Raw genomic sequence first — 288,358 nt, forward strand, 5'->3', positions numbered from 1 at the left:
GAGACTCGTCTGCAAAGGGTGAGGCTCCCAGGCCCAGGAGGTAGGTCCGGGCCCCTGGGAACGTTGCCTGGGAAGGCTGCCCTGCCCAGGCGGCAAGATACCCTTCTCCCCGCTGGAGCAGTGAACACGGACAGCGGGGAACTTTGCAGAGGAGGCCGCGCAGCACAACACTTGGTTTCGGAGCAACCTGCCGGGCTCTGGCAGCTGCCAGGGGAAGAGCTGGGCGGCGAGCTGTTTGGACTCAGCAACCTCCTGAACAACGGGGGGGGGGGGGGGCTGTCCTGAGGAGGTGGAGGTGCGCAGTGAGTTGCTTGGTTTCCAAGCACCCACACAGAACACCGGGTGGCTGCCTGGAGGAAGAGGCGAGCGGCGGGTCACTGGGGCTTGGAGCATATGTACGAGGCTCCAGGTGGCTGCTCAGAGGAGGGGTCGCATAGCCAGGCGATTAGGTGCAAAGCACGGTCCGGGGACCTAGGCACCTATTGGTGAAAGAGCTACACAGAGGCAAGCTGAGGGGCGGAGCGAAGGTTCCAGGACTGCGGGCAGCTTCTCTGAGGAGGGGCAACCTAAGGAGACTTGTCTGCGAAGGGTGAGGCTCCCAGGCCCAGGAGGTAGGTCCGGGCCCCTGGGAACGTTGCCTGGGAAGGCTGCCCTGCCCAGGCGGTAGTTGTGGACTGAGGGGAACCTCTAGGAGGGGAACTGACCAGCAAGACCTCCCCATCGGGTGAGTCTTCCCCGCCGGGTGAGGTTTTCCCACAAGGACGGTAAAACCAGAGACGACACAGGCCCAAACAGGCCTTGCCTCAGCCCGCAGCCTAGTTCCCCATTGGATGACCATTGGTCAACAAGTGGAGGCACCTCTGCCCACTATCAGGGAATATACCCCACCTGAAGACCACCACCACTAGAGAGGCAGCTTCCTTGGGGAGCACCGCATTATCAACTTCCTCCAAGACTTCAAGCTACTGAAGGATAAGAGGGAATACACTAGCAATCTCCAGGGACATTATAAGTCAATAGAGGAAATCTACAACATCTCAGCAGTCCACTGATATCTGAACGACATGAGAAAACAAGGGAAGAAAATGCCTCAAACAAATCTGGATGTTACATCAATAAAATCCAATGACAGCATGGCAGAAGAAATGTCAGAAAGGGAATTCAGAATGTACATAATTAACATGATAAGGGAAGCAAACGATGAAATGAAAGAGCAAATGCAGGCATTGAATGAATGCACCAATCGACAGTTAAAAGAGCAAATACAGGAAGCAAAAGATCATTTCAATAAAGAGTTAGAGATATTGGAAAAAAAACCAAACAGAAATCCTTGAAATGAAGGAAACAATAAACCAAATTAAGAACTCCATAGAAAGCACAACCAAGAGGATAGAACACCTGGAAGACAGAACCTCAGATATTGAAGACAAAATATTTAACCTCGAAAACAAGTTGAACAAACAGAGAAGATGGTAAGAAATCATGAACAGAATCTGCAAGAACTATGGGATATCATGAAAAGGCCAAATTTAAGAATTATTGGGATTGAGGAAGGCTTAGAGAAACAAACCAAAGGAATGAACAATCTATTCAATGAAATAATATCAGAAAATTTCCCAAATCTGAAGAATGAAATGGAAAATCAAGTTCAAGAGGCTTATAGGACTCCAAATATACAAAATTACAACAGACTCACACCAAGGCACATTATAATGAAAATACCTAACATACAAAATAAAGACAGAATTTTAAAGGCTGTGAGAGAAAAGAACCAAATTACATTCAGGGGGAAATCAATACGGATATCAGCAGATTTTTCAATCCAGACCTTAAAAGCAAGAAGGGCCTGGAATAACATTTTTCAAGCCCTAAAAGAAAATGGATGCCAACCAAGAATCTTATACCCAGCAAAACTTACCTTCAGATTTGATGATGAAATAAAATCCTTCTATGATAAACAAAAGCTAAAAGAATTTACAAAAAGAAAGCCAGCATTACAGAACATTCTCAGCAAAATATTCCATGAAGAAGAGATAAAAAACAAAGAAGCATATCAGCAAAGGGAGGAGCTATCCTAAAGGAACTCTCAAATAAAGAGGAACCAAGTCGTGTCAAAAATAAACAAATAAATGAATAAAATGAGTCAAATGACCGGGAATACAAATCATATCTCAATAATAACCCTGAATATTAATGGCCTAAATTCATCAATCAAAAGACATAGACTGGCAGATTGGATTAAAAAGAAAAATCCAAAAATATGTTGCCTGCAAGAGACTCATCTCATAGAAAGAGATACCCATAGACTAAAGGCGAAAGGATGGGAAAAAACACACCATGCACATGAACCCAGCAAAAAAGCTGGGGTATCCATCCTCATTTCAGATAATGTGGACTTCAAGCCAAAGTTAGTCAGAAGGGATAAAGAAGGACATTTCATACTGCTTAAGGGAACCATAAATCAGCAAGACATAACAATCATAAATATCTATGCCCCAAACAGTGACTCACCCATGTATGTCAAACAAATCCTTCTCAATCTCAGAAACCAAATAGACCATAATACAATAATACTAGGTGATTTTAACACGCCTCTCTCACCACTGGACAGATCTTCCAAACAAAAATTGAACAAAGAAACCATAGAACTCAATAACACAATCAATAATTTAGACTTAACAGACATTTATAGAATATACCATCCAACCAAGAGTGAATACACTTTCTTCTCAGCAGTACATGGATCCTTCTCTAAAATAGACCATATATTATGCCACAAAGCTACTGTTAGCAAATACAAGAAGATACAGACACTTCCTTGTATTCTATCAGATCATAATGGATTGTAGCTAGAAATAAATGAAAGAGTAAAAAACAGAAATTATTCCAAAACCTGGATATTAAACAATATGCTATTATATGATGAATGGATAACAGAAGATATTAGGAAGGAAATTAAAAAAATTCTTAGAGGTAAAAGAGAACAAAGAAACATCATATCAAAATCTCTGGGACACTATGAAAGCAGTACTTAGAGGAAAATTAATTCATGGAGCGCATTCAATAAAAGAAGTAAAACTCAACAAATAAAGTACCTAACACTACAGTTCAAAGCCCTAGAAAAAGAAGAACAGACCAACACCAAAAGTAGTAGAAGAGAGGAAATAGTTAAACTCAGAGTTGAAATCAACGAAATTGAAACAAAAGAAACAATACAAAAAATTGACAAAATAGAGCAAGAAGTTCTGGTGTGCTATTGCACAATAGAGTGACTATAGATGACAATCATCATCTGTATATTTCAAATAATTAGAAGAAATCATAATGAAAGCTTTTGCCATGAAGAATTATAAATGACTCCCCAAGCAGCCTGGACCGCTGCGGTGGGAGGCGCCTTTCAAGGCTAGCTTCTCAGAGCAGACCGCCCAGTGAGAGCCTTTCTACATAGAGCCAGTCACAAGTCCCCGAGACAACTGAGAGCTTCGATCTGCAAGCAGCCTCTGGGATCAGGGCAGGGCAGACAGAGACTTCTTCAGGCAGCTCTGCCCACTCCGGCTGCAGGCTCTTTCCACGGGGCGATCTAAGATGGTGGACTAGAGGGTGACTGCATCCCCAGTCGCTGCAGAACCCAGGAGTTAAGAAGGGGAGGCATTGAGAGACTCGGATTAAAATAGAGCCACGGGTGAGTCTGCCCACTGGGTAAAGCTTGGCACGGGTGGCAGGCCCAGATAGAGGTGGCTTATCGGAGCAGGGCAGGGCAGCTAGAGTCTCCCACAGGCAGCACTGCGCACTCCGGTGGTGGGCCCCTCCCACACAGCCAGCTTCTCCAGGTTCTTGGATCAGGCCCCCTAGTGAGAGCCTTTCTGATCAGGACAAGCTCCAAGTCCCGGAGCCAGTGCGGCCTGCTCCGGCCCACAAGCGGCTTCAGGGACCAGGACAGGGCAGCCAGCGACCTCCCCAAGCAACCTGGACCCCTGCGGTGGGAGGCGCCTTTCAAGGCTAGCTTCTCGGAGCAGATCGCCCAGTGAGAGCCTTTCTACATAGAGCCAGTCACAAGTCCCCGAGCCAACAGAGAGCTTCAATCTGCAAACAGGATGTGGGATCAGGGCAGGGCAGACAGAGACTTCTCCAGGTGGCTCTGCCCACTCCGCCCGCAGGCTCCTTCCATGGGGCAATCCAAGATGGTGGCCTAGAGGGTGACTGCATCTCCAGTCGCCCCAAAACCCAGGACTCAAGAAGGGGAGACATTGAGAGACTTGGACAAAAATAGAGTCACGGGGTGAGTCTCCCCCACTGGGCAAAACGTGGCCTGGGCAGCAGGCACAGATAGGGGTGGCTTATCAGAGCAGGGCAGGGCAGCTAGAGTCTTCCCCAGGTAGCCTTCCACACTCCGGCGGTGGGCTCCTCCCACATGGCCAGCTGCACGGTGCAGGCCCCCAGTGAGAGCCTTTCCGCACAGAGCCAGCTCCAAGCCCTGGAACCAGTAGGGAGCTAGGGGCAGCTTTCTTTAGAAGCACTGCATTGTCAAGTTCCTCCAGGACTTCAGGCTACTGAAGGCTAGGAGGTGATACACTGGAAATCTACCGGGACACTATAAGCCAATAGAGGAAATCTGCAATATCTCAGGGTCCCACTGACAGCTGACCAACATGAGAAAACAAGGGAAGAAAATGTCCCAAACAAAGCTTGATACTACGTCAATAAAACCCAATGACAGCACAGCAGAGGAAATGTCAGAAAGGGAGTTCAGAATGTACATAATTAAAACAATCAGGGAAGCAAATGAGGAGATGAAAGAGCAAATGCAGACATTGAAGGAAGAGATGAAAGAGCAAATGCAGGCATTAAATGATCACACCAATCAACAGGTAAAAGACCAAATATGGGAAGCAAGAGATCATTTCAATAAAGAGTTAGAGATACTGAAAAAAAAAACAAACTGAAATCCTTGAAATGAAGGAAACAATAAACCAAGTTAAAAACTCCATAGAAAGCATAACCAATAGGATAGAACACCTGGAAGATAGAACCTCAGACATTGAAGACAAATTATATAATCTTGAAAACAAAATTGGCCAAACAGAGAAGATGGTAAGAAATCATGAACAGAATCTATAAGAATTATGGGATATCATGAAAAGGCCAAATTTGAGAATTATTGGAATTGAGGAAGGTTTAGAGAGACAAACCAAAGGAATGAACAATCTATTCAATGAAATAATATCAGAAAATTTCCCAAATCTAAAGAATGAAATGGAAAACCAAGTACAAGAGGCTTATAGAACTCCAAATACACAAAATTACAACAGATCCACACCAAGGCACATTATAATGAAAATACCTAACATACAAAATAAAGACAGAATTTTAAAGGCCGCGAGAGAAAAGAATCAAATTACATTCAGAGGGAAACCAATAAGAATATCAGAAGATTTTTCAATCCAGACCCTAAAAACTAGAAGGGACCGGAACAACATTTACCAAGCCCTGAAAGAAAATGGATGCCAACCAAGAATCTTATACCTAGCAAAACTTACCTTCAAATTGGACGATGAAATAAGATCCTTCCATGATAAACAAAAGCTAAAGGAATTTACAAAAAGAAAGTGCCATTACAGAACATTCTCAGCAAAATATTCCATGAGGAAGAGATGAAAAACAACAATGCAAATCAGCAACAGGAGTCACTGGCCTAAAGGAATAGCCAAATAAAGGAGAAACCAAATCATGTCAAAAAACAAATATGAATCAAATGACTGGGAATACAAATCATATCACAATAATAACCCTGAATGTTAATGGCCTGAACTCATCAATCAAAAGACATAGACTGGCAGATTGGATTAAAAAGAAAAATCCAACAATATGCTGCCTGCAAGAGACTCATCTCATAGAAAGAGATACCCATAGACTAAAGGTGAAAGGATGGGGAAAAGCATACCATGCACACGGACACAGCAAAAAAGCTGGAGTATCCATCCTCATTTCAGGTAATGTGGACTTCAAGCCAAAACTAGTGAGAAGGGATAAAGAAGGACATTACATGCTGCTTAAGGGAAGGATAAATCAGCAAGACATAACAATCATAAATATCTATGCCCCGAACATTGGCTCATCCACGTACGTCAAACAAATCCTTCTCAATTCCAGAAATCAAATAGACCACAACACAATAATACTAGGCAATTTTAACACACCTCTGTCACCACTGGATAGATCGTCCAAATAAAAATTGAATAAAGAAACCATAGATCTCAATAACACAATCAACAATTTAGACTTAACCAACATATATAGAATATACCATCCAACAAAGAATGAATACACTTTCTTCTCAGCAGCACATGGATCCTTCTCTAAAAAAGACCATATTTTATGCCACAAAGCTACTGTTAGCAAATACAAGAAGATAGAGATACTACCTTGTACTCTATCAGATCATAATGGATTGAAATTAGAAATAAATGACAGAATAAAAAACAGAAACTTCTCCAATACCTGGAGATTAAATAATACACTATTATATGATGAATGGATAACAGAAGACATCAGGAGGGAAATAAAAAAATTCTTAGAAGTAAACGAGAACAAAGACACATCATATCAAAATCTCTGGGACACTATGAAAGCAGTACTTAGAGGAAGATTTATTTCATGGGGCGCATTCAAAAAAAGAAGTAGAAATCAACAAATAAACGTCTTAACACTACAGCTCAAAGCCCTAGAAAAAGAAGAGCAGACCAATACCAAAAGTAGTAGAAGACAGGAAATAGTTAAAATCAGAGCTGAAATCAACGAAATTGAAATGAAAGAAACAATTGGAAAAGTTAACAAAATAAACAGTTGGTTCTTTGAAAAAATAAACAAAATTGATAAACCCGTAGCCACACTAACAAAGAGAAAGAGGGAGAAAACTCAAATTACTAAAATTCGGAATGAACAAGGAAATATCACAACAGACACGACTGAAATAGAAAACATAATTAGAAGCTATTTTGAAAATCTATACTCCAACAAAACAGAAAACCTCGAAGACATCAACAAATTTCTAGAGACATATGAATTACCTAAACTGAACGAGGAGGACATACACAACTTAAATAAACCAATTTCAAGCAATGAAATAGAAGAGGTCATCAAAAGCCTACCAACAAAGAAAAGTCCGGGACCAGATGGGTTCTCAGCCGAGTTCTACAAAACCTTTAAAGAAGAGCTCATTCCAATACTCCTCAAAGTATTCCATGAAATAGAAGAGGAGGGAACCCTCCCAAACTCATTCTATGAAGCCAATATCATCCTGATACCTAAACCAGACAGAGACACATCGAGGAAAGAAAATTTCACACCAATATCCTTAGTGAACATCGACGCAAAAATTCTCAACAAAATTTTAGCAAATCGCATACAAATGTATATTAAAAAGATAGTGCACCATGATCAAGTGGGTTTTATCCCAGGGATGCAAGGTTGGTTCAACATTCGGAAATCAATAAATGTCATTCACCATATCAACAGACTTAAAGTTGAGAATCACATGATTATTTCCATAGATGCAGAAAAAGCATTTGAGAAAATACATCATCCCTTCATGCTCAAAACACTAGAAAAAATTGGGGTAGTGGGAACATTCCTTAACATTATAAAGGCCATCTATGCTAAGCCCATGGCCAATATCATTCTAAATGGTGAAAAACTGAAAGCGTTCCCCCTAAAAACTGGAACAAGGCAGGGATGCCCTCTTTCACCACTTCTATTCAACATCGTCCTTGAGACTCTAGCCAGAGCAATTAGACAAACCAAAGAAATTAAAGGGATACGAATAGGAAAAGAAGAACTCAAACTATCCCTGTTCGCTGATGACATGATTATATATTTAGAGGAACCTGGAAATTCCACCAGAAAACTTTTAGAACTCATAAGTGAATTCAGTAAAGTAGCGGGTTACAAGATCGATGCTCATAAATCCAATGCATTTTTATACATAAGTGATGAATCTTCAGAAAGAGAAATTAGGAAAACTACCCCATTCACAATAGCATTGAAAAAAATAAAATACTTGGGAATCAATCTCACAAAAGAGATGAAGAACCTCTACAATGAGAACTACAGAACACTAAAGAAAGAAATTCAAGAAAACCTTAGAAGATGGAAAGATCTCCCATGTTCCTGGATAGGCAGAATTAATATTGTCAAAATGGCCATACTATCTAAAGTGCTATAGAGATTCAATGCAATTCCAATTAAAATCCCAATGATGTACCTTGCAGAAATAGAGCAAGCAATTATGAAATTCATCTAGAAGAATAAAAAACCTAGAATAGCTAAAGCAATCCTCCGTAGCAAGAACGAAGCAGGGGGTATTGCAATACCAGATCTTCAACTCTACTACAAAGCAATATTAAGAAAAACGGCATGTTATTGGTACCAAAATAGACAGGTAGATCAACGGTACAGAATAGAGGACATGGACACAAACCCAAATAAATACAATTTTCTCATACTAGACAAAGGTTCCAAAAATATGCAAGGGAGAAAAGATAGCCTCTTCAACAAATGGTGCTGGGAAAACTGGAAAACCATATGCAACAGAATGAAATTAAACCCCTATCTCTCGCCCTACACAAAACTCAACTCAAAATGGATCAAGGACCTCAGAATCAGACCAGAGACCCTGCATCTTATAAAAGAAAAAGTAGGTCCAAATCTTCAACTTGTTGGCTTAGGATCAGACTTCCTTAACAGGACTCCCATAGCACAAGAAATAAAAGCAAGAATCAACAACTGGGATAGATTCAAACTAAAAAGCTTTCTCTCAGCAAAGGAAACTATCATCAATGTGAAGAGAGAGCCTACAGAGTGGGAGAATATCTTTGCCAACCATACTTCAGATAGAGCGCTAATTTCCAGAATCTATAAAGAACTCAAAAAACTCTACACCAAGAATACAAATAACCCAATCAACAAAGGGGCTAAGGAAATGAACAGACACTTCACAGAAGAAGATGTACAAGCAATCAACAGATATATGAAAAAATGTTCAACATCCCTAGTAATAAGGGAAATGCAAATCAAAACTACACTAAGATTTCATCTCACCCCAATTAGAATGGCGATTATCAAGAACACAAGCAACAATAGGTGTTGGCGAGGATGTGGTTAAAAAGGAACACTTATACATTGCTGGTGGGGTTGCAAATTAGTGCAGCTACTCTGGAAAGCAGTGTGGAGATTCCTCAGAAAGCTTGGAATGGAAACACCATTTGACCCAGCTATCCCACTCCTTGGCCTATACCCAAAGGACTTAAAATTGGCATACTACAGAGATACAGCCACATCAATGTTCATTGCTGCTCAATTCACCATAGCCAGATTGTGGAACCAACCTAGATGCCCTTCAGTTGATGAATGGATAAAGAAACTGTGGCATATATATATATACAATGGAGTATTACTCCACAATGAAGAATGATAAAATTATGACATTTGCAGGCAAATGGATGAAGTTGGAGAATATCATGCTAAGTGAGATAAGTCAATCTCAAAAAACTAAAGGATGAATGATCTCGCTGATAAGCGGATGAGGACATATAATGGGGGGTGGGAGGGGTTAGCATTAGGGTTAGGGTTAGGCTTAGGGTTAGAGATAAGGAGTGTTGTAAGAATGAAGGAAAGAAGGACTGTATAGAGGGAAAAGAGGGGTGGGAGGGGTGGGAGGGGTGGGAGGAGTGGGGGGGAAGGGAATAAATATAATGAATCAAACATCATTGCCCTATGTAAACGTATGATTACACAAATGGTATGCCTTGACTCCATGTACAAATAGAGAAACAACATGTATCCCATTTGTATACAATAATAATAAAAAAAAAACACAATCAGACCTTGTTTATGTGAAAAAAAATGAATATTTGTTAAGTTAGTGGTCTGAAGCATTAATCAATTAGTGAATAAATCTATTCCAACACACACACACACACACAAAAAGAATTATAAATGTTTAGAGACACAGATGTGTTTAGCCCAATTTAAACATCATGAAATGCATACATGTATCAAAATACAGCATAATACCTTATTTTTACAATTTTTATATTTTGATGTATCAGTTAAAAATAAACTTAAGTTTGAAGAATTAATTTCACATTAAAAAATTAATATTTAGGACATAAAATTATGTGCCAAAATATCTCTAATAGCAATGCAAAGAGAAATAATAAAGTTATCATAATTGCTAAACTAAACCAGTGTATTAAAAGGACAAACAGAGCACAGCGCTTGGACTCAGAGCAACCACTGGGGCTCCGGGCGGCTGCGTGGAGAGCTGTGTCGACTCGGAACAACGGCTTCTGAACACCGGGGCCTGCCTGGAGAAAGAGGAGGAGCATGCCAGGTCGCTTGGTGTAGGAGTGACTGTAGTAGAGCCACAGGCATTTGCCAGAGGAGGAGCTGCATGGTGAGCCCTTTGAACTCAGAACGACCGCTCCTGAACACCGGGGTTGCCCGGAGGAAAAAGGAGGAGCGCGGCGGGTCGCTTGGTCTAGGAGTGACTGCATCAGAGCCACAGGCAGTTGCCAGAGGAGGAGCTGCATGGTGAGCTATTTGAACTCAGAACGACCGCTTCTGAACACCGGGGGGTTGCCTGGAGGAAGAGGAGAAGCGCGGCGGGTCGCTTGGTCTAGGAGTGACTGCATCAGAGCCACAGGTGGTTGCCAGAGGAGGAGGCAAGTGGTGAGTTGATTGGACTCAAAGCGACCGCTCCTGAACACCGGTGGCCTGCCTGGAGGAGGAGCGTGGTGGGTCACTTGGTCTCGGAGCCACTGCTCCTGAACACCCAGGGGGCTACCCTGAGGAGGAGGAGGGGGAACAGGGCGGGTCACTTGGACTTGGAGTGACTGCCTAGGGCTACGGGCGGTTGGCGGGAGGAGGAGACGTGAAGTGAGTTGCTTGGACTCCTAGTGAATGCGTCGGAAACCGGGCGGCTGTCCGTAGGAGGAGGTGTGTGGCGGGTCTCTAGATCTTGGTGCTATTGTACGGGGCTCCAGGTGGCGGCTCAGAGGAGGGGCCGCATAGCCAGGCAATTAGGTGCAGAGCAGGGTCCCAGAACCGGCTTCTTGCTGGAAGAGCCGCACAGAGACACGCCTAGGGGCGGAGCGAAGTTTCCAGGACTGCGGGCAGATTCTCTGGGAGAGGCAGCCTAAGGAGACTCACCTGCGAAGGGTGAGGCTCCCAGGCCCAGGAGGTAGGTCCGGGCCCCTGGGAACGTTGCAGAGGAAGACAGCCCAGCCCAGGCGGTAGTTGTAGATTGAGGGGAACCTGTAGGAGGGGAACTGACAACGAGACGTCCCCACCGGGTGAGTCTTCCCTGCCGGGTGAGGTTTTCCCACAGGGCCGGTAAAACCAGAGACACAGGCACAAACAGGCCTTGCCTCAGCCCGCAGCCTAGTTCCCCGTTGGATGACCATTGGTCAACAAGTGGAGGCACCTCTGCCCACTATCAGGGAATATACCCCACCTGAGGTTCACCACCCCTAGAGAGGCAGCTTCTTTGTGGAGCTCCGCATTATCAACTTCCTCCAAGACTTCAGGCTACTGAAGGATAAGAGGGGATATACTAGCAATCTTCAGGGACATTATAAGTTGATAGAGGAAATCTGCAATATCTTAATGTCCCACTGATTCCTGAACAATATGAGGAAACAAGGGAAGAAAATGCCCCAAACAAATCTAGATGTTACATCAATAAAATCCAACGACAGCATGGCAGAAGAAATGACAGAAAGGGAGTTCAGAATGTACATAATTAAAATGATCAGGGAAGCAAATGATGAGATGATAGAGCAAATGCAGGCATTGAATGATGAGATGAAAGAGCAAATGCAGGCACTGAATGATCGCACCAATCGACAGTTAACAGAGCAAATTCAGGAAGCAAAAGAACATTTCAATAAAGAGTTAGAGATATTGGAAAAAAACCAAACAGAAATCCTTGAAATGAAGGAAACAATAAACCAAATTAAGAACTCCATAGAAAGCACAACCAATAGGATAGAACACCTGGAAGACAGAACTTCAGATATTGAAGACAAAATATTTAACCTTGAAAACAAAGTTGAAGAAACAGAGTAGATGGTAAGAAATCTTGAACAGAATCTGCAAGAACTATGGGATATCATGAAAAGGCCAAATTTGAGAATTATTGGAATTGAGGAAGGCTTAGAGAAACAAACCAAAGGAATGAACAATCTATTCAATGAAATAATATCAGAAAATTTCCCAAATCTGAAGAATGAAATGGAAAATCAAGTCCAAGAGGCTTATAGGACTCCAAATACACAAAATTACAACAGACCCACACCAAGGCACATTAAAATGAAAATACCTAACATACAAAATAAAGACAGAATTTTAAAGGCTGTGAGAGAAAAGAACCAAATTACATTTAGGGCGAAACCAATATAGATATCAGCAGATTTTTCAATCCAGACCCTAAAAGCTAGAAGGGCCTGGAACAATATTTTTCAAGCTCTGAAAGAAAATGGATGCCAACCAAGAATCTTATACCCAGCAAAGCTTACCTTCAAATTTGACGATGAAATAAAATCCTTCCATGATAAACAAAAGCTAAAAGAATTTACAAAAAGAAAGCCAGCATTACAGAACATTCTCAGCAAAATATTTCATGAGGAAGAAATAAAAAACAAAGAAGCAAATCAGCAAAGGGAAGAATTATCCTAAAGGAACTGTCAAATAAAGGAGGAACCAAGATGTGTCAAAAAATAAATAAATAAATAAATAAATGAAATTTTAAATATGAACCAAATGACTGGGAATACAAATCATATCTCGATAATAACCCTGAATGTTAATGGCCTGAACTCATCAATCAAAGACATAGACTGGCGGATTGGATTAAAAAGAAAGATCCAACAATATGTTGCCTGCAAGAGACTCACCTCTTAGAAAGAGATACCCATAGACTAAAGGTGAAAGGATGGGGAAAAACATACCATGCACATGGACTCAGCGAAAAAGCTGGATTATCCATCCTCATTTCAGATAATGTGGATTTCAAGTCAATGTTAGTCAGAAGGGATAAAGAAGGACATTTCATACTGCTTAAGGGAAGCATAAATCAGCAAGATATAACAATCATAAACATCTATGCCCCAAACAGTGGCTCATCCATGTATGTCAAACAAATCCTTCTCAATCTCAGAAACCAAATAGACCATAATACAATAATACTAGGTGATTTTAACATGCCTCTCTCACCACTGGACAGATCATCCAAACAAAAATTGAACAAAGAAACCATAGATCTCAACAACACAATCAATAATTTAGACTTAACAGACATTTATAGAATATACCATCCAACAAAGAGTGAATACACTTTCTTCTCAGCAGCACATGGATCCTTCTCTAAAATAGACCATATATTATGCCACAAAGCTACTGTTAGCAAATACAAGAAGATAGAGACACTACCTTGTGTTCTATCAGATCATAATGGATTGAAGCTAGAAATAAATGAAAGAGTAAAAAACAGAAACTACTCCAACACCTGGAGATTTAACAATATGCTATTATATGATGAATGGATAACAGAAGATATTAGGAAGGAAATTAAAAAATTCTTAGAGGTAAATGAGAACAAAGAAACATCATATCAAAATCTCTGGGACACTATGAAAGCAGTACTTAGAGGAAAATTTATTTCATGGAGCACATTTAATAAAAGAAGTAAAACTCAACAAATAAAGTACCTAACACTACAGCTCAAAGTCCTCGAAAAAGAAGAACAGACCAACACCAAAAGTAGTAGAAGGCAGGAAATAGTTAAACTCAGAGTTGAAATCAACGAAATTTAAACAAAAGAAACAATACAAAAAATTGACAAAATAAATAGTTGGTTCTTCAAAAAAATAAACAAAATTGATAAACCTTAGCCACACTAACAAAGAGAAGACGAGAGAAAACCCAAATCACTAAAATTCGGAATGAACAAGGAAATATCACAACAGACACGACTGAAATAGAAAACATAATTAGAAGCTATTTTGAAAATCTATACTCCAACAAAACAGAAAACCTCGAAGACATCCACAATTTCTAGAGACATATGAATTACCTAAACTGAACGAGGAGGACATACACAATTTAAATAGACCAATTTCAAGTAATGAAATAGAAGAAGTCATCAAAAGCCTACCAACAAAGAAAAGTCCAGGACCAGACGGGTTCTCAGCCGAGTTCTACAAAACCTTTAAAGAAGAGCTCATTCCAATACTTCTCAAAGTATTCCATAAAATTGAAGAGGAGGGAACCCTCCCAAACTCATTCTATGAAGCCAATATCACCCTGATACCTAAACCAGACAGAGACACATCGAGGAAAGAAAATTTCAGACCAGTATCCTTAATGAACATCGATGCAAAAATTCTCAACAAAATTTTAGAAAATCGCATACAAAAACATATTAAAAAGATAGTGCATCATGATCAAGTGGGTTTCATCCCAGGGATGCAAGGTTGGTTCAACATCAGGAAATCAATAAATGTAATTCACCATATCAATAGACTTAAAGTCAAGAATCACATGATTATTTCCATAGATGCAGAGAAAGCATCAATGTTCATAGCTGCTCAATTCACAATAGCCAGATTGTGGAACCAACGTAGATGTCCTTCAATTGATGAATGGATAAAGAAACTGTGGTATATATATATATACAATGGAATATTACTCAGCCATAAAGAATGATAAAATTATGACATTTGCAGGCAAATGGATGAAACTGGAGAATATCCTGCTAAGTGAGATAAGCCAATCTCAAAAAACCAAAGGACGAATGATATCGCTAATAAGTGGATGATGACACATAATGGGGGGTGGGAGGGGTTAGTGTTAGGGTTAGAGTTACGGTTAGGGAGGGGGTAAGAATGGAGGAAGGAAGGACTGTATAGAGGGAAAAGAGGGGTGGGGGGGAAGGGAAAAAATAACAGAATGAATCAAACAACATTACCCTATGTAAATTTATGATTACACAAATGGTATGCCTTTACGCCATGTACAAACAGAGAAACAACATGTATCCCATTTGTTTACAATAAAAAAAAAATAAAATGGTACAAACACTAAAAAAAAAAAAAAAAAAAAAAAAGAGGACAAACATTATGAAGCATTCTGATCTGTGAACTGGCCTTCACTGGCCTTCAAATAAACCCCCAAGGAAATTTGAGGACTGACATGAAAACATTTTCTACCTTTATCTGTATATTTAATTGCTGCTGCTGTTACATTTTTAATAATTGAAGATTTGTGAAATTAAACTTTTAGTAGTATCAGAGATAAATAATATAAAGGCAATAAAATCTTCTAATTGTTTTCACATCTTGAGCCAGTGTTTGTATGACAAAATTTTTGTATAATGAAATGAAAAACTTTGTGTTGTGACCTTCCATTTAGATGTGACAGCATCTTAATAGTAGGTCTTTGGCTAATGTCCAATGTCAAATAGTGGAGTCATATGAGAGATGACTAGTAATTAATCATGCTTTATCCATGAGCCAGGCAAGCAGACTTACCAGGAGCATCTCTCGATGCCTTATCAAATTACTAAAACTGAACCTGCTCTTTTGGATTTGTAAAGTGATAGGTTGTTGATTCTAGAAATCTGTAATTTAAGATGATTCGTCTGCATAGTATTCAGCAAACCATAAGGTTTAAAAAAAATTTCCAGTATCATAAAAAATACAGATACTATCCAGTGTCATCTTAGCAGACTGCAGAAGCTATGGCTAGGGGGCTGGTTCCTCAGAAATGTGGGCTTTTCAAGTTCACCTAAGAGAACAGTGAATTCTTTACTGCAGCAAACATGTAATTTATGATTTCTTCTTTCAAAAAGCAAACAAGAATGTAGCTTTGAGAAGCAAGCATATATATTATGTTTTTAAACTTGGACATTGAATGACTTCAGGTTCTGTATGAGCTTATCTATTATGGTCCTGAAAAGATTGTGCTCCTTGGGGGTATAACTGACCACAAAGGGGGTATAACTGACCAAGACAGAAATTTGAGGGGAATGGATAGCCTGTGAAATGAGATGTCTATTTCTTTTATTTAGTTAAACATTTCTGGATTAAAGTGAGACTACGTTATTCCTCATTTCTTTTAAAAACAAATTCCTGTCACACACCTGCCCCCCCACCTTCTTCCCCCCACATACAATTTGTATATTGACTTCTTCAGAGCCTTGGTGATCTCTCCAGGCCTAGAGACTAGATGGTCTCACGGTGTAGTCTCTCCTCTGGAAACTTGTTAGAAACACAAATGATCAGACCCAACCCCATCTATTCAAATCAAAATTCTGGGGCTGGGTTGACAAGCAGGGTTTTAATAGTCTAGAGTGTTCCAAGGCATATACAAATGTGAACACTTCTGATATTTGGTAGTATCATCTGACAAAGAAGCAAATTCAGCTTAAAATCTTTGGGGAATTCTGGATGGCCACTCTGCTTTTTGGTAGCATGGCAAAGCTATGAAGTGGAACAGAATTGAAACCAAGCACAATGGTACACATGTAATCCTAGTGACTCAGGAGGCTGAGGCATGAAGATCACAAGTTAAAAGTCAAACTTCAGCAATTTGGTGAGGCCCTAAGACACTTAGCCAGCACTTGAGTGGAAAAAAAAAAGGGGGGTGGGGAGGTTGGATAAGTAGCTGTAGTTGGAGATGTAGATGTAAAAGCACCCCTAGTTCAATCCTCAGCAATCAATCAATAAAATAGTAGGGATTAACATCTGCAGGAGCAGTCCTCATTGAATACCACAATATCTGAACTCCCAGATCCCTCTCCCCTTTGGGCAGGATAATTCTAAGAAGATTTTGCAGAGTTCCCTCTATGGATTGGTCTCCAGTTGCCCCCACGTAAGTCAGCTTCATAGCTCAGCTTTTGTAGGAGGCTTTCCCATTCTTGTTTTCCTTTCCATTTCCTTGTAGGATCTTCCTTGTTTTAGTCAGTTTTTTTTTTCCTTCTTTTTCTTGGTGCTGTGACTAAAACACTTGGAAAGAACAATTTTAGGGGGAGAAGTTTATTCATGGTCTCACAGTTTTAGAGTTCTCAGTCCATAGAAGGCTGCCTTCATTCCTCAGGGTTCAAGGTGAGGCAGAACATCATGGCAAAAGATGGTGGCAGAGGGAAGCAGCTCACATGATGATCAGAAAGCAGAGAGAGAGACTCCAACTTCCAGATACAAAATATATACTCCAAAGACATGCCCCCAGTGACCCATCTCCTCCAGCCACACCCTACCCATCTTTAGTTACCTACCACTCAGTTAATCTTATCAGGGGATTAATCCACTGATTGTGTTAAGGCTCTCATAACCCAATCATTTCTCCTCTTAACCTTCTTGCATTGTATCACTTGTGAGATTTTGGGAGACACCTTACATCCAAACCATACAGTCTACACCTGGCCCCCAAAAGCTCAAGACCATTTCACAATATAAAATGCATTTAGTCCATTTCCAAAAGTCCCCATAGTCTCAACAGTTCCAAGATTGCCCAAAAATTCAAGTCCAAAGTCTCCTCTGAGATTCAAGGCAAACTCATGTTATGAGTTTCTGTAAAAATCAAAAGCAATTTACAAGGATCCAATATATAAGGGTAAGTAGTAAATATTTCCATTCAGGAAAACAGGAGCATAGAAAGAAGGGATGGGACCAAAACAAGACCAAAATCCAGTTGGGCAAACAAGTCCTGTAGTTCTGTGTCCAGCATCTGAAACTCATGTGCTCTACAAAGGGCTTGTGTAGCTTGACCCTAAGGCCTTGTTGGTTGTACCCCAAGTGGCCTTCCCATTGGCCTGTCTCTGCTCAATTCCTGCAGCTTTCCTCAGCAGACATCCCACATTACTGCTATTTCTTAATCTTGGGGGCCTCCACTGCAACTTTGGCTTCCTCCTCATATCTCCATGCTTTGCCTTCTCAGGGGCTCCCCACAGGGATTCCAACCCTGGGGCAATTTGCCTAGCATCCCAGATTCCTTTGGAATCTTGTTGGAAACCTCCATGAGCCCCTAGCTCCGACATCCTGCAATCCTGCAGAACCAGTACCACATGGTTGCCACCAAGGTCTGCTGCCATCTGGAACAGCAGTTAAGCCTCCAGGGACCAGGGCTACAGCAGCCTCCGAGTGCCTAGGTGGCTGAGCATGGTGAAAAAAATCTTCCTAGACCACTTGTGTAAGCAGGGTGCCCCACTGGTCTCTTCTCAAGGAATTTTCACTTTTACTCCCTTTAGTCTGAGATGGGTGTGGTCTTGACAATTCCTGAGATGCTTTCTAACCATTTTTCTTATTGTCTCTGGGCAGAGTCTTTAGCATTTCCTTAGTGGCTATAATGTCTTTAACAACTGCAACTTCCTTATCCCCAGTTTTACTCCTAACTTTCAAGTCCAAGTTTTTCAAATCTTTCTGCTCTGTTTTCTGCTCCTGAACATCACAATAAATTTGGCTAAAAGCTGCCAGCAATATCTGGCAGCTGCCAATAATATCACTGCCTGAATACTATGATATCTAGAAATTTCTTCTGCCAGATTGAGAAATCTATCACTTTTAAAATCAGCCTCACAGAAAGTCTCACGACATGGGCAAAATGCAGACAATTTCCAATTACCAATAGTGTCCTCCTTTTCCTTTAAATCCTTTTGAATCAATAAATGGGATGGTATCAAACTAAAAAACTTCTTCAGTGCAAAGGAAACAATCAAAACCTGAAGAGGGAGCCTACAGAATGAGAGAAAATCTTTGCCACCTGCCCCTCAGATAGAGCATTAATCTCCAGGATATATGAAGAACTAAAAAAAAAAAAAAAAAAAAACCCAAAACCCAAAAAAACCCCAAGTAACCCAATCAATAAATGGGCAAAGGAACTGAACAGGCCCTTCACAGAAGAATAAATACAAATGGTCAACAAATATATGAAAAATGTTCAACATCTCTAGCAATAGGAGAAATGCAAATTAAAGTTACATTGAGATTCCATCTCAATCCCTTCAGAATGGCAATTATCAAGAATACAAGTAACAATAAATGTTGGTGAGGATGTGGGGTAAAAGTTTTACCTATATATTGTTGGTGGCTCTGTAAATCAGGCAACCACTATGGAAAGCAGTATGGAGATTCCTTAGAAAACTTGGAATGGAACAACCATTTTACCCAGTTATCCCACTCCTTGGTTTATACTCAAGGGACTTAAAATCAGTATACTACAGTGACACAGCCACATCAATGTTTATAGCAGCTCAGTTCACAATGGCTAAGCTATGGAACAAAATGATGAATGGATAAAGAAAATGTGGTAAAAATACACAATGGAATATTGGTCAGCCATAAAGAAGAATGAAATTGTGGCATTTGTAGGTAAATGAATGGAACTGGAGAATATCGTGCTAAGTGAAATAAACCAGCCCCCTTAAATCAAAGGCTGAATATACTCTCTGATAGGTGGATGCACACACAATAAGGTGGGAGCAGGGGGAAGAACGGAAATTCATTGGATTAGACAAATAAGAATGAAGGTAAGGTAAGGAAGAGTGAAATAGGAAAGACAGTAGAATGAATCAGACATAACTTTCCTGTCCTTATATATGAATACCTGTATAACTCCACATTATGTGCAACCACAAGAATGGGATCCTAATTAGAATAAGTTATAATCCATGTATGTATGATATGTCCAAATACACTCTACTGTCATGCATATCTAAAAAGAACAAATAAATAAATAAAATAAAATAAAATAAAATAAAATAAAATAAAATAAAATAAATGCTTTTGAGCCCTGTCTTCACTGTCCATGTTCCTGTTGGCATTTTGGTCTTCTGAGAAGACTAGTTTTGGCTATTAAGCTCTACTTACAATAATCAAAAGCATTTCCAGTTTGTATTGCTAAACATCTCAAAATTTCTCCCCAACATGCCAAAATGCTCCAAAAGCTTCTCATCCACACAGTTAGGTTAGTCATAGCAATGATTCCACTCTTAGTACCAATTTCTGTTTTAATCAGATTTTTTGCTGCTGTGACTAAAAGACCTGGCAAGAACAATTATAGGGAGGAAAAGTTCATATATATAGGAGCTCACAGTTTCTGAGTTCTCAGTCCATAGAAGGCTGGCTCCATTCCTCAGGGCTCAAGGTGAGAAAGAACATCATGACAGAAGATCATAGCAGAGGGAAGCAGCTCACATGATGATCACCAGGTGGATCTTTTCAATAACCTTAGGACATGCACAATGTTCAGCTTACCACTGGGGAAACCAAGGCTCAGATAGATGATGTCAACCTTCTGGTGCCACACCACTATTAACCGATAGAGGAGATTTAAATCCAGGACTCCTGACTGCACGCTCTTCCTTGAGCATCAGAATACCGCAGAAGGAGGCTAAAATACCAATTGCTAGTCCCCAGCATAAACTATGTGTAAGTTGGGAGATCTGAGGACTTGTAGCAAGCTGCAGGTGTTGCTGCTACTGATTCAGGAACAGCATTTTAGCATACATTACTTTGTGTGATAACCCTATTAGGATGCTTGAGGGAAGTAAATAGTATAAAAATGATTTGAGGCTATAAACTCATTCTTTTGGTATTCTTTTTTAAATGGGATACTATAGAAATTTATTTCTCTCTTACATAAAGGGGACCCAGAGAAGTCATGCCTGGTTGATGGTGCCTTCACTGTCAGGGAGCAGGTTCCTCTACACAGAGTCTTGTTACTCTACTGTCTCTAGCATTTGGCTTCCAGTGCTTGGTGTAAGATGTCTGCTGGAGGACCAGTCATTACATCTGCATTCCAGTCAAAAGGAAAGAGAAGGGACTGAAGAAACTCACTCCTTCCTTTTTAAATGAAAAATAAAAATTAATTGTGCTAAATAAGCCACACATAACATAAAATATACCACATTTACTATTTTTGAATGTATAGTAAAGTAGTGTTAAGTATAGTCATGTAGTTATGTAATGGAGCCCCCAGAACTTCTCTTTTGTTGCCTTTGACAGTCTTTAAGAAATTATTACCAAAAAGAATACCAGGGCATAGTTTTAATGACTTCATGTACCAATGATACCATGGGGATAAGACATTCACATGAAAAGCTGTTCATTGTGGGGGCTTCTTTTTTCCTCATTGACTGGTTCTAAGTAAATTATGTGACTGCATAACAAATGGATTTTTGTAAATGCCTGGGTCATTACTGTAATAAAAATGGTGTAGGGGGAGAGCCACTGTTTCAGAGCTCAACTTACTTACACATCTGTTGTGTTTTTTTTGGATCCTTCAAATCCCCAAAGTTACCCTTAAATGAAATTATAAAAAAAAAGTTATATAGCATTGGGCTTTTTTGCTGAAAACAAGGACATTAAAAAATTCTCTGTTTCTATGAGGAATGTCATTGGGATTTTAATTGGAATTGCATTGAATCTGTGTAGTGCCTTTGGTAGTATGGCCATTTTGACAATGTTAATTCTGCCTATCCAAGAACATTGGGAGATCTTTCCATCTTTGAAGGTTTTCTTCAATTTCTTTGCTTAATATTCTATAGTTTTCATTGTAGAGGTCTTTCACCTCTTTTGTTAGATTTTGCTAATTCCCAAGAATTTTATTTTTTTTTTGAGGCTACTGTGAATGGAGTGGTTGTCCTAATTTCTCTTTCAGAGGATTCATTACTTATGAGTAGAAATGCATTAGATTTACGCATATTGATTTTATATCCTGCTACTTTGCTGAATTCATTTATTACTTTTGACCCAGTTATCCCACTCCTTGGTTTATATCCAAAGGACTTAAAATCAGCAAACTACAATAACACAACCACATCAATGTTTATAGCAACTCAGTTCACAATAGGTAGATTGTGGAACCAACCTAGATGCCTTTCAACAGATGAATGGATAAAGAAACTGTGGTATATATACACAGTGGAATACTTTTAGCCATAAAGAAGAATAATATTATGGCATTTGCAAATAAATGCATGGAATTGGAGAATATCATGCTAAGTGAAATAAGCCAAGCCCAAAAAACCAAAGGCTGAATGTTTTCCCTGATAAGTGGAGAATGATATATAATGGAGGTGGTGGGTGGGGAGTGAGAGAAGAATGGGGGAACTTTAGAATATGTAGAAGGAAATGAGAGGGAGGGGGTATGAAAAATGGTGGAATGAGATAGACATCATTACCCTATGTACTTGTAATCTACATTGTGTACAACCACAGAAACGAAATGATGTACCCCATTTGTGTACAATGAATCAAAATACAGTCTGTAAAAAAATTAAAAGATAAATTAAAAAAAGAAAGAATAGAGCCATCTGACATTAAAATTAAAGAGCATTTTTTAATCTTCAAAAATAAATTCTACCTTAGCAGTGGAAGCTTATTTGAACATATTTTATGTACAAATGTCTAATACATAAAATGCTGCCAAGACGATGCTGCTGCGATTGGGGTGTGGGGACAGGGACAGGTGGAGGTTTAGAGCTCTCCTAGTTATCCTTCTTTCCAGGGGAGGGACCTAGAATGTAAAGCAGTTTACCCTCTAATAAAGAATGTCCTAACTTCTGAGGTTCTTAAAAACATGTGTGACATCACCCGTACAGCCAATTTTTGAAAACCTTTTAGTTATTCTGCAATGCCTCGTCTTATTTTTGAATACTAATTAGAGTCCTAGGACTCTGTACAAATAAACCAGTTATGGAATAAACATGGGTTTGGGTGTTAAGAGACCTTTCAGTGGATCCAGGCTCTTCAAATAACTGGCTTTGTTACTTAGGGAAATTACAAAGTACTGAGTAATCTCTCATTTGCAGAATGAGGGCCTGAATTAACTCATCTCCTAGGGCTTGTTCCTTTAAGCCCTAACTTTCAATGGCTCCTTTTAATGCTCGGATATAATGATCTTACTCCTGATAGAAAAATGATTTTGGGAAATGTCAGCCAAAAGGAAATCCTTTCCCTACATATCTGCTCTAATTCCCTTTCAATGGGCAGACAGACCCTTGGTTGAGCACACATGACATGCTGCCGACCCTGCTTTTCCTTGCCTTGCCCATTGGCTCTTGGTATTCTTCTTGATTTCTTCGCTCAGTATTGTCTGCTGTTTGATAAAGTAGAACTCTAGCTGTGGCTTTATTTGGGGGCATATTCTCTGTATTTTAGAAACTGTCATTGTTTCATTACAATGTGTTGTAACCTATTCATTTTTTTCTAGGTCCTCTGAAAGGTTTGGCATAAAAATACTAGACAGGCTTTCACGTTGGTCTACTTGTGACTTCTTTGAGATTTAAAAAATTTCTAATTGAAATGTGCACTAACCATAGTGACTAATATTGATCTAAAAAGTTTCTAAGAGGAAGTCACACTAATACAAATAGCTAATAATAATGGCTGCCTATTTATCAGGTACTGTCCTTTTTTTTTTTTTTTGTAGGCAAGCAGGAATTTTATTAAAAAGAAAAGAAGTGAAAGAAAGATTCAGAACTCCCAGCTCCTGATGCCCTCAGTTAGTGTTTTAAGTGTGCTTTTAACATATCCACTTATTTGCTATTGACACTCTTATTTTGCATCAGAGGAAAATGAGGAATCAGGGAGAGCTGCATCTTTTGCTTATAGTTCATGCAGTCCTTCTACAGTTCTGGTGAAAGGCTAGACATACAAATCATGTTGCCTCATAGAATAAGCCATTAAAAAAGAGTGAGTCAGATCCATATTTAGCAGATGGACAAACTCTCCAAGATGGATAATTAAGTGAAAAGGGCGTGATGTAAAATAGTGTGACCCTTACTCTCTTTTGTTCATCTTGGCAATGTAAAGGGCTATGTATGTGTGGCTGGCAAATGCATTTCATTTTCTGGTTTGGAAAGAAACCCAAGACAATTTTAGTAGTGATCACCTGTGTGGTAAAGATTTATTTAAAATTAATTTTACCTTCTATAATACTTAAGTTCTTTTTCACTGTGTGTGTGGTAGGTTACTTAATTTTTTTTTTAAGTTGTCAACAAGGATTATCTGGATAGTGAGATTGTGAATCATCTTTGCTTTCATTTCTCTATGTCTCTGTTCCTGAAATATAATAAGTGGTTTTTATTATGCAGGACATTTCTGTCAATAAAGGGGAACCGCAGAAAGGCTAGGCTAAGAGTAGGAGAACTTTATTGTTTTGGGGGTGGTTGAGGTGAATCTGGGCTGGCCGCTGGTATTGAGCATAGGTTCTTGAGGTCCTCAAAATCATAAGCAGAAGGACATGGGTCAGACTTTGGTCTTTTTCAGTCTGATTCATCAAACGAAATCTGTAAAATTTGTAAGAGCCTCAAAATACCAATTTCTCTCTTCTTTGGGGGTTTAAAACATATTTCTCTTTACAGAATATACATTGAAATTTTCAAGTCAAGTACATAATTAAAAAAAAAGATTCTAAGAGAGTGAATGCAGTCTTAAACAGGGTTCTTGCCTTGTTTGCATCTCTGGCAGGTCTCGTTGGTAAGAGGGCTTTGGGGCAGGACCCTGGACATTTTCTTAGACAACTTAACCTCTTTGGTCCAGAACCATCTCAGATTCTGCTACCAATGTGTTAATGAAGGGAAAGGCCCTGGAAACAACCTGGCCACTTCATGGGAATTGCCAGTTTTAAATGTGAGTACACACACAGCAGTTGGTTATCTCTTTGGGGGTTAAGTTACCCCATTCAGTGTCAGCTTGTGCAGACAATGGGAGGGGGCCAGGGCTGCAGAGTAATCCTTTTACCTGCCCCATCTGAAGTGACATTGGAATGAAGGGGCACTTTTGGAGCGTATCAGTTTCCTGGGTAAGTTCTACAAACAAGCCCACAGATCCTCAGCTTCGTCATTGTGCTCCCACTCTGGGCAGAAGGAAGCCAGCCCTGCTGTCACTCCCACAAACAGATGAAAGACTCACAGAGGGTCCGGTGGAATTCCATTGTGGTGGTGTTTACTCACGGTCGCCCAGCCCCTCCACTGAAACACGGACTGTGAGGGGACTGGTTTCCATGCCAGGCACCGCATCCTGAAAGCCTAAATGGCAACAATTAAAACATATGAGAAAAAGCACTGGAAGTCTTCCTGCCTCTGTGCGAAGAAATTCAACTCACACATGCTGACACCTCGAGGTTATCCAATACTGTCTTGTCATTTTTCTTTCAAAGAAGCCCCACCTTCCATTTCTTACCGCAAGGAGCCGTGGTGACAGACATGCAAGAATTTTATTTTCTTTTTAAAGGAACTTGTATGACAGTGGAGCTGCATGAGAAAGGTGACCCTAGAGAGCAATGGGAGGGACCAGAAAGGTGTGTTCAGATTCTTTTGTGTCTGTCAGCCTCAAGAGTAAGGGCTGCAGAGCAAATCAGGGGCAGAGGTCAGCCTAGGGAGAAGATGTACCTATGTCCCTTTGCTCCAGGGACATTAGTGCTGCCTTTTAGACTAGACTGTTACGCATATTTTTTTTTTTTTGTGATACTGGGAATTGAACCCAGGGGTGTTCTACTGCTGAGTTCCCCCCGCAACCCTTTTCCCTTTTTATTTTTTGTTATGAGGCAGGGTCTCACCAAGTTGCCAAAGCTGGCCTTGACCTTGCCATCTTCATGCCTCATCCTTCCGAGCAGCTGGGATTATAGATGTGCACCACCTTGGCCGACTTCACCCATATGTTGAAGCCAGTGGAAACTTACAGAAATTAGGTAATACATTCACATTCAGTCAGTGTGTTTCTACTGACCACTTAACATCTCAAACCTCACAATGGTGGAGAACAGATAGGGAGACTCTGCAGGCCAGAGGCGATCCCACTGTGGAACTTTCTGTCCTTTCCCCAAGCTGGACCAAGCCTAATTATGCCACCTTCCTTTTTAAGACCTTTAGTTGTGACTTAAAATCCAAGCCTTTTAGCAGGATTCTGGTCCCCACCTTCCCTTTCAACCTACTCTATTCCCCTTGCCCCCTGTTCTTTTGGGGTCATCAAATATACCTTATACCCTGCATCCTGTTCTGACCCCCTCAGTGCCTTTGACTGTGTGTCTATCTCATCTCTGTTCACTGAATACCCTGCTCCGAAGCGGTTTTGTCTGGGAAACCTTATGTCCGTGCTCCAGGAAACATGAATTGCCTCTCCCTTGAGTGTAGATTATTATCAATAATATTGTTTGTTTATGTGTTTTTCTCCCTAAAATTCTTCTTGAGGACTCCAGGGAAACATTTCAATCATTTCCATATCCTAAGTTCCTTGCCATGTTCTTGGCAGTCAATATGAGTTACTGAAGTCAGACATGAAAGATTCTCAATATTTCTCATGCACAGAATTAGGAAAAGAGAGCAAAACAAAATAGATGTCATGCCAGGGCATTTTGGAACAGAAAGAGAGATGTTCATTGGCATGTCTGGGTCTTTTGCAGGAATTCTCAGTGGTTCCTGGTAGAGGTGGGGCCTTGTTACTGGCAGGAAAGCCCTGAAAGTTTCCCTTTGAAGTTTGCCTTATTAGGCCCAGTTTTCTTTCTTTCATTTTTTTTTTGAAGGTGGAGATTGTTTCTTTCTGATTTAAAACATATACATGCTAGTTATGAAAAAATTAAATGAGAAAAGTATAAGACAGGACAAAACAAAACACAAAAGCAAAATTTACCTCAAATCCTACCACACAGGCAACATAGTTATCCTTCAGCAGAAATCCTTTTAGATTTATGTCTGAGCATGTGCAAACACATGTAAACACAAAACAGGTTTAGTTACATGTGCTCACTTATTCTCAAACCATGTTAAACTTTATATTACTGAATCAAATTTTATCTGCTCTAATATGACCTCTTTTGTCTCAATGTATTAGATACTTTCATATCAACATACATGCTCAACAACGCCTCTTTCAGTGGATGTAGAGAATTTCATTGAATGGATGTGTTGCAATGTCTTTACAATGTCTGCTGATGGATCCAGGTGCTATTTCCAGACTTTTACTTCTAGTAATCACCAACATGACTGCCATCCTTGTTCAGTGGAGTCACATCACAAGGGAGTTCCAGGAAAGGCAATGTGTAAGGAGTCAAAATCACAATGCAACATTAAATTGGTGCCATCTTGGAGAAAGAAGGACTCTCCAATTAGTCCAGTGCAGCCAACTTTTTCTTCTGCTTTGCATCAGACAGCTATTTCTTCAATCAAGCACTTCTTGAAAGAGATGCCATGCTTTTTGGTTTCATGTTTTGTATGAAAGGTGAACACCACATTGAGTCCTAAACCCTGGGACCTAGTTCTGGGGGATAGAGTCCCCAGAGAATTTAAGATTCTCTTTCTCTCTCTGTCTCTCTCTCTCTCTCTTTGTTTATCTTACAGAGAGCATATAACCCCTTTTATAAATGTTAAAATGTTTTGTTCTGTACATTTGCATAAATGGGTCAGTGGAGTGAAAATGAGCAAGAAGAAAAGATCAGCAATATGTCAACTGAATAAAAAAAATGCATGGAAGTGCTTATTTTTCCCACATGGGCATACTTGATGGAATCTATCTTCTTTTCTTTTAAAAAGCTCTGATAGCTATGTTATAATGTGATTATCTTCCCAAGTTTACTGCTATTTGTAGTTATATGTGAATAGTCCCAGCACGTTCCTGGCCAAGGTCATCTGCTGTAGTGTCCATTTTTTTTTCCTTAGTAATTTTAAGACTTATGTGCATATTAGGGGATTGACATTTTTTTGTATGCTTTGATGCATTGCAAACATTTTTCTAGTTTTGTAGTTTATCTTAATTTTATTTGTAGTGTCATTATCAAGTGTAAGTTTTTGATTTTTTAATGTAGAAAACCACAAAGATTTTAACTCCTTTCTGTTAAGAGCATTAGATTTTCGTTTGAGTGTGTATTAGCTTTTAGAATTAGGATAAGGAGTTTGTTATGTCAAACATTTTGGACCAATTTTTCTATTATTTTAGTGTACCCCCAAATAGTAATGTTCATCCTGTTTTAAAACATGGTGATATGGGAGGTTTTGGGAACTTTAAGAGGCAGAGCCTAGTAAGAGATTGCAAGACTGGCCCCCTTCTCCTCACTCTGGCTACCTGTCTTTCCCTGTGACCTCTTCTCATGAGTTCTTTTGGTTGTAACGCCATCTACCATGAGTTGGTACAGCCAAGGGAGCCCAAACCAGAACTGGCACTTTACTCTTTGAACTTCCAGCATCTGAAACTGTGAGCTAAATAAACCTTCTTGTTTATAAGTACTCATCCTCAGATATTTTGTTATAGTAACAAACCAATTCATGAATGTACTCATACGGGTTTGAACTGCTGCCTACCCTCCCATATCTGGGCATCTCAATGTGTCAAGCACATTAAAGACTGAGAAGTTCTGCAGTCAGAGAAGTCTTTCGCTTGGTTGGATCTATATTTCTCAAACTTAACATGGTCACGAAATTTAACTTCCTCTGGGTCATCTTGTAATTCTCCGGAATAAGAGTTGGCACTCATCACTCAACAGTCCAGTAGAATTCAGGAATGTTCAATGTGAATTTAGTCCTACACATGATTTTCTTCAATTCTATTAAATTTTCAAGATGAACAAACTGCCCCAGAGATGTTGAGTCAGAAATGGACACTTTGTAAGTTGAATGGGGGCTCTAGACAACACAGGCAACTTCTGAAGTTTTGGTTGATGGGGTATATTCACCTGTTCATGTTGATTCTTGAGGACCTCACTTTATCTGTTCTAGAAGCAGGAACATGGGAATTCAATGTACAAAGTAAGAGAATAGATTAAATGCTAAGTTGAAATGACAGGCTCTACATAGTAGCGTGCTGCTAAACCATCCTGATTTGCAATGTTTGCCAATTTCTATGGTGTAAATATTACCACCATAGCTGGACTTAAACCACCAGCATGACATCATTAAACATGGAGTTGGGAAGAAGATATATGATCAATCTAAGGAGATGTCAGAGCAGAAGATAATAATTGGAATTATCCAAAGAAGGCCCATCAACTGGATAACACTCAGACTGGAAAATACTGAGTAACAAGATAAGCAGCAGAAAAACTATGTTTGAAGGTAAACCAGAGTCTTTGAAATACTTTATGTCTTTTCCATGTTTAAGAAAGAAAGAGAAATGCCCCTGTATAAAAGTTACCTCATTCCAGGACTTTTTATTTTCTTCTTTTTTCTTTAGGTCTAGAAAAATTTTTCCCGAATTTTAATTTTATAACAGTTTTAAATTAACAAAAATGTTGCAAATTTTACAGAGAATTCCTGTGTACTCTGTATCCAGTTTTCCCTATTGTATTATCTTACATTGTTAAGGTACATTTGTTGAAACTAATGAATTGATATTGACATATTATTAGAAATCAAACTCTATAATTAAGTCTATACATAGACTCTATAACTATACTCTGCACTTTATTTAAATTTCATTAGTTTTTTCCCCCACTGTCCTTTTCTGTTCCAGGATCTTATCCCTGACAGAGCACAACATTTAGTTGTTCTGTAGTTGTCCAAGCTCCTCTGGGCTGTGATGATTTCTCAGACTTTCCTTGTTGTGATTGTTATTGTTTTTTATGACCTGGCAGTTTTGAGGAGTTCTGGACAGGAATTCTACAAAATTCACTTTGATTGCATTTGCTCAAAGTTTGCTTCATGGTTAGATTGGGACTGTGGTTTTTTGGGCGGAAGAATATGGAGGTGAGGTCCTGTTATCATCACATGATATCTAGGGTACATGTTCTCCACATTGCATTCTCAGTGATGACGCTAAGTTTGATCACCTGGGTGAGACAGTGTCAGCCAGGTCTCCCCACTTGACAGTTACTTCCCTTTAACCCACTGCACTGTTTGAAGATTTCCTTCATCTGGGTCTTGTAATCTTACACTGAATTTTTATTAGGTTTCTACTCAGTTTTGCTAAATTTCCCCCAATTCAATCATTTCTGATGCCACCAAATTCCACCAGAAGAGATCATAATTACAGAGTCATATTACCTCTGTTGCATCACCATTACCAGATTGCTAGTAACTGTGGCCCATCTGATGCAATCCTGAAGGAGTCTGGGTGCTCCAACTTTTGATGGCTTTACTAAACTCCCTGACCCACTTGCTTGCTGCTCTCTGGCTCTTTCTGTCCTCAATGTCACCCTCAACTCTCCTAAAATCCTCTGTCTTAGTCTGGATTTCCCTAGAAGCAGACCTTGAGACGAGAACTGGGTGCAAGTGGTTTATTCAGGAGGTGGTTCCAGAATATTCTGGAGAGTGAGCCGGAGCAGGGAAGGAAGGCAGAACAAGGGTTTAATGGCATGGAATTCTGGGGACTTCAGGGCTCAGTGGCACAACACTGTGTAGGATAAACCTGAGTCATCCCTAAGTGAAGGGCAGGGATGGTGGGGGTATTTATCCTCCAATTCCCATCTGTCACCAGTTGAGGATACACCCAGGGTAATAAAATTCCTGAAATAGTCAGTCTACCCTGGGACTCTGGTGGCCAGAGAAAGTGCTCAGGCAGAGGGTCATATGTGCTTTCAGTGAAAACTAGACTGCATGTGCAGCATTGGTGAGTGCTCAGGAAACAAGGTAGACCACCCAAGCATCTGCTATCGCCTTCCTCCCTGATTTCCTGAGAAGCAGAGAGTCCTATATAAAGCATAGGCCATGGAGGTAAGTTATGAGATCCAGGTTTCAAATGAAAACAAGTCAGGTTCAGATCTAGAAAAGAGATCTTCAGAGAGATCCAGAGATATCATCTAGATGAGGTGGTAATAATCATAATAACAGGGTATTAGAAACACTAGCAGAAATAAGAAAAATGCTTTCATACTCTATAATACTCTTTCACATATAGTATGCCATATAAAAGCATTATATTTCCCAAGAACCAAATGTGATATTTAGGACCTATATTAAGGGAGTTAGCTAAGTTTCAGAGTTGGAACTGGTCACCTGTTCTCCTGAGTGGCCTGGAGTTAACAGATTACTAGAATTCTTCTACCCACTTTGGGGTCAGTTTGTGGCTCAACTATTCTTTACTCCACTTGTGGTAACAAATCAGACCATGAACAGGACTGCCAATTCTGACATAAATTCAGTCATTTTATTTCTAGGTGGTTTTGAGAAGTACTACAAAATGAGAAAAGGGAATACAGCACATCATAGGACATCCAGATAAATTCCTTCTTAATGATCCAGTTTCATATATTTCACAGATCAGCCCTGAGGCTGAAACAAGCTGGTGGTGTTCTCTAATAAATTGGCGGAATGGTAAGTGCAGAGGTACAAAAATTAAGATTAATGGTATTAAAAAAGAGCATGGACATCCTGGGGATTCTATTCTAAATGTCTGATATCAAATTTTTAAAGTGAAACATGAAGTATTTTTTTTTTAAAGGAAAGATCACATTTGTCATATTGATTTTCATCAGAAAGGGAGAACCCCCCTAGGAGCACAGGTAGAGAGGCCCTGCAGGTGGGATAAGGAAGATGATGGCCCCATGAAGCAAGGATCAAGGTTAGTCCAGGTGCTGTTTAAAAGCTCAGTCCTATACACTATTTCCCCAGAATTCAGTGTTCTTTTCCTGGTAAGTTCCTATATGTGTTTCAGAAGTTCTCTCCCCTCTGTAAGAAGCCCAAGTGTTCCAATGTTTTTTTTAAGCTCTGTGCTTTTCACTATTCTTGATACCATTTCTGCACTTATATTCAATCCATATTAATCCAACATGGGACTTCCAATATGGAAATAGCTTAGCATTTATTGTCTGGGAAGTTCATCTCAGACTGGAAGCAGGCTATATATCCAAGGATGCCTGTCTTTGAACATGGCAAAAAACATCTCCGAAGTACAAAATACTATTTCAAACTGTAGCAAATGTCAAGGTCACTGGAAGAGCTGGTTAAATATAGATGGGGGCTGGGGATGTAGCTAGCATCCCATCCCCACCAACACTAACCACCACAAAAAATACAGACAGTTGGAAGTCACCTATGGGAATTCTAACTCTGTAGAACTTTATGGAGGATGGGGAGAAAGGGTGAGAATTTATAGATCTAAAAACTTTCCAGGAGATAATTGATGATATTGGTCTGGACCACACTTGGAGTGGCCCTATTGTGAGGCGTGGATTGCATGGGGACTTCCCATCTGATAGAAGAGGGTGACCCTTTTAGCATTAAAGAAATTTTGGGGAGTAAGTGAACATTAGGAAGATTAAATTCACTAGGTGACAGAGGAAGTAGGAATCTATTCAACAGAAGTGTCCTTCAAGGCAGTATGAGTGGTCATCATAAACTGTCAATTATTTCTGAGGAAGAGGCACATGGTCAGTTTATGCCTTAGAATTCTGTCCACATAGTGTGTAGTTAGTGATTTGCATCCTAAATACAAGGAAGCACTTCCCTGGATGAATATTACTGAATGCAAGGAGACTAGTAATAATGAAGAGGTCACAAAACAGCTCTGGATTCAAGATCTGGTTTGTACCTCTTGACTTTTATTTATTTATTTTTTACCTGCTGTGTGACTTCAAGCAACTCATGTGAACTCTCTTAACCTTAGTGTTCATCCCAGTTAAGTGTTGACAATGCAGCTCACCCTGATCTATGCTCCAAGTTTCAGTGCTTATGTAAGTAGAAATGAATGAGCTTACACTCAGTTTGAGTACTGTGAAGTCCTCTCTAGGTGTAAGGGGTTAACCGAGAGCAGCTTGTTCCTGAGGAGAAGATGGGGGTGCCTCCATCTGAACTTAGGCTTAGCCCCCTGCCTGAAGGATTGCCATATGGTGCCTCACCTTGTTCCCTTTCAAGATGAATTCTCATTCAATGGGAAATATTTCTCAGTCTTAAAGTCACAACTCCAAAAATGTAGAGGGGACCACATTTAAAAGGTCTGGCAAATTTTTGGTTGATTTAATTTTTAAACTGCACTTTTAAAACAAACCCAAATATAGAGATGAAAGCCAAGAATTAAAATATACATACAAAATAGAAAACATTAATATTTCCAAGTACAACGAATTGAATAATCATCATAAGGAAACAATAAAATGTTAAGTGACGCAGACCAGATGATCACTGTCAGGCTCCATGAGGCTGAGATATGTGGCTGATGCAGAAGGACTAGAGACCCATGCTAGCTTTCACTTTCCCACAGCACAGAACTAGTCCCTGAACTCTCCATTGGGTAATTAAATAAGGTTTACCCCTATTTGGCAGAGGTGGGGGAGCAGACTGAAGGACATTGGAAGGGCAAGACACCCTGTGTTACCCTTGTCCACAGGTTTTGACATTTAGTCTGGTTGTCAACCCATTCTCTTATCCTAAAGGTGTTTCTTACTGCAGAAAAGCAGCTAAGAGGAGTGAAGATCTGAAATATCTGTGATGCATCAGTAAGACGAGGAATGGAGTAGTCCATTGTCCTTGTAAACCCAAGGTTCTCTCTTCTCATCTACAACCCTGCTGTCCCCATTATCGCTAACAGAGGCAGATTTTCCACACATGAAGCTGGAAGAATCTAGGAAGAAGCAAGAATGGAGGGAACTGACTTAGAACAGAATTAAAGAGCAATGTTTCTGGGACGATGTCCCCCTCACACCTAATGTCACTGGCTCAGGCACCAGAGTTCTCCAGGGTGGTCACTGAATTGTGTGGATGGAGAGGCTCAGCTCCCAGATCCAACTGGATGTCCATGGGCTGAAGGCAGGGGATGCTCAGGGAGGTCACTGTGTTAAGTTCTCCCCACAAATAGTAGTGAATGCCACCTTTGCAAAGAAGGTTTTCCCATCTACTTATCTAGGTGAGAAATCCTTAGATGAGTGTTCAATATTTTCTTTTATAAAATGATTTTTAAAACTCTATTCATGACTTCCTTATACTTATAGGCAATTCATTTCCACCAGAAACTTTATAGTGTTTATTTTTAGTGGACTTCTTTGATTTGGGCTTTAATAATAGGGATAGATGGCCTGGTTCTGCCTTCCTGTAGAAGCTGACCCCACGACACAGTTTTGAAGGCAAGTAGTGTGTCTGGGAGGAGCAGAGCAGTGAGGCAAGGAGGGAGGGCAACTGACACAGAGTGCATGATTGTGTCACCCACTTTGGGGTGAGAAATCCCTGGGAAATAGTGTAAATTACATGTCATAAAGTAAGTCCCCAGAAGATATGGTGGAGTCAGGGCATCTATCTGGGTAAAAGCAAATGCAGGCAGTTGAAACTAAGCTGGAATGCTCCAAAGTGGACAGGATTGGGGAGGGGAGTGTTCACGGATGACATCAACTCCAGAAGCAAACCCCTAAGTACCCGATTTCCAATGGAAGCATGTATGTAGGCTTATGTTCAGGGAGGGACCATTGCACAGGTATCCATCCATCCCACATCATAAGTGAAGATTCTGGTCCCTTCATTTCTCTTGCCTTTACTTTCCTCTTTCTCTCTCTCTCTCTCTCTTTTTTTTTTAATACTAGGGCTGAAACCCAGGGTCCCCACATGCCAGGAAAGGGCTCTATCACTGAGCTACATTATCAGTCTATTTTGTTTTTTACTAATTGTTATTTTAAATTATTATTTTAATTGTACAAGTTTATGAGATTCATTACAATGATCTGATACATGTTTACAGTATATAATGACCAAATCAGGGTAGTCAATATAGTCATCTAACATTAAAGATCTAAAATTTTTTTGATTGACACCATAATTTTACATATTTGTGGGGTGCAGTGTGATATTTCAATACATGCACATAACATGTACTGATGAAGTTAGGGTAATGTTTCCAGCTCCTTGTCATGACTTTGTGTTTGAAGGTTTTGAGCACCTCTCTTCTAGCTAGTTGTACAATATACAATAGGTTATTGTGAACTCTTGTCACTCCATGGTTCTATAGGACACTAGAACTTATTTCTTCTATCTGTATTTGGGCACCTGTCATCCAACCTCCCACTACACTCCTCTCTGCCCCTTTCCCAGCCTCCCAGCTATACATTCTGATTGACTGTTTTTTAATATCCACACATGAGACAGAACATGAAGTACTTATCTTTTTGTATCTGACTTGTTTCATTTAACATAATGTCCTGTGTTGAAAATGATAGGACATCATTCTTTTTTATGGTTGAATAAAATCTTGCTTTGCTCTTGTTGTTAACAAGTACCTCTGCAGTAGATGGGTCTCCAGCCTTCCCCCAACATGTTGAGTGTTCCAGGGCAGGATCCATACCCCAGCTTCACCAGCAGTGAGCTCACACATTGATGTAGTTTGCAGACTTTGGCTGCATGATCAGAGTACTGTTCCTTATCCAAAGGAAACATGCTGAATTGAATTGACAAGTGGGAGCTGGTATTTCTGTTTAGTGAGGCACACCCTGTACTTGGGGAAGCACATGGGGACAATGCCAGAACAGGTATGGACAATACCTGCTATAATTACAGCATGTGGGGCTCAGGTGACCACAGAAACCATCAGCCCAACACCTTCCTTTAAAGATGAGGAGACTGAAAATCAAAGAGGTAATGAGACTTGTTTAGAAACTCATGGCTAGTTGGTGGGAGAGCTGGGTTTAAAATTTAGTTCCTCTTCTTCTGTGCTCAAACCACTTTGGACAGGTCACTTAAGGCTGCCTGATTCATGGCTGTGAGACAATGAAGTTGCCTTTAACCAGGAGGAAGGTGTAATTCCCCGATACCATGCTAAGGGTGACTAGAAGTGAGAATTTCCCACGCGGAATATCTAGGAGCTTGTGATGTGTCATGTGGCATTGCCAGGAGGCAAGGTTAGATGTTACTCAGAAATTCACTCATTCTTCAAGTTTTGACTGTAAAATCAAGTTGGCCAAACACTGCACAGGAATTTAAAAAAAACAATTAACCGGTACTCACAACAGCACAGGTGGATCTACAATGGCGTTAGTGAAAGAAATCAGACAAGAATGAAAATGTGTTGTTTATAGCCCTCTGTAGTAAGTTCAAGAACAGGCAAGACTATTGTGGTGGTTGTTCAGGGTAGAAGTTGTCATTGCCTAGGAAAGGTCATATGGGAACCTAACTGGGTAATAGAAGTGATTGAAATTCTGATTGGGTGGGGATACTCTGGTAAAGACCACTGAGCCGTACATTTAATTTTGGGGTAACTTTATGCTCTTTATGAAATTATATATTCATAAATAAAGAAAAAGATCAGAGCAATATACATAACAGATTTTAACATTTTAGAAGGAATTAAACCAAAATAAATAATCTTTCCCATACACTTATTTATTCTTTCAACAAATGTCTATTGGGATATTGGATAGTCCATATTCCCCTTAGTACTCTTCCTTCCTGTACCAACGGATAGTGTTCCGCTGCAAAGTTCCTCCAAGCACTCCTGTCTGAGTGCTGTTTTTGGGTAGGGCATGCTGGATGTACCTGGAAGCCACGCCCTGTGCAAGCAGCCTTCCAAATGACAGGAAAGTGCTGGAGGACCAGTTTTTCGCTTTCTTGTGGGATGACTCTGAGGCATGTTCTGCACTGGCTCCCTGAGGACTGAGACCCAGTTGCCTGCAGTCCTAACTTGCTCTCTCTCACACCCTGAATTGGCTGCTTTCCTTTCCATCCCCCTTTCCCTCTGCCCTCCCTCTGCTCCTGGAATCACCTTCCAGATGACAAACTCCTTTGCACTCTTTAGGGAGAACTTAAGCTACTTGATTCCTGAGATGGAAAAGATTGTGAAAAAAACCAAGTCTCTTCTTTTCATGCAACTAATAATGTGAACAGATAATTTAATAAACATTAAAAGTGAAGTGGGGCAAGTGTTGAGTTTGGAGAGCACATCCAGAAAGAAACCACAGAATCAGCAGGGGAACCTTACTACGTCCAGGGGATATCCTAGAGCAGAGCTGCCAGCGACCGGGACACACTTTCTCCTCTTCTCTTCCTAAACTTCTTATCCCTCTCTATTTTTTTCATTCTTCTATGTAACTAGAAATGAAAGGAAACATTTATTTACTCAGGCCATTTCCTTATGCCCCTATGAACATCAATAAGTATTCTATTGAATTTACTGCCCATGTTGGTTCATTGTGCCTCCAAAGTTTATAGCACAGAACCGAGACTTTAGCCTTTGGAATTGGCCCCGGGTGTTTGGAAGTCATTCTCAATATTTTCAAACTTGCTTCCCATCTGTATGACATATATTTCCCAGGAAAATCCCACACATATTTCTTAGACCATGGGGGGAGATGCCTTTCAGGGTTGCTTGAAACTACCTACCAATCAGCAGCTGGCAGAAATGTGTAGAAGAACTGTCATCTGGAAATGGGCAGCTGACTTGTGTTGTTGGAGCTGTCATCCCCACTCCAGCAGCCTTTTCTGGGTGAAAAATTCTTCAAAGCACGTACATTTGAGGTCAGAGGCTTTCTCTTCTCTCTTTTTTTTAATGCTCCTCACCCTAATGGACATGGCAGGGGGCTCTCTAATCCAGGATCCAGTAGAGCATCAGACAAAACACAGGCTGTGGTTTGAACAGCTTTTTTGTCAGATAGATTGTGGAGTCATTTCAACAAGGATCTTTGCAGTTCAAGTGTCAGATGCCATACAATTCTTGTGCAGAAGTAGCATGCCTAAGGAAAGAGGGTCATTGAATTAGAAGAACCATTTCTATGGGCAGGACATTGAGGATATTTTTACCTTACTCTACGTGGAATCAGTTAGTTTTATACAAATATTTCCCTTCACTTTGTATTACAAGCCTACAAGATCATGTAAAAAATGGCAGAATCTCTACTTTTATTTATATATTACTTTGGTTAAGACATGTGTGCCTCCAAAGATCAAAGGACTCTGTTAAAAAGGGAATGTTCATGGTGAGGTCTGTAGATGAAACTATGCTCCCTTAAGACTAGTGTTTCTTAGATTTTTTTCTTTTTTTCTTTTTTTCCTGCCTTGGATTTATTCATACAAACATCATGGGAGGACACCAGCTCCACGCACATGCAACCTGTGGTCACACCTACCCTTCTGTGCTCCTGAAGGCTGAGAAGGAGGCCTTTACTATGGAGTCTTCATGGGGATCGTGAGCACCGTTAGGAGTCTGAGTTGGAGCCAGAAATAAAGCTTGATCTGGAGCTGCAGGCTGGGCCCTGGTTTGACTAGCAGATCTTGAGACCCTGGGCAATGCATGTGGGAGCACATTTCCCGAGTTTGGGTGGTCAGTTGGGCAGCTGATGGGGCTTGTGGATAATACCCTTGGGGACCTTAGACTTAATCTCCTTGGACTTGACAAAGGCTTTGATGGTTTTGGCATGTGTACTCATGGCTTTGTCATTATTGTCTTAAATCTTCTTCAGGTCCTTCTTATTGTGCTTCTTATTATTTTATGATTAGCACATATTACTTATACAGAATAATAGCTTTCATTGTGGCATATTCATACATGCATATAACAAGTATAACAAGCTTTGATCATATCCACTCCCTATTACTTTTTTTTCCCTTCCTTTCTCCCTTCCCTCTGGTCTCCTTTGTCTTCTTTGATAGTTTCCCTTCTACTTTCATGTTGTCTTTTTTTTATCCCTTAGATTCCACAAATGGGATAAAATGTGATACTTGCCTATCTGACTCTGGCTTATTTTGCTTAATGTGATGATATACAGCACTATCTGTTTTCCTGCAAATGCCATGTTTCATTCTTCTTTATGGCTGAATAATACTCCATTATGTATCTATACCATGTTTTCTTTATCTGTTCATCCACTGATGGTTGCTGTGCTTCCTGGAAAAGCTCATGTTCCTGAGGAACTGGGGTTCTGCCTTCTTAAGGCACTCATTTCTTTGTGATTGGGGTTATTTGATCCCTCCTTGAATGGCCTCTGCCATTTTCAGGTCTGGTTATGTGTGGTGTGCTTCTTGGCCTTGGCCATGTCTGCACCATTAACTTGTGGTTCCCCAAGACTGGATTAAAAAAAAAAAAAACCAGTGGTTTTACTGGTTAGGAAATGGTGATGGGAGAGAAAGGAACAGAAATGATTTATAAAAACTGTCAGCTATTTATCTCTGATAAACTACAGCTTATTTAGAATTCTATTGCTGCATAACATGCTATTTTAAACATAAAGGCTCAAAAAAAAAAAAAAACACCTGTTTATTAACTCACAGTAGCTGAGTTCTTTGCTCAGGGTATTACAAGTCAGACTCTGCTTCTCTCTGGAACCTCTAGGAAGAATCTGCTTCCAAGCTCAATTAGGTGTTGGCTGAATTCAGGTTTTTGAAATCGTAGCACTGGAATCCTTAGTTGCTTGTTGGCTGTCAGGCAGAAGGTCATTCTTACCTCTTAGACTTGACCCACATTCCTTGCCACATGGAACACTCATGGTCAAGCCAGCAACAGAACATCTCCCTCACAACTGTAGCCCTGTCCTTTGGCAAATTTCTTCTTCAAGTAGGAGCCCAACCACAGTTCTAAGAGCTCAGTAAGATCTGGCTCGCCAAGGATAATCTCCTCTTCAGCTGATCTGTGATTTAGCTCCATTTTCAAAATATCTTTATGCAGCACCTAGATTAGTGTTGGATTGGATAACTGGGAAGAGGTTTTTGTCTTGAGGACCATCTTAGAATTCTGCCTATGACAGACCTATATGCTAAAGATTTATTGTTTTCTTCTGGAAACATTCTTTTTTTTACTTGTTGCAATGAGTTATACATGATAGCAGAATTCATTTTGAATCACTGCACATGAATGGAGCACAACTTTTCTTTTCTCTGGTTATACACGATGAAGAGTCACATCATTCGTGTAATCTTATATGTGTTTAGGTAATGATGTTCATCTCATTCCATCATCTTTCCCATCCCTACAACCCCTCCCTTCCCATACTTCCCTCTGCCCAGTCTAAAGTTCCTCCATTCTTCCCTTGCCAACTGCCTCCCCACACCCCATTATGGGTTAGCATCCACAAATCAGAGAAAATATTTGGGCTTTGTTTTTTTGGGGATTGAGTTATTTCACGTAGCATGATATCCTCCAGTTACATCCATGTACCTGCAAATGCCATAATTTTATTCTTTTTTAAGGCTCAGTAATATTCTATTGTACATATGTACCATAGTTTCTTTATCCATTCATCTATTGAAAGGCATCTAGGTTGGTTCCACAGCTTAGCTATTGTGAATTGAGCTGCTATAAACATTGAAGTGGCTGTATCACTATAATATGCTGATTTTAAGTCCTCTGTGTATAGACTGAGGAGTGGGATAGCTGGGTCAAATGGTGGTTCCATTCCAAGTTTTCTTTTTTTTTAAATTTTATTTTATTTCTTCTAATTAGTTGTATGTAACAGTAGAATGCATTTATACATTTTGATACATCACATATAAACAGACTGTAATCTCTCATTTTTTGATCTTACATATTGCAGCATCACATTAGTCAGGAATCTCAGAGTGGTTGCACCATTTTGCAGTCCCACCAGCAAGGCAGCAAGGTATACATTTTTTCCCACATCCTCACCAACATTTTTAGTTCTTTGTATTCTTGATACTTGCCATTCTGACTGGAGTAGTTTTGATTTGCATTTCTCCAATTTCTAGACATGTTGAACATATTTTCATGTATTTGTTGATCAATTGTGTTTCTTCTTCTGTGAAGTGTCTGTTCAGTTTCTTAGCCCATTTATTGATTGGGCTATTTGGTTTTTTTGGTGTTGAGTTTTTTTGAGTTCTTTTATAGATCCTAAAGATTGGTGTCTACAAATGGTATGCCTTTACTCCATGTACAAACACAGAAACAACATGTATCCCATTTGTTTACAATAAAAATTAAAAAAAAAGATTGGTGTCTATCTGAGATGCCTGTGGTAAAGCTTTGCTCCCAATCTGTAGGCTCTCACATCACATTATTAATTGTTTCCTTTGCTGAGAAGTAGCTTTTAAGTTTGAATCCATCCCATTTATTGATTCTTGATTTTACTTCTTGCACTTTTAGAGTCTTGTCAAGGAAGTCAGTTCCCAAGCCAACATGATGAGGATTTGGGCTTACTTTTTCTTCTATTAGGCACAGGGTCTTTGGTCTAATTCCTAGGTCCTTGATTCTCTTTGAATTGAGCTTTGTGCAGGGTGAGAGTTAGGGATTTAATTTCACTTTGTTACATATGGATTTCCAGTTTTCTCAGCACCATTTGTTGAAGAGGCTATCTTTTTTACAATGTATGATTTTGGAACCTTTGTCTAGTATGAGATACCTGTATTCATGTGGTTTTGTTTCGGTGTCTTCTATTCTGTACCATTAGTCTATGTATCTGTTTTGGTGCCAATACCATGCCGTTCTTGTTAAGACTCTGTAGTATAGTTTAAGGTCTGGTATTGTGATGCTTCCTGCTTCAATCTTCTTGCTAAGGAGTGCTTTGGCTATTCTGGGCCTCTTATTTTTCCAAATGAATTTCATGATTCATGATTTCATGATTCATTTTTTCCAAATGAATTTCATGATTGCTATTTTTATTTCTATGAAGAATGTCATTGGGATTTTAATAGAAATTGCATTAAATATGAATAATGCTTTTGGTAGCATGGCCATTTTGACAATATTAATTCTGCCTATCCAAGACCATGGGCGATCTTTCCATCTTCTAAGGTCTTTCTCGATTTCTTTCTTTAGTGTTCTTTAGTTTTCATTGTAGGGGCCTCTCACCTCTTTTGTTAGATTGATTCCCAAGTATTGTATTTGTTTTTGAGGCTATTGTAAATGGGGTAGCTTTCCTAATTTCTCTTTCAGTGGATTCCTCACTGATGTATAGGAATGCATTTGATTTTTGGGTATTGATTTTATATCCTGCTACTTTGCTGAATTCATTGATTAATTCTAGAAGTTTTCTGGTGGAATTTTTTTGATCTTTTAAATATAAAATCATATCATTGGCAAATAGTGATAGATTGAGTTCTTTTTTTCCTATTCATATCCCTTTAATTTCTTTCTTCTGTCGAAATGCTCTGGTTAGGATTAGTGTTAGAATGGAATCACCTTTTGACCCCGCTATCCCACTCCTCAGTTTATACCCAAAGGGCTTAAAATCAGTGTACTACAGTGGTGCAGCCTCACCAATGTTTATAGAAACTCATTTCACAACAGGCAAACTAAGGAACCAACCTAGGTGTCGTTCAACAGATAAATGGGCAAAGAAACTGTGGTATATATACCACACAATGGGATATATAGAAAGAATGAAATTATGGCATTTGCAGGTAAATGGATGGAACTGGAGAATATTTTTGCTAAGAAAAATAAGCCAATCCCCCAAAATCAAAGGCTGGATATTTTCTCTGATATGCAGATGATCATTCACAGTAAGTGAGGTTAGGGCAAAATAGAAATACTTTGCATTAGGCAGAAGGAAGTGAAGGGAGGGGAGAGATATAGGGGTAGGAAGGGAGTAGAATGAATCAGATTATTACCCTATGTACATATATGACTACAGGACTGATATGATTCTACATCATATACAACCAGAAGAATATTTATATATGATGTGTCATAGTGCATTATACTGTCATGTGTAACTAATTAGAACAAATAAAAAGTAATGTAACCATGGGGTAAATAATATAATTGAAGGGAGTCTTCAATATCCCTCTCTCAATAATAGAACAAGTGGACAGAAGATCAGGAAGGAAATAGGGGACATGATCAGTGCAATAAACCAAGTAGATCTAACACATATGAAGGACATTTCACCCAAAAACAGCAAAATAGAAGTTTTCCGAGTGCACTTGGGAGATTCTCCTGGGTAGAATCATCATTTATTAGGCCACAGATTCATTTTCAATGGGTTTAAATAGGTGGAAGTTAGACAAAGTATCTTCTCCAACCACAACAGGATGATGTTATAAATCAATAACAGAGAGTAAACTGGAAAATTCACAAATTAGTGGGTGTTAGGAGACTTTTAAATAAACAATACTTCAAAGAAGATATCATAAGGAAGATTAGAACATAGTTATAAATTAAAATAAAAACCAATCAAAACAAAATGTATGAGATCTGGTGAAAGTGGCATTAAAGAGGAAATGCACAAGAAATATCTCAAATTAACAGCCAAACTTTATAATTTAAGGAACTAGAAGAACAAGCTTAATCCAAAGATAAAAGATTGAAGAAGATAAGAGATTAGAGCAGAGATGAACAAAATAGAGACTGTAAAAATTATAGATAACATCGACAAAACAAAAAATTGCTTCTTTTAGGTCAATGAAAATGACACAGGAAAGCTAGATGGACTAAAGAAAAAGAGACAGGCTTTTAATCAGCTTCTTCTTCACTATGAACAAAAGACCCAACAAGAACATGTAGAAGAGGAAAAGTTGATTTTTGCTCATAATTTGTGAGGTTCAATCCATGGTTGCTCAACTCCATTGCTCTGGGCCCAAGAAGAGGCAAAACATCATGGTAGAAGAGAGTGGAGAAAAAGCAGATCGGGACATGGCAACCAGGAAGCAGAGAGCTCTGCTCACCAGGGACAAAACATAAACCCCGAAGGCATGTACCCCCTGACCTACTTCCTCCATTCACACCCTACCTGCCTACAGTTAACACCCAGATAGCTCATCAGTGGATTAATCCACTGATTAAGCCACATCTTTCATATTTTAACCATTTCTCCTCTGAACATTTGCTTTGTCTCACATGTGAGCTGTTGGGGAATACCTCATATCTAAACTACAATGAGCTTCAAATGACTAAAATTAGATACAAAAACAAAGATAGCAATACCAATTCCATAGAAATAAAAAGGATTGCAAGAGAATACTATTAGCAATTTTTTGACAACAGATAGGATAATTTAGATAAAATGGATACATAACCCTATCAAAATAAACAACAAAAAATTAAAAATTTCAAATAGATCCTATAGCCAACTTGTAAGAAGACTGAATCAGTAATTTAAAACCTCCTGACAGAGAAAAACCTTGGATCTAAATTCTTCTCTAGTGAATTCTATCAAACATTCAAAGCAAAATCAATGTCCATCTTTTTTTTTAATTTATTATTTTTTTATGTTAATTTATTTTTATTGTAAACAAATAGGATACATGTTGTTTCTGTTTGTACATGGAGTAACAGCATACCATTTTCGTAATCATACATTTACATAGGGTAATGATGTTTGATTCATTCTGTTATTTTTTCCTTCCCTCCCACCCCTCCCACCCCTCTTTTCCCTCTATACAGTCCCTCCTTCCTCCATTCTTGCCCCCCTCAATGTCCATCTTTCTGAAACTTCAAAATATTGAAGCAGAAGGAGTGTTTCCTAACTAATTCTATAAGGCCTACATGACTGTAGGGCCAAAGTCAGAAAAATACACTGAAAGAAGAAAGCAATAGCCCAATATTCTTGTGTCAAGAAAATGTGTGAAAAATGACTTCAACATCATTTAAAAGTATTATATTCTATGATCAGGTGGGATTAATTCCTATACCAGTATGGTTTAACCTATGAAAATGTATCAGTGGGTTTGCATCTGTGTCTTCTGTTCTGTACCATTGGTCTACCTGTCTATTTTGGTGCCAATACCATGCCATTTTTGTTACTATTGCTCTGTAGTATAGTTTAAGGTCTGGTATTGTGATACCTCCTGCTTTGCTTTTCCTGCTCAGAATTGCTTTGGCTATTCTGGGTCTTTTATTCTTCCAGGTGAATTTTATGATTCTTTTCTCTATTTCTATGAGGAATGTCATTGGGATTTTAATTGGAATTTCATTGAATCCATACAGTTCCTTTGGAAGTATGGCCATTTTGACAATATTAATTTTTCATATCCAAGAGCATGGGAGATCTTTCAATCTTCTAAGGTTTTCTTAAATTTTTTTCTTTAGTGTTCTGTAGTTTTCATTGTAGAGGTCTTTCACTTCTTTTATTAGATTGATTCCCAAGTATTGTATTTGTTTTCGAGGCTATTTCTGTTTCCTAATTTCTCTTTCAGAGAATTCATCACTTAGGAATAGAAATGCATTAGATTTATGGGGGTGATTTTATATTGTGCTATTTTGCTGAATTCATTTATTAGTTCTAGAAGTTTTCTAGATCCTCGAAATATAAACTCATATCACTGGTAAATAATGATAGTTTGAGTTTTTCTTTTTCTACTTGCATCCCTTTAATTTATTTGGTCTGTCTAATTGCTCTGGCTAGTGTTTCAAGGATAATGTTGAATAGAAGTGGTGGAAGAGGGCAGCCCTGTCTTGTTCCAGGTTTTAGAGGGAATGCTCTCAGTTTCTCTCCATTAAGAATGATGTTGACTGTGGACTTAGCATAGATAGCCTTATCTCATACTAGACAAAGGTGCTAAAAACATACAATGGAGAAAGGATAACCTCTTCAACAAATGGTACTGGCAAAGCCGGAAATCCATATGCAGTAAAATTAAATTAAACCCCTATTTTTCACCCTACACAAAACACTCAACTCAAAATGGATCAAGGACCTAGGAAGTAGACCTGAGACCCTGAAAAAGTAGACCCATACTTCATCATGTTGGCTTAGGACCAGACTTCCTTAACAAGACTCCCATAGCACAAGAAATAAAAGCAAGAATCAATAAATGGGATGGATTCAAACTAAAAAAGCTTTTTCTCAGCAAAGGAAACAATCAATAATGTGAAAAGAACGTCTACAGAGTGGGAGAAAATCTTTTCCATGCACACTTCAGATAGAACACTAATCTCCAAAATTTATAAAGAACTTAAATAATTTACACAAAAAATACAAAGAACCCAGTCAATAAATGGGCTTAAGGAACTGGACAGACACGTCACAAAAGAAGATGTACAGGTGATCAACAGATATATGAAAAAGTGCTCATCATCTCTAGTAATTAGAGAAATGCAAATCAAAACCACCCTAAGATTTCATCTCAGTCCAATTAGAATGGCTATTATCAAAAACAAGCAATAACAAGTGTTGACGTGGATGTGGGGAAAAAGGTACACTTATACATTGCTGGTGGAGTTGCAGATTGGTGCAGCCACTCTGGAAAGCAGTGTGGAGATTCCTCCAAAAACTTGGAATGGACCCACCATTTGACCCAGTTATCCCACTTCTTGATATATACCCATAGGACTTATAATCAGCATACTATAGTATTGCAGTCATATCAATGTTTATAGCTACTCAACTCACTGTTCATAACTAGATTGTGGAACCAACGTAGATGCCTTTCAAGAGGTAAATGGATAAAAGAATGGTATATATACACAATAAAAATATTACTCAACCATAAAGAAGAGTAAAATTATGGCATTTTCAGGTAAATGGAGGGAGCGGGAGAATATCATGCTAAGTGAAATAGCCAATTTCAAAAAAACCACAGGCCAAATGTTTTCTCTGATAAGTGGATGATGATACATAGTGGGGGAGGGGGGTGGTGGGTAAGAGAAGAATGGAGGAACTTTGGAGTATGTAGAGGGAAATAGGGTAGGAGCGGGCGGGGAAAGGAAGGATAGTGGACTGAGACAGACATCATTACCCTATGTACATGTATGATTACATGAATGGTGTGAATCTACATTGTGTACAACCATAGAAATGAAAAGATGTACCCCATTTGTGTATAATAAATCAAAATGCAGTCTGTAAAAATAAAAAAAAAATATAAATGAGTTGATTAGAAGCAAAAAATAAAAATAAATCAGTGTCTTTTACCTCATTAACAGCATTAAGAGTAAAACCCACATAATCATTTTAATTGATGCAGAAAAAAGCATTTGACACAATTACACCCCCTTTCATCATAAAACACTCAATTAACTAAGAATAGGAGAAAACCATCTCAACATAATAAGTCATATCTGATAAATTCACAGTAAATATATCATACTCAATTTTTAAAAGTTGGAAGCTTTTCTTTTAAAACTGGGTCCAAGACAAGAAGGCTTGCTTTCACCACTTTTGTTCAATATAGTATTGGAAGTCTAAGCCAGAGCAATTAGGCAAGAAATAGAAATAAGGCATCCAAATTGGAAAGGAAGAAGTAAAATTATTTCTGTTTGTGAATGATATAATCTCATGTGTAGAAAACTCTATAAAGATTCCAGAAAAATTCTGTTAGAACTAATAAATGAATTCAGCATAGTAGCAGGATACAAAGTCAACACACAAAATATAGTCGTATTTCTATATACTCACAATGACCCATTAGAAGAGGAAATTGACAACAACTCCATTTACAATAACATGAAATAGAATCAAAGAAATAAGAATTAACCAATGACATGAAGACTTTTACCCTGAAAACTGAAAAATATTGCTGTAATAAATTAAAGGACACATAAAAAAACGGAAAGATAATCTATACTCATAGATTGGAAGAATTAATATTGTGGAGATGTTGATACTACCCTAAATGTTCTAGGGATTTAATGCAATCCTTATAAAAATTCCAATGATATTTTTTGCTGATGTTGAAAAAGTCATCCTCATGCAATCCTCAAATAGCCAAAAAAACATGAAAAAGAAGAACAGAGACAGGGTACTCAAATATCCTGACTTTAAAACTTACTACAAAAGTGGTAGTAGTCAAAAGAGCATAGTTCTGGTATAAAGACAGACATACAGATCAATAGGAAACAATTGAAGGCCCAGATATAAACCCTTCCTTATATAGTCAAGTGATTTTAACAAGGGTGCCAAAATCATTTAGTGAAGAAAACAGTCTTTAACAAATGACCCTGAAGAAAAGGAATAGCCACATGCAAAAGAATGAAGTTGGACCCTTACCCTATACCAAATGCAAAAATTAAAGTGGATTTAAGACCAAAATGCAAAACTTAGAACTGTAACTCTTAATGCAAAACAGGGAGGTAGAGCTTCATGTTTTATTTGGCAGTGATTTCTTGGATATGACACTGAGGACACAGGGAACGAAAGAAAAAACAGACAAATTAAACTTTGTAAAAATTAATGACTCTGGTGCATCAAAAACACTATCAACAGAGTGGAAAGAAAACCTACCCAAAGGAAGAAAATATTTGCAAATCACATATCTCATAAGAGAATAATAACCATAATACCAAGAGAACACCCAAAATACAACAGCCGAAAAAACCTGATTAAAAAAAGGCAACATACTTGTATAGTAGACATTCTCTCTCTGTCTCTCTCTCTCTCTCTCTTTCTCTTTTGGTACCAGGGATTAATCTCAGGGGCACCCAACCACTGAACCACATCCCCAGCCCTTTTTTTGTATTTATTTGTATTTAAAGACAGGGTGTCACTGAGTTGCTTAGTGCCTCACTCTTGTTAAGGCTTTGAAATCACAATCCTTCTGCCTCAGCCTCCTGAGCTGCTGAGATTATAGGTGTGTGCCACCGTGCCAGACTTTGACATTTTTTTTTCAAAGAAGATACATAAAAGGTCAATAAACATATGAAAAAATGCTAAAAATCACTAATCTTTATGAAAATGAAACTTAAAAATACCATGAGAGGGCTGGGGATATAGCTCAGTTAGTGGATGCACTAGCATGCATAAGGCCCTGTGTTCCATCCCCAGTACCACCAAAAAACAAAAAAACATGTGATATCACCACCCCACATTCTTTGAATGTGCGTTACTAAAAACCAAAACATAAAAATAACAAGTGTTGGCAAGGACGTGGAGAAATTGTACCACCCTTGGAAACCAAAAATGGTGTATCCTCTGGGGAAATAGTGTGGCTGCTCTTAAAAGTATTAAACATGGAATTACCATATGATCTAGTAATTATACTTCTCAGTATGTACTCAAAAGAATTGAAATCAGGTTCTCTACAGTTGCGTTATTCACAACAGGTAAAATATGGTAGCAACGCACGCATTCTTCAATGGATGAAGAAAAATGTGGCACATACATACTGTGGAATACTATTTAGCCTTACAAAGAAGACAATTCTGACATATACTACAATAGAGATGAACCTCGAGGACATTTTTTAATTATTTTTTAATTTAGCTTTTAATTTTTTACAGACTGCATTTTGATTCATTGTACACAAATGGGGTACATCATTTCATTTCTATGGTTGTATACAATGTAGATTCATACCATTTGTGTAACCATACATGTACATAGGGTAATGATGTCTGTCTCATTCCACCATTTTTCATACCTCTCATTTCCTTCTACATATTCTGAAGTTCCCCCATTCTTCTCTCATTCCCCAACCCCCACCCCCATTATATATCATTCTCCACTTATCAGGGAAAACATTCGGCCTTTGGTTTTTTGGGCTTGGCTTATTTCACTTAGCATGATATTCTCCAATTCCATGCATTTATTTGCAAACGCCTCTCATTTCCTTCTACATATTCTGAAGTTCCCCCATTCTTCTCTCATTCCCCAACCCCCACCCCCATTATATATCATTCTCCACTTATCAGGGAAAACATTCAGCCTTTGGTTTTTTGGGCTTGGCTTATTTCACTTAGCATGATATTCTCCAATTCCATGCATTTATTTGCAAATGCCTCTCATTTCCTTCTACATATTCTGAAGTTCCCCCATTCTTCTCTCATTCCCCAACCCCCACCCCCATTATATATCATTCTCCACTTATCAGGGAAAACATTCGGCCTTTGGTTTTTTGGGCTTGGCTTATTTCACTTAGCATGATATTCTCCAATTCCATGCATTTATTTGCAAATGCCATAATATTATTCTTCTTTATGACTGAATAGTATTCCATTGTGTATATATATCAGAGTTTCTTTATCCATTCATCTGTTGAAGGACATGTAGGTTGGTTCCACAATCTAGCTATTGTAAACTGAGCTGCTATAAATATTGATGTGGCTGTGTTACTGTAGTTTGCTGATTTTAGGTCCTTTGGGTATAAACCAAGGAGTGGGATAACTGGGTCAAAAGGTGGGTCCACACCAAGTTTTCTGAGGATTCTCCATACTGCTTTCCAGAGTGGCTGCACTAATTTGCAACTCCACCAGCAATGTAAAAGTGTGCCTTTTCCCCACATCCATGCTAACATCTATTATTGTTTGTGTACTTGATAATAGCCATTCTAATTGGAGTAAGATGAACTCTTAGAACTGTTTTAATTTGCATTTCTCTAATTACTAGAGATGTTGAACACTTTTTCATATATTTATTAATTGCCTGTGTGTCTTCTTCTGTAAAGTGTCTGTCCAGTTCCTTGGCCCATTTATTGATTGAGTTCTTTGTATTTTTGGTGTAAAGTTTGGCAAGTTCTTTATAAATTTTGGAGATAAGTGCTCTATCTGAAGTGCATGTGGAAAAGATTTTCTCCCACTCTGTAGGCTCTCTCTTCACATTCTTTTTTTTTTTTTTTTTTTTTTTTTTTTTTTTTTTTTTTTTTTTTAGGAGAAAACCACTTTTAATTGAAAAATAAAGCAATGCATCTCAAATAAGACTCTGTTTAAACAAACAACATAAACTGTAATATGTTGAGAGAAAAGGCTTTCCTAAGTGGTATTGTGAAATTTAGTTATCAGTATTAATACAGTTTCCCTCCTTTATCCTGACAAATATTTAAAATAAGAACTTTTCCCCATGAACCTAATTTCCATGAATTAAATGTGTACAGGTTTATCCCTATTTTCAACCCACTGACAAAGGAGTGGAGATTTTAAACAATTATTTCCACACTTGAGATCCCAGAGAAAAGCAAATACCAAAGTAAATATTTTCCTTATGAAAAATCTTATATGTAAAACACACAAGACTATTAATATTTAACTCATTCACAAAACTTCAAAACACAATTTATCAAGATGACCCCTACAACAACTTTCCTTTAAAGAAGTTTGCAAATTTCAGAATGGTTTAGGTTGACATATCAGACATATTAAACTTTGAAAGAAACTACTACTAAAGTTATTGCTTTAAACTGGAAAAAAAAAAACCTATGGTTGAAGTAACTTTCTAAAAAGAACTCATACAGTTGTACAGTTGTTCTTAAAATTATACTCATGTTAACTGCAGAGAAAAATGTTAAAGCATACAGTAAACATCACTCTTAGAATAACAGAACAAAGGCATTAAGATGTATGGCTTTTTGTGTGATTGTTATTACTATCTATAAATAAAGTCATTGCTGTTTGACTGAAAAAGGTTTTTACAAAACTTCACTTCCAGAATTAACATTTTTATTAAATCAAGTTTAAAAAAATGTTCAGTGTAGAAAAGTCAACAAGGGTTTTAAGAAAACCAAAATATACCTTTTTATACAATATATGTATATATTAGCAGCAAACTACTGAGATTTTGATCTTTTAGTAATTTTAAAGAAAGCATAAACATTGTATATTAGTTTGGAATGTCAGTGAATTAACTTTATCCTTTTTTCCTGTGATTTGGCCCTTCTATAAAATACTTTATGATTCCCATTACAGAATATTAAGAACAAACTTAGTTTTGACTACAAAGTAGTGAAACTGTGGCTGGTAAAATCTGTTTTCACTACATCATAGCCACGCATTATTTTTGAGAATAACAAATGAGCACCATAACAACAGGTAATTGTGTGTCAACTCAATTTTTAAGGTGTAATAGCAACCAACTTATACCACTTAGTATTTGACTGCTTTTAAAAAATTTGGTGATATATAAAATTTTAATAAAATCAGATAATTAAATCCTATATTGCTCATTCATTTTTAAATTCTTAATAAAAATTATGTATAACCTGACAAACTGCATGCAAAGATATATGTGTATATGTATGTTATGTATATATACACAAAAGTGTATGTACATATATATCTTTAGCTTTGAATTTCTTTAAATTTCTCATTTAAGTATATCTGTAGAATATAATATCACCAACTGAAAGTTTTTACTAAGTTTCATCTTAGCTAATGAGAAACACTGGCTATTAAAAATTCTGTGGCAAAACTACTGTTATTCAGCTTAGTACTTCAGCTTACAAATTAGTCAAACAAACAAGATTGAATTACCAACTGCCCAAAAGAAATAAATTTTTCTCTTGATATTTCCTTCTAACAGCAAAAAGGAAATGTTTTTACAATGAACTTTTACTTTTTAAAGAGTTAAAATTATTAAAGAAATCTCATTAGTCTTCAAAAATACTAAATGTTATATAAATACAATTTTCTTATAGTTGAAGACTTCAGCTATAATCTGTGTTTAAAAAATTTCCTTTGGATTCTTCCATTTAGCACTTCAAGTTTTCATTCTGCAACTCTGACAATCTGGCTCAGATTTGTTAAGTTTATATCAATCACATCTTTCAGAATTTGCTACTGTGTGATACCTGTGTACAATAAATAGGAGAAACTGCACCAAATTTCAAAAGCAACATAATAATAATGAAAATTCAAAAATATGTAATATAAAAAAAGATAAAAGTAAAACAGGGATTCCCTTTTCACTACTACCTTAGTGAAATACAAACCTTTTTATCCTTTTAAAGTAATGTCATAACTGTCATTTTTTAACTTGTCAAGAGGATAAAGTTTTTGGGTGGCCCAACCTTTATTTTTCAATTAAAAAATTTAAAACTATAGACTGAATTACTTTTATTAATATACATATCAAGTTGCTGAATCCGTGACTTCCTGTAGTTTTCCCCTTAAAGATGGCACTTGCAGGTACAAAGATGCAGAGATGTCTGTAGGCTTCAGATGTTTACTTGACAAGATTCTTCAACGGCAGTTTGATATTGGGTTTCTTCATCTAGTTGAAGATTCACAAATTCTCCATAATCAAACTGATGTTTTTGATTTAGATGACTAACAAAATTTCTAGTAATCTGGCTAGGATCTCCCCAAGGAAGAGACACACAAAAAGGACATGTCACAGGAACTATCTGAAATAGGTGGTTACTGTTACAGTGATCAAGTAAACGCTGTCTGGTAAAATTTGACTCTTGACACAAGGCACACTTAAAGGTGGGATGCCCAGAACTTGTACTCTCTTGGTAAGTTTCTGTGTTATCAGATGTGGACGTTTCACTCCTATTACTATTCCCTACTGAATCTTGAGATATCTGAAAGTTTGGAATGATAGAAGAAACACCATATTCATCCTGATACTTCTTACAAGATTTATAATGATGTCTCATGCGATAGAATTTAATCTGTTCTGCACAGCATCTACAGCTACCCGAAAACTTCCTCATGATATTTTCAAGATCTAAGGCCCGTTCTGGACACGCTCTTTCTCTTCTAGTCACATTTCCACGACATAGGGGACAATGTATTCCACTTTCTCTCATTGCAGTCAGGAAACATTTTCTACAGAAAACGTGCTGACAGGCCACGGTCCCCACGGGCGTTTTGAGCAACTCCTGACAGAGCGGGCAGTAGAAATCATCTTCGGTGTAGGTCGTGGCCCCGGACAGCTCCTCGGCAATGGCGGCAGCGGTCAAGGTGGCTGCGGCGGCCCTGGCCGACTACCTGCGCAGACCGGGGTGGGGAGGGGAATCCTCTCTTCACATTCTTGATTGTATCCTTTGCTGAGAAAACATTTTGTAGTTTGAGTCCATTCCATTTTATTGATTCTTGCTTTGATTTCTTGTGCTTCGGGAGTCTTGTTGAGGAAGTCTGAGCCTAAACCAACATGATGAAGATTTGGGCCTACTTTGTCATCTATTAGGTGCAGGGTCTCTGGTCTAATTCCTATGTCTTTGATCCATTTTGAGTTGAGTTTTGTGCAGGGTGAGAGATAGAGGTTTAATTTAATTTTATTGCATATGGATTTCCAGTTTTCCCAGTACCATTTGTTGAAGAGGCTATCTTTTCTTCATTGTATGTTTTTAGCTCCTTTGTCTATTATGAGGTGACTGTATTTATGTGGTTTTGTCTCTGTGTCTTCTCTTCTGTACCATTGGCCTGCCTATTTTGGTGCCAATACCATGCTGTTTTTGTTACTACTGCTCTGTAGTATAGTTTTATGTCTGGTATTGTGACAAGTCCTGTTTCACTTTTTCTATTCAGGATTGTTTTGGCTATTTGAGGTCTCTTATTCTTCCAGATGAAGTTCATGATTGCTTTCTCTATTTCTATGAGGAATGTCATTGGGATTTTAATTGGAATTGCATTGAATCTGTATAGTGCCTTTGGTAGAATGGCCATTTTGACAATGTTAATTCTGCCTATCCAAGAACTTGGGAGATCTTTCCATCTTCTAAGGTTTTGTTCAATTTCTTTATTTAATGTTTAATGTAGATTTCATTGTGGAGGTCTTTCACCTCTTTTATTAGATTAATTCCCAAGTATTTTATTTTTTTTTTGAGGCTACTGTGAATGGAGTGGTTTTCCTAATTTCTCTTTCAGAGGATTCATCACTTATGAATAGAAATGCATAGATTTATGCATATTGATTTTATATCCAGCTACTTTGCTGAATTCATTTATTAGTTCTAGAAGTTTTCTAGTGGAGTTTTTTGGATCTTCTAAATATAGGATCATGTCATCAGAAAATAGTGACAGCTTTAGTTCTTCTTTTCCTATTTGCATCCCTTTAATTTCTTTGGTCTGTCTAATTGCTCTGGTAGAGTTTCAAGGATGATGTTGAATAGAAATGGTGAAAGAGGGCATCCCTGTCTTGTTGCAGTTTTTAGAGGGAATGCTTTCAGTTTTTCTCCTTTAAGAATGATGTGGCTTAGCATAGATAGCCTTTATCATGTTGAGGTATGTTCTGACTATTCCTATTTTTTCTAGTGTTTTAAGCATGAAGGGGTGCTGTATTTTATAAAATGTTTTCTCAGCATCTATTGAAATAATCATGTGATTCTTAACTTTAAGTCTATTGATGTGAATTACATTTATTGATTTCTAGATATTGAACCAACCTTACATCCCTGGGATACACCTCACTTGATCATGGTGCACTATCTTTTTAATATATTTTTGTTCGTGATTTGCCAGTATTTTGTTAAGAATTTTTGCATCTATGTTCATCAGGGATATTGGTCTAAAGTTTTCTTTCCTTGATGTGTCTTTGTCTGGTTTGGGTATCAGAGTGATACTAGCCTCATATAATGAATTTGGAAGGGTTCCTTCCTTTTCTATTTCCTGAAATACTTTGAGGAGTATTGGTGTCAGTTCTTCTTTAAAGGTCTTGTAGAATTCAGCTGAGAATCCATCTGGTCCTGGGATTTTCTTGGTTGGTAATCTTTTGATGGCTTCTTCTATTTTGGTGCTTGAAATTGATCTGTTTAGATTGTGTTCGTCTTCCTGATTCAGTTTGGGAGTATCATATGTCTCTAAAAATTTGTCAATGTCTTCGATATTTTCTCTTTTGTTGGAGTAAGGATTTTCAAAGTATCTTCTAATTATGTTATGTAACTCAATGGTGTCTGTTGTGATCTTTCCTTTTTCATCACAAATTCTAGTAATTTGAGTTTTCTCTCTCCTTCTCTTCATTAGTGTGGCTAGGGGTTTATCAATTTTGTTTACTTTTTTGAAGAACCAACTTTTTGTTTTGTCAATTTTTTGAATTGTTTCTCTTGTGTCAATTTCATTGATTTCAGCTCTGATTTTAATGATTTCCTGTCTTCTACTATTTTTGGTGTTGATCTGTTCTTTTTCTAGGGTTTTGAGGTGTAATGTTAGGTCATTTAGTTGTTGACTTTTTATTTTTTTTAATGTATGAGCTCAATGCAATGAGCTTAGTACTGCTTTCAGAATGTCCCAGAGATTTTGATGTTGTATCATTGTTCTCATTTACCTCTAAGAATTTTTTTTACTTCTTCCCTGATGTCTTCTGTTTTCATTGCATCATTCAATAGCATATTATTTAGTCTCCAGGTGTTTGTTATTTTATCATTAATTTCTAATTGCATTCCATTATGGTCTGATAGAATACAGGGTAGGATATCTTTTTTTTTGTATTTGCTAATGGCTTTTTTGTGGCATAGCATATGGTCTATTTTGGAGAAGGATCCATGAGCTGCTGAGAAGAAAGTATATTCACTTGATGATGGATGAAATATTCTGTAAGTATCCATTAAGTTTATATTATTGATTGTATTATTTAGTTTGATAATTTCTTTGTTTGGTTTTTGTTTGGAGGATCTATCCAGTGGTGAGAGCAGTGTGTTAAAGTTCCCCACTATTAATGTGTTTTGGTCTATTTGATTCTTAAAATTGAGAAGGGTTTGTTTGATATACATAGATGCTCCATTGTTTGGAGCATAAATATTTAAAATCATTATTATCTTGCTGTTTTATGCTTCCCTTAAGCAGTATAAAATGTCCTTCTTTATCCCTTCTGACTAACTTAGTTTTGAAGTCAACTTTATCTGATATGAGGATGGAGACCCCTGCTTTTTTACTGGGTCATGTGCATGGTATATTTTTCCCATCCTTTCACCTTTAGTCTGTGGATGTCTTTTTCTATGAGATGAGTCTCTTGCAGGCAGCATATTGTTGGGTCTTTCTTTTTAATTCAATCTGCTAGTCTCTGTCTTTGATAATTGGATTTAGGCCATTGACATTCAGGGTTATTATTGAGATATGATTTGTATTCCTGGTCATTTTGTCTTATTTTTGATTTTTTACTTGGTTTTGATTGGCTTTTCCTTTAGAGTAGTTCCTCCCTTTGTTGACTTGTATTGTTGTTTTTCACTTCCTCCTCATGAAATATTTTGCTGAGAATGTTCTGTAGGGCAGGCTTTCTATTTGTAAATTCTTTTAACTTTTGCTTATTGTGGAAAGATTTTATTTCATTGTCAAATCTGAAGGTTAGTTTTGCTGGGTATAGGATTCTTGGTTGGCATCCAAGTTCTTTCAGAACTTGAAATATATTGTTCCAGGCCCTTCTTGCTTTTAGAGTCTGGGCTGAGATATCTGCTGATGTCCCTATTGGTTTTACCTTATATGTAACCTGACACTTTTCTCTCGCAGCCTTTAAAATCCTATCTTTATTTTGTATGTGAGGTATTTTCATTATAATGTGTCTTTGTGTGGATCTGTTGTAGTTTTGTGCACCTGGTATTCTGTAAACCTCTTGTATTTGATTTTCCATTTCATTTTTCAGGTTTGGGAAATTTTCTGATATTATTTCATTGAACAGGTTGTTCATGCCTTTAGTTTGTATCTCTGTACCTTCCTCAATCCCAATAATTCTTAAATTTGGTCTTTTCATGATATCCCATAATTCTTGGAGGTTCCGTTCATGACTTCTTAACATCTTCTCAGTTTGTTCAACTTTATTTTCATGATTAAATATTTTTTCTTCATTGAGATTCTGTCTTCCATGAGGTCTATTCTGTTGGTGATGCTTTCTATTGAGTTTTTAATTTGGTTTATTGTTTCTTTAATTTCAAGTATTTCTGTTTGGTTTTTCTTTTCAGAACCTCTATCTCTTTTCTGAAGTGTTCTTTTGCTTCCTGCATTTGCTCTTTGAACTGTCTACTGGAATGGTCATGCATTGCCTGCATTTGCTCTCTTAACTCATCTTTTGCTTCACAGATTATTTTCATTATGCAGATTCTGAACTCTTTTTCTGTCATTTCTACTGCCCTGCTGTCATTGGCTTCTATCACAATAGCATCTTGGTTTGTTAGGGACACCTTCTTCCCCTGTTTTTTCATATTGTTTCTATATATTCCCCTTTAGCAGTGAAGATCAGAGATACTGAAGTTTTCCCCTGCAAGTTCATGATGACCCTGCAGTTTTCCACTCCTCTCCTTTGAAGGGGATATCAATACCAATAGCACCCAATACAGAGAAAATGTAGCCCTGAACCAGGTAACCCCTATGAAGACTTTAACATTTTAAAAATAAACAGGATCAGTTCAATTACTATTTATAATATTTCTAGTTGTGAATAAGAGGATGGGGAAAGGGTGTAGGACGTAAGTGAATAAATAGAGGCACCTGTCAAAGGGCCTCCAGTCTCCTGTAGGTGTCTTAGGAAGGGAGCTGCCTTTCCAATGTTGATGGTCACGCCCTCAGGAATAAATCAAAATGCCTGCACCAACCTCCAAAGAAGCTGGGGAGCCCCAGTGAGGGTGTGCTGAGTCAACAGGGAGGCAGGCACAGTGTCCCTCAGCGGTAGGGGGACAGGTGGGCAGGCTCAGCTACCAGCCTCTGACCTCGGTGTCCTCAAGGATATTATGCTGAGTGAAATGAGCAGTCACAAAAGCACAAATGCTGTATGATTCCACTCTGAGCAGTAAAAACCAGAGGCAGGAAGTAGAATGCTGGTTACCAGAGGTTAAGGGGGTGGGGGAGATAATGGGGAATTATAGTTTAACAGGTACAGAATTTCAGCTTTACAAGACAAAAATGGTTATGGAGATGGGAATAGTTGTAACAACAATATGAATATACTTATTCCACTGAAGTGTACGCTTAGAAATGGTAAAGATGGTAAATTTTATGTTATGTGTATTTTATCAAGATTAAAGCATTGGAGAAAAAGTTGTCAGTAACTTCAAATTTTTTTTTAAATCCTGAGTGAAGCAAATAATATAACTTTATGATCTTGAGACACATACATCCTAAGTTTCCTCTTTCTGGGATCCTAATACATTTTTCTGTATTGTTTTTCTCTCCCTGATTCAGCCTTGGACATACTCCCTGATCTAACTTGTGTTTCCCAGTTGTCCTTTAGTGGGACATGCGGAGGCAGCGTTTGGTTGCAAGGTTACTGTGCTTCCCATCCCCCAATGCCATCTACCTTTCTGACCCAGTATCCTGTTGAAATGAGGTCTAGCCTTTGCCCATGATTTTTTATTTTGTATTCATTCAACACACATTTATTGGATATGTGTTAAGTGCTGTTCCTGGAAGTGTAACAGACAAAAAAGAAGACCTTATAGAGCTTATATATCAGTAGGAAAATAAACAAGACAGGTAAATATAACATTTGGCCATTACATATTTTTCTATACTCAGATTTTCAGGCCTTCCACTTGACCCTGTGTTAGTTCCCAGTGAACCTATGCTTAGAGGGCATTTTCCTTTTGCTAGATTGTAAGTTTCTGTAAGATATGGAGTTGGGATATAAGGCTCCTTACAAGAACAAGCTTCCTCCTAGAAGAAGGAGGTGGTAAAGACATACCATAGCCTTATTGCTTAGCATGGTTCCTACCACTTTGCAAGCCTAGGCCTGGGGTGGGGTGCTGGCTGAGTTAACCTGACTCAGGTATGAACTGACATAAATAACACCACTAAGGCCTGGCTGAGAGAGTTAAACTTGTCCTTTAAAATAAAGGTAATTCCAGAGACTTGGGAGGCTGAGGCAGGAGGATGGCAAATTTGAGGCCAGCCTCAGTAACTTAGTGAGACTCAACAACTTTGCCAGACCTGTCTCAAAAAAATAAAAAATAAAAGTAAAAACAAATGGGGATGTGGCTCAGTGGTAAAGTGTCATTGGGATCAGTCCCCAATACCAAAAAATATAAAATAAATAAACATAAAAAATTAGAAAAAATAAAATAAGATAAAGGTTGGGGAGAAATAAGAGAAATATGTTTATAAATGCCATTTGTATTGGTTAATAGGAAGCCATTATTATATGGTGCCACTCGACTTTTTAAAAGTTTTTAATTTGGGTTACTTCTTATGTTGATATGATTTTAAACTTCCCCAGAAGTGTTTGATATCATGTTCTGTCCCTGGAACAGATGTGTCTGGACCTGTCTCACCGGTGTTGATTCCACCTGTGTGACTGGTCTGCTCCTAAGACCTGCCCTTCCTGGGCTACCTCATATTCCTGTGTTTACCTATCATGCTGGAAAAGGTGATTACTTCAGATTTAAAAGCACCACTTCTGCAGCTTAGGGACACAGAGTACAAATTTAACAAAGTTCCTTGAGTTGGAAAAGGTAAACACTTAGTAGAGTGAGCTCCTGGCTGGTTGCTTCTGGGTTACCTATGGACAAGATAAGATTATTATCATTGCTATTGTTATTATTATGTTTATTACTACTGGTGGGTAATCATTCCAAAAAATCTGCTCTAAAAGTGTTGCTGAGCAGTCTACAAATTGGACTTTATCAAAAGGATAGCATTCATAACTCTTATAGCATTCATAACTCTTGTATCATTTGCTTGTCTCTTTCCGTTGACCTTTTCAGCAGGTGTTGTCTACAAGAGGTTATTTCTGGTGGAGCCTGAGATGTTCCCAAAGTTGACAGTTACTTACTGGCAAGTTAAATTTATGATACATTTAAACATTTATACTAATTTACAATGAAGAACCTGTCCTAGGTATGAACTGAAAAAACAATATTGAGGTCTGGTTGGGACAGTTAAATTAGGATTTTAAGATAAAGGTCACCTCTTTTCTGTGACTTGGGAAGCTGAGGCAGGAGGATCACAAGTTTGAGGCCAGCTTCTGCAACTTAAAGAGATGCTCAGCAATGTTGTGAGACAAGGTCTCAAAATAAAAAAAAATAAAAAGTGCTGGGGAGGTAACATTTTTTTTCATCGTTTTGGTGTGTGTCTAAAATGTCAGTTTGACCTGAAGTGGAAATTATATTTGGTTGTTTCACCAAGGAAAACATCTAAATCTTGGTTTTCTAATTCAGGAGAAAATGTGTATAATGAGTGTCAGTTTTCATGTCTGCTTTATCAGAATATCCTTTGAATGGAAATGTTCCTTATGAAAAAAAAAAGTGAGAACAATGGATTAAAATGTTATGAATATATGTATATAAAATAAAATAATAATGTAAATCCTATAATAATGCATTTATAGTTTTACCTTGATGCTAACAAATAATGAAAGCTATGCATGAGGAAATCTGTATTAAGAAATATTAACTATTATGAATTTTATTTTACTTATTTTAAGTACAATAACTTAAAATAACACATTACAGAAGAAAGTACATATTGTGTGATTTCACTTATGTGAATTTCAATAATGGGCAAAACCAATTTTTTTTTTTTGTACGAGGAATGGAACCCAGGAGTGCTTAACCATAGAGCAACATCCTCAGCCCTTTCTATTTTTAATTTTGAGACAGGATCTCTCTAAGTTACTCAGGGCCTCTCAAAGTTGCTGAGGTTGGCCTTGAACTTGGGATCCTCTCCTTCAGCCTCCTGAGTTGCTGGGACTACAGGCATGTGCCACCATTCCCAGCAAAGTCAGTCACTTGATGGGCATCAAAATAGGGATTATCATTGAAGAAGTTGCTGAATATGGGTACAAGATTCCTAGAGAGCTGGAAATGTCCTGCACCTTGTGTGAGGTGATAAAATATGTGTACCCTACTGCTTACACATTATACCATTATAAAATAAAAATAAATACAAATACACCTCTTCTCCCTTGTCATGATTTGTTACATTTTTTTAATGCAAGACCTACAAACTCCATGTTACAATGATTCACTGCAGATTTTTAGTAGTTTTTTACTTTTCTGAAGATTGAGGTTTTACTGGATGTTATGAAAGTTTCTTGCACAAAGATTTTCATCATGTCACACTTTCAGAAAAGCATGCCAACTGAAAGATAGAATGAAATCTATTTTGTCACTATTTGTCTACATAGCTTTGTTTATTTAGTCTGCATTTCTTCCTATTTCCAGCTAGATAATTACTAGTTATGAGGTGCATTTAGGTCTGCGATACATTCCTGTAAAAGAAGGCCAATTTTGCATTTTAATGGTTATTTCTGTACCTTTGGGAGTCCAGGATTATGTAAATTTATTATTAAAGTTACATGCATATTTCAATAAAATGTAAAATTTGGCATTGTTAATATTTGTCTAATAATTTGATATGTAAGTGCATGATTCAGTATTTATGATTCTGTCTCTCTTTTTGTTCTGTACCTTCATGTTGGCAGAGGCTCTGGCAACCTGCTGCAGGGTAGGGGTGGTACAGGGCAGAAATCAGAGACAGCCTGGGAACGTCTGGCTTTGGTTTTCAAAAGCTTCAATCCATTGAGGTGGTGGAGGTTGTCTGAAGAAAGGGTTTTCTTTCTGATTAAAAGATTTTGAGTCAAGGAAGTCTATGATTCTCTAAGAAGGTGGTTCTGGCATTCTTGGGAGACCTTCTGAAAGGAAGCAGAGTGAGCTGTCAGCAAAGGCAAGGACCCACACCCTAGATTCTATCATTCCCAGAATGAGCTGAGACTCCTTCCAGCCTGAGGAAGGTTGAGAGTAATGATGATGGGCGCCTCTGTCACAGCCAGTGTACAACGATGACTGAAGGCAGGACCAGAGACGTCTGGTCTCCCTCTTTCCCCAAAGCCTTGGTTTCAACCCAGGCCTGAAAGTGGATGGGGAAGCCCCAAGTATACCTTAGATAAAACATATTTCCTGTCAGATGGAATGGGGTACTGAAGGTCGAAAATTAGGTCGATTGAAAAGAAAGACTTTCTAGCACATCTGAGTTTACAGATGGTGAGTCATATTTGCTATGCTATGAAAACCTTGTTTCCTTCAAAATATCCATCAGTGTAATTTGAAGTTTTTCCAGTACCATGTATTTTTGGACCCAAAGGAAGAGATCTAAGGTATAAAAGGGTTATCTTTGAGAACAGCAAAGTGAAAAATATCCGTTAGATAACAGGGGAGCCATGCTCAGAACTTCCAAGTCAGACATGAGTGTGGGTGGTGGTGGTTTGAATACTGAAGGGATGGACATGTGGGGAAATGACAATAGAGAGCTGCCATCTGGGAGATGGGACCTTCTCAAAACAACCAGCAGTCACAGTGAGTCAGACAAACCCGGGGGTTCTGCAAACCCCAGGGTTCTGTAGTTCCAGGCAACATAGATCAGTGGTTAGGAAATGACTCATGATCAGAATATGTCTGATTAGGTTACAAATCTTGACTAGTGGTTGCAGAACATATCAAAGAAAGGGATATGCAGGAAAAATTCTAAGGGAGCAGAAAACAAAACAAAACTTCCAGTTTGGTGTTGGAACTGGTGATCAGGGTTGGAGAAGGGAGGCACAGGGGTCAGGTGCCTTCTGGGAAGGGGCTATACCTGATTGGAAAACCCTGGGCTCACAGCTGAGCTCATTTACCTGCTGAAACTGAAGCAGAAGGGTGATTACAATATGACCGTTATAAGGTATGTAGGGACCTATACCTCAATTTCAAGCTAATGGAAGGAAGGGCTGTGTTAGGAGTTCAAAATGGTTTTCTAGGTATTGCCCTTAGTCACTGCGGGCCAGATAAAAGAGCAAGTTTAAGGAGGCTGTTGTAATTGGATGTGTAAGAATGAGAAACCATTTGATGATGGTGCCAATCAAGATCCCGTGTATGTGTGTGCATGTGTGTGTGTGTGTGCATGCACACTTAAGTAGTAATGACCATAACTGGGAAGTCAGCCTGGAAAAAGCCAGAAAAAGACTTGGCTTTATCCTTATCCAGGGAATTTGGGAACAAACGTTCTGTCCTGGCCAGGAGGTAGAAGAAAAACATTAAGTAAGGGATGGTTAATTTCAAGAACCAGGGAAGAAGCCACTAGATCATTCTAAGAGCTTGATCAAGTCAAGTTGGTCCAGAGAATAACCTAGTTATCTCTGACCTCCCTGTAATACTAGGTTTTTACCTTAAGAAGCTCACTATGTGTTGTGAGGATCATTGGTCATGTTCAAAGTACATCAAAGAAAATAAAAATGAAACCCTAAGTTAATGGCTTTGTAAATGAAGTTCTTTCTAAGTCTCCTCAGTTACAAAATTCTGTGATTCCCTGTAGATTGTAAAAATCTGTAGATTTTTTTTTACAATCTACAAAATAATGACAAAATTGATAATACATTGTTTGCTGTCTTCTGAGAACTCAACAGAAAAGATATGCAAGGTATTATAGCAGTTGGCCAAAAAAATGTGCACAAATAGATTGGAGAATGAGCAGAATCAAGGAAAAGAATGGTTTGAATAATACCATATTGATAACAGATAATACAAACTTTTTTGATTAGGCTTCAGAAGAATCTGAATAGAAATGCATTGTTTGGAATGTGTGTGCTTTGGTCTCAATAAAAATATCCGGTTGCAGAGATATTTCATGTGGTTTGAACTAACAGGCAAAAAATTAAAAATTCATTGGTATACGCTAATTCATGTAATTGTATATTTTGGAGGTAAGTCTGATGGTATTGGTTTGCTGTTATGGTACTGATTGGAAAATGATCTCTTGGAGAAAATTTATTGCTGGTCATAAGATTTCTTTGGTTTAGAAAAATGCTGGGTTTAGTAAAATCTGTAGCACCAAATGAAAGTCTGCTTTAATAAAAATGTGAATCTGAGAATTGCGGTTTTTACTAAGAGGCCATTTGATCCATTAAAATTGTATTGGTTTATTCTTCATGTTAGCTTTTCCTGAAATCCATCAGTATGAAGCATGAAGTAAGCATTTGCCAGGTATTGCTTTGATAATGAAAAAAGACCCTTAGTAATCCTTAGAACAAGACTTATTAATCAGCTGTGACTTGTTCTTTTGTGAGATTCTCAGGATGGAAAAGAAAGGGGCTTTTTTTTGCTTTTGTTGAAGATGGCAACACAGTAATTGTATTGTCACAGAATCCACTTGGCATCACAGAACTCAGTGATGGAAAAATATCTACAGAATTAGGTCATGCAGTCTACTTGGGCTGCCTGCACCCGTTGTCTTCCACACAGAACTCCCCAGGGCTTTGTCTGGGTAAAGCTGGGCTGGATCCCTGGTGGAGACTCTGCCACTGTCCTTGGAACAGAATTCCTTGGTCTAATTGACCTTCTTGTTAGGAAATTGTTCATAAAATTAGGAAACTTGGGGCAAACAGAGAACTCAGAGCTCTTCCCTTGCAGAGGGTTATGTACATATGGAATGAGTTACTGAGAAAAGTGATTGAGGCAAAGAGCACAAATGAATTCAAGAGACTCCTACGTTTATTTCTGGACATGCAGGAGGAAGGAGGCATTGAGGAGGTGATTAGCAGGAAGGTAGGGTTAAGATGTATCCAAAATGCACCTTACGGAGAGGCGTGCAAATAATTTTGCCTGCTCTGCATTATTTATTATTAGTTTTTATTTTGAGGACTATTCTCAGTGAAAAGGTACTTTGCAACATATTCTCATCTATTTGGGACAAATAGGTAAAGATGAATCAGATTCTGAGTGACAGTTCTGATCCTGTCAATCTCTCTCTCTCTCTCTCTCTCTCTAGGGTACATGGTTTCCAGTGCAGACACTGGAAGGCATCCTCCTAATCCAGAGCAGCACAAACCAGCAGGAAAAGAGAAGCAAGAGATCAACACTTTTAGTACATTTCATTCCTAAACCCACACAACCTAGGGGGAACCCCAAAGCCCTCTGAGTGTTTTTAACTCTCTGCCTCCATCTTGTTTTAGATTGGGAGAGGGCACTGAGGAACGGTTTTGTAATAGACATGGAAGATTCTCTTTCTTCCTTAATGCTCCAACACTGAAATGCATCTGTTTTCTGGGAGTGCAAACATGAAGTGCCACAGAGTAGAGGGAGTAAACAAAAGAAATTAACATTCTTACAATTCTGGAGGCCAGAAGTTCAAGAGCAAGGTGTCGGCAGAACTGTTTTTTTCTGAGGACCCTCTGCTTGACTTGTCATCTTCTTTTGTCTTCACATGGTCTTCTGTGTGTGTGTGTATGTACATTCTAATCTCTTCCTACAAGGACACCAGATATACTGAATTATGGCCCACGTATACGACCTCACTTTTACCTTGAATATCTCTTTAAAAAGCCTAGCTACAAAAACAGTTATATTCTGAGTTACTGGAGGTTAGGACTTCAAAATGAATTTTTTTGGAGGACACAATGCAGCTGATAACAATGGTTGAGAAAGTAACTAGACGGCTTGAAATAGGCCTGCTGTATTACTAAGGAAGAAGTCACAAATCTGTCTGGGGCCTCTTGGGTAATCTTGGGGTTTAGTCCAGCAGGGGATTTAAAAGGGCTGACAAGGGAGAACTGAGTTTCTGGTTTGTAGCACTGGGTGCTGAGAGCTTCCAGTCACCAACTCTAATAAATCCTGAAGTCAGGGTTATCCTGGAAGTGAAGGTGCCTCTGCCCTGCGCTTAGGACAACTGGTCATCACCCCCTTCAGCACTTTATAGGCAGCCCAAGCGAGGGAGGAGGGAAGGAATGCAGCAAGGGGGAAATATTAAATGGTGAGAAAACTGCCTTGGCTGGGATTTTGAAAAACAAGTGTTTTAAGTAGGAAAACATTATACAGGGAGCAATGCAGGCGGGAGGCCGCAGTGGATACTGTAGATCAGGGAGTGAGGAAAAGCTCACCACTGGTTAATCCTCCAGGAGATAGAATTTATTAGTCTAGAAAACAGCTCCAGACATGAGGCCCTTTTCAACTTTAACTACTGGGAGGTTTAATGCACCGCCTTGCTCTGAACGTGGTACGTACCAGGGACTCTGAGCCGAGAAGTGAGACTTAAGTGCCAGCTACGTCATCTGGGCTCTTGCCATATTGAGCTTTCACGTTGTGTTCATTTGCTTCTACTTTCCTATGTCCTCTGTTTTCCACAAGTCCCCATCATTTTTTCTTATTTTGTTTGCAAATTTGTTCAGGTAGAGGCTCAAAGAGAAGGTTAGGGTAGGCAAGATGGAAATACAAATGTCCCAAACATACGAGGGAAGGCAGACCCCTTACGCTGTCTACTCTTTATGCAACCAATAGCTTCTCCTAATTTGACTTGGGTACCCAAATGTTAAATCTTCTCTAGGATAAGAATTGGGTAGCAACCCATAAATGGAATCAGGTGTTGAGGTGTTGACCTCAAAGCTTGAGTGGTTTCCAGTGGATTCCATATCAGACTGCAGCTATTTCCCATTGGAGAATAAGTTAATTCTCATTAGTCCTTGGGGCTATTCATCCAAAGTTGATCTGAACTCCCCAAGGATACATTTCCATTCCAAGTAGTTTTCATATCCAGTTCCATGAAAAGTTCAGCTCAAAAAGGGGGACCTTGGGAATATAAGTTGCTGGAACAGAGTCCAGCTCCTCCAATTGTCTCTTTGAGATATCTGTGCATGGAACAGTACCTTCCACAGGGCAAATTCCCAACTAACACATTTAGATTGAATTACCTGATGGCATGAAAGAAGATAGGGAAAGCGAAGTGGTTCGTTAATTAAAAAACTTGGATGTTAGTGTGAGAAGCCAGTTTCAATATGTCTTTACTATCTACAAATTAAACCAGTCCAAACCCTGTTTCCATTTCCTAGTATAAGAAGCTGTCTTTCCTGTTTTATAAAATAGGGAAGTTTTATATGGTTTGTTCATATGGATTTTGTGATGATTAAATGGAAGCAGTCCGTGTCTGGCATGCAGTAAGTGTTATGTGTACCATTGTATGATTTTTTATCATCACCACAGTTATTATCACTAAGCTTAGATTAAAAGACTTTCAAGGTTGAGATTTCCCTCAAAGTCACTGGAGAACTCAGTAGTGGATCCAGAGGGAGCTGAGTCTCTTTATGAGAGTTCTTTAGCGTGAGAGCAGAGGTATTATCCAGAAAGGAAGAGATCCCAGGGCTCAGGAGTGAGAATTGAGTCTTTTCATTTGTTGAAATCAGGAAGTAGCTGAAACGCACAAATTCCTGGTCACTTGAGAGTTTCTGTCTGTTTTATGGACCACGGTTAAGCATAAATTAATCTTGGGAACATATTGGAGTTTATTTGTAAGTGTCTCTGGACCATTTTATAGCCTAAATCTTTTCCCTTAAAGAAAAAAAAAAAAAAAGTCCACTGTTGACATCCACTTTCCTTAGGCTCTTTATGGAAACTTCTGTAGCTTCGGAAAGGGTCAGAAGAATGTACCTGTCTGAAAGCAGTAGTCACATGAGTGAATTTTCTTGAAGACGTCCAGTTCCTTAGCTTTGAAAATGTCACCAATCTATTTTTATTTATAGTCTAAGAGTCAAATATTTGGCAGGTTGGTTCGAAAGGAAATTATACAGGAATAGAGGTGTACCAAATCTGGCTCTGAGCTAGATTTGTCCGTCCTCTACCAAATGAATCTTTACAAATGGGGATCAAATGTTTCCTCCTCTACACCATATATATATATATATATATATATATATATATATATTTTTTTTTTTTTTTTTTTTTTTTTTTTTTTGGTCATCCTAGTACACAGAAGTATGACAATGAGACTTGCAAAGTGGGAAAGACTGGAAACCATCAAGGGCAATGTCCTTGTTCCTAGCACAGCAGCAGATTGGCTACCAGATATGGATATCAAATGTGTTTACTGACCCAGAATTATTTGTTCAGGTGCTACAAGATGTCTGGCCCTGAAGATAAGCAATGACTACAGAGCCATGTTCTTGTTTCAGCTCTTTGATGTTAAGGAACAGAACACTACTCAAGCATGCTCACATATCAAGTGGAGATGGTTGAGGGGACACAGTGGCAGAGCAGGGGAAAATGAAATGTGTTCTAGGAACTGGGGAACTCTCAGGGACCCAACAGCTACTCTTGCTTTCTGTTTTTGCCTCTTTGTTTCAGTCTCAGCTCTCTGACTCTCCTTTACTTGAGTCATATAGAATCTCTTTCCCTTCCACGTCTGCTCTTGTTCCCTGCTTCTTTTTACTGATCCACTATCTTAGTCCATTCATATTGCTATAACAAAATACCACAGACTGGGTTATTTATAAACAATAGAAATTTGTTTCTTACAGTTTTGGAGACTGGGAAGTGTGAGATCAGGAGCTGGTGGGTTGTGTGTCTGATGAGGGTTCTCTTGCTGCATCTTTGCATGGCAGAAGGGATGGAGTGGCCAAGAAAAGGGGGTGAGCATTGCATTCCCACTTAGTGTAAGAGGGGAAGAGAGCAAAGTTGCTCTGTCAAGCATTTTTATGAGTGCACTAAACTATTCAAGAGAGCTCCACCTTCATGCCTTGATTCCTTCTCCAAGGACTTAAAATTAGCATACTACAAACCATGATTTTTAAAAGAGCAAATATTATTTAATTTGGTAGAATATGCAGATATTACATATACCTTCATATTAAATTATATAAAATCAAATATTTATTCCATTTTACATATCTGGAAGTATTTGATATAGCATATTTCCCATGGTTTACAACCACTGATAACCACTCACAAAAGTGGATTTTAGTAGATTAGTTGTTTCCTCACTCAATTAACAATCCTGAAGTCAATGTAGCTTTTAATTTACATTGTTGTAATGAATATAAAACTGACAGTGCTGATCCCAGCAACTTGGGAATTTGAGGTGGGGGGATTACAAATTCCAGGCTAGACTCAGTGACCTAAGGAGACCCTGTCTCAAAAGAAATAAACTTTTGCTGAGTGTGGTGGTGCACCTCCCAGTTGCTTGGAAGGTTGAGACAGGAGGATCACGAGTTCAAAGCCAGCCTCAGCAAAAGCGAGGTGCTAACAAGTTAGTGAGACTCTATCTCTAAATAAAATACAAAATAGGGCTGGGGATGTGGCTTAGTGTTAAAAGTGTTCCTGGATTCAATCCCTAATAGGAAAAAAAAAAAGTCAGATCTTATTTCAAGTTTATGTAGCATATCTCTTTGTGAAGGTATCTCTATATATTCTATTTTCCTAGGTTGTGGTGCATATGTGTAAACATTAATGAAGAATCAGGACACCAACTTGCCTTTAGATGTGTAACTTTCATTAAGCAGAAATATATCTTATCTAATTACTTCATTAACCTCAGAGCCAAGAAGGAAGATGACTTCCCATTGTCTCTTGGGGCAGAGTTTTGTGCTTTCCGCCATCATTAATTCTGTTTAGTGACACCTATGTGCTCTTACTGATTAATGTGGGCATTGAAGAGCATTAGTAAGTTCAGTTAGCTAACATGATAATATCCTTCATATCAATGAAAACAATCTTCCTTATAGTTTGTAAATATAAATCAAAATTTTAGAGCAAGGAAGAATCTCTGAAATTACTTAGTCAAAAATTCTCATTTTTGGATGAAGGAACTGAGACCATGTCACTCAATGACTTAGATAAAGTCAGAAAGTTGTGGTTGAGTGAGGGCCAGGTGCAAAGCACTCCACAGCATGGAAACATTTTACAGGAATCTGCTTACTCCTGGCTTTGGTTGACCTTCGTTGACCTCTGCCCACATCCACCTGATGATCTATCAGTCTTCTCTGCCTTAATTATTATGTCTTCACCTTTTCTTCATTGGGAAAGTTATTTTATAGATCCTTTTTTAAAACTCCTTTTCATTAACAATTACTTTGAGACAAGTGAAAAATAATAGGGACTTCTTATTTAATCTGCCAAGCAAATATTTTCAATAGCCAATCAAAGAAATATTGAGTACCTAGTAAAGCTTATTTTAGTTCCAGGACCAATGAGATGTTTTTAAAACCCTGATTTTATCAATGAGGAGTTGATGGTCAGTACTTACCAAGAGAAAAATAATATAAAATCTTCTTCAAGATTGTTTTGGATATTAAAAGAATTAATCTATATGTGGACCTTTCATCAAGGTTAGCACTAAGTGCTTAATAATGTGAATAAAAATAATTTTAATCATTAGTAGCATCATGCCACATACACCAAACATCTAAATAAGGGCATTTACAATCTAAAGTGGATATAGCTTTTCTTCTACACGTATGCATATTTCTTCTTCATTTTGATGCCATTTTCTAAACCGGCTGTGACTTAGAGCCAGTCTTGTTTTGGTTGCCTGAAAGCAGAGTCTGACCCAAGATCTAGGTTGCAGATGGTTATCTGGGTAATGAATGGGTCTCAGGAAGTAGGAGTGAGGCAGAACATAGGAATAGTCGAATGAATGTGTGTTATTAGGATTTCTACTGTAGACAAAGTTGTGCAGCTGCCCTGGTTTTTGAAAACACCTTAAGTGCCTCTTAGTTATCTGCCTCAATGTTGGGACTGGCTGCGTTCACTCTTATCCGTTGGCCCATTGACTGATAGTTGCCCTAGGGATTGTCCCCCTCTATCATTGCTGGTTTGCTTCTGGTGTGAACCAGGGAGCAGAGCAGACCCTTGGGCAGAAGACATGTGCCCATGCAGTGGGCTACTCCCTCATACTTTACTGTGCTCTGCAGCTGTGACTGAAATCAGTGGCAGGCAGGGGAGATGTGACCTGACCACAAAGGCCTTTGCTAGGGGAGCAAGTAATAGCTCAGAACCACCTGGGTTGTGAGAGCATCCAAGTTTAATTTTGAACTTATCCCTCCTCACCACCATTATAAATTCACATAAACAGGACAGTTTTGGTTTCTTGGGAAATTATGAATTTATGTGTAATTTAGTAAATAATGTTTGGATTGTGTAAATGAGTTGAATAGCTGGACCCATAGAAAACTTTCACACTTGTTATGTGTTAAGTACCAGCCTCTCTCCTATAGTGGTGGGGCTTTGCACAGACTCACCTCTGCTGGTCAGAGGAAAGAAGTGGGATCAGTGGGATCTCTAGATGAATACTTCCTCTCCTACTCTCCACCTTACAAAAATGTCAGTTCTGAGGATGACAGATGCACCACTTGCCTAAGCTTGGAAGTTTCTATGTCAAGATTTTCTGTGCAGGAATGATTGACAACTTTTATCATGTTGCCCTCACAATTACCTACATCTTCCACCTTGCCTCAAGCTTTATTTGAGCACCTATACTATGTTCTAGAGTCAGCAATTAGCATCTACAGGGGTCACAGAGGTGACTACCATGTGGAGCTTCCTCTGCAGGGGGTTGGTCTTAGACATAGGTAAGATGTCATCTATGTATAAGCAGGATGCTTTGTTAGTCAGCTTTTCATTGGTGTGATCAAAATACCTGGTGAGAATAACTTAGAGTAGGAAAAGTTTATTTTGGCTCAGAGGTTCAGGCCATGATCAGTTGACTCTGTTGCTCTGGACCTGATGTGAGACAGAACATCAGGGCAGAAGTGTGGCAGAGGAAAGCTGCTCAGCTCATGACAGCTGGGAATCAGAGAGAGAGTGAGGCCAGGGACAAACCATAATCCCCAAGACACACCCCCAGTGTTATAGGATTAAAAAATCCTATAACATAACATTCTCCAGTTATGTCCCACATGCTTGCATTTACCACCCAGTAATCCTTTCAAATTACTAATTATTTTACTCCACTTCGGATCCACTGGGGGAGGCTGGGGCTGGCACTGTGTGAAAAATCACATACTCACATATCTGTCTATGATGTCTGGTGGCTGGAATCTTGGCCAGAACACCTACATGTGGCTTCCTAATGTGGCCTGGGCATCCTCACAAAGGATGACTGGGGTCCAAAACAGTTATATCAACATTTGCTCAGCATCTCCTCCTGGCCAGGCTGTGTCGAATGCAACACCAGGTGGGCTCTCAGAGAGAGTAGCTTCATTTTTAGGTAGGTAGGCAAGAAGCTCAATTTTCTTTCTTCCCTCATATAGTTAAGATTTATACAATTTCAGAGAATGTCATTTGTCTATAAAAACTTTCAGAAGATAAAAAGGTAACTGATATGATACTAACATGGACAATAATATTGACATGTGTGGGTTTTTCTTAAATACTTAATGCAGCAAATAACTCAGGTGGCAGCAATACTTCTCCATGCTGATAACTTGGATGTGAATATAATGACTCTTGTCACTGAAAAAAAAAATCCTATATCCTGTATGCACAAACCTAACTTTCATCAGAGTAAAAGGAAACAAATGCCAAGTACCAGCGGTTCTTACAGCTTTAGCACCCAGGATACGATGCAAAATCCTTCCTTTGGTGGCAGAGTGGGGAGGGACAAGCGAACTCCTAATAATGAAGATGGTGAATATCTGTCCACTCAGTGGGAACCAGCCCACTGCTGTGATGATACATTCACATCCTGCAACATTTGCTCTTTAATTATCTGTAAACTATTTTTAATGAGCACTCAGAAAGTTCACCAACCCTTTCTTTAAAGGGGAAGAAATGGTAGCTAGCATCTTAGAAGGCTTTTTGAATTATTTGCTTCAAATCCTTTAAGTAAACAGATTAAACTCCTATTTGAAATGAAAGTAGCTGTTTACTCATGTAAATGCATTGTTTTTGCTCTGCTGTTTAAAGGCAAATAGATTAAAGGATATGGAGAGTCTAAAGGACTTTGGTAGAGTGTTGAAATTCCTACTTTTTTCTAAGGCATCCTCCTGCTCCCTGCAGCCCCTCACCCTGCAATCATCAAGGCTTCCTATGGTTTTTCAAAGATGAGAAAAAAGTTTTCTTCTCTAATCAGTGAGATTTCACAAGCAGGCTGTGGCTTTGGTGTTTCCATTTAAAGCAGGGAGGGGACAAGTGGTGTCCCATCCCTCTGCCAGAAAATCCCTGCTGGGCAGCTGGGATTTGGCAGTGGGCACCTGGGCGAGGAGGCATGGAGCAACTTCAGTCCATTCCAAGATCTTTCTTCACTAAGAGGTTTGTTTTAAAATGTCACTTTATAAGTAAGAGGACAATCTATCATTGACATTTTAAACACCAGTTTGGTATTTTATTTTTAAATAGCAGAATGGATGATATGATATGAATGAGCTGACACTGAGGTCAGTAGGAGGTGGTTCTCAAGTCCTGTCCAGGGGAGTTAAGATGCTAACCAAAGTCTGTTCTCAAACTTAATAAAGGTCATTTTTCATAATTCTTAGTGGAGCAATGAAGATATCTTTCCCTTGCCACATCACACACATTTCACAAATGCAAATGTGACTTTTAAAGAAGTCTGCCTAGCTCCCTCTGAGTTTGGGAGCAAACATGGTTCATTCCAATAAGAAAACAGAAACCCCCAGACCTTAAGCCTGGCAATGGCTTTGCTGTCCTGGGAGGTCCTTGGACTTTTCTAGAGGCCAAGCTTGGCCACGCCGCCCAGTGCACCCCCAGTCGTCACGCCTTCATGTTTTGAAGACCCTACTCAGGGGGAATTTCAATTCTAGTGAACTTAACAGACATTCTTGACTCCAACTTAGGTCATTTGTCATGCAGGTGTGAAAGACCGCTGGAGTCAGGTGACATATTTCCTTTTCAGCAGAGACATGGCCCAACTGAGGCAGCTTTCGCTTTCAGTTTGAAAATCTGAACTTCAAACCCAGCTTTTCTGTTGTTCATTTATTCTGTCAGCAAACTCCAAACTGCATACTAGGCATGGTCCTCACTGCTGAGGTTCCCTGGGGAATCGAAGTGGACTTTGACCTCAGGGCTCTGGTCTGACAGAGCACTCCCAACCCGGAGTGGATCGTTAGTGTTTACATTTAAAATGTCCATCATAGACCGAAACATTTGTAAAGTACTGTATATCAAAATAACCAGAAAGGTGAAATAAAAAATAAAGACATGTAAAACATAAGCATGGATTTTGTTGTTGTTAGGTTTTATAAGCATAAAATTACTCTGTCAATGTGATTGTTTCCTTCCCATTTCTGTGCTTATCTTTTTGCAGACAGACAGGACCCATAAGGACATGCTCTTGAGCATCATCAGTCTAGCGGACTCTGATCCTGATGGAGCAAACTTACCACCTTCTGTGGTTAGAATGTGGTTTGTCCCCACCAAAACTCATGGTGAGGCTCAATTCCTCAATATAACAGCACTGAGATGGTACGGACTTTAGGTTCTAGGGGCCTCAGTGTGGGAAGGGATTAATACTTTTCTCCAGGGAGTGAATTCTTACTTTCCTATGACAGGATGGTTACAGAGAGAGTAGGTTGTTACAAAGCAAGTTCAACTTCTCAGCTCACTCTTCTTATTCTTTCTATTCTTGTTACCTCACATGTGCTCCTGCTGTGGTGCCATCTGCCATGATGTGATATAGTCAGGGTGCCCCTCACAAGAGCTGAGCAGTTGCTAGTACCAAGCTCCTGAATCTCCAGAACAATGATTTAGAACCTTCTTTCCTTATAAAGTATTAGGCCTCAGGCATTTTGTTATAGCAACACAAAATGCACTAGAGCATACCCAGACTCCACAAAGTGGGTGGAATGGAGTGAGTGACTGTCATATACATTGTTGGATGCCTACTTAGTAGGCACAGCCTTCTCTCTCTCTCCTGAGGGACTTCAACTTCATTATACACTGGACACATCATGCTGTCTTGAGATCTGGCCTTTCATCCAGGTTTGTGGCTGGTCTGTCTGGTCTAAAGGTAATCCCCTACCCCTTTCCCCTAAATGGTCCAGGAAGAGGCTCTTTTTGGGTCCGGGCTGATAAGCTTTAATGCTCTGCTGTGAGTTTCCAGGAAGGTTCTCTTTGCTCTTTCAAGTGAGCTTCTGAAAGCAAGCCTACTCTCTCTCCCACCAGATGTAGCAAGGAATCAGGACCATGAGTAGCAGGGGTTTTTGGGTGGAGTGGATGCCAGATGGCCAAGTGGGGAGAATAAAAGAAGTAGATCTTGAGAGCATTGATGATTAGCTCCCAACCCTCCTGTCAAAGGAGCTAGCCTGTGTCCTTTTAGGTTTGTGTCACTTGTGTTATCTGTTCTGTACAACCTGAAACCTTCCAATGGACATACCAGTTTTCAGAGTTACTACTGAGGTGACACAGGTGATAGATTTTAATATGTCTAAACCAAGCCTGATGTTAAATGCTCTTAGCATGAGTGTTACCAGGCCAGGCAGTCAGGTATAGCTGACTATTCAGGTGAATCTGGCTGATTACTAGCCCAGCCTGTGAAAGAACAGTGTTTGAAATTATTGCCAACAATTTTCAGTTGTCTTTCTCTTCTCCTCACTACAACAGCAGCAGCTTACGTGCATCTGGATTTCTCCATTTTCACCAGCTTCCTCCATAGAATACTTGAATTTGCCAAGCCATATTAATGCTCCCTTTTCCTTGTTGGGACTATGGGTTTCTTTGAAACATTGGTAATCTTGGGAAAAGTGAGTGAGATAAAATTCTTTGTTATGAAGGGAGCACCATATGCAAGTGTGGCTTTTCACTGCCACCAGCAAATCCCAGACCAAAACTGGGAGCGGGCTGAATTTATGTCCAGCATTCTGCCTCCTTTGCATTTTTTTGGTCCCTTACTTGCACTTTGTACCCCTCAAAAAGTATTTCAAACTAAAAGTTAGGGAACTTTAATTGAATTGAATTTATTCTCCTTTAGAGAAAAAAGATTTTTTCATTGTTAAGAGGAAATAAGGAGAAGGAAATTGCTCTAACCAAAGAATGGAGTTAAGCTGTAAAGTATGCATTGTGAAGGAGCATTGGAGGTCTCGGAGGTGTCTGTTCATCCATAATCATAAAAGCATTTTAATTGACACAATAATTGTGCATATTTATGGGGTATGGTGTGATAGTTTGACATATGTATACAAACCAGTCATCAAATTGGAATAAGTAGGATTTCTATTCCCTCAAATACTTGTCATTTCTTTGTGTAGGAAACATTCAAAAATCCTCTCTACTAGTTATGTTGAAATATACAAAAACTGTTAACTGAAGTCACCCTACTGTTCTAGAAGAGCTGAACTTGTTCCTTAACTGTAATTTTGTATCTTGTAACCAATCTCTCTCCATTCCTTCCCTGCACCACTCGACACTTCCCAGTCCCAGGTGACCTCTGTTCTACTCTGTACTTCCATTTAATCACTAATTTACTTTCATATAAGAGGAAGATCATGGGATATTTGTCTTTCATTATTTCACTTAATGTCTCTCAGGTTCATCCATGTGCTACAAATGTCAAGATTTCATCCTCTTTATGGTTCAACAATATTCCATTTGTAGTTTCTTTATCCATTCATTCATCCATGGACACTTAGGCTGATCACACATCTTGCCTATTGTGAACAGTGCTGCAATGAACATTGGAGTGCAGATGTTCCTTCAAGATACGAATTTCCTTTCCTTTTGAATATATACCCAGGAGTGGGATTGTTGGAGCATGTGGTAGTTCTATTTTTAGTACTTTAAGGAGACTTCATACTATTTTCTATAATGACTATATTAATCTGCATTCCTACCAATGGCATATGGGAGTTCCCCTTTCTCCATATCCTTGCCAGCATTTATTATTATTGTTATTGTTGTTGTTGTTGTTATTATTATTATTATCTTTTTGATAATAACCATCCTATCTTGGGCCTACTCACAGTTTGACTCCCAGGCCTCCTTCGGGAATCAGAAATAAGGGAAAGCAAAATTTGGGAAGAAAGAATGAGAGAAGAGGAGGAATAGGAAAACAAGGAATGACCAGAAAGAAACACAAAAGAGAGATGGGAAGCAGATGTAGAGAGGCAACCGACTGCTGTTGGTAATGCTTTCAAATGGTACTGAGCAGCCCCTGAGGATCTGGCCACCATCTTTACTATGCTCAGTGCCATATTTTTTATTCAAAAGATAAATGATAAGTTTTATTTGTGCAAATGTGTTTGGAAAGAGCTACAATCAGGGTCACACACTCTTTGTTTGCAGTGTGAGAAGTCCTCCAGAGTGGAACACGAATTCCCCCCTATTCCCCAGTGCTGTGTTGTACATTTGGATTTCTGATTAACCCACAGATGTGGGGGAAGAATGGTTGGTCTGGCCAGAGAGGTCCCGCATGACCACACATGTGCAAATACTGAGGCTCACAAATCATTCCAGGGAACTCAGCTGTAGCTCATGTGATCCCCCCTCTGCTCCCTGCATCAGATGTCTGGGAGAATCTGTGATGGGGATGGGGATATGAAAGGCAGGAGAGGAAAGGGCCAATGGATTTGATTATAGGGATGAGTTTGATCATTTCACTGCCTCAAATTTCTCTTATCAACAAACTTTGAGCAGTGGAGATGTTATCTGGAAAAATATAATGGAAAATATTTCTCTACATTGTTAATAGTAGTTTAATGAACAACTCATAAAATATAGGATTCCTTGGACTCAGTAGAAATATTTTGGGGAACAAGGTGGTCTTTCTAGAAGCCAGCAGTCCTTCCCCCATTATGTTAGGTTCTTTTTCAAAGTTTCAAAAGAGCAAATTAAAGGTCCACGAGTTTCTCAGACATCAAATAGCTCTCAAAAATGTCAACAACATCAGTGTAAAACTAATAAAAATATGGCACAGATTTAGCACTTGTACTTAAAGGAAATATAAAAAAAGGGAAAGAGAAGCATATGGAAAAGCATGCTTGGGGTTTGAGTGGATCAACCCCACATATTAAAAAACAAAACAAAACAAAACAGAACAGTTCTGGAGGGAATGTTGGGCAAGGATGACTTATTTTAATTAGAAAAAAATGGCAATGCCCTCCCCCCTCCTTTTTCTTCAACCCGTTGAAATTGAAAATGGACTTAAGTCATTACCTTTGGCTGTCTTAGCAGGGAACAGGAGTGGGGGGTCAGTCTTTAATTTGTTTCCCAGTCTACAGTGTAGGGGGAAAGGCTGCCTTGGCATGGAGATCCACTATCAATGCAGATTTGTCAAAGACAGATGGATGTGCATTGAAGAACAGATGGCCAGCACACGTTGAGGAACTATTGAATACCCCTGTTTCTGTATATAAAAAAATGGGGCCATCAACTCTTCCTCACTGGTTTCTTGTGAGAACTAAACAATGTAACATAAGGAGAGTATATACATTCAATAGATATCTGACTAACATGGCCCAGTACAACTTTCTGCAATGATGGTATTCTGTGTCCTTTGCTGGCATGTAACAACTGAGTACTTGAAATGTGGTAGTGTTTACTACGTATTATGGCTTAGAGATGAGTTCCCCCAGGAACTCATGTTCTGAGTGTAAGAACATTCAGAGATGAGATGATTAGATTATGAGAGTTATAGTCTGATCGGTGCACTAATCCACTGGTGGATTAAGTGTGTGGTAACTCTAGGCAGGAAGAATGTGGCTAGAGAAAGTAGGTCACTGGGGGCATGCCTTTGGGGTTTCTATTTTGTCTCTGGTGAGCAAAGCTCTCTCTGCTTCCTGGTTCCCATGTCCTGAGCTGCTTTCCTCTGCCATACCCTTCCACTGTGATGTTCTGCCTCACCTTAGGCCCAGAGCTATGGAGTCAGTCCTCTATGGAGAGAGATCTCTGAAATTGAGAGACAAAACTTTTCCTTGTCTAAGTTTTTTTTGTCAGTTTTTTTGGTCATGGTGTCAAAAAAGCTGACTAAAACCCTAAGAGTATTAATTTTTAATTGTATTTGATTCTAGTTAATTTGTATTGGAAGACCTACATGTGGCTAGTGGTTACCATCTTATGTAAAACAGATCTGGATAATATGAATAAGGCTGATGTTGGTGAGGTTATATGGGTTCTGATTCCTCAAGTTAGAGTTAAAGTTTCATACTCAGGGTGCTGTTACTGCATAATAATCTCATGCTTCTTGGATGGGTCCTGAGAACAAACACTTTTCATAGCAAGTTATGTATCATGGTCAGGTCTTTGTGTCTGTGGTCACCTGTGATTAGGTTAGCTTTCAGTCTGGATGTTCTTTGGTTCTTCCTTCTCTCAAGCAGTTGAGAGGAATTGTGAAGGAGAAATGGACAATCTATTTACAAAAACTAAACATTCATTTTTTTTTGGCATCATCAGTAACTGCTCTGTAAATGTTTCCATTTTGAATGTTTTTATTATGACCCAAAATTGGTGGTCATGAGACTGATTGGATGTTAAGAACTTCCTGCACTTGCAATAATGATCAGAATATGTCAGAATGACAGCACAAATAAGTGGATGCTTTAATTAAGGTTCAAGGAAGATCAGAATATCTTGTGCATTTGAGTCATCTCAGGAAGGTAGTTCTTAAGGAGTAATCCATCTTGCATAAGAGATTTCACCTGAAAGGTATAAGCCAACTACAAGGTTAGATGATAGGTTTCATTGAGCTGAACATGCCTAAAAAGGTCCTTACCAGAGAAATGTGATAGATTGTTGTAACTGAATATTGACCTTGGAAAATTTTCTCATTTTTTCATATCATGCATATTTGAAAATTACCTCAAAAATAGGCAAGTGAAATAAATAAGGAGGGTAATAATTCTCTGCTACTCATATATGCTGATCTTTTAGATGTACTTTTAAAAATATGTGGTATTACCATATTAACATCTAAGTGATTGACCCAATGAGTTCTCCCAAAGTGCAAAGTGCATGCACATGGGACTCATCTCTCAAATTCATTACACCACTCTTGTTTCATACAATCTCAACTTTCCAGAGTGCTTCTAAATCTGACTCCTTCCCTTCAAATATGAAGAGAGGAGACAAGATCACAGGACACAGTAAAATGTCTCATTTAATTAATTAGAGGGAGAAGCATTCTTATTGATCAACAGTGATGCAACAATCATACTTTGCACAGAAGTTAACAGCTTCCTGTTTCCTTTCCTAAGTCTCGTTGCCTCTGTTCCATATGCACGCCATCTTCAGGCTACCACAAGGGAGTAATCTTTCTGCTGGTGGTGCCACAATCATCTGTGTTCCATTACCATCCAGCAAGAAAGGTTTCTGTGCCTTTCTCAGCTGTGTAAGCAACACAACCCCAGGATGCTATCTTGAAGGTCTGTCCTAGAGGCACTCTGTTACCAATTACTATATCAATCAGGATCCCAAAAGGAAACAGACATTGTTCTCAAATTGGGCATTTCAGGAGGGTGCAAGAAAGCAGCAAGAAAAAGTACAGAATCCTAAGGATGGAAATATGCAATTAAACCTGGGTCTGAATGGTCATGGGGAAGGAGTGGTTTTTGTAATGCATGACACATCTGCAAAAAAGCCATGTATAAAGGACTGCTTGATGGAAGAGGTAGCAATCTTTGGGCAAAGACACAGCCAACACTTGGTGAGCTCTTGGGAAGGGAGATGGGAGTAATAAATACCTCATCCCCCTCCTGCCTTTGGAACTGCTGTCTTCCCAACAAGAAGCAGGGGCAATGGAGTTTGTGGGTATGGTCCTAAAAGATTAGCATCCTGGAGTTCAGAGCAGGCTGGACAGGGACTGTAGAAGGACCAGGGAAAAGTATCCAAAACAATCCAGACTCTCCCATGGACCTTAATTGGAGGTTGTGATTGATGGAAGGTAAGAAAGTGTTAGAGACTGTTCAGGGAATGGGATCCCAGAGAAGTGGGAGGAATTTTTCATACATTCCATAAAGTTTTGCCATGATTTGAAGTTATGTGAGTCTTTCCCAAATTTTGCAGGCAATGTTATATATAGCCAAAGTTAAGGAAGATAGTTACAGTCATTGTGTGTTTATGTTTATGCAGTGGACTTAGATAGATATTTGTGCTATAGAAGTAGTTGACATATCTCCATTTGCTTAATCCTCCCTCAAATTCTACAAAGTAGGTACCATTATTATCCAATTTTATAGATGAAACTGAAAAAATAAACATAACTGGCACAGGGCAATGGAGGAGCTGGGCTTTAACCCTGACAGGGTCAATTCATGTGCCTTCAATATTAACCATTAAGCTATATGTCTTCTCTAATTTCCTATTGATCTCTGCTGAAACTTGCAGCTAAAATTTATTTTTGTTAAACAGTCGCTGTCATCTGAGAGAATCCCTAGGGCTTGGAATTTGGAATACCATAAAACCCTAGTTTTGTGATCTAGGAAGCCTGTATACATCCTTAAAACTCCTATATACTCATGGGGAACTTACTTCTCAAGGGTTCCTCTGTGCTGGCTCATGTACTCCAGAATCTAAATCTGTGTGCTCAGATGTGGAACCCAGTGCATTTTCCCTTTCCAAAAGCATCAGTGAGAAAGGGGAAACTGCTAGCAACTATTCATTATATAAAATATTATAGAGGATATGGGAAATGTTTTAGATCATGTACATCATGGCAAATTACTTAAGGACTCCACATGAGACATTTTCACTCTCTAGCGTTCTTCTGAGGCTCTGTATTAGTTTATGCCAGAAAAAATGCAGTATAACAGCTACAGAATCTCAGTGGAATACAGCAATAAGTGTTTATTTAGCTGTCATGTCTGTGGGTTGACTGAGGGTTGGCTGCTCTAGGCGAGGCTTGGTTTAGTGACTCTGCTGACCTTGGCTGGGCTTGCTCACACAGCCAGGGCTTGGCTGGAGTCAGCTGAGGTAGGTCAGAGTGGCTCTGATCCACACACCCCACTTTTTTCCTGGACCCAGAGGGTATCACTCAGGTTCTTCTCATGGTGATGGCAAAACTCAAGAGGATAAGCCCAACCACACAAGTGCATGTCCATCCTTTGCTGTGTCCTGTCCGCTCACATCCCTTTGGCTAAAACTAGTCATAGGCTGCACATTTCTCAGTGTTCTGTTACATCATTTAGATGTTCATTTATTCATTTATCTATTTGTTTATTTTTAAATCACATTATTGGGGCACAACTGACCTGTGAAAAGCTGTACATAATTATTTAATATGTTCAGCTTGATGAGATGTTTTAGGATAATATGTACATGTGAAATCATTGTCACCATCAAGGCCATAAATATATTCATTGCTTCCCAAAGTGGTTTCTTCATTGTCATTGTTATTATTATTATTATTACTATTATTTTTTTGGTGATAAGAATAATTAACCTAAGATTTACCCTCTTAGCACATTTCAAGTATGCAATAATACGGTACTGTTACCTATAGGCACATACAGTAGGTCTCAAGAACTTTTTTGTCTTGTATAATTGAAACTTTGTGACCTTTGGTCAATACTTTCCATTTACTCTCTTCCCTTTCCCTGAAAATCACCATTCTACTCTCCACTTCTACAAGTCTAACTCTTTTGGATTCCAAACATAAGTGATATCATTAGGTATTTGTCTTTCTATGCCTGACTTATTTCACTTAGCATAATGTTTTCCAGATTTATTCATGTTGTAAAAAATGGCAGCATTTGTTTATTTTTTAAGGCTGAATAATATTCCATTTCAATATCTTTATCCATTTATCTGTTGATGGATATTTAGATTATCTCCATATCTTGGCTTGCCTTGAACATGGAAACTTGAACAGGTATTTCTTTGACATACTGATTTCATTTCCTTTCAATTAATACCCAGAAATGGCATTGCTGGATAGGATGGTAGTTCTATTTTTAGTTTTTGGAGGGACTTCCATACTGTTATCCCTGATGGCTGTACTAGTTTACACCCCCACCAATAGTGTAGCAGGGTTCCCTTTTCTCCACATCCTCACCGATGTTTGTCTTTTAATACAAGTAATAGCCAAACCATTTGGATGTGGTTAAAATATTATTGTATTGTGCATCTAAATCTCTATCATTTAGGACCATGCTTCTTAAAATATTCTTAATAAATTTCTTATTTCTTTCTCTGCAAGTGAAGAAAATTAAGGGTAAAAAGAATAAGATTTTGAGTGAGTTTGAGTTGTTTGTTTTAGAGCTAATTTTATGAAAAGTCCAGGTTGTGCACTACCCTCCACATTAAACACTTTAGCATTTCAGTCATGAAGTGAGAGGTTTTGGCTTTTCATAATAGTGAATATACAACTGAGATACCCCATTGGAGTGAGTTGCCTGGAATCACAGAAAGAGAATTATCAGGACCAGGATGAAAATTTAAAATGTCTTATTCCTCAATTTAGAAATTTACATGGGCAGCATTTCCTTTGACAGTTAGTCCATTATGGTGTTGGAAAATTCAAATACTGCACCAACAAGATTTATACCAGTGCTATAATTTTTTTTTTATTGTAAACAAATGGGATACATGTTGTTTCTCTGTTTGTACATGGAGTAAAGGCATACCATTTGTGTAATCATAAATTTACATAGGGTAATGTTGTTTGATTCATTCTGTTATTTTTTTCCCTTACCCCCACCCTCCCACCCCTCTTTTCCCTCTATACAATCCTTCCTTCCTCCATTCTTGCCCCACTCCCTAACCCTAACCCTAAACCTAACCCCAACCCTAACACTAACCCCTCCCACCCCCCCATTATGTGTCATCATCCACTTATCAGCAAGATCATTCTTCCTTTGGTTTTTTTGAGATTGGCTTATCTCACTCAGCATGATATTCTCCAATTTCATCCATTAGTGCTATAATTTTTATGTTGAAAAGTTTACTGTTACCCACACCATAGCATTGCTGTCAGGAGGCATTTTACTTCATGTCATTGACTCTCTGCAGGTTGAGCTTGGGCAGCCTCCTCTGGGCCAGCATGTGAGGTTATAAGCTGGGTGAGATGTGTTGTGTCAATTCAAGTATGCTAGAAAAGAGCTCTGTGCTGGAACCAAAGGTGCATTTGACTTTATAAAGGATATGCACTATTATTTTAGTCAGATTACTACATTTTCTCTAAGTTATTAAATACTGACTAACCCAAGTTTAACGTATTATGTTCAATGGTATCCACCTTAGTTCCATGTCAGTTAGTTTAAAAATATCAAGATGAAGATTCTCAGTTCTGAATTTATATTATATACCATCAGGACAGATACTGCCAGAGTTGCCCCTATTTCTGGGCAAAGGGATTCCTTTTGCAATAAGCACTGCTGCTCTATTCAAAGGCCATGGGGATACGCTCAATCCCTGTGCAGAATTACTCTTTGGAGCAGCTCTCAACCAATGATGGAGGGGAGCTAGCAGATAAATCATGTGACTTCATCTCTCAGAAAATCTATGTTCCACCCATTCTGCCAGAAGCCCCAAGGTGAATTGAACCTCAGTTGCTCAATTATTATCAGAGTAGTAACTTGTTAATTAAGATACCTGATTTTGGCATCTCTCTTCTATTTTGTTTCTCCACTTTAACCACTAGTGCTTCCTGGAATCTCCTCTCAAAATTGACTACAAAATTGAAATCTTTATCTTAGAGTGGGATTCTGAGGGAAATGCAAGCTAAAATACAGCATCAATAAATTCACTTGCATTAGAAGGAATTAAGATTCAGGCAAGAATAACCTTGTCATTCAGACTTTTCTTCTTTGTAAACTTCTCTCTTTTTTGCCATTCTTTGAAATGGAGTGTTTTTAACAAAGTAACTATTCTTTCATAAAGTAATCTGTAATCATTATAAAATTTAGAAAATAGATAAGGATATAGAAGAAGAAAGAAAAGGCTAATGATATTAAACTAGAAGAAACTATCTTGCAATACTTGTGTTAACCTTTCTAGTGTTTTTCTTTCAAAACAATTTCTTTCATTTTGCAGAGTCTTCTTCACTGTAACCTTGACATTCCTGTCATCAAGAGGTGGGGTGTTATCCCTTCCTCCTGAACCTGGGCAGAGCCCTGTGGTTGCCTTGACCAAAGAGTGAAAGTGATTCTATGTGATTTCTAAGATAAAGTAATATTATGTCACACGCAGCATCTTGTGTTCTTAGGACATTTATTTAGGAAATCTTGCTGTCATGCTGTGAGGAAGCTCAAGTTAGGGGAGCTGAGTAGACTACATAGTTCTGTTCTTTGATTGGCAACTCCAGTTGAAGCAGAGATGTTGAGAGACTCCCAAATGGTTCTTGCTCTCAGCTGTCAAGACATTTTCAACTTTTGAGCCTTGCTAGCAACCCCTCTGTATCTTATAGAACAGGGAAAAGTCACAAATTGCTGTGTCATGATCCAGTAAAATATATGATCTATAGAATTTATGAGCATAATAAAATTTTCTTGTGTCAGTATAATCTACTTGCTTTTCTGTATGTCAATAATAACCTGATTATTCTTCCGTGGCAACTTCCTTCTATTCTCCAGTCTTTGTATTCTCGTGTGATGACCTGAGAATATTGCTACTAACTCTATTGGGTGGAACCTTTTAGAGCTAAATCAACTCACAAATTTTCATCAGCTTTATGCACAATTGCCTTTGGGTCATGTGACCATCTGTGATCTCATTAATAGCTTTAAACAAGTTAAAAAACTTTAGCAAGGGACTGTGGGTAAGAAAAGTTCAGCCAGAAAAGAACATTGACAAACACACACCTTCATGCAAAATTAAAAGTGAAAATAAAAATATAATTTAAAACACACCAAACCATGAAATAAATTACACATGAGCAACAAGTAATTAACTTATGAAGAGCATACTGTTATCATTTAAAAATATATTTTGTTCAACATAAAAAGAAACCCAAAGCTTATGTCATGGATTTCTTCTGTTTAGTATAGTTCTTATCATAGTGTCAGAAATAATAAGTTCTTTCTTCATGGTTTTGCTTTTTCTATTTTCAAAATACCTGAAGATTGTTTGAGGAACGAATCTAAAATTTGTTGATAGAATTTATCCTTTGTTAAGAGGTTATGAATTTTAATGTATTTGCTAAGTTAAAACATTTTTAGTACATGCTACAGTTTGGATCTCGTGTCCCCCAGAGGACCATCTAGTGAAGGTTTGGTCCTTATTGTAGTGCCTTTGGGGATTGGAGCCTTTAAGGGATGGAGCCTAGTGAAAGTCTTTGGGTCTTTTTGAGTACATCCTTGAAGGGCACTGTGGTTTCCCATTATCTTCCTCTTTCTCTTTCGCTTCCAGACATGAGGTGAGGGCTTCTTCTACCACATACTCCTACCATGAGATGCTGCCTTGCCACAGGTCTAAAAATCACAGGGCAAACTGATTGTGTATTGAAACCTTAATGACTGTGATAAAAAATAATCCTTGCTCTTTATAAAATGATTTTTCTCAAGTATTTGTTATAGTGACAGAAAGCTGACTAACATAGCATGGCAGTAAATCTCTATTAGAGATAGAAAATAGAAAAACTAACCAAATTGTCAAGGCATTTTCCCTTTTTATTGGTACTTCCCATGATTTTCCACCTTGAAAAAACTCTATTATTTAAATTCCTATAAAGAAATATTATACTATGGAAGAGAAAAATTCATTGTTCTTGCTTTTGATTTGGTGCCCATTTCTAGATGCAGTTAGTTGTTCCCTGACTTTGGGGGTTTCAACTTTTCCTAAACCATATCAACTCTATTCCTCTTGTCCAGCTGGCTGAGCCCTGTCCTCTGGCTTCTTCTGGACATCAGTAACTCTGTCCTCTGTTGTGCAGTTAGTCATAACAAGTGCCTGGATCCAAACTTGAAAGGGTGTTGGGTTTTCCAACCGTGTCCTAAAAAGATGCTGTGGGGACAAGGTGGTGGGAAAAGTGAGTTAACACCCTTTAGCCTCTGAAGAGGTAGGCTGGAAACTGAACTAGGATTCAGAGCAAAATGAATTGAGTGTCTTCATCCAAGTAAATACTGGACATTTATCCACACATGAAACCATCATACAATTCAAAAACATTGGCAGGCTTTGGAGAGAGAGAGAGAAAGGGGAGGGAGAGAGAGACCAGGAGGGCCCTGCCAAACCAGAAATGAGGTGGCATAGTCAGAGCTGTGCAAGGACACTTCTCCCACATGATGCTGGGCACACACCATGGCTCCTTGTCTTGTTTCCATGAGTACCACATTTGCAAAAACAAAACTGAATCAGGGGCCATGCTGTACCTCAGCCTGCCAGCTAAGATCTGCTTGTCAATCACTGACCAACTTCATTGCTTAGCTAACTTGTCAGGCAGGGTCTTTTCAGCACTAACTGACCTTCTCTTTTCCCTCTAAGAAGTGACACATTAATTTTTATTACCAACTCTGTTTCAAAACTGCTTGGGGACTGGAAAACTCTGCAAGCAAATTTCAGGCCCTAGAAAGCTGTTAAACTGTACTGCAAATAAAAGGCTTAGAAAGTCCTTAAAATCACAACCTTGACAAGCATCTCCAATAGGAAAAATTAAGTTTGTTCTCTCATCTGAGTTAATAGGAACAGGAAAATCAAAGTTTTTTTGTCTGGTGGACCACATACTATGGACACATTTCCCTCCTGAAGTTCCCTCCTGAAGTTTGAAAACTCTTTTGGCTTCCATCCAACCTCCTGAGTTTGATTTGGACAACAAAACCTCTTAGACTTTTGACTCTTTGTATCTGAAACTAGCACTATTCTTGAGAGAAGGCTATTCACCATGTACACATTGGTGAGAATTTCTGGTGGCATCCATTTAATAGCATTTATCAAAACAAATATTTATTGAAACACCTACCATGTGCCAGACTCAAAGACTGGTAGAACTGGGTGCCCCCCACCTTTGAGAGAGGAAATGGAAAATAAAAAATGTGAGATGAGTGTTATGGTTTGGATATGAGGTGTCCCCCAAAAGCTCCTGTGTCAATGCAGGAATGTTCAGAGGTGCAATGATTAGATTTTGAGAGCTGTAACCTAATCAGTGGATTAATCCATTTGATGGATTATAATTTAAAAGAACTGTTTTACTGGTGGTAACCAGGCAGGGTGGGGCATGAAAGGAGGAGGTAGGTCACTGGGAGTATGTCTTTGGGGTCTATAATTTGTCCCTGGTCCCTTGGTATCTCTCTGTTTCTTGGCTGCCATGAGCTGAGGAGCTTCCTTCCATCACACCCTTCTACCATGATGTGCTGCCTCACTTGGGTCAGAGCAATGGAGTCCACTGACCATGGACTGAACCTTTGAAACCAAGAGGCTAAAATAAACTTTTCTTCCTCTAGGTTGTTCTTTCTTGTTAGTTTACACAGGGTTGAAAAGCTGACTAAGATAGATGACTAGGGCCACAATTGTACAGTCAAAAGGAGCAACATATGACAGGGAGGTTTGACTGACAGGTGGCATTTGAGTGGAGCTTCTCTAAGGGAGAAGACTGCACAGGCATCAGTGGCAGGCCAGAAAATGGACATTTGCAACAAGATAATTGCACACACAAGTTGGAGAGCAGGAGGACTTAGTGTGGGTGTCAGCATGGCAGACTGAACCCTGTGGTGGAACAATAGAACTGGGAGGAAATTTGGACCAAATCATGGAGGCCTCAAATACCATGATAAGACATTAGAATGTAGGTACTGGGGAGCCTTTGCAGGTTTGGGGCTGACAGGGTGAGGACTCTGCTGAAAGAAACAGAATGTTGGTGGCATTATGGCAGATGACATAGAAACAGAGTACCAGCCCACTCCAGCAGTTGGGAGGGAGTTAGACTGAGGCAATGGGAATTGAAAAGAGAGAGTGAGACTGAGAAGTATTTGTCACTTAGGTTCATCGAAACATAAACAAAGGAGAGGAGCAGAACAGGAGTTGAAGAAGAGCTCAAAAGCCTTTCACCTAAATGATTTTACTTCTAAGTATGTGATCATAAGAATTGCCATGATCAAGGGAATTTCAGGAATTATCTGTAGGTGGGAGCAAAACCAAATTTACAAATGGTAAAAACTCTAATAAAACAAAGTAACTCAGTCTCAATCTACTTTATCTTCTTCTGGTGTTCTTCATTTTTACCCCTTAACTGGAAATGTTTTGGAGTTTTCAATTTAATCTGATGAATGTTTGACACAAAGCATTTACCAGTGGGTACTAATTCTCAGTTGTTCCTGAACAATTCATTAAAAAAATAAGCCACTGGACGATTTTGTCTTTGATGCCCAGTGTACCCCTACACGCTGAGAGCAAGAGCTCACCATACTCAGGGCAAACCTAATATGCAATTTCTGTCTGAAAGAATCTGCAGATTTCCTAAGAAAAAGAGGACTGCCATCCCTGTGTGTCTGTAAGCATCCTTGTGTTGACTCTGGAACCCCAGACGTTGAACTGGGAGCTGGGCCTCCCAACTAGGCTGCCAGGAAAGGGAGTGAAGTGGACACTGGCAACCAAGGTCAGAAGCAAGCAGCAAATAAGCTGGATTTTTCAAAATTTTCAGGACATTAAAAAAAAAACGTAAGTCAAAAGGTTTTAGTGATGAGAGAAAATTGGAACTCAGCTCTTCTCTACTGTAAAACAAACTACATAAATGCAGCCATTTACAAGTGAAGTCATCTAATCATTTTTGAACTGGGATCTGTGAATGCTTTGTCACTCAACGAGAGGTACTAGGCTGTAATGGAGGAAATGTAGGTTTTGGAACTGGGAATTCTGAATTCGTATCTGCATATCTCTGCTTATTGTGTGACATTAGACTAGGTGCACTTCTCTGAACCTCAGTCTCTTCATCATTAAAATAAGTAAACTAAAATTGAAAGCATTCCCTCTAAAACCTGGAACAAGACAAGGATGTTCTCTTTCATCACTGAAAGAGAAATTAGGAAAACTATCCCATTCACAGTAGCCTCAAAAAATACTTGGGGGAGTTTCAAGATGGCGGCCTAGAGGGCGGCTGCATTTCACGTTGCTCCAGGACGCAGGATTCAAAAGAGGAGATAGTGAGAGACTTGGGACCAATTCAAAGCCGCCGGGTGAGTCTCTCCCGTTGTGGAGGCGTCCCGGATGGGGCAGTAGCCCCGGAACGCAGGGAATTTGTGAAGTGGAGTTGCTCGGCGAGACGCCCCTCCCCCCGCTGGAGCGGTAAACGCGGACAACTGGGATCATTGTAGAAGAGGCGGCTCAGCACAGCGCTTGGACTCGGAGCAACCACTGGGGCTCCGGGCAACTGCCTGAGGAGGAGCTGCGTGGTGAGCTGTTTAGACTCAGAGTAATCGCTTCTGAACACCGGGGGGTTGCCTGGAGGAAGAAGAGAAGCGCGGCGGGTCGCTTGGTCTAGGAGTGACTGCATCAGAGCCACAGGCGGTTGCCAGAGGAGGAGGCGAGTGGTGAGTTGATTGGACTCAAAGCGACCGCTCCTGAACACCGGTGGCCTGCTTGGAGGAGGAGCGCGGTGGGTCGCTTGGTCTAGGAGTGACTGCATCAGAGCCACAGGCGGTTGCCAGAGGAGGAGGCGAGTGGTGAGTTGATTGCACTCAAAGCGACTGCTCCTGAACACCGGTGGCCTGCCTGGAGGAGGAGCGCGGTAGGTCACTTGGTCTCGGAGCCACTGCCCCTGAACACCCGGGGGGCTACCCCGAGGAGGAGGAGGAGGAACAGGGCGGGTCACTTGGGCTTGGAGTGACTGCCTAGGGCTACGGGAGGTTGGCGGGAGGAGGAGACGTGAAGTGAGTTGCTTGGACTCCTAGTGACTGCGTCGGAAACCGGGCTGCTGTCCGGTGGAGGAGGTGTGTGGCGGGTCTCTGGGTATCGGAGATATTGTACAGGGCTCCAGGTGGCGGCTCAGAGGAGGGGCCACATAGCCAGGCGATTAGGTGCAGAGAAGGGTCCCAGGAGCTAGGTGGCTTCTTGCTGGAAGAGCCACACAGAGACACGCCTAGGGGCGGAGCGAAGTTTCCAGGACTGCGGGCAGATTCTCTGGGAGAGGCAGCCTAAGGAGACTCGCCTACGAAGGGTAAGGCTCCCAGGCCCAGGAGGTAGGTCCGGGCCCCTGGGAACGTTGCCTGGGAAGGCTGCCCTGCCCAGGCGGTAGTTGTGGACTGAGGGGAACCTCTAGGAGGGGAACTGACCAGCGAGACATTCCCACCGGGTGAGTCTTCCCTACCAGGAGAGGTTTTCCCACAGGGACGGTAGAACCAGAGACACAGGCACAAACAGGACTTGCCTCAGCCCGCAGCCTAGTTCCCCGTTGGATGACCATTGGTCAACAAGTGGAGACACCTCTGACCACTAGCAGGGAATATACGCCACCTGAGGGTCACCATCCTAGAGAGGCAGCTTCTTCGTGGAGCTCTGCATTATCAACTTCCTCCAAGACTTCAGGCTACTGAAGGATAAGAGGGGATATACTAGCAATCTTCAGGGACATTATAAGTCGATAGAGGAAATCTGCAATATCTTAATGACCCACTGATTCCTGAACAATATGAGAAAACAAGGGAAGAAAATGCCCCAAACAAATCTAGATGTTACATCAATAGAATCCAACGACAGCATGGCAGAAGAAATGACAGAAAGGGAGTTCAGAATGTACATAATTAAAATGATTAGGGAAGCAAACGATGAGATGAAAGAGCAAATGCAGGCATTGAATGATCGCACCAATCGACAGTTAACAGAGCAAATTCAGGAAGCAAAAGATCATTTCAATAAAGAGTTAGAGATATTGAAAAAAAACCAAACAGAAATCCTTGAAATGAAGGAAACAATAAACCAAATTAAGAACTCCATAGAAAGCATAACCAATAGGATAGAACACCTGGAAGACGGAACTTCAGATATTGAAGACAAAATATTTAACCTCGAAAACAAAGTTGAACAAACAGAGAAGATGGTAAGAAATCATGAACAGAATCTGCAAGAACTATGGGATATCATGAAAAGGCCAAATTTAAGAATTATTGGGATTGAGGAAGGCTTAGAGAAACAAACCAAAGGAATGAACAATCTATTCAATGAAATAATATCAGAAAATTTCCCAAATCTGAAGAATGAAATGGAAAATCAAGTTCAAGAGGCTTATAGGACTCCAAATACACAAAATTACAGTAGACCCACACCAAGGCACATTATAATGAAAATACCTAACATACAAAATAAAGACAGAATTTTAAAGGCTGTGAGAGAAAAGAACCAAATTACATTCAGGGAGAAACCAATACGGATATCAGCAGATTTTTCAATCCAGACCACAAAAGCTAGAAGGGCCTGGAACAACATTTTTCAAACTCTGAAAGAAAATGGATGCCAACCAAGAATCTTATACCCAGCAAAGCTTACCTTCAAATTTGACGATGAAATAAAATCTTTCCATGATAAACAAAAGCTAAAAGAATTTACAAAAAGAAAGCCAGCATTACAGAACATTCTCAGCAAAATATTTCATGAGGAAGAAATAAAAAACAAAGAAGCAAATCAGCAAAGGGAAGAATTATCCTAAAGGAACTGTCAAATAAAGGAGGAACCAAGATGTGTCAAAAAATAAGTAAATAAATAAATAAAATTTTAAATATGAACCAAATGACTGGGAATACAAATCATATCTCAATAATAACCCTGAATGTTAATGGCCTGAATTCATCAATCAAAAGACATAGACTGGCGGATTGGATTAAAAAGAAAGATCCAACAATATGTTGCCTGCAAGAGACTCACCTCATAGAAAGATATACCCATAGACTAAAGGTGAAAGGATGGGGAAAAACATACCATGCACACGAACTCAGCAAAAAAGCTGGAGTATCCATCCTCATTTCAGATAATGTGGACTTCAAGCCAATGTTAGTCAGAAGGGATAAGGAAGGACATTTCATACTGCTTAAGGGAAGCATAAATCAGCAAGATATAACAATCATAAACATCTATGCCCCAAACAGTGGCTCATCCATGTATGTTAAACCAATCCTTCTCAATTTTAGAAACGAAATAGACCATAACACAATAATACTAGGTGATTTTAACATGCCTCTCTCACCACTGGACAGATCTTCCAAACAAAAATTGAACAAAGAAACCATAGATCTCAATAACACAATCAATAATTTAGACTTAACAGACATTTATAGAATATACCATCCAACCAAGAGCGAATACACTTTCTTCTCAGCAGCACATGGATCCTTCTCTAAAATAGTCCATATATTATACCACAAAGCTAATGCCAGCAAATACAAGAAGATAGAGACACTACCTTGTATTCTATCAGATCATAATGGATTGAAGTTAGAAATAAATGAAAGAGTAAAAAACAGAAAATACTCCAACACCTGGAGATTAAACAATATGCTATTATATGATGAATGGATAACAAAAGATATTAGGAAGGAAATTAAAAAATTCTTAGAGGTAAACGAGAACAAAGAAACATCATATCAAAATCTCTGGGACACTATGAAAGCAGTACTTAGAGGAAGATTTATTTCATGGAGCGCATTTAATAAAAGAAGTAAAACTCAACAAATAAACGACCTAACACTACAGCTCAAAGCCCTAGAAAAAGAAGAACAGACCAACACCAAAAGTAGTAGAAGACAGGAAATAGTCAAACTCAGAGCTGAAATCAACGAAATTGAAACAAAAGAAACAATACAAAAAATTGACAAAATAAATAAGTGAATTCAGTAAAGTAGCGGGATATAAGATCAATGCACATAAATCTAAGGCATTTTTATACATAAGCGATGAATCTTCAGAAAGAGAAATTAGGAAAACTACCCCATTCACATTAGCTTCGAAAAAAATAAAATACTTGGGCATCAATCTCACAAAAGATGTGAAAGACCTCTACAATAAGAACTACAGAACACTAAAGAAAGAAATTAAAGAAAACCTCAGAAGATGGAAAGATCTCCCATGTTCTTGGATAGGAAGAATTAATATTGTCAAAATGGCCATACTACCAAAAGTGCTATACAGATTCAATGCAATTCCAATTAAAATCCCAATGATGTACCTTACAGAAATAGAGCATGAACTTATGAAATTCATCTGGAAGGAAAAAAAACCCAGAATAGCTAAAGCAATCCTTGGCAGAAAGAGTGAAGCAGGGGGTATCGCAATACCAGATCTTCAACTCTACTACAAAGCAATAGTAACAAAAACGGCATGGTATTGGTACCAAAATAGAGAGGTGGATCAATGGTACAGAATAGAGGATACGGACACAAACTCAAATAAATACAATTTTCTCATACTAGACAAAGGGGCCTAAAATATGCAATGGAGAAAAGATAGCCTCTTAAATGGTGCTGGGAGAATTGGAAATCCATATGCAACAGAATGAAACTAAACCCATATCTCTCACCATGCACGAAACTAAACTCAAAATGGATTAAGGATCTCGGAATCAGACCAGAGACCTTGCATCTTATAGAAGAAAAAGTAGGTCCAGAGCTTCAACATGTCAGCTTAGGACCAGACTTTCTCAACAGGACTCCCATAGCACAAGAAATAAAAGCAAGAATTAATAACTGGGATAGATTCAAACTAAAAAGCTTTCTCTCAGCAAAGGAAACTATCAGCAATACGAAGAAAGAGCCTACAGAGTGGGAGAAAATCTTTGCCAATCATACTTCAAATAGAGCACTAATCTCCAGAATCTATAAAGAACTCAAAAAACTCTACACCAAGAATGCAAGTAATCCAATCGACAAATGGGCTAAGGAAATGAATAGACACTTCACAGAAGAAGATCTACAAGCAATCAACAAACATATGGAAAAATGTTCAACATCTCTAGTAATAAGAGAAATGCAAATCAAAACTACCCTAAGATTCCATCTCACCCCAATTAGAATGGCGATTATCAAGAATACAAGCAACAACAGGTGTTGGCGAGGATGTGGGGAGAAAGGTATACTCATACATTGCTGGTGGGGCTGCAAATTAGTGCAGCCACTCTGGAAAGCAGTATGGAGACTCCTTAGAAAACTTGGAATGGAACCACCATTCGACCCAGCTATCCCACTCTTTGGCCTATACCCAAAGGATTTAAAATCAGCATATTACAGAGATACAGCCACATCAATGTTCATAGCTGCTCAGTTCACAATAGCCAGATTGTGGAACCAACCTAGATGTCCCTCAATTGATTAATGGATAAAGAAACTGTGGTATATATATACAATGGAATATTACTCTTCCATAAAGAATGATAAAATTATGGCATTTGCAGGCAAATGGATGAAACTGGAGAATATCATGCTAAGTGAGATAAGCCAATCTCAAAAAACCAAAGGACGAATGATATCGCTAATAAGTGGATGAGGACACATAATGGGGGATGGGAAGAGTTAGTGTTAGGGTTAGAGTTAGGGTTAGGGAGGGGGGCAAGAATGGAGGAAGGAAGGACTGTATAGAGGGAAAAGAGGGGTGGGAGGGGTGGGGGGAAGGGAAAAAAATAACAGAATGAATCAAACATTATCCTATGTAAATTTATGATTACACAAATGGTATGCCTTTACGCCATGTACAAATAGAGAAACGACATGTATCCCATTTGTGTACAATAATAAAAAAAAAAGAAAAAAAAATACTTGGGAATACTCATAAAATACTTGAGAATCAATCTAACAAAAGAGATGAAAGACCTCTACAATGAAAACTACAGAACACTACAGAAAGAAATTGAAAAGACCTTAGAAGGTGGAAAGATCTCCCATGTTCTTGAATAGGAGAGTCAATATTGTCAAAATGGCTATACAACTAGAAGTACTACCCAGATTTAATACTATTCTTATTAAAATTTCAGTGACATTATTTATAGAAATAGAAAAATCAGTCATGGAATTCATTTGGAAAAATAAAAGACCCAGTGTAACCAAAGTAATCCTCAGCGAGAAAAGTGAAGCAGGAGGCATCACAATGCCAGACCTTAAATTATACCATAGAGCTACAGTAACAAAAATGGCATGGTATTGGCACCAAGACAGACATGAATACCAGTGGTATAGAATAGAAAACAGAGAAAAACCCACATAAATACAGTTATCTCGTACTACATAAAGCCGCCATAAACATATATTGGAGAAAACTTAGACTCTTCAACAAAAGGTGCTGGAAATACTGAAAATCCTTACATAGTAGAATGAAATTGAACCTCTATCACCCTGCATGAAACTCAATTCAAAGTGGATCACGAATCTAGGCATTAAATCAGAAACCCTGCACCTTCTATAAGAAAAAATAGGCCCAAATATCTATTAGGTCAACTTAGGAACTGACTTCCTCAAGAAGACTCCTAAAGCAGAAGAAGTAAAATCAAGAATCAGTAAATGGGATGGTATCAAACTAAAAGGCTTCTTTACAGCAAAGGAAACAATCAAGAATCTGAAGAGAGAGGCTACAGAATGGGGGGGGGGAATTTCTGCCACCTGCACCTCCCAGAAGACCATTAATCTCCAGGATATATGAAGAACTCAAAAAACTTAACACCAAAAAACCAAATGACCCAATGAACAATTTGGCAAGGGAACTGAACAGGCACTTCACAGAAGAAATACAATCCCTCAACAAGTACATGAAAAAATATACTTGAAAAAATATACTTTAGTAATTAGAAAAATGCAAATTAAAACTACACTGAGATTTCATCTTGTTCCAGTCAGAATGGCAATTATTAATAATACAAGTAACAATAAATGTTGGTGGGGATGCGGGGAAAAAGGTTCATATGTACATTGTTGGTGGGATTGCAAATTGGTGTAACCACTCTGGAAAGCAGTATGGAGATTCCTCAGAAAACCTGGAATGGAACCTTCATTTGAACCAGCTATCCCACTCCTTAGTTTATACCCAAAGGACTTAAAGTCAGCATACTACAATAACACAACCTCATCAATGTTTATAGCAGCTCAATTCACAATAGGTAAGCTTTGAAACTAAAGTAGATGCCCTACAACAGATGAATGGATAAAGTATTCCATTTATACACAATAGAATACTACTCAGTCATAAAGAAGAATGAAATTATAGCATTTGCTGGTAAATGAATGGAACTGGAATTATCATTCTAAATGAAATAAGGCAATCCCCAAACAACAAAGGCAAATGTCCTCTCTGATATGCAGATGCTAACACACAATAAGGGGGGAGAGAGAGGGAAGAATAGAAGTTTATGGGATTAGACAAAAGGAAATAGAGGAAAAGGAGTGGAATGGGAATAGGAAAGACAGTACAATGAATCCAACGTAATCTTCCTATGTTCATATATGAATACATGACCAAGAGTAACTTCACATCATGTAAAACCTCAAGCACAGGAACTTATACTACATGTATGTACAAGTCATAATACACTCTATTGTCATGTATATCAAAAAAGAACACATAGAAAGAAAGAACTTTAAAATTTATTAAAATATGGCTAAAAGAGTCACCCTCAAGGCTTGTTGTACAGATCAACTGAGCTGGTGCATGGGTGGTAAATCTTCTTGCACTTAGTCAACCGTTAGTCATTTAAGATGCGCCAAATAATCTGCTAGGCACTTGGAATTATAACTGTGGGCACAATATTGCTCTCATAGTCTGAGTTTTAACAAGGAGACAAATATAAAAATGAGAAGCAATAAATGAATTCTTATTACCTTCAGAAACCCCACTATGGGCCTCTTCCAGTCAAGTCTCAGGGTGAGGTGTCTATGGGGTCAAATCACATGCCACAGCACATGCTTCTAACTAGCACATGGTACCAAAATCCTGGAATTCCCTGTCCTGTGGCTCCAAATTTGTTTCCAGGACTCACATGGGTTGTTCTTCTGAGGGTGAACTATGTACCACTGGGTGGGCACCTTGTCCCAGTGGGGTTGCTGCTGGTGGTGTTTGCAGTTGGTAGAAATGGGGATTAGCAAGTATGGCCTAGGGTGGCTAGGTATATGAGTGAGCCTTGTGGCTCCTTGTGGTGCAGGTTGGAGGCAGGTGTGGGACTAAAAGTGGAGTGCAGCTGTGTGCTAGGCCCGGCTCTTCCTGTCAGGTGTTTCTCAGTATGGAACTTGGAGAAATTCAGACACTCTGAGTTCCATCTTGGTCTTCCAGACCATGATGAGGGTCAGGGACTGAATAAGGTACCTCACCAAACTGGCTTTTATAGAAGACCCACTCACAAGATATCCCATTAATTGATTCATTCACTAACTGAATGAATGGATTAATCCATACATGAGTTTACAACCCTAATCACCTCTTAATGGTCCTACCAGGTCCCACTTCTTAAAATCTCATAATGCAGATTAAATCTCAACATGAGTTTGGAGGGGACAAGTGATATTCAGACCATTGCAGTGGGCCTCCATTTATAATCTTGCCCTGGATAGGCAGGATATTCTTTCAATGAGCATCTTTTGACTAGCTAGCTCATGTACCCCTCCATTTCCTGAACTGAATCATGATCTTTATCTTTCTAAATCCTGCTGCCCCATTTGTGCAGGTGCATCCCTTACCTGAAGTCTACTTTCCTTCCATTATAAGCTTTTCATTCATGCAAATCCTTTCATATTGAAGTGTCTGCTCTGGCACCCTGTGGTTATCAGTGTGCTCTAGGTCCTGTGGGTGTCTTGGCAATGGAACCCAGTGTAAAATGTCTCACTGGGACAACCTGAGATCTGGTAACTACAGAAAAATCCTTAGTCCTGAATTTTCCACTAGGAAGAAGGGAAACACAAGCTCTCCAGGGAATTGTCTAGAGACATTCCTGGAATAAACCACAGAAATACTTTAGCTTCCATCTTCTAGGTCAGAGTTTACTTATTTTCCCGCTCCTCATTGCAAGGGAAGATGGAAAATACATTTGTTATTCTACAGGTCCCTGATGTCCTGCTAAACCCTGGGGGTCCAATGTAAGATGGTGACAACAAATTTGGGAAATGATTAAGAGTCTCTATGGGGTCAGATCTTCCATTATAAAACAAAATATAATAATATAAAGTGGCAAATGATATAATGAGATGTGAATTATATATCATTCAACAGAAAATAAAATGAACTGATAATTTTTAAAATTCACGAAACAAAGATGAGTCTATGGCAAATACCCCAACTATTCCCTGATCACTTTCTCAGGAGGCACAAGGTCTATTTTCCTAAAACTGCTTTACACTTTCAGGTTCCTGTGCTTTTGTTCCTATTTATCACTGCCTGGAATGCCCTTCTCCACTTCCTCCATCTGGTAAAATCCTACTTGAAACAGATTATAAATACCCAGAAACCCTTTCCAGTCTGAGAAAACCTCTGTTTGGATTCTATCTCCTGCTTTGAACTCTGTCATTTTTTTCTTTCATAGAGATTTCCTGTGACCTCTATACTGTGGTGGTTTATGGGACCATCTGTTTTATCACCAGGCTGTGAATCCTTGAAAGCAGAGCACTCTGTTTTGGTTTGAATATGAGGGGGTCTCCCCAAAAGTTCCTACATCAATGAAGGAATGTTCAGAGGTGGAGTGATTGGATTGTGTGAGCTTTAACTTAATCCCACAGACTAATGGTAACTGTAGGCAGGGAGGGCACGGTTGGAGAAGGTGGGTCACTGGGTTGTGCCCTGGGAGGGTGCATCCTCCCTGTGTCCCCTTCCTGCCTCTCTTTCTCTCTTTGCTTCATGACCTCAACACAAGTTGAACATCTTTCTTTCCTCCACTGGGCTCTTTCCCCATGATGTGCTGTCTCACTTTGGACCAAGAGCAATGGAGTCAGCCATCTGTGGATTAAGACCTTTGAAACTATGAGCTCTAAATAAACTTTTTCTCCTCCAAGTTGTTCTTGTCAGGCATTTTTCTCACATAGATACAAAGACTAACTAAAACACATGTCATGTTGCTTCCTTCCCTAAATACCTGGGTAGTTGGCTGGCTTAGTGGTCCTGAGAATAAAGATTGGAGACTTCCAAACCTAGAAGGCAGACCAGTAACTAAATCTCCAGGCCTGATGCTTCCAAATCAAAACTTTAATATTTAGTGTTCTAGGACTTGTCCTCTCCTTTGAAGAGTTGGTTACCTCTGTTTTATTTGAAGTCTCCAGTATAGTTACATCTCCCATAGATTTGGGATCAAGATATCTTGGGGTTTCCTGATGATGGTTGTATGCTTTTGTTGATGGTCTTGTGTGTCTGAGTTTACTGCCCATTCAGTGGAGGTTATGTCTGAGCAGCTGGATTCTAATTTATACTTCTAGATCAAGATAAGTGTGCTGGCTTCTTTGTAGTGAGCTTCATTGCAGGGTCATGGTCTGGAGTTCCTTTGTTTAGTCCAATTCAAAGATCTTCCTTCAATGAATCACATCTTCTTTTGAAAGGCGGGTATTTCTTACTTTTCATCCTCTTTCACTTTATATGTGGCATGCTTCTGTCTCAGAGTCTTCTCTGGGTTCAGTTCAATGGGATTACATGACTTTGTAGAAGTCCTGAAACTGAAGGAGAAATTTAGGTCTATGTGACCAAGTTTGTTATTTCAGGAGAATGTGCATCAAATTTCAAGGTGGCATCAGGTTTCAGTATAGTCAATGATACAAAGAGAAGAGGAAGACAGATTGTGAATTTATTAAAAACAGAGTTCTAAAAATACACATCAAGTCAACCGACATAAACCAAAGTCTGTAAACATAAACACAATTATTTTTAAGGATAAAGTTCATGCTGACGATGCCTTGCTCATATTCCCTCAACCGTTGTGAAGTGCACCTAGAGAATGGATTCCCTCGTCGCCATTCCAGGAGATATCTTCTGTCCAAATAAAGGAGCATTCTCAGCCCTCTGAGCAGGACACATGTGTTTCACAGTTCAAGCACCTGGGGCCCCTCTCAACAGTGAGCAGTGGGCATTGCTGGGCACACACCTATCTTACTTTCTGTCCATGGGGCAGTTCTGAAGTGTGCTTATCACAGGATTTCAGACGGTTCCCAATGGGACTGAAGCCCAATTAGTCATGACGATACCCTGTTCATTATTGCACCCTCTGGGTTTCTTCTCTTCCCTGTCTCACTTCTCATTTCCCCACCATGTTCCCTGGTGTCATTTCCTAAAATAATTCCTTCCATCCATGATGTTGTCATAGGGTCTGCTTTGTGAAGGAACTCAAAGGCAAAGGACTTACTATATCCTCAAGGAAGGGATAGGAACGCACATTTTTTTAATGCAAATAGAAATGATACACAGACTAAAAGTCATTACCCCTCCTAAACCCATCCTGGCCTACTAGACTGATGGGTTTTGGGTTAGTTCCCTCCAAAGTGCTTATTACTCTTTAAATTCTTAATTTTCCGGATGTGGAATATTAACACTCATCTAATAAATTGAACTACTTGTTATTTATTAGAGAACTAGAGGAACTGGGCCCATATGTTTGATGGCAAGTTGACAAAGCTCTGTTAAGAGGTGGCACCTATGAATACAGTGTAGTCTGCCAGAAAGTGGATATTCAGTTTTCTAGCCAAGTATAATACACTGAAGCACTAAGATGTATGAACTGAATCTCAACCTGCTGGTATGTAAACTTTTCAAAGTTCCCAAATTTGAAGACAGGTTAGACATTTTTCTAGTGGCATTCCTGGACCCGAAGTTATTTTTCATGAAGCAGTTGAAGTAAAATTTATGATGCAAGCATACAATATGTCTTTTTCCCTAAGATTCATCCTGCTTACAAGTGTCTATTTAGCAAGTTGGCAAAGGGCAGGGAAAGGGGCTTCTGGGGACATGCCGTCATTTACTGAGGTCCTTAATGAATTGTGTATACTCCCTACCTCTTAGCCTAACTGGAGAGAAGCACCCTTTTATAGGTGGTCATTCTCCACAAACATGAGAGTATAAAAAAAATATCTTCAAATGAAGAAATCATTTGAAGTTTGCTCATCAAAAATTTCTCATTTGGGATCCAAAACACTCCACCAGAAAACTTCTAGAACTAATAAATGAATTCAGCAAAGTAGCAGGATATAAAATATAAACATATATTATATAACATATAAATCTAATGCATTTCTATTCATAAGTGATGAATCCTCTGAAAGAGAAATTAGGAAAAACACTCCATTCGCAATAGTCTAAAAAAAAAATACTTGGGAATTAATCTAACAAAAGAGGTAAAAGACCTCTACAATGAAAACTGCAGAACACTAAAGAAAGAAATTTAAGTAAACCTTAGACGATGGAAAGTTCTCCCACGTTCTTGAATAGGCAGAATTAATGCTGTTAAAATGGTCATACTACCAAAGGCGCTATACAGATTCAATGCAATTTCAACTAAAATACCACAGATGCCCCTCATAGAAATAGAGGAAGCAATCATGAAATTCATCTGGAAGAATAAGAGAACTTGAATAGTGAAAGCAATCCTGAGCAGGAAGTGTGAAGCAGGAGGTATCATAATACCAGATCTTAAGCTATACTGTAGAGCAAGAGTAATAAAAACGGCATGGTGTTGGCACCAAAGTAGTCAGGTCAACCAATGGTACAGAATAGAAGACACAGAGACAAAACCACATAAATACAGTTACCTCATACTAGACAAAGGAGCCTAAAACATACAATGGAGAAAATATAGCCTGTTCAACAAATGGTGCAGGGAAAACTGGAAATCCATATGTAGTAAAATGAAATTAAACCTCTGTCTCTCACCCTGCACAAAACTCAACTTAAAATGGATCAGGGACCTAAGAATTAGACTAGAGACCCTGCACCAAACAGAAGGAAAAAGTAGGCCCAAATCTTCATCATGTAGGCTTAGAACCAGACTTAACAAGACTCCTAAAGTGCAAGAAATCAAAGTAAGAATCAATAAATGGAATGGATTCAAATTAAACAGCTTTTTCTTAGCAAATGATACAATCACTAATGTGAAAAGAGAGCCTACAAAGTGGGAGAAAATCTTTGCTACACACACTTCAGATAGAGCACTAATCTCCAAAATTTATAAAGAACTTATAAAACTTTACACCAAAAATACAAAGAACCCAATAAACGGGTCAAGGAACTGAACAGACACATCACAGAAGAAGTAATATGGGCAATTAACAAATATATGAAAAGTGTTCAACATCTCTAGTAATTAGAGAAATGAAAATTAAAACAACTCTAAGATTTCATCTTACTCTAATTAGAATGGCTATTATTAAGAACACAAATAATAATAGGTGTTGGTGTGGATGTGGGGAAAAAGGCACACTTTTACATTCCTGGTGGAGTTGCAAATTGGTACAGTCACTCTGGAAAGCAGTATGGAGATTCCTCAGAAAACTTGGAATAGATCCACCTTTTGACCCAGTTATCCACTCCTCAATTTATACACAAAGGACTTAAAATTAGCATGTAATAAAGCCACATCAATGTTTATAGCAGCTTAATTCACAATAGCAGCTAGATTATGGAACCAACCTAGATATCCTTCAACAGATGAATGAATAAAGAAACTGTGGTATATATACACAATGGAATATTATTCAGCCATAAAGAAGAATAAAATTATGGCATTTGCAGGAAAATGAATGGAGTTGGAGAATGTCATGCTAATTAAAATAAACCAATCCCAAAATTTACCAAAGGCTGAATGTTTTCCCTGATAAGTGGATGATGATACATAATGGTGGTGGGGACATGGGGGGTAAGAGAAGAATGGAGGAACTTTGGAGTGTGTGGAGGGAAATGAGAGGGGGAGGGGGCGGGGGAAGGAAAGATATTGAACTGAGACAGACATCATTACCCTATGTACATGTATGATTACACAAATGGTATGAATCTATACCATGTACAATCATAGAAATGAAAAGTCATACCCCATTTGTGTACAGTGGATCAAAATGCAGTCTGTAAAAATAAAAAAAAATTCCTCATTTGCAACTTATCTTCAAATTACAGATTACATAGTCTAGTCTCTTGCTTAATAGATGGAGAAGCTGAGGCTCAGGAAAATGAATTGGTTCATCCAAAATAGTCCAAACACTCAGTCTGTTTCAGAGTCCCTTTCCACTAGGTACGTGTGTGTGTGTGTGCTGTGGGAACTTAACTCTCTGAGTCTGTTCCTTTTTTTTTTTTTTTCTTTTATTTTGCCAAAAGGAGAGAATACAGTTAATGAAAATTTGCCTTGCAGAAATAAATTCACATGTTAAAAATAAATTGGACATATTGTACACCCCAGTGAAACTGTTACCACAGTCAAGATAATAAATATATCCATCATTTCCCAGAGATTTCTTGTGCCCTTCCTCCCCTTCCCTCCCTGTTCATCTCTTTAGGTAATGACTAATTTACTTAGTCTGCTCTTTCTAGTTTTATAAAATGGGATAACACAGATGGTATTTTTTTTTGGTATGGCATTTTTGTAGTTGCTGAACATAATTATTTGGAGTTTCAACTGTAAAAATGACTGCATCAATATTCATTGCTTTTATTTATTTACTTTTGCTGAGTAAGATTATAAGGCATGGATATACCATCGTTTGCTTACTTATTCACCATTCAACTTTTAAATTATTTCAGTTCAGGACTATTAGGAATTGTGAAAGTTCATGTGCAAGACTTTGTACGGATGTATGCTTTCATTTCTCTTTGGCAAAAATCCAGGAATGGAAAGTCTACATCCTATGTGAGGATATTTTTAACTTTATTGAAGAACCATTTTTCAAAGTGATTATACAGTTGTACGTTTCCACTAGATTTTTAATGTTGCATCCTCGTCAATACTTTTTAAAGTCAATCATTTTAACATGTATGTGTCAAAATATCATTGTGGTTTTAACTTACATTTTGTTAATAATCATTAATATCAAGCATCCACTAAGGTGCTTGTTTTCCATCCAAATATTTACTTTTGGGAAGTATTCAAATATTTTGCTCATTTTAAAATTGTGTAGGTTGTTTTCTCATTATGAATACAAGTCCTTTATCAGATATATGACTTGTGAATATTTTCTTTGCGTCTTTGACTTTTAAAATCTCTTAACAGTGTGTTTTAAAGAGGAAAAAACACCAAGCTTTAAATTTTTTTTATTGGTGAATTATAATTATATGCAATAGTGGGATTCATTGTTATCTATTCATATGTGTGCACAATAGTACAATATAATTTGGTAATTTCATTCCCTAGAAGAGCAGAAAAATTTTTAAAGGAGTCCAATTTAATAGTTTTTTCCTTTTATAGATCCTATTTTCTTAGTTATATCTAGTAAACCTTTGGCTAATAAAATGTCATTCAAATTTTCTCTTAGTTTTTTTCTTAAACATTTAAAATTTATATCTATATGATCCATCTAACTTTAATCTTTTATTTTTTGGTACAAAGTATGAAAAGAAGATAATTTTCTTTACATGTGGATAGCTATTTTTTTTTTTGATGATCCATTTGTTGGAACAACTGTGCACTGAATTACCTCTTTTATTTGTTGAAAATCAGTTTTTCAAAGATATGTGGTTCTATTTCTGGATTTTTGATTCTGTTCCAAAGATCTTATTGTTACCTTCACATCAGTATCAGTTTTGACTTCTGCAACTTTATAAATCCTGAAACCATGTGGTAAGAGTCCTATAACTGTAAATCAATGTCAATTGTCTTTTTGCTTTGGCACATGCTAGACACTTGGTTGATGTTATTTCTTTCTTCTTTTGTTGGGCATTTTTCCTGCAACTCTGAAAGAATTGCCCCAAACTCCTTTAAATTCTCTAAGTCAATAATTATTAAACAAGATTTGTTATGATTTCATCATTCAAGTCTTTTTATATAGAATAGTACAGAAACAATATTCTCTGCCTTCAAGAACCTCAGAGCCTAAAAGAGATGCAAAAAAAAAAAAAGATTTCTTAAAGCAATCTTTTCTTGTGTTGCATTTCTAGTCCTCATTGTATAAGTAGAAAGCATACTTGAAGATGAAATTTTCTCTCTGTGATGCCTCCTAAATACACATGGTTATTTATTCCATGTTACAAATGTAAAGATATCAAACAAAGAGAGTGGGACTGTGAATGCTGTCGACGTCCCTGAGTTTATTTTGGGAGGAGCTGCATAGATTTCTTTAGTCTAGAAAATTATTCAAACACATTCATTTCAATTATGTAAAAATAAAATCTAGTATTCAATGCTTTCTTGTAACTACTGCAGGAAATGAAAATGAGCCCTGTCCATCAAAGATCTAATGGTCTAAAAGCAATGACCATGTCTGTGTTTAACTATTTTAGATACGGGGGAAAATGATGAGTGGTGAGAGAAGATACATTGCAATGAAGGTTTAGGCGAGAAATGGGTTAATCCATTCACTGTCAATATCATTATTACCATTTAAAAAAAACATAGATAACCAAAGAACCAACCTTAGTAATGTACTCAGTCTGGGGTCATCTGGGAGCCACCAGCATTTGGACAAACCCTGGCCTGGAGTACCAGGAACTCCCACTGACACCAGGATCCTTCGCGCTCCTCATACGTTGGCTCTGTTTTTCCTAGCATTAGGACTCCATTCTCCAGTTTTGGTAGGAAAGGTGGCCCCAGCATCTCAGGTTGAATATGGTTTTCATACCCTGTGATCTCAGGGGAAGAGAAGGCTTTCCCAACCAGCACCCTAAGAGAGTCTTCTGATGGATATGTTTGGGGTCTTCTAACCATCCCTGGACTAACTGTGTTTTGGGAGATGTGCTTGCTTAAAGGAAAGGTAATCCCTCCCTCAGAAACAAGTGGAATTGAAAGAGAGACAGAAAATTAATAGAGGTTCATTGCTCTAACTCTGAAAGAAGAATGTAAATAATACTAATAGCCATCTGCAGAAAAAATGTCTCTATTTTAAAACTAAACAAGAGCACTATTGACTACAATTCTTCACCCTTCCTTCTGTCTATATACTTTGCCAAGTGACTTACAGTCCACTCCCTTGGAAAGAGTGTATGTCCTTTCCCCTGGACTTTGGGCATGGCCTTGTGAATTGCCTTGGTCAGTGATACCAAGGTGGCGGCAACTGTGCGCTTCACGAGGCATCATGTTTTTCTGTTACTGCTCTTGAGCCTCTATCGTCTCCTGAAAAGGATGGGTGCTGGTTGACCTGCTGGTCCTAGCAGGGAGGGAGATGAGAGATCAGTGAAGCAGAGCTGACCCAGTCAACCCACAAACTCATGAGCAAAATGCCACTGAGATATCTAAGTTGTTTATTACGCAACCAAAGCTAACTTATATCAGGACCAACCATAAAAATGACTAAGGGATCTCGACATCTGTGTATGTCATGTAACCTCCATAAGGGAGGGTTTGTGGTGTTCACTGCTTTATTCCCAGTGCCTAGGGCATGCCTGGCATAAACATACTCCAAAAGCATTGCTTCATTGAAAAGTGCTGGTCACTGTGACAGGTATAGAGGAAGAAGACTTGTGGAATGGATCTAGCTTAAAGGAACTTGTCTCATCTTTGGAAAAACTGTGTTAGTCCATTTTTTGCTGCCAATAACACAAAGCCATAGACTGGGTAAGTTATAAAGAAAAAAAGTTTATATGGGCATGTGTTTCTGAAAGTCCCAGGCAAAAGGCTCACATCGGATGATGGCCTGCTTTCTGGTAGGGTCCTGAGGTAGCTCAGGGCATCATAAGGCAAGAGACAGGGAGCATGTCTCTCTCTTTCTCTTTTTAAAAAGTCACCAAGATAATGTCACAGGGACTCTGTCTTACTAACTTTTTCTAATCCTAATCATCTCCCCCAAATTCCACCTTTCAACACCATTGTCAGATTGTTTATGCTTTTAATATCTCACAGTGAATTTTCAATTCCAACACATGAAACCTTAGGGGACATACTCAAACCATATCCAAACCATAGAACAAACTAAATGGATGTGTTAGGCTCACAGACCAGAGTGAAAAAAGTACTGTACTGGAAATAAGTTATGTAAGAAGAAGCGACGTGTGTCAGCGTTCATATCAGAAGAATCATCTCGCCTCACCCCCCACCCAGTATTCCCTGTCCTGCACCCTGCATGCTATCCTGACTCTCTTTGGGTACCACATGCTTTTCTTTACCTGAGGATCTCTGGGACCATCAGAGCTCACTTTGCTTTTCTGCACAGGTGAGAAGAACCAGGAAATTAATGCCCTCTTGGGGCTAGCCCTTAGTCAACGACTGAAGGGAGTTGGTGATAAATGTCTCAAATCTCCACTTCTCATTTTGCAGGAGGCTGAGGTGTGTCTGACAGTGGCTTTTGGAATCCCTTAGGGAGTTAACCTCCTTTTACCCTCATGATAACTTAATAATGCACTGTACTTTGCTTGCCTTCCCTCTTCTCTGCCAGAGCATCCTGGGATCACTCCCAAATAACTGGCATGTAAATAGTTGTCTCTATCTACTTCTGGGAGAATACAAAGAAAGACATGCGAGAACTAAAATTTTAGTTTCAGTTTTAATTCATACTTTTGAATAAATTCTTTGAACCAGACTTTTGGTTTCAGTCTGATTTTATTTTATTCTTCCGTGAACCAATTTTGAGCATGTACTGTAGTGCCTTTCTTATCGACATGTGGAGGGAATGGCAGTATTGATGTGCAGTATTGTAAGGGACACTGTTTCTTGAGGGGAGAGGGGCTCTCCATGATTAAACTCTTTTGGCCTGGGACCTTGTCACATGGGTCATCAATCTTACCTTCCTTAGGAGGCCGAGGAGGCAAGTCAGCCTCACCCTTTAGCTTGCTCTATGCTTGCCTTTGTTACTAGTGTTAACTTTGAATCACAGATGCTTTTCAGGGATCCTTTTATTTTAAAGTCAACTAACTGTTTTCTGAGAGTTAGTGTACTTAAAACCAGACAATATAACCCATAAATCTACTAAATTGGGTACATATGAATGGCGATGTGGTTCAAGACACAGAAAACCCTGCCTTGCTCTCTGTCCTCTGGATACTGCCTCTATAGTTAGGTGACTTGTGACCACCAGGGACACAGACAACGAAGGGTGCAGGCCCCTTTGCCTGTCTACTAGAAGTAAAACTTGGTTTCTTATTCATTTAGAAGAAAAAAATGCAGATGGAAGTTCCTGTATTGATCCTCTTTTACCCTTTGTAGGGCTGGTGGGAATAGGGAAAGAGGATGTGGGGATATTTGAAGTATGGAAAGGTGGAGAGTTGGATGAGACAGGAAGCCAAGGCACTTTGGAGGAACCAGGAGTGAACAAGACAAGGATTGCCAGGGGTGGAAAGGGAAGGTTGCTGAGCTTATTTCTTTAAGGAATATTGAGGTCACTGTGATAAAGTGAGATTTATTCATTTTTACTAATCAGGCTCTTAGATGGTCTTATGCCACACATGGGTGCAGATTTTATATTATTTTCCTATACCAATGCTGTTGGAAGAAAGACTTCTCCCTCAACTTTTGTCCTTTCAGTGCTAAATGTGAAAATCAAAGTGGGTGGAGTTAGTGTAGAATTTAGGGATAGAGAGCTAAGGATCGACTGATCCTTAATCTGTAGATACTGTTTGTTGAAAGAATGGTTCCACTATGAAAATTTACGACATGCTTCAAATTTCATCATAAATATAAGAAAATATCAGGCTGTATAATGCTTTATTCATACTAATGATAACTTTGGTTTATAGCCGTGGGAGTGATTTCTTTCAAAAACTGAGCGATGAGCATTGAGAGTTCACTTGGAAACAGTCATGGAAATAATGGTATCATGACTTGTATTAAACTTTAGATGAAAAAAAAAGTAAGCTTTTTTCTTTCAATCTCAGATCAGTAGAGGTCAAAACTCACCATCTGAAGTTAGTTTGTATGTTTTTTTTCTTTCTTTTTCAGTTTTTTAAAATGATCTCCTTATTTAAAAAATGTGTGGGTCATCAGACCCCACTCAATAACTTTGGCATCATTGATTCTAAAAAATGACATATTAAGAAGTAGGAGCTCTGTTATGTTATTCTTATCTTCTGTGTGTTGCTTTGCAAATAAGAGTTCCATGGAGGAAGAGGATGATCTTGAGGCAACGTGCCCTCAGAAGTGGTTTGCCTCACTGGTACCCCAAGAGTGTTTTATAAAAGTTGTCAACCATAAGACCTTATTACAGCAGAGATGAAATGACAGTTATTGGAATTCCTTTCTCTATAAATCATACTTTGCCATGGTCATTTCTGCATTCATTAGGTTCATAGAGGCTTTTTATGGGTTTCTTGATGAACTGAGGCTGAAGGGTTAAAACACTGGCAAGCTGGCCAATGCCTGCTTCTAGGTCCATGCCCAACTATTCCACTTTGTCGTCTTAGTCACTCACAGGAAAATCAAAGAGTTAATAATAATTTATAGACTCTGCCTTGCTTTCATATGTCAGCCCTGGTTAGTGACCTCAGGAAGGGCGCCAGGGTGAGGTACAATATTTCAAGGTTAGCCCTGCGTTTATAATCTAATTTACAAGCTGCTTAAAATTGGAACACAACATTACATATTCCTTTTGTGCATTATGTACAGACTGCTTAGCTAACCCCCCCGGGGGACTTTCACATATACAACATTCAGAGACAGCATGGCCTTGGTCAGAATACAGACTGAAGAGTCTGTGTTTAAAGATGTTATGTGACCTGAGTTCTCGAATAAATTCATTCTTGTAAAGAACAGTGCACTAAATGGATGTATGTTAATGAGTGTATTAAAAAAAAGGAGTTATATTATGTTATACATATCTTCTGGTCTTCTAGGGGTTGTTTTGTAAATAAAACCTTCATGGAGAGAACTATTTGAGCTTGAGGAAACAAAGAGGTTCGCCTCCTGGTACATGAAGAGTGTTTCATAAAGTTGACAACTCTGAGACCATATTGCAGCAGAGATGGAATACAGTTATTGGAATTCCCTTTCCCATAACATTGCCACAGACACCTCTGCATTTATTAGGGGAGTTAAAGGCAGTGGTTGTACTGTGTCCATGGCGACATTCTCTCCAGCAAAGATAAGGAAAGGGCTGGAAGATTGAGAAAGGGTGGTTGTGCCAGTTTGGAAACTGGCACTACAATGAATGTGATTTTTACTTTTGGGAAAACCCAATAGGCCCCAGTGTTGTTGGGCAGTAGTTGGCACCAGAGTGGAGGCCACCCACTCTGCTGCTGGCAGCAATGCCGATGTGCCCTGGCCCAGTGCCGCTCACCCCTAGGTGGTGTCCTTGGTTTTTCTAAACTCCTGGGTAGGTGAGAAAGGATGACGTCAGGGGCATCATCTTTGGATGCTGATCTAAAAGCACAAACCCAAATCCAATACCAAGCTTTGTACATTCCCATCTGCAGTAGCCTCCATTTTTTCAGCAGTGAGACAAAGGGTTGCTCTGTCTACATTGGAACTACTATAAGACTAAACACAGAGGTGGGAAAAGTTTGTCACAAGGACGTCTGCTACTTGTCCTGCTTCCTTCACTCTTCACAAGAGATCCTCAGGGAAATGGTTTCCTACTAGGAGCCTGTTTCAAGCCTGGCTGCTGAGTAAGAGATAATTATAAACATCATTCGATTTTTAGTATTAGTCTATGCAGGCTTTGCCTAGTTTAATTTTCATAATAGCTCTGGCAGGGAAGGACTGATATCAGTCCATTTTTACAGATGAGGAAATTGAGGCTGAGGGGAATTTAGGATTTATATGCTAAGACCACATAGCTAGTGAAAAGTGGATTAGAACTCAGATCTGGTGGTACTTTATGGTTGGAACCAAGTGCTCCATCAAGATGCCAAAGAACATCTAAATGCATTTGTGTTCTAAAGAGTTCCCTGTTCTTCACATTCACAATATGCAAGCTGTTCATGCATGGCAAAGAGCTTGACCCTGGAATCAGATAACATGATTTTAAACTGCAAGTTCATTGCTTTAGGAAGACCTTGGGCAAGCTATTTGTCCTCCATGGTCCTTTATTGCTACATATATAAAATCGGAATAATTATAGTAGCTGCTCACAGAGGTGTTGGGAGTTAACTGTGTAAGTTAAATCATTATCATTGAAGAGGCTATAGGCAGTGCCGAGGTATATAATAAAAGCTTAATAAATGTGAACTGTTACTTTTTCATAACCTTGTTGTTAACACTGATTTCCTCCAGAGGGAATGGTAGACAGCGGTAACTCTGGGTGATGTCTCTGAAGGTGTAGGAGCTGTGCTCACCATACACTGGATCCTGGTGCACAAGAGGACAAGTCCAAACACACAGCACATTTAAGGCCTCAGCTCTCATCCCTTCTGCCAGTATTCCATTGTTTAAATTCAGTCATATGACCAATTCCACCACCCAGAGGATAGGTCCCCAAATCACATGCTGGAAAGAGGGAGGGAAGGATTGAAAACCATAATGCTACCTACCATAAAATGTGTTGTCTTTTCCAGCACATACAACACCACTCTGAAAACCAAAATGCTGGTCAGACATTATCCCTGATTGGGAGTAATTTCCCCAGTGGGAATATGAGCTTCCATATTTCACAGTTCCCAGTATGGTAGGCATTGGGACCAGCCCTTAAATTCAAGTTTTCCTATTTTATCAAGATGTTATACAAATTGCATATTATGGAGTGTTATAGTTTGGATGTGAGGTGTCCCCCAAAAGTTTCTATATTAATTCAGGAATGTTCAGAGGTAAAGTGATTGGATTCTGAGAGCTATAACCTAATCAATCCATCAGAGTTTGTGTGCTAACAGTAGTCAGATCAGGCATAGCTAGAGGAGGTAGGTCACTGGGAGTGTGCCCTGGAAGTGTTCATCTTCTCTGCATCCCCTTCCCTTTGCTCTCTGCTTCCCAACTCTGCTGTGAGCTGAGCAGTTTTATTCCGCTGTGCCTTTAGCCTATGACAAATTGCCTCATCTCTGACCCAGAGCAATGAAGTTGACCACCTATGGACTGAGACCCCTGAAAGAGTGAATCCCAAATAATTTTTTCTCCTTTAAGTTGTTCTTGTCAGTTATTTTGGAAACAGTGATGAGAAACCAACTAACACATGGATGAACTGCATATAAAAGCTTTTGTATCTCTATAACATTATGCTTATGAATCACATTCATTATATTCTGGCTCTGCATTGGCTCATTGGTTGTCTCATTGACTTCTCTCACTATTTTATGGATGTGGTACCGATATCTCCTGCTTTGGGGCAGCCATAACCTTGTATGAACACCTCGCCTCTCTATGTTCCTGGCTTTTCTAGGTACAAGATGAGGAGAATCCTGTTTTCTCCCCTTTGTCTTCACATGGACACTTCCGTGTGTTTAAGATCCTGTGATGATAGAGATGGCTTATTTAGAAGAGCACTGGCCTCCCTGGAGGAAAGTTCCTGCATAAATTTGAAGTGTTATGGTGAGATGGTATCCTGGAGACATATGTGTGAATAATAAAAATGTCAGCACCTGCCACAGAGAACCACTGAATGAAAGGAAAGGAAAATACCATACATCAAAGACAGTTAGAGTTTTGTTTAGATTTTAAGCCCCCTAGGGTAGGACCACACCTAGTACATTGTCACATCCAATATATGTTAAGAAGCAACTGTCTAGCACATGATGTACAGTTGTGACATCCCAGGCAGGCTCTATCATAGAAAGAAAATGTGGTCCAGTCATAATGAAAATCCACTCTTTGCTTTTGTGCTGTTTCCTCAGTACTTGCTTATTAGCATAAACCTTTGCTGATGAAAGAGCCAAGGACAAGGAGTTGCTTTCTTGAGCAAAGAGCCTGAGAGTAACAGGGTGGGACAGGAGGCTCAATGAATTTAGACAGAACTGAATCAACTTTTAATGCATAACTTGGCAGGGTCTGATGAATTCATTCGATCCATTTCTTAGATATTTTTAGTCTTTGTGGTAGTTGCTGTTGGTCTCTTATTTATATAGTCCATGGGCTTCCTTTCGCAGGCACCTGTGGATGATTATCTGGGGGTTTTCGTTAGTCACTAGAGCATATTTTGTTTGCTCAAGGCGGGGTGCAGGCAGGCATTGTGGAGTGGTGAAAACCCCCAGGAATGACTCTCAACCAATCTCAGCTGGGAAATAGTGCATAAAAGATCCAGCTTCCTGGCCCCTCAACTCAGCAACATGTTGTACACTCTCTCAGAATTCTCCAGCGGGACTGACCCCCAGTTGTCCAGAGGTAACCTGCTTCTTTACCATCCCCCCATTGGCTTCTAATCCTTCCCTCTCTCACTTCTCTAACCTCTCATTCCATCCAGAACAGCTTGAGACCATCTAAGTAAGTCTCTTGTATCAGAGTCAGTACCTGGGGGAATGTAACCTATGTCAGTCTTAAAATCCAGCCTAAACCTTTTCTCCACGAGTTCTGTGGATAGGGTCACAAACCACATCAAGTCATACAACACTTTTGATTATTGGTGCCAGAAGGAGAGGTGGAGAAGACTAACCCTCAGAGTAGGACAAAGTACGACTGCATGGCAGGCCAAGAGGGGAGCAGGTGGGAGGTGGGTAAGGGTCAAGCAGGAGGCATGGGGCTCCTCAAAGCCTTAGGAGAATGGGCTGCTGACACATGGAAATAGGTACTGTGACACTTAGATTTATTTTCAGGCAAACTGTTCACCACAATCCCAAAGTTCCCCTAAACAATTCCTAAGAAAAGTTTCCAGAGGTTTAGAGGATCTGGTGACCATATTTTCAGAATCAAAAATTGGGAAACAGTCTGCCAAAGAATGTTTTGTTTATGATTTGTGAATTTATCTGCACAGAAAAAGACATTAGAAAGAATATTGGGAATTGATCCTGCTCCAAAAATACTGAGATTTGTGGTCACCAGACTCAGGGGTCATCTGATTTAGTGTTTCCCAACAGACTGTATATGTTATCATGGGGGTGAGGGATGTGGGTAAGATCAAAAGTAGAAATTGAAATATTCAAAATTATTGAAATTTTACAACAAAGCTTTCTTACAGTAATGCTGTCACTATATTTTTTTCCTTTACTTTTGCCATAAATAAAATAGTTGTTTATAAACATGTGTTGATATTGCATGCATTTTGTAACACAAAAGAAACTAGTCACTTCATAAGGTTATGAGAATTAGATTCTCTGAGAAATTTAAAAGGCATAGGCTAACCAAGATTTATTCATTAATTTAACCTATATTTACTTTTGATTTGGGGTAGTCATGATGCAAGCCCTATTGATATAACAACAAATAAAACAGACAAAATGATTCACCCTCCTTAGGTTATAGTGAGGGAGACAGACATCACAAAGAAATAATAAAGATATAATTACAAATAGATATGATTGCAAAGAAACTGAAGAGGGTACATTGAGAATTCCTGAGACAGTCCTCCCTCCCTTCCTTCCTTCCTTCCTTCCTTCCTTCCTTCCTTCCTTCCTTCCTTCCTTCCTTCTCAATAGAGAACTAGAGGGGCCAAGTGGCACCTTCAGGATGAAACAGAAAACTAATGGTAAGATTCATGCTTTAATCAGTGTTTCTTGATGCTCACAAGAAAAGGGCACACATAAATTACCTAGCACAATGCCTGGTACATAAAAGGCCATCAAAATGCTCTTTTCCCTCCATTCTCAGGTTGAGTTTTCAATAAAACAAATATTTAATAAGGTATTGAAAAAAACACATGATTAAAATGATCATTACTGCCATTATTAACTGTAGAGTAGTAGGCTTCTAATAAGAGGCAGAACGTGTGTCTCCTTGGAGTAGAACGACTGGGCTTTACCTTTCAGGAATATGCTTGAGGAAGAGCAGTTGATGGACAGCTCCATTTGCAAAACTTTCTAATACACTTTCACCTATGCTGTGAGGCCATGCTTTCCCCAGGCTGCTCCCAGCAAATAAATTAGTATAACAGGAATGCTAGAATTAGCCTTTTCTGCCTGATGTGGGACTTCTGTATTAGCCAACCTTTGCTTAGAAACTCCTTGTTGCAATGACTGAGACTTTCTCAGACTGAGTTCTGAAAATCTTCAGACCCAAAGCCCTTCTTGCTTGTCACAGGTTTCAGACCACATCATGATTTGAAGTCTTTCTCAACCTTCTCTTGCATTCCTCCCTTTTTATTCTTTCACAGGAAATTTTCTGGTTAATCTCCTCCATGTCTAACCTAGTATTCCTTTTCAAAGGACCTAAGCTGAACAGAACAATGAAATTCCTTGAGCACATGAAACAATTCAATTCAACACAGTCCATCTTGGAAGCCACTGAAAACAGCTTAGTTCTTCAAAATCTCAAAAGCATGTATCAGGATCTTGTCTCTTGTGTAGACCTGTGGACACAAAATAGCAGACTATAAGATGGTCATTAAATAGAGAACCCCTTGGACTGGGATCCCAAGATCATTCTCTTAGATAGGTGGCAGTTCACTGCTTACTATTGTCTGTAAGCAATAGTCATTCATATTATTTAGCCATTGTAGTTATTTTGATTGGTTTATGGTCATATCACCATGTGGCTATAATGTAGTTTTTCTGATGTCTAAGGATGTTGATAATTTTTTCATGTGCTTATTGGCCATTTGGGTCCTCTTGAAGTGCCAATTTGAGTCTATTGGTCATTTCTCTATTAGGTTTTCCAGTTTTTCCTTGTTGATTTGTTATGTATTCTTTATATATTGTGGCAAGTGCTTTCTCAGACATATGTACTAAAATAACTTCTCACAATTTGTGGCTTGCCCTTTCATTCTCTAATGATATTTTTCAATAATTTTCTTAATTTTAATGTAGTCAGTCCACACACTTTTTCCTTTATGATTAGTGCTCTTTATAGCCTTTAAAAATCCTCATTTATCTCAAAATCATGAGGATATGCTTATAAGTTGTTTGTTCTCTCTCTCTTTCCTCCCCATATTTCAGGAAAAAAAGTATACATAAACTCAGGGCAACACAAGTTCAATAACTCTATACAGGAAATACAATCCCCATTTTACAGCTGTGAAAATTAAGGTCAAATGTTAAGTGTAGTGTCCATGGTGGGTATATTACACCTAGTGGGTGTGGGGCAGGAACAGATCCAGTCTGACTACATGATCATTGCTTTTGACTTCCATCTTAGCATTGAGCTTCCAAAATCTGTTTGAACTTTGGTTCCTTCATCAGCAAACTGCTATCAGTTGCATTCATTGCACAAGTTTGTTATGTGGAGTAAGGGAGTTACTGAAAGTGTCTGGCATGATTCTTAGGAGAGAAGGCACACAAATATTTTTACTTCTCTATGACTACCTTTGCTAAATAACAACTACAAGAAGTCGAGAATTGATGTTTTATTTTTTTTTCTTTGTATTTGCAGCTAAGTGTAATTGAATTTCTGTTATGACTGGACTTTGTGGAGAGACCCCAGACAGATCCTACAGTTATCAAAATATTAGACCTTTATCTACTGATGGTGACCACAATAAATCTTTCCTGATCTATAACAATGTGTTTGTGCAGAAAGACCAGTGAGTTTTCACAAAGGGTCCAGAGCAAAGATGGGCAGTTTCAGGCATGTAAAAGTTTTCTGTGGGATTCTTGCTCTACTACTTCACAGTCTTGAACCTTAAATACATATGACCCAACTACATTACAAGGAATTGACGAAAAGATCATAAACTGAGGGCTTTGTAAAGGACTAAAAAGTCTGATATAGTTTAAAATTTCAGGGCAAAACTTTAGATGACTTTTACTTAGAATGGAACCCATTTAGTGACTTTTCTTTTCTTCTGAATAACTACTAACTTTGCTTTTAGTGCATCCAAGCTAATTAAAACTGTTTTCTCCTGTGGATTTGTAAAATTTAACCAAAAAGAAAAATGGGTAAATAAAATAGGGTAGTTGCAGAATACTAAGAACTTATAATAACTTTAACTCTTTCAAAAAGAAAAGAAGTGGCAATGAGGAAGGGAGAGGAAGAGAGAAACAGAGGAGAGGGGAAGAGGAAGAGGACTGAATGGAGATCACAGGAGTCTGAAGTCAGACACCAAGGAGTTGAATGGTCAGTTACATGGCTTTTGCTCTTAGATACTCCCATTCTCTAAGCTTTGATGTCTTCATCTGTAAAGTGAGTATAGCAATGCTTGTTCATTTGTTCCTGGTGAAAATTCAATTGGAAGAGATACATAAAGGAGCCAGCATTTCTGCACAAGGCACCCTATCTATAGTGTCTCCCCAGCTTTCCTCATTATGTCTTCCTTTATGACAATAGCTCCTAGCGAGTATATCCATAGGTTTGGTACAGCAGGCACAGAATTTAATGTCGACAGATGTATTCTACAAATGAGTATCTTCAGATTTATGAACATTTGGTTTGAAAGACTGCTTTGAAATGTCCAGGTAGGGTGGTCTTAGGTAAGCCACTCAGCTGCTCAGAGAGAGATATCTCAGTAAAGGCAGGATGCTTTTTCCTTTGCTTCCTACCTTCAATGCTGATGCAGGAGTGAAAAACAATCCTATAAAGAAGTGCTCCTCACAGGTGAGGTCAAAGTGAGGATTTAGAGCTTTATTTTCTCCTTCTTCCCAGCATTCCCCAAAAGTCTTATTGATTAAATCCTTCTTCAGAAGAACAGAGTTATTGGTGAGTTTCTATTTCGCAAAATCTCAAAAGAATTGCTATTTTACTTCTCACTTGGCAAATCATCACATGCATGCTATAATTGATATGTCTTCCAAAGTAGACAGTTGTACTCTGCTGAGAGTATGTGGTATGTGCATATAAAAACAACACAGGGGAAAGAACAATTGAAATAAAAAAAATGGGTGAAATTGCTTTAAAGGATTTCTGAAAGTGGAATGAAGAAAAGCAGTTAATTCAATTTGCCATTTTGTTCATTCAATGATGTAGATTTACTACTTGGAATGTGTGTGCAACCAAAAAAGAAAGAAAAGAAAACCACACTGAAAAACAAAACAAAACAAAAAACACCCAGCTGTGAATTTTTGACTGCTCTCTAGGGTGCTAACATACAGGAGTCACCATGCTTACCTAGAAGAATGGGCAACTTGATCAAATATATTGGATTCCAGGTACAAAGATGGCTTCATTCATTCTTCAAAAAATTACTATTTTGTGCTTACAACATTGTTAAGATACCTACAAGAAGTTATTCTAGCCATGTGTTACAGACATGGAAATGTGCTGCCCAGATTCACTCCAGGAAGGACTTGCTGCCTGGGCTTAGGGGTGTGGTCATCAGGTGGTCTCCTGCTGTTGATTCCTTCAGGATCTGCCTCAGCTGCAGCAAGTTGCCTGGTCCAGGCACACCCTTCCCAGAGTAGTCTGCATCTGGTAGTTTAGTGAAATGGAGGATAAAAGTCTGGCAGTTTCTCCCTGACACAAGATCTGCAAAGCTTGCTCTTGAGTTCCCTGTTATGACGGTCAAATTTTTTCATGCCTATATCACTATGTGACTATTTCCTCTGACTGATCCTCCTTCCTGTTCCTTTTTTCCCCACAGATTTGATCCCTAATAATACCTTGCACCCAAAATTCTTAGCACCTGCTTTCAGGAACTCAACTTCCTTCACAAGTTACTTTTCTATACTGGAAGAGAAGCAATTCTATCTATTATGGAACCTTGATACCCAATGTAGAGATTCTGATTTAAGTGCCAATTATGAAACCCAGTATTTAGGCCCATGGTTTTCCACAAAGAAACTTGTATCCTCAGTTAGCATCACTGCTAGAACCGATCATGGATGCTCTAGGGAAGGGATGGGTTATCCTGATAGGCCAGAGAAGAAGATGAGACCAGCATCCATTGAAGACCCAGAACTTCACACCTGTGTGACTCTGGTTGGAACAGACATAAGGTTAAATGATGATTTAATCCTCTAATCCATGATTATTTTTAGCTCTGTGACATCTCATTGAACCCATCTTTGCATGTTGAGAATGAACATTCAGTTGTGGGCATACTAGGTATTTCTTACCAAGCAATATTTAGCAAGTTCCTCAATATTTAGCTGAAGTTGGGATGGAAAAGTCAGCCCTTTGCCAATTCTATCTTTCAGTGCTGTGATTTAGCTCAGGGATGTTTTTAAGAATGTGATATAGTGCAGTATTCTCAAATCCAGAGTCTTTACTTGTTATTTTCATTAAAGTAACTTAACAAACGAGACTTAGAACATAACCTAATGGTAAGTTAAAACAAAAACAATTGGTTGTCTATCCAATAGCTATGCTTCTCCTTCTCCTTTTCTTTTTGCTAATATAACTCAAATATAAAAGTGGCTAGAGGTAGGGAATAAATTACAATTTATCCAAACTACTGTCCAATAGAGAGCAACAAGTGTCCATTTAAATTAATGAAAGGTAAATATAATTAATGTTCAATTCTTTGTCCTGCCAGCCACATTCCAAATGCTAAATAAACTTATGTGGTTAGTGGCTACTATAGTAGAACAGGAAGATATGGAATAGTTCCCTCATCATAAAAAGTTCTATCAAGTAAAACTAGTCTAAATCAATCATAGTACTTTAGTCTGTTTGTAGGACTTTTTTTCCCTAGGATTACCATGAGGCATCTAATTTTTTTTTTTTTTTTTTTGTAACGGGTTTGAACTCAGGGGCACTCAATCACTGAGCCACATCCCCAGCCCTATTTTCTCTTTTACAGACAGGGTCTCATTGAGTTGCTTAGTGCCTCACCCTTGCTGAGGTTGGCTTTGAACTCTCAATCCTCCTGCCTCAGTCTCCTGTGCCCTTGGATGGCGCCACCACACCCAGCTGAGACATCTAATTTTGATGAATGATATTTAAAAGAAAGTCTTCTGGAAGATTCTAGAACATATTGCTTTCTGTGAAGAGACAGAAGTATAGGAAGAAAATGCCCTGCATTTCCTTTGTCTATCCTTTCTGATTGGGTGGCTGTCATGTGAGGACTTGATATATCTACACAAGATTATCAACACTAACATAGGGATGGTTTCCGAGTAGAAATACAGGTGTATGGGTCTTTGATGGCACCATTGAGCTGAAATCCCAGTCTACCTCCAGAATTCTTGTTACTTGAAGACTTAATGGCCAGAGGATTTAAACCTTAGTTTTTCAGATTTTCTCTTCCTTGCAGCTAAATGTATTCCTAACTGATGTTTCAGAAGTTTGCACAAAGAAGACCAGAAAAAAAATTATTCATCCTCCTCCTGTTCTTCTCTGTGCCTAAATAATGATTTTTCTTGTCTATGTATATATTTTTACATGACTATGATCATATAGTATATACACAATTGTCTGTTATTTTTTAACTTGTCTTTTCTCTGAACATTAAAGTAATTAGGTTGATTAGAGACAAACTGAAGACTATAGAAAAGTTTAAGGAAGAAAATTAAATCACGCAGACACCTACTGTGAAAGAGAACTGATATTAACATAGTAAATTTTCTCTTCACAATTTTTCATACATTTGATACACTTTCTGGACTGACTTTTAAGAATTATGGGCAGAGGGATCTCTTCATCTCGTAGATTGATGGTGACAGATAATACTATCATAATGTGGTTTATCAGTCTTATGACCATTTAAAAATCCAAATAAGTATGGGTTTTAGAGGACAAAAATCATGACTCAATTCTTTCATAATAAAAATAAATGCTAGATTGCATATGAAACTCTGAAAAGCTCTAATTAAAAATATATCTTTTAGATTCAGAACAATTTCAGGAATCATGCAAATATTTTCAATAGCGACAGCAATTCTGAATAAGCATGTATTCTGTTTCTTCTACAGCTGCTTGGTGAATATGCTTTTCTTTCCCCTAATGTTGGATTCCTATTGTAGTTTGCATGCTTCATTAAATACATCAGAACCAAACAACACTCTACAAGTAGTTACGAGGACATACTCTCCCAATTTAGATTTTTATTTTCTAAAAGGCAAAAGGACTATGTCTTCTCTGTTAATTACTAGATCCTCAGAGCCTGCCTAGCACAAGGTTTGGCATACAGCAGGTACTTAACAGTGACTTACCTAGTGGTGGGAGCATGGAAGAAGAACAGATGAGGCATCATTTCAATGAGTAAATTATCTTAATTAAGGAAAGGACTTCGAGGAGAATTTTATGTTCTTCAAAACATCAGAAGCAAGGAATAAAATCAAAAAGTCACAAACAAAATAATATTTGTGGATAGCAATTTTCAAAAACTTTCCAGTGCTGTGGGGTGAGGAGACCAAAGGATATTAGAAATGAACCACTCACATTTCTATAAAATTTCTTACTCAAACTTTATCTTTTAGTGTGCAAAAAAAGGAATAATTTCTTTTCCAATGTTTGCCAGTATATTTTCTTCTCCACTACCTCTTTCAGTGATTGAAAGCCATTTGAATTTTCCTTTGATTTTCTAGCAGTAATTCTTTGTTTTGAGCTATGGTACACATGTATGATAGCTCCTGGTTTAAGAGGTACCTCTAGTTCTGCCAGAGTGAGTGGGAAGAAGCAGACCTCCATTTTTCATTCTGTCCAACAGGACTCCACTTCAGTGAGATCACCTATATGGGTTCACTGGAGGGTGAATTTCTGATATAGCCCAGAAGGCTACAGAGGTGCCTGCAAAATCCTAGAGGGAAACTGGCAGCCTATGGCATTTGAAAAACAATAGAGCAATTTGAGAAATAAGAGGTGACTTTTTCAGCATTTGAGAAGAATGATTCAAATGCCTAACAGTTCTGAGGGTTTCCCAGTCCTGGGGAGTCTTGCATAAATCCATGTTCCTTAATATTGAGATCTTGATGGTACCCACAGATAGAATTCTCTTATCTGGGACCAGTTTCTGTTATGCCTGGTAACAGCCTGAGGACAAGGAGCCTTTAGATTTGAACTATGATGGAATGTTTTTGTTTGAGTTCTCCAGAGACAGATTTTGAGATGGAGAATTGTTAAGTAGAGGGGTTTTTGAAGGAGGTATAATGGCTAAGAAAATGAGGACTGGACTGGGTAGAGGGAGGTTCAACTGAAGCTTAGCTGATCTCTGTGGTCAGAACTGACTTTATAATTTGTGAGCTCAAGTGGAAAATTAGACCCTCTTTTTCAAAAAGCAAGAAAAAATTGCCATTAAAGATATTAAAATATACAACTTTTCCCTTTCTTCCATGGTCTCTCAAATTGTCATCCTGATGTTTGTTTCTTACTTAGCATTCTTGAAAGTAAAGAAAAATTAAAAATTTGAATTATTGTCATAGATTTGTATTGCTAATCTTAAACAAAAATGGAAGAATATTTAATTATATATGGAGAATCACCAAAATATATATTTTGCATGTTATAGCTTATGGCAAGTATGTGTATTTTATTCTTAACAGAGCAGTGAAAATGCTGCAGGAAACGAACTGATTTTATTTCACTTGATATATACATAATCTGCCAATATTCTCTATCCTTTGGCTTACTGATTAGTCAGGAAGAACTGACTGTAAAAGTAACCATCTGAACATTGTTGACTAATACAGGGAGGGAATATGAATATGAATAAGGTAGTAGATGGTATGTTCCTTGGTTGTTCAGATTTCTTAAATGGTCATTGCCTTCCTTCTGCATTTGAAGGCAGTATGGCCTCTCAAGATTATCAGCATCCATACCTACTCAGCTGTAGATATGATATTTAACATTAATTTGCTTTAAGTCTTGCTAAACTCACTAATTATGGGCCCACTGGAATTCTTTGCTCATGAGACTTTGGAAATGGGGTAGCAAACATATTGCATCCATTATATTTAACTTACAAAACACAAATTCAAAGACAAGATTGTTAAGAATTGTAAGATGGTGGCAGCTGAGTATTAAACCAAGCACAAGGTCCTTCCAAGCACTGGGTCGCTTGTGACTCTCAAGGTTTCACACCAGTGAAATTAGCCCTGCTTGGATAGCACTTCAGAGTTGCTCCAATGGAAGTAAAGTGTGGTGGACTTTGAATTCCCTCATGAACCAGTCATTGCCCTAGGCCAGTCCAGGGAAGGAGGGGGCTAACTTTGGACAAGACAGTTCTTTGTGTCCCAGAGCAATTACAGTGTGCAATGGTGCCCTGTGAACTGTCAGCAGTCCATATTCCTTGGAACTGGGGATGGGTACAAAGACCAGTTGAGGAGTCATGGAAGTGACTACATGAGAAGTCAAGGGCCATGGAAGTCATTCCCAGTACAGGGGCTTTTGAAATGAAAAAGGATAGCTCCCTTCACTTGGAAAAGCTCTTCAAGAGACCACCAAAGAATAAGTTTCAACCTGTACTTTTGTATTTTTATTATGGTGGTCTTTTTGGTTTATGTACTCCCACACATCCAGATGTGAATGTGCAGCCAGTAGAGCTACTATTCTGTGCCAGAAACTCCCACTATTTCTGATTTGGCTCTGCTGGACCATTTGATCTCAGAGATCCAGAAGTTCTCCCAGAAATTCTGTTATATGTGCTATTCAAACATGGACATAATAGTCTTACCCTTTTACCTTGACTTGGCAGTTTCTCTGCATTATGGCTGTTTGAGTCAGTTTTTGTGTCATTGTGACTAAAAAACCCAACAAGAACCACTTAGAAAAGGAAAAGGAAAGGAAAAGTTTATTTGGGGCTTATGGTTTCTTTGGTCTCAGTTCACAGACAGTCGATTTCATTGCTCTGGGCCCTGAGGTTAGGCAGAACATCATGGTGAAGGGAGTGGTGGAGGAAAGCTGCTTTCCTCAAGGCACTAAGGAAGCAGAGTAGGGTAGTGGGCAGAGAATGGGCTGAAGGGAAGATGTACCTTTAGGGCACACTCCCAGTGATCCACCTCCTCCAGATACATACTACCTACTGAGTACCTTCAAACTATGATAGACTGATTAGGTTGTGACTATAATAATGCAATCATTTTGCCTCTGAATATTCCTGCATTAACAAGAGATTTTGGGAGACACTCATATTGACACTATAATAAAAGCAAGACTGAATTTTGATTCTCAAACGTTGTGATTCTTGTCACAAAAGTTGATGGTTCAGTTCTTATTGAGCTCAATCTTAAAGATAAAAAAGACTTAAGTCTGATGTATTCTATTCTCATCTGACTCTACATGTAAGGATCTCAGTTATGGAAGTATGTCTTTCTTTTGGGGGCAGAATTTATTCACCTCTAAATCAATGATTTAGCAAATATTTATTGAGCTATGATTCTCATCAGGTAGTATAAAATATAGAGTTTCTGCCCTCATGGAGTTTGTAGCTCAGTAGGGGAAACAGATGATAAATAACTAAATGAGCACTCATAAACAAACATAAAACTACAGGTGGATAAGGATTAGGAAGAAAATAATTGTGACAGAAAATAAACAGGAAGGATATAATTGGATCACTCTGCCTGGATTGGTCTCCCTCTTATAGACTTCTAGAAAGGCAGTGCAAGTGTTTTCTGGTTTTTTTTTTTCTTTTAGCTTTTTACAGTTTCAGTTTCCTAAATTGTAAAACTCGAACCCATAGGTTGTTATGAGAATTAAATTTCATATTTTAAACATTTTAAATTTTTTAGTGAGTTTGGGAGGTAATCCAGGGAACACCAGTAAGGGAAGTAGGGGAGGGATACTGAGAAAGAAAATGATGTATTTATCCACCAGCTCTCAATTTTCATTGGTCAAGGGCTGCTCTTGAGAGACACATACAATCCGCCCAGTGGAGGGGCTGAGCATGCTCCTGTAGAGTCAGAAAGCTCACAATGGAGAACTGCAGGTATCCTCACGAAGATGGGTTGTCCTCCCTGGGAATAACAGTGCCTCAGGAAGTATGAATGGAACATTGACAGGCAGCAAATGCTTCAAACAGTCAAGGCATGTTGAGTGACTCCTGCCCTTTAGTGGGCACTCCATAAATGGTAGCAATCATTATTGTGCATTTAACGCTTGTCAGTCACGTTTTACACTCACACAAACACATCCAACCCACCCTTACGTTTAATTTCACAGTGTTTATTTGAGGTTTTTGACATTCTTCTCAATGCCCAGTCATTATCCTTTTCCATAGTATGTGTTCAGTGGAGTTACTATATCATTTCTCATTTTATTCTTTTTAAGACAATTTAATTGAAACTTTTTTTTGAATTTTTATTACTTGAGAACCATCCACAATTTAACTACTTTATCTTGACAACATTCTGTTTAGAAAGGATAACTGGGGAGAAAAAAACAAAGCCTAGGAGGAAATTGTAACATCAGCTTAGCTTTTCAGGGAGTAGAGCAAGGCTATATTTTGTGCACTGGCAAACTTTAGCATTGATGCTATTTCTTAAAGGAAACTTGTCATGGGGTTTTAAAAATCTTGAAAGTAAAGATAAGTTGTGTCCATTACACTTAGAATCCTCTTTATAGCAGTTGTGGAGAAATACCTGAGAGGGGAGTTTCACACCCAAATAATATACCATGTCGTCTTTTTCATTGTCTTAAATCTTCTCTTTAAGAACTGACAGATCAGTGTAAATGCCTTCAGAAATTTCAGAGTTTTGGCTGCATTTCTTTTTAAAAATTCTTTTTGCATAGAATCAGGATGGCTTATTCCACATTTAGCTCTTGGTCGGCTGCCTGAATATATCTTCAAAATTAGACCCATTTCTTAAATACGTCTGGAGCAGTGTCAAAAAGGCATCTGAAGCCAAGGCTAGTCTGTGTTTTTGAAGCTTTACACAGAAAAGATCTCTAAGGGTTTCAGCTATGTTGAGGCAATATTTCTGTGGAGAAAAATCTTGCATCCAGGATGACATTTTCCATCCTGAGTTTTCTACCTGCTGTGATGCAGAATGGCCAAGATATGAAATCTCTGAAGTCGGGGTTATAACACAACTTTACAGGCCTCTAAGGGCTTGTTCCTCACAGCCATTGTTCACAGATGCCAGATGATCTAAGAAGACCATGGAAACCTGGCACCTCACTGCTTTTTTGGCTAACACCACCAAAGAAAATTAATTGTTATTGTTTTTGGAAACTCTTATCCAGTGGACAAAATGGTAATATCAGTAATTATGGTACCCCCTCCTTTTCTTTTTTTTGGCAGAGGTTGGGGGTGGGAAGATGATGAACACTGTGATTTTATTGTAATTGCCCCAAATGGCTGGTTTCAGGGCAAGAAAAGGGTGTTAAATTCCTGTGGCTGAGAATCTTATAAAGTTGTAAGGAATTTGCCTAGGTTGATGAGATGCAATGATGTAAACAGAACCTCTTGTCTGATTCAGTGTGGCTTGAGTTTCTGGTAGAGTCCATGCCCTGTGATTGGTTTGCTTATTGAGCAGTGGAGAGGACAGCTGTGGGGCAAATCAAATCCTACTTATCTGTCAACCCTTTATTTTCTTAGCCATGACCTCAAGTTTCACACTCCTACCTTTGGTCCTTGTCTTCAAGCCATGGTACTCTTTCTTCACCATGGCCAATCATGGACTTGAATTTCTTTTTTTTTTTTTTTTCCTTGAAACTGTACCACCAATTCTGTTTCCTTCAAGGAGTCCATGGGGATTATTCCATGATTTCTCATGGGAAGACTAATCCTAGTCCTGCACTTGCCTCTTCATGCTCACTTTTTACTTGTTTTCCCTGTTTCTCAACTTGTCCCTTCTACTCAAGAATTCCAAGCCTATTCATTCAATATACCATTCAAGTGGCCTGTCCTATAGTCTGCACCAAGTAGATTCAAAGAAGCTCTTCATGATAATTTTGGCCAAGGAGAGCAGTGTTTCTTTTCTCCTATGACTAGCAATTGGATTCTAATACTTCATAAAGTAGAGTTAATTCTCCCCATAACTTTATGTGCTAGGGGGTCTGGAAAACCCCTCTAGGTTTGGTGGACATGTGTCATTTTTGGTTATGATTACCCACCATCTGTTTCCCCTTTCTAACAACACCCTGACTGAGTTTCTTTTAGGGAATTGGCCTTGTCCCATGGTATGTCTTCTTGGAATGAGAGAATATCCAGTCAGCTCCCCCTTCACCATGGAAGCAGGTGGGATCCCAAAAGTCCTTTCTTCCAGTTCCTCCTCACTCCGTAGAACAAATCAGAGAGGCAGCCAAGAACCCTGCCTGGGCCAGACTGTTACTTCTGGCATGCTGAATCTCTAGCAGAGATGAAAATGCTGGGAGTTTATTCATTTCAAAAGAATACAGAGGAGGTGATCAATTAATTCCTGCTGTCTAGCTGTCTGGCATTTCCTTACTTCTTATGCTGGGTTCTTGTTTCATTTCCCTTTAATTGTCTCAACTTCCATCTAGGCTGTGAACTATATGTATCCCTCCAAAAAATTCCCACTCTCCTTTTAAATATAAATTAAACATGGTTGCTTTCTATTCCTTGCAACTAGAGATCACAGTGCATGTTTTTCTCTATTGCTGATTTGCTAAATAACAATTAGAAATCTCAGAATCAATCAGGGTTTGAGATCTTCCCCCACAAAGAGTTTCCTACAGCAGGGTTTAACAAAGTAGAACTGTAAGTGTGGCCAAGTTTAATTTTATTTGAACACCAAGGAGTATCCACAAGCATTTGAGGACTACTTTGGGGAGACAATTCAGATTTAAAAATCAAATCCAAAAATAATATTTGATGTGCCAGAATCAAGGAGACGTCCAAAAATTACTTGTTCATTTGATTTGCTGGTTCCATGTATGGTGGGATAGGGGCACGCCATGCTTAAACTGTAAGACATGACTGAAAATACCTTGTCAGGGAAGGGTCAGCTGGAGGGACAAGTGGGGACTCTGGGAAGGGAGATGTGAGGGAATGAGAAGTCAGGGTATATCCCTCTCACATAACCAACAGACTAAGAAGACTTCAAAGAAGCAACACAGTCAACACAGTTCTTTCTTTCTAGACTGGAGCCCCTACTTGTTAAAGTTCACATAGGCTTCAGCATCATGCCAGGTATCTTTGGGAGGTGGTTGGAAGCATGGACCTTGTGCCTCTCCTCTAGTTTTCTTGGCAGAGGGTACAAAAATAGACTGAGGAATCTACAAACTGCACAGATCTCTGCAATTAAACATGTACCTGCTTGCACAGTTTCAGAAAAAAAAAAAAAAAAACCCACATCTGAGAGAGCACCAGGACTGCTACCTCCACGGTGGCCTTTCCAGGAAAAACACTGCAGAGCTTCAGTGCCAACAGAACCTGGCTGGCAAAGTCTAGTGGATGCTGTGCAGCAGCCAGCAGGGTTGGGTCTGGACAAACAGCCCAGTGCTGACACAAATGTCAAACCTGCATCAATACATCATCTGTCACAAACCAGCCGGGAAAGGCACTGGGATCAATGAATTGCTTAAGCTTACAATTACAGGGGAGTTCACGAAAAGAAGAGATGTTGAACTTGATGGTTTGGACAATTCAGTGAAATAATTTGAATATCCAGGTAAAAATAAAATAGCCATAGTAACATTTAATGTATGGTTATTCCCCTTCTAAATCTACTTTTGACTATTCTCTCCCAAATGAAAATGGGGGGCAATTATTAAATGAGTGGACCATATTGTTTTCCAGTTTTTATTCTAAAAATTTTTAAAGCAACTATTTTAAATAGGGGAGGATGTATGACATTTTTGAGCTGTGAAAATAATTGATCATAACTTCGGATAAAGAAAGATGGATAGCAGACACATGGGGACAATGGGCAGGACTTGAAGGGTTTGTCTGATTCTCAGATAGCCAATGCTGTTGCAGCACTATATAGTCAATCACCTTTGTAAGCATCCCTGTTTCTTGCAGGGAAGAAAGTGCTGACTTTTCTAGGCACTGGGCTATTTCAAATCATCAACAGGGATAGGGGTAGAGAAAGTGAGGCTCAGGACTGGAGGACTTTTGAGTAATTGTCTAAAGGAGCTACAAAGGTATATTTATCAACCTGATTTCAATTTCTTCTTTTTTTTAAAAAAATATATATTTTAGTTGACAATGGACCTTTATTTTATTTATTTATATGTGGTGCTGAGAATCCAACCCAGTGCCTTGCTTGTGCAAGGCAAGCGCTCGCCGCTGAGCCACAATCCCAGCTTCTTTTGACATGATCTCTTCTGTCTAGAGATGAAGACCCAGAAAACAGAGCATACCATTGCGAATATGTCTGATATAAGAGAGCCGTGCCCTTATGTGTGAGTAGGAAGCCCTTCTTGCATCAAGCTTTGGGTCCATACATTGATAGTGTAGTTCTCAGTTTGGAATATCTTCCCCATGTTGCTTTCAGGATCTTCCATTCAGAAATACACATTCCTTTACCACCACCTTTCACTTCTCAGTCCTCATTTCCTTCCCCAGGATTCCTACTTCTTATAAGTGAATTGTTGTTTTGCCTCTACTTTTGAGATTCCACCTCAGATTTTCCAGGGGACCCAGCAGGGCTTGGAAACTCAGTGTCAGGGAGAATTTCTCAAACTTGGGAGCTGGGGCAGGGACAAGGCTTACAGCTGGCAGAAGAAATGCCACTAGATGAAGAATAAAGCAGAGGGACATGGTAAGGACCAGTGGTAAGCTGGTAAACTGCCCCTCAAAAAGCACCATCTCTAACAACAAAAGACCTAATTTGTAGCATTTACCAATTTCCATGGTGGAAATACTCCTATCATAGCACCATGGCCTATTTCAAGCTACCAATGGTTTAATACCAGCTTACAAAATTCCCAAATGCTTAACGGTTGATTTTGTGGGCTAGCAGGAGCCACCTCCACTCACTCTTAAAGAACTACTCCAGTCTTGGAATTGCAAGAATGCCAAGTCCAAGATGTGTAGAAGCAGAAAAGACACAATTTAAATTCATTCCTAAGCACCATGGAAGAGAGAACAGTATCCCCTTTCTGAGGTAATGGGAACACTGTGCTGTGGGGACATATTAGAGCTAGATTGAGAAGGGAGATCAGCATAAGAGAGTGGAACCAGGAGAGAAAGGAGTGGGAGACAAAGGAAAGAAACTGGGGAATGTAATTCAATTTATGTTATATACATGAATTCCACTATTACTTATAATTATAATATACCAATAAAATAAAGCTAGATTGATGGGGAAAAATGGTCAGAGAAGCTCTAGAAGGGAGAATATTCGGATCATAGATACAGTTGTTTAAAAATAACTAACATTTTTCAAACATTTACTATATGCCCTGCATAATCCTAAACACTATTCTCTTTCATTATTGCTTATTTTTGCATATATTTTTATTGGTGCATTATAGTTGTACATAAGGGTGGATTTTGTTGTTACATTGTCATACATGCACACTACACTTCCATTGATTCATTCGATTCCCAAACCAACTATATGAAGTTGACACTATTATTATCTCCAATTTTGGAGTTAAGGGTTTATATTGAGGAAAGAGGGAAATAATCTTGGTTGTCCAAAGGTGTATCATTGCCTATCCTCCCCTGTGATCTGGAGAAAGTTCTATTTAGGTTTCAGGGCTCAACTTGGTTTCCCTCTGGGAGCCCTTGCTGCCTACCTTAGGCTTGTGTGCATATTTGACAATTGGTCCAGTGACTTAATAGAACTCATGAAGGAATGAGGTTAGGGTCAGAGAAATGGTCTCTATGAATTTGACTTCTAATGACATCTAAGTGATTTGTCCTGGGAGAAATACTGAGGACTTTTGCTTCTATTTTATGAATCTTCCTCAGTAAGTATCCCTTTCTTGGGAGATCTTAATGAATATATTTTTCAGGCTCAGAACATTGATCTGAGTAACAGGTTTTAAGCCTCTTTGAAAACCTCTACACATTGTGCCTGGCCACCAATTTTGCAAGAGTTTTAGGCATGATGATACCTTGAGTGTGATTCAGAAAATGACAATTTTGAGAAAAGTAAGTGAAGAATGTAGCTTCAAACAAACAAAAAAGAAAACTACTACAACAACAAAAACTAACAGTAAACTGAAAAAGCAAAACCAAAGCCTTACATCTCCAAACCCCAACAACAAACACACTAAGACAATAAAAAAGTATGACATTGATGTAGATGATGAACTACTATTTTTTTTTATAGACATGCTGTACAAATGATTATACCCAAGCACATTTTTGTCCCACTGATTTCCAAATGCTTTTGTTGAAGAAGTCCTTTGGAGAGAAGGTGCTGGAGGAAGCAGATGCAAAACAATCTGTCTTTGGGGCTGGAGGACATCTGTCAGGAATGGACATACAGTGTCAAGTAAGACCTCCCTTTATCTTCTCACAGATGGAAAAAAGCCGTTCAGTGGAGACATCAGATTGCACATGCTGAGATGCAGCAAGATGGAGCTGCTGTTTGGTCTTAATGTCTTTGCAAAATCTGTACAGAAGTCAACACAGATGAGAAATTAACCCAAAGAAAAAGAAGTGTAAGTTTGGGTTCTTGTGGGTTTGCATGTTTGTTTCAGTGGTAATAATGACTTTTAATTTTTTTTTTTAACTTGTGCTTGGGTTTGACTGTAACTTTTCTGTTTTCGTTATCTCTAAGCTATGTCTTACATGTCATGTTATAACTGAACCTAATTTCAAAAACATTTAGCTGATATTTATATTCTGACCAGTGAAAAGGAGCTTAGAAAAATGATGTGGGCATAGGGCAGGGAGGTATGATTGGTTTCTAACCTTGAATTCGAACTCACCTGCTTTAAAGTCTCCATTCCTGACCACTTTCAAATAACTCTCTCTCCTTGCTTTGGCCTATATACATATATATATCGTTTCCAAAATAGCATGAAAAAGTTTTCTCATTGTATTTCAAAACGAAAAATGTTCCGTCTACATCTGGAAATACTAAAAAATGTGCTTTCTTACAGTATTTTTTTTTTTTTACTAGGTATGGACAAGGTTCTGACCCTTATTATTGGAACTCAAATCCAGATGGAGTTTGGTAAGGTTCTAATCACTTGAGGGGTATTCTTTTTTGAAGATTTGAACATCTTTAGGGGAATTTCTACTTTAAAGAAGTTATCATTTGTGGGAGGTCCGTTATGAAGATTTTAAATAGTTTGGGGGAAATTTCTCTTCTTTGAAGACAACTCTAATTCAGTGAAAACATTTGCCAACTGAGATGGTCACATTTCCCTACTATAAAACCTCTCCATCAAAAATGAGTTAAATCCCTCTTTTAGTGTATTGGCTGTAAGTAGGCTTAAGGGTTTTCTTCTTTCCTTTTCTAGTGTTGGAAACACTGAAAAGAACATTTTTGTGTTTAAGTGAAAGTCATATTTAAAATGGTACTGGGAGACAACCAAAATAGCAGAATAATGAATGCATATGTTAATATCATCGAGTGGAAGATTAAAATAGCAATGATCAAAGAAAAGTGTGGTTCAATGTGTGACATTTCTTTCTTGCAACTTATTGTGTCTTTATGGAAGCCTTATTGTCTGGAAAAAAAAAGGTTCAAAGGCAGTTTCTAAAATGCTTAGTTAAAGGCTAAAGTCAGTACAGTTTAAAAGGTAACAGATCTATAAATGAACTAATAACTACTAACAGCATCTCTCTGTCTCTGTCTCTCTCTCTCTTTTTCTCAGTCAGTGGCTGACAGAGTCCCCTCCCTCCTGCCCCTATGTGTATGAGATTTGAAGTCCTCTGCCTTCATGAAGGCAGCAATCAGGCCAATTTAAGTCCCTAGAGAGTTTTGATCTCAACCATTGACTTCCTGGTAACTAGGGCCATTTAGGCTGCCCCAGAGCAGACAAAAATGGTCCGTTCTGGAGAACTTGTCCTAGAACGGAAGACTACAGATCATAAATAACTTAGTAACTATATCAGGCATTCCCCACTCCTGTTACCCCTTGGCCCCTCTGTGATTGCAACAGTGCCTGTGGAGAACAGCCCAAGCAGGTGCAGACTCTCTGCTATCAGGATGTGCCCTCTGCAAGGGCTTCCAGGATGGCCCTCCACTTTCTCCCTTTAGGAGAACTGGAGTACCTGTGGGGGACAATCAGAAGAGAGAGACAATAACTCCAGAGCCTGAACAAATAAGAGGGTCAGGAGCCAGGGATGGAGAATGCAGTCTCTCTTTCTGCAGGGGCACACTTCCCAGTGCCCTTCTGTACTCTGATCACAGAAAAACTCCTATCACCAACCCCTGTTGTTCTCAGCAGTGACTTTGATCATGCCCATGGAGAATGGCATTTGCTCCTTCTCTGTCTCACTCCTAACTCCTGAAATCATTTCCTAGATAAATGACCCATACCCAAGTCTGTATCTTCTTTTAAGGGAAGCTCTAACATAAACAATAACAGAACATAACCACCAATCATATGCTATATAAGAAGGAATATATGCTAGTGAAATAATTGGGTAGGTCAAAGATACTGGGGTGCAGAGGATAGAGTGGGAGACGGCAATTGTAATTTGAAATTGAGTAGTTAAGAGAGACTCCAACCAGAAAGTGATAGTCGAACAAAGAATGAAAAGAGGTTCAGTGAGATGACCCAAAAGCTGTATGGACAGTCTTTGGAAAATTGGAGAGACAGTACAAAGACCCTAAGGTAGAATTCTCCTGTCCTATGGCTGCAGGAGTGATAACTGGAGAGAGGAGAGAAGAGAGAAGAAAGGAGAGCAGGGTCAGTCAGGTTGCATAGTGCTGCTAGACCATTGTGGGAACTTTGAATTGGGAGCCAAAAGAGGGTTGCAAACTCAGGAGCTCTGGCACAGAGCCTGGGCCAGTCAAGTTTATCTAATTTTCTCCTGACTTTCCTATTACAGAAAGAGGACTACAGAATTATTATACCTTCTTTATGGTTTCTGATTTCATTCATCTATAAAACATAGCTGGCAATTCTTACCATTGAATTTGTGAGATGTTGCCATCAAGATTCCTGGGGCAAGGTTGATTTTAGAACTTTAAACTTTTAAATAATTTATTCTTTTTAGATATACTTGACTGTAGAATATATTTAATCATATCACACATATATGGAGTATAATTTTTTCTAATTAGGATCCCATTTTTGGGATTGTTCATGATGTGGAGTTCCACTGGTTGTGTAGTCATATGTAAACACAGGAAAGTTATGTCCAATTCATTCTATATTCATTCATTCTATGTCCATTTCCTATTTTCATCTCCCCTCCCTTCCCTTCATTACCCTTTGGCTAATCTATTTTTCCATTGACCACTCCCCCCCGCATTTTGTATCAGCACCCACAAATAAGAGAGCATGTAGTGGTGCCAGGCTAGCTCAGGTGCAAGTAAGGGCCGCAGAGTTAAGATCCCCAGACTCCGGGAGTTGGGTGGAAGCAGGTTTGTAGTGAGCAGCCTGCAAACTCGTTTATTGCAGGAATAGCCATACATTTTATAGGTTTCTTGCCCAATCACAATGTGCCAGGGGGGATCATACCACCAGGCTCCTATACAGGTTCCCTTGGTAACACTAGGTCAATTTGGGGCAGTTGTTTATTTTCCTAGGTGACCAGAGCGGAATGCTCCTCTCTGCAGGTTTTCCTGATGGGCGTGAATGTGCGAAGGTTTTCCTTTACACACTTGAGACATTCACTGCTCTGAGCCAAGAACTAGGATTTCTCCCAACAAGAGAACATTTGCCTTTGCTTTTTTGGGATTGACTTATTTCACTTAGCATGATAGTCTCCAATTCCATCCATTTATTGGCAAATGCCATAATTTCATTCTTCTTTATGGCTGAGTAATATTCCAGTGTTTATTTATACCACTTTTTCTTTATCCATTTATTTGTTTATTTGTTGAAGGGCACCTAGGTGGGTTCCCTAGTTTAGCTATTGTGCATTGAACTGCTATAAACATTGATGTGACTGTGTCACTGTAGTATGCTGATTTTAAGTCTTTTGGGTATATATCAAGGAGTGAGATAACTGGGTCAAATGGTGGTTCCATTCCAAGTTTCCTGAGTGACACTGTCCAGTGGAGTCAATTTGGTGTGGGAGACAAACAGGCAGCAAGACTCTTGAATTTGAAGCAGTTTATTGATGATTCAGGAACCCGGAACCCCGGCGCTCGAGGAGAGCCGGCTTATATTCCCTCCAGGAGGCGAAGGGTAGGGTCATCGCTAGTTATGCGAAGATCAGGCAAGGAGCTAGCCATCCAATCACGGTAAAGGTCAAATAGGCACGAGCAGGAGCACTCGGGAATACATGTGCACTCGTTGTGTGCGTGGACTTATTTGAATCCGGCCAATGATAAAGCACCTGGGTGTGTCTATGTTAACCAACTTCCTCACCACTGATGTGATCAAAACAACTTCTGGCTGGCTGCCAGGCGCCATCTTGGCGTAGTCCGCATGGCATAGCCCCCAATACCTGAGGAATCTCCAGACTGCTTTACCTAGTGGTTTCACCAATTTTCAGTCCCACCAACAATGTATGAGTGTATCTTTCCCCCCACATTTTTGACTTTTACCTTTTAGATAAATAATTATTTCCAAGCCTCTTGCCTCCATATCTAAGGAAAATCAATAGATGGAAGAGCCAATATTCCCTTTGTTCTTGAAAACTATTTATTCCCAAACTTGTAATAAACACTCTGGGGCATGGTAATCTATTAATGGAATGATGGATGGTGGTCCCCTGTGGAAGGAAATGGGAATGTTCAGATGCATTTTATCTCAGAGACTTCAGGTAAGTTTCCCATCTTGCTACTTTGCTATTTAACGAAGTATGAGGACATGAGTGTGTTCTAGCATTTTCTCTTTCACATAATTTGGGCTTTTTACTTCAAATTTGAACTTTACAAGTTTGTGTTGATGTACAACTAGCCTGTTGCTTGATGTGTTGTGACATGTGTGTCTGTTCCTTTCTGATGGATTCCTTTTCCCAAATGCAAAACTTTTAAACTTTTCATTAGCAATAATTGGAGAAATTGAAAGCTTGCCTCTCTCCCTCTCTTCTTCCTAGACATTTGTTTGTCTATGCTAAACAATCTGCAAATTGAACCCAGGATGGCAACCATAGGCAGGTTCTTTGATGCCTGTTATGTTCACACTTCAGTGTGCCACTTCTTTACTTTCCTTAAAAGATGACTTTATCATGGAAAATGTATATTTCAATACAATTTCAGTTGACAAAATTATAATAAAAATTATTCATTTAGTGTGCATGCGTTTACATAGTTATGGGAAAGATCTCTTAGTGAATAAATCACTACGACTTTGAAGGATAAAGGACTTGTAAGTTGCTTTGTTATTCTCATGCACTAAAGAACTACAATAAAAAATAAATGACATTTTAAAAAGTATGACATCCTTTCTGGTTTTCTTTCATCCTATCTTAAAGCACAAAATGATGAACGTAGATAATGAATTTTGGTAATTCACATTTTCCTTGGAAATTATTCCTTCTACATTTAAAATGTATTGATACAGGACCCTGCATAGTCCTTATAAATATTTAAAATTTTTACATATTTGTAACTTGTTCCTTCCATTTCTCTAGTTTATTTGTATCTTTTTTCTTTTATCTTGGACCAATTTGCAAAAACTTGTCCACTTTGCTTGTGTTAAAATTTTGTGATTTTATTAAACTTTAATTTTATAATTCATTGTGTAGGTTTTATATTCATGATCTTTGTCCTTGTAGCTTTTTGTAGCTTCTATGTTATTTTCCTTGCTTCTTTATCTGACTTATTTATTTTCAGTCTCTCCTATTTTCTGGTAAGTATATTAAGATCATCAGTGTTCCATTCTTTGCCTTTTCAGGTACCTTCTATGCCTGAAAAGCATAGATTTCACAAATAGCATGTTTGGGCTTGAGATGGAGCTGAATGGTAGAGTGCTTGCCTACCATGTGTCAAGTCCTGGGTTCCATCCCTAGCACCACACACAAAAAGAAGTGTAATAAATAACATGCTTACTATCACTATTTTGAATTTGCTATACAATTTCTAATTTCCATTTTCATTGATATAGAATTCATGTTACAAAAATTTACATAAAATGAAATTCTCAATTTTAAAGTGTACAATAGTTACAGGCACATAATTAAAGGACACAATGGATTTTTAATATATTCCCAATGTTGACGACCATCAGTATTATGCAATTTTAGAATGTTTTTTATCAACCCAGAATGAGATTCTATACCCATTAATGTTCACTCCCAGTTTCTCCTTAGCCCAGCCCTCAATCTACTTTCTGTTTGTGTGATTTGCCTGCCCCGAACATCTCATGTAAGTGGAATCATACAAGATGTGACCCTTTGTGAGTGACTTCTTTCACTTAACATGACATTTTTAAGGTTTATCATATTTTATGATATTTTTGTGTTTTTCATTCTGAATGATATTGTAAATGGCTTGGTGCTATTCCAATGTGGATATATCACATTTTGCTTATTCATTCATCAGTTGATGGGCACTTTGGACTGTTTACTTACTATGCTGCTATGAACGTCTGTGTACCAGTTTTCATATGAACTTACGTTTTCCCTTCTCCTGGGTATATGAGTAGGACTGGAATTGCTGAGTCATACCTTTAATCATTTGAGAAAATGATAACTTGTTTTCCAAAGAAATGGAACTGTTCCACATTCCCATCAACAATGTGCAAAGGTACCAATTCCTGCATATCCTCCCAACACTGTTATTTTGTTTGTTTATTTTTTAAATTATTCTAACCATGGAATAATTGATCTCATTTTGGTTTCAATTTCCATTTCTGTAGTGAATTAGATGTTGGCATCTTTTCACATGGCCATTTATGTATCTTCTTTGAAGACTGTCTATTGAAATTCTTTGTCCATTTTTATTGGCTATTTTCATTTAATTGATGAGTTGCAAGAATTTTGTATACCCTGTGTATTAGACCATGGTCTGAGATATGATTCACCACTATTTTCTCCCATTCTGTGGTTGTGTTTTCACATTTGCAAAAGTGCACCTTAACACACAAGAGTTTTTAATTTTGATAAAATCCAATATTTCTGTTTCATTGTTGCTTGTACTTTTGGCGTTTAGCTAAGAAGTCATTGCCCACTGCAAGATCACAACAATTTACACTAAAGTCCCCTTGTAAGAATCTTGAACATTTAACTCTTATATGTAAATTTTTCATCAATTTTGAGCTGGATTTTGTATATAGTGTGAGGTAGGGGCTCAAATTCATTGTTTAGCATGTTCATGTGGGTATCTGATTGTTCCAGAACTATTTATTGAAAAGATAATTCTTTCTCTATTGAATTTCCTTGATTCCAATGTTAGTAATTAATTTCCCAATTATATGTGGGTTTATTTCTGGAATTTCTATTCTTTTTCATTGATTTTAATATACAATTAGGCTAGTACCATGTCATTTTATTACTGTAATTTTTTAGTGAATTTTGAAATTAGGAAATGTGAGCTTTTCAACATTTTTTTCTTCAAATGATGTATTTGTTGTTATTGGGTTTTTACATAATATTTAGAATCAACTCCATTTCTGAAGGAAAAAAAGAAACATGGATTTTCACAGGTATTGAATTGAGTCCACAGATCAGTTTTGGGAATCTTATTGTCTTAATATGATATCTTCCAGTTCATGAATATGAATGTTTTTACATTTGTTCAGGTCTTTAATGTCTTTCAAGTCCTTTAAATTAGTTTTCAGTATACATGTCTCATACTTTGGCTAAATTAATTCTTAAACATTTCATTCTTTTTGATATTATTGTACATGATGTTATTTTCTTTATCTCATTTTCTAATTGTTCATTGCTTGTGCCTAAAACATAACTTATTTTCATATATTGATCTTATATCTTCAAATTTGCTAAAATTAGTTATTGGTTCTAATAATTGTGGTTTTTTGTGGATACTTCATGACTTTCTATGTATAACATCATATTATCAGTAAATAGAGATCATTTTAGGTCTTCCTTTCCAACCTAGATGTCTTTTATTTCTGTTTATTGACTGATTAGATACAGATTCCATATGATGTTGAATAGAAATGGTGTGAGATACTTCTCTAGTTCTTGATCGTAGGGAGAACATTTTCACCATTAACTATGATGGTGACTGTGAGGTTTTTAAGTGGTGTTAATTAGATTGTGGAAGTTTCCTGTAATTTCTAATTTGTTGAAGGTTTCCATAATGGGAGAGGGTTAAATTTTATAAGACTTTTTTTATTGCTTTAATTCAAATGAACAAGTGGTTTTTTCCCCATTTTTTTCCTACTCAAATGATGTATTACATTGATTGATTTTGGTATGTTGAACCAACCTTGCATTTCTGGGATAAACTTTGTTCTTAGTGAATAATCATTTTCTAGACTACTTGGCTCAGTTTGGTAACATTTTCTCACATGTTTTTAACTAAAGTATTGATGAGATATTGGTCCGTAGTTTCTTTTTGTGTTTTGTATTCTGCACGGTTTTGATTATAGGAGAGTATTGAGTTAGGAAGTGTTGTTTTCTCTTATATATTTTGGAAATGTTTGTGAGGAATTGATGTTAATTCTTTAAATGTTTCATAGAACTTACTGTGGAAACATCTCATCCCAGGCTTGTCTTTGTTGGATTTTCTTTTTAATCATAACTCAATCACTTTATTTATCATAGGTCTTTTCAGAATTTTCATTCCTTTTTTTTTCAGCCAGTTTTAGTATTTTGTGTCTTTCTGATAACTTTCTTCTTTCATACAGGTTATTGAATTTGTTAACATACAATAATTCTTGGTATTTATTTGTAGTTCTCTTTATTTCTATAATATAAGTCCCCTCTTCCCTTTGTAAGTTAATAATTTGAATCTTCTCTCTTTATTCTTGATCATTAATTTTATATCTGAAATTTTGTTGATCTTTATAAAGAAACTTTTAATTTTCTCTGCTTTTAAAACAATTTCCTCTTTATTTATTCCTGCTTTCATCTTTATTGTTTTCTTCTCTTTGCTTTGGATTTGATTTTATCTCTTTTCTTAGATGTTTATGGTAGAAACCTAGGTTATTAATTTGAGATATCTATTTGAGATATCTATTTTTTTGTATTAGTATTGATATTTATGAGTATAAATTTCTTTCTTAGTGTTGCTTCCATAACATTCCATAATTGCTTGCATGTTATTTTTTATTCATATGAGTATATTCTGATTTCTTTGACCAAGAGTTTGCCTCCAAATAATGAATGCTTAATTTCCATATATTTATGCTTCTAATTGTTCTCTTATTTCATTCCATTGTGGTTGAAGACTATATTTTGCATGATTTCAACAATCTTAAATTTATTAGGACTTTTTTATGGCCTACCAAAAATATCCTAGAGAATATTCCATGTGTGTGTGTGAAGAATGTATTTTCTGGTATTGTTATATAGCATGTTCTGTAGATGTCTGAACACAACATGTTCCAGTTGCTTTATAGTGTTATTTAAGTATTTTATTTCCTTTCTTCTATTTAGTTATTATGTCCATTATTGATCATGCAGTACTAGAATTGCTAACACATATTTCAGAATTATCTCTTTCTTCAATTCTGTCAGTTTTTGCTTCATTCCAACTCATTAATCATCTCTATATTTGTTTTGATAAGTTTTAAGAATTGTGGCCCAGTAAACGTAAATAAGCTTTACCACTTTAAATATTTTTAAGTGTTCAATTTAGTAGCATCAATTACAATGTTGTAAAACAACCACCATCATCAATTTCCAATAATTTTTCACCATCCCAAAGAGACCTATATGCCGATTAAACAATAACTACCATTCTTTTCTTCCCTCACACCCTGGTAACCTCTCTTATGTTCTGTTTCTATAAATCTGTGTATTTTAGGTACTCATATACATAGAATGATTCTATAATTTTCCTTTATGTCTGTATTATTTCATTTAACATAACATTTAAGATGTTTATTCACTTGGCATATCTATTAGAATTTTGTTTAAAGCTAACTAACATTCTGCTGTAACTTATTCAGTATTTTGTTCATCCATTCATTTATTTGAGGTATGTTTAAGTTTTTTTAGCTTTTGTGAATAGTATTATTATGAATATTCTTATACAAGTATCTGTTTAAGTACCTTATTTCAATTCTTTTGGGTATATTATTAGGAGTAGGATTGTTGGATCATATGGTTATTCTATGCTGAAATTTTTGAGGCACCATGAAAACCATTTTTCCACATTGATTGGGCTATTTTACATACCCACCTGCAATGCACAAGGGTTCCAATTTCTCTGTATTTTCACCAACCTTTACTATTTTCTGGGCTCATTTTTTAAAAAAATTTGATAGTAGTAATGGGTATGAAATGACATCTCATTATGGCTTTGATTTGCATTTTTCTTATGGCTAGTGCTATTGATCATCTTTACATAGGCATATAGATTATATGTATGTCTTTTATGGTGAAATATCTGTGTCCTTCGTCCATTTTTATACTGGGTTTTTGTTTTTCTTTTGTTGAGTTGTAGGATTTCTTTTGTATTTCAGTAGTAATCTTATGTTGGATACAATTTGCAAATATTTTTATCTCATTCCATGGTTGTTTTCTCTACTCTCTTGATAATGTCCTTTGATACACAGAGGTATTTAATTTTGAAATAGTCAAATTTATATATCTTTTAATTTTTTAGTTTGTGCTTTTGGTGTCATCCTCAACAAATCTTTGTCAAATCCTATGACATGGAGATTTCCTCCTGTTTTCTTCTAAGAGTTTTACAGATTTAGCTCTTACATTTAGGTCTTTGATCTAGATTGGATTAATACTTAAATATTGTGTTAAGTAAGCACTCAACTCCATTTTTTTGGCATGGGGAAATACAGCTTTATGAACTTCATTTGTTGAACTGGATGTTGAATATTGCTAATGTTGAATGTCTTTAAACCATTGAATGTGCTTGATACCCTTGTCCAAGAAAATTTAATTATATATGTGGATATTTATTTCTGAGTTCTCTCTTCTTTTTCATTGGTCCATGTATCTCTTCTTATGCTACTACTACAGTGTTTTGATTATTGCAGTTATGAGGTAAGGTTTGAAGTGAAGAAATTGCAGTCTTCTAGCTTTGTTCTTTTCTCCAAGTTTGCTTTGTCTATTTTATATCTCTTGAAAAACCACATGGATTTTAGAATGGGAAATTCCATTTCTTCAAAAAGTGATATGGGAGTCTTGATAAGGATTGCATGATCTATAGATGATTTGGGGTAGTATTATCATCTTCAAAATATTAAGTCTTCCAGCCATGAAGAAGAGGTCTTTCCACTTATCTATGTCTTAATTAATAAGTGAACTAGTTCATTAATTAAATTTGTTTCAGCAATATTTTGTTGTTTTCAGTGTAGTCTTTCATGTCACTTGTTAATTCCCCAGTTTTTATTCCTTTTTGATGTTATTATAAATGGAATTTTTTTCTCTTGATTTCTTTTTTGAATTTTTCTTTGCTAATGTATACAAAGCCACTAATTTGTATACTTCGCTGAATTTGTTTATTAGTTCTAAATATTGTTTTTTAATCTTCAGTATTTTCTATATGTAAAATCATATCATCTGCCAATGGAGATAATATTGCTCAATCTTTCTAATTTGAATGAATTTTCTTTTATGTGCTTAGCTGCTCTGACTAGGCCTTCTAATACTATGTTGATATCAGTAGTAAAAGTGGGCATCCTTGTCTTGCCTGTTGTCAGGAGAAAAACTTTCAATCTTTCATTGTGAGTTTTTCATTCATTTTGTTCCTAGTTTATTGAGTTTTTTTTTTTTATCATGAAAAGGTGTTGAGTGTGTCAGATGCTTTTTCTGTATCAGTGACATGATCGTGTGGTTTCTTTCTTTCATTCTGCTAATGGGCTATATTACAATGACTGATTTTCATATGTTGAGCTATCTTTGCATTCCAGGCGTCTCCTTAGTCATAGTTTAGAATCCTTTTAATATGTTCCTGAATTTGGTTTACTTGTCTTTTGCTGAGAATTTTTGTGTCAGTGTTCATATGAGAGATTTATCTGTAGTTTTCTTAGCGTATCCTTGTTTGATTTTAGTATCTAGGTAATACTCACTTCTTAGGATGAGTTTGAAAGGGCTCATTCCTTGTATTTAATTTTTTTTAAGTTTTGAGAGTGATTCATTTTAGCTTATGTTTAAATGTTTGGTAGCATTCACTAGTGAAACCATCTGGTCCTGGCTTTTCTTTGTAGTTTTCTGAGGACCAATTCAACATTCTTATCAGTGAGATGCCTTTTTCTATTTCTTCATGCATCAGCCTTGGTAGGTTGTTTAAGAATTTGTCCACTTCAGCTATGTTGTGCAATTTGTTGGTAAACCTGTTTTAGTATTCTTTTATGATCCTTTCCGATTCCATGAAGTTAATGGATCTTTGCTATTGTCTTTCTAGTCTCTATTTTTCTACACTCTAATCTTTGTTATTTCCTTCCTTCTGCCAGCCTTACTCCCTTTTCTCTTAATTCCTGAAAGTGCGAAGTAAAGCTATTGATTTAAGATCTTTCTTCTTTTTTAAATGTGTTCACTGCTGTAAATTTCCTTGTTAGCACTGTTTCTGCGACGTCCCATAAGTTCTGTTATGTTGCGTTTTCATTTTCATTTCTCTCAAGGTATTTTCTAATTTCCCCTGTGATTTCTTCTTTCCCTTTTTCTTTTTAAAGACTGTGTTCAATAATTCTCATGTATCTGAATATTGCAGTTTTCCTGGTATTATCAGTTTCTATTTTCATGTTACTCTAACTAGAAAAGATACTACATATGATTTTGATCTTTAAAATTAATTTAGACTTTCAACCTAACATATTTTCTGTCCTGGAAAATCTACTCTCACTATTTGAGAAAATTGTGTATTCTACTTTTTTTTAGGTTGAGTATTCTGTATGTCTGTTAGATTCCTTTGGTTTACAGTGTTGCACAAATTCTTTATTTCCTTGTTGAATTCTCTGTTCTATTATTGAAAGTAGAGGTTTAAAGTTTTAAAAATGTTGTAAAAATTGTGTTTTTTATTTCCAATGTATTTAATTTTTATATTTTCATATTACACTGCTCTTGTTTCATGGTTGTAGTTTCTTTTCATAGACTCCTGAGAAACACACACACACACACACACACACACACACACACACACACACACAGAGTTTTATATATATGTGCATGTATTGTATGTGTGCATGTTCTGTTTGTTTTTTATTAGACTCAGGCATTATGCCCTCCCTTTTTTGTACATATTGCCTCCCTTTTCTTGTCTCCTTTCAATGATTCTGGATTCTTGATGATGCACATACATTTTTGTATGTGAGAGTCCCTATTCTCTTATCTGCGGATGTTTTATCATTTTATTGCAGCTTGCCCTGGGGATCGGATGTTTTAAGTGCAAGGTTAGAGAAACATGATTTGCTGCTTGGCTGCATGCACTATTTCCTGTTTTCTGTGTTTTGAGAGTTAACAGTTCTTCTTTCTCCTACCTGCAGCTTGCCCATGCTTACTGCTTCCTTCCCTGGTTTGACACTCTTTGTCAACTGCAAATGGAGGAGATGGGGGCAATTCGCCCAGATACCTCTACCTTAGTTTCAAAACTAGTTTCCTGTTATTCTCAAGTCTGTCTGTCAGCTGCCTCTGAACTCAAAGCCTGTACCTTGTCTGCAGTTTTGATCCACTCTACTTGCTTGAATGGAAACCACTTATATCTGTTTTCTCTTTTCTGCACTTTAGGCTAGAAGCCTGCAAATTGCTGTCTTTGAATCAAAATTCCCTCCCTGCCCCACCACCATTTTTGTATGTAAAGTTTTATTGTCATACATTTGTGCTTATTTGTTTATGCACTATTTTCATGTTGCAACAGCAGAGCTGAGTAATTGTGGCATCAACTGCATGGTTTCTAAAGCCTAAAATATCTATTACTTGACTTTTTATAGAGAAAGCTGACTTCTGCATTAGGATACTTTTAAATAGTATATTTATATCTAAAATGTGTTAATGGCTTAATATATAGTGATGATTCCTTTTGCCAGGAAGATTCGCATACTGTAAAACATTTACAGATTTTAATGCATCCAACTTTTCTGCCATGCCTTGTTTAATAGACAGAAAAACATGGAGAATACATCATGTGGTAGGAATGAAGTAGGGCTGTGGGTGCATTAGAACACTAGAAAGCATATTCCTCAACTTTAGAGGCATATGTAATTTAGTTGAAGAGAGACTCTCTCTATTAGAAAAGCAATACATAAGCAGTATTTAAGCAAAAGTTGCGGATATGTTGCTGTCTAAATATACCAGAAGAATTCTGAGAAGGGATAGGCATCCTGAAGTCTAATAATTCAGGAAAGTTTTATTTGTACACTGAAAATTTATAGCCCTCATTTTATCTTCAAAATATGTCAAATGATTGTCTTTAGATATTATATACTAAGACTAATTGGTATCATTTATTTACTTCGCTTAGAAATACATTTCAATGTCTTTGCTCGATTGAAAAAATAAAACTTGATCATTTCTAGATTGCTAAGTAAGTAACCTTTGCAAACTTAAACCACACTTTTACCCTTCCTCTTTCTATTCAGCTTGATATAATTGAAAACTGAAGTCTGACTCTCCAGGCCTATAAGGCATAAAGGTCAGGCAGTCCAAAGAAAAATCTTGGCAAGCAGGTATTACTGGGTTCCAGTTCCATGAGGAAGTGATGTTGGTTTCATGGGAGGTAATAGTGTACTCTTAGTTGACTGAAGATTGGATGGAAATTACCTACTTGATGAAGATACTGAATCTGTTTCTTTTTATATAATATAAAGAGTGTGAAAAGGCCATTTTAATGTTCACAGAGTGGCTTCTCTTGGAAAACATCCCTGAACATACCATGGAGCAGTGTCAACTATAATATAAAATGTCCTAGAAGTCTTGCAATTTATGAGCTTAATGGCACACCTGAGGATTACGAAGTTTTTTCCATCCCCTCATAATAACCCAATGACTGATTTAGCAGAGAGGAAGCAAGATGAATAATCCTGATCACTTTCTAACATTTTTCCTGTCTTGCTGACTTCAGAGATTTAGGCATATAACATTTGTAGGATTTGTATGTCTTTTGGGCCATATTTTAGAATCCAACTCAAAAGATGAAAAGGAAGAATGGTTCATAGATAGATATAAATACTTTATTGTTTGCAAATAGGATTATTTTGAAAATCTCAAGATCTTTTTCACTCATTTGTTTTTTAATTTAATGATTTGCTTATAAGGTTCAGAGGCTTCTTGACATTGTGCTTCCTCTCTGTTGATATCATTTACCTGAGAACTGAGGAATATGTAGCAGCTATGTGAAGGTTCAAGTTCTGGATCTACTTCTTAATTTCTCTCTCCAGCCCTCAGTTTTGTTCATTTGTTTGTTTCTCTGTAAAAAATCTGTTTCTGCCTCTGATTCTCTGTTTTTTCCAGTAGGTAAAATTTAGAAGAAACGGATGCTGTAAAAATATTTACATGTTTAAAGGTTGTGACTATCAGAGCAGTTCCTCACGGGTAGCACCAAAGACTGTAGAAAGAGGACTCACTCTTATCCCTAATTCCATGATGCATCTTCAGAGCACCTCTGGGGTAGTGAACTGAAAACAGAAAATTTAGAATATTAGCTCTTATGTGCGAAGTTTCCTTCAACAATCACAGAAGATAGCAATTGTAACATCAAGGGGTGATTCAGAAAGAAAAAAAAAGTAGATTTGTTAGGTTTTTATCCCTGTGATCAAAATATCTGACAAGAATAACTTAGGAGGAAAAGTTTATTTTGGCTTATGGTTTTGGAGGCTCAGGCCATGGTTGGCTAACTTCATTGCTCTGGGACCTAGATGAGGAGACAGTCATTCATGGTGGGAAGACATGGTGGAGGAAAGTTGCTCTGCTTATTGTGTCCAGGAAGCAGAGAGAAAAGGAGGAGCCAGAGAGACAAGATGTAATCCCCATGGGCACACCCCCAGCAGCCTACTTCCTCCAGCCATGCCCCACCTGCCTATTTGCCACACAGAACAGTAGAGCTTTCAAATTAATAATCTAATCAAATGGATTAATCCACTGATTAGGTTGCAGTTCTCACAATCCAATCATAAAACCTCTGCACATTCCTGTATTAACACAGGACCTTTAGGGGCACAACTGATATCCAAATCATAGCAGTAGGAATACATACCTAAAACAACAATAAAACATCTTTTCCTCCTGTTGATTTGGTAAATATCAATATGTTTGTGCTATGGATTAAATGTATGTGTCCCTCCAAAGTTCATATGTTAGAATTTAAACCCCAAGGTAATGGTATTCAGAATTGTAGCTTTGGGGAGACAAATTAAGCCATGAGGACATTTCCCTCATGAATGAGATTAATACTCATATAAAAGAGATTCTAGAGCATGACTTTTCGTCTTTTCATTCTGTCATGAGAGAAGACAGCACATATTCTTTGTGTCTTCCATCACATGAGGATAGAGTAAAAATGTGCCATGCTGGAGGTAGAGAGTCATCCTCACCAGACACTGGATCTGTCTGTCCTTAATCTTGAACTATCCCAGTCTCCAGAACAATAATAGATAAATTTCTGTTCTTTATAAATTTTGTTATAGCAGCAGGAACAGACTAAGACAGTGTGTAACACCCAGTATCAATGAAGTCCAAGGAAAGGGGTGTCTCTGCCACTCTGCTGTGTGGTGTAAACTCACACAACTTTGGGGAGGAATCTGGAAATATGTATCAAAATCTTAGAAAATATTCTAGGTGCAGATATTCTTTTTCACAAATTTGATTTTTGGAAAGAATTCTATAGTGAGATGTAGCTATAAGGATGTTTGCCACAGTGAAAAGAAACCTCAAATTTTTCATATATCTATATTAATATAATAATATTACATTATATCTAAAGTAATATAATAATAGTATATTTATTAATTATACAATTAGTATAATAATAGGGGATTATAATCATTCAATGGAATTTTCTAAAGCCATTAAAATTACATCATAGAAGAATGGAAAATGTTTATGAAACGTGAAGGAAAAAGTAGTACAGGTTATAAAATGGCTTTTCAGTTGACCTGTTTTGTGTGGATTTTACATTTTGGTTAAGGTTATAAATTTACATTCTATTCTATAAAGATTTATATTGAAGTGTTAACAGACATTGTATTAATGGAAATTTGAGTGATGCTAATATTTTTTCTGACTTACCTATTTTTTGTCCTATTTCTACAATAAATGTGTATATTTTTGCAAGATGGGAAAAGAAAGGGACTTGTTCATTTTAAACAAAAGACTTTGGTAAGAATATTTTTACATTTTCACTCAGATTCTAAGTTCTCTGGGGTTAGAGTCAATTTGTGAAATATCAGATAACAAACAATAGATGAATCTAATTGTCAGAGCAGCTCATTTGTTTTCCAGCTAAGTGGATTATTTTTCTAAAGCAGTCTGAATAAATTTCTTAGTAAAAAAAAGTTTAAAAGTTTTAAAAAGTTCATATTTCCCTTTTGTTGAATAAAATCCAAATCACTGATGCCATTATAAAGGATAAATTAAAAAAAAAAAACCCACAGGGCAATAAACTTGGTGAGCTTGTTGGAAAACATTTATGAACAAACTATTTTCAAAGGGCCAAAATGGCTTCAACCCCAAATCTTTCTTGTCCTTATTTTGGCAGTTCTATCATGAATGAAAAAGAGAAAGACTTTAAAAAAATATCCTACTCACCATCTTATGCATCATCTCACGGCTGTCTGTTTACATATGTCAATTCCTGGTTCATGCTGCCCAGGGTTGCCCGTTAAGTCTATTCATCTTTCAGTATTCCTCATGAAATAAGATTATTCAGACCCAAATTATTTCCTCAGAAAATCCAAATTCCTATTTCTAAATAAAAAAAATTGGAGTTAGTTTCCTGAGAACAGTGTTTGCTTTGCCCTGGTCATAGTAATTTGGTAAGTGGGAGAATCTGACCAGTTAGCCTGAGATTTCTGATGTTGGTCAATCTTCTCAGGTTTGGGGTGGCTTATGCTACTATTCTAAGGAAATTGAAGCATAAACTTTTCACCAATTGGGTGTCTGGAAGACCTCCAAGCTGATCTTTGCATCATTGCAAGGTGCATAAGATAGTGTGCTCTGAGAAGTTTACCATTTTTTCAGAAGCACTGTGGCAAAAGGGAAAGTACCTCTTCATTTTCACCACATTCTTTTCAAGGAAGACCTGGAGTGTGTGAGGATCCACACTGAGTAAAATCCTGGTTCCTTACTCTGGAGACCACAGGAATCCAACTCTACTGTTCTCTTTTCCTGATTGTCTTAACACATTATAGTATTTACAGCATTGTAAGGTCAAAACACCCTAACAAGGACAGGTCTGTAGTAAACAATTCACTGTGATTGGAAAATGGCCAGGAGAACATCTATTGACTTCTTTACTCTGGATAAAAATTTGTCTAATATTTGTATTAAGAACATTCAGGCTTCACTTAACTAACATTTCTACTTTCATAGTTTAAAGCACATAAAAGTACAGCTTTAGTTTTGCTAAAATAACATGAAGTTGCTAAAGTCTTTTTTTTTTTTTTAAATCAAAACTGCTGGGTATTGTTCAGTATAAAATAATTGTTCTCTCAATTCAAGCTAATTTTACAGTGTATATATGTATGTTTTATATGTTTGTGTGTGTGTGCATGCTTGTGCATGTCTGTTGGTCTGTCTGTCTGTCTGTGCTGCCTGAAAACCATATGTCCTTCCCTGGGGTAGAAAGAATTTTTAAGTCTAGGTAATAAACATTAAATTTTCAAAACCTGAACTGGAAATGCCACCTCTGACTTATCAATTGTTTCTGGCTTGTGCTTCTACAAAACACAAAGCACATATTTTCTAACCACAATTGAAACCATTTTAAAATAGTGTTTTAGGAGAAATGAATGTGTGAAAGTTCTGTAAACCATTATAGAGACAGTCATGAAAATTCCTCAACATCCTATCGATTGGGTTTTTCGTTTTTTTTTTTTTTTTTCCTGCCTTCTTTACAAGGATCATCTTTAGGTAATGTCATGTAAAGGTGGAACAATTTATTTTTTGAGAAACAGTGAGATAACTAAAAAAAGATACTGTATACATCCCATACCATGTGATCTTCCATGGGTGGAAGAAACTAGAAAAAAGTTGGATATGAGTTTTATTCCCTGAGACAACCCCCAAAAGACAAGTCCTCAAACTGTCTGGGCAGGTCCTTCACTTTGAGAAGACCACCTAAGGAACAGTTCTGCCCTGGAGCCCACTTCTGTGATTTACTAAGGTTAACAGCCTCTCCCCTCGTTTTTGTCCAGTGGCTCTGAATCTAAACATGTGCTAATACCTAGTTCTTTGTCCTGACTTCCTGGAGTCTTCTGTGTGACTCATTCGAGAGCCCAGGTGTGGAAGGGAGAGGCACATGGAAGAAAAAGTCAGGCTCAGAATTTATATTTGTCTAATGCCACATGTTCCCAAACTATTCTTGGCCTGTTTCAAAACTGGTCTGCACAGATATTAATCTCTGTGACCATATGTCTGAAACATTTCATCACTGGAGAACAGCTGAAAGTAGTTGGTGGTGTTCTGTGTGATCCATGTTAGGTGTTGTAAGTATGGTCAGCAGAGGAACATGTGTCTGGGGCTTATGGGACCATGATGAGAAATGCCTGTGCCTTCTCTTTCTTATTTTTGAGCTTGGTTGCATGACTGCAATTGTTAAGTCCCAGGTAAATTTATTTCTAAAAAGCAAGCATTGGGGCGAATGGGATGGATTAACTCAGGCAGAGCATGAGTTCTGATGTAGTATTCCTGGGACCATCCTGTCTATCAGAGTACTTTCTTTCAAGCCTAATTCATCACACTTCAAAAAGTCACTTTATTTCAAATTGTGTTTTCTTAAAATGTTTAATATTGTGCAAAAAAAATCCAAATAAGAGAAATAAACTGTGCAGAGGAGAAAGAGTGCCTCTACTTCCATATATTTAGGACCCGTATTTAGTTGGCTAATCCAAATGCTTGATTAATTTTGGGTTGGTCATAAAAATGGTGCATGCATTCCTTTAACATTTTCATTTAATTTAAGGTGTCCAACCATGCACTCATTTCCCAATCTTTTGATGTAGAGCTAAGACTTTACAGTGTGAGATTTCCACTTTGCCTTTCTTGTAGAATATCACACCAACAATAGCACTTCCACATTTTCTAGGTAGAGCTTCTTTAAAGCAATTCAAGAATTGAAAGATATGCACAGAGATTTGAGTGCAGAATCATTATATATTTTGTACAATATATACAATAGTCCAATTTTAATTATGTTGGGCATACCCAATTCAAGGCATTTTTAACAGTTCAACATTACTCTCTTGAAAGCATTCAATTGAGTGTTTGGAAAGACAATGATAGTTTTCTTTTCCAACCCAAATTTTATCACAGTGTACAAGTGTTTAATTAAACTTAATAATGACTGAAATTGGCATAAACTATTTGGGATTAGACATAACTCATGCATGTGAGGTGGGAATGGAGGGCTTAAAGTGTTAGAGAGTAGTTGGCTATTCTTCACCTGTGAATTAGTCGGTATATTTAGAAGAAATGGGAAGAATTTGTTAACCTGGAGAACCTCTTAGGCAAGGGAAGTGAAGATAGTGTATCCCTTGTTGCAGTAAGAAATACTTCCCAAATATTCGTGGTTTGCAGTAAGTTTAGTGTTTTTCACGTATTATGTGTGAACCGTGAATCTTCTAGAGGTCTTGCTCTGGGACTCAGCCTGATGAAGCAGCCTCTTACTGTATTATATCTAGTAACTGGTAGAGATTGTAGTAAATTAGTTACCACCCTGGAGTGACACACATAAGTTTCACTTACAATTTATTGGTCAAAATAAATTAAGAACCATATCTAACTTTACTAGGGAAAGGGAATGCTTTCTTATCCTGTGCTTAGAAGGAAGAAAGATGGAAATATTTGGAGAATAGCTCTATGACTGCTGTTATGGTTTAGATCTGAGGTGTCCCCCGAAAGCTCCTGTTAATACAGGAATATTCAGATGAGAAATGATTAGATTGACCAGTCCATCCTACTTTGAATGGACTAACTGGGTAGTAACTGTAGGTAGGTCATACGGTTAGTGTCTGGAGGAGGTGGATCACAGGGGACATGGCCTGGAAGGGTTCATCTTCCCTGTGGCCTCTTAACTGCTTTCTCTGTTTCCTGACCCTGCGAAGAGCTGAGCAGCTTTTCTCTGCCATGCCTTTCCACCATGATGTTCTGCCTCCCCTTGGGTTTAGAGCAATGGACTCAGCCTACCATAGAGTAGACTGAAATGGTGTGCCAAATAAACTTTCCCTCCTCTAAGTTGTTCTTGTCAGGTATTTTGATCACAGTAACATAACTACCATGGAAAGCTTTTATTTTAATTCTAAACATTAATTGCTTTTTCTTTCTTATTTATAATCACTAGTCTAATTGCTTTATAGCACAACCTAGTGAATCCTCTAAACAACCTCATGGGTTTGGTACTGATGCTTATTTTTCACATGAGAAAGTGAAACACACAGTGGATAAATACTTGCTAAAGATTGTGCAGCAGTAGTCAGCACTTGAACTCAGGTGGATCAATACTGGTGTCCATCTTCTGACCTGTGCTGCAGTTGCCTCTCAGAATGGTATGGAAATGATAAGACGAGTCAAGTGGGTAAGTATTTGAGGTGGTAGTAGAGTCAGCTATAATTTTGGACCCAATTGCCCAGAATTTCTGTATACAATGAAATTGGCATTAATTTTGCTCTGTTTGTTCTACGGATGGTTTTAAGAACCACTGTCTTCTATCTTCATCCAACCTTAAATCCTAGATCTGTACTAACCAATGAAGCAGCCATGAGCCGCATTTTATTATTAAGCACTTGAAATATAAAAAGTCTGAGTTGAAATGTGTTATAAAACATACTCAGAATTTAAAGCCAAAATGAAAAAATGCATTACTAATAATTTTCATATTACTCATATAAATGGTAGTGGTTTAGATATACTAAATAAAGTGAAATCTTATGATTATGTATTTCATTTTAAAAGACTTTTAAAATATGTATAATATTTATAATTTACTCATGTAGCTTGTTTTGTATTTCTATTGGACAGCAATATTCTACAATTGTAAATGAAATGAAAGATGGATTGGATTAATGCAAGGTAGTTGGAAATTTTATGTTTTCTACATAGAAAATGTATGTTTTCTATATATGGTTTGGAAAACTTTGATGTCTTAGTGAAAAAGTACAGATTTTAATCAAAGTGCTCAAATAAATAGGAATTAAATAGAATTAACCCTAATAATCCTACCAGAGGATAACTATTCTAAGTTTCTTTAGCTGTATGGCTCTTATCAGGTAATAATTTTTATTATTATTGTTTTAGATGAATTCATGAACCCTGAGTGCATATTTTATTTAATTAATTCTATGAATATTTGGTGAGGATCCATGTGCTCCTGTTTGCTGGAGCCAGGGGCTTCATTGATATGTCCTAGTGAATCATATACCAGAATACAAAATAACCCATGAAGAAGATGTTGGTCCTATGCTTTCAACATATGCAATATGAAGAGTTGCTCTCTTTAGCTTCACAACTATTTTGCATGTTGACCTTGAAGATCCCCTCAGGTGTATACACACCAAAGTCCCTTCTTTGCCTAGACCCCAGTGTGTGATAACCAGGAATGGCTTGACCCTCTTAGGTGAGTTCTGAGCATCTGACTGCTCAGCACAATGCTGGCATGAATGATAATTTATGAGAATGGTAATTAATAGGCAAACCAAATTGAGTATAAGACAGTATTTTACACAGAAAGTTCTCCCTTACTTTGCACATGCTTCCTATAAAAGACATGCATGTTTTAAATGGAGACACAAAGCAATACTGACATTTCCCTCCTGCCAGTTGAAGGATAAGGCAAGCAAGGAAGTGGGGGCTCCACAGACTAGCTGTGGGGAACTCACTAAAGTACTGTTAGTGTCCAGGTTGCTTGGTCAGCTGAACTCTACCTACACCATTTAGAAGTAGCTGCATCAGAATCACAGGTGAATCTTCAGAATTTCACTGCTGAACACATGAATTAGGTTTGCATCAGACCTGAAGAATATGCATTTTATGAGTATTTCTAGATGATTCTGATTGCCTCCTAGAGTTTGGAAACCTTTAGACCAAATTAGTGATCTTCAAATATTTTTGTCCTCATCTCACAGTTAGAAATAAATAACTTTTTCATTGAGATCTAGTACACAAATGAATAACTGAGGCAAAAGTGCCACAAAAAATATTTATCATTACTGTGGGTCCTGCTTTCTTGAATAGGTCCCTTCTATTGTTTCTTGTATATTATGCAAAAAATTTATTGTGATCCATAACTCAATTCCACAACTTATTAAAGATTTGCAAACTGCCACTTGAAGAAGATGAGAAAATGTGTGCCTTTTCAGGTTTTGGGAATGAAATCTGACTCAGCAATGACAGACTATATGAACAGTCTGAGATCAGAGATGATTCTGTTAACCTTCCTCTGCTGACTCTGCATTCCACTTTGGAATTCCTCGATTTGAGAATTCTCTCTTTAGCAGTACAAGTGACAATAACTCTGTCTCAATTTTCTGCATTGAGAAGATAATATCTGCTGGATCATAATGTGTCCACATCATAATATGTCCACATCAACATATTTTGGGTAAAAAAGTGTGAAAATTATGAAGAATCCAGTTAGAATCTGCACATGGAATCCAGGGAGACAGAAGAATGCTCTCCTGCATTCTCTGCCTTCCATCTAATTCCTGGACACCTTTCCTCTTTACCTCCATCCTTTGCCTGGAATTGGACACTTTTTCTTTTGGGTAAAGAAGTCAGGACTGATCTTTACTATCCATCTGTCCTGGAGCCTTTGGATGATCAGAGTTAACTCCAGCAATTAGTTCACCAGGTACCTGCTCTGCCATTCTGCTTCTTCACAATAGCAAATGAAGGGCTCCTTGGGGCCCCCAGTTGGCAACATCCCATTTATCCTTGTCCCCCAGCTTCAGTACAGGATAAGAGGGCTTAGGGTATTAATGTCCCAACATGAAAGCCATAGAACATTTATCAAGGGAAGACATTTCTTAAAGTGGTAGTGCCATGCTAGGAAATGCTCTTTGGGCAGGAATTTTCATCCTTTATCATGTTGATACACTGTATGATAAGAGTTTGGGCCAAGAGTCTACATGGTGGGGGCAAAATTGCTTTCCAGAATAAGACTTACCCCTATAAAGTCAAATGGCAGCCTGTGGGTTTTGGGTTTTGAGCTGAATGTTGAATTAACCAGCTGCTTCTTCAACCCAGCTCCCACTGTCCATCTTTTGGAAAAATCTGTTAGTTGTTCAGACCACACAAGTGAAAAGGGTACTTGCAAATAACTCTTCTGCCCTCTGACTTCACTCTAACAGCCCTCTGAGGAAACAAGGTCGCAAGTTCACCGATGGCAGGAAAGGCCCACTGGTGGCCTGAGCGATCCCACACGTTTACTGTACCATTCTTAATTCATAAAGAAGCCACAGTGCCTTTGGATTCCAACGACTTTTCCATGTGTTCGGTATTTTTAGTTTAAGCACTGTCTTCAGCGCTCCTCCAACATGTGTTTGAGAGCGACCCAGCGGTCCCATATTAAGATAATTATTTTAACTGCTGTTTTGGAACACCACAGCGGCATACCAAGAAACTTCCTACCCAGCAACCTGCACAGTTGGTGAAGCAAAAATTGATCCCTAGTCAATCAAATGAATCTAATAAGTTGTAGATAAATACATGATTTCATCACCTGCAGCATGAGCACCCGAAGGGAAAGAAGTGACCTCATTTCAAGGTGTTGATTCCCCCCGTAATAAATGGATCAGCCGTGTGCTTGTGCTAAGCAATGATCTCACAAGGCATGCTGCTATAATAAACTGAAACAATACAAGTGCACAGGGGGGAAATGCTAACCGTGGTGAGCATGACTACCCGGAATTTGTCTTAACAGACTCAAACATAAATTAACCTCTATAAATCTCATCGCTTGTTGCTTTACTGAAATGCATGTCCTGCCAAAATATTACATTCTTGAAAGGGTTGTATAAGTAGATTAAATGGTTTCTGTCCTTGGGAATGTGGAAACCTTTATTTGTTTTGTTAAGAGACTTTTAAATATCCTTAGGTTATGTGTCAAACAGATGTCCAGGGTAAATGCTCCTGACCCATTTAAACATTTCTTAGCTTGAATGAAGGTCCATTTTCTGCAGTTTGTGTGTAGTTCAACTCGCTGAGCAAGCACCTGACAAAACTGTGAGGCTGGTAATGCCAAGTTTGATGGCTCTATGGTGTGACTTTTAATGGCAGGGCTGAGGAAACTAAGATAAATTAAAACCTAATTGGGTACGTTAACAGTTTTAGCAGCCTGCACATATGGATCCCATGAGGACACTTTAAAAGATGTTACAGTTTAGCTCCTGTTGCATGGAGAATGAGACCCAAGCAGTTGTCTTTCCAATTCATTTCTCAAGGTTGTTTTTTGGTTTTGTGTGTTTAAAAAAAAATATTTTTTTATGTTCATTTGGTACAAACATCGCATTTAACCCTTTCTCCCCAAGCAAGTTCAGTACAGGATGAAGAGGTTTAGGATGTAAATATCCTAATAGGAAAACCATAAAACACTTATCAGAGGGGGAAAATTCCTTCAAGTGATACTGCCATGCGTGGAAATGCTCTTGAGGCATAAATTTCAAAGAGTCTCAGTTCCCTTTAAAGTTCTTTGCTTCCTTGCCATTCAGTGGGCCTAACCTGCAGACTCTGTTTTGTAACTTGAGATTGCTTGTCAGTGAAAAATTTTCTAGGAATGCTATAATGTAAACAAAATGAATTCTACTTGAGTATTAACCAACATTACACCCTATGGTCTTTTTCTCTTGGGTTACTCTCTGATTCTTACATGCATTTATTGGGATTTTAAAAGCTCTTTTATGGCTTGGATCAGTTGCAAAAGGTGAATGTTCTCTTCAATCTCTGAGTAAGAGCTCAGAATCAGCAGGACAATGACACACAGAAAGGGACTAAAAAAGGACCTGAAGAAGATACTCATTGTTCTTGTAATAAGAAAGAGAACATCAGAAGTTACTAATTGGTTTACCTTATTGACAATGTTTTTCTAAATGTTAATTTTCCAGGACTGATAGAGTTAACTTAAAAATGTTGTTTCTGGTAAAAGACTTCTTGATCATGGTGCAGTGGTGCATGCTTGTAATCCCAGTGACCCGGGAGGCTGAGACAGGATGATCCCAAGTTTGAGGCCAACGTTGGCAACTTAGCGAGGCCCTAAGGAACTTAGTGAGACCCTGTTTCAAAACTTAAATAAATAAATGAATAAACAAACAGATAAATAGAAAGGGCTAGGGATATAGCTCAGTGGTAAAATACCAGTGGGTTCAATTCTTAGTACTCTGTCCTGCATCAAAAAGGACTCTGAGATTGGTTGATAAAGGGTTTTATTACTTTTCTTATTTACTCACTAAAAGTTATCCAAGTTTCTTCTCTTTCATTTGAAGAATGTGAGGATTAAAGGACTGAAATGAAACCCACTTAGGTCTCTAATGAGCGCAGTAATACTTATTTGCACTTATTGGAATTTTAAAAGTTTTTTTTTAAAAGTAGCAATTAAGGGCAAATTTATACAATTGAGTTGAATTAGCTGGACCCATCTAGTAGTGTGACTAATATTCCTATGACAACTTTCCATTACTAAATTCTTTGGCAAAATCAAAATCCTCTAATTGGGTAGATGGGTGTGTAATTTTCCAAAATCGCTGTATCTGTATTTGATTTGTAGAGTCAGCTTGCACATTTGGCTCAAGAGGTGAGAAAATATGAGAATAGGCTAATGAAAGTAACATTTTTATTTCATATATGAATGTTTTGCATAGATTTATTGCATATCTTGCATAAATATAACTTAGACATACCTGAAAATGTCCTTTGTGCTGCTTCTCTTCCTTAATTCTACCTTAACCAGTGTTCACTAAAGCAGAAGAGGAAATGGGTAGGCAAGAATAAGGTACACAGAATGCATGCAATTTTTGAAGGTTTTATTATTGTCCATTGATGGGAAGAGAGTTCTGTTCAGCTGTTCTTATTTGGATGGACATCCTTGTAGAGAACATGAGCTAAAATTAGTCTCCTCAGTTCTCCTTTCTCTTTATAGAAGGAAGGAAATGGTTTCACCTAAAAATGGACCAACTGTGACTTCCCAACCATTCCTTTAATACTCCGAAACAATGGTTGATAAGCTTAAAGAGGCCCACTCAATTTAGGGAATAAGAGGAAATAAACAGAGTAACTTGAAACTGGAGAGCCCTGACTTAAAAGGTAAGACTTGATCTTAGGCTAGTTCACTTTGTCTAGGATTTTGGGAAATAAGAATGACCTCAAGGAGTCCCTCCTTCTTAAATCTCTGCTTCCTTCTCTCTGACTCTTGCCAGTTCTCTCTACTTTCTAAGGAGTCACCCCCCAGGATACCAGAGTCATGGATTGACTCTGCCCACTCAGGGTTACATTCCTGTGGTCAGCTTATGAGAAAGTTCTCCTAAGGGGTTGATTTAATCTCTCAATTTCAGAGTTTGGAATGCACGATCTGAAGGGGTCTCAATTAGAATAGGGACTAACCTGGTTGGAAAGAAAGTCTTATATCTAAAGGGAGAGTGCAGAAAACAAACAATGTCAGAGCCAGAATAATGTTAGAAATGTAATGGGAATTGCTCACATTCCTTCATGTGTGTGTGTGTGTGTGTGTGTGTGTGTGTGTGTGTATGTGTATTGGGGAAGGAACTGCAATGAGGAGGATAGGAAAGTTAGGAAGACTTTTCATAAGTTGTAGTTACCCCCATCTAAATTTTTATTTTTCCACCTCCCTAATCTTCACTTGGTTCAGAAATACTGCTAACATGGGTGGTTTCTAAAGAGATGTGTTGTTTGTCCAGGACATGCATACTGGGGAAATAGAAAAGGTTAGGGAACATTGCATGAATTACTTAGGAAAACTTGGGCCCAGAAAGTTAATGACTTCCAAGGTTTCATGGTCAATCCAGGGCTGTGCCTGACTCTTGGCTCCTTTCTATTTCACCACACTGCTGGGATCACAGTAGGTCACCTTTTCTCATTGGGCCACACTCACATGCACATCCACAGCCAGCTATGAATTCTCACCGTAAAGCATTGACTTTCATTTTCCTTGATACCAAAGAAGACACGAGAAAAGTGAATTTCCTAAATGCATTTCTCCTTATAATTTTGGTGAGCTCCGTGCGGATGACAGTTTTTAATAAAGTTTCCCTCTAGCTGCTCAGATGAGAGTCTAGAAGTATTGACCTTTAGTCACTGGAAGATCGAGCTGTTTACTCTGGCTTTGGATGATGCTTGGGTGTAGAATCCCCTCTCTTCACACTGACTCTTGCCTGTGCTGGGGTGGGGTTATTTGGAGGCAGTGACTCAGGCTTCTGTGGGGAATTATCTAGTACAACATATTTTTGGGGGCTAGAAATATCATGTAGAATATTTTCCAAGAGAGGACAAGAAAATAAAGTTCCAGGGGAAATTTTTAGAGTGAAATTCTGTGCATTTGGGTCTTGAAAAACTAGGCCTATAATTTCTGTTTTCTTTTTATAATTGGGAGTTTGTGTAATAATTCATTGGTTGGAAGTTTGATGACTACTTCTTATGTTCATGATGTCTTCTTTCCTTGCTTTGGAACTAACAGCCTCATTCTACCTGCCTTTGGAGCTGGGCTGGGCTGTCACAGATCACAGCATGGTCTGCTTCTCCCTTCCCTTACAATACTGACCTCCTCCCTCCTATCTTGCCTTCTCCAATCCACTCTTTCCCTGTAGTTAGAAACATCTTCCTGAAGTAAGAATAAGATCATTCTTCCTCTTGATTCTGCCCCTCATTTCCTCCCTGTGAGGCCCACTGGGGATCAAGCCACTGTCCTCACCTCCCATTTCATTTAACCCTGCTCTCTGCTTACCCTCTGTGAGCCAGACTTTCAGAATGATGCTTCCCTGTACTTGTCACCGTCTTGTTGGAACTTTGCCTGTGGTGCTCTTTCCTTTCTGACCTTGGCCTGGTGGATTGACTGCTTTGCTGGTCCAATTCTTCATCTACACTGTCCCTTCACTTTCATCCACATGTTTCCAATGACCTCAATGTGGATAGGGCAACTTTCCTTGCCCCTCGATTTTTGGTCTTGTATATTGGGAGAAGAGGTGGTGGCTGGCAGAGGCCTTCAGAGAATTCGAAGGTTTCCACCTGCATTTCTGCACCTGTGCCATCACCAGGAGTAGAATTTCTCCTGAGCTCCTGCTGTCCCCTCAGCTGAGGACCCAGACTGAGCCAATGTGAAGGAGATCCAAGCCCCAACCACAGCAAGGAGACATAATCAGCTGTATCTAGACCTTAAAGAAGAGCTGCACAGCAGAACTCTGCCTACTTCGGCTGATCAGTTATTATACCCTGGCCAACCTGAAGACATGAGCAGTACTAAATAATTGTTACCTTAAGCCACTGAGTTTTGAAGTGCATCACAAGATCAAACCTAACAGATATGTTGACCGACATTGACATGGGCTTCAAATTATAGCTTGACCACCTGACTTCTTCTAGGAAGTCTTGTTTGATCTATCTCTATCCTTCTTCAAAGTTTGTCATGGTTGCCACTCATTTCTGCTCCCACAGAAGATTGTCCTTCTTTCTGTGTCCTTTCAGATCTGTGAGGGCACAGACCTCACCCATCTTCCATTGCTGCATCTCTGGACACAGTTTTTCTTCATTACCTAGTGGATTTTTCCTGAGCATTTCCCAAGTTTCAAGCACTGTCTTAGGAAGTAATGGGAAAACATTACTTAAAAACATAACTTATATTCTATTGGGAGATATGGGGGGCAGGGAACACTTACAAAGAGTTAAAAGAGAGAGTTTCTGAGAATGTTGTTTCATTGTTGTGCAGAGGGCAGGAAGGAAAGTTGACTGTATTGGATTGTATTGACACAAGTATTCTGCTAGACTTGATGGCTGTGATTATGTGCAACATCTTTTCTCATTGCATCTGTTTTCTCACTGAAATAGAAAAGCACAGTCAACAGTGTCCTGCTTGACAAGTAACTTGTTGAAAGAGCAAGTAAACTGGTCTCAAGTTCAATGTAACACATGCTTGTATACATAGACCAAGAATGAGTGAGGACACAGTGAGTGGTAGGTAAGTGCATTGACTTTGGGGGAGAACAAAAAATAGTAGAAAGGCCCCTTAAATGGAGGAAGAAGAGGAAAATGAGAGTGAGGTGGAATTTGTTTTTATAACTATTTATGGAGACAGTGTATTCAAATCTAGAATGTCTTGCTTGCAAGGAAAAACACTTTGAATTCACTGAGGAATACAGGGAGGGAGATGGCTGAAAGACTATGCAGAAACTGATGGAAACAGTCCTCTCTCTCTCTCTCTCTCTTTCTCTCTCTCTCTTTCTTTTACTGTGGTAAGCTATACTCACACATCTGTTTGATGGGCAAGAGGCCCTAAAAGTCAATTCTTCTGAAAGGTTGGCAAAAACTCAGAATAACTTTCTCTAATGGAAAGGAGCTTGAAACTTCAGTTACACTCGGCTATAGAATGTTTTATCAAAGCTGTCTGTATAACAATATAACTTTCAATATAACTTTGTCTTAACTAAATTGTGGATCTGATCCAAAGCAGTGACTCAGGTGGCATATGTGTGTTTTAGGGACAAAGGAGCTGAAAATGTCAGTTTACTCAATCTTGTATCACTGGGACCCAACTGCATCCCCAAGTGATCCTGCTGAGGGACTCCAGGGAACAATGCAGATGAAGGAACAGTCCCTGGCCTATTGTATGTGTCACTGCAAAACTATTCATGGTGGCAGGGATCCTGAGTGGGTGGTGGTCACACACATCTTTAGGTACTACACTGCAGTATAAGTATTTTAGAGAAAGTAAAGACCAATTCGTGAGTATTCTTGGGGCACAGGAACGATTGAAACTGGTGAGCATGTGAAGGTTTACAGTTCACATATGTTGATTTTCATTGTCAATGTGACTTCAAGTGTATCTCATGGACGCTGAGGCTTATGCATATTTGGATTGCATTTGAAGAATTTGAGATTGCCTACAGCCAAAAACTAAACAACACAAGATCTGAAAAACTTAAGATCTTCTCTTGGTTGGTTGAATACATCAGCTTCCTCCAAAACTTGCATTTTTGTGGGGTGCCAGTTGCACAATGATGAGGTTACTCTCACTCTTAGGGCTATGGAGGTGACCTGCAGGTAGTCCCTTGGAAAGTCACAAGGAAAGACCTTATTAGGGAAGGTTTTCTGCTACTCTGGAGAGGGACAAGAGGTCAGAGGTCAAGGTAGAAGATCACTGCTCTGATAGGATTTGGAAACAATGAGAGTAAATAACCAGAAGTTCAGGGAGTAGGAAGGGAGATGGTTAGGGTTAGGGATGTCAGTCCAAGACCTTTAGAGGTATTCTAAGGCAGAGAAGGGAAGTCAGGCCTTAAGGACTGGGAAAGGCAAGGGATTCAACTCAAAATGCCAATTAGAGGCCCAATAGTATTAGGATAGTAAGTAAAGAGGAGATGTAGACCCTGTGCGCCCCCCCCCCATATCACCTCTACTCCCGCTATTTTTTTTTTTTTTTTGGAGTGGGATGACTGTCGAGGGCTTACTCTACCCACAGGAGTGCACTAGGCTTGTGCTTGGGGCAAGCAGAAGTTCTGGGGAGTTAAATCTAATGATGGATAGAATTGGTGATAAATCCTACGGTAGGTAGAATTATGATCTTCCCTAAAGTGTCCATCTCCTAATTGTTGGAACCTGTGAATCCATTATGTTATATTTTAAGGGGAAATTCATTTGCAGATGAAATTGAAATTGTTAATCTGATGATGTTAAGATACAGACATTATTTTGGATTATTTGGGTAGGCTCAGTGTAATCACAAAAGTCCTTGCCTGTAAAAGAATTAGTATTGAAGAAATGCAGAAGGAAAAAAAAAAAGACTAACTTTGAATGACTTTTAAATAGAAGGAGATCATAAACCAAGGAATATGGGAAGCTTTCCCGAGTTGGAAAAAGCAAGAAAATGGATTTTGTCCTAGAGCCTCCAGAAGGACCACAGTCCCCCCAACACTTAAAACTCAGTGAGAACCATTTTGAACTTCTGACCTCCAGAACTGTAAGAGTACATTTGTACTGTTCTCAGTTATGAAGTTTGTAGTCATTTGTTATAACAGCAATAGGAAACTAATACAAATATATCTCCCAGCTTCCTTCCTTTTTTGTCCCGTTTTTATTGTCGTCTTATTGTTACATCTTTGTACCTGCACATAATGTAACAATAAAATAATATAATTTGGTCAATATGATTCCCCAGTATTTCCCATCTCCTTTCCCTCCTCTCTCCCCTGATCCCTTTCCCCTACTCTGGATCTCCCTTCAATCATCATGAGACCCCCTCACCTCTCTTTTCTCTTTTCCTCTCTAGCTTCCACAAAGAGGAAACATACAACTCTTGACTTTCTGAGTTTGACTTGTTTTGCTTAACATAATGTTCTCAAGTTCCATCCCTTTTCCTGTAAATGATATAATTTTATTCTTCTTTATGGCTGAATAAAACTCCATTGTGTTTATATACCATGTTTCTTTATACATTCATCCTTTATTGGATAATTCAATAATCTGAGGTGTGATTAACATCACATCTCAGAGACCCCAATGGTATTGCACTTCCTGGTCATTCCTTCTGTAGTAAACTGCCCATATATACCCTGTGTTGTCATCTTTTCTTTCTAATTTCAATTCTTCTTCTATTTATTTTGCTTTTTAGGATAATTACTTAATTCCTGATAAACTACTTAACTCATGTCCTTGCCTTGGGATCTGCTTCTAGTAGAATCCAACTAAGGGAAAGGGTGAAATCATGTATCAAAAATTCTGAGTCAAGTTCTGCTTGAAGGGATGCAAGAATTTGTGGTACTACCTCAAAGGCTTCAAAGTAGTGTGGGTTGTTCCTGCCTGCTTTGTAATGTTTGAATTTATTCTGATAACTCATCTTACCTTTATTCTGGGCAGACCACCCATCCAAGAGCTTAAGTCCATGTGCAGGCACCTACCCAAGCCTGTTACATATATATTCATTTGATTTTAGTGATTGGTTTTGGGTATGGCCAATTAAAATTTATGCTCAAATATTTTTATATTTTTCTCTGGGACTGATTGGTTGTATAAATCTGGACCTGAAGGTTTTTGAAGCCTCGTCAGAAGAGGCTACTTGGGAATGAAACTGACAGAGAGGAAAGCAGAGCAAGAGAGTGAGAACAAGAAGGGAAAGAACATTGAAGCCTGACATTCGGCCATGTCTGATGCTAGTTCTGCCTTGGGACTTTGCAGGACTTTCCATGAGACCAAAGATTTCTTTTTATTTCTACTGGAAATTATTTGAGTTTGAGTTCTCTCACTTGTACCCAGAAAAGTTCTGCTAATTAATATAGATTTTATCAGATGGCAGGTTTTCATGGGGGAACTGTGTCTGTCAACTGAAGGCATTTCAGAAAGTGGGTAGAAAGGTTGGAACTCACTTACCGAACTGAACCAGTTGTGCATTGGAAAGTATATGGAATCACATGATAAATGGCACAAGGAGCTTATCCCCTGCAGTGAGGAAGTGAGAGGAGGAAAACTTGATGGGTCACCCTCGATGGAGGTAGTACTTCGTACCTGGCATCCATGGCACAATGCTTTAGGTTACTAAGTTTGAGGCCCTACTGCCCAGTATACTCTGAGATCAACTGTCTTAATGGGTCAGGAGTGGAAGGCAGAAGTGAGCTCTGTCTTCTAGTAGAGACCACACTTTTCAAAATGATTAAGAGAAAGTCACATGTTCCCTGCAACTTGAACTCCCAGATCTGCATCCCCAGGAGCCTCAGTGGGACTCAGGCCAGCACTGAGGGCAGGCTTGAGGCCTTTGTTGTTTCCAAGAATGACTTGAATCCATTTCATAGCTGGATCCCAGAAATTATTCTGAATTTCATTTATCACCCACACATTCAACTCCTACTATGTGCCAGCAAAGAGTTATTAGAGATACCCTCAATCTGTCTGCAATCTAGAAGTCACATATGGCAATGGGGATAGCCAGAATAATGCAATATTAAGGATGGAACAGGGGAACAATCATTCAAATGACTGACAACTTCAGATCAGAAACAGTGTTAGCCAGAAGACTATGAAAACATAAATCTGTAAAGAGTCAAAAGTGAAAAAAAAGAAAAACAAAAAATCCTAAACACACACACACACACACACACACACCCCAAAACACAAAACCCATAAAAGTAGAATTTTATATTCAACAAAAGCATCCTGAGAGGATGTTGGTGAAATAAAGATGTTTTCAAATTAAAGACAACTGAAAGAACCAACCACCAACTGACCTATACCAAAAGTCAGTCTTCAAACTCATGGAAAAATGATACCAGATGGGAGCTTACATCTTTAAAAAGAAATGAAGAGCTCTAGAAAAAAAAAAAACATGGTAAATAAAGAAGTCTGCTTATTCTTAATTTATTCAAAATACATATTACTGTATAAGGTGGGGGTATAGCCTGAGGATCAAATGCACTACTTGTTTTTGTAAACAAAGTTTTATTGGAACACAGTCATGACCATTCCTCTGTGTATAGTCCATGGCTGTTTTTGAGTTACAACAGCATAGTTGAGACAGAAACCATCTGCCTCCCAGAGCCTAAAATATTTATGATCTGGCCCTTCCCAGAAAGAGTTTTCCAAACTCTGGTTTAAAGCAAAAGTTATAACATTGAGGGTTTATAACAAGCAGATATAATGCATATGACAGCAATATGGAGCTATATGATGCAATGTTCTTACATTCTGTACAAATTAGTAAGATGTTAACATTAATAGACAATGAGAAGTTATGGATATATATTCCAATCTCTAGAGTAAGAGCCAAATAATAATGCAGAGAGGCATGGTTATAAAGCTAACAGATACATTAAATATGGAATCCCCATATTAAAAAAAGGAAACAACCAAAGTGTCCATTAAACAATGTCTGGATTAAAAAAATTGTGGTACATAGATATCATGGAACATTATTCAGCCATAAAAAGAATGAAATCTTGCCATTTGCAACATGGATGAAACTAGAGATCCTAAAGATCTCTAGTTAAGTAAAATAAGTCAGACACAGAAAGACTAGTACCACATGATCCTGCTCATAGATAAAATCTAAAATAGTTGATTTCATAGAAGTTGAGAGTAAATTAATGATTACCAGAGGTTGGAAAGTGTAGGGTGGAGGAACGAATGGGGAAAGGTTGATTGATGGCTACTGAGTTAACCATTCAGTAGGATCAAGACTTTCTGCTGTGCTATTTTGCACAGAAGAGAGACTATAGATAAAAATAGTGTACTGTACACTTCCAAAAGAAATAAGAAAGGATTTTAACTTTGAAAGTTTTCTCCATGAAGTATAAAACTATTTGAAGAGATAAATTCATTTAGCCTGATTTAAACATGTTGCAATGTACACATGTATTGAAATATAACATGGTACCTCAGTAATATGCACATTTTTATGTATTTTATTGATATATCAATTGAAAAATGAAGTGGGATCCAGCTATTCCCTAAACCACCTGTGACCACCCTTACCTGCCCCCAAGATAATTAGACATATAAAGAGGAGAATATTTTCTTAATATAGAACGTTTTAAGAGAAATTTGACACACTTGGAGAACTGATCTCTTGATGTTCAAGAGACTGTTTCTCCTTTCTGACATTGGGCAAATCTGATAAAGACATCGAGGACCTGCTGGGATCATTTACTGTCTTCATGTTTGTTTTGGGTTCAGTCCCTCAGTGACCCTTAAAAAGTTGTGACTCCTCTGGGAGAAAGGGATAATATCCTACAGAGCTTCTTGAAGGCTTTGACTTATTTTTTCAGAGTGTTTTAGTTATTGTTACCACCTCATGACTGAAATACTTTAAAAAAGATGTGTTCTTATTTTCATCATGTTGGAAGACTTCTCTCTCTCTTTTGTAACAATATGCTAGGGCAAAGGCTGTTTGTAATTAGTTTATTCATTTTCTTTTGGGTCAATGAAACGGCATCTAGTAAATTCAAAAGTACATGATTGAAATAATCTTAGATGTATCTTTCAAAGAGATTCTAACTAGATTTTCATAAAAAGCAAAAGAATGTGTTGTGAAAGATTGTTTCATAATAGAAACTTAGATAATCTTTTGAGTTTTCTCATAGAAAAAGCTATGAAAGGGAACCATGAATTTTTTTTTTCAAAGTTGCCATTTGCTCAGGTCAAGTGACATTCAAGTGACAACCTGTAGAGATTTATTACATTGGATAGATTTCCCTTTCATTCCTAATGGTGAAGTTTCAATATCTTCTGTTAAAAATGGATTTTCAATAAAAGCCAATATAATGATGAACTCAATTATGATTTTCAAGTTAACTGACTGTAAAAACTTCCTCCCAAATCCACTTTGCATCTAGGTAATGTTATGATTCAGGAGATGCTTTCACCTCTCCCTGAAGATGCCTGGGGAACCCCTGGCACTGTTAGTGATCACTCGGCCCAGTGTCATTGCAAGATACACAATCCATGCTTTCCTGCTTAGTCAAAACTTATTTTTCACAATTCACTCTAAACCATTTTACCCATAAAATTACATGCTTTATAAATAAAATTTCCAATTTCCCGCCTCACTAGAAATTATGCGAGTTCCCCAGTCATTGTGCTGCATGGTATAATTTTCCATCCTGTTTCTTGAAAGGGGGAAACACTCTACAAGATCAAGATGATTAATTTAAATTTATAGAATTTGAAAGTATTACATAGAAGTACTTTATTGAATGACATTGGTGTTAGAATTTAAGTTGGTTTGGCTTTTTTTTTTTAGAATTTGCTCATTGAGTAACTAGCTGGGAGTCTACACTTTAGGCAAAACTGAAATGGACAATTGAATGGAAATATTTCTCTTTAACTTATAAGCCTTGACCTTTGACACCACTGAACATCCCTCTGTGCCATGTGTGGGTGCAGAGAGGCTCAGTAGAAGAAACACAATGCCTCCAATGCAGGAAAACATGAGTCTTTCTGGGAAACAGTGGGCATGGGATATTTGCATTGCTGTCATATGGAATTCAGTCAAGAGATTTGAAAAAGTTCAACTGTGCATCTCTAAAACCAAACCAGACCAGCTGCATGGTTGATGTTAACCAGTGTGTGAGCAGCTGTAGTTTTCCTTTCTTTAAAAGATTTTTAAAAGGTACAGAGATTTCCCTAAACTTCCAGTAACATTGCTTGTTGATATCAAGTACAGTGCTTCAGACTCTGCCATGTATTTATAAACTTTGAAAATATAATCTATTAGCAAATAAGCCAGTTATTTTATAGGAATTACTAATTTAATCCTTACAACTCTATATGGGAATACTAAGATAATCCTTATTTTAAACTGAGGCATAGAGTAATTCAGAAACTTGTACAGGATCATAAATCTTGCAACAGCAATGCTACTATACTCAGGAAGCCTGATTTCAGGTTCACCTGCTCAGTCATTATGTAGTTAGCTTCATTACAAAGCTCTCCATATGCTGATTTTCCAGTATTGTGATAGTCACTCAAAAAGGATGATTGGTTATAATGTAACTACTAGAGAAGATCAGATGTGATCTGGACAAAAGGGAACTACTCTATCATCAACTTGTCAATGTCCATCATGATTGCTTACAATCTTTGTGTAATTTATTGAATGATAATTTAGATTGAAACAGCATTTCCTTATAGAAAACCTGGTATAGGATCTGCTTTTCAGCATCAGAGACAGTTTGTTCTGGGACTTGTAGAAATTCTGGAAGTATTTTTTGAGTGCCTTTGGGCTAGGAACATTAGGAGATTAAAAACTGAATAAGGAAAATCTATCCTTCAGGCAAATTTTTTTAATAAAGGGCCTACAAAATACTATTCATTGTTAAGCTGCGGAAATGGTTCTTAAGGAAACGATGAGCAAAGCAAAGTCATGCAGCAGGCACTCTATAAATGTCTCTCTGGCAAATACATAAGATTGTCCACCTATTGAATACTTACTATTTGCTGGGTGCTTTGCACACATTGCATCAAATAATTCTGGCCGTGACCATGTAGGGCTTGGATGAGTTTAATTTCTCTGTCTCATTTTTCTCATCTATATGTAGTAGTTAATATCCCTATTTTTTGCATAGCATAATAAAATTATTTTTTTCACAGCTATTAGAAACATTAAAAGAAATAATATGTATAAAGTGTAACATGATCTGATACCTAGCAGGTATCTGGGAAATGTTTGCTAGTTATTATTCATTCATCCAACAATCTCTCTATCATTTTATCTTTCTATCCTCTGATCAATATTTCCCCCAGTCCCTAGCTCATGCCTTTAATTTTGCCATTACTAATAATTAAGGCATTTATTGTCCTACTAACTTACTGACTGAAGTCTGGCATAGGGGAGACTTTACTCCAATCAAAATCCTGATTATGTCACATGCTTGTTGTGTCTTTGACTTTCATCATGTTATTAACATTCTTATCTCAGTTTCCTCATGTGTGAGTGTCCACCAAAATGGGAGCCATGTCCTTGTGGTTGTGGTGAGAAGTTAACAGTTTTGATACTGCACAGTACTTAGAACTGTGTTTGGTACAAACTAAGCACATCATAGATGGTTATCTGTATTAGTCACTATCACTTTAGTCCAAGAGACCCGGAATCCTATGACCCTGTGGTCAGCTCTACCTCCCTACTCTCTTCCTTTCCTCAAGTGTACCCTCTAATCCTTTTCTTTACCAAAAGTTAAGGTATCTTCTGAGAAATGAAAGTCAGATCAGGTCTCGCTCTAGATTAAAACAAGTTTGTCACCTGTATACAAGCTCTACATGACCAAGCCCAGTCCTCCTACCTGACTTGACTGCCTTTTCCTACATCACCAATCTCCCTGACCATCTCTCCATTCCTCACACATGTCAAGCTTATTTCTACCTCAGACCTTCCCTCTGACTTGGATGCTCATTATGGTGTGGATATGAAGTGTCCCTCTGTATTAGTCAGGGTTCTCTAGAGGAACAGAATCAGCAGGAAGTGTGATTATTAAAAAGGGGACTTATTATATTGGTTTACATGACCAGAAACTGGATAGTACACAATGGTCATCTGCAGCTGGAGAGCTGGAAGAACCAGCAGCTGCACAGTCCAAGATGCAGAAGTCCTAGAACAAGACATATCAACAGTGCTACCCTAGTCTAAGACCAAGGCTTCTGGAAACTCCCTCTAGAATCACTGGCAGAGTCCACTTTGGAAGAGTGAAGAAGTGAGAGTCTGATATCTTCAGACGATTGAAGCAGCAATCAAGAACCCGTTCAAGAAGAGTTTGAGCTTGCATCTGCACCTGCTTCCTTTTTCTTTCAACTTTTTATTTCATCCAAGCCACCATCCTATTGGTTGGTGCTGCCCACACTTAGGGAGGGTCTCCACTTCAGTTCACTATCCCACCTTCCAATCATTCCTAGACATGCCCTCATTGACACACCCAGAAGCCTCTTAATCATCACATGTCTTAATCCAATCAAGTCATTTGCTGGATTAATAATTTGAAAGGACTACTGGGTGATAGCTGTAGGTATAATGGTATGGCTAGAGGAAGTGGGTCAATGGGGTGTGTACCCTTGAGGATTCTATCTTGTCTTCCTGGGTCCTCCTTCTCTCTCTCTGCTTTCTAGCTTCATGAATTGAGCAACTTTCTTCTCCTGCACACTTGTCTCACCCAGAACAATGGAGTAGCTGATCATGGACTAAAACCTCTGAAATTATGTGCCCAATAAACTTTTCTCATATAAATTGTTCTTATCAGGTTTTCTTTTTGTTTGTTTGTTTGTTTTCTTTTTTGGTACCACGGATTGAACTCAGGTGCACTTAACCACTTAGACACATCCCCAGCCCTATAGGTCTCTGAATGCTATTTCCCAGATACTCCTTTCCTAATCACCCAACCTCAAGTAGCTCTTTAGCCACTCTTTACTAAATTTCTATATTTTATTTCCCTTATAACAGCTATTACTCTCTTGATATTTCTATTTGTCTGTTTATTTGTCATTGTTTGTTTATTTTCATCTGAGGAGCATGAAAGTTTGGGGAGATGGAGACCATGTTTGTTTTGCTCACCATTCTGAGAATTGGACTTGACAATGAGCTCAATAAGTATTTATAGTAAATCTGCAAACCAAAGATGATAGTAGGACCTGGTCACAGGGCTTTTGTGAAGTTTAACTGAGATAATATATGTAAAAGGCTTAGGACAGTTCCTGGCACACACTGAGACCTCAACAGAAGCCAACGCTATTGGCCTCAGATAAATAGAGTGCAGTATAGAGTTCCATAGTTGCCCCCAGTTGGCCCAAAGGCTAAGGTAAAGAAATAGATGGGTCACAAATAGATCATTAAAGTACATGCTCTGATGGAAATAAATATGGGAGCTTATGGGACATGGAGGAGGGCTAATAAAAACTTTCAAGTATAGAAGGTTAAATGGAGGAGAGTGATATCTAGGCAACTAAGGGATGAAGGCATTTCCAGTCAAAGTGAGTTGCATATGCAAAGACATTTAGGGATTTTGAGGTGCTACAAGAAGTTCAGTCTTGTTGAAATTCAGAATATATGTGGAGAATGATATGGATGGTGCTGGAGAGGATGGTTATGACTGCACTCTGGGGGGTTGATGGGGGTTTGTTTTCCAGGGGCTTTTACTATTTATCAAGGGCAACTTGTGCAGAGGCATCAGCAGAACCAGTGAGAGAAAGAACCATCATGCAAGGGCCCTGAGCTTTTTCTTTGATAAATGATCATTACCTGTATGTAAGCTATGAATATTTTCAACGACCCTGCAAGATTGGCAGCACAGTTGTCATTTTGCCTATTTCACAGATAAATATAATAAGGCTCAGTTTCTTGGCTCTAAATTGAGCCAAGACTCATCACAGACTTCACCTGTGAGTTCATATATATTTCCCCTTGGGTTCTAGACATTCTACTAAGTGAAGTACAAATGACAAAAAATGGGAAAACCAAATCTCAGGGTGAATGAGTGCTATGGTTTGGAAATGGTTTGGGTGTCCCCCAAGGGTCCATGTGTTAGAGGCTTGTTCTTTGTCATGGTGAAATTGGGAAGTGGTGGAAACTTTAAGAGGTGGAGCCTAGTGGGAGACCCTTAGGTCTTGCTGGGGAATGTCCTCAAATGGGATTAAGATAATTCTCTTGTGACCTCTCAGCAATTCTTCTCAGGAATTGAATTCAAATTCCTGGTTTGAAATTTTCCACCATTATAATCCACCATGAGCAGATAGAGCTCTTAATCAGTGTTAAGATTATGTTTGGACTTTGCACTTCCAGAACTGTGAGCTGAATGAATTTTTTTTTCTTATAAGATTTGCTTGGTTAAGCCTTTAAATATAGTGATGAAAAGCTGATACAATGGTGGAAGCAGTGTTGCTAATCTGTCCTCACCCCTTTTTATCCTACCTCAACTTAAGTATACCCAAGAAATCAGAAAGATTCCAGGGAGCTTCCTTGAGGTCCCCACTTTGGGGTGCCTCTAAACTGAGTCTTCAGTTTTAACTACCCATCTCTATCTGTTGTGCTTCCTCCAAATGATAAAGCATTGGGAAAAGTGGGAAGCACCAATTTCCAAGGTTAGGGTGTTCAGTATCAGACCTTGAGAGATGCTCTGAGTTTCTCCTCCTCCTCCTCAGTACCATCATTGTATAATCACCATCATCATCATCATCATCATTACCATCGTTTATCAAATTTTCTATGTGCCTAACTTTGAGATGAAGTGTTCTTTATTTATTAACTCATTTGGTTTCCATGACAACCTCTGGTAACTTTACTCTCCTTGCTTTTCAGATAAAGCAATTGTGATTTCAGGGAGTATTGATAACTTGCCTGAAGTCATACATCTTTCTTTTCTTTTTTTGGTATCCAGGATTGAACTCAGGAATGCTTTAGCACTGAGCCACATCCCCAACCCTTTTTATATTTTCATTTTGAGACAGGGTCTCACTAAGTCACTTAGGGCCTCACTAAGTGCTGAGGCTGTCTTTGAAATCATGATCCTTTTCTCTCAGCTTCCCAAGGTGCTGGGATTATAGGCATGTACAACCATACCTGGCAAAGTCAATCATTTCTAATGTGGCAACATATTTAAAAAATTCTGCATAGCAAAAAACATTAAATAATTAATTAAGAGCATGAAGAGTCTACAGAATGGGAGAAGATCTTTGCCATCTGCTCCTCAGACAGAGGAATAATATCTAGAATATATAAAGAATATACTCCTACATTGCTGGTGGGAGTGCAGATTGGTGCAACCATTATGGAAAGCAGTATGGAGATTCCTCAGAAAACTTGGAATGGAACCATCATTTGACCCAGTTATCCTGCTGGGTTTATACTTAAAGGACTTAAAATCAACATACTACAGAGACATAGCCATGTCAATGTTTACAACAGCTCAATTTTCAATAGCTAAACCATGGGACCAACCTGGATGCCCTTCAACAGATGAATGGATAAAGAAAATGTGGTACATATATATAATAGAATATTACTCAGTTTAAAAAAATGAAATTCTGGCATTTGCTGGTAAATGGATGAAGTTAGAGAATAACATGCTAAGTGAAATAAGCCAAACCTAAAACACCAAAGGCCAAATGTTTTCTCTGATATGTGGAAGCTAATTCACAATAAGGTGGAGGGGGGATAGGGAAGAAGTTACTTTATATTAGATAGAGGGGAATGAAGGGAAGGCAAGGGGTATGAGGTAAGGAATGATAGTAGAGTGAAACAGACATTATTACCTCATGTACATGTATGACCGATGTGATCCTGCAATATGTTATCAGAAAAATGAGAAATTACATTCTATTTATGTATGATCTATCAAAATGTATAAATGCACTACTGTAATGTACAACTAATTAGAACAAATAAAATAAAAAAAATTAAAAAAAAGAATTCAAAAACTTAACGCCAATAAATAAATAAGTAAATAACCCAAAGAATAAATAGGCAAAAGAACTGAACAGACACTTCTCAAAAGAAGAAATACAAATGGCCAACAAAATATGTTATACATTTCTAGAAATTAGGCAAATTCAAATCAAAACTATATTGAGATTTCATCTTTCTCCAATCAGGATGGCAATTATCAAGAGTACAAATAACACCAAATGCTGGTGAGGATGTGTGGAAAAAGGTACACTTATAAATTGTTGGTGGAACTGCAAATTAGTGCAACTGCTCTGGAAAGCAGTATGGAGATTACTCAAGAAACAAGGAATGTAACCACCCTATGACCCAACTATCTCCTCAGTATATATCCAAAAGATCTAAAATCACCTTCTATAGGGATACAGCCACATCAATGTTTATAGCAACACAATTCACAATGGTCAAGTTGTGGAAACAGCCTAGGTGCCCATCAACAGATAAATGTATAAAGACAATGTAGTATATATACATAATGGAGTTTTACTCAGTTGTAAAGAAGAATGAAATTATAGCATTTGCTGATAAATGGATGGAATTGGAGAATGTCATGCTAAGTAAAATAAACCAGAACCAGAAAGTCAAGGGTTGAATATTTTCTTTCATTACGTGGAAGCTAGACCAAAATAAGGTATAAAAGCAGGGAATCTCATGAAAATAGAAGGGAAATCAATGGAGTAGAGGAAGGGGATTTAGGGGGATGTAGGAGGGACAGGAAAAAAGAGGAACAGTGAAATGAAACTGACCAAATTATCCTATGTACATTTGTGAATATACCATGGTGAATTTCACCTTTATGTATATCTATAATGCACTAATATATAAAACTATAAATAAACACAAGACTGGTAGAAGAGAGGAAAGAGAACAGGAGGTGGAAAGAGGAGAGGAAACAGAAGTACTGGGAACTGAATTGGAGCAAATTATATTCCATGCTTGTTTATGTCAAAAGGAACCCCAGTATTATGTATAACTATAATGCACTATACAAAATTTTAAGAAAATAAAGTGCCAACACTGAGAATTCCACAAAGATCTGCTTGATTTTAAAGCCTGTGTTCTCAATAAATTGTTGGGAAGTCACCTTGGAGAGACCTCCCATTCTCATCATCTGTGTTTTGCCAAGGCTACTCTGGATTACCATTTTAACTGGCTTGTGTGAGGAGATGTAAGTGATAAAGAGACAGAGTGAAGGAGATCGCCATCAGTCTTTGGTCCTCAGCTTTCCAAAAAGCTTTTAGGCAAAGAGTCTACAATTGAGAAATATGAAACCACACACCTGATAAAGACACTGAGACCAAACTCCTAGACAGTAACACCCTGGTCTTCAACATGCTCTTTGCTTTACATGTCAGGGAACACAATTCTATTAGACAAACAACAGAGGACTAAAAAATATGAGACCAAGCTATTCTCTCTGCTGAGAGATGCATAGCATAGTCTGAGGACTGGGTTCACTGGATTGTATTTCATAGCCATTTGCAGAATCTTCATGGATCTCCCCTTCTCACCTTGTCCAAGATGACTAATGGTTAGCACAGGGGAAACACTGAGAGACCGGCATTTTCTATGTGAGAAATGATGTAAATGAAAATTGTCAGTGGGAAAAATCACAATTTCACATTGGATACTTCTCATGGATAATTTTCTTCACATTGGTGTTTTCTGTTTGTTCACTTTTTCCTTGGGATAAAAGGAATTTTATGAAGGTGAGATAAAATTGTACCTGACAGAAAATAATTGGTTGGTCTTTCACTTCCATTGTGAAATGAAACAACCTTCCCTCATAGTACCCTTGCCCCCACATTCTTTCACAAGACCAGGGGATCAGTTTGAATACAAACTTCTCTGTATCTTCTCTTGTAGTATAAAGAACCTTCAAAAAATGGGCACACTTTCTATCAGAATTTGGAAGTTCCTTCAAAGGAATTGCTATTCTATTGTTTTAATTTTTAATTGACCCATAATAATAGGACATAGTTAGGGGATACAATGCAATGTTTCAATGTAAGTATACATTGTGTATTTATTAAATTAGGGTAATTAACATATTTGTCTCCTCAAATATTTATCTGTTCTTTGTGGTGGAAACAATTCAAAATCCTGTCTTCTCACTATCTTCAGATATACAAATTGCTTTTAACTATAGTTACCTTACTGTGTAATTGATCAACAGAACTTATTCCTCTGTCCTAATTGTAACTGTGTTTATTCCCTTTTCTCCTTCCCTCTCCCCAGTCTCTCTCCCATCTCTGGTAACCACTCTTCTAATCACTACTTCTATGAGATGAATTTTTTAAGATTCCACATATGAGTGAGATCATGCAGTATTGTCTTTCAATGTCTGGTTTATTTCACTTGATATAATATCCTCCAGGCTCCTCCATGTTGCCACAAATGATAGGATTTCATTCTTTTTATACTTGGACAATGTTCCCCTGGGTATATATACCACATTTTCTTTACCCATTCATCTACTGATGAACACCTAGATCAATTCTGTATCTTGGCTATTGTGAATGGTGCTGCAATAAACAGGAATATAAATAATCTCTTCAACATATTGACTTCACTTTTTGGAATATGTAACCAATGATAAGATTGCCAGGTCATAGGGTAGTTCTATTTTTAGGTTTTTTTTAAATTTTTTTTTATTGTAAACAAATGGAATATGTTTACATATTGTTTCTCTGTTTGTACATGGAGTCAAGGCATACCATTTGTGTAATCATACGTTTACATAGGGTAATGTTGTTTGATTCATTCTGTTATTTTTTCCTCTCCCCCACCCCTCCAACCCCTCTTTTCCCTCTATTCAGTCTTTCCTTCCTCCATTCTTGCCACCCTCCTTAACCCTAAACCTAAACCTAACCCTAACCCTAACGCTAACCCCTCCCACCCCCCATTATATGTCATCATCTGCTTATCAGCAAGATCATTCATCCTTTGGTTTTTTGAGATTGGCTTATCTCACTTAGCTTGATATTCTCCAATTTCATCCATTTTCCTGCAAATGCCATAATTTTATCATTCTTTATGGCCGAGTAATATTCCATTGTATATATATGCTGCAGTTTCTTTATCCATTCATCAATTGAAGGATATCTAGGTTGGTTCCACAATCTGGCTATGGTGAATTGAGCAGCAATGCTATTTTTAGTTTTTAAAGGAAACTCTATAGTATTTTCTATAATGGCTCTACTAATTTATATTCCCACCAATAGAGTACAAATTTTCTCTTTTCTCCATGTTCTCACCAGCACTTGGTCTCTGTCTTTCTGATAATAGTCATTCTGGAGTGAGGTAAGATCTCATAATGGCTAAATTTATATTTCACTGATTATTAGTCATGATGAAACAAGGAATGTTTCAAATGAGTAGGAAGAGGTGATGGATAGATGGATGACTAGAAATGATATTCATCCTGGACCAGTGACACATTTAGAGACCTGTATTCCTGGATGCAGTGGAATTTCTTTGCTCCTTTTGAAGTGCCAATTTCTTCATGTTTCTTACATGTTTCTCTCATGCTTTCTCAGGCATTCCACGCACTAGATTCCCCGCAGTTGTAATCCAGTCATACATTTACATTTCCTTTCTGAAAACTTCAAGTTCTTCTTTTTGCTTTTTCTTTTAAAAAATTTTAATTGGTGCATTATAATTATACATCATAGTGGGATTCATTGTGACATATTCATGTATGAACATAACATAATTTGATGAATCTCATTCCCTAGTATCCCTCCTTATCTTTCCTTTCTCCCCTCTCCCCAATCCTCTTATTTTACTCTACTGGTCTCTCTTCTATTGTATTATCTTTTTTTTTTTTTTTCGTAGTGCTGGGGATTGAACCCAGGGCCTTGTGCATGCATGGCAAGAATTCTACCAACTGAGCTATCTCTCCAGCCCTATTTCATTACTTTTTAAAAAATTAGTGCATTATAATTATATAAAAAAGTGGGATTCACTGTGGTTTATTCACACATAGACGTAACATAACTTGGTAGATTTTCTTCTCCAATACTTGCCCAAATTCATCCCTCCTCCCTCCCTCTTGGTTTCCTTCCTCTAGTCTATTTATTTCCCTTCAACTTTATTGAAATTCCTTTTCTTTTCTTTTTCCTTCTCTTCTGTGTCTCCATCTAGCTTCTTCTTACCAATGAAAGCATTTGACACTTGATTTTCTGAGTCTGACTTATTTCACTTAGCACTATGTTCTCCAGCAAATGACAATTTCAGCCTTCTTGATGGCTGAGTAAAACTCCATTGTGTATATTTGCCACATTTTCTTTAAACATTCATCTCTTGACAGGCATCTGGGCTGGTTCCATAGCTTGGCTATAAACATCCATAACTGCTATAAACATTGATGTGCCTGTATCACTACAGAATGCTGACTTTATTTAGTTTGTTGTTGTTGTTTTGTTCTGTTTTTGATAAACACCAAGCTCCAAGGAGTAGGATAGTTGGATCATTTGGTGGTTCCATTCCTAGTCTTTTGAGGACTCCCCATATTACTTTCCAAAGGATTGTACTAATTTGTTGTTGCACCAACAATGTATTAGTATCCTTTTCCCCTGTATACTCATCAGCATTTATTATTATATGCATTCTTGATGATCACCATTCTTACTGTAGTGAGATAAAGTCTCAGTGTAGTTTTGATGTGTATTTCCTTTTACCTCTTCCTAAGACTTTAATTGCTTTCTCCCTGAATGACTGATTTGCACATGTGGAATCTCATCATTCTCATGGCTGCCTTTTCTTCCTAAACCACAGGTGCAGCTGTGCGAGCGTACCCTAAAGCTGGATGGGGCTTCTCCTCCCTCATGATGATTTTGATTCATTCTATGGGTATAGAAGAGCCAGGAGAAAATAGTACTATTTGAAAGGGTGATTGTATTAGTCAGCTTTACATTGTTGTGACCAAGATACTGGACAAGAACACCTTAGAAGAAGAAAGGTTTATTTTGCTCATGGTTTCAGAGGTAGTGCATAGATAGCCAGTTCCATTGCTCTGGGTTCAAGTTGAGGCAGAAAGTTAAGGTGGAGAAGCACTGCTGTGCTCATGGCATCCAGGAAGGGGCAGGAGAGAGAGAGAGAGAGAAGAGTACAGAAAAGATGTCTCCTTCCAGGGCATGCCCCCAGTGATGCACCTCCTCCAACCACACCCCACCTGCCTACAGTCACCAATCAGTCCATTAAAACTAGAATGGACCAATTAGGTCACAGCTCTCTTAACCTAATCACCTCACCTCTGAATATCCCTGCATTAACAGAGGAACTTTTGGGGGATGCCTCTTATCCAAACCATAACATTGACATCATGGATGGTCACTGTGAGGCTGAGACCAACAGCATTTCTAGCATGTTGGCATCTGAACAATACTTGAGAGGAAGCTAGAAACATAAGAATGGCATTAAAAGATCAGTCTGGCTCACAAAAGTTATGTTTCTAGCTTTCCCATGCCCTTTGTGAGGGGAAAGCAACAAGATAAATTAACAATAAATAACAAAACAACAGGGAAACACATAACAAGCCAACCTCTTAGATCCTTCCAGTTAACTTCAGTGTTGCAAGACAAAGAGCAAAGACTTCTAATACCACAAACTGACATAAATCTGACAAATAAGATTAAAGTTAACCTAAAGCAGCTGAGCCTTACGGGTTTATAGGGATTAATAGGGCATTGATATTTACTTGTCCTTTTCCTCAGATTGAAGTAGCACATTGTCTACCACCAAACCCAAAAATCAGCCCCTGTGCCTTTCTGCTAAATAGGAATGTGTTATTTCATATTTACTTCTATTGAAGCAGCAGGAATAAATACATGATAAAAATTACACTAAAAGGGAAAGATGAAATTTTCAAGCAAATGTCATTTAAATAAAGAGACATTCTATCATGATTTCAAAGTAAACACATTTATTTCATGAGACAAAAACCTTCTATTTGGCTCTTGCTCCTGCAAGTCATGCAATTCTCTTAATAGTGTTATTTTCTTTTAAATATACATTCTGGAGTGTATTTCTTGAAAATAAGAGTGGATTTTCACAAAAAATTCCAAATATGCCAGAGTATCAAAATGAAAGGGATGCATTTTATAACCAGTTGTTATAGACAAAAAATATAATCACACCAAATTGGTCACTGCTACATTTTTTTCACGTACATGTAAACATAACTGTAAGGGTGAGTGATCTCAGCTGAAAAATTACTATGCATTACTTCAAAAAGATGTCTATTATAATTAGTCTACATATTTGATTCATATCAAGATATTGACAGAGCAAGAATATTATTGCATTTATGCTAAAATCAAATTTGTGACTGATACTTCTCAAGTTTTGGGCTTAAAGTCTGTCCATGAGAATGTACATCTCTCCCTTCTTCCTGTGTAGGTAGCTAGCTCTTAAATGCTAGCATGCTTTTCTACATGCTGTGTTCTCATTCCAGGGCACAACGGACTTGGTCATTCTGCCAATGAGGTGAAGCTCACAGGTTGACTTCCTCCATGGACACATCAGTAGTGCTCAGTGTAAGAGTCCATGTCACTGGCACATTCAGCATCCCTGTACCTGTCTGTAGAAGGTTGTCCTTGCTCACAAGTGAGGAAATGTGGGTAGATGGATTGTCAAAAACTCAACACTGGTCTTGAAAGACCAAGGTAATTGACCATTTCTATTGGCAGGGGTAGGGACACTTGCTGCAGTCTTAACAAACAGTCTATAGATATGCATTTTTCCCTATATAGATAGTCAGAGGCATTCATTTATTACTTCTCTGAGTGGATATAAAGGTCAGGTGTAAGAACCCAGATGCAGCTCTGCCACTTTGGCAGGCTCTAGTCATCATTGCTATGGCTATCCTTTGGAATTTTCCCACATTAGCATGCACAGGGGATTCATTACTGTTCATCTTACAACATAGACTCCATTAGTGCTACCCAGAAGGGCTTCCTCTGATGCTCTCTGGCAGGCAGAAAGAATGGGAAGGAGTGTCAGAGTGGTTAAATAATTATTAATGAATATGAAAAATCACCCAATTGTTTTCTAGTAATGAAAAGGGCCATGCAAAACCACATGAATTGTCTTAATCCCTGATAGAAAGCACCAGAGGAATTCATTATGTAACCCTAGGACATGAATATTTTTGTAATTCTCCAGGCAAGTTCTTCAATTTACCATGACAAATGGGGCTGAGAGTCTTAGGGAGCATATTGAATATGCAAAAGAAATGTGTCATTTGGAAGAGATCTACATGGAAGATTGTTTGGGATTCTGGTGGCTTAAAAAATGACATGGAATGAAATTGTTTTCAGTGACAATCTTTATCAAAAGTTATATCGTAATTATATCTAACTATGTTTACTGTGTTTATGCCATTATGTACATGTATTTTGATTTAATGTTCAATTAGTCATCCAGTCATTGTTGAGAATCTACTAATCCAGTGCCTCTAAAAGTGGTTGGCTAATTTTGGAAATTTCCTCTCTCTCATGGATCAATGTGTGGTCTTACTGCACATGACTAGTGTTCAACTGAATCAGTTATCACATGAGTCTGGCAGAATCCAAACTAGCCTGTATTCATTTCAACGAAGAGTACATGTCAAAGCTCTTGAATGTTATAACAATGTCAAATTGCTATGAAATTTTCTGAAGGCTATTGGGCATGGTGGTACCTGCCTGTAGTCCCAGCTACTCAGGAAACTGATGATGGCCTAAGCCCAGGAGTTTGAGGTTGGCCTGGGCAACATGACCAGTAAGAATCCATCTCAGATAGATGATTAGATAGATAGATAGATAGATAGATAGATAGATAGATAGATAGGAAAAGAAAAAAAAGAAAATCAAATTCTAAAGGCATTTTACTCTCAACTGCTTACTTTGATGCAAATTAGAAGCAGGCAGTTAATGTAGAAGCACTGATCTGCAAACCAGATCTGAATCACACTCTGCAACTTAATATCCCAGAGGAATTGAAGGAAGGTACTGTGGAAATTGGTGGAAAGGTTCTACTATCTTCTGTGCACTTACTATTCAGGGGTTTAGCAATTAGACAGTCATATGCCATAACTGATGTCAGTTAGGGGTTATGAACCCAATAGCTTCTAGAGGTTTTTTTGGGACCCAAACAAGTGTATGCTAGGAACTGTGGTAAACTGGAGAACAAATGCCCATATAAAGGCCCTAACACTTACTCAATTCTAGGTCAATCAGATTTTCAAAGTAAAAGACAATAAAACAAAACAAAACAAAACAAAAAGTCAACCAGTAATTGTAACTTTTGACATGAAAGCTGCTAGTTGCTCAACTATTATTAGCTATTGACAAATTTGAATCATTAAAAAATTCTATGCCAGCTTTAACACACACACACACACACACACACACACACACACACAGTATGCAATCTGTGTGTGACCTCTGAAAATTCTCTTGAGGTTCCTAGAAATGAAACATATTCTAGCAAGTTCCATGGAATGTTGGAATGTCAACTTCTTTGAATGCAATTCAAAATTCAATTTTATATTAGTGTGAACAGGGAAATGTATGATGAAGTAAATAGTGAAATTTCCAGGTATCCTTAAGAGACACTGGATTCAAATAAATGTCAAAGTTATAGTGAGGGGGTAGCTTCAGGCTGGGCTCCAAGAAACTTGGGTAATTATTCTCCTTTCCCCATAGGGTTTCCTTAGAGGAACATTCTGAGAAACACTGTGGCAGTAGTTACTGAGAAAATATCTTCTAATGAAACAGTTTTTCTTTCTTTTTTTATTTTTTTGTATTCATAGGAGTTGCACTACTCAGAGAGAGTGATACCTGGCCCACCAAGGAAAGTTTCTATGCTGAAAACTCTTCACAGATGTGCTTACATTTTTCTCTAGGACTTTCCTTAAAGCTGGCATTTCCCTACCTTTGTGACTGCCACTTGACTAATTTAGAGATGACAAATTTGTGACAGGTAAACACTGGACTAATGGTGCAGATGCTGTAAATACACATTTGATACATTCTTTCTAATGCATCTCTTATAGGCATGCCACCAGTTCATCCTGGTCTTGTGAGTCTGTGAAGAGATTGTTGTGTCTGAAGTAGAAATGAAAGTAAATATTGGAGGTGCCAGGAGCCATCTGGGGAATGTGAACCAAGTGTTCCTGAGTGGTGAATGCCTGTGGTAGCAGCCAGTAGATAACATCAACTGGGAACAAGTGAATGGGAGGGGAGATCGCCTTCCTCAGAGGAAGCCTATTCCACACTTTAATCCCAAAGGTCACAGAAGGAACCAGAAGTGTCCACAAAAATCAGCATGGGCTCACAATTTATCTGAGTTTGGGTCTTAGGATTTGAGCCCTTTATATGGTCTGTGAGGGGAGTATCAGCAGGCAAGTGAAAAGAGAAACTCATCAAATGTGTACCAGGAAGTCAGTTATGGCAGCACAGCTCCCCTTTGGGAAATTCTGGGAGTGACTATAGAATATTTCCCTCTGGGTATCCCCCACTGGACGGGGTTGAGCTATCTGTCCAATTAAAAGAATGCAGGTCCTGGCAGAAGGCTGGAAGTCAGGTGAGGTTCAGATGGAAGTTAGACAAGGTGAGCAAGGGCAGGGGACAGGCATGGTCGCTGTTAACAAAGCCTGAAGCTTTCTAAAACTCTGTGCCCCTAGGACAGATGGAAATACAGCTAATAATACTCATTATGCATACTTCCAGAAATTCAAATAAATCCTCACTGTATTTTTTAGTTGCAAGTTTCTGAACTTCTACCTCCTCCTCCACCTTCATTTTTTTTTTTTTTTTTTTAATTTGGTGCCTTGGTTTTCCGGTGCCCTGGGTACATTTTCAGTTGTCCTCTTGTATGATTAGTTGTTTGCTCTTTAAAGAGTAAAGTGGAAGTAGGCATAACAATGAAACTGGAGGTCTCGGCTGCAGATTAAAAGCCAAAGTCATTTCCCCATTCCGGCTCTGACAGTCTGTAACAGGACAAGGGCAGGCTTTACTAATCACAACCAGGGTCACCCTGAGTGAGGGCATGCGCCATGCCAAGGACCCATATTAACTCTTCCAGTTGTCATAGTTACTGCTGTTTTTCTTTTGGAGAGCCACACCCCTTGATTACAATGGCTTGTCACAAAGACAGATGATAATAATAATGCTAATATTTATTGGGAGCTTATGAGTGCCGGGCACTGCTAGGCATTTTGTGTGTTTTAACTACTTTTATTCCGTGACAACCTTGTATAGTCTGACTTATTATTGCCTTTATTTTTAAGGGGAAGAAACTCAGGCACTTAGAAGTTAGTTGATTTGCTTGTGTTACCATGGTTAACACATCCTGAGTCTGGATTTGAACTTCCGACTCTGCCGTCAGGCGCCACTCCCCCAAACACTGTCCCATTAGATCCCGAACCACTCACAGCTCAGTCGACTCACTAGCTGATGATGAGAGAAACTGCAAATATGATTCTGCTGGCCCCGAGTCACAGAGGTTCTCCTGGCAACAGGAACCCGTTGATGTCACCGCCATTTCCCCATTTAATATCAGAGAGAACATCACATTTGCAGACATCCTCAGCAGGCAATTTGCCCAGAAAATAGAGAGCAGATTTCTGGATCTGGGAGTAGGAATGGGAAAGAGCTGCTTTGGTTTGGAAGGTGAGAAGCTCAGGGAATTGACCCAGAGCCGTGTGAAACCAAACACCTCCTAACACTGTGGTTTTTGTTGAATTGGCATCCTGGGATGGAAGGCCAAGACGGGCAGGCAAGGGCTCTGATTATGATTTCTTCTCTTTCCCTTAGAGTGGTCCAGTGTAGGAGTCTGGATGTCTCATGGTGTGAAGGAAATTGGGCCCATTTAAGTGACAGGTTAACCCAAGTCCAGAAGGGAAGGGATTCTAGGTCTGTAATAAGAGAATGGCCTCCTTCAAGTCTGCACTAGACAGTGAAGACATCTGCATATTTTGGTCATCAAAATTTAGACACTGACCTTAAGAAAAAGGAAACACCACTGATACGGAGATACCATATGCCCCAAACTTCGCAAGAACTTTTTCTTCTAGGCAGCAATTTCCAAACAAGTTCAAGATCATCCTTGAGTTTCAAATCCTACTTCTTTTTCATTCCTCCACTTGCCTACTGTTTCCTCCCGTCTTCAGCTTCTTTTCCTGATGATATTCTGGCCAGTAGACTGGGAGGGCGGGCTCTTTTCTTTCCCTCCCCACTGAACTGACCTCAGGCCGAATATTTGTCCTGGAGCACACAACACTGAAAGAGTTGAGATTTAAAATTCCCCCAGAATGATTTACTCTCAGATTTTGTGTGAGGAAAGGACTTCTAAGTGGTCAACTGACTGTTTCAAAGCTAACCCCAGTCTCACAATTATTGTGCTCAGAGAAAGGCAGTTCCTCTAAACATAATGCAAAATGTTCACATTCGCCAAGAGTTTGCAGGATTTTTATGCAGTTCATGTTTGTGGGACAACATAGTATTCCCTAAGAATTACCGATTCCTTACATTATGTCCAAAATGAACAAAAAGAAATATAGCTCAAATTCATGCTCCAAAGACCTTAAACTTTACCACTCCATAATTCCTGGAATATACCCTGATCTATTTGTATGATGGTCCCAATATGATGTTTCTAAGGATGAGGGTATTTTCAGATTCATATAATTTACCAACACAGGTCAATACTCTACAGAGGTCGCATTCAAGCAATTTGTTCTAAATTCATTATCATTAACATGCTAGGCAGCTGCAGGAGATTATATAACTGCAAAACATTTTAAAAAATGTTCAGATGCTGATAATCTGGGTTGTTTGATCTGAAAACAAAGGAAAATCATGATTTTTTTTTTTGTTTCTGGCTACAGCCTTACTAACAGAGATTTTTGCTTTTCTTAATAATCATTTCTAGTCCAAGTTATATTTATTCCAGTGACACTGGTATTTGCCAATGGTTTTGGATTGCTAATAAGAACCATGTTCAAGTGTTGGAAGTACATAGCCAGGATCAGTAAAGGATTGCATAACTGAATCCCTTCATGTGTGGAATGACCGATAAAAATAAGAGTGTGCCAAAAGCCAGGATAACTCAGGAGAAGAGAGATCTTCTCATCTATAGAATGGGATGAATAAATAGTGAAATATGAATGCGTGAAATGAATCGGGATTGCCTAATTCATAAAAAAAGAAGGTTACATGGTCTTTGATGTAAAACAATTATCAGGAATTCTAGTGTATTTGGCAATTAAGTCAAATGACCTTTCTAAGGGAATGTGTGTTTTGTGAGGTTCAGAACTTAGTCCAACTTCAGGAGTTTTGAATTTTTTGAGCCAACCTTAGGCCTTGCATGATGCCAATTTTGGATCCATGTGTTTCAAAAATTTCTGATGAAAGGCGCACTGGTTTCTGGGAGAAGAAACTTCTAAAGCTCAGATAAGCACTGGACCACCAGGGTGCTGGACTTCCAGAAGGGATTATTTCTGTCTTGTTTCTCTCTCCTCTCTTTGCTCTCCATGCTCCACAAATGTGCCCCAGATGTATAACTCCATTGTGCAAGGTCTGTTCTGGTTGGAGGATTTTGGTCTTATCTCTACATTCTGAAGGAAAGGTATCAGAAGGTCTGGGTATCAGGTTAACTGGTTCTGTCCTAAAGAGCGACTTAAAAGAAATAAATGTAGGAGCTCTGAATAGCCTCATCTTGGAATGTTTGGGATTCTCTTCACTGATCACCCATCTGTATTCTAGGTTCTGAAAGAACAATAGTTTCCCAGTTGAAAATGGTGGGGAAGAGTGATCTGGGTAGGCAGGTATAGAGAGCAAATCTATCTTACTCATTAAGAAGTAGACACCACATACAAAAATGTGAGAGGTCCAAAGGAATGGAAAAAGATGAACAGGCTGGAAGCGGAGAGAGCAAAAATGGCACAGAACATGCAGGAACTGAAGAAAGCTCATTCATGAGAAAAGGGGCAACAGGGGACATTGGAGGGGATCAACCCAGAATTCATTTCATTTAATATAGTAAAACAAGGACAGAAAGACAAACCTTGACTGATATCCTCTCATATATGAAGCTGCTTTTATAGAAATAGAAATGGGAACAGTGGTTGCCAAAGGCTGGAGAGGATGGGGGAGAAAGGGGATGAGGAGAGGTTGGTCAACAGATGCAAGTTACAGTTAGATAGGAGGAATAAATATTGGAGTTCTAGAGCACTGCAAGGTGACTATAGAAAGCAACAGTATTATATATTCCAAAAGAGCTAGAAGATAGGATATTGAGTGGTAAGTGCTTGAGATGGTGATTATGCTAATTATCCTGATTTGATCGTTCCACAATGTATATATATTGAAACATCACCTTATACCCAATAAATATGATCAATTATTACACATCAAGAAAAAATTTTAAAAATTTTAAAAAGATAAAATAGAATGCTTGAAATTCAGAGATAATTGAGTTTCAGGCAGGTAGGAGGTCTCAAAGATTCTGTGGTTTAACTTAAGATATGTTCGGTACCATTTCTAATAATATTTTCTAATTGGCTTAGTAGTTTGTCTTTCATCTAGTTGCTCAGCGTTTGTGGATTCCTTCAGATAATTGCTTTACTATTTCTTGCATTTCCACCGTGAGGAATTAAAGTGACCAATTATAACAACTTGGTTTCCTCCACTCTGATGTTCAATAGTCCCACCTGTGATGCATGTGTGCAAACAGGCCCACATCCCAGGTGTACCATATTTAAAAGCTGTAAATCAAATTCATGAGCCATTAAATACAACAGATTCTATTCTCCTACATTTACAAATGTATCTTCATAATGATAAAATACAAAATTATGTGTAAGCCATGGTTTTAATGTGACAAATATCAAAGATATTCAGAAGACTGATTTAATTATTATTGTGAGATTTAGGTCAGTGAGATTTAGTTAATTAATATGCACAATTCATAAATTAGAAGGTATTTTTTCTTAAAATGTCCTCATCTTCAATAAGCATTTAAAATTGCTCATATTTTTTAGAGTTGATATATTTGTGTTATTTGTGTTTTGCATTATTTGTGTATATTATTAGAGAATGATGGTAAACTGTCAAACATTTTGCAGACATTGGTTCTTAGCAATAGCTCCTAAAATTAATTTCAATCTTGAGAGCTATCACTGTGCTACAACTAAGCTAATGGATTTTTAATAGAATTCTTCCAGTGACCTTTTGATGAGGAATTAAGTATTAAGTTTGCATGTCATGTTCAAATATAGTAATTCTATCACTATAGGTTACTATCATAAAAATTATTAAAATATTTTAATTTTATCAAGCAAATTATTTTCATACTGCAAAACTGTCACTTCACTTTTAAAGCAGTAAATTTATGCTGTGGGGATTGGAGGTAGAGCTCAGTGGTAGGATGCATACTTAGTATGCACAGGGCTTTAGTTTAAATTCCCAGCATCAAACAAACAAAGATGCATGCAATGTAGATATATAGTGCTTAGGTTTGCTTTTCAAAATTTTCACTACTAGGATATTATGACAAAAACCCAAAATATCATCACTTACTTACTTTATTTAAATCTCTCATCAAGTAACACTATAGTGTCCATAAAATAGTCTCCATACACATTTATTTGGGGGTTATTTTTATTTGAATCTTCCCCTTCATGATTGTAAATATTTGTTTTCCTCCTAATATTTTTCCAAAAGGGCACTTTATTACATACTTCATGTGCACTTTCAATTTAGAAGAGTATTACATATTTTAACTAAAAATTTTAAAAATGAATCCTTTCTAAAGTAGCAATCTTGAATGTTTCTGGAAGCCATTGCTGTAAGCAATCACAAATCCTACCAAATAACTGTGGATTGTGCAAATTCAAAATTAATTTGATATTCTTCCCAAGAACATGATTCACTCTTTGTTTGAGCATCTTCCCTTTTCACTTAACTCTTCTGATACATTTTGCATCTTGTCTAAATTAAATCTGATTTCTTTATCAACGTTCAGTCAGCATACCCCATGTGACCAAAAGAAGTCATAAAGTCAAAATTGATAGTGTGTCATCAAGATGTTCCGTCTTTGGGGCAAATCCAGAAAATGTCACATACAATTCTGAATCATTCCAAAGACTGTCATTGCTATTGGCCCAGCTGAGGCCATGTCTCATAGTAACAAATTCAAAACATGTGCCATGCATGGCACAAAGAATGTTTCTGGTTTTCAGCCAAATTTACGGTCTTACATCTTTTACTTTACCAACCATGTCAGCACCATTATCATAGATTTGCCCTGTGCAATCCTTTAAATTGTTTAAGTAAAGCTGACATTTAAAATTTAATTTTATAAAAACTTAGTTGAATCCTTCAAAAATATTTTCATAAAACAATCACAATTATCACAGTTATGATGCCTGTTTAATAGCATTTTTTGAATGCACAAATTAAAGAGTCATAGGATTTTTTTTTGCACCCCAAAATGTACTTCAGCCACCATATATGCACTTCTGGAACTGGGTCAGAACCCAAAGGAAACAAGGATATGGAAGGGACCCATCATGTTCATTCTATCCCAGGAAAGGAAGCATTTCCTAGATTGACTGACTTATTTTTCTTTTTAGCCAAAAACTTCTGCTACTGAAATTCTCTCCCCTCCTTTGTGTTCCTAATAGTGATCCAAACACCTTCATGGCCTTTGTGCGTAGCGCCTTTTGCTTCAGATATTTAGAGCAAGAGACTCAAAGTCATCTGATTATACTCTCTGGTGCCAACCTGATTGCCAGAATTGTTCTATCAAGCTCCCCTATAGGAACTGATGATCTATGAGTCTCCTGTTTATTTATCAATTTAGCCTAAGCTGGTAACCTCCACAGAAAGGGAGCTTTACAATCTTCCTATGGACCATGTGTTGGAACTTGTGGTAATGGTTTTTCTTGTATTTGCAAGGATCAGTGCCTGACATATATTAGGCATTTTAGAAATGTATGTTGAATAAATAATAATAATTATTATTATTATGTCCACTTTCATATTTTTTGTAGGAGTGTTCTACAATCAACATTAGAATGTATTGACTGAATTCTATAGAAAATATGTTGGTAAAATAAGTGATAATAAAAGGGATACATATTTTATCTACAGAGTGATGGTTTATAGGAAATTGTGGACCTGTTGCCCCCAAAGCAATGTCTTCTATTGAATTATAAATAATAAAGGTGGAAATTCTTGTCATTGTCAGTGACTGTTAATTATCATATGCTGTTTTAGTCAGATTTTCATCACTGTGACAAAAAGACCTGACAAGAACAATTTCAAGGTGGAAAGGCTTATTTTGGCTCATGGTTTCAGAGGTTCAGTCCAAAGTCATGTGACTCCATAGCTCTAGGCCAGAAATGAGGCAGAACATCATAGCAAAATGGTGTGGCACAAGGAAGCAGCTCAGGAAATTACAACCAGGAAGCAGAGAGAACTCTGCTCAGCTGGGACAAAATATACACCCCAAAGATAGGACTCCCAGTGCCCTACTTCCTCTGGCCACACCTTACCTGCCTACAGTTAGCACCAAGTTAATCCATATCAGAGGATTAACCCCTTCATTAGGTTATAACTCTCATAGTCTAATCATTTCACCCGTGAAAATTCTTGCATGTCTCTCACATGTGCTTTTGGAGGACACCTCATATCTAAACCATAACCTGTACACACATGGATTCATATTTAAATTCTATTTACCTCTTTTATATTGCTACATCAGATTATCAATGATAGCAAGAGACTCAAGAAACTGATGGATATGAAACAAAACAAGGAGAATAGAAAATGGAAAGACCACAAACCCAGGACAGATGGTGGAGCAAGACTTTGTTGATTCAGCTCAAACAGGGATGTTCCAAGTGTCTCCATACAATGCTACAGAACATTCAAAAATGAAAACATCAAGGAAAAAAGCATTTGGACCAGAGCGATTTTTGTTACTGCTCATGAAAGCTGTGCATATCTGACAATATTGCTGAAGATCACTAAAAGGATGAACAAAAACTCATGTTTCTGTTTCAAAAGTGTTTGATCAGCAGCAATATCAAAATCAGCATCAGCAACAAAAATTAGATGAATGTGTGTGGAGCTTTGCCAAGAGCATTGCTTTTTTATCACTCACAATGACCCATTGATTTACCAGGTGGCATTTGACTGACAACTGTATAAAATTCATCCTTGTCTTCAAGATACCAGTGGAAAAACAGTAGTGGAATCTGAAAAGTACAGAAGGAAAAAATTTATGTGTTGAAAAGCCTTAAATAATTTGTAAGTTTTACTCCTCTAGATTTTTCTAATACCACAAAGACTGCATTCCTACTTCTTGGTGGATTGTTTTATTTATTTACTTATTTTTTGAGGTTGAAGGTAACTGATCAGGCTGGAATGGAAGATGGTCAAAGTTCAAGGTCACAGTATTGACCCCTGTGAAGACTGCTAAGAAATGGTACAAGGCTGGGCCAATTGAAGTGCTAAGAAAGCAAGCCAGGATTTCCCTGAGGCCATGATGCTGGTAGGCACCACTGGTAAAATTTTAAATGCAATTTTTTGAAAGAAAATGTGCACACATCATTAGTTTGCAACTCAATGGATTTTCACAAATTCAATACTGCTGTGTAACCCAGCACTCAAATCAAAAAGCAGAATGATTACCAGGCCCTAGAAGCACCTTGCCCGGTCACCTTCCTGACAAAGCCCCCAAAGAGTAATCACTATCCTGACATCTAATTTCATGTATTATTTTCCTTCATGCAGTACACATTCTTGTGTTTGTGGATCTTCTTATTCAACAATATGTGAGTTTTATCCACTTTGTTGTACGTATTTGGAGATATTTTATGTGCATAGCACTTTAATACTCAATTATATTACATGCTACATGTTTTTGTTCATTTTATTGTTGATAAAATTTGGATATTTTCTAGTTTGGGGCAATTTCAAGTAATTTTCCTATATGTGTCTTCTGTTGAAACATGAATGTTTTTGCTGGATGAATACCTAGGTGTTGAAGTGCTGAATCGTGGAATTTATGTATGGTTTGTTTCAATTAATACTGTCGAACAGATTTTCAAAACATTTAGATGAATTGTTAGTCTTGCAGTTTGGCAAACCATGAGTAATGCAAAAGAAAATTTTATCTCAGTTGAGTTGTGGTTAAATTATCACATTTTCTGTAGAAAAGAAAAGCCAATGAAAATAACTATTTTCTAGTATAGTGGTATGTTGGCATTGATTTTGTTCTTCCTGATTCTGACTATAGACACTTGGAGCATCAAGCTGATCTTATAATTTCAGATGTAACCAACTGATTTTACATCTTATTCCAGGTCTACACATACCATATGAGATGGATAAAAATATTGGAAAAACATAGTTATTATTTATTGTTAGATCCCTGCTTATTTTCAGCTACCTAGAAAGATAAAGACAATCTGAAGGATATCTCTCAAGATGTGAATGTCAAAACTGCATATGTGGAAGCCCAACTTTTCTGGTTGGGAATGGCACCATTTGATACAAAAGACTTTCTTTTAAAGATATTTTTATAGCTGTAGATAAGAGAAATAAACATTTTACTTGTTCTTGTAACCAAGTGTGAGTGAAGGAAGCTCTAATCTTGGCTGCTAATGTTAGCATTTACAATCTGAACTGTTTTATAAAGTTAACCCTGTCTTACAAATGTGCTTGCATATCTTTCTAAGTATTCAATCAGGGCACCAACAGATTGGTGGTTAACTGAGCACTAGCTTATATTACTGAGTTAATCTGGTGAAGGCAGTGTAGTCCATTGGTTAGGCTTCATTGTGACTAGTTGCCATGTCCAGTTTTGTGACAAAATTTTGTTGTTTCAATGAAGTTGTAAACACTCTCCTCCATTGGCTAATGGGTAGCTGGCACTTTGCATAAAGAAAATACACTAACATAAATGTTTTGTGTATTTACCAGTTACAAATTTGTGCACATTTCTTTACATTATGTGTTTTTATGCTAAGCAAGAACCTTGGAGGTATCATTATTCTCATTTTACAGATGAACAAATAGAGGGTTGGCAAATTTTAGATAATTTTCCCAAGATTCTATCACTATTGAAAAGAAAGATGAGACCAGAACTGAGAACAGCATGACTTCAGAGTTCAAGGTCAGAAGCACCAAACTCCATGAAGATGTAGGAAGGCATGGAAGCAGACTGAGAGTTGAATAAGGGGAATTCAGCTGGGGAATTAATTAGGAAAGCAAAGGAAACATAAAATGTTAAAAGTGTACTTTTAACTTACTACAGTATGAAATGGACAAAATTAAACTTTTGAGATTCCCAAAGAGTGACAAATTTTCCCGAAGAACTTATTAACAAAGAGTTTTGGCATGAGAAGTTAATAAGATATAAGAATTGCATAAGGTATAATTAATATATTTAAAAAAAGAGTTTGAAGAAAGCACATCCATAGAACTTTTCCTGACATTGTTTTGTCATAAATAATGAACAAGGAAAGCCCAACATAAGCATCAGATGGCAATGAAGCCTCCTAGAGGGCATTCAATTTTTCTTTTCAACACTCAGTTATAGCAATCATATACTTTGCTTTGTACATTGGACTATTGAAGAATTACCTTTATTTTTCTCCTTTTAAATTGCCTTAATAAAAATTTTTAAAGATTCAAATTTTGATAAGCAAAATTCACATACCCATAAGCCAATACTCACATATTTTATTCAAGGATGAGAAGTAAGTTTGTACATGAATCATCTAGAGAGTTCTACTAGATCACTGATAACTCAGTGTGATCTGTGGGCCAACAGCACCAGCATAGTGGGAACTGGGGATAAATATAGAATTTTAAGACTCATGACAGACTGACTAAGCCAGAATTTCTATTTTAAAAAGACTTCAGATTCATATGTAATTTGCACCTCTAAAAATACCTTATGCGGGTTTTTCAAGATGGCGGACTAGAGGGCGGCTGCATTTCATGTTTCTCCAGGACTCAGGATTCAAAAGAGGAGATAGTGAATGACTTGGGACCAACTCAAAGCCGCCGGGTGAGTCTCTCCCATTGGGCAGGCGTCCCGGATGGGGCGGTAGTCCCGGAATGCAGGGAACTTTGTGAAGTAGAGTTGCCCAGCGAGACGCCCCTCCTGCCGCTGGAGTGGTAAACACGGACCACTGGGAACTTTGCAGAGGAAGCTGCTCAGCACAGCGCTTGGTTTCAGAGCAAACCTCCGGGATTCAGCGGCTGCCCAGAGGACGGCCTGCATAGGCAGGCGATTAGGTGCAGAGCAGGGTCCCAAGTCCTAGGCGGCTTTTCGGTGGAAGAGCTGCAGAGACAAGTTGAGGGGCGGAGCGAAGGTTCCAGGACTGCGGGCAGATTCTCTGGGAGAGGCAGCCTAAGGAGACTCGTCTGCAAAGGGTGAGGCTCCCAGGCCCACGAGGTAGGTCCGGGCCCCTGGGAACGTTGCCTGGGAAGGCTGCCCTGCCCAGGCGGCAAGATACCCTTCTCCCCGCTGGAGCATTGAACACGGACAGCAGGGAACTTTGCAGAGGAGGCCGCGCAGCACAACGCTGGGTTTCGGAGCAATCTGCTGGGGCTCCGGCGGCTGCCGGAGGAAGAGCTGGGCGGCAAGCTGTTTGGACTCAGAGCAACCCCCTGAACAACGGGGGGGGTCTGTCCTGAGGAGGTGGAGGTGCGCAGTGAGTTGCTTGGTCTCCAAGCACCCACACAGAACACCGAGTGGCTGCCTGGAGGAAGAGGCAAGCGGCGGGTCACTGGGGCTCAGAGCATATGTACGAGGCTCCAGGTGGCTGATCAGAGAAGGGGTCGCATAGCCAGGCGATTAGGTGCAAAGCACGGTCCGGGGACCTAGGTGCCTTTTGGTGAAAGAGCTACAAAGAGACAAGCTGAGGGGCAGAGCGAAGGTTCCAGGACTGTGGGCAGCTTCTCTGAGGAGGGACAACCTAAGGAGACTTGTCTGCGAAGGGTGAGGCTCCCAGGCCCAGGAGGTAGGTCCGGGCCCCTGGGAATGTTGCCTGGGAAGGCTGCCCTGCCCAGGCGGTAGTTGTGGACTGAGGGGAACCTCTAGGAGGGGAACTGACCAGCGAGACCTCCCCACGGGGTGAGTCTTCCCCGCCGGGTGAGGTTTTCCCACAAGGACGGTAAAACCAGAGACACAGGCACAAACAGGCCTTGCCTCAGCCCACAGCCTAGTTCCCCTTTGGATGACCATTGGTCAACAAGTGGAGGCATCTCTGCCCACTATCAGGGAATATACCCCACCTGAAGACCACCACCCCTAGAGAGGCAGCTTCCTTGGGGAGCACCGCATTATCAACTTCCTCCAAGACTTCAGGCTACTGAAAGATAAGAGGGGATACACTAGCAATCTTCAGGGACATTATAAGACAATAGAAGAAATCTGCAACATCTCAGCAGTCCACTGATACCTGAACAACGTGAGAAAACAAGGGAAGAAAATGCCTCAAACAAATCTGGATGTTACATCAATAAAATCCAATGACAGCATGGCAGAAGAAATGACAGAAAGGGAGTTCAGAATGTACATAATTAACATGATAAGGGAAACAAACGATGAAATGAAAGAGCAAATGCAGGCATTGAATGAACGCACCAATTGACAGTTAAAAGAGCAAATACAGGAAACAAAAGACCATTTCAATAAAGAGAGATATTGAAAAAAAAAAACCAAACAGAAATCCTTGAAGGAAACAATAAAACAAATTAAGAACTCCATAGAAAGCACAACCAATAGGATAGAACACCTGGAAGACAGAACCTCAGATATTGAAGACAAAATATTTAACCTTGAAAACAAAGTTGAACAAACAGAGAAGATGGTAAGAAATCATGAACAGAATCTCCAAGAACTATGGGATATCATGAAAAGGCCAAATTTGAGAATTATTGGGATTGAGGAAGGCTTAGAGAAACAAACCGAAGGAATGAACAATCTATTCAATGAAATAATTTCAGAAAATTTCCCAAATCTGAAGAATGAAATGGAAAATCAAGTTCAAGAGGCTTATAGGACTCCAAATACACAAAATTACAACAGACCCACACCAAGGCACACTATAATGAAAATACCTAACATACAAAATAAAGACAGAATTTTAAAGGCTGTGAGAGAAAAGAACCAAATTACATTCAGGGGGAAACCAACACGGATATCAGCAGATTTTTCAATCCAGACCTTAAAAGCTAGAAGGGCCTGGAATAACATTTTTCAAGCCCTAAAAGAAAATGGATGCCAACCAAGAATCTTATACCCTGCAAAACTTACCTTCAGATTTGATGATGAAATAAGATCCTTCCATGATAAACAAAAGCTAAAAGAATATACAAAAAGAAAGCCAGCATTACAGAACATTCTCAGCAAAATATTCCATGAGGAAGAGATGAAAAACAAAGAAGCAAATCAGCAAAGGGAGGAGCTATCCTAAAGGAACTCTCATATAAAGAGGAACCAAGTCATGTCAAAAATAAATAAATGAATAAAATGAGTCAAATGACCAGGAATACAAATCATATCTCAATAATAACCCTGAATATTAATGGCCTGAATTCATCAATCAAAAGACATAGACTGGCGGATTGGATATAAAAGAAAGATCCAACAATATGTTGCCTGCAAGAGACTTATCTCATAGAAAGAGATACCCATAGACTAAAGGTGAAAGGATGGGAAAAAACATACCATGCACATGGACCCAGCAAAAAAGCTGGGATATCCATCCTCATTTCACATAATGTGGACTTCAAGCCAAAGTTAGTCAGAAGGGATAAAGAAGGACATTTCATACTGCTTAAGGGAAGCATAAATCAACAAGACATAACAATCATAAATATCTATGCCCCAAACAGTGGCTAACCCATGTATGTCAAACAAATCCTTCTCAATCACAAAAACCAAATAGACCATAATACAATAATACTAGGTGATTTTAACACGCCTCTCTCACCACTGGACAGATCTTCCAAACAAAAATTGAACAAAGGAATCATAGAACTCAATAACACAATCAATAATTTAGACTTAACAGACATTTATAGAATATACCATCCAATGAAGAGTGAATACACTTTCTTCTCAGCAGCACATGGATCCTTCTCTAAAATAGACCATATGTTATGCCACAAAGCTAATGTTAGCAAATACAAGAGATAGAGACACTACCTTGTATTCTATCAGATCGTAATGGAATGAAATTAGAAATAAATAAAAGAGTAAAAAACAGAAATTACTCCAACACCTGGAGATTAAACAATATGCTATTATATGATGAATGGATACCAGAAGATATTAGGAATGAAATTAAAAAATTCTTAGAGGTAAACAAGAACAAAGAAACATCATATCAAAATCTCTGGGACACTATGAAAGCAGTACTTAGAGGAAAATTTATTTCATGGAGCGCATTCAATAAAAGAAGTAAAACTCAACAAAAAAACGACCTAACACTACAGCTCAAAGCCCTAGAAAAAGAAGAACAGACTAACACCAAAAGTAGTAGAAGACAGGAAATAGTTAAACTTAGAGCTGAAATCAACGAAATTGAAACAAAAGAAACAATACAAAATATTGACAAAATAAATAGTTGGTTCTTCGAAAAAATAAACAAAATTGATAAACCTTTAGCCACACTAACAAAGAGAAGACGAGAGAAAACCCAAATCACTAAAATTCGGTATGAACAAGGAAATATCACAACAGACACGACTGAAATACAAAACATAATTAGAAGCTATTTTGAAAATCTATACTCCAACAAACTAGAAAATTTCGAAGATATCAACAAGTTTCTAGAGACATATGAATTGCCTAAACTAAATGAGGAGGACATACACAATTTAAATAGACCAATTTTAAGTAATGAAATAGAAGAAATCATCAAAAGCCTACCAACAAAGAAAAGTCCCAGACCAGATGGGTTCTCAGCCGAGTTCTACAAAACCTTTAAAGAAGAACTCCTTCCAATACTTTTCAAAGTATTCCATGAAATAGAAGAGGAGGGAACCCTCCCAAACTCATTCTATGAAGCCAATATCACCCTGATACCTAAACTAGACAGAGACACATCGAGGAAAGAAAATTTTAGACCAATATCCTTAATGAACATCGACGCAAAAATTCTCAACAAAATTTTAGCAAATCGCATACAAAAACATATTAAAAAGATAGTGCACCATGATCAAGTGGGTTTCATCCCAGGGATGCAAGGTTGGTTCAACATCAGGAAATCAATAAATGTAATTCACCATATCAATAGACTTAAAGTCAAGAATCACATGATTATTTCGATAGATGCAGAAAAAGCATTTGATAAAATACAGCACCCCTTCATGCTCAAAACACTAGAAAAAATAGGGATAGTGGGAACGTTCCTTAACATTGTAAAGGCCATCTACGCTAAGCCCATGGCTAATATTATTCTAAATGGTGAAAAACTGAAAGCATTCCCCCTAAAATCTGGAACAAAGGCAGGGATGCCCTGTTCACCACTCCTATTCAATATCGTCCTTGAAACTCTAGCCAGAGCAATTAGACAGACCAAAGAAATTAAAGGGATACGAATAGGAAAAGAAGAACTCAAACTATCCCTATTTGCTGATGATATGATTATATACTTAGAGGAACCTGGAAATTCCATCAGAAAACTCTTAGAACTCATAAGTGAATTTAGTAAAGTAGCAGGATATAAGATCAATGCTCATATATCTAATGCATTTTTATACATAAGTGATGAATCTTCAGAAAGAGAAGTTAGGAAAACTACCCCATTCACAATAGCCTCGAAAAAAATAAAATACTTGGGAATCAATCTCACAAAAGAGGTGAAAGACCTCTACTATGAGAACTACAGAACACTAAAGAAAGAAATTAAAGAAAACCTTAGAAGATGGAAAGATCTCCCATGTTCCTGGATAGGCAGAATTAATATTGTAAAAATGGCCATACTACCAAAAGTGCTATACATATTCAATGCAATTCCAATTAAAATCCCAATGATGTACCTTACCGAAATAGAACAAGCAATCATGAAATTCATCTGGAAGAATAAGAAACCCAGAATAGCTAAAGCAATCCTTCGCAGAAAAAATGAAGCAGGGGGTATTGCAATACCAGAACTTCAACTATACTACAAAGCAATAGTAACAAAAACGGCAATACTGGTACCAAATACTGGTACCAAAATAGACAGGTAGATCAATGGTACAGAACAGAGGACACGGACACAAACCCAAATAAATATAATTTTCTCATACTAGACAAAGGGGCCAAAAATATGCAATGGAGAAAAGATAGCCTCTTCAACAAATGGTGCTGGGAAAATTGGATATCCATATGCAACAGAATGAAACTAAACCCATATCTCTCACCGTGCACGAAACTAAACTCAAAATGAATTAAGGACCTTGGAATCAGATCAGAGACCCTGAATCTTATAGAAGAAAAAGTAGGTCCAGATCTTCAACATGTTGGTTTAGGACCAGACTTTCTCAACAGGACTCCCATAGCACAAGAAATAAAAGCAAGAATCAACAACTGGGATAGATTCAAACTAAAAAGCTTTCTCTCAGCAAAGGAAACTATCAGCAATGCGAAGAAAGAGCCTACAGAGTGGGAGAAAATCTTTGCCAATCATACTTCAGATAGAGCACTAATCTCCAGAATCTATAAAGAACTCAAAAAACTCTACACCAAGAATGCAAATAATCCAATCGACAAATGGGCTAAGGAAATGAATAGACACTTCACAGAAGAAGATCTACAAGCAATCAACAAACATATGGAAAAATGTTCCATATCTCTAGTAATAAGAGAAATGCAAATCAAAACCACCCTAAGATTCCATCTCACCCCAATTAGAATGGCGATTACCAAGAACACAAGCAACAATAGGTGTTGGCGAGGATGTGGAGAAAAAGGTACACTCATACATTGCTGATGGGGTTGCAAATTAGTGCAGCTACTCTGGAAAGCAGTATGGAGATTCCTTAGAAAACTTGGAATGGAACCACCATTTGACCCAGGTATCCCACTCCTTGGCCTATACCCAAAGGACTTACAATCAGCATACTACAGAGATATAGCCACATCAATGTTCATAGCTGCTCAATTCACCATAGCCAGATTGTGGAACCAACCTAGATGCCCTTCAGTTGATGAATGAATAAAGAAACTGTGGCATATATATACAATGGAATATTACTCAGCCATAAAGAATGATAAAATTATGGCATTTGCAGGCAAATGGATGAAATTGGAGAATATCATGCTAAGTGAGATAAGCCAATCACAAAAGCAAAGGAAGAATGATCTCGCTGATAAGTGGATGATGATACATAATGGGGCGTAGGAGGGGTTAGTTTTAGGGTTAGAGTTAGGGTTAGGGAGGGGGCAAGAATGGGGGAAGGAAGGACTGTATAGAGGGAAAAGCGAGCTGGGAGGGGTGGGGGGAAGGGAAAAAATAACAGAATGAATCAACTAACATTACCCTATGTAAATTTATGATTACACAAATGGTATGCCTTTACTCTATGTACAAACAGAGAAACAACATGTATCCCATTTGTTTACAATAAAAAAAAATACCTTATGCAGGCTTCCAGATGCTGAAACCAGACCTCCCACTGCTTCTGGACCCCAGACCACCGTGCCCCTCACAGACTTGGCACCTGCGTTGCAGTTCCCCAGTGTGTGTGGGGGCTGGTGCGGTGATTCTGAATTATCTCTGAGGGTGAGCCTGCCATCTTTGGGTGGGTTGACTCCTATTCTGAGACACCTGCTGGAGCCTGAAGGTTCTGACAGGTACCTGGCTTGCATCGGGGTACTGAAGACTGGGAAGTTTGAGAGGTGGATGACTGTTATACCTTAGATTTTTTAAATTTTTATTTTTTATTCTCTTTTTCTCACTCTATCTTCCTTTTACTTACCTGTTTCCTCATAGTCTCTTTCTCTCTTTTCTCATGCTAACAACAAACTTCTTTTGATCCTCCTCTCTTCCCATGATCTAGTACCTCTATATACTCCCTTCTTATCTCATTAACAGTTACATCCTACACCCTTCCTGTCCTCCTTGTCCACCATTAGAAATTGTAGAGCTCATTGCAAGCCTATTGCCTATAGATAATAATAAAATTCATCCTATTTATTACAATACTGTTAACATCTTTATAGGGGCTATCTGGCTCAGGGCTGTATATTATTTGTATTGGGTGCTGCTGATATTGATCTTCCCCTCAAAGGAGAGGTATTGGAAACCTGCAGGGTCACAATAAGCCTACAGGGGGGGAACTGCAATACCTCAGATGTTCACTGCTAGAGGGAAAGATACAGGAACAACATGAAAAAACAGGGGAAGAAAGTGTCCCTAACAAACCAAGATGCTATTTTGATAGAATCCAATGACAGTATGGCATTAAAATGTCAGAAAACGAGTTTAGAATGTACATAATTAAAATGATCCACAAAGCAAAGGATGAGATAAGAGCAAATGCAGGTAATGTATGATCACTCTAATTAAAAGAGCAAATGCAGGAAGCAAAAGAGCATTTGAATAAAGAGATAGAGATTATGAAAAATAAAAACAAACAGAAATGCTTGAAATGAAGGAAACAATAAACCAAATTAAAAACTCAATGAAAGAATTACCAATAGAATAGATCACATGGAAGACAGAATCTCAGACAACGAAGACAAAATATTTAATCTTGAAAATAAAGTGAAACAAACTGAGAAGATGGTAAGAAATCATGAACAGAACTTCCAAGAATTATGGGATATAGTGAAAAGACCAAATTTATGAATTAGTGGGATTGAGGAAGGCACAGAGATACAAACCCAAGGATTGAACAAACTGTTCAATGAAATAATATTAGGAAATTTTCCAAACCTGAAGAATGAAATGGAAAATCAAATACACAGGACTTACAGAACACCAGATGGACAAATGCACAAAATCACAACAGATCCACACCAAGGCACCTTAAATGAAAATGCCTAACATACAAAACAAAGATAGAATTTTAAAGGTTGCGAGAGAAAAGTGTCAGATTACATATAAGGAGAAACCAATATGGATATCATCAGATTTCTCAACCCAGACCCTAAAATCTAGGCAGGCCTGGAATGATATATTTCAAGCTCTGAATGAACATGGATGCCAACCAAGAATCTTATACCCAACAAGACTAACCTTCAGATTTGATGATGAAATAAAATCTTTCCACAATAAACAAAAGTTAAAAGAATTTACAAATAGAAAGCCTGCACTACAGAACATTCTCAGCAAAATATTTTATGAGGAGGAAGTGAAAAGCAACAATGCAAGTCAGCAAAGGGAGGAACTACCCTAAAGGAAAAGTCAATCAAAGGATAAACCAAGTCAAATTAAAAATCAAAAACAAGCCAAAATCACCAGGAATATAAATCATATTTCAATAATAACTCTGAATATTAATGGCTAAGCTCATTAATCAAAAGACATAGACTGGTAGATTGGATTAAAAAACAAGACCCAACAATATGATGCATTCAAGAAACTCATCTCATAGAAAAAGACATCCACAGGATCAAGGTCAAAGGATGGGGGAAAACATACCATACACACAAACTCAGTAAAAAAGCAGGGGTCTCCATCCTCATATCAGATAAAGTGAACTTCAAACCTAAGTTAGAAGGGATGAAGAAGGACATTTCATAAGGGAACCATAGACTGACAAGGCATAATGATTGTAAATATTTATGTCCCAAACAATGGCACATCCACATGCGTCGAACAAATCCTTCTCAATTCCAGGGAAAAAATAGATCACAACACGATAATATTGGGTGACATTAACACACCACTCTCACCACTGGATAGATCCTCCAAACAATAACTGACCAAAGAAACTATAGAATTAAATAATACAATCAATGATTTAGACTTAACAGACATATATAAAATATTTCATTCATCATCGAGTGAATACACTTTCTGCTCAGCAGCTCAAGATCTTTCTCCAAAATAGACCATATGCTATGCCACAAAGCAGTCATTAGTAAATTAAAAAACAATAGAGATACTACCTTGTATTCTATCAGTTCATAATGAAATGCAATTAGAAATCAATGATAAAATAAAAAACAGAAACTACTCCAACATCTGGAGACTAAATAATTTGATATTAAATGATGCAATGATAACAGAAGACATCAGGGAGGAAATAAAAAATTCTTAGAGGTAAAGGAGAACAATGATACAACATATCAAAAATCTTTGGGACACTCTGAAAGCAGTATTAAGAGGAATGATCATTGCTTTGAGCTTATACATTAAAAGAATAAAAGACAGCAATTAAATGACCTAAGATTACATCTCAACGTTCTAGAAAGAGAATGGCTATTATCAAGAACACAAACAATGATATGTGTTGGCATGGATGTGGGGAAAAAGGCACACTTGTATATTGCTGGTGGAGTTGCAAATTGGTACAACCATTCTGGAAAGCAGTATAGAGATTCCTCAGAAAATTTGGAATGGACTCACCTTTTGAACCAGTTATCCCACTCCTTGGTTTACACCCAAAGGATTTAAAATCAGCATACTATAGTAACACAGTCACATCAATGTTTATAGCAGCTCAATTCACAATAGCTAAATTGTGCCCTTCAACAGATGAATGGATAAAGAAACTGTGGTATATTTAAACAATGGAATATTATTCAGTCATAAAGAAGAATAAAATTATGGAATTTGCAGGTAAATGAATGGAGTTGGAGAATATCATGCTAAGTGAAATAAGCCAATCCCAAAAAACCAAAGGCTGAATGTTTTCCCTGATAAACATATGGATGATTCATAATGGGGGTGGGGACATGGGGGGTAAGAGAAGAATGGAGGAACTTTGGAGTGTGTAGAGGGAAATGAGAGGGGGAGAGGGAAGGGGAAGGAAAAATAGTGGACTGAAACAGACATCATTACCCTATGTACATGTATGACTACACAAATGGTATGAATCTACATCATGTGCAATCATAGAAATGAAAAGTTGCACCTCATTTATTTACAGTGAATCAAAATGCAGTCAGTAAAACAAAAAAACCTTGTGTGGATGCTAATTCACAATAAGGGTGGGGGATAGGGAAGAAGAGTTACTTTATATTAGGTAGAGGGGAATGAAGGGAAGGGAAGGGGCATGGGGTAAGGAATGATAGTAAAGTGAAACAGACATTATTACCTCATGTGTATTTATGGCTGCATGACTAATGTGTTCCTGCAATATGTATAATCAAAAAAAATGAGAGATTACACTCCATCTATGTATGATCTATCAAAATAAGAACAAATAAAAATCAATTAAAATAAATTTTAAAATACTCATTCCTGTACAGTAATTCTAGGTTCTTAGCAAAACTAAGAGGAAGGTACAGAGATTTCCAGCATACCTACTGCTACTGCACGTGTGCAAAATCCCCACAATCAGCACTCCCAACAGAGTGACACAGTTGTTGCAGTGGGAAAACCTACACTGACACATCATAATCATCCAAACTCCATAGTTGACAGAGCTGATTCTTGGTTATACACTTTCTATGGATTTGGACAGTTGTACAGTGGCAGGTGTCACTAGGAGAGTACCATATGGAGTATTTTAACTACTGCAACATTCATTTTAAAAAACTCCATATTAGTTGAACAATCCCAGAAGGTGGGGACTACTGTTTCATTTTCCTCACAGATAAAAATGGCATAAATAGCTGATTAACTTGCAATAAAATGAAGACGTCTTCTCTAAGAAGCAGATGGTATCTACATTTTCAGAAATTTTCACTGAAATAGGTGTTGACCATCTTTGTAGATTATTTCTTGACTTGTCATAGCCAAGTCTCATTCAGTTACTGGGAAAGAATGCTTTGGGGTATGGATTTCCCATTTGAAAGTAGAGAAAAGCAGCATGTACCAATCCTGAAGTGGGGATCATCTTTAATCCCAGTGGTGGTGTGATAAGGGGAAATGGTGGCTGGATAGACACCTCCAGGATATCCCCTGCCCAGACTTCAAAATGTTGATTAGATTCATCTGGATTGAGCCACGTTTGGTTTGTATTACCTGAATGTAACTCAGCTATTTGGAAACAAAGAAATTAGTCTAGAAAAACCATGGTAGTATTGCAGATGAACATTACTTGTTAATTATAGCTATTATTTTATCACTTGTCTTTTCTTATTAAAACAATGATTCTCAAACCTGATGATATACAGAATCCTCTGTGAAGCAGGGCTTGTTAATATACAGATTGCTAGACTACATCCCTACAGTTTCTGACTCCAAGTCTGGGTTGGACCCAAGAATGTACATTTCATAAGCTCCTTTGATGAAGAAGATGGTATTGGTTTGGGGTCATCCTTTGAGATTCATTGTACTAAAAAATTTAGCAGCTGGTAGTGGTATTTGGCAAATTCTCTCTCTCTCTCTCTCTCTCTCTCTCTCTCTCTCTCTCTCTCTCTCTTTTTGCAAAATTGCTATTGATTTTTCTCTTACTCTTCTTTGTACCTGGCTGTCACTTTCCTTCCCTAGTTGTAGGATCTCTGGAAGCTCATAGATCAGGGGTGGAGGCCATAGGAGTGCAGCTGTCTTCAGGCTTTGGCATCATTTAATGTTTGTTTCTAATTTACAAGACATTCTTGGCCTATGTGAGCTTGCACAGTCAAACCAAGTTGTGGGCTTGAAGAAGATATGGTGTTGGCTGCTAGCCACATCATCTTAGCAGATTTACAGACAATAGAGTGACCTTAGATGCAGAGATGGGAAAAACATAAAGTGGCTCTGCTTCTTTCCTGGTATCCCCAATAACAAACTTGTGCTCTTAAAGCCTGGTCTTGATGGTGTTTATTTTTGTTGCCCACTAAAGTCCCTAACAAAATTTATGTTGAAAAATTTAATCCTCATCCCGTGGGATCAGGTGAGACCTTTAAGATGGTCATGAGGACTCTGTCCTTAAGAAGGGGTTAATCTAATAATGTATTAAGGAATCATCTCAAGAGTGGGTCTGTTACAAAGTCATTTTTGCCTCTATCTTTGATATACTCCTCTCCTCATGTGAAGCCTATTCAGAAAAATTCAAATGAACAAATATATCATTCAATACACCAATAAAAGGGTCAAGATTAATAGAAGTGGAATAAATACATGCTTGCAAATTCAGAGGGGCTGGAGGGCATCAGTGATGAATCCTCAAAGCTTCCTGTTGCAGAAGTTTCTCAGTGTTTAATCAAAACCCATCAGCATTGACTGTACATCTCAGTGTGCTGAGTGCCAATCTGAGACAATATCAACCCCTTTCCTTTGCTTAGGGGCTTTCTCCCACTGCATACTTGATGCAATTATTATCAAAGATTAAGACTCCCAAAACATTTTCAGAGACTTCATAAAATCATTGGTTGCTTTAGACTTGTATCACCCAACATTGGATAAAATCAGAGAGCCATTATCTAGACTTGGAGATCATTTCAAAACCGGCAATTCACCAATCTAATAATACTTATTGCAATCTGTGAGGTCCTACACATCAGGTTGGTAATATTTATTAAACCATCAGAAGACTGAGGGGAGGTAGAAATTAAAAATTTTTCCCAGGTAAAACTATGACAAAGATAGGCAAAACTGGCATTAGGCCATCTGTCTCGAACTATACATCAAACTTTTGAGATTAGGCAAAACTGAAAACACATTTCAATAAGTTAATTTCTCTTAATTTTGAAACTCACATGTATTTCAAGGGAAATTTAATCCATGTTTCTAATTCATTTACACTCAACTCATCAAATCGTTATTTTGAAAAAAATTTTGTATCCAGGAAATATTATGAATGCTTTTAACAAGATACTTGAAGCCTTAAATAAAATGTCTTTGGGTTAAAAAATTGTGTTCGACTAGTTCTAAACAGGGCTTGTAAACAGAGTTAGGGGAAAACAGTATAATTCTAAAATTGGCCTGTTCACCCCTGGGATTCAAGGTATCATTTATGAAGGGGTATTGTGTACTTAGTGATTCCACTTTATCTTCCATTACTTTAACAATGGGAACCTCAGTGGACTGCTATATTCAACATAGATTGAATCGTTGGCTCAAATTACCTTTAATTTTCTTGGGGATGGAAATACATAAACACACATATATATATAAGTATATATATAAGTATATATATAAGTATATATAAGTATATATATATATATATATATATATAAGTATATGTAGGTGTGTGTATGCATATATGTAGGTGTGTTTGTGTCTAGCTTTTATATATAAACCGTATATATGTGTGTATATACAATTTATACACACATATGTGTGTATATATATATATATAAATACATATACAAAACCTGTATTTGCATACAGAAGTATATCCCAAGTGTTTAAATGTAGACATTGATATTATCGATTGGGATTAATGGGAGAGAGAAAGTCTACAAGAAGAACCTGGGAAAGAAATTCTGGGAAAGAAGGGGGAAAGGAAGCAGATGGTTTGACATAATTAAATTAATTTGTATATAAAAAAGTGTATGGAATTAGTTATAATTTTATGTACAATTGATGGAACGAGAAAGGCATTTTATTAGGTAAAATATTAGATTTACACATGGAAGAAAAGTGGATTATTTTTCAATATTTGTGTTTCTAAAACATGACAATTATTACAAGACTCAAAGTCAGAATGTATTTGCAGCCCTTGGCAGAGTGTGGTGAGAGAGGCTCCCTTAGTTTGGAAAGTAGAGGAATAAACCCTTCCTGAAGTTTTTGATTTAAAACCAGCAGGGGAAATGGAATTTGCTGAGTTTCCCTGTTTGGGCGGCTTCCATGGGAAGGAGGAGAGTGCCAAACAATAGCTGTCAACCTAATTATCATGAGCAATTACCTATGGCAGAGCCAGCCACTGGGATGGCCTCCTATTGCTCCTGGTTTTGAATGGGGGTGGGACATAGCCCTTTGGGAGGAACTCCCTTGAGGAGGTTCCCAGAATCTGTTGGCAGAAAATAGAAGATTATGCCCTTCATTTACAACAGGAAACTGTAAGAGGAGTCCTAACAGCTTTGTAACAGAAAACAGGCCTTTTACCTTAGGACAGGTGGAGTTCCTGGGAGCCAGGTTCCTGCCACAAGCCACAAGATGACAGCTAGCTCAGATCTCTAAAATGACCATTTTCTGTGAACTCACCTTCCTCATTCCTCATAGTCTATGCTAACTTAATTCTTTCCTGTCCCCTCCCCTTTCCCTCCTACACCTCTTTCTCTCTGCCTCTCTCTCTCCTTTCTTTCTGGAGGTGGGACCTGTGACGGGTAGCTCTTTTTTTATTATTATTATTATTTTTTACTTGAATTCTTATTTATTTATTTATTTATTTTTTATTATAAACAAATGGGATACATGTTGTTTCTCTGTCTGTACATGGAGTCACGGCATACCATTTGTGTAATCATAAATTTACATAGGGTAATGTTGTTTGATTCATTCTGTTATTTTTTTCCCTTCCCCCCACCCCTCCCACCCCTCTTTTCCCTCTATACAGTCCTTCCTTTCTCCATTTTTGCCCCCCTCCCTAACCCTAACCCTAACACTAACCCCTCCTACCCCCCATTATGTGTCATCATCCGCTTATCAGAGAGATATTTTGTCCTTTGGTTTTTTGAGATTGGCTTATCTCACTTAGCATGATATTCTCCAATTTCATCCATTTGCCTGCAAATGCCATAATTTTATCATTCTTTATGGCTGAGTAATATCCCATTATATATATATACCACAGTTTCTTTATCCATTCATCAATTGACGGGCATCTAGGTTGGTTCCACAATCTGGCTATTGTGAATTGAGCAGCTATGAACATTGATGTGGCTTCATCTCTGTAGTATGCTGATTTTAAGTCCTTTGGGTATAGGCGGAGGAGTGGGATAACTGGGTCAAATGGTGGTTCCATTCCAAATTCTCTAAGGAATCTCCACACTGCTTTCCAGAGTGGCTGCACTAATTTGCAGCCCCACCAGCAATGTATGAGTGTACCTTTTTCCCCACATCCTCGCCAACACCTGTTGTTGCTTGTATTCTTGATAATTGCCATTCTAATTGGGGTGAGGTGGAATTTTAGGGTGGTTTTGATTTGCATTTCTCTTATTACTAGAGATGTGGAACATTTTTTCATATGTTTGTTGATTGCTTGTAGATCCTCTTCTGTGAGGTGTCTATTCATTTCCTTAGCCCCTTTGTCGATTGGGTTATTTGTATTCTTGGTGTAGAAAGTTTTTTGAGTTCTTTATAGATTCTGGAAATTAGTGCTCTATCTGAAGTATGATTGGCAAAGATTTTCTCCCACTCTGTAGGCCCTTTATTCACATTGCTGATAGTTTCCTTTGCTGAGAGAAAGCTTTTTAGTTTGAATCTATCCCAGTTATTGATTCTTGCTTTTCTTTCTTGTGCTATGGGAGTCCTGTTGAGGAAGTCTGGTCCTAAGCTGACATGTTGAAGCTCTGGACCTACTTTTTCTTCTATAATCTGCAGGGTCTCTGGTCTGATTCTGAGGTCCTTAATCCATTTTGAGTTGAGTGTCATGCATGGTGAGAGATATGGGTTTAGTTTCATTCTGTCGCATATGGATTTCCAATTTTCCCAGCACCATTTGTTGAAGAGGCTATCTTTTCTCCATTGCATATTTTTGGCACCTTTGTCTAGTATGAGAAAATTGTATTTATTTGGGTTTGTGTCCGTGTCTATAATGAGAACTACAGAACACTAAAGAAAGAAATTAAAGGAAACCTTAGAAGATGGAAAGATCTCCCGTGTTCTTGGATAGGCAGAAATTAATATTGTCAAAATGGCCATACTACCAAAAGTGCTATACATATTCAATGCAATTCCAATTAAAATCCCAATGATGTACCTTACAGAATTAGAGCAAGCAATCATGAAATTCATCTGGAAGATCAAGAAATCCAGAATAGCTAAAGCAATCCTTAGCAGGTAAAATGAAGCTGGGGGTATCGCAATATCAGAACTTCAACTATACTACAAAGCAATAGTAACAAAAACGACATGGTATTGGTACCAAAATAGACAGGTAGATCAAGGGTAGCTCTTTTTAAAAGAGGTTAGAGAAAGTGCTTATTTTGATGTTACTGGCTCCTTACATTAGGTAGCAGATAAACTCAAGTCCTTGCGGGCAGATCTAGTACAAATATTGGTTGAGGTAAGCAGGTATGGGGTAGAGGACTAGACATCGATGAAGCCACACCCATGTTTCCCTTTGACTCAAGGGCACTTGGAGAAATATCAGCCACCTCTAGGAAATCTGAAAACCTAAAAATCACAATTGCGGACCTTTCTGTGCTCAGCTTTCATGCTTTTCTGAGTAGAACGTTGGGCGAGTTATCCAAACATCACCTGACAGTAATATCTAGTGACTTTTTGGTTCGTTCTTGGAGACAAAAATTATTCATTGGTATCTTAAGACAATTTATGAATTTGCATATCATTCAGTGAGCATCTGTAGCAATTCCAGTAGAAATATGGAGAAAATCTGACCTTAAAATCTTAGAGTTAAGGTACCCACAGAAACATATTATCTTTGGTCCTATATTCTCTAAAACGTAGGAAGGTTTGAATCTATGTGACTTAAGTTTTCTTGTATAGATAAGAAATATTATTTCAAAAGGTCATACTAATACATATCTTCAGAAATGATGAAATAAGAGAGTTATCCATGGGAGTATTTGTGAAGACCAGTGGAATGCCTGGCACCCAGTAGGTACTCAGGAAATGTTAACTCCATCTCACCTCCATAAATATATGGTTTTTGGAACCAGGTGGTTTGGTTAGTATTATGTTTCATGTTATTATGTGATGGTTTCAAGAGGTAATTTTGTGTTAATTATTTGCTACTCAATTCAGTTTCCAAAATACCTTAATTCCAAATTCAAATCTAATCATAAACACATGGCCTGCTTCTTATTTAACATTATAAAGGGATGAATGTATGATCATAGGTTTATATTTTTGGAACATGCTCTGGTGGTCATTACAATCAGAATAATTTCTGAATTTTTTTCATGTGCATGTGTGTATGTATTTGCATCTACTTCTGAAGAATTGATTGGAAGTAATAAAATGCTCTTGTAGATTTTGTTTTATTTATATTTGATTACCTTATTAAAATTGAGAATATGATTCTTATTCTCTGCATGATCAACTACACAAGTGTGCTTCATAAAATATGGATTCGATCTTCAGTCAGGTCCCACTGCCATGTGGCTTCTCCAAGCTCTCGTTCCCAGTAAAACTCATGAATGCTCTGGGTAAAGGGGTGATTGATGCCAGAGTGGTGGCTCTACTTTGTTATCCGGCTGAATGGATATGATACTATGATGATGATGTGTGTCACTGAGCAATGAAGCAATCTTTAATGAAGGGAAGAGACCTGTTGGTGCCTTTGTTCTACTCTCAGCATATTGCTGTGTATTATCTACCTTCTTCCCATTCCCCTTGAACCTCCATTGTCTTCTGAAGGGGACTCACCTACTCCTAGGCTATCATCTCTATAAAGTATCTTGCCTATAGATTGCACCCAGTCAAAACCTTTAATGATAGCGTCTCTTTTTAATCACAGACCCACATTGTCAGTTCTCCTTTCCTTTTAGATATTGTTAAGTGCATACTGGTTTATGTGAATATTGATGGTCATAGCCTTTAATCAGTTCACAAAAGAATGACCCCTAACCACGTCAATGAGGGATCTTTCAAAAGATGAATGTCTGGATCTTATCATCAGGATTCAAATCTGATGGGTCTGAGAGTGTGGCCTGGACATGGGGCCACATGCTCCTCAGTGGAATAGTTTGCATAGAGACTGCATGGTCCACAAAGCCTGCAGTTTGACCCTTTACAGAAAATGTTTGTCAACCCTGTTGTACAGTCTCGGACCCAGGCCTGAGTATGGACTATTGGTGAACTAAGTTCAGTAAGTGTTTATTGTTCTTTCCAGTACTTCCTTCTTATTCATACTCAAACTTTGGTCTATGATACTCTAAACACAGAGCCTTACACTTTTCCCAAGATGATAACTGTCCTTCTGCCCCTGTTTTAGTCAACTTTGTATCTCTGTGATCAAAAGACCTGACAAGAACAACTTAGAAGAGAAAAAGTTTATTTTGGCTCATGGTTTTAGAGGTTTAGTCTGTGGTCAGCTGACTCCACAGCTTTGGAGGCAGAACAACGTGACAGGAGGCATGAATATGGTAATCAGGAGGCAGAGACAACTCTGCAATAGAGGAAAAATATATATCCCAATGCAGACCCCTAGTGACCTACTGCCTCCAACTATACCCTACCTGCTTATGGCGGTTACCACCCAGTTAATTCATATTAGTGGATTAATCCACTGATTAGGTTATACCTCTCAGAATTTGATTATTTTGCCTCTGAATATTCTTGTGTTTCCTCACATATGAGTTTTTAGGGGACACCTCATATCTAAACCATATTAACCCCATTCTTTGCATTCTTCTTTTTAAAAATTTTAATTAGTTATACATGACAGTAGAATGCACTTTGATACATCATATACAATGGAGTATAATTTCTCATTCTTCTGGTTATACATGATGTCGAATACCACTGGTCCTATAATGTATATATGTATATGTATATGGGGTAATAATGTCCGATTCATTCTATTATCCTTCCTGCCCCTGTAGCCCCTCCCCTTCTTTGGTTCCCCTCTACCTAATCTAAAGTAACTCTATTATTTCCTAGACCCCACCCTATTGTGAATTACCACCCACATATCAAAGAAAACATTTGGTTTTGGGGGATTGACTTATTTTACCTAGCATGATATTCTCCAGTTCCATCCATTTACTGGCAATGCCATAATTTCATTCCTCTTTAAAGCTGAGTAAAATGCCATGACTTCATTCCTCTTTAAAGTTGAATAAAATTCCAACTCACATATATATATATATATATATATATATATATATATATAATTTTATATATTAAAAATTTTTTAAATGTTATATAAAAACATTTTTTATATCCATTCATCTGTTGAAGAGCACCCAGGTTGGTTCCATACTTTAGCTATTGTGAGTTGAGCTGCTATAAACATTGATGTGACTGCATCACTGTAATATGCTGATTTTAAGTCCTTTGAGTATGAACCAAGAAGTGGATTAGCTGGATCAAATGGTGGTTCCAATTCAAGTTTTCTGAGGAATCACCACACTGCTTTTCAGAGTGGTTGTACCAATTTGCAGTCCCACCAGCAATGTATGAATATACCTTTTTCCCCACATCTTTGCCAACATTTACCGTTGTTTGTATTCTTGATAATTGCCATTCTGACTGGGGTGAGATAAAATCTTAGAATAGTTTTGATTTGCATTCCTGTAATTGCTAAAGATGTTGAACTTTTGTCATACATTTATTGATCAATTGTGTTTCTTCTTCTGTGAGTGTCTGTTCAGTTCCTTAGCCCATTTATTGATTGGGTTATATATTTTTTTGATGTTAAGTTTTTTGAGTTCTTTATACATCCCAGAGATTAGTGCTCTATCTGATGTGTGTGTGGTAAAACTTTTCTCCCACTCTGTAGGCTCTTTCTTCATGTTATTGTATCCTTTGCTGAGAAGAAGGGTTTTAGTTTGAATCCATCCCAATTATTGATTCTTGATTTTACTTCTTGTTTTTTAGGAGTCTTATTAAGGAAGTCAGATCCCAAGCCCACATGGTGAAGATTTGGGCCTACTTTTTCTTCTATTAGATTTCTCTGGTCTAGTGCCTAGGCCTTTGATCCAGAGTGAGTTGAGTTCCATGCAGGATGAGAGGTGGGGGTTTAATTTCATTTTGTTATATGTGGATTTCCCATTTTCCCAGCACCATTTATTGAATAGGCTATCTTTTCTCCAGTGAATTTTTTTGGCATCTTTGTCTAGTATGAGATAATTATGGGGTTTGTCTCTGTGTCTTTTATTTTGTACCATTGGTCTATGTATCTGTTTTGGTGCCAATACCATGCTGTTTTTGTTACTATGACTCTGTAGTATAGTTTAAGGTCTGGCATTGTGTTGTCTCCTGTTTCACTCTTCTTGGTAAAGATTACTTTGGCTGTTCTGAGTTTTTTTCTTTCTAAATGAATTTCATGATTGCTTTCTCTAGTTCTGTGAAGAATGTTATTGGGATTTTAATTGGAATTGCATTAAATCTGTATAATGCTTTCATTAGTATGGCTATTTTAACAACATTAATTCTGCCTCTTCAGGAGCATGGGGCATCTTTCCATCTTCTAAGGTCTTCTTCCATTTCTTTCTTTAGTGTTCTGTAATTTTCACTGTAGAGGTATTTTACCTCTTTTGTTAGATCGATTCCCAAGTATTTTATTTATTTATTTATTTTTGAAGCTGTTGTGAATGGAGTAGTTTTCCTAATTTCTCTTGCAGTAGATTCATCACTGGTGTATAGGAATGTGTTTGATTTATGGGTGTTTGTTTTATAACCTGCTACTTTCTTTGCATTCTTCTTGATAGATCTGTCCTGAAAGAAGTCCTATGCAGTTTTGTCCACATACCCCATACTTACCACATTCTCTTACTCAAAGAGTATAAAAAAGTATTTTTGTCCATATCAAAGTCCTGAAATGTCTTTTTCAGAATGATGCATTCTATAATGTTTATCTCATAAATTTATTTTTCTATCTAAGTACCCCAATGGTACTTTATGTTCTAAACACAATTTGCCATTTGATAACTCAACATAACTCTGAAATTGGCATTATGAAGCCCACTCTGTAGATGACAAATTGAGGGTAAGAGGAATTCAAGTTATTTGCTCAAGTTCACAAATTGAGCAAATGGCAGAGACCAAAGTTAAATTCACTTCAACCTTGCTTCCAGTTCCCTACAAATGGACTTCATTTACATTGTGTCACAGGGGAACAATGAAGAATAACTTATTTTAACTATTCTAATGGAAATACTTTTGAAAGTCTATACTTCTCTGCCTTCTCAATTAGATCATCCTGAACATTGAGGTTAATTTCTCTAAGACTATTAGTACACGTTTTATGATGATGTAGAAAAATTTGACTCTAACAATATAATAATAAAATCATTCCTAAATGTGTTTGAAATCCCAGGTCTACCCTACTTTGATGGAGTAAAAAGGAACAAGTAGTGCCTTTTTACTGCTATTTCATTTTTTAACCTCCATTCCCTTAACCAGGTGGACAAGATGGTGTGCAAGGTAAAGATGAACTGGCTGAGCACAGTATTCTTCATGGTTACGAAGAAGATTTGTGAAGCAAATAATTCTAGGTTCTAGGTCTTGGTCCTCCACTAATCAGTTGTGTAAACTTAGCAAGCCATTTAGGCTCTCAGAGCCTCAGCTACCTCATCTGCTCAATGAAGTTAGTAATACATTCACAGAGGATAACATAAAATGCTGTGAATAAAAAAGAATTAGGCAGTAGTTATTAATTATTATTATTACATTATGGAAGAGATTTTTAAACTTGTCTTACCAGAGGCATTGCTCCTCAGATAATTCTATTGTGCAGCCAGGATTGAGAATGATCACTTTCTATTGTTTTATTGTCTAAGACACATAGACTCTCTTAATTAAAAGCTCATACATTTTAGCAATTGTGTAGAGTCCTTGAAGACCTGAGAACCTCCTCTCTGCCATGCCAGCCCACTAAACCCTGGTGTTCTGCTGAGGGAGCCTTATGTTATCACATTCATTCCACACTAGGGATAAGACTGGTGTTAGCCTGACAATGCTCAGCAGAACTTCCTTGGCTTCTTTCTTTCTTCTTCTTTCATGTAACACTGAGATTCCCAGACTTCTGCAAAGTTGCCTCTTATTTCTATCTTATTTCTAATATCTCTCTATTTCTGAGTTCCCAAAGTAATGTCTATCCTACTGGAAAATTCTCCCCCTGCAAATTGTGATCTTTCAGGAGGGCAGGGACTGAGTCATTTTTGCAGGAATGTTGTCAGCATTTTCTAGCTCAGTAAACTTTGTCGAACGAATGAATGAATATTAATGGTGTTGAGTTCACTATCAAGTTTCTATATTGTTCTCTATCCAGTGATATTGATTTCAAAGACATGCTATTCCTTCATTATGACTTACAGAGTGGCTAGGGTGAATGGGTGCATGTGCGCCCATGTGCATAGCTCATGTACCAAGTTTGTGAACCTACATACATTTCCCTGAGGATATTCATCAATAGATGCATTCCCTTCAAGTGAGCCTGGACAGCCCTCAGTCATGGTAACTGAATGCTTCCACATTCAAATAGAAGGTTGAATGCTGGTTGGGTGTCATTTGCTGATGGCCTAGATCAGGGTTCAGGGCAAGGAGAGGCTTTCTCTCCTAGATGCTACTGTTTGAAATGATGATACCCCCAGTGGTGGCTAGACACTCTTCACTGTCCACCTGGAAGATGCCCCTTTTCAACACTGCTCCTCTCCCATCCTTTTTCCTGTTGAATGTCATACCCTGGATGTCCTCTCTGGAGTCCCATACTGGGCCCAGAGTGGCTCTTACTGAACCTTTCATTCTTGTATGATAAATTAGTGAATAATCAATAGATTAAGTGAGTGAGTGGAAATTTTGTTTTAGGTTGAATACATTTCCAATATGGTTCTCTGTTTTTTTTTTTTTTTTTTTTTTTTTTTTTTTTTGGTACCAAGGATTGAATTCAGGAGCACTTGATCACTGAGTCACATCCCCAGCCCTATTTTGTATTTTATTTAGAGCCAGGGGCTCACTGAGTTAGTTGCTTAATGCCTTGCTTTTGCTTTGACTGGCTTTGAACTTGTGATCCCCCTGTCTCGGCCTCCCAAGTCACTGGAATTACGCATGTGCCACCATGCCAGGCCTGTTCTCTGTTACAGTTTAGATAAGAGTTGTTCCCCAAAACCTCATGTGTGAGACAATGCAAGAAAGTTTAGAAGTGAAATGATTGGGTTATAAGAGTCTTATCTAATATGAATTAATTTGGAACAATTAGATCCCTAGGGGCATGCTTTGGAGGTGTATATTTGTCCTGGTGAGCAGAGCTCTCTCTGTGCTTCCTGATTCCATGTCCTGAGCTGCTTTCCTCCTCCACACCCTTCTGCCATGATGTTCTGCATCACCTTAGGCCCAGAGCAATGGAACTGCCATCTATGAACTAAGACCTCTGAAACTGTGAGCATCAGATAAACCTTTCTTCCTCTACATTGTTCTTGTCAAGTTCTTTGGTCACAGGGATAAAAAAAGCTGACTAAAACAGTCTATCCCTCATGGGAGGGGTTAGAGTTAGGGTTAGAGTTAGGGTTAGGGAGGGGGGCAAGAATGGAGGAAGGAAGGACTGTATAGAGGGAAAAGAGGGGTGGGAGGGTTGGGGGGAAGGGAAAAAAATAACAGAATGAATCAAACAACTTTACCCTATGTAAATTTATGATTACACAAATGGTATGCCTTTATGCCATGTACAAACAGAGAAACAACATGTATCCCATTTGTTTACAATAAAAAAAAATCATATGTAAATATTAATTGTAAGTAGTAAATAAAGTTTTGCAGTGCTGGGGATGACCACCACCCAGCCCATAAATAAATTTATTTGTAAATAAATTTTATCTTTTCCAAAAAAAAAAAAAAAAGAAAGAAAACTAAAAGACAATACTAAAAGACAATAAAACACAATCAGAAATACAGTGATAACAACAAAAAAAAGAAGTAAAAGGGATATTTCATTTTTTATTATATTTTTGATCCCTACAGCTTCATTTCAGAGGTGTGTCAGTGAAATCCACATATGAGGTTTGAGACCACTCAAAGTCTCCATGTTGAATACTCTGCAGCCTAATTCTCCAGTAACTAGCTGCATGTGGCCACTGAGCAGCTGAAATGTAGTTAGTAGACTGAAGAGCTAGGTTTGTTATTTTATTTAATTATTCTAAAATTTAAAATTAAGAACTGATGTTAAATTTGGTCACTGGAAAACTTGTAAGTATGTTTAGAACAAATAATTGGGTATGCAAATCTACCTTTGCAAGTGTAAATATTATAAAATCTAGAGACAGATCAATATTTCTGATGAAACTAACATTCTAATTGACACGAGGTATAAATATAAAAACTTACTAGATTTCCACAACTTAGTACAAAAAGTATGTATGAATGTAAAGTAGCTCTTTAATATTTTGGGGGTTGATTAAATAATGAAATGATAATATTTGGGGTACACTGGGTTATATGCACCTTCTTGTGAACTAATTTTACCTGTTTCCTTTCATTTTTTATTAGTGCTATATAGTTATATGTAACAGCGAGGTTTATTTTGACATAATCATTTGTATATAGAATATAATTTGCTTCATTTCAGTCCCCAGTGCTTCTTCTTTCCTTTCCTCCTTTCTCCCTCCTGTTTCTTTTACTTTTTTTTTTAAAACAAGGTCTCTGAAATATTTGACCTAGCTTTTGTGATCTGTGTAACATGTCCATTGGTCAGTGCTGTTATAGCACTTACATGAGGCTGTCTGGTTAGGACGCCCTAGGAGAGGAGCCCTGTCCCCACCCCAGGCCCATATTTAGTTAAAAGTTCTTTTTAAGTTGAGCAGGACATTTCCTCAGTGGAAAGTATTTTTCTGTTTCACTGTGTGGTAAGTGAAAACTAATGCAGTGTTAAACTGGAGCACATGTTGTATAGCCAAAAAACACATAGCATCTTATTCTATGAGCAGTCAACCTTAAGAGAGAAGTTCTAGTATGATCCCATTTTGCTTAAAGGAAAACTGAGGCTGGGAACATTTTGGTGACTTGTTCAGGATTCAAAGAGTAATTTGAATGCAAATCTGTATAACCCAAATCCTCACTTCCCCTTTCTCCTGCTGAAGGAAGAATCCTTTTGAAGGAGGGGGACAGATCAATGACATGTCTGAGGCCCAGGCACCCCCCCCTCTCATTCCCTTTATATATCGGCCTAGACCCCAGGTTTGGGAAAAGACTGATCTGGGTTCAAATCCAGCTCTCCTGTGTTCATAGAAATTTAGTTTTTCTAGTTTTTAGTTTTCTCGGCTTGAAAAAGACTCATCACACCCACAGCTCTGAGGAAGGAGTGAGTGGATTCATGTCATAGCTATCATGGTCCTGGCTTAGAGTCTGTAGGATGAGCTTTTGCTCATAATTACCTTTCACATGGTTGGAAGAGAATTTCCTGGATATAAGCGCATTTCTATAAATTCCTATTGTTAAATTTCCTTCTCTTAGAAGTTAATAACCATAAATGAATTTAAATATATATTATATTTAAATAATATAAATGTATGTAAAATTATTTAAATATTTATGTATATACAGCATAGAGTTTAGAACTTCTGATGGTTTGACCTTACTTCTGCCTTTAATATTAAAACAATAAAATAATCCAACTCATCAAAACCACCTGAGCAGTGTTTGGCCAACCTTCCCCACTAGTTGAGGAAGGAAAAGAGAGAGAGAGAGAGAGACACCAAAGCTAAAAGGTCATGGGGAGGGAAGATCAGCCACTTTCACCTTCTCTGTACACCCTGTGTTAACATAAGATTGTTAGGCACATATCAAGGGAAAATTTTCTTACCTTTTTTAGGTTTTTAACCATCACAGGCTTTAGGACTTATGGGAGCACCATGGAGACAGTCTTCATCCTACTTCCATACAGGCACTTAACATAATTGAGGCCTAAGTGATCTCAGAGGTACCTTCTTGTGTTAGTTATTTTCTCATCACTGTGACAAAAATATCTGACAAGAACCAGTTAGAGGAGGAAAAGTTTTTTGGGGGCTCGTGGTTTCAATCCATGGTTGGCCAACTCCATTGTTCTGGCCCTCTGAGATGAGGCCTGAACAGAAGGGCCTGGTAAAGGAAAGCTGCTCAGATTAAGACAGACTAGAAGCAGGGAGAGTGAGGGAAGAGCCAGGGGCAAAATAAAATCCCCAAGGGCATGCCCCAGGGACCTTCTTTCTCTAGCCATGCCACATCTGCCTACAGTTACCACCTAGTCATCCACTCAAATTATTAATCCATCAAATGAATTAACCCATTGATTAGGTCATACCTCTCATAATCTAATCATATCACCTCTGAACATTCCTGAATTGCCACATGAACTTCAGGGGCAAAATCACAGCATTTCTGCTCTCATGTTCTATCAAGAGGAAGATGAGTTTCATGAAAGCATGGACTGGCTCTTACTCAGGTTCATATTGGCAGGACTGGAGCTCATGTCTCCTGATCCTCCTGTCAATGAATTTTACTATACACCCTTAAGCCTGTATATGTGTATCGTATGTGTGTTCGTGTTTCTGTGTGTAAATGAGACTGTGTGTGTGTGCATGAGTGTGTGTTTATGTGCATATTGAACCATTTGGCAATAAGCTATGGATGGTATGCCTTTTTGTCCCCTAAATATTTTGGTATATATTTTATAAAACAAGAGTATGCCTTCACATAATCATTGTATTGTTAACAAATCTGCTGATGTAGCACAGACACAATACTATTATTCAATCCAAAGACCATATTTAAATTGTGTCCATTTCCCCAGTAATGTCCTTTATTATTCTCTGTCTCTTGAGTCTTCTTTAACTTTGGCAGCTCCTCAGTCATTTTGTCTGACTTTACCTTGGCATGATCAAGGAATGCCGTCAACTTCGTTTTATAGATTCGTCCATTTGTCTCTAATCATTGGAACATGTAAATGGATAATGAGAGGTTCTGGTCTCAGGTGTGATGGAATGGGCATACTCCTCTCATATCTCCACTGTTTGGGACTCTGACATCTGGCTAAGAGGCACAATGCAACAATGAGTACTCTGGAAAGGAAATCATAGAAGACTAGAAACTAAAGTGCCACTCAAATGGTGGTAAATCTACTGTTATTATTTTTATCTTTTCTACCCTTTGACCCTGGATGCAGAAGCAGTTGCAAAAACGTATGTCAACAGAGTAACTAAAGTCCCAGCTTATCATCCTAAGACCTACAAGGGAATTCAAGGAGCTGGAAAACACTGGAAAATCCTGGAGAGGAAGGAGCTCAGAAAAGTGACCCATAGTTGACATGAGTCTGACATAATAACCACAGGATCTGCTGAGAGCTGAACAACCCTGGACTAGCCATTGGGGACACAGACTGTGATACAGCCAAAATGCACTGCCAAGTCTGTTTATTTGAGTTTTAAAGAAATCATTAGTTTATTTATTTTAGAGAGGTTTTAGATTTTCAGAAAATTGATCAAAGGGTTCAGAGAATTACCATATTCTCCCTCTTTCCCTTTCGAATTTTCCCTCATTATTAACACCCTGCATTAGTGTAGTACCTTGATTACAGCTGCTGAACCACTATGTATACACTATTAGGATCTTAGGTCTATAGTCCATATTGGGATTCATTCTTTGTGTCGTGTACTCTGTGGGCTTGGACAAATGCACAACAACATGTGCCCACATACAGTATCATACAGAATACTTTCACTGCCCTAAAATCCCCTGTAACCCACCTACTTATCCCCCTTTGAACTTCATACCCTTGCAACCAGTGACTTTTTAATTTACTGTCTCTATAGCTTTGCCTTATCTGGAATGTCATGTAGTTGGAATCTTAAAATCCAGAGACTTTTCAGACTGACGTTTTTTCACTTAGCAATATTCATTTAAGGTTCTTCCAGTCTTTTTTGTGGTTTTATTTATTTATTTTTATTTTTTTTATTAATTTATTTTTTTTACGTTTACATAGGGTAATGATGTTTATTTTATTTTTCCCCTCCCCGCCACCCCTCCCACCCCTCTTTTCCCTCTACACAGTCCTTCTTTCCTTCATTCTTACCGCTCTCCTTAGCCTAACTCTAAACCTAACCCTAAACCTAATGCTAGCCCCTCCCACCCCCCATTATATGTCCTCATCCGCTTATCAGCGAGATCATTCGTCCTTTAGTTTTTTGAGATTGGCTTATCTCACTTAGCATGATATTCTCCAATTTCGACCATTTGCCTACAAATGCCATAATTTTATCATTCTTCATTGCGGAGTAATATTCCATTGTATAAATATGCCACAGTTTCTTTATCCATTCATCAACTGAAGGGCATCTAGGTTGGTTCCACAATCTGGCTATGGTGAATTGAGCAGCAATGAACATTGATGTGGCTGTATCTCTGTAGTATGCTGATTTTACGTCCTTTGGGTATAGGCCAAGGAGTGGGATAGCTGGGTCAAATGGTGTTTCCATTCCAAGCTTTCTGAGGAATCTCCACACTGCTTTCCAGAGTGGCTGCACTAATTTGCAACCCCACCAGCAATGTATGAGTGTTCCTTTTCCACCACATCCTCGCCAACACCTATTGTTGCTTGTATTCTTGATAATCGCCATTCTAATTGGGGTGAGATGAAATCTTAGGGTAGTTTTGATTTGCATTTCCCTTATTACTAGGGATGTTGAACATTTTTTCATATATCTGTTGATTACTTGTACATCTTCTTCTGTGAAGTGTCTGTTCATTTCCTTAGCCCATTTGTTGATTGGATTATTTGTATTCTTCATGTAGAGTTTTTTGAGTTCTTTATAGATTCTGGAAATTAGCGCTCTATCTGAGGTATGGTTGGCAAAGATATTCTCCCACTCTGTAGGCTCTCTCTTCACATTTCTGAGAGTTTCCTTTGCTGAGAGAAAGCTTTTTAGTTTGAATCGATCCCAGTTGTTGATTCTTGCTTTTATTTCTTGTGCTATGGGAGTCCTGTTAAGGAAGTCTGATCCTAAGCCAACAAGTTGAAGATTTGGACCTACTTTTTCTTCTATAAGATGCAGGGTCTCTGGTCTGATTCCAAGGTCCTTGATCCATTTTGAGTTGAGTTTTGTGTAGGGTGAGAGATAGGGGTTTAATTTCATTCTATTGCATATGGTTTTCCAGTTTTCCCAGCACCATTTGTTGAAGAGGCTATCTTTTCTCCATTGCATATTTTTGGAACCTTTGTCTAGTATGAGAAAATTGTATTTCTTTGGGTTTGTGTCCATGTCCTCTATTCTGTACCATTGATCTACCTGTCTATTTTGGTACCAATACCATGCTGTTTTTGTTACTATTGCTTTGTAGTAGAGTTGAAGATCTGGTATTGCAATACCCCCTGCTTCGCTCTTGCTACTGAGGATTGCTTTAGCTATTCTAGGTTTTTTATTCTTCCAGATGAATTTCATAATTGCTTGCTCTATTTCTGCAAGGTACATCATTGGGATTTTAATTGGAATTGCATTGAATCTGTATAGCACTTTAGGTAGTATAGCCATTTTGACGATATTAATTCTGCCTATCCAGGAACATGGGAGATCTTTCCATCTTCTAAGGTTTTCTTGAATTTCTTTCTTTAGTGTTCTGTAGTTCTCATTGTAGAGGTCTTTCACCTCTTTTGTGAGATTGATTCCCAAGTATTTTATTTTTTTCGATGCTATTGTGAATGGGGTAGTTTTCCTAAATTCTCTTTCTGAAGCTTCATCACTTATGTATAAAAATGCATTGGATTTATGAGCATTGATCTTGTAACCTGCTACTTTACTGAATTCACTTATGAGTTCTAAAAGTTTTCTGGTGGAATTTCCAGGTTCCTCTAAATATATAATCATGTCATCAACGAACAGGGATAGTTTGAGTTCTTCTTTTCCTATTCGTATCCCTTTAATTTCTTTGGTTTGTCTGATTGCTCTGGCTAGAGTCTCAAGGATGATGTTGAATAGAAGCGGTGAAAGAGGGCATCCCTGCCTTGTTCCAGTTTTTAGGGGGAACGCTTTCAGTTTTTCACCATTTAGAATGATATTAGCCATGGGCTTAGCGTAGATTGCCTTTATAATGTTTAGGAATGTTCCCACTACCCCAATTTTTACTAGTGTTTTGAGCATGAAGGGATGCTGTATTTTATCAAATGCTTTTTCTGCATCTATTGAAATAATCATGTGATTCTTAACTTTAAGTCTGTTGATATGGTGAATGACATTTATTGATTTCCGAACGTTGAACCAACCTTGCATCCCTGGGATAAAACCCACTTGATCGTGGTGCACTATCTTTTTAATATATATTTGTATGCGATTTGCTAAAATTTTGTTGAGAATTTTTGCATCGATGTTCATTAAGGATATTGGTCTGAAATTTTCTTTCCTCGATGTGTCTCTGTCTGGTTTAGGTATCAGGGTGATATTGGCTTCATAGAACGAGTTTGGGAGGGTTCCCTCCTCTTCTATTTCATGGAATAGTTTGAGGAGTATTGGAATGAGCTCTTCTTTAAAGGTTTTGTAGAACTCGGCTGAGAACCCATCTGGTCCCGGACTTTTCTTTGTTGGTAGGCTTTTGATGACCTCTTCTATTTCATTGCTTGAAATTGGTTTATTTAAGTTGTGTATGTCCTCCTCGTTCAGTTTAGGTGGTTCATATGTCTCTAGAAATTTGTTGATGTCTTCGAGGTTTTCTGTTTTGTTGGAGTATAGATTTTCGAAATAGCTTCTAATTATGTTTTGTATTTCACTCGTGTCTGTTGTGATGTTTCCTTGTTCATTCCGAATTTTAGTAATTTGAGTTTTCTCCCTCTTTCTCTTTGTTACTGTAGCTAAGGGTTTATCAATTTTATTTATGTTTTCAAAGAACCAACTATTTATTTTGTTAATTTTTCCGATTGTTTCTTTTGTTTCGATTTCGTTGATTTTGGCTCTGATTTTAACTATTTCCTGTCTTCTACTACTTTTGGTATTGGTCTGCTCTTCTTTTTCTAGTGCTTTGAGCTGTAGTGTTAAGTCGTTTATTTGTTGATTTCTACTTCTTTTTTTGAATGCGCCCCATGAAATAAATCTTCCTCTAAGTACTGCTTTCATAGTGTCCCAGAGATTTTGATATGATGTGTCTTTGTTCTCGTTTACTTCTAAGAATTTTTTTATTTCCCTCCTGATGTCTTCTGTTATCCATTCATCATATAATAGTGTATTATTTAGTCTCCAGGTATTGGAGAAATTTCTGTTTTTTATTCTGTCATTTAATTCTAATTTCAATCCATTATGATCTGATAGAGTACAAGGTAGTATCTCTATCTTCTTGTATTTGCTAACAGTAGCTTTGTGGCATAAAATATGGTCTATTTTAGAGAAGGATCCATGTGCTGCTGAGAAGAGAGTGTATTCGTTCTTTGTTGGATGGTATATTCTATATATGTCCGTTAAGTCTAAATTGCTGATTGTGTTGTTGAGATCTATAGTTTCTTTATTCAATTTTTGTTTGGACGATCTATCCAGTGGTGAGAGAGGTGTGTTAAAATCGCCTAGTATTATTGTGTTGTGGTCTATTTGATTTCTGGAATTGAGAAGGATTTGTTTGACGTACGTGGATGAGTCAATGTTCGGGGCATAGATATTTATGATTGTTACGTCTTGCTGATTTATGCTTCCCTTAAGCAGCATGTAATGTCCTTCTTTATCCCTTCTGACTAGTTTTGGTTTGAAGTCCACATTATCTGAGATGAGGATGGATACTCCAGCTTTTTTGCTGTGTCCGTGTGCATGGTATGTTTTCCCCATCCTTTCACCTTTAGTCTATGGGTGTCTCTTTCTATGAGATGAGTCTCCTGCAGGCAGCATATTGTTGGATTTTTCTTTTTAATCCAATCTGCCAGTCTGTGTCTTTTGATTGATGAATTCAGGCCATTAACATTCAGGGTTATTATTGTGATATGATTTGTATTCCCAGTCAATTGACTCATATTTGTTTTTGACATGATTTGGTTTCTCCTTTATTTGGCTATTCCTTTAGGCTAGCGCCTCCTGTTGCTGATTTGCATCGTTGTTTTTCATCTCTTCCTCATGGAATATTTTGCTGAGAATGTTCTGTAATGCTGGATTTCTTTTTGTAAATTCCTTTAGCTTTTGTTTATCATGGAAGGATCTTATTTCATCGTCAAATTTGAAGGTAAGTTTTGCTGGGTATAAGATTCTTGGTTGGCATCCGTTTTCTTTCAGGGCTTGGTATATGTTGCTCCAGGCCCTTCTAGCTTTTAGGGTCTGGATTGAAAAATCTGCTGATATTCTTATTGGTTTCCCTCTGAATGTAATTTGATTCTTTTCTCTCGCGGCCTTTAAAATTCTGTCTTTATTTTGTATGTTAGGTATTTTCATAATAATGTGCCTTGGTGTGGGTCTGTTGTAATTTTGTATGTTTGGAGTTCTATAAGCCTCTTGTACTTGGTTTTCCATTTCATTCTTCAGATTTGGGAAATTTTCTGTTATTATTTCATTGAATAGATTGTTCATTCCTTTGGTTTGTTTCTCTAAGCCTTCCTCAATCCCAATAATTCTTAAATTTGGCCTTTTCATGATATCCCATAATTCTTGTAGATTCTGTTCATGATTTCTTACCATCTTTTCTGTTTGGCCAACTTTGCTTTCAAGATTAAATAATTTGTCTTCAATGTCTGAGGTTCTGTCTTCCAGGTGTTCTATCCTATTGGTTATGCTTTCTATGGAGTTTTTAACTTGGTTTATTGTTTCCTTCATTTCAAGGATTTCAGTTTGGTTTTTTTTCAGTATCTCTAACTCTTTATTGAAATGATCTCTTGCTTCCCGTATTTGGTCTTTTAACTGTTGATTGGTGCGATCATTTAATGCCTGCATTTGCTCTTTCATCTCCTCCTTCAATGCCTGCATTTGCTCTTTCATCTCCTCATTTGCTTCCCTGATCGTTTTAATTACATACATTCTGAACTCCCTTTCTGACATTTCTTCTGCTGTGCTGTCATTGGGTTTTATTGATGTAGTATCTAGGTTTGTTTGGGACATTTTCTTCCCTTGTTTTCTCATATTGGTCAGTTGTCAGTGGGACCCTGAGATATTGCAGTTTTCCGCTATTGGCTTATAGTGTCCCAGTAGATTTCCAGTGTATCACCTCCCAGCCTTCAGTAGCCTGATGTCTTGGAGGAATCTGATAAAGCAGCTCATCCGAAGAAAACTGCCCCTGGCCCCCTACTGGTTTCACGGTTTGGAACTGGCTCTGTGCGGAAATGCTCTCACTGTGGGCCTGCACCGTGCAGCTGCCCGTGTGGGAAGAGCCCACTGCCGGAGTGTGGAAGGCTACCTTGGGAAGACTCTAGCTGCCCTGCCCAGCTCCAATAAGCCACCTCTATCTGGGCCTGCCACCCGAGCCGAGCTTTACCCAGTGGGCAGACTCACCCGTGGCTCTATTTCAGTCCGAGTCTCTCAATGCCTCCCCCTCTTAACTCCTGGGTTCTGGAGCGACAGGGGGTGCTGTCTCCCTCTAGGCCGCCATCTTGGATCGCCCCGTGAAGAGAGCCCGCAGCCGGAGTGGGCAGAGCCGCCTGAAGAGGTCTCCGGCTGCCCTGCCCTGATCCCTGAGGCTGCTTGCAGATCGAGGCTCTCCGCTGGTTCTTTGCCAGAGTACACTGCGCTGCAGCGGCTCCGGGACTCGGAGCCTGCTCTGGTCAGAAAGGCTCTCACTAGCGGGCCAGTTCCATTCCGAGAACCTGGAGAAGCTGGCTGTGTGGGCGGGGCCCACCGCCGGAGTGCGCAGGGCTGCCTGTGGATGACTCTAGCTGCCCTGCCCGGCTCCGATAAGCCACCTCTATCTGGGCCTGCCACCCGAGCCGAGCTTTACCCAGTGGGCAGACTCACCCGTGGCTCCACTTCAGTCCGAGTCTCTCAATGCCTCCCCCTCTTAACTCCTGGGTTCTGGAGCGACCGGGGGTGCTGTCTCCCTCTAGGCCGCCATCTTGGATCGCCCCGTGAAGAGAGCCCCCAGCCGGAGTGGGCAGAGCCGCCTAAAGAGGTCTCCGGCTTCCCTGCCCTGATCCCTGAGGCTGCTTGCATATCGAGGCTCTCCGCTGGTTCATTGCTGGAGTACACTGCGCTGCAGCGGCTCCAGGACTCGGAGCCTGCTCTGGTCAGAAAGGCTCTCACTAGCGGGGCTTTTTTGTGGTTTTATAGCTTATTTATTTTTTCTGCTGAATAATATTCTATAGATATACCACAGTTAATTCACTATTGAAGGACATCGTAATTAATTTTGGGTTTTGGCAATAATAGATGAAACTTTCATGTTCAGTTATTTCATGACAATAAGTTTCCAATTCATTTGGATAAACACCCACAAGATCAATTGCTAGATAGTATGGTGAGAATATGTCTGGTTTTATATGGAATTGTTAAATATTTTCCAAAGTGTCCCCATCATTTTATGTTCCCATCAGCAATGAATGATAGTTCTAATTATTTAACATCCTCACCAGCATTTGGTGTTCTCAGGTTTGTTTTTGGTTTGTTTGGCATTTCTTTGAGTCATTTCTATTTTGATTTCCAAATCCTTAATGGTATATGATATTGAGCTTCTTTTCATGTATACTTGCCCTGCATATTTTCTTTGGTGAGCTATCTATCAGATCTTTTGTCCATTTTTTAAAATCGGTTATTCATTTTTTATTGTTGAATTTTAAAATTTCTTTGTATATTTGTTTGTAATTCCTCATTGGTTTTGTGCTTTGCAATATTCTCTCCCCGTTTATGGGTTTTCTTTACGTGTCCTTAATGCAGTCTTTTGCAGAGCAGAAGTTTTGAGTTTTAATGAAATCCAGCTATTAAAATTTTCTTTCCTGGATTGTGCTTTTGGTATTGTAGCTAAAAGCTTATCAACCAACCACGGATCACCTAAATTCTCTCCTGTTATCTTAAAGAAATTTTATACTTTTGCATTTTACATGTAGATCTATGGTTCATTTTTAATTAATTTGTAAAAGTTTTATGGAATTCCAGCTCTGTGTTTAGATCTTGTTTGGATATGGATGTCTAACTGTTCTAGGCTTGTTTATTGAGAAATTATCTTTTCTCCATTGTATTGCTCTACACAAATTTTGAAAGCTGAACTGATATTAGAACCACAACCCCCAGGAGGTGAATTGGAACATATGGCCTAATTTAACTAGGTCATTTGCTACTAAAACAGAAATATCAACATTCTCTATAGGATTAAAGCAAGACCCAGAATTTGTATCAGAATATCTAAAATATGCTTAAAAATTACTCAGCATATATAAAAACTGAGGAAATCTGTGCTTGCATGGTGTTATGCTGTTTCCCCATCAAAGCACATTTGAGGCTTAGGTTTCCATTGTAACAGTGTTGAGGAGTGTCGGGGTCATTAAGAATGATTAATGCTCTTTTTGAGGGAGTGAATTATCTCTCAATTGGCTACTGCATAGTGAGTTGTTATATACCAAACCTGGCACCTCCTTTCCCATTCTTTTCCCACGTGTCTGCTTGCCTTTTCATTTTTCATCAGAAGCTGAGCAGATTCTGGGGCTATGCTCTTGGGTCTCCATAACTGTGAGCTTAACTAACCTCTTTCCTTTACAAATTAGCCAGTTCCAGGTGTTCTACTATAGTAACAGAAAATGGATACCTGGGTAAAGCAATCGACAGATTATAATACACAGATGCTAGAATTGTCTGACATATTTTTAAGCTGTTATTATAAAAATACTCCAAGAAACAATTATAATCACTCTTCAAATTAATGGAAAAACAGAAAGATTCAGCAAGCTAATTGAAGTTATAAGAAGACCCAAACTTGTGGGTGGATTTAATACCAATAAGGACATGAAAGAAAAGAGTTGGTAAAATCCGAGATAAGTCAAAAGAAATTATCAAATCTGAACAACAGGAGAAAAATTGGTAGCAAGAAGGAAAGAGAGAGCCTTATGGACAGTGGGACAATAAAAGAATGTCCTTAGTGCCCAGGAAAAGAAAAGAAGGATTGTGGTGCAGAGAAACTATTTGAGGAAACAATGGATGAAAACTTCACACATTTACTCTAAAGACTGAAGAAACTGATCAAACCTGACACGTGGTAAACCTAAAGACCATGCCTCAACACGTTGTAATTTATGTCCCACACACTGAAGACAGAAAAACTCTGAAAATAGAGAAAAATGATCAATTAGGAATGGGATACTTGAGAATCATGAAGGCAGAAGGAAGCAATACAAATTTTCAAAACATGAAAGCAAAGTACTAACACAAACCAGAATTTTATATCCAGTGAACACATCCTTCAAGAATGATCAGTAAAGACAGAGTCAGATGAGGAAAACTAAGAGAATTAATTTCTAGAAGATGTGCACTAAAACCATGACTTAAAGAACTCTTCAGAGAGAAGGGAAATGATAAGAAGCAGTACAGGAAAAAAAGAAGACTATACAAATTATAGATGAATAAATATGGTAGACCAGTTTCCACTTGAGCTCTTTAAAATATGGTTCACAGTTGAAAGCAAAATTACAAACAATGATTGGGCTTTCAGCAACCATGCATGCATACAGTATAAAAGACAAATATAATGTAAAGAAAGGAAGGTAAAGGTAAAAGTTCTCCCTTTTACACGAAGTAGCAAAATGTTGCTGCTAATTTGACAGGGAGAACCCAAGTAAGTGTAATGTAATCCCTAGAGCAACTGATACAACTTAAACAAGGAGATACAGTTTAAAAAAAAATAGAAAAATTAAAATTTAATACTAAAATCTGCCCAAATAATCTAAAGTATAGACAAGAAAGGATAAAAAGGAATGGAAAAGTAGAGAATGAGCAAAAAACCATTAAAATATATCAGTAATTACATTCAATGGAAATGATTTAAACTTGCCAATAAAATGAACTTCTGTCAGAGAGATAATAAACCATCACCAAACTATATCTGGTCTCCAGGAATCTATTTCACATATAAATAAGTTAAAAGGATGAAAATAGATATAAAAATGGAAATAATGGAAATGATTATATTAATATCTGAAAAAGTATACTTCAGAGGAAAGAGAATTACCCATAATATAATGATAAGAGTCATCCAGTTGCAAAAGACACAAAATCTCACATGTGTGTACACCTACAAACAGAGCTACAAAATATATGAAGGAAAACTAATATAACTGAAATCCATAACTAATATATAACTAATATAACTGAAATCCATATCAGATATTTCATGACCACTTTTTCAATCATTGATAAGATATGTAGTTCAAAATCTGTAAGAATAGTGAACAACGCTATTAACCAACTTGACCTGACTGACATTCATAGAACCCACTCAACAACAGCAAAACATAAACTCTTCTTGGACATACATCTGAGACACTTACCAAGCTAGATCATGTTCTGGACCAGAAAACAAGTCTGAATAATTCAATAAAAAAGATTTAAATCATACAAAGTTGTATTCTGTGATCCCAATGGAATTAAATTAGATATGAATAAAGAGAACAGGAAAACATCCAAACTATGGAAAATTAAACAACACACTGTTAAGTAACCCATGGGACAAAGAGAAAGTTTCAGAAAAAACAATTTTAAAAATACTGAACAAAAATGAAAAAAAATGTACAAAATTTGCAGGAGGCAGGCAAATCAGTGTTTCAAGTGATATTTGTAGCATCAAATGCTTATATTAGAAAAAAGTCTCAAATCAATGATTAAAAATTCAATGAAATCAAAAATAAGAAGCAACAGAAAAATTAATAAATACAAAAGTTGTTTCTTTAAGACTACCCAGTAAGTTGATCAAGACTGACAATCCCCTACCCTCCAAAAACCCCCACAAATTGGTACATCAGGAATAATACAGGGATGTAGTTATAGATCCCAGAGATATTAAATATTAAAATGATAGAAACATTCTTCATATACATAGACCCATAAATCAGGCAATTAGAACAGGGTGATCTACATCTCAGGCATAAAGAAAATTCTCTCTCCTTTTGCACCCATACTCCAGATTTTCTTCGGAAATCCGTCTTCCTCTCCTACCACATTCTCTGGGTGGGTTTCACCTCCAGGCACAGATGGCATGTTGCAACTCAGGTGACCTGCTCTGTATATGCATTTACCTGGCTCTCCTGATTGCTTTCAACGGAAAGCGGAAGGTGAATCAGAAACAGGAAGACAGAAAGAAGCATTTTTCTTGGACTGCTAGTACAGTACAATCCTGTCCTTCCAAGGAGCAGCCCAGATTTGGAGAATGAATCCAACACAGTATAAGGCAGAGATGAAGTTGGGGAAGGTGGGCGACTGCCTGGGACATCCGATTTAGTCTCAGACTGTGAGTCAATATAGCATTTCCTTCTATTTCTCCCCTTTATGATCTTTTCTTTTTAATTCAACCAGTTTGAGTGGGATTTTCGGTTAATAGCAACCACCTGAGTCCCAGTGATAGGATGGCCCATGGCTTCTTTGACATCTTTCAGTGTTGGTATTAGAATCCATTATTTCCCACTGTTTGTGTTGGATTGTATTAATAATGTGTCTCTCATAAGGACTTCTACTATTTTTATAGATAAAAGGTTTTACAATCATTTAAAAGATTGATATCCATTTTCCACTGTATTTCAAAACAGAACAAAGATGTAAAACCAGATAATAGTAGGGGTACTAGAGTGAAGTGCCATTAGGTATTCTTGAGCCTGCTTGGTTTTTTCCACCCACTCCCTGTTCCTTACTCTTACGTGGCACCATGAAGAATCTTAGAGTCTGTGAAACACTGTGTATAAATTACTGTCTGTCATTTATCATCCAAATTTGGTCAATTTTGAGAATTAAAGAAGACATTCTTAATTAATTTATTATGGCAGAAACAGAGACAGTTCCAGGCAAATGGGTCATATGGTCACTCTCATTCTATACCTTAATAGTTGAAATGAGAGGAGAGTATAGTTAAGTGCGAGGGATGCTTTCCAATCTCACTTCTACCACCCCCCAACTGTGCATCCTTAATAAGTTACTTAACCTCTCTGAGCTTCACATTTCTTCGTTAGTGTGCATTAGAGCACTGGAGGTTGTTGTGGGATCATATTTATGAAAGTGCTTTGTCAACTCTAAGGCACAATGAAACTGGTGGTTTTTATTACATGAACTAACTGATATAATTATGTTGACTCCAACAATGTGGTTGCACTTAATTTTATACAATAGACGAGTTCTCAGAAAAAAAATGTTGAGTATGAATAGAAGTTTTACAAATTGCTTCTTACTTAGAAAATTCACTTTAAACAAAATTCTCTGAGAAATTCTCTTATAAAGTTCAGATATTTTTTAGAGAATGAAAAATCACCCTGAGCTTACATCTTATATATCAGGATTTGCTTTTCAGCAAATCACATCCCTGATGCTTTCAGGGATCTGTCTCCCCAGCTAGACAAGGGAGGTGAAAGCAGGTCACCTGGTCATGATATGACCTGGAGCTGGGGTAGTGGGTAGAGGGAGTCCTGTGCAAACCTTTTGGAGGCCCAACATAGTCATGAAGGGAAAAAAAAAAAAAAACTAACATAAATTCTTGGAAAGCAAGGCCCTGTCGGTTTAATTTATTTCACATTGTGCTTCGAAGCACCAGGCCCCAGTGGGCTAATGAATATGAGATGCAGCTGTGGATGAGAAAAAAAAAAAAAAACCTGTGCATGCTGGTTGCATGACTGGTACCCAAAAAGACTGTTCCACTGGCTCATTGTCAGGTCTCCAACACCTTCTGTGTGTCTGCAGCTCCCGTCTGGCCAGGCCTGCCTTGCCCTCCTGGGTGGACATTTAGCAAATGCACCCTACTCACTTAAGCACAGTCACATGCTGGTCTTCCTTCCCCCTGTATTTGCGTTGCCATCTGGGACAACTTAGCCATTGTCTGTTAGGGCCTTTGAAGCTTGATTATAGAATGGAAAAACATCAGCTACAATAGAGCAGGCTGTCCTGGTTGGGACATCAGTACAATCTTTTTTCTCCCTTTCTTTTTTTAATTCACATATTTTTGATCATCTTCACATAGGACTGAATGTTCGCAATGGAATGTCTTCAAGAGTCCTTTCTCTTGAAAGGCATGAATACCACCCCTCCCCATTTCCAGTCCCCATAAAACCAGTTTTGCAAACATGATCATCCTGATAAAAGATTTATTCCAGTTCTCTAATTCTATTTTTACTTACTGACAAAAGAATCTGAAATTTCAAAGCACAGATCAAAACATAAAATGCTGATAATTATTCCATTTCTTTAGCTTTGTGTCCCAACCCCCAACACTTTATACTTAATAATAGTCATGAATGTAAATAATGCTTATGGTTTTCCATGGTAAGACATTCATGTTCAGCAATGGATTAATTCTTGAAACCATTGCAATGGCATGTTTTAATAGATATTAGCTAAGTTTCTATAGAAATGTTTGATTTAAGTGGAACCAAATCTGTATTATGCTGTTAAGTATATATGGACAGGGTGCCTAAGTTACAAAGTCATAAGTATTTTGTAATTTTATCTCAGGAAAAAAAAGCAGCACATATATGAATGAAATTATATGCTTAATTAACAGTTATCATCTTTGTGGTACAAAAATCACAGAATATTTTTTCTTTCCCTTTTCCTTTCTCTCCTCTTCTTCTCTTGGCTTATTAGAATTTCAGAATTATTTTACAATTATACTATATTTACAATTATATTACAATTGTAATAAAAGCTATTTTATAAAATAAATTTAAAAAACATGAAGTCTAACAATACATGAGCTTAATCTATTACCCAAAATGGAGTATTGGGGTAGGGCGCTTGAATCAAGTGATAGCAAGGGTAAACTGGCTTGGAAGATGACACAAAATGCAAATAACCAATATACAATGAGCATTCTGTGTATTTTTGCATGCATCCTTTATAATTTAGGAATTTCCAAGTTATTAATTCAGAATAGAGCTGAGCATAGTGGCACACACCTGTCATCCCAGCAACTTCATAGGCAGCAGAATTGTAAGTTCAAAGTCAAACTCAGTAACTTAGCGAGGCCCTAAGCAACTTCGTGAACCCTGTTGCAAAATAAAGTAAATAATAATAATAATAATAAAAAGGGCTGGGATATAGCTCAGTGGCACAGTGCCCCTGGGTTCAATCCCCAGTGCCAAAAAAAATTTTAAATGAAAAAAGAAATAAAAGAAATCAGAATGGTCCCTTCTCTAAAAGAGTTGACTTCCAGTCATCCTGGAAGTGGGGCAGTAGACAAAATTCTAGGCACTAATGTGGATGACATTGGTGACTACCACTTCACAGTCACACCTCATCTTTCCTTCTGTCCCTCAGGGAGGTGAGGTAGCCACCCTGGGCCATCAGAGGCAAACCATGCCTCGAGGACAGCAAGCAGAACTAAGGAGGTTGTGTCCTTGATGCTGCCCAGCCACCACATCGGTTCAGATTGCCTGAGCATGAGCACGGGATCAAGAAAGAAGTGGTCTTTGACTTTAAGTCTCCATTTGCATGATTTGCTTTTGTTGTTGCAGTCATTGAACCAGCGTCTAATTAATAATGGTGTATGAATGCTCCTCTGCTTGCATAGGGGTTATGCCTTGTGTTATGGTGAGACAATGCAAAAAGGTTTGGAGGAGACATGATTGAATCATAGCCTTGACCACTCACTGAATTGATTCCTGATGAGATTAACTGAGTGGTAATTGGAGGCAGGTGGGGTGTGGCTGGAGGAAGTGGTTCAGTGGAGAGTGGCTGGCGGGGTATACATTTTGTATCTAGAGAGTGGAGATCTCTCTCTCTGCTTTCTGATCACCATGTGAGCTGCCTCGCCCTGCTACACTCTTCCTGTATCTTGTTCCTGCCGTACCCGTCTATGGATTGAGACCTCTGAAACCATGAGCCCTTAAATAAACTTTTTCTCCTCTACAATTGTTCTGGTCAGGTCTTTTAATCACAGTAGTGAAAAAAGCTGACTAAAAAACCCTGACAGACTCATTAAGTTGAAAAGTTGAAAATGCATTTAATAAACCCAACCTACCAAGCATCCTGTTTACCTACACTGCACACTGTGGAGAATCAGCTTCTTCCCCTCTCGACCACTAGGAACTTTGGTTCACTGACACGACCTGGAATCATGAAAGAGGATTGGATTGCACATCACTAGCCTTGGAAAAGAGCAAAATTCAAAATTCAAAGTGTGATTCCTACATACTTTGCTTTTACACCATCATAAAGTTGAACCATGATGTAAGCTGAGGACCATCAGTATTACCTTAGTGTAATTTTATAATATGATAGTACAATTTAAAAATACATAATAGTATAATTTTATAATATGTTGATAAGCAGATAGTTAGACAGACTGGGGTCTCATACTTCTGCCCTTTCTTTACTCTCCCACCTCCTACAGGCAGGGTCTATCTTGCTTCTCAATTTAAATTATTACCATACACTGTTAGACCTAAGCCTCCCTATAATTCTCCAGTTGTCCTGAAAACTTGTTCTAGGTTCCTAAGTTACAGATACTTGTAGGAACAAAATCTTTTGTTGTTCTTGTTTTGCATGTTATATGGTGAAAACTGCACCAGAACCACAAGAAATCAGTTTTTTATTTTGGTATACAATTTGCTAGAGAAGGGATCTACTCAAGTGGAGATAATTAGGGTCACAAGAGGAAAGAAATCTTTTACAGTCGTTATACGAAGATGTTTCCTTCATTTTTACATGGGAACTGAAATTTAAATAACTACCTGTGTAAAAATGTACTGTCTTAGAGGTCAAAGATAAGTGACTGGTGGCTGAAGGACCCCATGATAATGACTATCTGCAGGTCCAAGTGGAAGGAACAGATCAGAGCACTGAACTCCAGAAGAACAGGGGAAAGTCAGAGATAAGAAGACTGGACAGCAAAGATGGAGGAGAGCAAGAGTCCTTGGAGTTAGGAACCAAAGACAGGAGGAGGAAAGGCATCCTGCCTATGTGCCTCATGTACCATGGATTATAGATATGTTGAACTTTGGGGACCATGGCAATGAACATCTGGGCTGGTTGAACAAGAACTTCATGTGGGAAGTGGATGGAAAGTCTGTCCCCATAAACAGACAGAGGACACCACTTGGACATTATTTCTTCTATGCCTAATGACCATAGCTCTTTAAAATAGATTCTAAACCTTTCATTCTTATGGCAAATTCCTCTTGGGAATTGGGATTAAAACATTGAGTTCTAAAATTCTAGACAGGTTTACAATCTCCAAGACCAGAGATAGGTTAAACTTTGTTTCCATGGTGTCAAAACAGAAGAGTCAAGCATCTTTATTCCTTGCACAGCTGACCCTTCCCTGACCAGAAAGCAAAAATCACAATAAACTGACTTTCTGAAGATTTTTCTGAACAAGACGGTGGCTGAAATTTTAGTTCTTACCTAAGTTCTTCCTGCTCAAGTGATAGGATCCAAGATAATTTATCCTTTTTCATCAATCACAGTCCTTCCTGTCCTTATGGCCTGTCAGGTTAGTAGTGATGGGTGTCCCACCATTTCAAGGTCAGGAGGGCCTCAGACCTACTATCCAGAGGCTCCAAAAACATACTCTATCTGGCTTTGCAGCAACCTGCATGGGTCAATCAACTATGCCCTGCTTACTAAATGGCTGTGTTAAATCATAGGCCAGGTCATCCCCTTTGGACAATTTTGGTTGTGTCCAGTGTGGGAGCAGTTAGTCTTCTCTTTTTCTCTCAGTCCATATGATGGCAGGGCAGTACTTCGGTTTCTTGCCATGATACATCGGCTACCATATTGTCCCTCAATCCCTTCTCCACTATTTTGAGCAGCGTATGTGACTTATGTCCTGTATGGTTCCACAGTGTGAAAAATTTTGTACCCTTGCTTATGCCAAACCACATTTTGGTTTGTATGATTTTTCATTTGTTAACTCTGGTGATTAGGCTTCGACGCATTTATCCTGTTTCTCACTGTGAGTGGACATCAAATGCCTGACTGGGTTTGTTATGCAGAGATTGATGGTTCCCAACCTTAGGGTTTTTCTGGTTCCACAGTCTGAGATGAACACCGAAAACCTGCATTTCTAGCAATTTCCTGGGTGAACCGCAGGATCTCATTTTGAGAACAACTGTTCAAGAGGACTGATAATGTACCGATAATGTCTTCACACTTTTTAATTTTCGTGCTGTGAAACCTTCTCAGTATGTCCTGGTATCTTGTGGTTCCTCTTCTTTGTTGTTTTTGAACAGCATATGGAAGGAAGATGCTATCCCCAGCATGTAGAGAGAAGTGGAGACAATGTGGGCATGGCTGAATCACAGTTGGCATAGGTGACTTAGTACTGCCTGCCAGGACCACAATGCTCCTCTCCTCAACATCTCAGAAAGCAGGGAGCAGAGTCATTAAATAAAAATCCTCAAGAAACATTGACCTTGGAGCCTCATTCAATGTGTATTCTAAAAAATTGGAATCTTTGCTTGGTCCAGAAACCTCAAAATTACTTTGCCATTAACACCTGTGGTGAGTGGCAGGTTTTTACTAGCGGAAAAGGTCTGCCTCACCTTGGACAGAAGAAGTATTAAAAATTAATTAGGTATCAGTACTTACATTTTGATAAACTGCAAAACATGATCCCACCCCTTTACTCTCTCTGGTGCCTCACCCTTCCATTCCTTTACATAAGACATTTTAGAAAACCAATGTCTACTGTAGCTGTATGAATGTCACTAAGAAAATGGACTAGAGAAAAAAATATATTGCCTTTTTTATCTTTATTTTTGCAGAGGATCATGACAACATTATGACATAGTTTATGTTTTTTATTCAAGGGGACATGTGGCTTAGACCACATGTTGGCATTTGTGCTTGCTATTTATGCCAAGTGAGTCAGATCAGATGGTAAGGGTAATTTGTTGGTGTAGATGTGTGTCCATGACACTATGAAAGGAACTGTTGGTGACTCATGACTGTGGGGGTGACAGCAGACAACCTGGGAGCTGTCTGCCCATCTCAAGTCTGAGCCACCTTCAGGGAAAGATTGGTATCATGACATTAAGAGCTTGCCTCTTATAGACCATGACATGCCACCAGGAAGAGTCATAGGTCTGGAACAATTCCCAATACGTGTGTATTTGCCATTGGTATCTACCTCCCTTTCTTAAGGAGTGTGACTGTGAACCCCTTAGATGACTTATTCTACTCTGGGGTCTTGGCTGGAGCAATTTTGATGAGCCTATAGTTCAGAATCAGCAACATTTCCTTGAATCTTTTTTTATGATTGAAAGCTCTTTATGGATGCCCTCCAGAGATGCTCTTGTCAATGTACTTTGAAGGCAATTGGGTAAATGTTCCAATAATATCCCTTATGAATATGTAAATATTGTTCCTCACATATGCCTATTATGAAAATGGATATTAATGATTGTTCTTAATATCTTTTCAAATATTAACTCATTTACTCTTCAAATCAATCTAATGAAGTCAGTACCATTTTATTCCCATTTTATAGATGAGAAAACAGACACAAATCTATCACTGGCTCAAAGTCACACACAGAGAAAGTGGTATATCCAAGATTAGGACTAATACTTGCATATGAGATCCCATGCTCTGAACTACTCCATGAAACTTTTGTTTGTTTTTCCTGATGAGCTGTGTTAGGTAGAAGTGACTAACTTATACTTGAAAGCTTGTTATTAAATCCATTAGGACAAAACTTCTTGTGAATTTCTAAATAGAGAGGTGGAGTAGGCCCATCTTAAAAGCCTTTAATTTCTTGCTTTAGTTTTGGAATCAAGTACAAACACTGTTGCAGAGGCTCCTGGGATGTTTGGCAATCTTTCCCAGGTTCCTTCCTGAACCTCTCTGCCTTGTCACGTAAGATTGCTTGGAGCCTACCAGGACAGCGTTCTCTGTTTTTGCTCAAAGGATCTCTGCATTCTGGAGCAGCCTTCCTTCCCATGTCCTGTGTGCACACCTTGGATTCAGGTTAATTCTGCTACCAAGTGTCCAGGTGTGAGTGGCAGGTCTGTTTCTAGATACATTGAGAGAATTGTTCCTGAAACCTCAGGACAACTGGGCAAGCTCCATCCTTTTCCTGCTCATTTACAGTCATATACTTGTTACTTTTTTCCTTGTCAAAGTGCTGATCTAGGTGGACTGCCACACTTGGGTTCCTCTGCTACTTCCTGGCTTGATGCCACAGTTCCTGCAGAGGCCTCCTGCCTCCCTCCCAAGTTTCACCTGACACACCTCTTCCTTGGCTCTGGTAAAATCTCCTGAGTGTTGTTACACGCTGGGGATTTCTCCATCCCTTGGTTCACTCTGCCCTCATGCTATCAGCTCCTCCTTTGTCAGTGTTTGAACCACATCTCTTTCTGAGACCCTGACATGTACAGTTTCTTCCTCCCAAACTATGTCTTGTAAATCACAAAAGGGCCATTAGTAGGTTTTTCTACCCATGTAGCCTGTGCCTACTTATAGGAATACAAGACAAGACACCTTTCAAAGCATTGGGATTACAATGAAGACTAGGGGCCAATCAAGTCCTTGGAAGGCACTATGTTAGATTCCCTCTACTTTTCCATTATACTGTCTTCATGGTAGGTTGCAAGGATAATGCAAATGCCCCCTTATCCAGAATACCACCCCACAGCCACAGGATTAATTTCATTCTTTTAATATGCATGTGATGATTGATCACTTGTCTTCCCTGTAAATCTAGTTAGATCCACTAGGGAAGTATGGGATCTTTAAGATTAGATCAAAATAAATGTGTTTTAGTCAGCTTTTTGTTGCTTTGACAAAATACCAGAGACAAATGCACTTAAAGGAGGGAAGGTTTATTTTGGCTCCTGGTTTCAAAGGCTTCAGGCCTTGGTTGGTTGACTCCATTGCTTTTGGGCCTGTGACAAGGCAAAACATCATAATGAGAGTGCATGGTAGAGCAAATCTCAATCCATGGCACACAGAAAGCAGAGAAAGAGAGAGAGAGAGAGAGAGACAGAGAGAGAGAGAGAGACAGAGAGAGAGAAAGAGAGAAAGGGAAGGGAAGGGACTGGAATCCCATATCACCTTCAAGGAAACACCCCATCTGATTGACTTCCTTGCAGTTGGCCCCACCACCTAAAATTCCTCCACCTCCTGATTGCATCACAGGCCAGCAACCAAGCCTTCAAGATGTGGGCTTCTGTGGGGCATTCAAGATCCAAATGATAGCACAATGCTTCATTAATGAATGATTGAACAAATGAATTAAGGAACAAATGAATGAAGGATAGCCCATAAGAGTTGGGATCCATTGTGCACCCACAGAACAAACATAACATTCCCCATCCAGATCCTTAAAACTTTACAACAGAGGCATCCTCCTTCCAGGGCCCCAGCAGCAATTCAGAGGTCTGATTCTCTCTCTGGCATGCTTCCTTCTGTGCCATGTTACAGTTTGGAGGACAATGGGGCATTGAGTGCCTCTCCCCAGCTGGGCAAACTGCTGAGCAGAGAAACCCGGTTTCCCGAATATTCCACCCTATGCTCTCTCTTGACTAAACTACACAGACTGTTTTTCCTCTGTCCTGGCTTGGGCCACTTGGCTTCCCTTGACTCAGACACCACAGATCCCTTTCCCGGGATACACACCCACCTGTTCCCTGGAGCCAAGTTCTGTGAGGCATGTGGCTTTCTTTGGAACGCTCAAGCACCTCAGCGTTTTGGCCCTGAATTACATGGCGGAGGATTTACGTAGATAAATTCTCATCACATTGGACCAAGGTGAGTCTCCAAGTCCTCAAAGTGGTCCAGAGTCTGTTTTTCACACTGTGCACAATTGACAGGATGTAGAAATCTAACTGTGTAGAATATAACCCTTCTTAGAGTGAACCACAGTGTGCAAGGCATTGATTTAATACAACTAGCAAAGCACAAATCTCCGAGGAGAGGCAAGAGCCTCTTTTTCACCTTGTCTTCCCCCTCCTTCCCCTCCTGCTTCTCCTCCTCTTCTTTTTTCAATAATCCAGTGATTTGCTGGTGCATAGAAAATAAATAAGCTGCAGAATTTGAAGGGGAATTTTTAAGCTAGAAATCTGAAAGGGTGGGGGAAGGCCACAGAAACAAGGTAAACAGTTAAGGCAAACATTTTAGACCAAAATAGTCAGTATTCTGGAGCTGGAATATAGACCTCATTGCTGGTAAAGAGGCTAAAGTGGATTAAATTGAGCAAAACTGGGTTTGGAGATAGCAAGGAATTTTATTTTTTGTTATTTCTTTCCACAAAGGTATGATGGAAGGTTAAACTTTTGTCTGAGCAAATATTTAAAGCTTTTTTTTTTTTATGTGCTGCTACTGTTTCTGAGCCTTGCATTTGATGGTGGTTATCAAATGTGTCTTTCTTGGTATATCTATGTATATATTTTTACACACACACACACACACATTTTTTTCTTTTCTTGTTGAACCATGATAGTAAAAATGATTAGTGGAGTTGAAATCTGTAGCAATGCACAGAATGCTTGCTACAGTGTTTAGGAGAACTGAAATATGCAATAATTGATTTTAACATGTGCTGTAATTGGTTCCATATGCATTGCTGTCAACTGTGATGCATCATAATTAAACTGACATGTTCAAAAACTGGCCACTGAAATGAGCACTCACTGAATTTTCCAACTGTGCACAGCTTGCTACTTCTCCACTCCCTCATTTTCCAATCAGGACCCACATTGCCAGGTTTGATTTTGCTGCTGTTCTCCATGTTTTATCTATTTTACCCTTTCAAATTTTAAATGCCCTCCTGGAGTAGATTCAGGCTCTTTCCCCACCTTCATTTTCAGATGGTCACATATTTTACTGATGATAGATCTATATGCAATTTCCTAAGTCCTCATAAATCAGATCTAAAATTATAAGAATGGTCAAGAACTTGATATAAAATAAGACACAGCAGCAGATCCATAAAAGTTTCATATTTTAGTCCCTCCGCCCCCAACTGAACCATACTTGAACTCTAATTAGGACATTCACTTCAAGAAAGAAAGCCTCTAGTCCCCCATCATGTGAATGACCATATTTCCTTTATTTGACCACTTTCATTTCTGTTTATTCCTGTGGTCATGGGAATGCTTGTGTGCATCCAGGGTGGTATTACCCTGATAGTAAGTATCTTTCTTTATCTTCCTTTTTTTTTTTTTTTTTTTTTTGATACCAGGGATTAAACCCAAGGGCACATAACCTCTGAGTCACATCTCCAGACCAGTTTTTATATTATATTTTGAGACAGTATCTCACTAAGTTGCTCAGGGTCTCACTAAATTACTGAGGTTGGCTTTGAGATCCCCCTACTTCAGTCTTCTGAGCTGCTGGGATTACAGGCATGTGCCACCATGCCTGGTTCTTCTTTCTCTTGTGAAAGTAATAGATTTCAGTTGAAGGGAAATTGAACTGGGATCTGGGAGTCTTGGGGTCAAGTCCCAGCTCTGCTATACTGAATAATGTTGTAAATCTCTCTGATGTTAGCTTTCTTCTTGGTAAAATGGGATGATGCTACTCTTTCTACTGTCATCTCAAAATTTAGGACAGTAGAATGAAAAGCAAGAATGACTGGAGAGAGTGACCCTTCAGTTTCTGAAATCTTTATTCTGAATTAGCATGAGCCAGGTCTGTCTTTGCAATTTGTGGCACCATAATCTGCTGTTTTAATCAAATGAAGAACCACAAACCCCAATCACCCTGTAGTGTCACATCTATTCTAGTCTCTTAACTACACACATGACCACATGGTAGTAAAGTGTGTAATAACAAAGTTAGTTCACTACCCATTCATAGTTGATCAGACTACATCATTGACTGTAAGCTCCATAAAACCAATTTGGCAAGAAGGAGCATTATCGCCACCTCCCTTTATTTCCTTTGGGGGTATCATTCTGCCTCTTCTTCTAATTTTGTGTCACTGATGGAGATTCCTGTTTCAGTGCCTATGCCTTGCTTAGAGCAGAGGTTGTGACACAGACCTGATCAATCATGGTGTCCCTTGCATGTGACCATAGAATATAGTACAAGCTATGGCCACACTGGGCCAATGAGGGTTTTCCTGTATGCTTCAGTGGCCAACAGCTGTGAGACAAACATCTGCAATCTCCTAGGAAATGAGATGTGAAGATAAGTCCGGTGATGTACCACTTCAAGAAGGAAGCCATACAGAGTTGAGAAGGCTAATTCAGGATGTGGGATATTAATGCTCTGAGGAACACATGGCAAATATATCCCACTCTGTAGGTTCTCTCTTCACACTCTTCATTGTTCCCTTTGCTGTGAAGAAGTTGTTTTTTAATTTGATGCCATCCCACTTATTGATTTTTAATTTTATTTCTTGTGCTTTAGGAGTCTTGTTAAGGAAATCAGTTCCAGGTTGAAATGTTGAAGAGTTGGGCCTATATTTTACTCTAGGACTTTGGAAAGGTCAGGTGTGTTCTAGAAGAGTAGAACTTCCTCCAGTTCCCACTGGATTCTTATTTTGGGGTTAAATCCCTTAAGGGGCAAAATATCTGGTGTTAAGACATAACTGAGGAGGGACAGTGATCTTGTATTTCACTTTGTCTTCTCATGTCTTATTTTCTGAAAGGGAAGAGATTCTATTTTATAGCTGGAACCTGATTGCCACTTTCGTGGGCATGCTGACAGGGATTCAGACTAGTTTCTTTTCCTTTTCATTTTGCAACATTATTCTCATTGGGTTACACCTCTGTAAACTACCAGAATGTTTCCTTCCACCCCACTCTTTGGTCAACAAAATTTTGGGGTCACAAGACTTGCTCATTACTTTTGAGTAAACTTTGAATGGTGTGTGGTGCATATACAGTGGGGTCCTAAACTTAGGGTGCATCTGAAACCACTGGAGAGCTTCTAAAAACACAGCTTTCTGGGCCTGATCACCAGAGATTTTGATCTAACAGATCAGGTGGGGGCAGAGACTGCCTTTCCAATGAATCCCTTGGATATATTGAGACTGCTACTCTGGATCATACTTTGAGAACTACTGTTGTAATGAATGTTAGACTCATTAGACTCAATTTGTGACCTTTAGGCAATTCACTGAGCTTCTATGGGCCTCATTCTACCCACCTATGAAATGGGAGTTTTGATGTATGTGTTTTTAAATTTCTTTTCTGACGCCTACAAGCCCGTAGTTAAATTGTAAAATTCTATTTTGGGAAGACTGTCACTGTGTTGCTTCCCTTTTCCCTTTAAGACAGTTATAACTTAAAAAGATAATATATAATTTATAGAGAAATTATGGAGCTGATCAGAGACCAGGAACAGAATGGGGTAAATATTAGATGGTATGAATTCTAAGGCCCTGACAAAATACTCTTCAATCATGTAATACTTTTCTTCTGACTAGTGTACATTAGTAATTGGTTTGCAGTAATTTCCTCAAAAATCAGGCAAAAATTTCCTCAAGTTCTAGGACTGAGGTAATACCATTCAATACTTTCTTAACCATAAAGAAGAGTCCAAAGTGCTGGTGAAACACAGTTGGGATAGTAAGAGTTTGGGAAAGGAATAGAGAATCTCTTAGCACAAGTGGAGCTTTTCCACCCCTCCTACTGTTGCATTCTGTGCTTCCCTAGCAGATCCTCTGGGCATGTAGCCATAAGAAGGTTTGGAAATTCTTGTTCAGAGCCAGGTGAGAGTTGTTAGAGAAAAGATGGATGTGGCAGCATCTAGGAGGTCCCCCCTCATTTTTAAAAAGAAAGGAAAAGTATGAAATATCTGAAGAGATCTTCAGATGTGGAAGGGTGGAAAAAATGATTGTGTCTAACTTTTCTCTCTCACCCCAAGTACCTGCCCAAACAAACTTACATCAACCTGCAACGTAAAATGGCCTTTCTATGAGTGTTATGGTTCACGAATGTGGTTGTCCCTCAAAAATTCATATGTGAGACAATGCAAGAATGTTCAGAGGTGAAATGATTAGATTATGAGAGCTGTAACCCAATCAGTGCATTAATACACTTTGATGAATTACCCGGGTGGTAACTCTAGGCAGGTAGGGTGTGGTTGGAGCAAGTAGGTCACTGGGAGCATGCCTTTGGGTTTGCATGTCCCTGGAGACTGGAGTTCTCTCTGCTTCCTGTCTGTCATGAACTGAGCAGCCCTCCTCTGTCACATCCTTTCACTTCGATCTTCTGCCTCACCTTGGACGCAGAGCTATGGAGTCAGCTGACCACAGACTGAACATCTGAAACCATGAGCCAAATAAACTTACTGTCCTCTAAGCTGTTCTTGTCTGGTCTTTTGGTCACCGGTACCCAAGCAGACTAGAACAATGAGTGTGAACAGGAAAGTTTCCCTTTACTTTCGAGGAAAACTAAGTGATAATTGTAAAGAAAAATATGTAAGAGAATTTGGGAAACACTTTCTTTTCACATAATAGCTACTCTATTGACAACGATTAGTCTTCAAGGATGCCCACCAATGAGTATCATACAGCACTTGTTAATTCTGTCAATATGTATGTGTTGGGTGCCTAATATATCCTAGCAGTGTGTGAAGCAAAACTGTAACAACTTGTTCATCTCCACACTAAAAGGGACCTGCAGTGTAGATGGGAAGATGACAAGCAACAAGATAATTTTATGAGTTTAAATAAGAGGGAGCAGATGCTACCAGGAGGCATTTGCAGGTGTATTAGCAAAGACAACCCGTGGGGCACAATTGGCTCCAACATGGGTGGGAGTTAGGTTAGACAGGAAAAAAGATATTATTTCCAGACTCAGAGGAAAATGCAAAGACTGCAAGAGGCAAGAGGGGGATTTAGGAAACTATTAATTGTTTTGTATTTCTGCTGACTAGAATTGAGACTGGAGGGAAAAGCAGAAGTTTCTGTTGAGTCTATTTCAACAAACTCATTCAGAAATGCTACCACTTTTCAGAGTTTTTTTTTTTTTTTTTTTTTTTCTCCTGGTGAGGTAGAGTGATGGGTCATGAAATTAACTGACAGTGTCTGTCTGCAGCTAAGTAACAGTGTGTGGTGGAGCGTACTTTCTCCTTTCTGTTGACTTCCTCTTTCTCTCCTCTGCATGGTTCATGTTCTTTGATGATGCTTGTTTTCACTTCCTAGGCACAGTTCCTCCATTCCTTCCACCCCCACTCTCTTCTTTACCTGGAGAACTTTAAGGTTAAATCCCTTCCTCTCACTATAAATTCATTTTCTAAATAGATACAATAAACATGGCAAATGTCTACAAAGAAATGTGGTGTTTAAAGGGAAAGAGAAGTAAACATCAGGGGTTTTCTACAGGTTGGAAGATTCTTTTTCTATTTTTGAAATTCTTGGATCCTCTTCTCAAATAATGATTGATGGAATTGTATTAGACCAAAATAATGTTAGGTTCTCTGGCTCTCTCTTCTCCTCAGGGGCAGAATAGATGGGCAGCAGAAAACTCATTCCTGAAGGATCCAGGAACTTTTTTTGTTAAACTCTCTATCCTCCTAGTTGTCTCCCAATGTCATTCTTTCTGGAAAACAGAATGACTTCAAGGAAAAAACTAAACCCTAGAGGAGTTTTACCAGTCTTGGAAATGACAATGTCATTGTCATTGTCAATATCAATGTCATGGCATTCCCAACACAGCCATTGTGCTACTGAAGAGTGGGCACTGCTTGGCACCGGGAAGGTCATTGACTTTAAATCATGACTCTTTCCCTCAAGAGACAAGTGACATTGTTGGGTGGCTGAACACCCACATACAAAGCTCCATCACAATGAAAAGTAACACTTGGCAAGTTGTGGCCCCATTGATTGCTTTTAAAGCTCAGGCACATCCATGCTGCATTTTTTCAGGTTTCAGAATTCATTAGGCATTCACCATGTCATTGTTTGGATATTACCAACCAGAGATTGAGGTTTCTGTTTCAAATTTCTTTAGCATTTTGTTTTTAGTCCCAGAACTTGTAGAGGAACAACCTGATTTGGACCAAATTTGATCTATGACTAGAGTCTTATCAGGTTACATATGTTATTTAGACTTATATTTTGTAAAAATGTTCTGAAATTGAGTATCGGCTACAGAATGAACAGCTGCATAACCTGTGGGCCTGTGATCAACAAGAGACCCCAAACAATAAATACTCCTCCACATAATTCCAGAGAAAATGAAATTTGAGAAACAAGCAGACACATCATGTATTGAGAACTTTCCAGATAAGCTCTGAGATATGGGGCATTTAGGGAGAGATGAAGAGGATTCTTCTCTGAATATATTTTCAACAATCTTTCCAAGATGTGTAGCAGTTGTTTACATCAATGTTCTTAAATTTTAAAGTGCAATCTTTGAAATTCATATTCAGTTTTATTGGGTCCAAGTGGGGTCTGAGCTTCTGCGTGGGTGTCAAAGTTGAAGCACCAGCAGAGCATACTCTGAATAGTAAGAGTCTAAAATATGGTGGGAAAATGTTGGAAGGGGCCGTGTAAAAGCAGGGTCCATCTGTTTGAGAAACTGAAAAATGGGTGATTAGATATCATGACACCTAAATGACATAGCCAAGAAGTGGAGCCAGATCTTCTGGGAACTCACTGATCAGGTACATCTTCAGGGCTGCCTCCAGTGTCAGGCCTGGCTCTGTGCTGGTGAACTTCTCCCACTGTTCAGGACTCAGGCAAGTTGGACGCTGGTAAAAGAGTACGTGTGAGGTTCTACCACCATAACCTTGCCTGATGACCTAGAATTCTTCTGACCCAGAATTGCTCCCCCGGGGCACACAGTGCATGAGGTACAAGAGGAAAGTCAAGCTCTTCAAGGGCACAGAATGTGTCCTCATCTGTGCATCCCCCAAATAATGATTCACATCTACATATGAATGACTGAGAACACTGAAGAACGATGTAAATAAACCTTCCCACAGAGAAGAGTTCAGTAAACACATTCAGCTCTTTTCTGAGGTCCCTCATCATGATACTTAGGACCCTGTGCCCTCCACAAAGCCACAGGCCTTGACTACCTGAAATTGGCATACTGTTTTCTTTCCCTAAAGGAGAAGAAAGAGAAACTCTAGGCCATTGCTTTCCAAAATTCAATGTGGGGAGGAACAACCTAGGGAACCCATGAACATGTAGATTCTGATTTAGTTGATCTGAGTGAGCTGGAGCCCAAGAATCTGCATTTCTCATGCACTCCCAGGAGATGCTGCTGCTCTCTGCACTCTTAGTAGAAAGAACTAAAATGTTAATTGACCCTCTCGGACACCTGCAGAGGTGGGAAACAGGTATCTTTCAGGCCTGGCTCAGACTCCCAGGTCTGTATGCCCAGGGAGCTGCAGGGCTGTTGAAGATTAGAAATTGCAGAGCTAAGCAGGAAGGGACAAGGAACCAGTTAATGACATCATTTCATCATAGTAACTGCAGCAAGCCAGCATCAGTGAGGGGCTATTTCGTAGGTTTTCCAGTGGTTTGTTGATTTTGGTATTACCAATTTGTTAAAAGGAAGAGGAACCATGTTGGCTATTGCAAGACTGTTAACAGAGGAAAAGTAAGTAAATCCAAACTCTTCCACTCCATACCCTCCAAACTCCACTCCCAACCCCCTCCTGACTGACAAGTTATGAACTCGGGCCAACTTCCAAATTACCAAAGTTCAAATGTTGAAAAAACTAATCTCCTGGAAAATCTCCTGATGTGTATTTTTCTTTAAAAACCCAGGCTGATTTTAAATTTAGTTCTCTACTGTACTTTGCAGGCATTATCGCTATGGATGCATGGGACTCTGTTTGGTGAATCTCCCCTCCCCCGCTTGGTATTGATACCAGATACAGAACGGAATTTGTCAGGGCAAGTCACGTATTACCACTAAACCATTAATTCAGTTAGTGCATTAAGAGTAGGAAGACTGATTTAGTACATTATATTTTGGCTGTCAGGCCTGATTTGAGCTTATTTCTCATTGAGTATTCCATATCAAAGACTGGGATAATAGAATTACAGGACATTAGGATTTCCAATCTGGAAAGGACCCTGGAGATCATTTAGTACTGCCTGCTCGCTTTACAGAAGAGGAAACTCTATTTTTCACTCTTAGGAACTTGAACAAAACTTGACTTGAGTTGTACATGGGTATTCACCGGTTCCCACATATGGGAATTATGTGTGCAGGTGAAGGGGACCAGGAATAGATTCCTCCTATTTAGTTATATTTGATCTTGACTTCGGCTTCACCAAAGCTGATCACAATCACCCTCTGGACAGCACACACTTTGCCATAATATGCAAATGCCTTGATTCCTGATAGTGATTGGAAAATAAGTGCAATGTTTTTACTTAGAGGACATTTTATTCATTTTAATAGCGACAGTATCACTGGCATCTGTAACAGATGTTACCCAGCACAGGCAACTTTTTCTAAGTAATCTAGCTGGATTTTAGCTGCTGAAATTTTCTGTATCATTTGGTGATCATATTTCATTTCAGACTTTTGAACAGGACAGATTGTCCACCTGGATCTCATTTTGCCACATTTTATTGATGGCCTGACTCAGATCTTTCAAGTTTGTGCTAACTGACCTTGAAGGAGTAGCTTGTTGTTTAAATTTTATGACATGGACAAGTAAACTGCCTAAAATTATGCAACACAATGGTGATGAACAATGAGTTAGAACTTTTTATTAATATTTATTGCCTATAGTTAAGGAATTAGTAAAGACTGATACATTGTACCCATTCTTGGACAAAAAATCCCAAATTAGCTTTACTACAAGCACATGTGTAACAAGTGAGAACCACATTTTTCTTTGCAACTCCAAGTTCTGTGCAGTGATATTGCACTGATCTCCTTGCTGCCTTCTTGTTGCTGCTTTAATTCTGTGAAGAATGGTAGCCTTTCCCCTCCCAGTCTTGTTATTCTGAGTAATTTAGAGAAGCCATGCAAATCAACTTAAGCCCATCATCTGAGAACCTGAATGGCATTGGATGGGAACCATGGAGAGCAGACAAACAAATCAGTCCTACCCATAACCCCACTGTGACTATAAGAAAAATGTCCAATGAACTCAAACTGGAGGACATTCATTCTACAAAATTCCTGGTTTATACTCTTCAAGACTGATTATGAAAAACATTAAGAGTCATATGACATGGTCAGCCTAGGGAAGGCTCAGAATGTAAGATGATTAAAATGTGATGTGGGATCCTGGGCAGAAAAAAGATGTTAGTTGGAAAACTAAGGCAATCTGAATGAAGTGTGACTTTAGTTAGTAATGATGGATTGATACCAGTTCATGAGGGGTGGCAAAATTACTACATGAATGTCAGATGGTAACAATAGAACAAACTGGGTACAGGGTATAGGTGAACTCTGTACTATCTTTGCAGCTTTTCTATAAATCAAAAGCTATCTTAAATTTAACAAAAGTTTATTAAAATAACATTTATCATGTGCACTCAGTTTCTGATGTTCCCTTTCATTGATATGTAGGCATAAGAACTGACATCAAGGAAGCATTAATGATAGGTGGAGGCTCTATCTCCATCCTTTTATAAATTCCTCAGAACAACTCTACAAGATCTTTATTTTGATTCTCACATTATAGCAGAGAAACTGAGCTTCAGAGGGAGCATTCTTTTGCATGGTGGTTGAAAAATGCCAGAGCTGCCTTTGAACCCTCTGACTCTAAAGCACACATTTGATTCATTTCCTACTTGGTCCTCAGATTTGTTTCTTCCAGAGATGGGTTGGAGATTGGGAAGAAATGGAATGGGAATGGTGGGGACAGGTGTGCATTTCTCTGTTTCCACAGCTATTAAGTGGGAATCAAATACCTTGCAGAGTTGTTCTGAGGACTAAATGAAATGATGGAAAGGGAAGCCTGGCCCAACACCAACACTCACTTGATGTCAATTCTCATAATTAAATTTCAGTTAGAGGGAACATCAGAGGCTGAATGGACATGAGAAGCACATTGGCTCAGTAGCACTGAGTTTGGCTCCCAGGGCTCCTAGAGTTTCCCTAGGAGGGTCTGTCAGCCTCTATTTTTTCCAAGGACTTGGGGGTGGGGTGCAGATCAGCTTTTGATGGATTTTACTATTCTGTTGCATTTTATTCACCTAAAAAGAAATCACCTCTGCAGTGACTGTGGGAACCACCTCAGCTATGCAGAGGACAAGTTCCAGGCTCTGGTAGCAACAGTCTGACTCAACTAGAACTAAGTACAGAGGACTTTCTGGGACCCAAGTGCAGTCATATTGCATCCTCTTCATCACCAGCTGCACAGCTGGGTCATGAGGTGGCTTAAGGATGTCGAGCCCAAGTTCCTTGAGAGTCTGACTCAGTAGATGAGAGGAGAGCCCAGAAATCTGTATTCAAAACTGTTGGTGATTAAGCCCTGAATCTCTTTTCTAAATCTGGATCTTAGAGAATCAAGGCTCATTCTCATCTGAAAGGAATGTAAAACCCAACTCGACACTGTTGGCCCTTTAATTTACTGCCTACACCAGCATCCACAAACTGTACCTGTGGCTGAACTACCTGCAGCCCTACCTGCCTGTTTTGTAAACAGAGTTTTATTGGATCCAGCCATTATGTTTGTTTATGTGTTTGTGAGACTGCTTTCTTCCTACTGTGGCATAGTTGAGAAGTTGTGAGAGACACCTCCTGGTCCACAAATCCTTAAGCAGTGATCTGACACCCTTAACAGAAAAAGTTTGTCAATCTATCTGTAGAGGACAAAAAGGATCTGCACTAATAATTAGTCATAGTGAAAAGGTCTCAAATTTCAATATACCTAAGAATCTCCTGTCATGCTTATTTTAAAATGCAACCCTTGAAGATTCTGATACCACAGGCCTAGAAATATTCATTTTTAATGAGACTTTGAGAACCATTACCCTAGTCATCAATGATATTGGTCTTGAAAAACAGCTAGACTTGGATCCTACATCACCTCTAGCAGGAGGATATGTTTAATTACTGTTACATATTATGTTGGGACCAAAATTTATAAATCAAAAGTGAATACTTCTTTTATGGACTGAATCATTTCCCCCTCAAATTCATATGTTGAAGCCCTAACCCCTAGTATGACTGCATTTGAAAATGAGGATCTTGAGGAGATAAATTTAAGTAAGGTTATAAGGGTAGAGACCTAATCCAGTTGGACCAATACCCTAATAAGAGAAGAAAATGACATCAGGGATCTCTATCTCTCCATGTGCAGAGGCGAGGTCACACGAGGATACAATGAGAAAGCACCACCTGCAAGCCAACCAGAGGCCCTACAAGACACAAACCCTATTGGCACCATGGTCTTGGATGTCCAGTTTCCATAACTGAAAAAATAAACTTCAGTTGTGAAAGGCAATCTGTGGAATTTTGTTCTGGAGATCTGGGCTGATGAATATAATCACTAAATCATAAAAATAAGGAGTTAAAATTTAAAATGTTAATTCCTTTTTAGTGCAGGTAGAATAGAAAACAGGAGCTAGAGGAGAAACAGATGAACAGAAATCTAATAAATGTTTACTGAATAATGAATTCAGGGATTTCACTAATATGTTTTTAAGAGTTTCACCGAGGCATAGTTGATATAAAATAAACCACACTTACTTAAAAGCATACATTAGGTATGCTTTCCATCTGAAACCATCACCATGATTAAGAGAATAAACACATCTGTCACCTCTCAACATTTTCTTGTATCACTGTAATTCCTCCTTTTGTTCCTTCCGGCAGTTGCCCTCTATCACCCTACAAGATGCATCTGCTGATTTTCTTTCTGGTCCTACGTTGACTAAGTTGCATTTTCTAGAATATTCTATGAACAGAATCATACCAGGTGTAGTCTTTTTAAGTGGCCATAATTATTCTGAGATTCACTGATGTTGTTGTTTGTGTTAATGTTTCATTCCTCTTTATTACTGATAAATATTTCATTAAATAAACTATAATTAGTTTGTTCATTTACCTGTTGATAGACCCTTGGTTTGTATCTAGTTTTAGGATATTAACGTGTAAAGTGGCTATGAACATTCAAGAACGAAGTTATATATGGATATATAATTTCATTTTCACAAGTGGAAAGTGTATATTTAATATTTCAGGAGGTCATTCACCTGTTTTCTAAAGTGATTGTACCATTTTATCTCCATGCCAGCTGTGCATGCCAGTCCTAGTTGTTCCACATCCATGCCAGCACTTGACATAGCCAGCCTTTAGTTTTAGATATTTTAATAGGTTTTTCATGCAGTGATGTATCATTGTAGTTTTAGTTTGCATTTCCTTAATGACCAATGATGTTGATAAATTTTCATGTGCTTATTTATCATCTGTATATCTTTTTTGGCAAAACGTTTGTTTTGCCTATTTAAAAAGTGTTTTCAAGATAGAATTTGACATATTTATATTCTGGAGTCCTTTTTTAGATAGATGCTTTACAAATATATTTTCCCAGACATCTCTTCATCCTTTTATGAATGAAACTGTGTTGGTCCAAAAGAAAAAGATTTTAATTACGCAATAGTTTTTTTTTTTATTGTAAACAAATGGGATACATGTTGTTTCTCTGTTTGTACATGGCATAAAGGCATACCATTTGTGTAATCATAAATTTACATAGGGTAATGTTGTTTGATACATTCTGTTATTTTTTCACTTCCCGCCACCCCTCCCACTCCTCTTTTCCCTCTAAACAGTCCCTTCTTCCTCCATTCTTGCCCCCCTCCCTAACCCTAACTCTAACCCTAACACCAACCCCTCCCACCCCCCATTATGTGTCATCATCCACTTATTAGTGATATCATTCGTCCTTTAGTTTTTTGAATTGGCTTATCTCACTTAGCATGATATTCTCCAATTTCATCCATTTGCCTACAAATGTCATAATTTTATCATTCTTCATGGCTGAGTAATATTCCATTGCATATATATACCACAGTTTCTTTATCCATTCATCAATTGAAGGGCATCTAGGTTGGTTCCACAATCTGGCTATTGTGAATTGAGCAGCAATGAACATTGATGTGGCTGTATCTCTGTAATATGCTGATTTTAAGTCCTTTGGGTATAGGCCAAGGAGTGGGATAGCTGGGTCAAATGGTAGTTCCATTTCAAGTTTTCTAAGGAGTCTCCACACTGCTTTCCCGAGTGGCTGCACTAATTTGCAGCCCCACCAGCAATGTATGAGTGTACCTTTCTCCGCACATCCTTGCCAACAACTGTTGTTGCTTGTATTCTTGATAATAGCCATTCTAATTGGGGTGAGATGTAATCTTAGGGTGGTTTTGATTTGCATTTCTCTTATTACTAGAGATGTGGAACATTTTTCCATATGTTTGTTGATTGCTTGTAGATCCTCTTCTGTAAAGTGTCTGTTCATTTCCTTAGCCCATTTGTCGATTGGATTATTTGCATTCTTGCTGTAGAGTTTTTTGAGTTCTTTATAGATTCTGGAAATTAGTGCTCTATCTGAAGTATGATTGGCAAAGATTTTCTCCCACTCTGTAGGCTCTTTCTTTGCATTGCTGATAGTTTCATTTGCTGAGAGAAAGCTTTTTAGTTTGAATCTATCCCAGTTATTGATTCTTGCTTTTATTTCTTTTGCTATGGGAGTCCTGTTGAGGAAGTCTGGTCTTAAGCTGATATGTTGAAGATCTGGACCTATTTTTTCTTCTATAATCTGCAGGGTCTCTGGTCTGATTCTGAGGTCCTTAATCCATTTTGAGTTTAGTTTCATGCATGGTGAGAGATATGGGTTTAGTTTCATTCTGTTGCATATGGATTTCCAATTTTCCCAGCACCATTTGTTGAAGAGGCTATCTTTCCTCCATTGCATATTTTTGGTACCTTTGTCTAGTATGAGAAAATTGTATTTATTTGGGCTTGTGTCTGTGTCCTCTATTCTGTACCATTGATCTACCTTTCTATTTTGGTACCAATACCATGCCGTTTTTGTTAGTATTGCTTTGTAGTAGAGTTGAAGATCTGGTATTGCGATACCCCCTGCTTCACTCTTCTGCTAAGGATTGCTTTAGCTATTCTGGGTTTCTTATTCTTCCAGATGAATTTCATAATTGTTTGCTCTATTTCTGTAAGGTACATCATTGGGATTTTAATTGGAATTGCATTGAATCTGTACAGCACTTTTGGTAGTATGGCCATTTTGACAATATTAATTCTTCCTATCCAAGAACATGGGAGATCTTTCCATCTTTTAAGGTTTTCTTTAATTTCTTTATTTAGTGTTCTGTAGTTCTCATTGTAGAGGTCTTTCACCTCTTTTGTGAAATTGATTCCCAAGGATTTTATTTTTTCAAGGCTATTGTGAATGGGGTAGTTTTCCTAACTTCTCTTTCTGAAGATTCATCACTTATGTATAAAAATGCATTTGATTTATGTGCATAGATCTTATATCCTGCTACTTTACTGAATTCACTAACGTGTTCTAAAAGTTTTCTGGTGGAATTTCCTGGTTCCTCTAGGTATATAATCCTATCATCAGCAAATAGGGATAGTTTGAGTTCTTTTCCTATTCATATCCCTTTAATTTCTTTGGTCTGTCTAATTACTCTGGCTAGAGTTTCAAGGACGATGTTGAATAGAAGTGGTGAAAGAGGGCATCCCTGCCTTGTTCCAGTTTTTAGGGGAATACTTTCAGTTTTTCACCATTTCGAATGATATTGCCCATGGGCTTAGCATAAATGGCCTTTACAATGTTAAGGAATGTTCCCAATATCCCTATTTTTTCTAGTGTTTTCAGCATGACGGTGTGCTCTATTTTATCAAATGATTTTTCTGCATCTATTGAAATAATCATGTGATTCTTGACTTTAAGTCTATTGATATGGTGAATTACATTTATTGATTTCCTGATGTTGAACCAACCTTGCATCCCTGGGATGAAACCCACTTGATCATGGTGCACTATCTTTTTAATATATTTTTGTATGCAATTTGCTAAAATTTTGTTGAGAATTTTTGCGTCGATGTTCATTAAGGATATTGGTCTGAAATTTTCTTTCCTCAATGTTCTCTGTCTGGTTTACGTATCAGTGTGATATTGGCTTCATAGAATGAGTTTGGGAGGTTTCCCTGCTCTTGTTTTATGGAATATTTGAGAAGTATTGGAATGAGCTCTTCTTTAAAGGTTTTGTAGAACTCGGCTGAGAATCCATCTGGTCCTGGACTTTTCTTTGTTAGTAGGCTTTTGATGACTTCTTCTATTTCATTACTTGAAATTGGTCTATTTAAATTGTGTATGTCCTCCTCGTTCAGTTTAGGCAATTCATATGTCTCTAGAAACCTGTTAATGTCTTCGAAATTTTCTATTTTGTTGGGGTATAGATTTTCATAATAGCTTCTAATTATGTTTTGTATTTCATTCGTGTCTGTTGTGATATTTCCTTGTTCATTCCGAATTTTAGTGATTTGGGTTTTCTCTCGTCTTTGTTAGTGTGGCTAAAGGTTTATCAATTTTGTTTATTTTTTCGAAGAACCAACTATTTATTTTGTCAATTTTTTGTATTGTTTCTTTTGTTTCAATTTCGTTGATTTCAGCTCTGAGTTTAACTATTTCCTGTCTTCCACTACTTTTGGTGTTGGTCTGTTCTTCTTTTTCTAGGGCTTTGAGCTGTAGTGTTAGGTACTTTATTTGTTGAGTTTTACTTCTTTTATTGAATGTGCTCCATGAAATAAATTTTCCTCTAAGTACTGCTTTCATAGTGTCCCAGAGATTTTGGTACGATGTTTCTTAGTTCTCTTTTACCTCTAAGAATTTTTAAATTTCCTTCCTAATATCTTCTGTTATCCATTCATCATATAATAGCATATTGTTTAATCTCCAGGTGTTGGAGTAGTTTCTGTTTTTTACTCTTTCATTTATTTCTAACTTCAATCCATTATGATCTGATAGAATACAAGGTAGTGTCTCTATCTTCTTGTATTTGCTAACATTAGCTTTGTGGCATAATATATGGTCTATTTTAGAGAAGGATCCATGTGCTGCTGAGAAGAAAGTGTATTTGCTCTTTGTTAGATGGTATATTCTATAAATGTCTGCTAAGTCTAAATTATTGATTGTGTTATTGAGATCTATGGTTTCTTTATTCAATTTTTGTTTGGATGATCTGTCCAGTGGTGAGAGAGGCATGTTAAAATCACCTAGTATTATTGTGTTATGATCTATTTGATTTCTGAAATTGAGAAGGATTTGTTTGACATACATGGATGAGCCACTGTTTGGGGCATAGATGTTTATGATTGTTATGTCTTGCTGATTTATGCTTCCCCTAAGTAGTATGAAATGTCCTTCTTTATCCCTTCTGAATAACTTTGGCTTGAAGTCCACATTATCTGAAATGAAGATGGCTACTCCAACTTTTTTGCTGAGTCCATGTGCATGGTATTTTTTTCCCCATCCTTTCACCTTTAGTCTATGGGTATCTTTTTCTGTGAGGTGAGACTCTTGCAGGCAACATATTGTTGGATCTTCCTTTTTAATTCAATCTGCCAGTCTATGTCTTTTGATTGATGAATTCAGGCCATTAACATTCAGGATTATTATTGAGATATGATTTGTATTTCCGGTCATTTGGTTCATTTATTTTATTTTATTTATTTATTTATTTTTTTGGAAAGACTTGGTTCCTCCTTTATTTGACAATTCCTTTAGTATAATTCCTCCCTTTGCTGATTTGCTTCTTTTTTTTTCATCTCTTCCTCATGGAATATTTTGCTGAGAATGTTCTATAATGCTGGCTTTCTTTTTGTAAATTCCTTAGCTTTTGTTTGTCATGGAAGGATTTTATTTCATTGTCAAATTTGAAGGTAAGTTTTGCTGGGTATAAGATTCTTGGTTGGCATCCATTTTCTTTTAGGGCTTGAAAAATGTTGTTCCAGGCCCTTCTAGCTTTTAGGGTCTGGATTGAAAAATCTGATGATATCCGTATTGGTTTCCCCCTGAATATAATTTGGTTCTTTTCTCTCACAGCCTTTAAAATTCTGTCTTTATTTTGTATGTTAGGTATTTTCATTATAATGTGCCTTGGTGTGGGTCTGTTGTAATTTTGTGTATTTGGAGTCGTATAAGCCTCTTGAACTTGATTTTCCATTTCATTCTTCAGATTTGGGAAATTTTCTGATATTATTTCATTGAATAGATTGTTCATTCCTTTTGTTTCTCTAAACCTTCCTCAATCCCAATAATTCTCAAATTTGGCCTTTCATGATATCCCATATTTCTTGGAGATTCTGTTCATGATTTCTTATCATCTTCTCTGTTTGTTCAACTTTGTTTTCAAGGTTAAATATTTTGCTTCAATATCTGAGGTTCTGTCTTCCAGGTGTTCTATCCTATTGGTTATGCTTTCTATGGAGTTCTTAATTTGTTTTATTGTTTCCTTCATTTCAAGGATTTCTGTTTGGTTTTTTTTTCAATATCTCTAACTCTTTATTGAAATGATCTTTTGCTTCCTGTATTTGCTCTTTTAACTGTCGATTGGTGTGATCATTCAATGCCTGCATTTACTCTTTCATCTCATCATTCAATGGCTGCATTTGCTCTTTCATCTCATCATTCAATGGCTGCATTTGCTCTTTCATCTCATCGTTTGCTTCCCTGATCATTTTAGTTATGTACATTCTGAACTCCCTCTCTATGATTTCTTCTGCCATGCTGTCATTGGATTTTATTGATGTAACGTCTAGATTTGTTTGGGGCATTTTCTTCCCTTGTTTTCTGATATTGTTCAGGAATCAGTGGATCATTAAGATATTGCAGATTTCCTCTATTGACTTATAATGTCCCTGAAGATTTCTAGTATATCCCCTCTTATCCTTCAGTAGCCTGAAGTCTTGGAGGAAGTTGATAATGCGGTGCTCCACAAGGAAGCTACCTCTCTAGGGGTGGTGGCCTTCAGGTGGGGTATATTCCCTGATAGTGGGCAGAGTTGTCCCCACTTGTTGACCAATGGTCATCCAAAGGGGAACTAGGCTGCGGGCTGAGGCAAGGCCTGTTTGTGCCTGTGTCTCTGGTTTTACCGTCCTTGTGGGAAAACCTCACCCGGCAGGGAAGACTCACCCAGTGGGGAGGTCTCTCTGGTCAGTTTCCCTCCTATAAGTTCCCCTCAATCTACCACTACCGCCTGGGCTGGTCTTCCTTCCTCTGCAACGTTCCCAGGGGCCCGGACCTACCTCCTGGGCCTGGGAGCCTCACCCTTCGCAGACGAGTCTCCTTTGGCTGCCTCTCCTCAGAGAATCTGCCCACAGTCCTGGAACCTTCGCTCCGCCCCTAAGCGTGTCTCTGTGTGGCTCTTCCACCAAGAAGCCTCCTAGGTCCTGGGACCGTGCTCTGCACCTAATCACCTGGCTATGCGGCCCCTCCTCTGAGCAGCCACCTTGAGCCCTGTACAGTCGCTCTGAGTCCCAGTGATCTGCCACACGCCTCTTCCTCAGGACAGCTGCCCGGTGTTCCGACGCAGTCACTAAGAGTCCAAGCAACTCACTGCGTGCCTCCTTCTCCTGCCAACCGCCCGTAGCCCTTGCAGTCACTCTGAGTCCAAGTGACCCACCCCCTTCCTCCTCCTCCTCCGGGCAGCCCCCCGGGTGTTCAGGAGTGGTTGCTCTGAGTCCAAGCGACCTGCCACATGCCTCCTCCAGGCAGCCACCCGGAGCTCTGGTGCGGCCGCTCTGAGACCAAGTGACCCACCACGCTTCTCCTCCAGGCAGCCCCCCGGCATTCAGGAGCAGTTGCTTTGAGTCCAAACAACTCACCACTTGCCTCCTCCTCTGAGCAGCCGCCCAGAGCTCTGATGCAGTCACTCCAAGTCCAAGCGACCCACCATGCTCCTCCTCCTCCTCCGGGCAGCCCCCCTGCCCTGGTGTTCAGGAGCGGTCGCTCTGAGTCCAAACAGTTCGCTGTGCAGCTCCTCCTCTGGGCAGCCGCTCGGAGCCCCAGTGGCTGCTCCGAGTCCAAGTGCTGTGCTGAGCGGCCTGCTCTATGATGCTCCCAGTTGTCCGAGTTCACTGCTCCAGCAGAGGGAGAGGTGTCTCGTTGGACAACTCTACTTCACAAAGTTCCCTGTATTCCGGGACTACTGCCCCATCTGGGACGCCTCCCCAACAGGAGATACTCACCCAGCGGCTTTGAGTTGGTCCCAATTCTCTCAATATCTCCTCTTTTGAATCCTGAGTCCTGGAGCAACATGAAATGCAGCCACCCTCTAGTCCGCCATCTTGAAACCCCCCGCAATAGTTTTAATAAATACAATTTGCCAATTTATTCTTAATGGACCATGATGTCCTGGCTAAGGAATATTTGCTTAATTTAAGGCCATAATAGTGTTACACTATGTTTTCTTCTACATGTTTTATACTTTTAGATTTTACATTTAGTTCCACAATCCATTTTAAGTTATTTTTTATATATGATGCAAGGTATGAACTGGGTTTTTATTGGTCATCTTTGCATGACTGTCACCAAAATACCTGACAACCACAACTTAGAGGAGGGAGAGTTTATTTGGCTCATGGTTTTAGAGTCCATGTTTGGGAGATCCCATTGCTCTGAATCAAGCTGAGGAAATACATCACTGGTGGAATGATATGGCAGAGTACCACTACTCCATTTGTGGTGGCCAGGAAGCAGAGAAAGAAAGGGGATGGAGCCACAGGGCAAGTCACCAGAGATGCACCTGCTCCAACTGGGCCCCATCTGCCTGTAGTCACCACTCAGTCCATTCAAACTAGGAAGGACCAAGTATGTTACATCTTTCACAATCCAGTCATTTCACCTCTGACTATTTCTGCATTAACACATAAGTTTTTGAGGGACACTCAAATCCAAATTAAAATGAGATTTTTTTTAAATCTACCACAGGGTAGAGTTATCCTTTTTGAGTCATCCTTTATATAAGAATGTGAGTAAAAATTATCTGTCCCATAGGTTGCTTGTAGCTTTGCCTGCTTTTTTAGCATCTAGAAACCACAGGGAAGTATTAAACATCAGGAGTCAGCCTGGATCCATATGGTGAGACCCTGCAACACTTCCATGATTTTTATTTAAAAAATCTATTTACTGAATTTTTAAATCATATGTCCTTGTATGTACAATTTTGTGTAAATAGAGGGAAAAAAATTTGAGGGAAACATTAGTCCCCTGATCACCTCCAGTATGCCCTTGCATCTCTCTCCAGTGAGTTTCCCAGGGCCCAGAGGCAACACTTTTACCTTTAAATTCCTTAGTAGCAGTATTAGAGCTATTGACTTTCCTCTTTTGGAAGTTGAGGATTTAGCTTTATTACCTAAATGCTTCACCCCAATCCTCTTATATTTTTATAATAAAATTTTGTTAAATAAATATGCAAATCTAATGAATTTCTTAGTGTTTATTAAGATTTAGGATCTCAGTTGCTCCATATCCTCACAAGTGCTTGTGAGGTTCTATCAGATGTGCACATTTCAGGTAAGTATACAGTGCAATCTCAGTGTGGCTTCAATGTGCATTTCCAGAATGACTCAGAGGCTGAGCATCAGCTCCCATATTTGGTACCTGTCCCCACCCTGGCCCTTTTCTCCACCCTCACAGACCCCCAGTACCTGCAACTGCCTTGTCCTAAGCTTTTCTGAGGTTCTTTTGGACCTTTCTTGTGGTTATCTCCACCCAGTTTCCTCCCCACTTTGACAAGTCAGTTGCCTCACAACATCCTCTTTGTGTTTCCTAAAACCACACTCATCTTCTCCCTATGTGATCATCACATTTCCCGTTCACTTTCTCTTCATGGAGGTCTGATTATCTTTTTCTTTGACTGTTCATTTTAGATATGCAAAACAGTAGAGTGTATTTTGATACATTATACATACATAGAGTATAACTTATTCTAACTGGTTTCCCATTCTTGTGGTTGTACATGATGTGGAGTTTCACTGATTGTGTATTCATATATGATCTTAGGAAGGTTTTGTCTAATTCATTCTACTGTCTTTCCTATTCCCATCTCTCTCCCTTCCCTTCATTTCCTTTTGTCTAATCCAATGAACTTCTATTCTTCTTTCCCCTACCCTTGTAATGTGTTAGCATCCACGTATCAAAGAGAATATTTGACTTTGGTTTTTTGGGATTGACTTATTTCACTTAGCATGATAGCTTCCAGTTCCATCGATTTACCAACCAATGCCAAAATTTCATTCTTATTTGTGCCTGAGTAATATTCCATTGTGTATTTATACCACATTTTCTTTATCCATTCAATTGTTACAGGGCACCTTGTTTGGTTCCATAGGTTAGCTATTGTGATTTGAGCTGCTATAAGCCTTGATGTGGCTGCATCACTACAGTATGCTGATTTTAAGCTCTTTGGGTGTATACCAAGGAGTGCAATAACTGGGTCAAATGGTAGTTCCATTCCAAGTTTTCTGAGGAATCTCCATACTGCTTTCAAGAGTGGTTGTACTAATTTGCAGTCCCACCAGCAATGTATGAGTGTATGTTTTTCCCTACATCCTCGCCAACATTTATTGTTATTTGTATTCTTTATACTCATCATTCTGAAGGAATTGAGGTAGAATCTCAGTGTAGTTTTACTTTGCATTTCTCTAATTGCTAAAGATGTTGAATATTTTTCATATTTGATGATTGATTGTATTTCTTCTTTTGTGTTAGGTTATTTATTTGTTGACTTTCTATTCTTTTAACAAATAAACTCAATGCAATGAACTTTCCTCTTAGCACTGCCTTCATAGTGTCCCAGAAATTTTGATATGTTGTATTACTATTCTCATTTATCTCTAAATGTTTTTTATTTCATCCTTGATTTCTCCTGATTATCCATTCATCATTCAATAGTGTATTATTTAATCTTCAGTTGTTAGAGTAGCTTTCATTTTTTATTTATCTTCAATTTCTCATTTAATTCCATTATGATCTGATAGAATGCAAGGTATTATCTATATTTTGTTGTTTGTATTTGCTAAGAGTTGCTTTGTGGCCTAAGATATGGTCTATTTTAGAGACTGATCCATATGCTGCTGAGAAGAAAGTGTATTCATTCAATGATGGATGAAATATTCTATATATGTCTGTTAAGTCTAAATTATTAATTGTATTTTTTAGTTGTATGGTTTAATCTATTTAGTTTTTGTTTGGAAGATGTATCCAGTGATCAGAGTAATTCACCCAAATTACTGAAGTGAACTTCATGTTGTGGTCTATTTGCTTCTTGAAATTGAGAAGGGTTTGTTTGATGTACTAGATGCTTCATTGTTTGGGGCATAAATATTTACAATTGCTAAGTCTTATTGATGTATAATTCCCTTAAGCAGTATGAAATGTCCTTCTTTGTCTCCTCTGATTAACTTTCTCTTGAAGTCCACTTTATGTGATATGAGGATAGAAACTCCTGTCTGTTTATGAGATTCATGTGAGTGATATATTTATTCCCATTTTTTTTACCTTCAGTCTGTGGATGTCTTTGCCTATGAGGTGAGTCTCCTGGAGACTCATATTGTTGGGTCTTGTTTTTTAATCTAATCTGCCAGTCTATGTCTTTTGATTGATGAGTTTAGGTCATTTATGTTCAAAGATTTTATTGAGATATAATGTTATTTCCTGAAATTTTGATTTATTTCTAGTTTTTAAATTTGAATTTGTTTCCCCATTGATTCATTATTCTTTTAGTGTAATTCTTCCCTTTGCTGGTTTTCACTTTTATTTTTTATTTCTGCTCCATGAATTATCTTGCTGAGTATGTTTTATAGTGCAGGCTTTCTAGTTGTGAATTCTTTTAACTTTTGTTTATCATGGAAAGATTTTATTTCATCATCAATTCTGAAGCTTAATTTTGTTGGTTGGCCTCCATTTTATTTCAGAGTTTGATATATAGTATTATAAGACCTACTGGTTTGAGAGATCAGCCAAGATCTGAATTGGTTTCCCTCTAAATATTACCTGTAATTTTTCTCTGGCAGCCTTTAAACTTCTATCCTTATTCTGTATGTTAGGCATTTTCATAATGATGTGCCTTGGTGTGGGTCTCTTATAATTTTGTATATTTAGGGTAATGTAAGCAACCTATATTTGATTTTCCATTTCATTCTTTAGGTTTGGAAAATTTTCTGATATTATTTTATTAAAAAGATTGTACATTCCTTTTGTTTGTATTTCTGAGTCTTCATCTATCTCAATAAATCTTAAATTTGGTCTTTTCAAGTTATCCCATATTTCTTGGAAGTTCTGTTCATGGTCTCTTAACATCTTTTCTCCAAAGTCAACTTTATTTTTAAGATTATATATTTTGTCTTCATTGCACAAAACTCTGTCTTACAAGTGATATTTTGGTGATGTTTTCAAATGAAATTTTAATTTGGTTTATTGATTCCTTCATTTCCAGGATTGCTGCTCATTTTAATTTTTTTTTCCAGAATCTCTATCTCTTTATTGAAGTGATCTTTCACTGCCAGTATTTTCTTTCTGATTTCACTCCTTATACTGGCCTTTAATTCACAGATCATTTTAACTCTGTACAGTCTATACTCCTTCTCTGACATTTCTTCTACTATGGTGTCAATGGATTGTGTTATTGGAATATCTTGGTTTGTTTGGGGCAATTTGCTCCCTTGCTTTTTCATGTTGTTTTTGTGTCCACCAATCTATCAGTATGGATGTGAGGCAGTAGACTTTCTATTCTGTGGACTTATAGTGTCCCTGAAGGTTTCCAAAACCTCACTGTTTAGGGAGAGATAAATAATAAAAATCAATGCAAACAATATACAGCATTTAAACCAAATAGTTTCCACTATGACATTTACAATGTTAATTATCACAATAATTGGAAATGATGTGACCCTTATTGCCTATAGTAAAAACAGTAAATTTCCAAAAGGTTTACTATTTCAAATGATGGACAGGGAGAACACAGAATGATGTCAGATGTGATGGTTGTGAGTGAGGAGGAGAGAAGGTAGTAAAAAATTAAAAAATGAAAGTGAGAACAACAAAGATTGACTGTCAGCAGAAGAAAAGAGAGAAAGAAAATCAAGGGAAACATATGTAAGAGAAACCATATATATAAAGTAATTTTTTTTAAATTAAAAATAAAAATACAGATAAAAGAATACAAAACAAAACTAAAATACAGTAATCAGACATCCTACTCCTCCAAAAACTGATCCATCAAAAATATCTGACTTTGAAAATTCTGGAAATGAGAAAAAAATATATAAGTATGTATAATGTCCACCATGTACCTTTAAGGTCACAATTAAACAGAGAAAAGAAAGAAGAAATAAAGTAAAAAGAAAAAAATGAGAGAAAAAAATCTCAATGAAAAGTTAAAGAATTCTTTCTATTGGAGTTCAAAATGTTCTCATTTACTCTTCTCAGAACTTTCAAGTGGGGTCATCTGGATTGTGATGCTCCACCCTCTGGATTTCTGAAGTGACAGAGGTAATCTTGATTTTCATGTCTGTTTTTGTGCCAATACCATGCTGTTTTTATTAATATAGCTCTGTAGTATAATTTAAGGTCTCGTATGGTGATGCCTTCTGCATCAGTTTTCTTGCTAAGGATTGCTTTGACTATTCTGGGCCTCTTATTTTTCCAATTGAATTCATGATTATTTATTTTATCCCTTTGCATACGATTTAAAGATATTTTAGGAAAAAGGAAAAAAGTTGAAAAGGTATTTAGTAAGTTATGTTTAATGGCAAGCTCACAATAATTTAAAAATACATGCTAGAAATACATAATTGAAAAATTGCACCTATTGTGTCAGATGAAATAGATAAGTTTCATGCTTTTCCTTGAGTTTTAAGTCTAAATTTTTGTACATACATGCTATACTGCTGATGAAGTAGTGTGTACTTTCTCCCAAAGTTGTTTTGGGGTGACTGTTAAGAAGGTTTCTCTCTCCCAGAAGCTCTGTTCCTATTTGTTTCTCCCCTACATTTCAGATCATATTCTAAATGATCCTTACTTGTCTTATTGTCCGGTTCATTTGTATGCTTTTCATGAGGTTATTTGTTGTGGTTTTACCATTCCTGATGTCTTTTATCTTTATTGAGCATGGGCAAGTAAGGCTGAATCTTGTTCTATGCATCTCCTACACACCTTCATAGTCAAGTAACTGCCCTTGGATTCTCTAACCAGTGATTTTCATCTCAGTGGTCTTCCTTGCCTTCTCTTCAGGTTTTACAGGAAAGAGTAGACTCATACCAGGAAATAAAACTACTTTTTGACTTTTCTTACTCTTTTGATAAGCTCAATATCTTCTATGTTCCAGATTCCTTTCCAAAAGCCTCTATATTTTCTTCTCAATTCTCACACTGATCTTGTATTTGATACCAAATGTGCTCCTGAGAGGCAAATAGATTGTTGATTCTCTTTTTATTTGCCTGACGTCCCTAATTACTCATCTCAAGAACCATGCAAATGTTCAACAACTGGCTCTGGGGCATGGAGTAAGGAACTCTGATTTGTAATATTTGCCAATTTCCATGGTGTAAATACTCCCACAGTTTCTGATACCAAGCTGCAAAAGTTATGTCAGTGAAGGTGGACTTGGGATGGAATATGGCATAGCTTACTGTCATATCAACTTTTCACACACAGATACAATAGGAACAACTACAAAACCAAAGGTAATAATAACATTTAATAAAATATTGTAGTGATAAGTTTTGAATAATTACTTTTGTTTTAAATGTAGTTTACTTAAAATAATTTTATATAACATAATTTTTAAAAATTCTGTTTAAAATTTCTAGTTATGTGTATTAGTGGAATTCATTGTTACATATTTATACATGCACACAACATAGTTTGAAAGACTTATTTTTTAAAGAGTGATTATTTTTTAGCTACCTGCCCTGATAATTTAGCAATCATTTTTGTGAGCTGGTATAGCCTATCTCCAGAATATCACTACACCACCACATCTTGTGTTCAACTCTAGTTTTATTTCACTTTCAGCCTCTTTTGCCCAGGTCCATCCCCCCAAGTTTTTTTTTTTAATTAATAATTATTCTTTTCTGCATTAATTATAATCATCTCATTTTGTCTATAGTCAATCATGACCCAGTTTCCCATAAGGCATCTGATAAGATATATAATTCCACATGTTGTGAATTAAATAACAATTCAAAAAATTTAAATTACCTGTTCAACATCATGTTATAAGGGAGAACCTAGCTTTTTGGTATCCTCACCTGTGTGCATTCTCCTGAAGCGAGATTTTCCTTATTCATTTTCTATTACTTCATAATAAAGTAGCCTAAATTCAGCAGCTTTAAAAACCACTGTCATGTCACATAGTTAATGAGAATCAGAAATCTGGGAGTGGATTGGTTTGATGGTTTTGAATCAGAATTCCTCAAGAGATTATACTGGAACTCCAATTATGCCTGGAGTCACGTTAAGGAAGTCTGATCCTAAGTCGACATGTTGAAGATTTGAACCAACTTTTTCTTCTGTAAGGTGAGGATCTCTGGTCTGATTCTGAGATCCCTGATCCATTTTGAGTTGAGTTTTGTGCAGGGTGAGAGATAGGGGTTTAGTTTCATTCTGCTGCATATGGATTTCCAGTTTTGCTAGCACCATTTGTTGAAGAGGCTGTCTTTTCTCCATTGCATGTTTTTGGCACCTTTGTCTAGTATGAGAAAACTGTATTTATTTGGGTTTGTCTCTGTATCCTCTATTCTGTACCATTGATCTGCCTGTCTATTTTGGTGTAAATACCATGCTGCTTTTGTTACTTTTGCTTTGCTGGTATTGTGATCCCCCTGCTTCACTATTCCTGCTAAGGAATGCTTTAGCTATTCTGGGTCTCTTATTTTTCCAAATGAATTTCATGATTGCTCGCTCTATTTCTGTGAGGTACATCATTTGGATTTTAATTGGAATTGCATTGAATCTGTATAGCACTTTTGGTAGTATGGCCATTTTTACAATATTAATTCTGCCTATCCAAGAACATGGGAGACCTTTCCATCTTCTGAGGTTTTTTTTTTTTTTTTTTTTTAATTTCTTTCTTTAGTGTTCTGTAGTTCTCATTGTAGAGGTCTTTCACCTCTTTTGTGAGATTGATTCCCAAGTATTTTATTTTATTTTATTTTATTTTATTTTATTTTATTTTATTTTATTTTATTTTATTTTATTTTTTTGAGGCTATTGTGAATGGGTTAGTTTTCCTAACTTCTCTTTCTGAGGATTCATCACTTATGTATCAAAATGCATTAGATTTATGAGCATTGATCTTATGTCCTGCTACTTTACTGAAATTCACTTATGAGTTCTAGAAGTTTTCTGGTGGAATTAACTAGCTCTTCTAAATATAGATTCATGCCATCAGCAAATAGGGATAGTTTGAGTTCTTTTCCTATTCATATCCCTTTAATTTCTTTGGTCTGTCTAATTGCTCTGGCTAGGGTTTCAAGGACAATGTTGAATAGAAGTGATGAAAGAGGGCATCCCTGCCTTGTTCCAGTTTTTAGGGGGAATACTTTCAGTTTTTCACCATTTCGAATGATATTGGCCATGGGCTTAGCATAGATAGCCTTTACAATGTTGAGGAATATTCCTACTATCCCTATTTTTTCTAGTGTTTTGAGCATGAAGGTTGCTATATTTTATCAAATGCTTTTTCTGCATCTATTGAAATAATCATGTGATTCCTGACTTTAAGTTGATATGGTGAATTACATTTATTGATTTCTGGATGTTGACCAAACTTGCATGCCTGTGATAAAACCCACTTCATCATGGTGTGCTATCTTTTTAATATATTTTTGGATGTGATTTGCTAAAATTTTGTTGAGAATTTTTGCATCAATGTTCATTAGGGATATTGGTCTGAAATTTTCATTCTTCGATGTGTCTTTATCTGGTTTAGGTATCAGGGTGATATTAGCTTCATAGAATGAGTTTGGAAGGATTCCCTTCTCTTCTACTTCATGGAATACTTTGAGGAGTATTGGAATGAGCTCTTCTTTAAAGGTTCTGTAGAACTCAGCTGAGAATCCATCTTGTCCTGGACATTTCTTTGTTGGTAGACTTTTGATGACTTCTTCTATTTCATTACTTGAAATTGATCTACTTAAATTGTGTATGTCCTCCTGGTTCAGTTTGGGTGAATCATATGTCTCTAGAAACCTGTTGATGTCATTGAGATTTTCTATTTTGTTGAAGTATAGATTTTTAAAATATCTTCTAATTATGTTTTTTATTTCAGTAGTGTCTGTCATGATATTTCCTTTTTCATTCCAAATTTTAGTAATTTGAGTTTTCTCTCTTCTTCTCTTTGTTAGTGTGGCTAAGGGTTTATCAATTTTGTTTATTTTTTCAAAGAACCAACTTTTTATTTTGTCAATTTTTTCAATTGTTTCAATTTCATTGATTTCAACTCTGATTTTAACTATTTCCTGTCTTCTACTACTTTTGGTGTTGGTCTGTTCTTCCTTTTCTAGGGCTTTGAGCTGTAGTGTTAGGTCATTTATTTGTTGATTTTTTTCTTCTTTTATTGAATGCTCTCCATGAAATAAATTTTCCTCTAAGTACAGCTTTCATAGTGTCCCAGAGATTTTGATATGATGTGTCTTTGTTCTCATTTACTTCTAAGAATTTTTTTTTTATTTCCCCCTTCTGTCTTCTGTTATCCATTAATCATTCAATAGCATATTATTTAATCTCCAGGTGTTCGAGTAGTTTCTGTTTTTTATTCTGTCATTTATTTCTAATTTCAATCCATTATGATCTGATAGAATATAAGGTAGTATCTCTATCTTTTTGTATTTGCTAACAGTAGCTTTGTGGCATAAAATGTTGTCTATTTTAGAGAAGGATCCATGTGCTGCTGAGAAGAAAGTGTATTCACTCTTTGTTGGATGGAATATTCTATATATCTCCATTAAGTCTAAATTATTGATTGTGTTATAGAGATCTATGATTTCTTTGTTCAATTTTTGTTTGGAAGATCTGTCCAGTGGGGAGAAAGGTGTGTTAAAGTCACCTAGTATTATTGTGTTGTGGTCTTTTTGGTTCCTGGAATAGAGAAGGATTTGTTTGACATACATGGATGAGTCACTGTTTGGGGCATAGATATTTATGATTGTTATGTCTTGCTGATTTATGCTTCCCTTAAGCAGTATGAAATGTCCTTCTTTATTCCTTCTGACTACCTTTGGCTTGAAGTCCACATTATCTGATATGAGGATGGATACTCCAGTTATTTTACTGAGTCCATGTACATGGTATTTTTTTTCCCATCCTTTCACCTTTAGTCTGTGGGTATCTATTTCTATGAGATGAGTCTCTTGCAGGCAGCATCTTGTTGGGTCTTTCTTTTTAATCCAATCTGTCAGTCTATGTCTTTTGATTGATGACTTCAGGTCATTAACATTCAGGGTTATTATTGAGATATGATTTGTTTCCCTGGTCATTTGACTTTTTTGTTTGTTTGTTTGTTTTTTAAGATGACTTGGTTTTTCATTTATTTGGCTATTCCTTTAGGGTAGTTCCTCCCTTTGCTGATTTACATCATTGTTTTTCATCTCTTCCTCATGGAATATTTTGCTGAGAATGTTCTGTAGTGCTGACTTTCTATTTGTAAATTGTTTTAGCTTTTGTTTATCATGGAAGGATTTTTTTTCATCTTAAAATCTGAAGGTAAGTTTTGCTGGGTATAAGGTTCTTGGTTGGCAACCGTTTTTGTTCAGAACTTGAAAAATGTCATTCCAGGCCCTTCTGGTTCTTAGGGTCTGGGTTGAAAAATCTGCTGATATCCATATTGGTTTCTCCATGAATATAATTTTATATTTTTCTCTCACAGCCTTTAAATTCTGTCTTTATTTTGTATGTTAGGTATTTTCATAATAATGTGCCTTGGTGTGGATCTGTTTTAATTTTGTGTATTTGGAGTCCTATAAACCTCTCCTACTTGATTTTCCATTTCATTCTTCAGATTTGGGAAATTATCTGATATTATTTCATTGAATAGATTATTCATTCATTTAGTTTGTTTCTCTAAGCCTTCCTCAATCCCAATAATTCTTAAATTTGGCATTTTTATGATGCCCCATAATTCTTGTAGATTCTATTCATGAATTCTTACCATCTTCTCTGTTTGGTCAACTTTGTTTTGTCTTCAATGTCTGAGATTCTGTCTTCCAGGTGTTCTAATGTATTGGTTATACTTTCTATGGAGTTTTTAATTTGGTTTATTGTTTCCTTCATTTCAAGTATTTCTGTTTGTTTTTTGTCAGAATCTCTATCTCTTTATTGAAATGATCTCTTGCTTCCTGTATTTGCTCTTTTAACTGTCGATTGGTGCAATCATTCAATGCCTGCATTTGCTCTCTCATATCATTGTTTGCTTCTCTGAACATTTTTAATTATGTACATTCTGAACTCCCTTTCTGACATTTCTTCTGCCATGCTGTCATTTTATTAATGTAGCATCTTGGTTGGTTTGGGACATTTTCTTCCCTCGTTTTCTCTTATTACTCAGGTATCTTCCCCTCTAGTAGTGAAAATCTGAGATATTGCAGTTTTCCCCCTAGTGACTTATAGTGTCTTTGAAGGTTTCCCATAACTCACTTCCTAGTCTTCAGTACCCTGAAGTCTTGGAGGAACTTGATATTGCAGTGGCCCACAAAGGAAGCTGCCCTCTAGGAGTGGTGGTCTCCAGGGGGGTGTATATTCCCTGCTAGTGGGCAGAGGCACCTCCATGGGTTGACTGATGGTCATCCAAAGGGGCGCTAGACTGCAGGTTGGGGCCTGGCTGGTCTGAGCCTTGGTCTCTGGTTCTACCGCCCTGGTGGGGAAGCCTCACCCAGCGGGGAAGACTCACCCAGTGGCTCTGAGTTGGTCTCGAGTCTCTCAATATGTCCTCTTCTTGAATCTTGAGTCCTCAGAGGTTGTTTTAAAAGATGTATGACAGGTTAGAGATGTAGTTCAGCGAGCACCTGCTTAGCATGCATGAGACCCTGGTTGCATGTCCAGTTGATTTCAGCATTCTCAGTCGATAGAAGGCCAGCTCCACTCCTTGGGGCTCCAGGTGAGGCAGAACATCATGGTGGCAGAGTGTGGCAGAGGGAAGCAGCTCACGTGTTGATGAGGAAGCAGAGAGCTCTTATAGCAATTCTTGATCTTCCAATGAGACAGTGTGGTTTCATAGTGTCTTCACACCAGTTGGGGTAATGATTTCCATGTTGCACAAAGACTCCAAAACAAGGCAAAGGAACTTTGGTTGAGTCGGCCCTTGTAACCAGCTCAATATTTCAGCTTCTTTTCCTAATCAGTAGTACTTGTAATAGGTAGGGCAGCACATACTAGCTATAACAAATAAATAGCAATGTAAACTTTGAACACACTCTCTTCTTTTAGCTATGGAAGTTATACATCTCTGGAGAAACTAAATGAAGATTTTGCTTTCTAGTAGTGAAGCTTATGATGTTCCAAATGCTTTCAGTTATAACAAGTCCAAAATGTACATATTTAACATTGTGTAAACTTTGTTTTCTTCGCAGTATGATTTTCTTACTGTTGGAGTAAAAACTATGCTTTATGTAAATTTAGATTAGAAATGTCTAGAAATGTAATTATTGGACCATTTTCCTTCAAATTCAACAATATGTAGTTAATCAAAAGATAATTACACTTCCTGACAAATTGCTTTTTGTATTAGTGCCCTGTTTAAAAACAAAAAGATGTTTTGTACAGCACTGCCTAATTAAAACAATACATGCATTCTTGCCAGATGCTTTACCAGAGCTGTTTCATTGAATGTTGACATTTCTATCCAGCTACCCTTAACAGGGTTAAGGGGCATCTAGGGTTGGTTTGCTTTTCTGAGTCTAGTATAGCCTGAAGTTAATTTGAAACTCAAAAAAAAAAAATCTACAAAGAAGGTCAAGATGAATATAAGCACAGTTCTGGGCACAGTGGAGCCAATCTAGAAGGAGGTTCTAAATTTCTGGACAAACATTGAAAGCAATCGTTTTTGTTCTTGATTTATTTTGGGAAGCCAAGGTCTTTTTGTACAGAAATTTCTTGGGATTCAGAGAAAATCCTGAATCATCTGAAAACAGAACAGTCACAAACAGCCTTTCTTAAGAATATAAAGACCCCTGCCCTATGGTACCCTCACATTTCCACTTACCCTTAACATTTACCCCAAGTGTGCCTGTGGTAGCTTAGTTCTTGGGTTCTGGCTTTAGGCTTCTTAAGTGGCAATTCCACTCATAGAGGTTCATTGATATTTGACTCTCTTCAATTCCTGGCTTAAGGTAAGTTCTAACTTAAACTAAAATCATCACCAGCATTTTTGTTTAGTTATTTAATTTTTGATTGGTGCTTTGTAGTTATACATAATAGTGGGATTGTGACATATTTGTATTTGCATAACATAATTTGGTCAGTTTTATTCCCCAGGAGCTCCCCTTTCCTTCTCTGCCTCCCTCCCCTTGGTCCCTTCCTTTCTACTCTACTGGTCTCCCTTTTATTTTCATGAGATCCTTCTTTTTTCTCCTTTTTCCTCTCTACCTTCCATATATGAAAGAAAACATATGACCCTTGACTTTCTGAGTCTGGCTTATTTCACTTAACATGATGCTCTCCAGATCCATTTATTTTCCTGCATTTAACATGATTTTGCTCTTCTTTATGACTGAATAAAACTCCTTTGTGTATATGTACCATATTTTCTTCATCCATTCACTTGTTAGCAGATCCCTAACTCTCTAGCATTTTCTTTTAAATAGTCGAAAAAAAAAAAAAAAAAAAAAAAAAAAAAAACTAAAAGTCATAGACTGATTTAACAAATGGAAGATCTCTATGGAGATCTTAATTTTTGGCATTGCTGGAAATTAATCCCAGAGTCTTGTGCAAGCTAGGCAAGCTCCTTGCCATTGACCTAAATCCCTAGCCCTGGATGATCTTTTAGAATTTCATTCAACCAGAAAATTTCTCAGTGAATGACATAGGGCTAGGGGGATTTTGGGAAAGAAAATGTCTTGGGACAGTGGGATTATGAGGGAAATCAAAATCTTCCTTCTCTTCCTCCTCCTCCTCCTCTTGTTCTTCTTCATTTTTTTTTTCTTTACCATGCCAGGATCAAGCCCATGACCTCATGCATGCTAGACATGCTTTCTATCACTAAACTTTATCACCAGCCTGTGACTTCTTAATTTTATCTACTGTGCACCATTTCTATATAATTGTCATGCTTAAAACAGAGGAATAAGTGTCAAATGAACATGTGAACATTTAAACCACATGCCCTGTGGCAAATTGGCAAGTTTTTTGAGAATTCTGTTTGTGCTCATCAATCTTCCTTAATAAAGTGTTAAATAAAGATAAGTATTAATGCTATCCTGCAAAATAAATAGAAGTAGAATATAGAATATAGCTCAAATTTTGGTCAATTTGTCAAAAACATTTTTTGTGTAAATGAACAGTAAAGCTTAGTATATGACTTGGAAATTATATATATATATATATATATACATATGATATTTACATATAATATAATATATCAATATAATAATCAATGATTATATCTGTATGTATATTATATCTCTCTTTATGTTTGTGTGTGTGTGTGTGTGTGTGTGTGTGTGTGTATACAGAGAGAGAGTTTCCTTCAGAATAACACAAAAGGTTTATACATATGTTAGTAGGAATCCCCCAGAGAACTAACTAGCACATAAAAGCCTTCATAAAATGGAAGATGGTTATGCTATAAATAGTTTAAGATGAACTTTCCTTTGAATGATTCTGTTTTGTTATCTGGTATTAAACAGTTTTTATTCAGGAACTTTGGTTCTGTTCCATATTACTGAAGATTTATTGTGTTTTCATTTAAAGTAAACTTGACTTTAAAAAGAAATAGTAAGAAGGAAATTTTGCTGCTGTTGGTTTCCTTTTGTAAATAAATGTTTACTCAAAGCATAAAATTTCTTTTTGAACAAGCGAGGCCTCAAATGGGAGAAATTCTCCAAGCTGTGGCCTATTTTTGTGGTACAGTCTGACTGCCTACTCAGATGTTATTATAAAACGTGTATTATAATAGTCACTAAGAATAAATAAATCAATGAAATGACACACACATAAATGCATAAGGTAAAAGTGCATGGGACATCCTTTTAAAAGATTAAAATTTATTAAAATTGCCTACTCTAAGAGCAGCTAGTGATGAGAGGCTTTTCTGAGATATAATTTACTTTTTTATTTGTTCTTTTTAGTTATACATGAGAGGAGATTGTTTGACATTCATAATTTTTTTGTGATGAATTAAATTGGCTTATTTATGTGAGGAATCTGAAGATGACAATAGAAAGCAATACACAAAATGATATAATTAGGACACTATTATTCAAATGTTTATTAAACTTATTAAACTAAAATAATTACTAATTGCTGCAATGTAGTCCATTGTTAAAAATCTGCCTTTCTTTTAATACAGCAAATGATTTCTAAAAAACATCCCATGATACTTCAACGGTAATGTTTACTTGAACCTTGGTTATAGAAACAAAAATTGGAAACATAAATATCTTAAAATAGAGGATAATTTAGGTATTATTTGTAAAAATAATGTTCATAAAACCATACAAAGCAAAAAAAAATCACATATGCCTCCTTTTTCAAATCTGATAGTTATTTTCAATTCTTAGAAGTGATGCATTCAATGTCCAATTCCCTAAATGTAAATGAATGTATGTCTATGCATATACATATACACATACCTTAATAAGTACATGTAGTAAGTCTATATAATGCAGGTATTTTAAACACATATATTGAACCATGACATGAATTGTTTAATACTGTAAATTTTCCTCAAGCAAAAAATGCAAATGTTGATAACAATGTGAAAATTTGTGAGTACTTCTGTAAGCACAAATTGGAACACAAATGGAAGCAAGAATATAGATGGTTGGCACCAGTGGGAAATAGTGCTTTGTAATCTAAGAATCTGTTGTCTTCATGACTTCTCAGAGAACGCTGGTTTGTGTATCTACTCTAGTATTTTGCCTGAGTGCTTGTGGTGTTTCAAAGCTCTCTGCTCTGCAGCCCTGTCTGTCTGGGATGCTGAGAGAGGCGCAACTCATGGTCCTTCACGGCTTTTTCCTGTGTTTGGAGGATAGAAGGTAAGAAGCATTTATTTGCTTACCCAGTTTTCTTGTTGTGTGTGAATTTGAATTAGTGTCTGGAGTCATTTTGCTTTCAGTCTGAAGGACTTGCTTTAAGATGAATCTGATAGCAGGGAGTTCTTTCGGTTTTTTGTTTATCCAAAAAGTGCTAATTTCATCTTCATTTCTGAAACATAGCTTTGCTGAATGTGGTATTCTTGCTTGACAGTTTTTTCGGTTTTTGTGCTTGAATGTTCTACCCCACTGCTTTCTGCCTTCCCTTGTTTCTGCTGAGAACTGAGCTGTTCTCATCATGGGGGTTCCATTGTAAGTGCTGAGCTTGTCTTTGACTGTCATGGATCTCCTAATATTTATCTTACTTGGGATCTTGGATGTGTGGGTTGTTACTTTCCAATAATTTGGAAGTTTTCTGCCAATGGTTTTTGAATGTTTTTCTGCTCTTTTCTCTCGCCTTTCTTTTAGATACTTGTATGTTCAAGCTCCTGATATTGTCTCAATAGTGTCTTCATTCTTCTCCATTCTTTTTATTTCTCTGTTCTTCAGCTGGTACAGTAACTATCAATTTATTTTTAAGATTGCTAATTTTCTCTTTTGTTAATTCACATCTAACTATGAAGCCCCTCAGTGAGTTTTAAAATTTCAGTTATTGTATTTTTCAATTCCAGAATTTTCAATCGTTTCTTTTTTATTACTTCTCTTTATTGATATTTTATTTTATGTAACACTATCATCGTAGTTTTCTTCTCTCAATGCTTTCTTATAGTTCTTTTTTATTTTTTTAATTTTCTTTTAATTTTTATAGACTACATTTTGATTCACTGTGCACAAATGGGGTACTTATAATTCTTTGAACACAATTATAATGAATATTTTTAAGTCTTTTGCTTTTAAATCTGACATCCAGTCACTCTCAGGCAGTTTACATTGCCCTTTTTTTTTTTTTTAAGTACATGTCTCATACTTTCCCGTTTCTTTGCATGCCTCATAACTTTCTCCTGGAAACTGAAAAATTAGGTTGTATATTGTAATTACTATGAGTCCTCCCCCAATTCTGGGCTAACAGTAGTATTTGCTTGCTTAAATTGTAGTGTCTGGATTGTTTTAGTGAAGTCTATTTACCTGCCGTAATGTTAAGCCTCTGATATTTCTTTGGGAATTATAGTTTTGGGTATCTCTGTAGTTTCCAGGGATGAAAGGATACTAATAGGGTTCTCTTTCTTTCTCCAACAAAACACCTCTCAAATTGCACTAAGATGGCTGATTATTGTTTTCAATAATGCATTGGGGTATAGATTGCTTTACATCCAAATCCAATCTGGCTCCTTCAAAGGAATAGTTTCTGACTTCTTGTGTGATATTTCTTCTGTCCCCAGACGGACTCCCACCAGTTGTCTCATTCTCTGTTTCTTTCTGGCAGTTTAGATGGAATCTAAGAATGTTCTTTCAGTTCTCTTTTGTCACAACTCCCACTGTTCTTCAGAGTGTCCTTAGGTTTGAACTTCTCCGTGCTCTGTTGCAAATTAAATTAGTTCCTTTAGGAAGATATTAGAAGGATTCTATGCACAGATCGATTTTCTCCACAGGAAAATTCATTCGGCTGGTTCTCTGGAGCTACAAGTGAAGTCAGAATTGGGGACAGGCAATTAGTGTAGAAATAGAGAATAGGGTCAAATCGAGGAAACAGAGGCCATGAAACTGCCTCTGGAAGTTGGAGACTGCCCCTGGGAGAATTGAATGTCAAGGCTCTCCAGAGCCCATTGATTACCAAATTTACCTGTCACTGTTAAGGACTATAGGCAGGGAGCTGCTAATTAATGCCCCCTGGGCCCCTTACCTGGCTGAATAACTTTGGCACTCCCCCTGCCCAAATGCTTCTCACTTTTTGCGTCTCACCTGCAAAACCAGGCCTAGTTACATAGGCAGGAAGGAGAGATAAGCGGGGAGAGAACAAAAGAGAGCCTAACCTATAAAAGATGTAGGGTACGCTCACTTCTTGGTATTGTAGAACATCAGCCATATCTCCCTTTTCCCTACCAGGAGAAGTCTGTATTATTACTAATTTTAAATAAAACCTGCTTAATATGCTTGCCTTGTCGAGCTTCTCTAGTGTTCACACTTCAACATTAGAGGGAGCAGAACTTGTCACCGGTAAACAGCGGTATCATAAGTAGGGGAAATGACAAGTTTCTCTTTTAGGTCACACATCCATTAAGGAGTTGAGAAGTCAGGTCCTCTTGACTTGCCTTTGTTGGTGCAAAACCATTGCCTCATAACCCAAAGTCAGATTGATGGGGCTTGGTATTCTCACCAGGCTGTTAACTGGTGTAGAACCTCTTTTCCATACGAAAGGAATGAACCCAAAAGGGAAGCCTGGAACTCCTAACTGCATTTGCCTAGGACTAAGGTCTCCACAAGAAGTAGTAGGAGAGGATGAGAAATGCTGAAATCTTGATACATTTGAGAAGAAAACCTTCTATGGGAACTGGGGGGAGACAGCTCTGTACTCTTAGCTGCAGAATATTAGAGTGGGGTCTCTGCATTGCTGAACTAGAATGGGAGAAATGGAAATGGTGTAGCATTGATTCATATACCTCAGATTCTTGCCTTTCTTGCAGAATTTCCATTAATTTTCTTCGATTAATACTTATTCACTTGCTGTTTGCTTTGGGGGACTATTTTCTGTAACTGTAGATGGTTGCTTTACAATAATTTCCCTTGGATTTCCTGAGGTTCTGTTCAGCAGAACTCCTCATGCTCTCATGACAGTAGTCAACTTCTCCTTTCCTTGATTATTAAAAGATAGTTTTACCAGATCTAGGATTCTTGGTTGACAGGTTTGTTCAGTGCTTTGAGTATGTCGTTACACTGCCTTCTGTCCTCCATTTCTGATAAGTCATGTGTTAATCTTATTGGGTCTTTGTACGTAAGTACATGTTTTTTTCTCATGTTGCTTTTAAGATTCTCTCTTTGACTTTGTCTTGCAAAGTTTTGATAATGATATATTTCTCTGTGGATCCCTTTGTGCTTACATCCTACATGGAGTTGATTGAAACTTTTGGCAGTATAGATTAATTTTTTTATCATTACTTTCTAAAAGATTTTGTCCATTTTTTTGCCCTCTTGTCTTGATCTGATACTCCCATTATGTGTATGTTGATATGCTTAATGGTTCTCCATGACTCTTCGAGGATTTTCTTATTTTTCATTATTTTTCTGCTTTTCTGTTATAATCTCTAATGATCTGTGTTTATGTTTGCTGGTTCTCTTTTTTTTTCTCCTGTCAGTTAAAATCTACTTTTGAGCCCCTCTAGTGAAATTTTCATATCAGATATTGTACAACTTAACACCATAATTTCCACTTGTTTTAAAAGTAATTTCTATCTTGTATTTGCTATTCTCTATTTGATGAATCATTTCATCACTCTACACTTAATTCCCTAAACCTGTTTTCTCTTCATTCTGCTAATTTATAGTAACTGACTTGAAATTTTTGTCTCCTCCATCCAGCATCTGGGTCCTCTCAAAGATAGTTTGCATTGTCTACCATTTCCTGTACAAGGATGACACTATCTTGTTTCTTTGCATGTCTCATTTTTCATTGAAAAACAGACAATTTAGATCAGATATTGTAATGACTCTAGATCCTGATCATCACCTCCCTCCCTCTGGTGGCTTTTTTGGGGTTGCTGGGTTTTGTTAGTTCATTTTTTAGAGGTTTGCCTGGACTCATGTGAATTTCCTCCAAAGGGTATTGCCTCTGATATACTATACAGGTTTTCTCCTTTATTTTGATTTTTAAGTTTAGATTTTTGGAAGTCACCACTGGCTTAATAGTCAGTCAGTAGTAGGTCAGAGTTGGTGTTTAATTAAGTTTGTAATAATTCTTTGTGGCTATATCTTTAAAATCTATCTCACATTTAGAAAGGAGCTAGCACTTCTCAAGTGTCAAAGTGAGTGTTCCTGGGTGGGTGTAGCCTAGCACATCTGCACAGGCTGCAGAATCCCCAGATCGACCCACTGTTAGGTCTCTAGCAAGTTACACAAAGAATTCGGTAAGACGCACAGTAGACCACATTCTGGGGGCTGACAGTGGAACCTCATCTCTTATAGCTCCACATGTCTCTAATGATTGATTAAATTTTGTGGGTTGAGGAAAAAGGAACTGAAACTTTCCATCTTATCAATGGCTGATCCTGAGGAAAATCAGTGAGGTTGTGTTGGTAGGGAGGGACGTAGGGGTCTAAGATACAGAATGACCTTGCAAGCACAGAAAAGCTGCCTTCTGAAAGAATGTGAACAGAGAGGTTGGGGTTTGGGGCCATGGATTATCAGATCAGCAAGTCTCAGTTAATAGGTCATTAAGTCCAGTGGTAGTGGTCTCGTCTCGTCCACAAGCAACTGAGGTTAAAGGCAGTCGATTGAAAGCATAGACTTTGCCATATTAGACTTGACTGTCTTTGAAGCCATCAAGAGCTGTTATATGGTGGGAGGATCTTAAACCATGTTTTTGAGCTTAATTTTGCTTTAAATCCTCCCTCCCATATTTGGAGCCCCTGAGTCCGCATTGTAGCCTGAGGTGGCACATCCAAAGTAATCTTAATAGGCCCTTTTAGAAGAACTCTGTGTCTTTCCCTGGTTCTCTTGTTAAACTTCTGGTTGGTCAGCTATTTTATTTGTTGCAACTAGTTTCACTGAGTTACTAGTCTTCTATTGTTGCTTACCACCAAGATCTCTATTGTTTTCAATAATGCCTTAAGACATGATTTTCTTCAGATATTATTCCAAATAAGTCAGCCCTCGGTAGATCTGTAGAGCTGCCCATACTGCCATCTTGCCCTGTCTGTTTGGCAAGAACTTCTGGTGCTCTACTGCACCAAAGTTGGGGCTAGAGATGGTTGTATACTTCTTCCAGAGTGACATCTTTATGAGTGGGAGTTGGGAGAGAAAAAGTATTTGCCAGTGGTATTCCTCTCCCTGAGCAGAACTTTCAACACACAAGCAGAAACTGGAGAGTGGCAGCAATCAGGGTTTCAGTGTTCTTATCCTGAAAAATTTTGGATAAATCCTCCTGGTGAATGGAAGCAAGTCCTAGTCTTGACTACATCACCTGGAGAAGAGGGGTGAAAAATTCCAGCAGACTAGACCTCCTGGGATGAAACTATAGCCTTAGGACTCAAGCTGGGAGTAAAAGAGCTGCTATACTCTTGACCACACCCATCTTAAGTGGAGTTTTAATAAAGCAGAGCTGGAGGTGGGGTGACTGATGGGAGCAGGCTTCACCAGATCCCATAGATACCCACTGTTCTTTCCAAGGTGTAGTAGATTTTGTTGAATAAGTGCTTCTCAGTTGGTGGTGTGCTCTTAAGTCCATTTCCAGATACTCTAAGTGATTGTGTTTTATAATTTTCACAAGTTAAACAGTTCTTTCACTTATGAGGGAATCTGCAGAACTCTTCATCCAGGTATTCCAAAAGTGTTGATTGCATCCTCTTTTTTCATAAAATAATATATCTCCAACTCATATTATACAGTTCCTGTCCAGACTTGCAATTACTTTCCAAAGAAAATTTTCCAAAGAAGAAGTCCCTGTCGCTTTTAATGTGAAATGGTACTTAAAGAAGACAATTTGATACAGTTGCCTGTTGCTCTTGGCTGTGTCCTGGTTTCTAATTCTTTCCCTTTATACTGCTAGGAAATGCTCCCTTTCCTCTTCCTTCCTCTTTCTTTTCTTTCTTTCTTTCTTTCTTTCTTTCTTTCTTTCTTTCTTTCTTTCTTTCTTTCTTTCTTTCTTTCTTTCTTTCCTTTTTTCTTTTGATAAAACACATCATGAAAACATACTGGAAAAACTTAATGACAAAATAACAGCTTGTTTTTTATCATATATATACACACACACAACACCATCATTACTGACTACAAAGGAAAATGAATAAAGAAAAAAATCCCCAAACATTGAACAGTGTTTGGCAGGTCTTTTGTCTGTAAGAGTTATCTGCCTAGTGATGTACAGATGAATAATATGCTTTAAAGTAACTAGGAAAAGTTCCTCTCAATGCCTTTATACCACTGATCATATACACAGTTGCCTTTTACTTTCATTTAATTTGATTGTTTATTCAAATTATACAAAAATATTTGCATGGTTCCAAAATCAAATCTATAAATAAGAATGATCAAAAAAGTTTAATTTCTGTTCCTGAATTCTTTATTTTATGCCATCCTTTCATAGCTCAAATTTAAAATATTTTCATTTTTCTAACTTTTAAAAATTCACATAAGCACATATTGATATCATTTTACTTTTCAGGAGATCACTAGAATTCAATGTACTTTTTCTGCAACTTGGTTTTTTTAACAACATATCCCAGAAAACATTCTACAGTGATAAAGAAGTAGTTCTCATTTTAAATAGTTAATTTGCTGGTATTTGAAGATTTTTGCCTCCATGTTCATGAATGATTGGGAATATAATTGAATGATGAGACTTCTTTTTGGGTCCCAAGAGATGATGCCTAGACTCTGGGATTATTTTTGCTTTAGTTTGGATCTTGACTGTCCCCCCAAATCCATGTGTGAAGGCTTAGTCCCTGGCCTGTGGCACTATTGGGAGGTGGAACCTTTAGGAGATGAGGTCTAATGAAAGGAATTTGAGTTATCAGGGGTGTTCCCTGCAAGGGGATGTTGGGACCCTAATCCCTTCCTCTCCAATTTTGCCTTCCAACCACCATGAGCTGAGCAGCTTCTTGTACCACGTGCTCTCGCCATGATGTGCTGCCTGGTCACCAGCCCAAAGCAACAGTGCCACCCAACTATGGACTGAAAACCCCCAAACTGTGAGCCAAGGTAAACCTTTCATCCTTAAAATTTGGTTATCATGGGTAGTTTGTCAGTGATGGAAAGCTGAGAGGTAGCCTTGGGCTCAGGAGCTTCACATTTATCTGCTTCATATGTTGAATAGTGTATAATATTCCAATCAGAGAAGGGACTCCAATGTTTATAAACCAGTACTTCAGAGTGATACAACAGAACTAATATTTTTTTTATGTGAATAGAAGAAAACTTGGTAATTTAAGGCTTTCTTCAGATGTTTTCCTTCTCTCCTTGGAATAATCCTCATTTGGTTATGGTATATAATTATTTTTGTATATTACTAAAATCTAATTAGTTTAATAATATTTTGGTTTAGAAGTTGGCATCAATAAATCTTGTTTGTGGTTATTAATCAGTGTTATGATAGATTTTTACACTTTCATGAGCTATTCACGCAATATTTTAAAAATTATTTCTAACTTAGACACCTATGCTCATCCACGAGCTGTATAGAAGACAAAGTTGAGTTCAGTGTGCACATGCAAACCATATCCTATACCTGGAAAATGCCAAGTCCTTCGCCCATCCAAAATGCAGCATTTCTTTGTGCTACATCGCACTCTTTCTTTCTCCTCTGTTTCAATTAAAATCAAGTTGCAAACTCTAAATGGTGGCTATTTCTTAAGTTTATAAAAGTCAATACATTTCATATAATTTAATTCACCCTCCATTAATATAAATTCATCAGTTGTAAAAACTGAAGACTCGGTGTAAAAGTAAACATGAACTATCACAGGTACAGTTGTAAAGTTTCTGGGGTTATGGAACTTTGCTGCTCAGAATTCATCTAAAAATGCAACTATGAAGCTCAGTAAATATCTTTTTCAAAGGAAAAAGGTTTTAATTTAGATGGATGTGGATGAGCCTGCACCTTTGGAATAGTAGAGCTAAGACCTCGTATGGGTTGTTTGACTAAGTTTGTGCAAGACCACTAATTATTGCAATGAGAGTTTACTAAAAAGATTTCTGGAAGGCAAGATGAACAGGTTTCTGGAAGCCTTAGTTCGTTCTATAATACTAGGCATGTATATTCTTTTAAAAAATTTCTTCCATTCAATTCTACTTGCTCTAGAATTTCCCACTGCCCGCTAGTGAGAGCCTTTCTGACCAGAACAAGCTCCGAGTCCCGGAGCCAGTGCAGCTCAGCGTACTCTGGCACGCAAGCAGATTCAGGGTCCAGACAGGGCAGCCAGAGACTTCCCCAAGTAGTCTGGACCTCTGCGGTGGGAGGTGCTGTTCAAGGCTAGCTTCTTGGAGCTGACCGCCCAGTGAGAGACTTTCTACATAGAACCAGCCACAAGCCCTGAACCAACGGAGAGCCTCGATCCGCAAACAGCCTCTGGGATCAGGGCAGGGCAGCCAGAGACCTCTTCAGGCGGCTCTGCCCACTCCGGCTGCAGGCTCTCTTCTCGGGGTGATCCAAGATGGCAGCCTAGAGGGAGACTGCACCCCCTGTCGCTCCAGAACCCAGGAGTTAAGAAGGGGAGGCATTGAGAGACTCGGACTGAAATAGAGCCACGGGTGAGTCTGCCCACTGGGTAAAGCTCGGCCCGGGGGGCAGGCCCAGATAGAGGTGGCTTATTGGAGCCGGGCAGGGCAGCTAGAGTCATCCACAGGCAGCCCTGCCCACTCCGGCGGTGGGCCCCGCCCACACAGCCAGCTTCTCCAGGTTCTCGGAATGGAACTGGCCCGCTAGTGAGAGCCTTTCTGACCAGAACAAGCTCCGAGTCCCAGAGCCAGTGCAGCTCAGCGTACTCTGGCACGCAAGCAGATTCAGGGTCCAGACAGGGCAGCCAGAGACTTCCCCAAGTAGTCTGGAACCCTGCGGTGGGAGGTGCCGTTCAAGGCTAGCTTCTCGGAGCTGACCGCCCAGTGAGAGACTTTCTACATAGAACCAGCCACAAGCCCCCAAACCAACGGAGAGCCTCGATCCGCAAACAGCCTCTGGAACCAGGGCAGGGCAGCCAGAGACCTCTTCAGGCGGCTCTGCCCACTCCGGTCGCAGGCTCTCTTCTCGGGGCGATCCAAGATGGTGACCTAGAGGGAGACTGCACCCCCTGTCGCTCCAGAACCCAGGAGTTAAGAAGGGGAGGCATTGAGAGACTCGGACTGAAATAGAGCCACGGGTGAGTCTGCCCACTGGGTAAAGCTCAGCCCGGGGGGCAGGCCCAGATAGAGGTGGCTTATTGGAGCCGGGCAGGGCAGCTAGAGTCTTCCCAAGGTAGCCTTCCACACTCCGGCAGTGAGCTCCTCCCACACGGCCAGCTGCACGGTGCAGGCCCACAGTGAGAGCGTTTCAGCACAGAGCCAGTTCCAAATCGTGGAACCAGTAGGGGGCTAGGGGCAGTTTTCTTCGGATATACTGCTTTATCAGATTCCTCCAAGACTTCAGGCTACTGAAGGCTGGGAGGTGATACACTGGAAATCTACCGGGACACTATAAGCCAATAGCGGAAAACTGCAATATCTCAGGGTCCCACTGACAACTGACCAATATGAGAAAACAAGGGAAGAAAATGTCCCAAACAAACCTAGATACTACATCAATAAACCCAATGACAGCACAGCAGAAGAAATGTCAGAAAGGGAGTTCAGAATGTACGTAATTAAAACGATTAGGGAAGCTAATGAGGAGATGAAAGAGCAAATGCAGGCATTGAAGGAGGAGATGAAAGAGCAAATGCAGGCATTAAATGATCGCACCAATCAACAGTTAAAAGACCAAATACGGGAAGCAAGAGATCATTTCAATAAAGAGTTAGAGATACTGAAAAAAAAAACAAACTGAAATCCTTGAAATGAAGGAAACAATAAACCAAGTTAAAAACTCCATAGAAAGCATAACCAATAGGATAGAACACCTGGAAGACAGAACCTCAGACATTGAAGACAAATTATTTAATCTTGAAAGCAAAGTTGGCCAAACAGAAAAGATGGTAAGAAATCATGAACAGAATCTACAAGAATTATGGGATATCATGAAAAGGCCAAATTTAAGAATTATTGGGATTGAGGAAGGCTTAGAGAAATAAACCAAAGGAATGAACAATCTATTCAATGAAATAATATCAGAAATTTCCCAAATCTGAAGAATGAAATGGAAAACCAAATACAAGAGGCTTATAGAACTCCAAACATACAAAATTACAACAGACCCACACCAAGGCACATTATTATGAAAATACCTAACATACAAAATAAAGACAGAATTTTAAAGGCCGCAAGAGAAAAGAATCAAATTACATTCAGAGGAAAACCAATAAGAATATCAGCAGATTTTTCAATCCAGACCCTAAAAGCCAGAAGGGCCTGGAACAACATTTACCAAGCCCTGAAAGAAAACGGATGCCAACCAAGAATCTTATACCCAGCAAAACTTACCTTCAAATTTGACGATGAAATAAGATCCTTCCATGATAAACAAAAGCTAAAGGAATTTACAAAAAGAAAGCCAGCATTACAGAACATT

General features: G+C 38.1%; 1 protein-coding gene across 1 annotated transcript; it reads right to left on the bottom strand.

Moving 5' to 3' along the window:
• Positions 1-52,642: 52,642 nt before the first annotated feature.
• Positions 52,643-201,871, bottom strand: LOC124976313 (E3 ubiquitin-protein ligase RNF138-like). Its single transcript, XM_047539253.1, has 2 exons — positions 201,641-201,871; positions 52,643-53,416 (listed from the first exon to the last, which is right to left on the bottom strand). Exons 1-2 carry the CDS (start codon positions 201,869-201,871, stop codon positions 52,643-52,645), a joined length of 1,005 nt encoding a protein of 334 aa, XP_047395209.1.
• Between the last annotated feature and the right edge of the window lie 86,487 nt (positions 201,872-288,358).

Source organism: Sciurus carolinensis, chromosome 2 (assembly GCF_902686445.1).
Source record: "Sciurus carolinensis chromosome 2, mSciCar1.2, whole genome shotgun sequence".
NCBI lineage: Eukaryota > Metazoa > Chordata > Mammalia > Rodentia > Sciuridae > Sciurus > Sciurus carolinensis.

Coding starts and splice junctions, on each gene's coding strand:
- LOC124976313 (XM_047539253.1), bottom strand. CDS start 201,871: ATGCAAGCCAGGTACCTGTCAGAACCTTCAGGCTCCAGCAGGTGTCTC. Junction 53,417..201,640: donor CATCTGGAAGCCTGCATAAG/GTATTTTTTTTT, acceptor CTGCGCAGGTAG/TCGGCCAGGGCCGCCGCAGC.